General features: G+C 43.8%; 9 protein-coding genes and 2 pseudogenes across 17 annotated transcripts; 5 read left to right on the top strand and 6 right to left on the bottom strand.

The window, feature by feature from the left end:
* Positions 1–33,946: 33,946 nt before the first annotated feature.
* Positions 33,947–78,438, top strand: LOC139378616 (USP6 N-terminal-like protein). Its single transcript, XM_071120937.1, has 14 exons — positions 33,947–34,046; positions 55,701–55,774; positions 59,712–59,794; positions 61,438–61,477; positions 61,901–61,981; positions 67,549–67,656; positions 68,084–68,193; positions 69,037–69,085; positions 69,368–69,488; positions 70,045–70,139; positions 70,494–70,559; positions 72,473–72,572; positions 72,751–72,903; positions 75,488–78,438. Exons 1-14 carry the CDS (start codon positions 33,971–33,973, stop codon positions 77,089–77,091), a joined length of 2,760 nt encoding a protein of 919 aa, XP_070977038.1. The 5' UTR covers positions 33,947–33,970; the 3' UTR covers positions 77,092–78,438.
* A 2,668-nt stretch (positions 78,439–81,106) lies between these two features.
* Positions 81,107–85,579, bottom strand: LOC139378612 (enoyl-CoA hydratase domain-containing protein 3, mitochondrial-like). The gene is made up of 6 exons (XM_071120935.1): positions 85,388–85,579; positions 84,918–85,039; positions 84,725–84,822; positions 84,347–84,547; positions 84,107–84,285; positions 81,107–81,887 (listed from the first exon to the last, which is right to left on the bottom strand). Exons 1-6 carry the CDS (start codon positions 85,522–85,524, stop codon positions 81,731–81,733), a joined length of 894 nt encoding a protein of 297 aa, XP_070977036.1. The 5' UTR covers positions 85,525–85,579; the 3' UTR covers positions 81,107–81,730.
* Positions 85,580–85,954: 375 nt separating this feature from the next.
* Positions 85,955–111,937, top strand: LOC139378611 (solute carrier family 41 member 2-like). Of its 2 annotated transcripts, none has more exons than XM_071120933.1 (11): positions 85,955–86,128; positions 87,086–87,731; positions 88,276–88,383; positions 89,950–90,021; positions 91,893–92,037; positions 92,239–92,385; positions 94,142–94,289; positions 94,400–94,479; positions 98,120–98,251; positions 98,526–98,674; positions 110,344–111,937. In XM_071120933.1, the coding sequence occupies exons 2-11, from the start codon at positions 87,213–87,215 to the stop codon at positions 110,527–110,529; spliced, it is 1,686 nt and encodes a 561-aa protein (XP_070977034.1). In that variant the 5' UTR covers positions 85,955–86,128; positions 87,086–87,212; the 3' UTR covers positions 110,530–111,937. The 2 variants fall into 2 exon arrangements, with proteins under 2 accessions (XP_070977034.1, XP_070977035.1); XM_071120934.1 differs by having other exon boundaries at positions 85,957–86,128; positions 87,153–87,731; positions 110,344–111,922.
* A 13,022-nt stretch (positions 111,938–124,959) lies between these two features.
* LOC139378610 (carbohydrate sulfotransferase 11-like) lies at positions 124,960–206,628 on the bottom strand. Of its 2 annotated transcripts, none has more exons than XM_071120932.1 (4): positions 206,405–206,628; positions 156,649–156,734; positions 130,855–131,084; positions 124,960–130,144 (listed from the first exon to the last, which is right to left on the bottom strand). In XM_071120932.1, exons 1-4 carry the CDS (start codon positions 206,520–206,522, stop codon positions 129,520–129,522), a joined length of 1,059 nt encoding a protein of 352 aa, XP_070977033.1. In that variant the 5' UTR covers positions 206,523–206,628; the 3' UTR covers positions 124,960–129,519. The 2 variants fall into 2 exon arrangements, with proteins under 2 accessions (XP_070977033.1, XP_070977032.1); XM_071120931.1 differs by having other exon boundaries at positions 129,307–130,144; positions 206,420–206,605.
* Positions 140,949–143,510, bottom strand: LOC139378609 (E3 ubiquitin-protein ligase TRIM39-like). The gene is made up of 2 exons (XM_071120930.1): positions 143,340–143,510; positions 140,949–143,085 (listed from the first exon to the last, which is right to left on the bottom strand). The coding sequence occupies exon 2, from the start codon at positions 143,081–143,083 to the stop codon at positions 141,443–141,445; it is 1,641 nt and encodes a 546-aa protein (XP_070977031.1). The 5' UTR covers positions 143,084–143,085; positions 143,340–143,510; the 3' UTR covers positions 140,949–141,442.
* Positions 206,629–209,635: 3,007 nt separating the features above from the next.
* LOC139379150 (thioredoxin reductase 1, cytoplasmic-like) lies at positions 209,636–213,990 on the bottom strand (annotated as a pseudogene).
* Positions 213,991–216,233: 2,243 nt separating this feature from the next.
* On the top strand, positions 216,234–219,482 carry LOC139379327 (nuclear transcription factor Y subunit beta-like). 2 transcript variants are annotated; one of them, XM_071122130.1, is made up of 7 exons: positions 216,234–216,392; positions 216,996–217,092; positions 217,582–217,712; positions 218,201–218,398; positions 218,516–218,594; positions 218,782–218,861; positions 218,943–219,482. In XM_071122130.1, exons 2-7 carry the CDS (start codon positions 216,996–216,998, stop codon positions 218,973–218,975), a joined length of 618 nt encoding a protein of 205 aa, XP_070978231.1. In that variant the 5' UTR covers positions 216,234–216,392; the 3' UTR covers positions 218,976–219,482. The 2 variants fall into 2 exon arrangements, with proteins under 2 accessions (XP_070978231.1, XP_070978232.1); XM_071122131.1 differs by having other exon boundaries at positions 216,298–216,367.
* Positions 219,483–219,725: 243 nt separating this feature from the next.
* On the top strand, positions 219,726–223,543 carry LOC139378608 (E3 ubiquitin-protein ligase TRIM39-like). The gene is made up of 2 exons (XM_071120929.1): positions 219,726–219,884; positions 221,574–223,543. Exon 2 carries the CDS (start codon positions 221,576–221,578, stop codon positions 223,211–223,213), a length of 1,638 nt encoding a protein of 545 aa, XP_070977030.1. The 5' UTR covers positions 219,726–219,884; positions 221,574–221,575; the 3' UTR covers positions 223,214–223,543.
* Positions 223,544–225,658: 2,115 nt separating this feature from the next.
* On the bottom strand, positions 225,659–228,973 carry LOC139379326 (histidine ammonia-lyase-like; annotated as a pseudogene).
* A 10,040-nt stretch (positions 228,974–239,013) lies between these two features.
* On the top strand, positions 239,014–257,433 carry LOC139378607 (podocalyxin-like). 2 transcript variants are annotated; one of them, XM_071120928.1, is made up of 8 exons: positions 239,014–239,554; positions 251,224–251,901; positions 252,139–252,353; positions 252,456–252,482; positions 253,422–253,554; positions 253,765–253,808; positions 253,941–254,063; positions 254,224–257,433. In XM_071120928.1, the coding sequence occupies exons 1-8, from the start codon at positions 239,512–239,514 to the stop codon at positions 254,416–254,418; spliced, it is 1,458 nt and encodes a 485-aa protein (XP_070977029.1). In that variant the 5' UTR covers positions 239,014–239,511; the 3' UTR covers positions 254,419–257,433. The 2 variants fall into 2 exon arrangements, with proteins under 2 accessions (XP_070977029.1, XP_070977027.1); XM_071120926.1 differs by having other exon boundaries at positions 239,052–239,554; positions 251,224–251,931.
* Positions 257,434–257,547: 114 nt separating this feature from the next.
* LOC139378605 (muskelin) lies at positions 257,548–284,785 on the bottom strand. Of its 5 annotated transcripts, none has more exons than XM_071120921.1 (18): positions 284,675–284,785; positions 276,981–277,050; positions 275,192–275,334; positions 275,011–275,099; positions 274,732–274,841; positions 274,085–274,277; positions 273,558–273,692; positions 273,297–273,362; positions 269,922–270,034; positions 269,322–269,534; positions 268,733–268,954; positions 268,179–268,308; positions 263,963–264,110; positions 263,078–263,192; positions 261,383–261,522; positions 260,956–261,058; positions 260,644–260,698; positions 257,548–260,292 (listed from the first exon to the last, which is right to left on the bottom strand). In XM_071120921.1, the coding sequence occupies exons 1-18, from the start codon at positions 284,752–284,754 to the stop codon at positions 260,171–260,173; spliced, it is 2,247 nt and encodes a 748-aa protein (XP_070977022.1). In that variant the 5' UTR covers positions 284,755–284,785; the 3' UTR covers positions 257,548–260,170. The 5 variants fall into 5 exon arrangements, with proteins under 5 accessions (XP_070977022.1, XP_070977023.1, XP_070977024.1 ...); XM_071120922.1 differs by having other exon boundaries at positions 273,576–273,692; XM_071120923.1 differs by having other exon boundaries at positions 273,615–273,692.
* Between the last annotated feature and the right edge of the window lie 3,573 nt (positions 284,786–288,358).

Below are 288,358 nucleotides of genomic sequence, written 5' to 3'. Positions count from 1 at the left end.
TACTCTACAGGAGTGACGGGAGTCCCATCCAAATCATCTTGGCTCCTGGACTCTGTCCACGCATTTCAAGGCTGCGTTGAAACAATGACGTATCAATGACCCGAGACCAGCTCAGTTAATCCCTACCATTGTGACAATGAGTCATCATAATGCTGCATCAAATGTACATTATCCCAGGGGCGTTGGCAGACACAATGTAAGTCACTTCATTTATGTCCCCCTAACTGCCCTGAATGCCTCTGTTGATCCTACAGCTATTGTATGTAGTAATCATGAGCCTATGAACCATATTTACACTGTTAGCACTGAAGCGGTGTGCCCTAGTAGGAAGACCTCTTTGTGCAGCTCACCCTGCACTACCAGCTTCAATATTTATATTATTGTTTATAAATAACATGAGCAAGTCTACTTCTGATAAGCTTTGCAATAAAAACAATCAAGCAACCCAGCAAAGAACTCAAAAATAGCCCAAATTAACATATGCAGCCTGAGAAACAAGGTCCTTGAAGTTAATAACTTGCTTGTAACAGATGACATTCATACTCTGACTCTCTCTGAAAGGCACTTAGATAATACTTTTGATGATACAGTGGTAGCAATACATGGTTATAACATCTACCGAAAAGACAGAAATGCCAACGGAGGTGGTGTTGCGGTCTATATTCAGAACCACATTCCTGTAAAGCTTAGAGACGATCTAATGTTAAATACTGTTGAAGTAATATGGCTACAGGTTCATCTGCCTCACCTAAAGCCCATTCTTGTGGGAAGCTGCTATACACCACCAACTGCTAACAGACTGTATCTGGATAATATGTGTGAAATGCTTGATAATGTATGTGATATCAACAGAGAAGTCTATTTTCTGGGTGATTTAAATATTGACTGGTTTTCTTTAAGCTGCCCAAAAGCTTCAAACTGTAACCAGTGCCTGCAACCTGGATCAAGTTGTCAGTCAACCTACCAGGGTAGTTACAAACAGCACAGGAATGAAATCATCAACATGTATTGGTCACATCTTTACTAATGCTGCAGAACATTGTAGTGATCACAATATAATAGCCATATCTAGGAAAACCAAAGTTCCAAAGGCTGGGCCTAATATAGTGTATAAGAGGTCAAACAATAGGTTTTGTACTGATTCATGAGGATGTAAAGAATATTTGCTGGTCTGTGGTGTGTAATGAGGAGCAACCAGACGCTGCACTTGACACATTTATGAAATTGCTTATTCCAGTTACTAATAAACACGCACCCATTAAGAAAATGACTAAAAACTTCAATCCCTGTGGATTGATGAGGAATTGAAAAATTGGTTGAGATGAATGAGGCAAAAGGTAAAAATGTAGTACAAATTGAGAAATCATGTGACTAAACTAAATAAAAAGAAAAACAAACTATACTATGAAACAAAGATAAATGATATAAAGAATGATAGTAAAAAGCTTTGGAGCACCTTAAATTATATTTTGGGGAAAAAAGCCAACTCGGCTCCATCATTCATTAAATCAGATGGCTCATTCATCACAAAACCCACTGATATTGCCAACTACTTTAATGACTTTTTCATTGGCAAGATAAGCAAACTTAGGGATGACATGCCAGCAACAAACTCTGAAACTACACATCCAAGTATATCTGGCCAAATTATGAAAGACAAGAATTGTACTTTTGAATTCCGTTAAGTCTGTGTGGAAGAGGTGAAATGTTTTGTTGTTGTCTATCAACAATGACAAGCCACCGGGGTCTGACAATATGGATGGAAAATTACTGAGGATAATAGTGGACGATATTGCCACTCCTATTTGCCACATCTTCAATTTAAGCCTACTAGAGAGCGTGTGCCCTCAGTCCTGGAGGGAAGCAAAAGTCATTCTGCTATCTAAGAATAGTAAAGCCTCCTTTACTGGCTCAAATAGCCGACCAATCAGACTGTTACCAACCCTTAGTACATTTCTGGAAAAAATGGTGTTTGATACAATGCTATTTGACAGTAAACAAATTGACAACAGACTTTCAGCACGCTTATAGGGAAGGACACTTAACAAGCACAGCACTTACACAAATGACGGATTATTGGCTGAGAGAAATTGATGATAAAATTATTGTGGGTGTCACGCCCTGATCTGTTTCACCTGTTCCTGTGATTGTCTCCACCCCCTCCAGGTGTCGCTTATTTTCCCCAGTGTATTCATCCCTTTGTTTCCTGTCTCTCTGTGCCAGTTCGTCTTGTATGTTAGTCAAGTCAACCAGCATGTTTTTCCCGTACTCCTTTTGCTATTCTCTTTTTGACAGTCTTCCCGGTTTTGACTCATGCATGGCTCTGGACTACTTTCCTGCCTGCCCTGACCTTGATTCTGCCTGCCCTTCGGTACCTTTTGGACTCTGAACTGGTTTTGACCCTTTTTCCTGTCCACGACCATCCTCTTGCCTTCCCTTATTGGATTAATAAATATTGTAAGACTCCAACCATCTGCTTCCTGTCTCTGCATCTGGGTCTCACCTTGTGTCATGATAGTGGGGGCTGTCTTGTTAGACTTCAGCGCAGCTATACTGCGGATAAAGAGTTGTCTAACAGAACACAGAGGGTGTTCTTTAATGGAAGCATCTCAAACATAATCCAGGTAGAATCAGGAATTCCCCAGGGTAGCTTTTTAGGCCCCTTGCTTTTTTCAATCTTTACTAATGACATGGAACTGGCTTTGAGTAAGTCCAGTGTGCTTATGTATGCGGATGACTCAACACTATACAAGTCAGCTACTACAGCGACTGAAATGACCCCAACACTTAACAAAGCGCTGCTCTGCCTTAACAAGGCAGGTCCTATAGGCCCTAGTTTTATCGCACCACAAAGAGGGACTTGGGAAAATTACAATTGGCTCAGAACAGGGCAGCACAGCTGGCCTTTAAAAGTACATGGAGAGCTAACATTAATGACATGCATGTCATTAATCTCTCACGGCTCAAAGTGGAAGAGAGATTGACTTCATCGTTGCTTGTTTTTTCGAAGAGGAGTTGACAAACAAGCTGAATGCACCAAGCTGTCTGTTTAAAATACTAGCAGACAGCTCGGACACTCCTGCATACCCCACAAGACATGCCACCAGACAGACAGACAGTCCCCAAGTCCAGAACAGACTATGGGAGGCGCACAGTACTACATAGAGCCATGACTACATGGAATTCTATTAACTGATGCAGGTAACTGATGCAAGTAGTATAATCAGATTTAAAAAGCGTAAAAAATACACCTTATGGAACAACGGGGACTGTGAAGAAGCACACACAAAGGTACAGACATGCATACGCACACATTGTGATGTTGTTGTATGGTGGAATTGAACATTTTGTGTTGTGGATATGTGGTGATGTAGGGATGTTATATGATGTACTGTTTTATCTTTAGCTCATTCAGTACAAACATAGTTCACTGTTTCATCTGTTTTATGTGTAATGTGGGTGCTTTGGTGTGTTTGGACCCCAGGAAGAGAAGCTCCTGCTTTGGCAGCAGCTAATGTGGATCCCTAATAAATGCAAATACAAAATACAAAGGAAGGCCTACTTTTGTTTTCTCATAGTACTTTAAACAAACGTTGTAATAACCAAATAGACACTGGATGTTTTGGGGCAAAATATTTATTCAATATACAGTGCCTTGCGAAAGTATTCGGCCCCCTTGAACTTTGCGACCTTTTGCCACATTTCAGGCTTCAAACAAAAAGATATAAAACTGTATTTTTTTGTGAAGAATCAACAACAAGTGGGACACAATCATGAAGTGGAACGACATTTATTGGATATTTCAAACTTTTTTAACAAATCAAAAACTGAAAAATTGGGCGTGCAAAATTATTCAGCCCCCTTAAGTTAATACTTTGTAGCGCCACCTTTTGCTGCGATTACAGCTGTAAGTCGCTTGGGGTATCTCTATCAGTTTTGCACATCGAGAGACTGACATTTTTTCCCATTCCTCCTTGCAAAACAGCTCGAGCTCAGTGAGGTTGGATGGAGAGCATTTGTGAACAGCAGTTTTCAGTTCTTTCCACAAATTCTCGATTGGATTCAGGTCTGGACTTTGACTTGGCCATTCTAACACCTGGATATGTTTATTTTTGAACCATTCCATTGTAGATTTTGCTTTATGTTTTGGATCATTGTCTTGTTGGAAGACAAATCTCCGTCCCAGTCTCAGGTCTTTTGCAGACTCCATCAGGTTTTCTTCCAGAATGGTCCTGTATTTGGCTCCATCCATCTTCCCATCAATTTTAACCATCTTCCCTGTCCCTGCTGAAGAAAAGCAGGCCCAAACCATGATGCTGCCACCACCATGTTTGACAGTGGGGATGGTGTGTTCAGGGTGATGGGCTGTGTTGCTTTTACGGCAAACATAACGTTTTGCATTGTTGCCAAAAAGTTCAATTTTGGTTTCATCTGACCAGAGCACCTTCTTCCACATGTTTGGTGTGTCTCCCAGGTGGCTTGTGGCAAACTTTAAACGACACTTTTTATGGATATCTTTAAGAAATGGCTTTCTTCTTGCCACTCTTCCATAAAGGCCAGATTTGTGCAATATACGACTGATTGTTGTCCTATGGACAGAGTCTCCCACCTCAGCTGTAGATCTCTGCAGTTCATCCAGAGTGATCATGGGCCTCTTGGCTGCATCTCTGATCAGTCTTCTCCTTGTATGAGCTGAAAGTTTAGAGGGACGGCCAGGTCTTGGTAGATTTGCAGTGGTCTGATACTCCTTCCATTTCAATATTATCGCTTGCACAGTGCTCCTTGGGATGTTTAAAGCTTGGGAAATCTTTTTGTATCCAAATCCGGCTTTAAACTTCTTCACAACAGTATCTCGGACCTGCCTGGTGTGTTCCTTGTTCTTCATGATGCTCTCAGCGCTTTTAACGGACCTCTGAGACTATCACAGTGCAGGTGCATTTATACGGAGACTTGATTACACACAGGTGGATTGTATTTATCATCATTAGTCATTTAGGTCAACATTGGATCATTCAGAGATCCTCACTGTACTTCTGGAGAGAGTTTGCTGCACTCAAAGTAAAGGGGCTGAATAATTTTGCACGCCCAATTTTTCAGTTTTTGATTTGTTAAAAAAGTTTGAAATATCCAATAAATGTCGTTCCACTTCATGATTGTGTCCCACTTGTTGTTGATTCTTCACAAAAAAATACAGTTTATATCTTTATGTTTGAAGCCTGAAATGTGGCAAAAGGTCGCAAAGTTCAAGGGGGCCGAATACTTTCGCAAGGCACTGTATGTAGAGTTAATATCCAAAACTTACATTTTCAGAAATGCTCCCAAAATGACTTACTATTTGATTTATACAGTACTCTGCTGCCATCTGGTGACTATGAAGAAACATGCAGCTGGAACATGTTTTTATTTCCATTAGTCTGATCTGAAGTCTCATAAAAACATATGATGCTGTTAAACTTTATGCACCATTAAATAAGTATTTTCCTTCAAATAACAAAAGGCCACAGTAAGTGCTACCTATCGCTTGTGCATGAATTGTAAAAGGTAAACCATTAAGGTTACGAGGTGGTTAGAGCCCATAAATGTGATCCACTATTATATGATTTCTATTGAAGCTTGGGTGTGTTGTTTGTTTACCTCTCCTGCTTGTTCCTATGCAGGCTCTCCAGTATGGGAAGCATCCTCGGCTCCTCGTGGGTGTTTGATTCCTGGTCCACACCCAGAGAACCCCTGTGTATCTGTGGGTCCACAGTCACCAACATGAAGGAGGATCATTAGGATGGAGACTGCCTCCACTTCTCCCCTGCTGGGATAGACATATTTTTCTTGATTTCTGAGGGCTGTACTTAAATGTCCTCCAGGACTGTAATAAAATGCTGAAATAATTTCTGCAAACAAAAACTGTACACAAAGTGAAAACAATCTACTACTATCCCTCTGTGTATCAGTCAGGCAGCATACTGTGCTGTTTATTTGAGTAGTTACTCTTGTTGGGGCAGACTTGGTTTGCAGACACCGCTGCCACAATCACAGTCCTAATAGGCCATTAAATTAACACACACAGCGGGTGAACTGTGGGAGTGTGACAGTCTCCCCAATGCCTTAACCTCGTTAGGTGTGACATTAATATAAGTGATGGGACATAAAGTGTGACACTAACAAGGTGAGCGAGACAGAGTTTCTAACTGGGAGAGATAGATAACGAGAGATTGCCCAGATTACCACCTGTGACTCAGACTCCTAGACTAGCTAACTGTTCCCAAAAGAACATGGTGGTCTCTATCTCTTCTGTAAAGGGTTATTGACCCCTGACGCTGGTGAAATAGTTTAATGTGTTTGTTTGTGACTTCTCTACAGCACTCCTAGTTTGCTTTGTAATTGAATGAGGCTGCGGTTCATTGTCTGCCATAATGTGTGTTCAACAACAAGTGACAAACACATAAATGCATACATTGCTTGACTAAATTGTTGTGACTGTTTCGGAATAGAATCTAGATGTTTGAAACCCATTAAAAGGTAATAAACATCAAACCCTGCTACAGTATACCCTGTGTATTGTGTCTAGTCTCTTTATATAGTAACCTCAAAACAAACACGTCAATGTGTAGACATTGCTAGTGACTTGTAGTGAAATCTCAGAACGATTTATTCTCATTTGAAGTCAGCCAAGGAGGCACAGGCCCCAGTTAGCATAACCTTTAAGCAGTCTCTATGTTCTTCCAATAACACTCTCAAAGGTAAATACTCTACCGCACTGCGCTGCACACATTATACACCATCTTTGTTTCACAACGCCTCTGTTAGAAGAGGGCCACACATCACTGGGAAGCACAAGTAACAGAGTTAAGAACGTACCGTAAACTCCCTCCACAGCTAGCTAGAAATGTCGCCGATGGAGCTTTCGAATTAGATATTTTTGCATAGCAGAAACGATTGGTACGTTGTCAAAGAGGGCAGTCGTGTGTTTGCGAGCATAGAATCACTGGTTCAAGCCTGGTATGGGGATAGGGACAGTGGAGGAAAGCAAAAATGTTAGCAGCGCACTGATGTCCGTTTCACACACACACAACAGAGCCAAACAGATTGTTATACTAAGACTACGACCCACACCGGGGCTGGTATAATATTAGACATCCAGTCCAGTATCTAGATGTGTCATAGAAAGAGAGTATCTGATATCATGCCTGTTTTAAAAAGTGGGTACTGTAGATAATGTTCCTGGAAACTGGCAGGCATAAAATGACTTTCAGGATTAACGGGTTCTGTAGAATACAATATGTGCCCATCCCCACTATCTGTGTATAAAAGCTTATCACTGTTCTGCAAACACAACTGCTTTGTTTGTTCTCAAGGGCCTTAGTCATGGGCTATTGGTACTGTGCAGTTTGGCAAAACCTTCAGATCATATGGATAGGATGCATATGGATCATTCAGGCCATGTTATAACATTGTTTTAACATTCTATTTGTACCTTGTTATAAATTGTTAGAAATTGATAATGTATCGATCAGATAATAAGTGCCTATTCAGGCTGACTTGGTTGTGCATACAAGCAGTTTCCTCTCCCTCAGTGGGATCACTGGTATGTAAACACTATACAGTATAGATAGAGAATATCCTATCTCAGTGGACTGACTGAGTTTTGTGTGAAACAGTCCAGCCAAGCATAGTACAGTGGATACTTCACACTAAGAATAAATAGAGGTTGGTTTGTCTTGTTGATGGCCCGCTAAGATAAGAAGAGCAGTATCACTTTGCAGAATATACACTTTAGTAGTAATAACAGTGATCTTCAGCATTCAATAACAAATACAAGGGTTAAGGCTATGAGTTGCTGGTCACAAATAATAACAGAATAGCAGAATACATTTTGTAGAATATATATATATATATATTTTTTTTTTTTTTTTAAGTAGCCTATTCTAAATAACTAAAATACTTTCAGGCCACCTGATGCTTTCACTTGAAATGTATGATATGAGAACGCTGAGAAAGTTATTTTAATATTTAATATCAATATCAACAATTTATACTCTACCAGGTTTATTAACAGGCTATTAGCAAGACTCGTGCGCAGTACTTGTCATTATGCCTATGAAGACTATGAGACTACTTTTCCTTTGTTGGTAAGTGTTTGTCTTAACAATTAAAAAGGTGCAAGTGACAACTAGTGATATTTTACTATTCGCCACCTATGTGCCGCAACCTCGTTTCGGATCCAACATGGCGGGTGAGATAAGCCTGTCGTGCGGCGCATTGCTACCTGGAGTGGGATCGATTGCACAGCGCCCTGCAGGGGTTCCATAGTGAGTTTGAGAAGTGTTCTGTTCTGGGAGAGCGCTGACTTCCTGGTACGGGACAATGGACATGTTTTACTCTAGTTTGGCTGGGAAAACACACGCAGCGATGTGATCAAGACGGACACGTCGAGTTAGAACAAGGTAAACCTGTCCTTCCGATTTTCAAAATGTTCTGGGAAATATAATTTATCAACTTCCCCGATATGGATGTCAGTGTACTACTGTTGGCTAAACGCTAGCAAGCGGACTGCGGCTTTGAAAGTGGCATACGTGATGGGAACCAGGGGCACGCGTTTGTGCAGTGTTGACCGCATTGAACGACTCGGTATGCGGGATTATTCCAGTGTTTTGTTTACAATCGGGAATATGGTTTAATAGCTCCAAACTTTGTTCTTGTGTATATTCATCGAGGCCTACCTAGCCAAACCCCCGGACGGCCTCCTGCAGCAGAGTCGATGTTGGTAGACTGCAGAAACACTAATCAAGCTCTCCCATTGGTCACAGACCTGCATTTCGCGGATCTGGTTGGCTTGGCTTTCCTTTCACTCATTTGACGTTTGTGGAGATTTCAACGTTTCTCCTGTAGCCTAATTGATTTAAGGGGATCAATTGTAGAATTAAACGATTTGAATAAGAGTTATTGAATGGTATTTTGCACGTGTGGCTGTGTTGAGTAAATAAGGCGATCCATGTTTCTTTACCACGTCTGGGACTATTGGGTACTGTAGTAGCGATGAGCTGCATGGGAGAATGGGTATAGTAACGTAGTTACCTTTTGTAGCAGTGCCTCAATCCTATCCCGTTTCGGGATAATGCGGCTTAACACATTCTTGGCTTTACGGCTCGCCCGAAAAAACTGCGTTGGGGATAGTTTGTAGCTATGCCACAAAGAGCGAACATGGAACTCGCAAACCGATACATTGTATTACAAATGCCACCCACGAATGAAAGTTTCCTGCCTGGCTTCTACCCAGAAGCATGAGAGCAGATCACACAAACAAATCATGTTTACAGTATCATACAGCAAGGCAATCAGCTATAGCCTACTGGCCTGTTTATGACAGGTAGTGGACGTTATGATATCTGGGAGAGAATATATTCGCGTTATCAGCTATTGTGCTCCATTGTATCACTGTGCGGAACTGGCAGCGTTGTTGCTGAGTATCGCATTTCTCGTGCAGTGGCTCACGAGCCCTCCCCATCGTGTCTCTTGCCGCCGAATGGCCTGGACGATGAGGAATGGATGTGTTTACCTGTCACAGCCTCCCGCATCAAAGAAAGATACGCCATTTGCTGACAGATGCATCATTTAAAGCCTTTAAAAAAAAATAGCAATGAGTTATGTCGTGCTGCGGTTTCACATGCCACCCATACGTAGGCTATGCCAATCACCCTAGTGAGTATACAAATTCTACGCGTTGGAATTAGCCTGGAATTATCTGCATTAACAAACGCAACCTGGACTCAGGGGTAGACGTAACATAGTTCATGTGAATCTCCCTCCATTTAATATATGTTATGTTTCGTTTGGTATTAGATGTGACAAATGGGGAAACCATTCACGTTTAAACAGCTGGTTTCTTTCTCGGTTTTCCATTCAAATAATACGAAATTCATTAAAGTCCACGTGAATTCACATTGCAGATGGTCTACAATCGGGCTTACTGCGGTGAGAGAAAATTGTATAATTTATGCTGCTGGTGCCCTTACTTTTTTCATGAGTGCCGCATGTATCTTGTCGTCATCCAATCACAAGTCATCAAACTGGTACTAGGCTACAGTCACAGAGCTAGACCATCCCTATGGCAAGTTATTAGGAGATACACTGCATGGCCAAAAGTATGTGGACACCTGCTTGCTGAACATCTCATTCCAAAATCATGGGCATTAATATGGAGTTCCAATTCATTCCAAAGGTGTTCAATGGGGTTGAGGTCAGGGCTCTGTGCAGGCCAGTCAAGTTCTTCCACACCGATCTTGATTAACCACTTCTGTATGGACATTGCTTTGTGTACAGGGACATCGTTATGCTGAAACAGGAAAGGGCCTTCCCCAAACTGTTGCCACAAAGTTGGAAGCACAGAATTGTCTAGAATGTCATAGTATGCTTTAGCGTTAAGATTTCCCTTCACTGGAACTAAGGGGCCTAGCCCGAACCATTAAAAACATCCCCAGACCATTATTCCTCCTCCACCAAACTTGGCAGTTTGCACTATGCATTTGGGCAGGTAGCGTTCTCCTGGCACCCCCCAAAACCAGATTAGTCCGTCTGTCTGCTAGAATGTAAGTGTCATTCATCACTCTAGAGAATGCGTTTCCACTGCTCCGGAGCTTTACACCCCTCCAGCCAATGCTTGGCATTGCGCATGGTGATCTTATGCTTGTGTGCGGCTGCTCAGCCATGGAAACCCTTTTCATGAAGCTCCCGACGAACAGTTCTTGTGCTGACGTTGCTTCGAGAGGCAATTTGGAACTCTGTAGTGAGTGTTGCATCCAAGGACAGACCATTTATACGTGCTTCAGCACTCGGCTGTCCCGTTCTGAGCTTGTGTGGCCTACCACTTACAGGTGACTGGGGCAGCTCTAGTAGGGCAGAAATGTAATGAACTGACTTGTTGGAAAGGTGCCAATGCTTGTCTATGGAGAGTGCATGGATTTGTGCTCGATCTTATACACCTGCCTGCAACGGGTGTGACTGAAATAGCCGAATCCACTAAGTTGAATGGGTGTCCACATACTTTTGCCCATGTAGTTGAACTATAGGCTAATCAATGTAAGATGGAATTAAAATGACAGAACTAAAAGGTAAATGATAAGGACCAGCTACACCAAGAGCCAACAGGTAAGCTATAATGAATCATCTGAATGGAGCTGTTATTTACTGCCGGTTTCGGAAGGTGAGTTATGTAGTCTCAATTAGCCTAGCTAACGTTAGCTAGCGTAACCAACGTCTCTGTTTGATGCAGTCAAAACAGGTACTATGTAATCAAATAAGATGATAAATAACTAGCAATAAGTGAGTCTACCAGCGCGAGTCGATCTGGTTGCTATCTTTCTTCTCTCTTCCTGCTCCCCTAGTCACAAACATTTGAGCTGCTGCTCTGCTTCGAGCCTCTCGCTCTTCCTCATGTGCTACAGCTCCTGTTAATAAAGTAGCAAACATTTATTTTTCTCCCAACATTACAGCATTGTTGCATTATGTATTTGTTAAATTCAATTATTTTCCCTTCATGATGATGATCGGGACCTGTTAGTGGTAATTTTGTGATAACTGCACTGTGATTTTAATTTTGTGAAGAAAAAATGTTTTTCAGTAAGGGATTTTTTTCTAAAGGTTAGGATCCCAATTTGGTTGACATTTTTTAATGTTTAAATGTTCACACCCCTAAATGGTATGTATTCATTTGTGGATGTCCATCATCCATTTCGTATGCTATGTTACGAATTGCAATTTGTACGCTATGTTATGAATTGCAATTTCAGTATTCAGTATTTTCTAAAATGCTGAATTTGTCCATGATGAGATTCAAACACTCAACCTTTTGGTTGCTTGACGTTCACATTATACGCCTACCCAACCAACTACACTCCTTTCATTTTAGCCTTAAGTAATCTTCTGTCATATGTAACCATACAAAATGTAAAATATCATACTCATTTGAGTTTCCCGGATTTACTTTGATTTATTATGTTACGTCTTGTCTGAGACCAGGCCACTGCTTACCTTTTACTGCCCTTCATAAAATTAATACCCAAGTGTCCACACAGATAGCTGTGAATAGGCATGCTGATGAAGGGCATTAAATATTAAGCAGTGGGAGTTGGAGCTATGGAAAGTATTGTTTGTTGGTGCAGACAGTTCCAGACATTGATGATGAAGTTGTGGCTCATGGTGAGTTGTTTATTATCGATACAACTCTGTGCTGGAGTCCATTAATATTGATGGGCAAAGCATCCAGATGTAGCCATTTAGCGAGCTTAATTATCCTAGCTACCTGTAAAGCAAATGCAAATTGGACTCTAAAAGTGTATTTCCCCCTATTTATACCAACATTTCTCACCTCCCAAATGAATCTAGGTAGTAGCCACTTCACACACAGTTAGACCTATAGACAGAATATTGAGTAGTTACACAAGAAAGAAAGAGCTCATACCTGCCCTGCACCACCTGTAGAGCTCGGCTTATTTGTTGCAACAGGTGATTTGGACTGGATAGGAAAGTAGGCCTATACGGCTATAACTTTTCTATCTCGACCGCTTTAATTGGTCGAATTATCAAGAGTTATGTTGTCAAAACACAATTTTAAAGCTGTACATTCACGTTTGCACAATGACTGTGGTAAGTTTATGTTGAATCGAAAAAGAGAACTCCGTCACCCCCTTTCCAAAAAAAAAGTCAGTGAATGAATCATCACCAGTGTTGCATCCTATTTATGTCCATTCATTAATTTGGTACTACTGAGCCTATTATCTACTACTGCATAGAATACCATAGTTTACAGAATCAAAAACAAAAACGTTTTATTTTTTTATCAAGTTCAATTTAAAATACCCCTAGTGCCATTTCAAACATGTTTCCTTATTTCACAGTTCTTGGACAATGCTAAGGATCTCTGTCTTTCTGCCCTGATACCCTGACAGTGAGGAAACAGAGAAGCCTGCAGTAGTCAGGCAAGAGTTAGCAGCCACAAATAATCTCATCTGCCCCTCTCTGTTTTATGCACACACACACACACTTTTCCACATGGGCTCTGTACACAGTTGGCACAAAGAGCAGTCGTGCCTCTTGTAATGCCTCTCCACAGAGTGTAGAGAACTAGTGTGTAGATGTCTGTTTGTAATGAAAGAGCAGTCTGTTTGTCCGTCTGGGCAGTGTCTTGTGTGAGTTGGAGGGGTTTCTTTGACTGCCTCAAAAGCTGGTCCCGGCTGAGCTTCCGTAGCATAGCAACCAGGCCTTTGCTATGGGTTCTCTCTCTAATAAAAAACACAGTCTGAAAAATGGTGCTGTGGGCACTGAGTGGGTGGAGGATTCGGTTTCTCCACTTCCCCACACAGAAAACACTGCCAGAGACAAAATGCCCTTTATATGTGACCTTAACTGTGCGTGTGTGTGATCAAACGGGTCAGCCCACACTGATAATAGTTAAATAGATTACAATAATTTACACACACACACACACATCCTGCCTCTCAAACACACACACCACATGTTTGAGAGGGTATAGTGTTATTACATTCCCCTTCTCCTCTCCAGGCGCTGGCAGAGCTCCACGTGCCAGTCTCTGGTGGGTGCTTATGCCCGCTGGCACATTGGTCTGCTTTCTTTCTGCCTGGCCTTGGAGTGGCCGGCCCACACACAGCACACCAGATGTTGGTGCAACCTCAGCCAAGCTCTGTGTGTGTGTGTGTGTGTGTGTGTGTGTGTGTGTGTGTGCGTGTGCAAGTGTTTGGCAGCCTTCGTTGCGTGTACGCATGGATGCTGCTTTGGCAGTACCTGACGCTCTCATTTCTGCCAGGGTACCCCTCAGTCCTTGGAGAAGGAAGAGAGGTCCATCCACTGATCACTACACCCCACCCCTGCCCCTAGCCCATCTCTCTCACTCTGCCTTGGGCCAATGTTCCTTTATGCCTGACCTTCTCAGCTTTGGAGAGAGATACTACTAACTCCATAATAATACAGAGTTGTGTCTATTTTAATAGGGATTTGAGGTCCCTCTGCCTCCTCAATCTTCCTGTAACATTACTGGTGATTGGCTGTTCAGTAATGCTGCGGTTGATTGGCTGGCTGTAGACCTGGGTCAGGGCAGAGGTGAACATATTGTCTGGTTTCCCTTATCCCAGTTCACCGCCTTAAAGCTAAGACTCTCAGCCCACACACTCAGGCCTGAGTCCAACCTATTAACCCATTGTTTTCCTTAGCTAGGTCTTTGCTGACTGAATCACAGCAGGTGTACGCAACATGTCTGGCTGACTAGATTAGAGGTCGACCGATTATAATTTTTCAACACCGACATCGATACCGATCTATTGGAGGACCAAAATAAGCCGATACCGATCTATTGGAGGACCAAAATAAGCCGATACCGATCTATTGGAGGACCAAAATAAGCCGATACCGATATATAAAAAAACCCCGCAAATTTGGACTCGTCAAACCAAAAGACAGATTTCCACTGGTCTAATGTCCATTGCTCGTGTTTCTTGGCCAAAGCAAGTCTCTTCTTATTGGTGTCCTTTAGTGTGGTTTCTTTGCAGCAATTTGACCATGAAGGCCTGAAGAACTTTGAAGAAACTTCTTGAAACGTCTTGAAATTTTCCACATTGACTGACCTTCATGTTTTAAAGTAATGATGGACTGTCGTTTCTCTTTGTTTATTTGAGCTGTTCTTGCCATAACATGGACTTGGTCTTCTACCAAATAGGGTAGAAAATATCTTCTGTGTACCACCCCTACCTTGTCACAACACAACTGATTGGCTCAAACGCATTGAGAAGGAAAGAAGTTCCACAAATTAACTTTTTAACAAGGCACACCTTTTAATGGAAATGCATTCCATTTCATGAAACTGGTTTAGAGAATGCAAAGCTGTCATCAAGGAATTATCAGTACATTATCACTTATCACAATTATATGCACAAAGCAAAATGTCATTGTATAGTTAGATGCGCAAAGCCAATCTCATTCATATGCAGTGTGTACAAAACATTATGAACACCTGCTCTTTCCATGACATAGACCAGGGATGGGCAACTTGATGAGATCAGTTCTACTCATTATGAACACCTGCTCTTTCCATGACATAGACCAGGGATGGGCAACTTGATGAGACCAGTTCTACTCATTATGAACACCTGCTCTTTCCATGACATAGACCAGGGATGGGCAACTTGATGAGACCAGTTCTACTCATTATGAACACCTGCTCTTTCCATGACATAGACCAGGGATGGGCAACTTGATGAGACCAGTTCTACTCATTATGAACACCTGCTCTTTCCATGACATAGACCAGGGATGGGCAACTTGATGAGACCAGTTCTACTCATTATGAACACCTGCTCTTTCCATGACATAGACCAGGGATGGGCAACTTGATGAGACCAGTTCTACTCATTATGAACACCTGCTCTTTCCATGACATAGACCAGGGATGGGCAACTTGATGAGACCAGTTCTACTCATTATGAACACCTGCTCTTTCCATGACATAGACCAGGGATGGGCAACTTGATGAGACCAGTTCTACTCATTATGAACACCTGCTCTTTCCATGACATAGACCAGGGATGGGCAACTTGATGAGACCAGTTCTACTCATTATGAACACCTGCTCTTTCCATGACATAGACCAGGGATGGGCAACTTGATGAGACCAGTTCTACTCATTATGAACACCTGCTCTTTCCATGACATAGACCAGGGATGGGCAACTTGATGAGACCAGTTCTACTCATTATGAACACCTGCTCTTTCCATGACATAGACCAGGGATGGGCAACTTGATGAGACCAGTTCTACTCATTATGAACACCTGCCCTTTCCATGACATAGACCAGGGATGGGCAACTTGATGAGACCAGTTCTACTCATTATGAACACCTGCTCTTTCCATGACATAGACCAGGGATGGGCAACTTGATGAGACCAGTTCTACTCATTATGAACACCTGCTCTTTCCATGACATAGACCAGGGATGGGCAACTTGATGAGACCAGTTCTACTCATTATGAACACCTGCTCTTTCCATGACATAGACCAGGGATGGGCAACTTGATGAAACCAGTTCTACTCATTATGAACACCTGCTCTTTCCATGACATAGACCAGGGATGGGCAACTTGATGAGACCAGTTCTACTCATTATGAACACCTGCTCTTTCCATGACATAGACCAGGGATGGGCAACTTGATGAGACCAGTTCTACTCATTATGAACACCTGCTCTTTCCATGACATAGACCAGGGATGGGCAACTTGATGAGACCAGTTCTACTCATTATGAACACCTGCTCTTTCCATGACATAGACCAGGGATGGGCAACTTGATGAGACCAGTTCTACTCATTATGAACACCTGCTCTTTCCATGACATAGACCAGGGATGGGCAACTTGATGAGACCAGTTCTACTCATTTTGAACACCTGCTCTTTCCATGACATAGACCAGGGATGGGCAACTTGATGAGACCAGTTCTACTCATTATGAACACCTGCTCTTTCCATGACATAGACCAGGGATGGGCAACTTGATGAGACCAGTTCTACTCATTATGAACATCTGCTCTTTCCATGACATAGACCAGGGATGGGCAACTTGATGAGACCAGTTCTACTCATTATGAACACCTGCTCTTTCCATGACATAGACCAGGGATGGGCAACTTGATGAGACCAGTTCTACTCATTATGAACACCTGCTCTTTCCATGACATAGACCAGGGATGGGCAACTTGATGAGACCAGTTCTACTCATTATGAACACCTGCTCTTTCCATGACATAGACCAGGGATGGGCAACTTGATGAGACCAGTTCTACTCATTATGAACACCTGCTCTTTCCATGACATAGACCAGGGATGGGCAACTTGATGAGACCAGTTCTACTCATTTTGACAACTTTCGAGCCCATATTAGGAAGGTGTTCTTGTTTTTTTGTACACTCTGTATACCCCTAATATTTACAACTTGGATTCATGAACACAGTTGTAATTATTGGCATTTTTGGATTGACACATGAAACTATGTCAGCGCTTGTTTGTCTTCTGTTAATTAAAGCTGGAATCCTTAATTGGTGAAACTGCCACGTCTGTTTGGGGAAATTAAAACAATGGGGAAATTACTGCAAACAACAAACAGTTTTTTTTCCTTCCTCAGACAGCATTGCACACACATTAGGACAGCACAATATGCACTGCAATTTATTTTATCACGCTACTGAATTCCCCTCTACTCCATTTTCATCAACAAAGGGATAACAAAGGCGCTGGGGGCGAACAGTGGAGTTGTTTCCCCCGATGGCGATTCCATCTTAAGAGTTTTTCTGACCTGTGCTCGACCAATAGCAGAGGTCTCTAGGAAGAATCGGATCCTCTGTGGCTTCTGCCCTGTTGTGTCATGGCAACATGAGCCAGGTAATTGACCCCTCCCTCCCACTGCATGGCTTGCATCTGCAGCACTATCCAATCACCTGTTATTACCCCACCACAGAGGAACACCGCTGTCACCAGATTATGGTTATTTAGTTTGGTGGGCCGGTGGCTGGGCCTTATGGGTATACACACACACACACACACACAGGCCTGGTCACTCTCACCGCACCCTTTCTTACTAGCTCAACGATGACACTAATGACCATGCCAACTGTCATCTCTGATCCTCTTCATCGGGGTGTGTGTGTGCCCTGCACGTACTGTGTTTGTGTCATGGAGCACGTCACTCCAGGGGTGTATGGCAGTGAGGTGGACAGGACATAGGATAGATTGTACCCATCGCGGAGTCAATGACGCAGGCCTAATGTGATTCCTCATATGAAAGACCTAATGATATTTCTGAACGTTATAATGATTTGTCTTCTTGACAGTGTGTCGCCACTTAAAAAAATGTGACCCATTTTTGTCTCTGAAATATCAAATGTGTTTGAGCACCTATTTAGTTTCGCTCATTTGAATGACTCCTTCTCTGCAGGTCATGAGTGCCTCTAGGAGGGCACCTGTGGAGAACGACCGCACCTGTCCAAAACCCCGCCTGGGCCCTGCCCTGTTCCCCGCCCCCGGCCTCCACTATGAGTAAGTACCTATAACCCCTCACCATGCCCCTCAACAACACAGCCAGGGCTATCACAGGTCACTACCCTTCTCACACCATCTAGCCGGCCTGAACCGTACTGTGCCGGCCTGCACGGTTTAACACTGTTCTGTTCAGCTCACTAGTGGGAAAAGTCCTTGTTATCGTTGGTAGCTATTTGATGTACCCGTCTGGGTAGAAGCTGGAGAAAAGAGAAGTTAAGTAGCTTGCTATGCTACTGTGATCCACAGCGCTCCACTACATGTGGCCTATGGATGCTTCATGTGGAGAGGTGTTAAATGGGCTCAGTCTGTCTGCACCTCCTGCTCCCTGTGGCTGAACCATATGGTAGAGAGGAGAGAGTGCTGCGTCCTTGACTCGCCACGGCAATCACCCATCAATCAGCCCCGCAATGCATGATGGGAAGGGGCATGGGGTGTAGCAGGATGCACACTCCATCGTGTGTGTGTGTGTGTGTGTGTGTGAGTGAGTACAGCTGTGCCTGGGCCATCTTTGTCCATGGTGTTGAATCTGACAGTGTCTAATGGGACATGCTGCATTCTATGGAAAAGTGAGCTGTGAATCACACCATGTCTGAGCTTCTGCTCGGTTCTATGTTAAGATATTGCACTTGGAATGTGTCTTGGCTCAGAATACAATGGCAATAATTAAGAGCTTCGTGTGTGTGTGTGTGTGTGTGTGTGTGTGTGTGTGTGTGTGTGTGTGTGTGTGTGTGTGTGTGTGTGTGTGTGTGTGTGTGTGTTTTGCTGAGTGTGAATTAAGTTAGCGGTATCAAAGGAATGAAAAGGTGCGTCCACACTCATAACTAAAACTTTGGACAAACAAAGTTATCTGGCTGTTATCTGGATATCTTCTTTCAAAGGGGACTTTTCCCACGGCTCTTTATCAAGTCGAATTCCAGATTCAACAAAGCAAAAAAATATTTAAGAGCATTTCAGATAGAATGTATTGCATAGAGCTGGCCTGATTGTCCAGTATGTCCACATCTATTATAGTAGAACATGTCTGTTCCATACAGTGCATTTCTATCTGCAGTGCTCGGAGTAGGCTAGGTCTCTGTCTGGTGCTGAAGGGTTGCTAGTAGGTTACCGGGGCAACCCTGTGCATGTGAGGTGTCCACTGTAAGGTGATTGGATCAGCCAGATGCTGTGGAGGGGAGTGCTGAGAGAGGGAACTCGACTACTTTCCTCTGCACGCTCCAACGCTCATAAACATGCAGGGCAAGCATGGGACCGTGTGCACATGTTTAGTGATCTGTGCTTATGGTCCACGAGGTGTCTGATTTTGAGTGATGGATGAAAATGTAATTGATAGTAACAGACGAGAGACACCTGCCAGGAACTTGGTGCTAAGCAGGTATTTATAGCTTACGTCTGCTGCTCTGTGCTCTCACACTGCAAACTGGGTTATTAGGGTTAGGAGAGAATTGGGCCGGAAACAACTCATGGAACACTTGGTGATTTCTCACTAAAGTAGCCCCCCAAAAAAGACCATGATTTTTATGAAATTTCAACCATCTAAGCGTTTTTTGGGGGGGGAGGATTGCAGACATATATTTGACATTAGTATATTAAAGCATAATAGATGAATAATGAATAGAAGTTGGACATTTTGCCCTATACACGGCCTCCTTTTAAGACTCCATAGTGTTTAATCTGTAGGCGCTACAAAGTAAAAGCTGGTGTCATATGAAGCTTTACCACTTGCTCTGTTATATGAGTAGTATTTTGATTTCAATAACAAATGTCTTACATATGTTTATGAAATATTTAAAAATATAAACATGATTATAGAAAATCTAAATGTTTTAATTAGCCAAAATGTTTCTTTATATTGTTTTACAAAATTTACTCTACAGGCATTTCAAAGTTCCAGAGTGTGAATCAGGAAAGTGTAGTGTGTGTGTGTCTAGGTTTTGTGCTCAGGCCCTGCGTAGCCTATCACCAAGTCCCCACTTTTCCTGCTCTGATAAATGCTGAAAGGCCTTTCCAGCTTTGATCCCTTACTTCAGTGAGAACACAAATAGCACAGCTACAGAGAGTTCTGCACCAAAACAACAACCACTAACAACCCAAACCACTAACATAACACCCTGTTGTAACCCCATGGGAGACGCTGATAGTACGGTCACGTATTGTACCCCAATGTGCTTTCTCGGCACACAATGTGCTTTGGGATAAAATGGCTTTGGTAAATTCACTCACTGATTGTGCCCTCTCGATGTTGTTGATATCCCTAGTTAATTACCCTAATTAGCCTCCACCCGCCCGTTAGCCTGTAGGATGGGGAGATGAGGGGGGTTTGCTCTCCCTAACGAGTCTGTTAATGAGCGACGGTCGATGGATGATGACTCATTCTGGATGGAGTAATTTCCTGTGCATTTGGAAAGGAGGAGAGGACAGGAGTTGTCTGCATCACACAAAGTTTTGACAGATACAAGATTGTTGGCTTTTGTGAAGTGCTTGGAGCAATAGGTTAAAAAAAAACACTACATAAATGAATTGAATTATTACTATTTTAATATCAGAACCAGTGTACAATTGTTTTCTGAGGTAAATGAAAAAAGCACAGAGTTCCCATTGTGTTTTCACCAACAACAAAAAACCTGTTTTCTGTTTTAATGTGAAACATGCGTTCTCACAGTGAAGAGTAGTTCTGTCTTCGCCTTGAAATGGCTGGACTGTGAATGCTTATACACAGGCCCCTAGGTTAGTGTAGAGGTCTTTCAGTAGTGTAGATATCAGTCACCAGAGTGCTCTCTCCATCCCCCCTCTCCCTACTGACCAGCCGTGTTTGATAAACAATCCAGACTGCACATGTCTGTGTTATGGAGGTGGAGATGAAAGGGGGAGTGATGTATGTTACCAGATGTCTAGCTATCACCTGTCTCCCCCGCCCCTCTCTCTGTCTCTGCCCCCACTCTCTCTGTCTCTGCCCCCACTCTCTCTGTCTCTGCCCCCACTCTCTCTGTCTCTGCCCCCACTCTGTCTTTCATGCGGCCACTTCCTCTTTCTCTCCTTGTCAGAGGAGAACTGATCTAATGTCATTCGGTAGCTAGCGTGCTGTTGGGTCCACAGTGGCTAGGCGTGGCGCAGACTAGGGTCATTATCTCCTCTAAAGCCTCATCTGGTCTCCATCTGCTGGGCTCTGAGACAGCACCGCTAGCCTAGTTTGCTGGCTACCACTGCTCACTGACAGCCTGATAACACTAGCCCTGTTGTCATGGGGAACATGCTAACAGACTACTGGAACACACCAATATAGGATTTCACTTTGACAGAACAATAATGTTCCGAATGCAAATCCAGGCCCCCAAAACACTAACCGACTAATCCTTGGACCTGTTCATGCTGAGCAGGGCAGAGTGGCTATCTGCTAAAATGCTAACACTTGGCCCTGGTTAAAAGCAGTTGGCCTCCAATCCATTAACATGCTAACTTGGCACAGTCTAGGGCTATACAATCTCTAAACCGCTAACATGGGAAGTCTCAGCACTGATTAAGCAGAAGTCTCCAACCCCCCTGGTCCTCTGTCTCTTGGTGTAGGGCCAGGCCTGCTAACATCCCTCTGTCTCCGGACAGGACAGCTCTGCTTAGCACAGCAAGACTCCAGCATTCCCTCAGACTGACACTGTCACAGGGATAATTACTAGAGAGAGGTATTTGTTTGAGGGACAAAGCCCAATTTGTATTGTACAGGTTAGACTAGTTCATCTATCCCACTTGGGCTGTGTCCTGAACAAGTTGAGAAGTTTGAGTATGGGAGAGTGCACGTAGGTGTTAGGTAGGTAGATATTTTTTGTACAAAATGTAAATGATTTATCGTCCATTGAAGGTGTCACCTCTAACAGGCAGGACAGTTTGTTGTTGTAGCTATAGATGGGTTAGCTGACAGCGTCATGACAACGATGTGCACACTTCAATGGGGCAGAAGTCAGTGTGTTGTTGTGGTTCTGGATGGCCAGATGACTAGCAACAATAAGAAGCTGCCATGTGGCGAATCGTAGGTGGTGCGTTTCAGCGAGTTTTATCTTGTTCTCGATACATAGTTTTGTTTTTGAGGTGTTTTGACTGATGTCAGTGCTAAATATGGCAAAATTCTGCATGCTAGCTAACCAACAGCTGTAGCGATGTATTCGAGAGACAAGTAATCATCGTGCAAATGTATTTATTTTCAATAAACATTGGAGACAAAATATAATTTGCATGTTGTCAACATTCTAAGCCAATCCCGTCTGTTTTGAGTTGGTTTTGTTGCAAAACATTCAACCCGTCTATAACTGGAGCAACTGGCTGCAATGGGTTGTAGCTGCTACTGTATAGATGTAGTAGCATTGCTGCATTGCAGTGTTCAACTAGTGTTATGTTTTGGGCTTTAGTACGGTAGTGTTTATGTCCTCTCCCATATCCTCTGATCTCAGTTCCTCCTGTGGAGCCGTAGTCTCAGTTCTGTGTTCACAATGGAACCAAGTCTCCCACTCCACTGACCTGGCTTTCTGTTGCTCTCTCTCTCTTTCTCTGTCTCTCTGCTTTTCTCTGTGGACCACAGCATGTAGCTGATGACATGTTGTGATGGGGGGGGGTCTCGCAGGTATGTTACGGTTGCAAAGGGTTGGAAACTTTCCGGTAAATTTTCCAGGGGAAGTTAAGCCTGGGATTTTTTCTTAAATTCATCAAAATATAACAGTGAACCTTTTTTGGTGGGATACACATAAGGAAATTATAGGTCTTGTGGCATATTTTGGTTAAACTATTCCCAATTCAATGGAATTGCAACCCTCTGCATGCACAGTGCATTCTTCCATCACATGTACAGCTGATTCTCAAGATCTTGCACACTAATGAGATGCTATTGAGCCCACACTACTACACTGTCTGAGCCAAGGACTACATACTTTCTGGTAGGTTTTGATTACCATACTGGGTGGGGTGAATATATTTTATGACATGCATGATTTTTTGTTAACTAGTAAATAGTAGCCTACAGCAAAGTGTGTTTAAATCATAACTTCATAAACATAAATTCTAACTTGCTAACAATTTCTGCTAGTTAGTTTTTGCTACCATGTGTGTTTTAGCTTGATTGAGCCTGCTAACTGAGGAGTGTTAATTCACCTGTTTCCATGCATGTTACATTTTAAAACATTTATCTTACAAAGGAGTTGTTTAATCTTACTGCTTAACTATTTATCTGTACATGGAATTGCATTTGCATATTTTTTACAATCTTTTTTCCTAAGCTTTACAGGAAAATGCCACGGGCACTATCTGATGTGTGGATACATTTCACTGCAGCTAATATAGAAGGAAAAGCTGTACATTTGCAAATACTGTGCCAAATCATATGTGAAGAATGCAACAAAGATGCAGAATCATCTGGCCAAGTGCATGAAGTTCATTCACAACAATCAACCTCTGACAAAAGGTTCTATTCGAGGTGAAAATGATGAATCAGACACCTTATCGATATCAACAGCTCATGGTCCTCCTCGAATCAGAGTTTTTTTTTGACTCAATGGAGGAACGTAGTAGAGAAATGCTGATGAATGTCTTGCTCGAGCTGTGTATGCAACTGGTTCACCTCTGATGCACACAGGCAATGTGTATTGGAAGAGATTTCTTAATGTTCTTTGCCCAGCATACACCCCTCCAACCAGACATGCTTTTTCTACTCATTTGCTGGATGCAGAGTTTCAACAGATTTCAAGTGAAGGTCAAGCAAATCATAGAGAAAGCAGACTGTACTGCAATCAACTCTGATGAGTGGTCAAATGTTCGTGGGCAAGGAATAATTAATTACATCATCTCCACCCCTCAACCAGTATTCTACAAGAGCACAGACACAAGGGACAATAGACACACCGGTCGTTACATTGCAGATGAGCTTGAAGGCAGTCATCAAGTTATAGCAGCAGTCTACCTCACCAAATAAAGTGAGAAGAATAAGAGCACCACATTGAAGCTGCCCAGCAACACCCGTTGGGATGGTGATATCATCATGTTTGACAGTCTCCTGGAGGGGAAGGAGTCTCCAAGAAACGGCCGAATCAGTCTGCCCCATCATGGACAGCCCCATCAAGAGAAGCCTCCTGGATGATGTGTTTTGGGAGAGAGTGGTAAGCAGTCAAACCTATAGTAGTAGCCATTGCACAGATTGAGGGACACAATGCCATCATGTCTGATGTTCAGACTCTGCTTGCAGATGTAAGAGAAGAAATCCGTACTGCCCTGCCCACTTCACTGTTGCTCCAAGCAGAGGGAAAAAAGAAAATATCAAAGAGCGTGAAGACTTCTGCCTGAAGCCCATACACGCTGCAGCGTACATGTTGGACCCCAAGTATGCTGGCAAGAGCATCCTGTCTGGTGCAGAGATCAACGAGGTCTATAGTGTCATCACTACCGTGTCTCACCACCTTGGCCTGGATGAGGGCAAGGTTCTTGGCAGTCTGGCGAAGTACACTTCCAAGCAAGGGCCTTGGGATGGAGATGCAATATGGCAGCCGTGCCAACATATCTCATCAGCCACCTGGTGGAAGGGACTTTGTGGATCTGAGGCTCTTTCCCCTGTTGCCTCCATCATCTCCTAATCCCACCAACATCAGCTGCCTCAGAGCGCAACTGGTCCTTGTTTGGGAACACAGAGCCCAAAGCACTCAACATGCTGACCAATACAAGGGTTGATGAATTGGTGGCCATCCAGGCAAATTTGAGGCTTTTTGAGCCTGACAACGAGCCATCCTCAACAAGGTTGGAAAGTGACAGTGAAGATGAGGCCTCAGAGTCTGATGTTCAAGAGGTGGACATTGAGGAGGTCCAGGGAGAAGACATGGAAGCCTGAGAGGAAGACAACCAAAGTTTTAGAAAATGTTTTTGGGAGATGCGATGGATGATTGGGGTTCATTAATTTTTCCCTTTTCTTTTGTTGTTCAGTGAAATCATTCCAAAGGAAGAGTCAACTCATTTAATTAAAAGTTCAATTCGTAACTAAATAGTTTTTATTTCTATTGGAAGGATTTAATCATTTGCAATTATGTGTACTTATGATAAGGTAAAATGTTTTTGTTTCTGTCTCCAAATGATATAGTAAATATATCCAATACAAAAAAACATTTATATTTAAATGGTATTAATATTAATTTGCATATATTTCAGTTAATTGCCATATATTCCTGTTAATTCCCACGGAAAGTTTCCACCTCTGAATATTCCCCAAAATGTGCAACCCTAGTCGGGATGTGTGTCGTTCGGGGGAACAGGAAGGAAGCCTCACAGGAATATGATTACATCTAGCAGTAAACACAGCAGGAGGAGGAAATGGATCCACTGAGCTATCCTCAGGGCATCTCACCAGTGGAGGAGGAACTGGGAAAAATACTGGGCTACACACACACACACACACACACACACACACACACACACACACACACCCTCACTTGTTCACATGCATACAGTACACACTTACTGACCGACACACATACATATAGTACACACTTACTGACTGACACACGGAATCCCAATCTCTCACGCTAACGTACTTGCACGTGCAGACACTCAGCTATACGTGTGAGGACTTTTTGTGGACCAACAATTCATTCCCATTCAAAGTCCTACTTTCCCTAAACCTGACCCCTAAGCCTAAAATAGCCTTTTTACAAGTGAGAACCGGCTAAATGTCCTTCACTGAATTTTAGTTGGTTTACGTTTCTTGTGAGAACTTCTGGTACACACAAGTATAGTAAAACGTTTACACACACACACACACACACACACACACTTGCTGATACACACACAAAAAAAAATATATATATATATATATAGTAATTGTGGTGACTCTTCTACTGCCATAAGGCTTGTTGTTGGCCTGTCATGGGCTGTCTAGTCTGCATGTTGCCATGGTGATCTCTACTCCCAGCTCTACCCTGGCACCCCGCTGCTCCTCACAAAGTTGAACCTATCAATACTTAATGTGTGGCGTTGAGTTCAGACGGATTGGGTCATGCACTATGTATAGAACCCTGATTAAGGATTTAAGGAGCTGTGCTTGTCTTTGGGGACAGGCTGAGCCTTTATTTCACATCACGTTTACTCACTCCGTTACTCCACTCTCTCAGGACGCATCCCAAAAGGCACCATATTCCCTAAATAGTCCACTACAAATATATCTAGTTCAAACTGACGGTTTACTTGCCTCATGTTTGCTTTATGTTTTGCTGTGAAAGCCTCATATAAACAACATGGCTGTTCAACTGGAAGCGGTGTGGTTGGTATCTTGACTGAATTGCTTCTGTATACCCGTTGTTTATGAACAGGACTCGTAACTCTATACTGCAGGACATGCAGCCACACACTCTCACACATTTGTGGTGTACATTTGTGTAATTGTGATGAGGCGAATGCATGAGACAGGCAAGCTGTAAAACCCACATTGCCTACACTGCAGAATACACAGGCATGCTCAGAAATAGCTGGTGCTGAGACAATCGTTCCCGTTTCTAGTGGCGAGGACACGACACACCTTAACCAATGACAAACCATAAACCCTACTACACTCTATGACAAATGGCCAAACCATTCACACCTTATGAGCAATACCAGCCCCCACCTCCACTGACCAATAGCAACCTGATCTCACCCCTATGACCAATAACAAACAACACACCCGCCCTACTGAGCATTGAGTAACCGCACACACCCTCTGACAACTGAGAAATGGCGCGCAACCCGTCAAACCAATGACGAACGACACGCATCGTATCGACCAATGTCAAACGGGATAGACCCTGTCGACCAGAAGACGCATGAACGTCTGGCTGACCGCGAGCGTGCCTGAGCAGAGTATCTTGGGTATCGTTTAGAAACTCCCACGCTCGTGGTACTGCAGTTTCGGGGGGGGGGGGGGGGGGTTGTCATTCATCTTCTTGCCCCTACAGCACAACTACACATCATTGTCACCTCCACCTCTAGTGCTCCACTGTTTTAGCAGCTGCTGATTTTACTGTTGGCTTTTAAACAACTCCACCCCTCCTCCTAACACACACACACACACACACACAGATCTGTTTGCTCAGCTCTCCCCATAGAGAGCCTTTATGGCTCTCTGAATCTCTCACCATCCTGTAAAAGGCCACAGCAGAAGATCTGTGCATGCTGTGGGTAGGGTGAAGGACGTGAGGGAAAGTATGAGGATGGGGGAGGGACAGATATAGGCAGGAGGGTTGAGGCCAGGTTTTGGATGATGAGTAGACTTTGGTGAGGCAGAGGCCTGATTTGGGTGAGGGGAGGTCTGGCTTGGATGTGTGAGTGGCCTTTGAGAGTGTAAAAGTGAGGTGTGAGACGTTCAAAGTGTCCAGAACTGGTTTGGGTGAAGACTGAAAGTGTTGGACCGAGTTCATAGATAAGGAAGGGTCAGATGTCATTGTAGAGTTTGGAAACTCAACGTGAAGTGGGCATGCAGAAGGACAGTACAGTCAGTGCAGTACTAGCAGTCTTTTGATTGGTTTGAAAGTTAAACCCAGAGAGCAGGAAGTGACACGGGGCAAACAGGAAGTGTGAGGGAGCCCGGTGATGTTTTTCCAGTCTGCCCCCCCCCCCCACTGTGTTCCATTCCCTCGCTCCCTGTGGCACCGAGCCAGAACAGAGGAAGGAAAGGGAGAGAGGAGGAATGGGGAAGGGACAGACGACTGGGACAGACCCAAGAGGAGTCAGAAAAGTCCAACTGTTTTGAAAAACATTTAAACTCTGATTTTTCGCTGACTCAACAACTCCCTGCAAAACATCCATGAAAACAGTAGTGGAACAGCTGCATGCTGACACCCATAGTTTGTGTCTCTATACTCTAACTTTGGTTCCTTTCCTCGTGGCCTTTCCATCATAGCCACTGATATGTGAATGGGGTGGATATGATTTATCATGTTGCTTTGACCTGTCATACCCTGCCAGATCAGTGTTCATGGAAGAAAGGAGAAGAGTAATGGAAGTTGGTTCAGATCAGAATACAACAAACTGTTAGTGTAAAATCCCAGTACTTCTTATTGGCCTTCTACAGTGTGTTCCTACCAGTCCAAGCTAACAGCAAGTGGGTGTTTTCAGTGATTTGTTTGTGCATTAGCCCCTTTGTCAGCTAGCTTGACCTGGAGCGAGCCTGCTGGAGAGAGAGATGCATGTAGGGAGCGAGGGGCAGAGAGGGAGTGTTTGGGGAAATTTGAGTTACTGCTGTAGCAGCATAGACAGCAATCAAAGCGCTCTATTCATGTCAAATTAGACTGCTCTTGACTGACTTCAGTGAGTGGAAATGAGTGTAAACCTCTACCTTTTACTCTCTTTTTCTCTCTCTCTGTCTATTGCCATTTCCTCCTATCTTTCTCTCCATTTTCTCATCCTTAATTTTCTCCCTCTCATCCCTCCCTCGTCTCTGGAGACACTTTCTGGTATTTTGACCTCTGGAGTGTTCCACCTCGAGGGTCCTCAATCTAATACCCAACATTGACAGTTCCTTCTAGCCTTTGCAGATTCACAGATTGAAGACTGTTGACAGGCTTAGATTGGAGAGGTGATGTTCCCTGAGCTAAGAAGGACTTACCTGTCATTTTCCAATCAGGCAGGCTTTAATAGAGCAACGTGGAGGGGCCATTGATTTGATGTGTGTATGACTGGCCCTCTCATGACCAGGGTTGAGGGGCTGTCGGAGAGAGGGGAGACATCGATATACGTCTTTGTATGTCTCTCATATCGACAGGAGATCAATCCAGACTCCGCCGGGTCTTCCTCTCTTGCATTGCACGCCTTTGGTCAGTACAGATGTGTACACACACACACACACACACACACACACACACACACACACACACACACACACACACACACACACACACACACACTTTTATCTCCCTTGATTTTCTTCATGTCAGAAAGGTTCATGTTGATCATATTAAGACAGCAATATGGCACAGGAACTGTAGAAGATGGGGACCAGCAAGACTAGTTAATAAACGCTGAAGCCCACTACACTGTGCTGTGTGTGTATTTGTCCAGGGGACTTAGAGGTGGTGCACTATCTCTATGATGGGCCCTACACTCCTAGTATGTCAGGGTCATAGCCAGCTAGCAATGGCAGCATAGTGTTGGGGCGTAGCAACAGGGCAGCATAGTGTTGGGGCGTAGCAACAGGGCAGCATAGTGTTGGGGCGTAGCAACAGGGCAGCATAGTGTTGGGGCGTAGCAACAGGGCAGCATAGTGTTGGGGCGTAGCAACAGGGCAGCATAGTGTTGGGGCGTAGCAACAGGGCAGCATAGTGTTGGGGCGTAGCAACAGGGCAGCATTGTGTTGGGGCGTAGCAACAGGGCAGCATTGTGTTGGGGCGTAGCAACAGGGCAGCATTGTGTTGGGGCGTAGCAACAGGGCAGCATAGTGTTGGGGCGTAGCATCAGGGCAGCATAGTGTTGGGGCGTAGCATCAGGGCAGCATAGTGTTGGGGCGTAGCATCAGGGCAGCATAGTGTTGGGGCGTAGCATCAGGGCAGCATAGTGTTGGGGCGTAGCAACAGGGCAGCATAGTGTTGGGGCGTAGCAACAGGGCAGCATAGTGTTGGGGCGTAGCAACAGGGCAGCATAGTGTTGGGGCGTAGCATCAGGGCAGCATAGTGTTGGGGCGTAGCATCAGGGCAGCATAGTGTTGGGGCGTAGCATCAGGGTAGGATAGTGTTGGGGCGTAGCAACAGGGCAGCATTGTGTTGGGGCGTAGCAACAGTGTAGCTAGTGTATCATGGCATTCTGTAATTGGGCCCAATAACTCAATGCCTTAGGAGGCCTGCACACACTTTCATTGTCTCAAGCGGCGCAGACACACACACTCGTGTGTGTGTGTGTGTGTGTGTGTGTGTGTGCAGAGCAGGTGCAGAGTGTGTCTTTTCCTCTCTGGGGAAATGTCATTAGGATAAAGAATGAAACTGTGGCTGCCCCATTACAGCTTGCAATGCAGACTGCACCCTGTCCTTGGGTTGAAACACAGGGGGGGACTGCAGGGTGTGTGTGCCTGCGTGCCTCCCACCCTGTGTGTGTGTGTCTGTGTACATGTGTGTTTGCGTGCAGGTTCCCACCTTTGTGCGTGTATGAGTCATCACTTCGCAAAGTCAATGAAATGAAAAAGTGTATGATCTTCTGTAAATGAATGGCCTCACGTTATATTGCCATGGTTTTCTTATGCTGAGGGTGAAAAGCATTCATACTTCCGACAGTACCATATGGACAATACATAACAGGAAGTAAAAGAGGGAGGAAAGAGGTAAAGAGGTGAAAATCATTGATTAATGAAGTAAGCCTTATGCGACATCATTATATATTTGTTTGTCTGAATTGGCAGGTTTTACCCACCAGCCAAGCTTCTGGGAGAGCACCATGGTCAACAGATAGATGAAATTAGTGGAGGTAGAATGAGGGGAAGATATGGAGAGAGGGGGCCAAAGGAAAGGCAGAGGGAGAGAGAGAGACTGATTGAAAATGTAAAAGGGCATAAGATGCTAGTGGGCACAAAGTATCACTGTCTACGACAGGAACATACAGTTGAAGTCAGAGTCATTAAAACTCGTTTTTCAACCACTCCACACATTTCTTGTTAACAAACTATAGTTTTGGCAAGTCGGTTAGGACATCTACTTTGTGCATGACACAAGTCATTTTTACAACAATTGTTTACAGACAGATTATTTCACTTATAATTCACTGTATCACAATTCCAGTGGGTCAGAAGTTTACATACACTAAGTTGACTGTGCCCTTAAACAGATTGGAAAATTCCAGAAAATGTCAAAGCTTTAGAAGCTTCTGATAGGCTAATTGACATAATTTGAGTCAATTGGAGGTGTACTTGTGGATGTATTTCAAGGCCTACCATCAATCTCAGTGCCTCTTTGCTTGACATCATGGGAAAATCAAAAGAAATCAGCCAAGACCTCAGAAAAAATTGGAGACCTTCACAAGTCTGGTTCATCATTGGGAGCAATTTCCAAATGCCTGAAGGTACCACGTTCATCTGTACAAACAATAGTACGCAAGTATAAACACCATGGGACCATGGCAGCCGTCATACCACTCAGGAAGGAGACGCTTTCTGTCTCCTAGAGATGAACGTACTTTGGTACGAAAAGTGCAAATCAATCCCAGAACAGCAAAGGACCTTGTGAAGATGCAGGAGGAAACAGGTACAACAGTATCTATATCCACAGTATAATGAGTCCTATGTCGACATAACCTGAAAGGCCACTCAGCAAGGAAGAAGCCACTGCTCCAAAACCGCTATAAAAAAAGCCAGACTACGGTTTGCAACTCTACATGATGACAAAGATCGTACTTTTTTGGAGAAATGTCTTCTGGTCTGATTAAGCAAAAATAGAACTGTTTGGCCATAATGACCATCGTTATGTTTGGAGGAAAAAGGGGGAGGCTTGCAAGCCAAAGAACACCATCCCAACCGTGAAGCAGAACTGAAAATGTGTGTCTGAGCAAGGACGCCTACAATCCTGACTCAGTTAGACCAGCTCTGTCAGGAGGAATGGGCCAAAATTCACCCAAATTATTGTGGGAAGCTTGTGGAAGACTACCAGAAACGTTTGACCCAAGTTAAACAATTTAAAGGCAATGCTACCAAATACTAATTGAGTGTAAGTAAACTTCTGATCCACTGGGAATGTGATGAAAGAAATAAAAGGTGAAATAAATAATTCTCTACTATTATTCTGACATTTCACATTCTTAAAATAAAGTGGTGATCCTAACTGACCTAAGGCAGGGAATTTTCACTAGGATTAAATGTCAGGAATTGTGAAAAACTGAGTTTAAATGTATTTGGCTAAAGTGTATGTAAACTTCCGACTTCAACTGTATATACTGACACACACACACACACAGAGAGAGAGACAAATACTGATTATCACACACAGCTGTTTTTTTTTACTCCCCCTATATTTGATGTACATGTACCAGGCTTCAGAGTGATGGTGGAGCAGGGGGTCGTCACTAAGCGGGGGCGACAAAGAGAGGGGGAGAGAGAATCTGAAAGAGCGGGAGGGATGTGAATTTGGAATGGGGGAACGAGAGAGGAGCAGAGCACGGGGAGAGAGCAGAGCACGGGGAGAGAGGGAGAAGTGAGAGAGGATTCAACGGGGCGAGAGACCAATGAGTTGGGTGGACTGACTGCCTTACCCCAGTGAGCTAGCTAGCTGTGGATGTGAGCAGAGTGGCGTGTCTTTGGAGCAGGGATACTGCTGCTATTGATCCAAACCACCTTCATCTGTTCTGCCTGCCAGGTGTACTGCTACAGCACAGCTCTCTGAACAGAGAGGGAGAGAAACAGAGAGAGATCTACCAGTCTCCTTCCTGTGTTCCTCAAAGCTGGGTGCGTGTGTTCACCTCTACTGCCTCTGCCGAACAAGATAAGTGTGTGTGTGTGTGTATGTGTGTGGGAGCACCGACGGAAAACAACCACACACTCTCTCCGCTGAGCCTGAGAGTCTCAGAAGAGCAGCTAACAAACCAACGACCTCCAGCTCCCAGCCGTCGGGTTGAGATGACATTGTGTGTGATTTGAGCTTCACTTGAGCGTGATCTGCTTTACCTGGACCTGTGAGAGCGGTGGTCTGGTATTTCTGGACCTGTGAGAGCGGTGGTCTGGTATTAATGAATATGTGAGAGTGGTGGTCTGGTATTAATGGATATGTGAGAGCGGTGGTCTGGTATTAATGGATATGTGAGAGCGGTGGTCTGGTATTTCTGGACCTGTGAGAGCGGTGGTCTGGGTATTAATGGATATGTGAGAGCGGTGGTCTGGTATTTCTGGACCTGTGAGAGCAGTGGTCTGGGTATTAATGATATGTGAGAGCGGTGGTCTGGTATTTCTGGACCTGTGAGAGCGGTGGTCTGTGTATTAATGGATATGTGAGAGCGGTGGTCTGGTATTAATGGACATGTGAGAGCGGTGGTCTGGTATTAATGGACATGTGAGAGCGGTGGTCTGGTATTAATGGACATGTGAGAGCGGTGGTCTGGTATTAATGGACATGTGAGAGCGGTGGTCTGGTATTAATGGACATGTGAGAGCGGTGGTCTGGTATTAATGGACATGTGAGAGCGGTGGTCTGGTATTAATGGATATGTGAGAGCGGTGGTCTGGTATTTCTGGACCTGTGAGAGCGGTGGTCTGGTATTAATGGACATGTGAGAGCGGTGGTCTGGTATTAATGGACATGTGAGAGTGGTGGTCTGGTATTAATGGACCTGTGAGAGCCGTAGGAGGACGGGAGGAAATCATCTACCTGGACAGAACAACCGCTGACCCCTGGAGAGGAGGAGAGGAAGAGCAGTGATGCAGACTGCCTTCAATGTCTTAGAACAGACTGCCTCTCTAGGTCGACCTAAATGTGACTGCCTTAGATATTCACATGTAGCAGAGTAGGAGAGAAAGTGTGTGTGAGTGCTAGGGACGTGCATGTGTGATCGCGTAAGGGAGTGTTGAGGGCTTGCTGCTGGTGCTGAGAGTGACTGAGGAGAGAGGGAGGTTGGATCGGAGCAGAGAGAAAAAAGGCTTAGGGATGACTGGGTGGAACTGGAGGCTATAGCTAACCTTGGAATCATCCTTGGATGCTTGAGGGGCTTCCGCCAATACTCCACCCCAAAAAGAGGAACTAGGACTGCTGAAAGATCCGGGCTCTGTGGACCCTAAACCTGGTGCCTAGGGATAAGATGGGATCCAAGATTTGAGATCTGAACTTTTTAAGACATTGGGATGATTTCTGAGGACCCTGTGAGGGATGAGGTTGTCGGGGGTGCGAGAGCGGGCTCCCCACGCCCAGTGTGCACGGTTGGCCCCTCCCCACTATGAGCATGCAGGTGCTTCATATGGTCAGGGAGCTGGTGTCTCCCTCCCGACGCAGAGCAGCCGCCAGATACGGAGGTGTGTGTTTTTCAACTTTTATTGTCTCGTGGACAAGTATAGTGAAATGCCTTTTCTTTCTTTTGTGTGTGTGTCTGTCACTGTGCGTGTCTGTCACTGTGCGTGTCTGTCACTGTGCGTGTCTGTCACTGTGCGTGTCTGTCACTGTGCGTGTCTGTCACTGTGCGTGTCTGTCACTGTGCGTGTCTGTCACTGTGCTGTGCATTAGCTCTACTGTGTCCCTGAAAATGAATGCCATTGACTTCTTACAGATCCCTTGTGTGTCTGTGTTTGAGAGAGTTGGCTAGAGAGAAAGAGACTCCCTTGGTACTGCTGTAATGGCTCTGTTGCTATGGGGGGGGGGGGGGGGGGGTGTGTGTGTGTGTGTCTGTGTGTGTGTCCGGTGAGTGCTAAAGAATGAAGGAAGGTGCCCTGGGGTAATGGGACACTTGGTGAACCCTGACCTCTAGTCCTGTCTGCTGATTGGACCAGCTCTGTGGGGTCAGTGATGGGCTGTGGGCACTAATGATTGGCTAAAGCTTTTCACTGCCAAAGGCTCAGTCTACACTCTGAGGAGAATCACCTGGGCTCTGGGTGGAGCCGTAACACTCTGCATCCCCATTCAGGCTACTGGCTAGTGATTATATGGGTTGTGATGTGGTTTATTTTTAAACATCAACAGCCTATTTAAAGACATCGAGGCCTCAAGCATCTCCTTAACAAAGGCTGCCTCTATTCTCTTAGCCCTGTGTATCTAAACTCTATTATCTTAGCCCTGTGTATCTAAGCTCTACTCTCTTAGCCCTGTGTATCTAAGCTCTATTCTCTTAGCCCTGTGTATCTAAACTCTATTCTCTTAGCCCTGTGTATCTAAACTCTATTATCTTAGCCCTGTGTATCTAAGCTCTATTCTCTTAGCCCTGTGTATCTAAACTCTATTCTCTTAGCCCTGTGTATCTAAACTCTATTATCTTAGCCCTGTGTATCTAAACTCTATTCTCTTAGCCCTGTGAATCTAAACTCTATTATCTTAGCCCTGTGTATCTAAGCTCTATTCTCTTAGCCCTGTGTATCTAAACTCTATTCTCTTAGCCCTGTGTATCTAAGCTCTATTCTCTTAGCCCTGTGTATCTAAACTCGATTCTCTTAGCCCTGTGTATCTAAACTCTATTCTCTTAGCCCTGTGTATCTAAACTCTATTATCTTAGCCCTGTGTATCTAAGCTCTATTCTCTTAGCCCTGTGTATCTAAGCTCTATTCTCTTAGCCCTGTGTATCTAAACTCTATTCTCTTAGCCCTGTGTATCTAAACTCTATTATCTTAGCCCTGTGTATCTAAGCTCTATTCTCTTAGCCCTGTGTATCTAAACTCTATTCTCTTAGCCCTGTGTATCTAAGCTCTATTCTCTTAGCCCTGTGTATCTAAACTCTATTATCTTAGCCCTGTGTATCTAAGCTCTATTCTCTTAGCCCTGTGTATCTAAACTCTATTCTCTTAGCCCTGTGTATCTAAGCTCTATTCTCTTAGCCCTGTGTATCTAAACTCTATTCTCTTAGCCCTGTGTATCTAAACTCTATTATCTTAGCCCTGTGTATCTAAGCTCGATTCTCTTAGCCCTGTGTATCTAAACTCTATTCTCTTAGCCCTGTGTATCTAAGCTCTATTCTCTTAGCCCTGTGTATCTAAGCTCTATTCTCTTAGCCCTGTGTATCTAAGCTCTATTCTCTTAGCCCTGTGTATCGAAGCTCTACTCTCTTAGCCCTGTGTATCGAAGCTCTACTCTCTTAGCCCTGTGTATCGAAGCTCTATTCTCTTAGCCCTGTGTATCTAAGCTCTATTATCTTAGCCCTGTGTATCTAAGCTCTACTCTCTTAGCCCTGTGTATCTAAGCTCTATTCTCTTAGCCCTGTGTATCTAAGCTTTTTTACATGCCAGGGGGAGGGGAAACCGATTACACACTTCTCACCTCACTGCTTGTTAATGATGAAATCTGTGTGTGCGTGCACATGCATGTACGTTTGTGACGTGTATGAAAAAATAAATAAAATGTTAACCTTTATTTGAAGAACAAAGACTGCCTACCCCGGCCACACCGGGACGAAACTTCGCGGGCCTATGGGTCTCCCAATCACGGCCGGTTGTGATACAGCCTGGAATCGAACCAGGGTCTGTAGTGACTCTTCTAGCACTGAGATGCAGTGGCTAAGACTGCTGCGCCACTCAGGATTCCACAGAGATTTTCTTTGTGATATTTTCAGGCAAAAATGCTTGATTTTGCTGTGGCAATTCTGACATTTTGGATGGTGACGATTTTGTCCAATTTGTCATGAAATTGCCCTGACTAGCGATAAAGTTGAAGTGTGGCTTGATTTAACCATATTTGTGCGCTGATTTGTTGATATTGTGAGCCCTCTTTTTGTACTGCAGTGATGGGTCAGTGTTATGCGATTTAATATTGCGATGATTTGACTGTTTTATGCGAAAATAGCAACAACAAAAAAATGCGACCAGGTTCACGGAATCCTGAAAGAAACTGGTTTGTGTGTTTCTCAACATATTGAGCCTGATATTAACAAAAAAAATTCAATTCCCTGTGTAGAAGCATGTAATCACTGTGCTGGAGGCAGGAGCAGTGGAACAGAGCTGGTGTTGTGGAGAGTTGAGCTTCTCATCGATCTGTGATGCCCACTACAAAGGAAACATTGAGTTTAGGGCCCTCCGCCTTCCATCTCACTGCCATTTTAATCTCTGGCCATCGACCCTGCAGAGAAATTCTCAACACACACAAACCTACACAGGTGCACACAAACACTGCTATGTGCACACTTGGCTTTAGACACACACACAAACACACACCACAGAGCTGCTGAGACAGTCAGGTGCTGTCTGTCAGTGGGTTATCTCCTCCCCCAGACAGTAGCAGAAGCCTTGGTTGCTACTGTAGGTAGTGTTCTGTGGTACAGGTTCTGTCTGTCAGTGGGTTATCTCCTCCCCCAGACAGTAGCAGAAGCCTTGGTTGCTACTGTAGGTAGTGTTCTGTGGTACAGGTTCTGTCTGTCAGTGGGTTATCTCCTCCCCCAGACAGTAGCAGAAGCCTTGGTTGCTACTGTAGGTAGTGTTCTGTGGTATAGGTTCTGTCTGTCAGTGGGTTATCTCCTCCCCCAGACAGTAGCAGAAGCCTTGGTTGCTACTGTAGGTAGTGTTCTGTGGTACAGGTTCTGTCTGTCACTGAGTTATCTGCTGAGGTGTGGGGTTGGTGAGAGAGGGATGGAGAGCGAGGGGGCGCAGTGAGATGATGACATTTTCAGTCCGTCACTTCAGACTGCTGGAACACAGTATGTGTAATGTGTCCTTTGACGTATCAGCAGGGTCTTAATGAGTGGTGTAAAAATACTTTGAAGTACACTTAAGTAGGTTATCTTTACTATTTATATTTTTGACAACTTTTACTTCACTACATTCCTAAAGAAAATGCTTTTTTTCCATACATTTTCCCTGACACCCAAAAGTACTCGTTACATTTCGACAGGAAAATGGTCCAGTTCACACACTTATCAAGAGAACATCCCTGGTCGTCCCTACTGCCTCTGATCTGGCGGACTCACTAAACATGTGCTTCGTTTGTAAATTAATATCAGAGTAATTGTAGTGTACCCCTGGCTATCTGTAAATTAATTGTGCTGTCTGGTTTGCATAATATAAGGAATTTGAAATTATTAATACTTTTACTTTTGATACTGAAGTATATTTAAAACCAAATACTTTGACTTTTACTCTAGTAGTATTTTACTGGGTGACTTTCACTTTTGCTTCAGTCATTTTCTATTAACGTATCTAGTTTTACTCAAGTATGGCTTTTGAGTACCACCACTGATCTTTATCTCTCAGGATGTAGAATGTATATTATCTCTCAGGATGTAGAATGTATATTATCTCTCAGGATGTAGAATGTACAATATCTCTCAGGATGTAGAATGTACATGTCTGTATATGTAAAGTATCAGCAGGGTCTTTATCTCCCAGGATGTAGAATGTATATTATCTCTCTGGATGTAGAATGTCCTGTACTTATCAAACAAGCTAAGCGCCAGTACAGAGACAAAGTAGAATCTCAATTCAACGGCTCAGACACAAGAGGCATGTGGCAGGGTCTACAGTCAATCACGGACTACAGGAAGAAATCCAGCCCAGTCACGGACCAGGATGTCTTGCTCCCAGGCAGACTAAATAACTTTTTTGCCCGCTTTGAGGACAATACAGTGCCACTGACACGGCCTGCAACGAAAACATGCGGTCTCTCCTTCACTGCAGCCGAGGTGAGTAAGACATTTAAACGTGTTAACCCTCGCAAGGCTGCAGGCCCAGACGGCATCCCCAGCCGCGCCCTCAGAGCATGCGCAGACCAGCTGGCCGGTGTGTTTACGGACATATTCAATCAATCCCTATACCAGTCTGCTGTTCCCACATGCTTCAAGAGGGCCACCATTGTTCCTGTTCCCAAGAAAGCTAAGGTAACTGAGCTAAACGACTACCGCCCCGTAGCACTCACATCCGTCATCATGAAGTGCTTTGAGAGACTAGTCAAGGACCATATCACCTCCACCCTACCTGACACCCTAGACCCACTCCAATTTGCTTACCGCCCAAATAGGTCCACAGACGATGCAATCTCAACCACACTGCACACTGCCCTAACCCATCTGGACAAGAGGAATACCTATGTGAGAATGCTGTTCATCGACTACAGCTCGGCATTCAACACCATAGTACCCTCCAAGCTCGTCATCAAGCTCGAGACCCTGGGTCTCGACCCCGCCCTGTGCAACTGGGTACTGGACTTCCTGACGGGCCGCCCCCAGGTGGTGAGGGTAGGCAACAACATCTCCTCCCCGCTGATCCTCAACACTGGGGCCCCACAAGGTGCGTTCTGAGCCCTCTCCTGTACTCCCTGTTCACCCACGACTGCGTGGCCACGCACGCCTCCAACTCAATCATCAAGTTTGCGGACGACACAACAGTGGTAGGCTTGATTACCAACAACGACGAGACGGCCTACAGGGAGGAGGTGAGGGCCCTCGGAGTGTGGTGTCAGGAAAATAACCTCACACTCAACGTCAACAAAACTAAGGAGATGATTGTGGACTTCAGGAAACAGCAGAGGGAACACCCCCCTATCCACATCGATGGAACAGTAGTGGAGAGGGTAGCAAGTTTTAAGTTCCTCGGCATACACATCACAGACAAACTGAATTGGTCCACTCACACAGACAGCATCGTGAAGAAGGCGCAGCAGCGCCTCTTCAACCTCAGGAGGCTGAAGAAATTCGGCTTGTCACCAAAAGCACTCACAAACTTCTACAGATGCACAATCGAGAGCATCCTGGCGGGCTGTATCACCGCCTGGTATGGCAACTGCACCGCCCTCAACCGTAAGGCTCTCCAGAGGGTAGTGAGGTCTGCACAACGCATCACCGGGGGCAAACTACCTGCCCTCCAGGACATCTACACCACCCGATGTCACAGGAAGGCCATAAAGATCATCAAGGACATCAACCACCCGAGCCACTGCCTGTTCACCCCGCTATCATCCAGAAGGCGAGGTCAGTACAGGTGCATCAAAGCTGGGACCGAGAGACTGAAAAACAGCTTCTATCTCAAGGCCATCAGACTGTTAAACAGCCACCACTAACACTGAGTGGCTGCTGCCAACACACTGACACTGACTCAACTCCAGCCACTTTAATAATGGGAATTGATGGGAAATGATGTAAATATATCACTAGCCACTTTAAACAATGCTACCTTATATAATGTTACTTACCCTACATTATTCATCTCATATGCATACGTATATACTGTACTCTATATCATCGACTGTATCCTTATGTAATACATGTTTCACTAGCCACTTTAAACTATGCCACTTTGTTTACATACTCATCTCATTTGTACATACTGTACTCGATACCATCTACTGTATCTTGCCTATGCTGCTCTGTACCATCACTCATTCATATATCCTTATGTACATATTCTTTATCCCCTTACACTGTGTACAAGACAGTAGTTTTGGAATTGTTAGTTAGATTACTTGTTATTACTGCATTGTCGGAACTAGAAGCACAAGCATTTCGCTACACTCGCATTAACATCTGCTAACCATGTGTATGTGACAAATAAAATTTGATTTGATTTTGATTTGATGTCCATGTCTGTATATGTAAAGTATCAGCAGGGTCTTTCTCTCTCAGGATGTAGAATGTATATTATCTCTCAGGATGTAGAATGTACATGTCTGTATATGTAAAGTATCAGCAGGGTCTTTATCTCTCAGGATGTAGAATGTACATTATCTCTCAGGATGTAGAATGTACATGTCTGTATATGTAAAGTATCAGCAGGGTCTTTATCTCTCTGGATGTAGAATGTATATTATCTCTCAGGATGTAGAATGTATATTATCTCTCAGGATGTAGAATGTATATTATCTCTCAGGATGTAGAATGTATATTATCTCTCAGGATGTAGAATGTACATGTCTGTATATGTAAAGTATCAGCAGGGTCTTTATCTCTCTGGATGTAGAATGTATATTATCTCTCAGGATGTAGAATGTATATTATCTCTCAGGATGTAGAATGTACATGTAGAATGTATATTATCTGGATGTATATGTATATGTAGTATCAGCAGGGTCTTTATCTCTCAGGATGTAGAATGTATATTATCTCTCAGGATGTAGAATGTATATTATCTCTCAGGATGTAGAATGTACATGTCTGTATATGTAAAGTATCAGCAGGGTCTTTATCTCTCAGGATGTAGAATGTATATTATCTCTCAGGATGTAGAATGTATATTATCTCTCAGGATGTAGAATGTACATGTCTGTATATGTAAAGTATCAGCAGGGTCTTTATCTCTCAGGATGTAGAATGTACATGTCTGTATATGTAAAGTATCAGCAGGGTCTTTATCTCTGGATGTAGAATGTACATGTATGTATATGTAAAGTATCAGCAGGATCTTTATCTCTCAGGATGTAGAATGTACATGTCTGTATATGTAAAGTATCAGCAGGGTCTTTATCTCTCAGGATGTAGAATGTATATTATCTCTCAGGATGTAGAATGTATATTATCTCTCAGGATGTAGAATGTATATTATCTCTCAGGATGTAGAATGTATATTATCTCTCAGGATATAGAATGTATATTATCTCTCAGGATGTAGAATGTATATTATCTCTCAGGATGTAGAATGTATATTATCTCTCAGGATGTAGAATGTATATTATCTCTCAGGATGTAGAATGTATATTATCTCTCAGGATGTAGAATGTACATGTCTGTATATGTAAAGTATCAGCAGGGTCTTTATCTCTCAGGATGTAGAATGTATATTATCTCTCAGGATGTAGAATGTATATTATCTCTCTGGATGTAGAATGTACATGTCTGTATATGTAAAGTATCAGCAGGGTCTTTATCTCTCAGGATGTAGAATGTATATTATCTCTCAGGATGTAGAATGTATATTATCTCTCTGGATGTAGAATGTACATGTCTGTATATGTAAAGTATCAGCAGGATCTTTATCTCTCAGGATGTAGAATGTACATGTCTGTATATGTAAAGTATCAGCAGGGTCTTTCTCTCTCAGGATGTAGAATGTATATTATCTCTCTGGATGTAGAATGTACATGTCTGTATATGTAAAGTATCAGCAGGGTCTTTATCTCTCAGGATGTAGAATGTATATTATCTCTCAGGATGTAGAATGTATATTATCTCTCAGGATGTAGAATGTACATTATCTCTCAGGATGTAGAATGTATATTATCTCTCTGGATGTAGAATGTACATGTCTGTATATGTAAAGTATCAGCAGGGTCTTTATCTCCCAGGATGTAGAATGTATATTATCTCTCAGGATGTAGAATGTATATTATCTCTCAGGATGTAGAATGTATATTATCTCTCTGGATGTAGAATGTACATGTCTGTATATGTAAAGTATCAGCAGGGTCTTTATCTCCCAGGATGTAGAATGTATATTATCTTCCAGGATGTAGAATGTATATTATCTCTCAGGATGTAGAATGTATATTATCTCTCAGGATGTAGAATGTACATGTCTGTATATGTAAAGCATCAGCAGGGTCTTTATCTCCCAGGATGTAGAATGTATTTTATCTCTCTGGATGTAGAATGTCCATGTCTGTATATGTAAAGTATCAGCAGGCTTTATCTCTCAGGATGTAGAATGTACATGTCTGTATATGTAAAGTATCAGCAGGGTCTTTCTCTCTCAGGATGTAGAATGTATATTATCTCTCTGGATGTAGAATGTACATGTCTGTATATGTAAAGTATCAGCAGGGTCTTTATCTCTCAGGATGTAGAATGTATATTATCTCTCAGGATGTAGAATGTATATTATCTCTCTGGATGTAGAATGTACATGTCTGTATATGTAAAGTATCAGCAGGGTCTTTATCTCTCAGGATGTAGAATGTATATTATCTCTCAGGATGTAGAATGTATATTATCTCTCAGGATGTAGAATGTACATTATCTCTCAGGATGTAGAATGTACATGTCTGTATATGTAAAGTATCAGCAGGGTCTTTATCTCTCAGGATGTAGAATGTATATTATCTCTCAGGATGTAGAATGTATATTATCTCTCAGGATGTAGAATGTATATTATCTCTCAGGATGTAGAATGTACATTATCTCTCTGGATGTAGAATCTACATGTCTGTATATGTAAAGTATCAGCAGGGTCTTTATCTCTCAGGATGTAGAATGTATATTGTCTCTCAGGATGTAGAATGTATATTATCTCTCAGGATGTAGAATGTATATTATCTCTCTGGATGTAGAATGTACATGTCTGTATATGTAAAGTATCAGCAGGGTCTTTATCTCCCAGGATGTAGAATGTATATTATCTCCCAGGATGTAGAATGTATATTATCTCTCAGGATGTAGAATGTATATTATCTCTCAGGATGTAGAATGTACATTATCTCTCAGGATGTAGAATGTACATGTCTGTATATGTAAAGTATCAGCAGGGTCTTTATCTCCCAGGATGTAGAATGTATATTATCTCTCTGGATGTAGAATGTATATTATCTCTCAGGATGTAGAATGTATATTATCTCTCAGGATGTAGAATGTACATGTCTGTATATGTAAAGTATCAGCAGGGTCTTTATCTCCCAGGATGTAGAATGTATATTATCTCTCAGGATGTAGAATGTCCATGTCTGTATATGTAAAGTATCAGCAGGCTTTATCTCTCAGGATGTAGAATGTATATTATCTCTCAGGATGTAGAATGTATATTATCTCTCAGGATGTAGAATGTATATTATCTCTCAGGATGTAGAATGTACATGTCTGTATATGTAAAGTATCAGCAGGGTCTTTCTCTCTCAGGATGTAGAATGTATATTATCTCTCAGGATGTAGAATGTATATTATCTCTCAGGATGTAGAATGTACATGTCTGTATATGTAAAGTATCAGCAGGGTCTTTATCTCTCAGGATGTAGAATGTATATTATCTCTCAGGATGTAGAATGTACATGTCTGTATATGTAAAGTATCAGCAGGGTCTTTCTCTCTCAGGATGTAGAATGTATATTATCTCTCTGGATGTAGAATGTACATGTCTGTATATGTAAAGTATCAGCAGGGTCTTTATCTCTCAGGATGTAGAATGTATATTATCTCTCAGGATGTAGAATGTATATTATCTCTCAGGATGTAGAATGTACATTATCTCTCAGGATGTAGAATGTATATTATCTCTCAGGATGTAGAATGTATATTATCTCTCAGGATGTAGAATGTATATTATCTCTCAGGATGTAGAATGTATATTATCTCTCAGGATGTAGAATGTATATTATCTCTCAGGATGTAGAATGTATATTATCTCTCAGGATGTAGAATGTATATTATCTCTCAGGATGTAGAATGTCCATGTCTGTATATGTAAAGTATCAGCAGGGTCTTTATCTCTCAGGATGTAGAATGTACATGTCTGTATATGTAAAGTATCAGCAGGGTCTTTCTCTCTCAGGATGTAGAATGTATATTATCTCTCAGGATGTAGAATGTATATTATCTCTCAGGATGTAGAATGTATATTATCTCTCTGGATGTAGAATGTACATGTCTGTATATGTAAAGTATCAGCAGGCTTTATCTCTCAGGATGTAGAATGTACATGTCTGTATATGTAAAGTATCAGCAGGGTCTTTATCTCTGGATGTAGAATGTATATTATCTCTCTGGATGTAGAATGTACATGTCTGTATATGTAAAGTATCAGCAGGGTCTTTATCTCTCAGGATGTAGAATGTATATTATCTCTCAGGATGTAGAATGTATATTATCTCTCAGGATGTAGAATGTATATTATCTCTCAGGATGTAGAATGTACATGTCTGTATATGTAAAGTATCAGCAGGGTCTTTCTCTCTCAGGATGTAGAATGTATATTATCTCTCAGGATGTAGAATGTACATGTCTGTATATGTAAAGTATCAGCAGGGTCTTTATCTCTGGATGTAGAATGTATATTATCTCTCAGGATGTAGAATGTATATTATCTCTCAGGATGTAGAATGTACATGTCTGTATATGTAAAGTATCAGCAGGGTCTTTATCTCTCAGGATGTAGAATGTATATTATCTCTCAGGATGTAGAATGTATATTATCTCTCAGGATGTAGAATGTACATGTCTGTATATGTAAAGTATCAGCAGGGTCTTTATCTCTCAGGATGTAGAATGTACATGTCTGTATATGTAAAGTATCAGCAGGGTCTTTATCTCTCAGGATGTAGAATGTACATGTCTGTATATGTATGTGCAGAATCAGTAAGGACTTCTGAGCGTTTGTGAACAAAAATGTCCCTATATTTGAACTGACATCTTGGGATAGTACTAAACTCCCTCATTTTGTTGGGTCTGGCATTCTGCTGGCCAGGCAGGTGGCAGGAGGAGCTAGGAGCAGTACTACAGTCCAGCATGCCAGCCCATGCTCACTAGGGTCGTATTCAGTAGCGAGCAAGTTACGTTCTGATCTTGTCCAATAAGAACACCGATATTTGGTTGTCCTTTGCAAAACGTTTTGCTACACGGTGTCCCTCCGAACACCACCCAGCCTGCCTCGGCAGGGTAGCCTGGCAGGTAGCCTGGCAGGTAGCCTCGGCAGGTAGCCTCGGCAGGTATCCTGGCAGGTAGCCTCGGCAGGTAGCCTGGCAGGTAGCCTGGCAGGTAGCCTCGGCAGGGAGCCTGACAGGTAGCCTGGCAGGTAGCCTGGCAGGTAGGAGCATTGGGCCAGTAACCAAAAGGTTGCTGGATCGAATCCCTGAGCTGACAAGGTACAAACCTGTGATTCTGCCCCTGAGCAAGGCAGTTAACCCACTGTTCCCCTGAGCAAGGCAGTTAACCCACTGTTCCCCTGAGCAAGGCAGTTAACCCACTGTTCCCCTGAGCAAAGCAGTTAACCCACTGTTCCCCTGAGCAAGGCAGTTAACCCACTGTTTCCCGGGCACCGACGACGTGGATGTCGATTGAGGCAGCCCCCCGCACCTCTCTGATTCAGAGGGTTTGGGTTAAATGCAGAAGACACATTTCATTTGAATGCATTCAGTTGTACAACTGACTAGGTTTCCCCCTTTCCCTTACTGCTGTACTGTGCTGGAACTGAGATGGGTCCATAGGGATTTATAACCAGTCTAAAGCAGCTTGCTGCTCCAGTGCCAAGCTGCAGTCTTCTTCCCTCTCAGCCACTCTGCTCTGGTCAGCAGCGCTGGCATCTTACTATCTCTGTAATGAATTCTGCATGAAGGACGTTTCTCTCCTCACTCTCCTCCCTCTCGATCTACCTTTCTCCCTCCCATCTTAAAACGCTCATATTTCTAACTGCTAGGAGAGAGAGGCTCTCTCAATTATTCAAATGATGTGCCAGCAGCTTGAAGAAAAGTGTGATTTGTTTTTTCTGTAGTGGAACACATCAAGTTGGCAACTATTGGTGCAGTGTGTGTGTGTGTGTGTGTGAGAGCGCAGCTTCAAACATTGCATGCTGGGTTGTCAGAGGGATAGAGGTAGAGTTCAGACCCCCCTCTTGTTAAACAGTAGATAGCCGGTTAGCATCTACCCACCGATATCAAAGCCATTTTAGCATCTAGTCTAACTGTTTGCCGTATAAGCACCCAGAGGGGAAAAGCTAGGCTACATATTGTTCTTGGCCTCACAGGAGAATGTATCCATGTGGTGGAAGGAGCTGTATCTGTTAGAGCAACATATTAGATAAGATAGCAAATGGCACTCAACACTGCTTCTGTTTGTCTCTTCTGTCTCAGGGCTCCTTCAAAAAAAAAATGAACCAGTATTCAATTGTTTTCTGAGGTAAATGAAAAAAGCACAGAGTTCCCATTGTGTTTTCACCAACAACAAAAAAACAGTTTTCTGTTTTAATGTGAAACATGCGTTCTCACAGTGAAGAGTAGTTCTGTCTTCGCCTTGAAATGGCTGGACTGTGAATGCTTATACACAGGCCCCTAGGTTAGTGTAGAGGTCTTTCAGTAGTGTAGATATCAGTCACCAGAGTGCTCTCTCCATCCCCCCTCTCCCTACTGACCAGCCGTGTTTGATAAACAATCCAGACTTCACATGTCTGTGTTATGGAGGTGGAGATGAAAGGGGGAGTGATGTATGTTACCAGATGTCTATCCCTTCTCTCTCTCTCTCTCTCTCTCTCTCTCTCTCTCTCTCTCTCTCTCTCTCTCTCTCTCGACAGATGTGTTGTGACAGTCCTATCCTATATACAGTGGGGCAAAAAAGTATTTAGTCAGCCACCAATTGTGCAAGTTCTCCCTCTTAAAAAGATGAGAGAGGCCTGTAATTTTCATCATATGTACACTTCAACTATGACAGACAAAATGAGGGGGGAAAAATCCAGAAAATCACATTGTAGGATTTGTTATGAATTTATTTGCAAATTATGGTGGAAAATAAGTATTTGGTCACCTACAAACAAGCAAGATTTCTGGCTCTCACAGACCGGTAACTTCTTCTTTAAGAGGCTCCTCTGTCCTCCACTCGTTACCTGTATTAATGGCACCTGTTTGAACTTGTTATCAGTGTAAAAGACACTGAGTGATAATCAGAATAGGTGGGTGGATAAAGACTGTACGGGCTCTTTAATTGCTCATAAAGTTGTTCTGCTTGAATCATGAATTTATTTATATAGCCCTTCTTACGTCAGTCGATATCTCAAAGTGCTGCACAGAAACCCAGCCTAAAACCCCAAACAGCAAGCAATGCAGTACAGTAGCATATGGAACAACAGTAGTTCAGGGAAAGTGATTTTGTTTTCCTAAACATTTTTAATTAAACACTCCAGCAAAGATGTGTATGGTGTGCATAGATTTGCACTTCTGTTATTTGACACCTTCAACTGTGAACCTCACGCACTGTACGCAACACACACCTAACAGAACAAAAACAGCTTGGATCCCCTTGTCACTGGAGTGCAGAACAGATTTAAATCACTTGTTTTATATTCACATTACAGTTCAGTATGGGGGAGTTTGACACTCCTCTGTTTTCATCTTGCTATGTGGTGCCAGAGATCGCCCACACAAACAGTTTCCAAAGTGCTTGGCAGATTTTTATTTTGAGAGAGAGAGAGAGAGAGAGAACATTAATTTACTATGTGCCTTTAAAAAAGAAAAAGAGGATTCACTGGTATGTGCTCAATAGCTCTGGAGTCCATGTTACTGACAGTGTGGTGGCAGTGTATGTGTCCATTCTCAGAAAGTATCCAGTGTGTGACAACATTCCCAGAAAGGACACCAGAACCCTCCAAGCCTGCCAGGATGACCTCGACGCTTTAGCAGTGATAACGGCACTTCAGCAATCCCCTTACTGGCCCTGGGCGTAGGTCGTTTTGTATGCGCCAGGGTAGATATGTACTGTAGCGATGTAGGGAGATAGAAACCATTATCTTTCTTCCCCTCTTTTTCTCCCTCCCTTCCTCTTCTCTCCCGGCTGTCCTGCGATATGCCTGCTCTACATGATCGTTCTGGGTATACGACTCACCACAGGAGTTGAACATGAGTCTCCTTAATGAAAGCTGTTTCATCAAAACGCTGTCTAAACTCTTCTCTGCCTCTCTTGGCTCTCCCTTGATTTCTGATCTCCCTCTCCCTGGGCCTCACCCACTGTCTTCCTCATCTCTCTCTCTCCCTGTCCCTCTTTCCCTCCCTCCCTCTTATTTGCTCCTTCTCCCTCCCTCTCTTCTGATGTATTGAATAGGGGCTGTTGTGTGTTTGTGTTTGGGTGTGGAATGTCGTGAGTGGGGATAGCAGTGACTTGATGCTGAAGTCAGTGTCCCTCTTTCTCTCTCTCTTGCTCGCTTTCTCATTCTCTCTCTTATTCTCTCTCCTTCTCTCTCTTGTTCCCTAATCTCTTTGTAAAGTAAACAAACGGCTGCATTGTGACAGTGGACCTCAAACTCAACCACTCTGATCTCCCGTCTGCTGCTCCTCAGAGGAGTGTATCAACACAAGCCACCATTTGTCTGTCTCTCTGGTTCCTCTCATTGGTACGGGGACCGTTGCCGTGCGACGTAGTTGCCGTGGCAATGTCGGTGGTTCTGGGATGGGTTAGGGCTTTTTGTGAGTAGTGTTTGTCTAGCCCGGGCTGTCACTAATGCGGACTAAATCTCTCCGTAGACTGGAGGATCCAACAGAGAGCGTGAAGAGAGGTAAGACATGATGTCACTGAGGCGACTGACTTCAGGCAAAAAATACTGCTTTGGTTTTTTGCCACCTTACTAGGACAAACTGCTGGTGTTTAAGAACAGCTATTGCTTCTGTCGGATTGAATTGTGTTCAAATGTAACTTAAATGATAGAGTCCTAATGGTGTTGCACAGTTTACAATTGAGATTCAGTTACTTGGAGACATGAACGTTGACATGGTATTTATAACATGTCTGTGAGTGTAGTTTGAGGGTAAACTACTGTGGGTAGACATGTCTTCATTATGTTGAGTGATGTCATTTTGACTACTGTTGAGGTCTACTGTGTGTAATGTGGTTGGGTATAGGTCTAGTTTGTGTAAATGAGTATAGTTTTGAAGCAATGCTAATAGCATGCCCAGTGTTATGCCGCGTGTGGTTACCCTACAGTTTTAATGTTTTGGGGGTTTTTTTTGCTGACAATTGGGTGACATCAGTCTAGTGTGTTTGTATATTTGGATACAAAATGGCGTGTCTATGACAGCACACACACAGGCTCCATTTAGAACTTACCAATGTTTTATTTCACTTTCTGCCTTTATTCAGTAGGTATTTATTTTTGTTCACTTTTTACATTCTATTCATTTCAAGGCATGAATTGACATGGCCTCGGTGCCCTTTGCGATTGCCTTCTAGATCCCTTTTTCCCCCCAATCATAACTATGTATGTAATGCAGTAAGGTGATTAGAGGCCGCACTCTCAGCCTGGTCGTCACCAGGTTTGGCCTTGGGACGTGTTGATTGGCTGTACACAGGCAGGCTGAGAGGCGGATGAATTAAGTGAAGTGTGAGGCTCTGTGAGTTCAAGAACAAAGGACAGGAAATGACTTCTCCTCCAACCAGGCTTTCCATTAGAACTGTGCAGCTTCAGTACCTTTGCAGATACTGTGCCTTGCAAAAGTATTCGTTCCTCCTTGCCGTTTTTCCTATTGTGTTGCATTAAAACCTGTAATTTAAATGGATTTTTATATGGATTTCATGTCATGGACATGCACAAGATAATCCAAATTGGTGAAGTGAAATGAAAAAAATTATTTGTAAAAAAAAATGGTAAAGTGGTGCGTGCATATCTATTCACCCCCTTTGCTATGAAGCCCCTGAATAAGATCTGGTGCAACCAATTACCTTCAGAAGTCCCATAATTAGTTAGATTGCACACAGGTGGACTTTAGGTGTCACATGATCTGTCACATGATCTCAGTGTGTCTATATACACCTGTTCTGAAAGGCCCCAGAGTCTGCAACACCACTAAGCGATGGGCACCACCAAGCAAGCGGCACCATGAAGACCAAGGAGCTCTCCAAACAGGTCAGGGACAAAGTTGTGGAGAAGTACAGATCAGAGTTGGGTTATATAAAAAAAATATCCAAAACTTTGAACATCCCACAGAGCACCAAATTAAATCCATTATTTTTTAAAATTGAAAGAATATGGCACCACAAGAAACCTGCCAAGAGAGGGCCACCCACCAAAACTCTGACCAGGCAAGGAGGGCATTAATCAGAGAGGCAACAAAGAGACCAAAGATAACCCTGAAGGAGCTGCAAAGCTCCACAGTGGAGATTGGAGGATCTGTCCATAGGACCACTTTAAGCTGTACACTCCACAGAGCTGGGCTTTAAGCAAGAGTGGCCAGAAAAAAGACATTGCTTAAAGAAAAGAAAAAAAGCAAGCACATTTGGTGTTTGCCAAAAGGCATGTGGGAGACTCCCCAAACGTATGGAAGAAGGTACTCTGGTCAGGTGAGACTAAAATTTAGCTTTTTGGTAGAGGTCGACCGACTAATTAGGGCCGATTTATCAAGTGTTCATAACAATTGGTAATCAGCATTTTTGGATGCCGATTTACATAGCATTCCACGAGGAAATTGCGTGGCAGGCTGACCACCTGTTACGCGAGTGCAGCAAGGAACCAAGGTAAGTTTACCAAGGTAAAAAAAACAATCTTCACATAATCACTAGTTAACTACACACGGTTGATGATATTACTAGGTTAACTAGCTTGTCCTGCGTTGCATATAATCAACCTGTTAGTTTATCATCGAATCACAGCCTACTTCGCCAAACGGGTGATTTAACAAAGGTGCATTCGCTAAAAAGCACAATCGTTGCACAAATGTATCTAACCATAAACATCAATGCCTTTCTTAAAATCAATACACAGAAGTATATATTTTTAAACCTGCATATTTAGTTCAAATAAATGTATGTTAGCAGGAAATATTAACTATGGAAATTGTGTCACTTCTCTTGCATTCATTGCACGCAGAGTAAGTGTATATGCAACAGTTTGGGCCACCTGGCTCGTTGCGAACTAATTTGCCAGAACTTTACATAATTATGACAACATTGAAGGTTGTGCAATGTAACAGCAATATTTAGACTTGGGGATGCCACCCATTTGATAAAAAACGTAACGGTTCTGTATTTCACTGAAAGAATAAACGTTTTGTTTTCTAAATTATAGTTTACGGATTTTACCATATTAATGAACTAAGGCTCGTATTTATGTCTTTATTATATTATAATTAAGTCTATGATTTGATATTTGATAGAGCAGTCTGACTGAGCGTTGGTAGGCAGCAGCAGGCTCGTAAGCATCCATTCAAACTTTACTGAGTTTGCCAGCAGCTCTTAGCAATGCTTGATCACAGCGCTGTTTATGACTTCAAGCCTATCAGCTCCTGAGATTAGTCTGGCAATACTAAAGTGCCTATTAGAACATCCAATAGTCAAAGTTTTATGAAATACAAATGGTATAGAGAGAAATTGTCGGATGTGTCATAATTCCTATAATAACTGCAATCTAGTATTTCCTTACTGGGAATATTGAAGAACTGGGAATATTGAACCACCAGATTTCATATTGTCTGAGCAAGGAACTTAAACGTTAGCTTTTTTACATGGCACATATTGCACTTTTATTTTCTTCTCCAACACTTTGTTTTTTTTATGTATTATATTAAGTTAAAATAAGTGTTCATTGTTCATTCAGTATTGTTGAAATTGTCATTATTTCAAATATTTAAAAATAGTCTGATTAATCGGTATCGGCTTTTTTTGGTCCTCCAATAATCAGTATCGGCATTGAAAAATCATAATCAGTCAACCTCTACTTTTTGGCCATCAAGGAAAATGCTATGTCTTTGCGCAAACCCAACACCTCTCATCACCCCGAGAACACCATCCCCACAGTGAAGCATGGTGGGGCCAACATCATGCGGTGGGGATGTTTTTCATCAGCAGGGACTGGGAAACTGGTCAGAATTGAAGGAATGATGGATGGTGCTAAATACAGGGAAATTCTTGAGGGAAACCTGTTTCAAAGGTTCACCTTCCAGCAGGACAATGACCATAAGCATACTGCTAAAGCAACACACTAATGGTTTAAGGGGAAACATTTAAATGTCTTGGAATGGCCTAGTCAAAGCTCAGAACTCAATCCAATTGAGAATCTGTGGTATGACTTAAAGATTGCTGTACACCAGCGTAACCCATCCAACTTGAAGGAGCGGGATCAGTTTTGCCTTGAAGAAAGGGCAAAAATCCCAGTGGCTAGATATGCCAAGCTTATAGAGATATACCCCAAGAGGCTTGCAGCTGTAATTGCTGAAAAGGGTGGCTCTACAAAGTATTGACTTTGGGGGGGTGAATAGTTATGCACGCTCAAGTTTTCATTTTTTTTGTATTTCTTCTTGTTTGTTTCAACATAAAAAATATTTAGCATCTTCAAAGTGGTAGGCATCTTGTGTAAATCAAATGATACAAACCCCCCAAAAATATATTTTAATTCCAGGTTGTAAGGCAGCAAAATAGGTCAAATGCAAAGGGGGTGAAAAACTTTCGCAAGCCACTGTAGGAACCAGGAACGAGTGTTAACTTGGAGGGAGAGAGGAGCACTAGCAGAATAGCACTACTTGTTATAAAGACAAGTCCTGGACTAGAAACCACTAGACCCTAAAAGAGAGAATCATAATATTTATAGTCTATTGTCATGCGTTGTTTACAGTCATCCAGACTCATTCTTTGACAGGAGTTGTGATGAATACAGACAGATACTTTACAGATAGACGACACAAGAAGACACATAGTTGTGTTAACTGCCTGGGCGGCAGGTAGCCTCGTGGTTAGAGCGTTGGACTTGTAACCGAAAGGTTGCAAGATCGAATCCCCGAGCTGACAAGGTAAAAATGTGTCGTTCTGCCCCTGAACAAGGCTGTTATTGTAAATAAGAATTTGTTCTTAACTGACTTGCCTAGTTAAATAAAGATAAAATAAAAACAACTAGAGGGATGTGATCATAAAGTCTGTTGTTTTTGATGATGCTGTTGTCCAGAAGACAGGCTCTGAGTCTGATTGGATGAAAGCATGATCCTTGGTTCATTCTTTTATAGACTTGATCAACACTTGAATCATCGTGGACAGATGGGTTATATACAGATTGACAACATGTCAATGTGAGACCAGTTCTCTCCTTTGTTCTTTCAGTGACATTTTCCAGTGTTTTTCCGAAGCCTACTGTCTGATTAATACGTTTTCAGCAGGGAAAATTACACCTTTCTATTCTGACACTGTTTTGACCTCTGTGAGGGATGGATGGAGAGAAAGAGAGGGACACAGCAGTTTGACGGGTATTAGAGAGCAGGAGTGAAAGGGAAAGCGGAGAACTGGGTAATTTCCACTCAGGCAAAGCGCTAGACCGGTGGGGACATTTTAATCGCAGCGGGAGAGAGAAATGACCTGCCGTTCTACGCAGCTGTCGCCACAGGGCACTGTCATGTGAAGAGGAAGCGGTTGAGACTGGCAGAGGAGGATGAGGGAGGGGTGAAAGTTCAAGGAGGTAGGGCGTCTAACCAGGAAAAAAGAGGAGTAGGAGTGGACAGGGGGAGGAGGATGGGGGGACTCAGGGATGTATGTTTTCCTCAAGTAGCCCTGTAGCCTTAAGGAAGGGGCTTGTCCAGGAGTGTTCTGTAGGCACGAGGAGTCGCAGCAGTCCAAGCAACACAACAAACACAATAATTCTGAACGAGCCTCCAACCCCTTACAAACACGGAGTCACGGATGCCTGTGCCATTCCCCGAGCATGAAAGAGTCTAATTGTGTTTAGCTTAAGCGCTGCCCCTGTTGAATACTAATATGGCCGCTGGGGGGTTCAGTGTGTGTTACTGCTGCCAACACTGGGTTTTACTATGGGAAGACTCAATCCCATTTACCCAGAATTCCATTCCACTGAACCCTGGAAAAATGCAGTGTTTTTTTCCAGACAGTGTCCCCTGCTGTCCCTTCTCCCACTCTGTTTGCCATTGTCAGCCCATGCCTTTCACTGTGACAGACAGTTAAACACCACCCTGTCATAAGAATTCCGGCCGGCTCGATAAGAGCGGTGTTTGTTCGGGACATATTGGAATTCCGGACGAGCCCAGGGAGGAAGTGGGGAATAATCAAAGTGGAATACTTCCTGTCGGAATACTGACTGAAAAAGTGAAAAAAAAAGAGAAAGGAAAAATAAAATGATTCAAACTAAAACCACCCTTCTCTTGGGACCTTGTACTTGAGTGGAGGCAAAGTAGCACATCTCATTGGTGGAGAGGGTTGAAAAGCTGTATGGTGGTTGCTGCTCTGCCATTCTGGTGAATGGAGAGAATTATGTCATGTCTCACACCAGCTCAGTAAACATAGTAGCACACAGAGTATCTACAATAGCCTCTCACTAAGAACACAGTATTGTGTTCTTTCTTTGTGCTGTGTGTGGAGCAATGTATTTATTCTCACATTAACTTGGTCTGCAAGTTGCCTCAATCTGTGTACAAATAGGTTTACAGAACACTATCTCAGTGTTTTGTTTATTCTCAATCTCAGCGTGAGTCCAATGTGTCTGAGGCACACACACACACACACACACACACAACTTGTTTTTCTTATGTGTATTTGGCTGGTGGCTCAGTGCAGGTACATCAAAGCAGATGAAATGCCAATTTGTCCGTCGCCTGGAAAGATTCATTCTCTTTTTCCATCAGGACTTGACCAGATCCAAGTGTACCAGAATATTTTCACATCAGGAGGGATGCTTTAGTACCAGCCTTTTGCTATTAGAAAACCTCAGATACACAGTCTATTCTGGCTGACCACATTCATACCACATTCATACCAAGAACACACACACACACGTATATTCTGTGCCAGCTTTGTTAATGTGTTTTCCTGTATTTTGAGCTTCCCATTGGCTGCTGAATCAGGAAGTGGCAGTGTGTGTGTGTGTGTGGAGTGACTGTTTGTCAGACCTTTACATTCGACCGGTCAGATCATACAGTCATAATCTGATGAGGAAACCAATGGTTGTAAATGGAGGAGGTGTGTGTTCGGCGCGCTCAGCATCCTGGTCACGCGTGACAGTTTCTCGTTAATCGTCCGTCTGGGGCATAATAGCTGACGTGCACACGCACCGCTTCTGTCACAGTGACGTCCCTCTGACACTGGTCTCCATTTTGAGCTCAGTGGCTCAACACAACGGCACACACACACACACACACACACACACACAGCCTCTTAGTTGTGTATGATACACCCCACCCCTGGTGAGTCCTGCTGGTTCCACCAGTGTGGGCTACAGTAGGCCAGGCTTTAACCTTTGACCCCTGGCTCATTGTGGGGCCAGATAACTGAACCACTTAGTGTTTGATAGTAGTGAAAAGGTACAGCACGACCATTTCCAGTCTGTATTGGTCTTCACTGAGCCTACTGGGACCACAATACAAAGGTTGACATGTTGACATTTTGAACTCTTGTCCTTTTTCTTCCTTCGATCTTTTCTCTCTCCTCCCCCCTCTGTTTTCTCTGGCAGCGTCTGGTACAGAGCAGGATGCTGTGCTGAGGCTTGAGCAGGAGAGGGCTGAGATCGTCTCCAAATATGACAAGGTAAGAACCCCTCCGCTAATGAAGGACAGTATGTCCCCTGCAGTATTGAATGTTTGTCTGTCACTACCAGACAGACGCTGGGATAACAATATTTCTAGCAGGTTTCCAGAGATGTGTGCTTTGCTTTCTTGTCATTTGTCAGTCTGAGGGTGAAAAGTGTCCATCCATCCATCCATCCATCCACACCATTGTGTGTGTTTGTGGCACCTCTTTCCATTGCCTGTGGCATCATCACTATAGCCAGCCGCTGGGACTGGTTTATAAATTAGCCTTTTTAATTTAGTCCAGCGGGCAGGATAATCAAGCCCACTCGTTAAGAGAGGAGCAATGAGGGAGGGATGGAGTGGAGGAGAGAGGCGGGCACTCTGACACAGAGTTTAATTTTGTTTTGATGTTTGACCCTGATCACAAGAGGAGTCCATTTTCTCTCGTTGGCGAGGCGGAACGAGTCCAATCAAAACCAATTCAGTTTCATAATGACAGTGTCGGGGGGGGGGGGGACTCTGTTATCAAAACACCAAGACAAAGATGGAGTTCATGCTCTCACTACAGACCTCAACGTTTTCTATCAATGGAGTTTCATTCAAGGGTGATGGAGTATGGTATATCCCTCTGGTTTCCTTTGACAGGAGAATACTGGAAGAAACATTCTATACACACTCCAACTGTGACAGAGTCAATCATAGACACCAGCAACATGGAAAGCTTGACAAAGTCAAACACGGAGCAGAATCATGGTCCAATTCTGCCATGACATTGATTTTACACAGCTGTCTTGTGCGACCCTGTGTCTATACGCAGATACCACATGACACGGGCTTTAGACACAGTCTGTGTCTCCACTGACATCTCTTCCAGGCTCTGTGCGTGTTCGGCCTGATGTCGGATGTAAGAACAATCTATCCATCCCAGATGTCTTTTTGGTGTATTTATATTCATTTTCCCCTGTTTCTGCTGCGCGAGGGAGCTGGGTTAAGTTAGGACAGGATTTCCAGTAAAGAGAGGGAAGGAGAACTGGAGGGAGAGATGTATTTAGACATCCAGCTGGTCTTCAGACTAGCCTTGCAGACCTCAGCCAATGCTGGACATTGTTTAGCTCGCTCATTTTGTTTTCTTCTTCCCTCACTTCATCACCTCTTTTGCCCTCTTTTAAAAAAATTAAAAAACCTTTTTATTTAACTAGGCAAGTCAGTTAAGAACAAGTTCTTATTTACGTACCGGGGAACAGTGGGTTAACAGCCTTGTTCGGGGGCAGAATGACAGATTTTTACCTTGTCAGCTCAGGGGTTCGATCCAGCAGCCTTTGGGTTACTGGCCCAACTCTCTAACCACGAGGCTACCTGCCGCCCTCTATTTCACTTTTCCTCTCTTTCTTTCCCTTGTATTTGTTTCTCTATACAATCCTTCCGTATCCCCCTCCGTCTTCACAATTTATTTTCATTTTCTCATTATTTTCCCCTTTGCTGTCATGCATTCTCCACTCCCATTTTCTCATTATTTTCCCCTTTGCTGTCATGCATTCTCCACTCCCATTTTCTCATTATTTTCCCCTTTGCTGTCATGCATTCTCCACTCCCATTTTCTCATTATTTTCCCCTTTGCTGTCATGCATTCTCCACTCCCATTTTCTCATTATTTTCCCCTTTGCTGTCATGCATTCTCCACTCCCATTTTCTCATTATTTTCCCCTTTGCTGTCATGCATTCTCCACTCCCATTTTCTCATTATTTTCTCCTTTGCTGTCATGTATTCTCCACTCCAATTTTCTCATTATTTTCTCCTTTGCTGTCATGTATTCTCCACTCCAATTTTCTCATTATTTTCCCCTTTGCTGTCATGTATTCTCCACTCCCATTTTCTCATTATTTTCCCCTTTGCTGTCATGTATTCTCCACTCCAATTTTCTCATTATTTTCTCCTTTGCTGTCATGTATTCTCCACTCCAATTTTCTCATTATTTTCCCCTTTGCTGTCATGTATTCTCCACTCCCATTTTCTCATTATTTTCCCCTTTGCTGTCATGCATTCTCCACTCCCATTTTCTCATTATTTTCCCCTTTGCTGTCATGCATTCTCCACTCCCATTTTCTCATTATTTTCCCCTTTGCTGTCATGCATTCTCCACTCCCATTTTCTCATTATTTTCTCCTTTGCTGTCATGTATTCTCCACTCCCATTTTCTCATTATTTTCCCCTTTGCTGTCATGTATTCTCCACTCCCATTTTCTCATTATTTTCCCCTTTGCTGTCATGCATTCTCCACTCCCATTTTCTCATTATTTTCCCCTTTGCTGTCATGCATTCTCCACTCCAATTTTCTCATTATTTTCCCCTTTGCTGTCATGTATTCTCCACTCCAATTTTCTCATTATTTTCCCCTTTGCTGTCATGTATTCTCCACTCCAATTTTCTCATTATTTTCTCCTTTGCTGTCATGCATTCTCCACTCCCATTTTCTCATTTTCAATGTTAACTTTCTTTCTATTGTCTGAATTCAACAGCCTCTCCTCTGCCTTGAGTCAGGCTGTGACTCAGGGTGCGTCTGCCTAGCTCTTCATTTCACACCTGTTAGCTGCAGGGCTAGGCACTCTAGCACAGCCAAGCATAGCATGTACACACACACACTCACTCTGTAGGGGAGTGGGGAGGACTGGAGTTGCCCATCCCTGCTCCAGACTGTCTGAGGGTAAATATACTGAACAAAAATATAAACGCAACATGCAACAATTTCAAAGATTTTACTGAGTTACAGTTCATATGAGGAAATCAGTCTATTGAAGTAAATTAGGCCCTAATCTATGGATTTCACATGACTGGGAATACATATATGCATCTATTGGTCACAGATCCCATTAAAAATAAGAGTAGGGGCGAGGATCAGAAAACCAGTCAGTATCTGGTGTGACCAACATTTGCCTCATGCAGTGCGACACAGCTCCTTCGCACAGATCAGGCTGTTGATTGTGGCCTGTGGAATGTTGTCTCACTTCTCTTCAATTGCTGTGAGAAGTTTCTGGATATTGGGGAGAACTGGAACACGCTGTCGTACACGTGGATCCAGAGCATCCTAAACATGCTCAATGGGTGACATGTCAGAGTATGAATGCCATGGAAGAACTGGGACAATTTCAGCCTCCAGGAATTATGTACAAATCCTTGCGACATGGGGCCGACATTAGGTGATGGCATCAGCAAACCGCTCGTCCACACAATGCCATAAACATGGTCTGTGGTTGTGAGTCCGGATGGACGTCCTGCCAAATTCTCAAATTACTGTAGAGGCGGCTTATGGTAGAAAAATATACATTCAATTCTCTGGCAACTGCTCTGGTGGACATTCTTGCAGTCAGCATGCCCATTGCACAACTTGAGAAATCTGTGGCATTTTGTTGTGTGATAAAACTGTACATTTTTAGTGGCCTTTTATTGCCCCCAGCACAAGTTGAACCTGTGTAATGTTAATGCTGTTTAGTCAACTTCTTGATATGCCACACCTGTCAGGTGGATGGATTATCTTTTGCAAAGGAGAAATGCTCACTAACAGGGATGTAAACACATTTGTGCACACAATTTGAGAGAAATAAGCTTTCTGTGCGTATGGAAAATGTCTGGGGTCATTTATTTCAGCTCATGAAACATGGGACCAACACTTTACATGTTGCGTTTATATTTCTGTTTGGTATAGAATAACACGGATGTTTCTATCTCTATTGTAATAGTGTCGATGTTTACAATGTGTGTAGCCATCCAGTTCTATATAGGCATCTATATAGGCAAGTAATGAATCTCATTTGTATTCATTCTCATTTGTGCGGCAAGTTTTTAAAATATATATATATATTTTTAAATGTTCCCAAGGATGTTTTTTTTTATAGCACAAATACATTTCAAACGACTTGTTATTCATTGCTTTACCCATGAGGCTCTTTGGTTGCAGGGAAAAGAGGGCGCCACTGTGGAACCCTGGGAGGATGCAAGCTTCCACCTGTACAAAGTTATTGACCGCTTCGGCTTCGTACAGTAAGCGCGCACACACACACACACACACACACACACACACACACACACACACACACCCTTAAGTGATCAATTCATTACACAAGACATGTAAACTTTTTGAAATGTGAATCAGTCACATGCACACCACAATCTTCCCCCTTATTTGTGTTCTGATATTTCACTTCAGTAAGATTCAAAGAACACTAGTTTAAAACAGTACCATTGTCTTGAAGTTGGAGAAAGTGACTCTCTATAGCCTGGTGTGTTGTGGCGTTGGCATGTCCAGCAGTGGGGTTAGATGGCTCTTAAACAACACTGTTCTTAGGCAGTTATAACAGTTATATATAGGCTGGCACATGTGGGCTGGTCTAGGCAGGAAGCTGCAGGGTTAGCCACAATCACAGGGCATCAGTGTGGGAGCTCAGGCCGAGAGTATAGGGGAGAGAGGGATGACGTGCCGGGGCCCAGGGCCAGTCACGGTCTGGAGAGAGATGGGGAGAAGGTTCCAGTCTGGAGAGAGGGAAGGATGGAGAGGTTGAGGCCCTGAGTGAAGGCTATGGTCTGGGAAAGAGAGGGATGGAAAGAGAGCAGATGGGGACTTGGCTGAAGGTTATGGTCTTGGAGAGAAGAGCGGGATGAAGAGGTTGTGGCCTAATGCCAGGACTTTGGACTGGTTAGGACACAGAGCTGGGGCCCATGGTTAAGACAGTAGACATGAGGCTTCAGGCTCCATGAAATAGCCTAGGAAGGAGAGCCCTTTCTAGGTCATACTGACTAGGTGTGATGACAACAATGAGGGAGAAAAGAAGGGAATGCCCCATTTACAGGCAGACACTGACAAACTGACTGCAAACTCTCTGTGCTTCCTGTATGAGTTAAAGGTCAGGTTCAGGGGTCAGGGCAGTCCCGGGAAAGAGACACAGGAAGTGGGGGATGGGACACGGGCTCTGTTCCCTTCCTTCCATGAAGTCATCACAGATCTGACCTGATCATAGGTCTGACCAATGTTGGATTGTTTAAAGCAATGGAGAGGAAACCTTACTTTCACTTGCCCAGTCATGGACAGGTTAGTTAATATTACTAAAAGAAGGAAGGATGCATTTTGAGAGTATTGGAACAGGCCCCCCCTCTAAGCCAGTGGGCTGAGTGGCACAGAGAGAGCTGTGCTGCTCTGAACTGTTAGTTTCATAGTGTATCTGATGGATAGCCATAGAGGCATTGAAACTGGGACAGGACAGTAGCCAGAATGGAGGAATGTTTTAATGTGTTATTTCCTGTTTGCTGGGCTGCTGACGTGTAATGTTCCCTCCCTTTGATGAGTGTTAGGGAAGGTGAAACGAGCTCTGGCAGTAGCATCATTTATTTATTTAATGACTCCACTTCCTCTGGAAAGAATCTTTGAGTGGCCCGTATTCACGTTGAGACATATCATCTTGGGGCTCCGTCTTGTCCATCTTCACCGCGTATGAGTGAGTTGAGTCGGACAGAGAGACAGCCTACTAACATTCCACCCAACTACCAAATGTGTAATGTTCTTAAAGGCCCAGACCAGCTAAACCTTAGCTAAGCTCATGGTCAAACAATGATTGATACCTTGCATATTTTCAGAGCAAGAATGTGTCTGAAACAAATCAACTAACGCTTGTTTGTTTTCTCCTCTCCAGTGAGAATGAACTTCCGTCCTACGACTCGGTGGAAGAGAAGGTGAGACAACCATGTCTCAGACCCTCAGGGCTAACTACATCTCTCCCGTCCCACATGTCTATGCCGCTGTAAAATGACCTTCACCGATGAGAAAGAACACGGCGTCTTTCACACACATAACGATTACCGTTACTGCTATGAATAGAACTCTGGTTGCTGAGAATTGATTAGTTCTTTCCTTTATCAGAATCCTAACATTTTGTATTCTTCTACTGTCGCTTTCAATGAGTTACATAATGTTCTGAGCTGATGTTTAGATTGCATTCTAATGTCACTGTAACCTTTGCCTCATCCTGGCATCATAAAATGTTATTTCTTTTATGAAGCAAAATGTATGATACTGCATATTTGTCTGCATATACAGTTCCTCCAGCTTTTTGGTAATGAGGAAGTGTTAACATGCCACTTCCTGTGTCCCCTCAGCAAAAACACTTAGAGGTAGAAAGGACCTCAAAATGGTTGAAGATGATGAAGAGCTGGGACAAGTATAAAAACAGTGAGAAGGTACGATCTCTCTCTCTCTGTCTTCCTCCCTCACCATCTCTCCCCCTTCTTGCAGCCTCTTAAAATATCTCATTCCCACATTCCTGTTGTCAAATATTACATTCCACACCCTTCTCCTCGTGCCTCGCTCACATCTCTCCCTTCTCTTTGGTGAACAAATATTAGTGAGGCTCCCTGAAGAGCATTTATAGGGGTCTAGTCTCTGTAATAGCTGTCTTTGTTAGTGCCTGAGTTTGGGGTCTTCTTTATGATAGGTGTTGGGCCCTCGGGCATTCAGTCCTGACGTCCTTCAGTTGTACTCTGAGGTGATCTCAGCGGGAATTGGAGATTGTCTTTAACCTTGGCTAGGGGAATGTTTTAGCCTTGTTCTCTCTTTCTCCGGTTTCAAGGATTGCGTTACAAGCAACAACCAAGGACTTGTAGTTTCCCCCCTCTGTCAGTCAGTGCTCCGCTTGTTTCTCTCGGCTGGTTAAACGAGTTACGGTTGATGGCTCTTTTTGTTTCCTGTGCTGCTGAAAACAATAGCATACTAATGCAGTCATAAGGTTCTAGCATCTGTAAGGCAGGTTCTAGCATCTGTAAGGCAGGTTCCTAGCATCTTTAAGGCAGGTTCCTAGCATCTGTAAGGCAGGTTCCTAGCATCTGTAAGGCAGGTTCCTAGCATCTGTAAGGCAGGTTCCTAGCATCTGTAAGGCAGGTTCCTAGCATCTGTAAGGCAGGTTCCTAGCATCTGTAAGGCAGGTTCTAGCATCTGTAAGGCAGGTTCTAGCATCTGTAAGGCAGGTTCCTAGCATCTGTAAGGCAAGTGTAATCTTTAGATCTACTAAAAATCTACTGTAGGGCAGAGCCTGGGTCCTGGCACAGGTGTTGATGTGACAATGAATTTATGGTACAAATAGAGGACTGTGGAGTGCAGCGAGTAGGAGAGACCTCTACACTGAAGAGCCATTTAGATCTCGCGCACACACACACACACACACACACCAAAAGGAAACCACATGCACAATTGCGCACACACACCAATGGTGATTAGTGGAACAGGTGCACTCATTGACTTCATCAGAGCCCTAATTACTGGGCTGTCGCTGTCGACGTCAAGCCCCAAGTGGGTCTATCTGGCACACACATACACTGTACACACACACACACATACAAACACACACATCCACACTCACACATAACACACATACTCACTCACACACATACACTGTACACACACACATACAAACACACACATCCACACTCACACATAACACACATAACACACATAACTCACATACTCACTCACACACACACATAGACTAACATGCATTATGAGCATACAACCTACACTGATTCGTTAACCTTTAATTATCACCCATCACTGGCCATCCGATGATCTCCTTTCAAATCAATGTTTCTCTCTCTTCTCCCACCTCTCTGTGTTCTGCCTGCTGAATAATGAAGATTGTGTTTGTGTGTGTGTATATATATATATGTGTGTATATAATATATATGTGTGTATATAATATATATGTGTGTGTGTGTGTGTGTGTGTGTATATGACACGCTACAAAAGTATGTGGTAACCGTTGCTTGACAGCTGTATAAAATCGAGCGCACAGCCATGCAATCTCCATAGACAAACATTGGCAGTAGAATGGCCTGACTGAAGAGGTCAGTGACTTTCAACGTGGCACCACCATAGAATACCACCTTTCCAACAAGTCAGTCAGTTACATTTCTGCCCTGCTAGAGCTGCCCCGGTCCATTGTAAGTGCTGTTATTGTGAAGTGGAAACGTCTAGGAGCAACAACGGCTGAGCCGCGAAGTGGTAGGTCACACAAGCTTACAGAACAGGACCGCAGAGTAAAAATCGTCTGTCCTCGGTTGCAGCCAATGTTTCCTCTAAGATGTGCACAGCTCCCCGGGACTACCGTGCAGAATTATCAGTCCACCGAGAGAAGCATGAGATTGATCTCCGACTGGTTGATCTCCAAGGCATTCCTAGTCGATCGCCAAACATTTCTATAAAAAAAAACAACAACGATAAAGCCTTGTCATCCTATTTTGTTTTGTTGGTCTCGGTCTGTTTGGCGGTAGGTGCACCTGATTCAGCTGCCTTGCGCGCCGGGTAGGTGAACTGTTGCCATTTTGAACCAATTCATGTGTCTGGCGTGCCCAGAGAGCAAATCAAGTGCACTATCTGCCTACTGCTGGCCAATCGGATTGCTCAAATTACCGTGTCTGCAGTAACATAGCAGGCATAAAAAAAAGCTACAGCAAAGTTGATACTGTGATATTTCAAAACCATGACTACAGGGAGACTCAACGAATACAGCAAAGAGCTGCTGTTTTTATGAGTGAGTTCATGTTTAAGTTCTTTCTCAGCTCTGTCAACACTTTGTATTCAACACTTTTATAAGCCATAAAATGTGCGTTCTTCCTATTTCCACTCAGCGCTACAACAAGCACTGCAGCAGTAATGAATGAGTAGGAAAGTGTATCTATAGGTTTGCATTGTTATTATTGTTAGCGGCTTTTTTAATATCCAGGAATATTTAACTTTCTCTGTTCATAGGAGTAACAACATGAAGTTGTGCATGTGGCAGAAATAATGCGGTGCGACTCCAGTTTCCCCACCCTTTTTGGTCAGAGTCAGTGTCGGAAAGGGAGAGCAGAGGGTTGTTGAGGCGAGACCCTCAGTCTGCTGCTCTCCTTCCGCTGAGACTGACCATCAAATGCAGGCATCATCTGCCCAGTACAATAAAAAGAAAGCAAATGATTTAAATGCTCAGCTGTGCCTCACAAGAAATACAACAACAGATATATTACCAGTGTGATCATATAGCCCACCTCAAATTTCAAAATATAATTCAAAAAACTTACCTGAACAACAATTTATTGGCAGGGCAATTCAAGCAAAGCCAATATGCGTTGATAATGTATTGGGCCTATATTTCTACAGTACTTTTTTTTTTACCTCCATGTCTACAGTACTGTTTTTAATTGGTTAATGTTGCATAGGCTTGTGTTTTTTAAGTTATGTTAAAAAAACGATCTGAACTCAGAAAAGGTTGGTGGCCCATGTTCTAGTTTTCCCTGTTAACACTCAATGTTTCCCTTTACTGTGGTAATTGTGATCGAATCAACACAATATTAACCACCTTCAATGTAACATAACGAAACAAAACAAATTATGCAAGAGATTGTTGTCGGCAGAATGCATTGGAGTAGGATTCTATTGCATTGACACACACTACCCAACCCGCATAAACAATCAGAACTGCAGTAGACCTATATGCAAATAAACCGTTGCCATATATGTACAGTATCTGTGCCATTTACTTTGAACTGGACTGTGTTTACAGCATGAGCGGTCATGAGTAAATGCGCTTGTTTTGAGATCAAATCGAGAGCTGCATGTAGCCACGTGTGCACATTTTGTTCATATCCTCTGATAGTTAGTGAGTTAGTGAGCAATATGGGAGTGATTGCTTCATACAAGAGCACAAAATGTGTACATTTCTAGGCATCTTTGAAAGCTGCTACTGTAGGCTGAATGATAGAACAGCTATTTCCATGTTAAAATGTTTCTCCATTGTTTTTTATGGTAGGCCACTATTAGGCCTACATTATGATCAAGTAGGCCAATGTTTCTCCATAGTTTTTTATGGTAGGCCACTCTATTAGGCCTACATTATGATCAAGTAGGCCAATGTTTCTCCATAGTTTTTTATGGTAGGCCACTCTATTAGGCCTACATTATGATCAAGTAGGCCAATGTTTCTCCATAGTTTTTTATGGTAGGCCACTCTATTAGGTCTACATTATGATCAAGTAGGCCAATGTTTCTCCATAGTTTTTTATGGTAGGCCACTCTATTAGGCCTACATTATGATCAAGTAGGCCAATGTTTCTCCATAGGTTTTTATGGTAGGCCACTCTATTAGGCCTACATTATGATCAAGTAGGCCAATGTTTCTCCATAGTTTTTTATGGTAGGCCACTCTATTAGGTCTACATTATGATCAAGTAGGCCAATGTTTCTCCATGGTTTTTTATGGTAGACCACTCTATTAGGCCTACATTATGATCAAGTAGGCCAATGTTTCTCCATGTTTTTTTATGGTAGACCACTCTATTAGGCCTACATTATGATCAAGTAGGCCAATGTTTCTCCATAGTTTTTTATGGTAGGCCACTCTATTAGGCCTACATTATGATCAAGTAGGCCAATGTTTCTCCATAGTTTTTTATGGTAGGCCACTCTATTAGGCCTACATTATGATCAAGTAGGCCAATGTTTCTCCATAGTTTTTTATGGTAGGCCACTCTATTAGGCCTACATTATGATCAAGTAGGCCAATGTTTCTCCATAGTTTTTTATGGTAGGCCACTCTATTAGGCCTACATTATGATCAAGTAGGCCAATGTTTCTCCATAGTTTTTTATGGTAGGCCACTCTATTAGGCCTACATTATGATCAAGTTGGCCAATGTTTCTCCATAGTTTTTTATGGTAGACCACTTTATTAGGCCTACATTATGATCAAGTAGGCCAGTGTTTCTCCATAGTTTTTTATGGTAGACCACTCTATTAGGCCTACATTATGATCAAGTTGGCCACTGTTATAACTAACTTAAAGCGGGTACAGCCTCAGTGTTCACTGTAAACATGTGCTGGATGTTGCACAGAATTTTCACAATGTTAAAGTTTACACACACACACACACACACTGAGCATGACCAGATTCCTTGGCCAGATGGGTAGGTCTCCCCTTCTAAATCTCCTCTCCATCTACCCAGAGGTCCAGACACACATCACCTATAGCCTCTTTTCCAATCACCCAGAATCAGCTGATGTAAGAAGGGCTTTATAAATACATTTGATTTGATTTGAATAGTAGTTGTATATAGTTTGTCCTTCACACGCATACTAGTCCTTCACGCGCATACTTGTTCTTCACACGTATACTTGTCCTTAACACGCATACTTGTCCTTCACACGCATACTAGTCCTTCACACGTATACTTGTCCTTCACACGCATACTTGTCCTTCACACGCATACTAGTCCTTCATGTGCCTACTTGTTCTTCACACGCATACTAGTCCTTCACGCGCATACTTGTCCTTCACGCGCATACTTGTCCTTCACGCGCATACTTGTTCTTCACGCGCATACTTGTCCTTCACACGCATACTAGTCCTTCACGCGCATACTAGTCCTTCACACACATACTAGTCCTTCACGCGCATACTTGTCCTTCACACGCATACTTGACCTTCACGCGCATACTTGTCCTTCACACGGATACCTGTCCTCTCATACTATCCACTTGATTAACATTTGATTTATGTTTTCTTGATGATTGATTGTACCCCCTTAATGCTGAATGTGAGTCAGATTATTCATACTATCAATTCATCATGAAAAAGGTTCAGTTGTGTAGCTCGAATTTGATTGTGCAAAAAGGCATTTTGAACTTGAGCGTTAGGGCTAAGGGGTGTGGTTGGAAGGTGAAGCATGGTCTCTTTGATGTTACACTAAGAATGTCCTTTTCCCCGTATCCATGTCTCCCTCCAGCTGGTGAGGCGGATCTATAAGGGAATTCCCCTACAGCTCCGAGGAGAGGTGTGGTGTCTGCTCCTCGACGTTCCCAAAATAAAGGAGGAGAAGAAAGACTTCTACGAGGTAGGTTAAGGAAGCGCGAGCCAGAAGCTCACAGCAGAGAGTTCTAGTGCTCTCTAGGACTAACATCCTTCCTCCCTGGGCAAAGTCATGGAGAAACTATACACATTCACACTGTAGTTGACTCTCCTATTGTCTCTTTCCACTCAGCCAGCTTCATTATAGCCCAGGCCTCATTAACATTCATAACCAGGCCGGCAAACCCTGATTTATTAGATTTCAGAGCTTCGTCCATTATTACGGGCGGGGGGGGGGGGGTGTGTGTGTGTGTGTGTGTGTGTGTGTGTGTGTGTTTCAGCACTGGAATACTGAGTTTCTAGTCACAACTGAGCTTTATTATAACTCAATAAACATTTGCGGGATGGATGAGTAGTTTTATTCCTCACACACACTCCCTCAGTGACTCTGTGTTGTTGTGTTTCCTGTGTAGAAGTTGAAGCTCAGGGCTCGAGGTCTGTCTCCTGACGTCCGTCAGATTGACCTGGATGTGAACAGAACCTACAGGGACCACGTCATGTTCATGACCCGCTACGACGTCAAGTCAGTATCTCCCTCCGACTGTACAATCACACACACACACACACACACACACACACACACACACACACACACACACACACAGGGACCACGTCATGTTCATGCACTGCTACGACGTCAAGTCAGTTTCTCATACTCCAGGTGATGAGAAGTACATAATCTACACTTAGTCACTACAGAATAGTACCCTTAATTAGGGCCTGGAGTTTTTGACCGTGTGCCCTGACTAGGAAAAACCCATGATGCACATCTGTCTGGCCATACCTCTTTCTGTCATTATGGTGGCTGACATGGACATTTCCCTATAAGGAAGTGAGAGGACACACACGTCCCTTTTCTGTGTTTTTACTTCTGCTTGATGACGTCATGGAGAGAGCCAGAACCAGGGGCCCCTGGGAAATAAACACTGGCCTGCAGAGTCCGAGAGCACCACAGACCTGGCAGGCACAGCCTCACAGGAACTAAACACATTACCTCGATACTGACCATGACACAATACAACTACCTCAAACGCAGCTATACCATGAAAGCATAAAATGTACAACTACCTCAAACACAAAGGTTGCCATTACTGGCCAAATATAGGAAGTAAAAATCACTAATGCATTTGTTCATCTCATTTAGAAGACAATACGACTATTAGAGCATTTGAATGATGAGAGAAGACCAGATCTCTCTTGAAAAATGTATCTCAATGAGATTAACCTGGCTAAATAAAAAAAAGCAACCTGAATTCCCCTTTTGTGATAAATTGGGAATCTCCTGAGGTGTTCCTGTTAGTTAACCTGCACTTCCGTCAGATGATGTCTAGTCATTAGTAGGTTGACTGTTTGTTGTTGTTTTCAGGCAGCAGGCTCTGTTCCACGTACTAACAGCCTACTCCGTGTACAACACGGTGAGTCACACTACACACATTCCAGAATGAATCCCCCGTCACCTCAACGCCTCTCTTTACCCTACCTCTCCTTTCCCCAATCAACTGTTTTCTACAGCCTCGTCCTTCTCTCCCTCGTCCTTCTTTTATCCCCTCATCCAGCTCCTCCTGATCATCCTCCCCTGTTCTCTCCATCCACCGACCTCTTCTGTTCCTGTCTAGATATAGAGAAGTGAGTTGGTGTGCAGTTTTGCATGCGTGTTTGTCTATACATTATAAAACTGTGTGTGTGTGTGTGTATAGGAGGTGGGGTACTGCCAGGGCATGAGTCAGATCACTGCTCTGTTGCTCATCTATATGAACGAAGAGGATGCCTTCTGGGCTCTGGTCAAACTGCTGTCTGGACAGAAACACGCCATGCATGGTAAACACACCAGAACACACACACTACACACTGTGTAACATCCCATAGAAGTGTTAGGCCGTCATTCAATAGCCCACGCAAAACCCACGCCTAAGCCATGCCATACATATGCACCATATAGGACACAAGTCAATTCAGGGGTAGCATACTAGACCAGACACACTAAGTAGGCATGAACAGCCATGCCCTAGACCACATAGGATAGTAGGCTTTGGTCTTTTACTCCAAACATTCTTTAAGTCCAACATGACCCCACTGACACAGGAACGTGCCCTCCGGATAGAATATAAACACGCACTCACACACTGAATACACACCCACACACACACACACTCTCACATACCTTTCAAGGACTTAGGCTGTCTCTTCTGGGCCCCATAAAATGTGAGGAAACACATTTCTAGAGAACCCTCCCTGACAACTCCTTACCAGATATCTATAGAGCTCACCCAATCTCCCATCCCTTCCATTCAGACCCACACACAGCGAGAACCACCAGAGTCATTTCCTACATTTGATAAAATGCTCTGTGATCTCCGCCCCTCCTCCCCTCTAGGGTTTTTTATCCCCGGCTTCCCCAAGCTGATGCGCTTCCAGGAGCACCATGACCGCATCCTCAAGAAGATGATGCCCAAACTGAAGTCACACCTGGTGAGGCCCGCAGAGCACACACACACACACAGTCTGGGGGAGGGGGTAGTGGTATATAAATGGCAGCCCTAAGCCAGCTGGTATGGGGGACTGAGTTGAGTGCCACAGCAGCAGCCTTTGATGTGTTGAGATTAAAGGGTGGTGGAATGAGAGAGAAATGCCATGTCTACAAACGCAACCATACACACACAGATATGGCTTTTATTCTGCTTTTAATATGGGGCCTTGGGCACGTTGGCGGACTCACCACTGCTGTTAAACCAAGGCCACTGTTTAAATACACACACACACACACACACACACACACACACACACACACACGGAGTGGTAATGGCTCATTGACCTCTGTTTCAGGACACACAGGAGGTGTTCACCAGCCTGTACACTATGAAGTGGTTCTTCCAGTGTTTCCTGGACAGGGTGAGTGTCTGGATCACATCCCCTTCCCTCTGTATCAGAATGTTAGACAGGGTGAGTGTCTGGATCACATCCCCTTCCCTCTGTATCAGAATGTTAGACGGGGTGAGTGTCTGAATCACATCCCCTTCCCTCTGTATCAGTATGTTAGACAGGGTGAGTGTCTGAATCACATCCCCTTCCCTCTGTATCAGTATGTTAGACAGGGTGAGTGTCTGAATCACATCCCCTTCCCTCTGTATCAGAATGTTAGACAGGGTGAGTGTCTGAATCACATCCCCTTCCCTCTGTATCAGTATGTTAGACAGGGTGAGTGTCTGAATCACATCCCCTTCCCTCTGTATCAGAATGTTAGACAGGGTGAGTGTCTGAGTCACATCCCCTTCCCTCTGTATCAGAATGTTAGACAGGGGGAGTGTCTGAGTCACATCCCATTCCCTCTGTATCAGAATGTTAGACAGGGTGAGTGTCTGAATCACATCCCCTTCCCTCTGTATCAGAATGTTAGACAGGGTGAGTGTCTGAATCACATCCCCTTCCCTCTGTATCAGAATGTTAGACAGGTTGAGTGTCTGGATCACATCCCCTTCCCTCTGTATCAGTATGTTAGACAGGGTGAGTGTCTGAATCACATCCCCTTCCCTCTGTATCAGAATGTTAGACAGGGTGAGTGTCTGAGTCACATCCCCTTCCCTCTGTATCAGAATGTTAGACAGGGGGAGTGTCTGAGTCACATCCCATTCCCTCTGTATCAGAATGTTAGACAGGGTGAGTGTCTGAATCACATCCCCTTCCCTCTGTATCAGAATGTTAGACAGGGTGAGTGTCTGAATCACATCCCCTTCCCTCTGTATCAGAATGTTAGACAGGTTGAGTGTCTGGATCACATCCCCTTCCCTCTGTATCAGTATGTTAGACAGGGTGAGTGTCTGAATCACATCCCCTTCCCTCTGTATCAGAATGTTAGACAGGGTGAGTGTCTGAGTCACATCCCCTTCCCTCTGTATCAGAATGTTAGACAGGGGGAGTGTCTGAGTCACATCCCATTCCCTCTGTATCAGAATGTTAGACAGGGTGAGTGTCTGAATCACATCCCCTTCCCTCTGTATCAGAATGTTAGACAGGGTGAGTGTCTGAATCACATCCCCTTCCCTCTGTATCAGAATGTTAGACAGGTTGAGTGTCTGGATCACATCCCCTTCCCTCTGTATCAGTATGTTAGACAGGGTGAGTGTCTGAATCACATCCCCTTCCCTCTGTATCAGAATGTTAGACAGGGTGAGTGTCTGAGTCACATCCCCTTCCCTCTGTATCAGAATGTTAGACAGGGGGAGTGTCTGAGTCACATCCCATTCCCTCTGTATCAGAATGTTAGACAGGGTGAGTGTCTGAATCACATCCCCTTCCCTCTGTATCAGAATGTTAGACAGGGTGAGTGTCTGAATCACATCCCCTTCCCTCTGTATCAGAATGTTAGACAGGGTGAGTGTCTGAGTCACATCCCCTTCCCTATGTATCAGAATGTTAGACAGGGGGAGTGTCTGAGTCACATCCCATTCCCTCTGTATCAGAATGTTAGACAGGGTGAGTGTCTGAATCACATCCCCTTCCCTCTGTATCAGAATGTTAGACAGGGTGAGTGTCTGGATCACATCCCCTTCCCTCTGTATCAGAATGTTAGACAGGGTGAGTGTCGGAGTCACATCCCCTTCCCTCTGTAGCAGCTTTTCTAAATGTGTCTTTGTAAAGCATCAGTCATTATCACACCATGCCTACTGCGGGTGTCGTGCTAAAGAAAGTGTTCAATTATATTCTGAAAATATATTTATTTCTTCTCTTTTCTGGCTGTCTCATTCTCTCTCCCTATCTCTTTCTCTCTCCTTCATTATCTTTCTTCCTCTGTCTCTCTCCCTCAGACCCCCTTCACCCTGACCCTGCGGATCTGGGACATCTATATCCTGGAGGGAGAGAGAGTTCTGACCGCCATGTCCTACACGGTCCTCAAACTGCACAAGAGTAAGACCAGAACAGTAGGATTGTGCTATTGTGACCACCTGGTTGTCTGTGCGCCGCCAGGCAAAGTTGCACATCAAGTTCACTGAACCACCTCCGCTAACCTCTAAGATCTGTGACTGTCCTCAAACTGAACAGGAGAAAGTGTTCTCACACATAGCGTGTGTGTGTTTGTTTGCAGAGCACCTGTTGAAGCTGTCTATGGAGGATCTGGTTGAGTTTCTGCAGGTGACTCTGGCCAAGGACTTCTTCTTTGAGGATGACTTTGTGATTGAGCAGCTGCAGAACAACATGGTGGAGCTAAGGAGGTCCAAACTGGAGCTGGCCGCACCAGGTAGCCTTCTGCCCCCAACACATCTCATACACACTGATTACAGGAGGCTACACATTTGTCACACACACGCAGATTAGACAACTGCCACACACAAACTCAAAATATCAACACGCACACGGATGTATCACCCTGCATATGTTACTTCACTTACATTCACCCTCAACCACACAGTTACAGTTCACACACACACACACACACACACACACGGATGTATCACCCTGCATATGTTACTTCACTTACATTCACCCTCAACCACACAGTTACAGTTCACACACACACACACACACACACGGATGTATCACCCTGCATATGTTACTTCACTTACATTCACCCTCAACCACACAGTTACAGTTCAAACATACACACACACACACACACACACACACACACACACACACACACACACACACACACAGCTCTCCTGCTGGCTGCTGTGTAGTAGTAGTATTACCAGTGGTAGTAGTAATTAGTGATAGCAGTCTGTCTCATCTTGCTTTCTGTCTCTTGCTTAATCTGCCTCTTCTCCCTCTTCTCCCAATGGTTCGGCCCAGCCTACAAAAGTGTGGGTGGGAGTGGGGGCCACATCCCCTCCTACGACAGTAACCGGTGGGCTATCCTGACTGGTGTTCCCCTGTTTCATCATCTGTCCATCCCTCCCTCCCTCCCTCCGTCAGTCCCTCTGTTTTCCGTCTGTCTGTCTGTCGCCTGTCTGTCCAGCGGCCCTGGGCTTCTCTTACAGAACATTCTCCCAATGGTACCGCAACCTTGTGCAGTAGCTACTGCAACTCAGGCCAGGCTACTATTGGTAAAGCTACCTTGGAGTCTTGTAGTGGAGGGATTATCCTCCTCTATTACTACCACGCTCGTTGTCTCTGACTGCTTTTAGCGAGGCACTGCAGATGGTCAGTAGAGTAGTAACCATTTAAGCTCCCACTTTAGATAATACGATACTTTGAGTCAATACTTTCAGTTAGTAAGATGCATCTCGCCTAAAGCTTTGACTGGTCACCGCTCAACATTGTAGGCTACATAATGGCTTAACCTCCGAATGTCCTAATGTACTGTGGCATCCTACCACCCTGGGTGTGTGTGTACACACACACACACACACAGTGAGAGAGCCATTTTCTCTTCCTGGTGACAGGATAATAAGTATCATCCAACAGCAGAGGCTTTTTGCTCGACAGCAGCACTCGGAGCTCATCTTCAACCCATCTGCTACTAGTGAACCAGCCACATGTCATGTTGAGAAATGGAGATTCAGAAGCCAAAACTCTTCCAACTTTGACGGTTAAATTGTTGGATGTGGTTTTTAATGAGAGGCTAAACAAAGGTTTGAATAGGTTGTTGTCTGTGTTTTACGTTTGAATGTGGGGGTGGAGACTGGATCCTACACTTAACTTGGAAACCCTAAAGCACCTGTGTCAGTGAACACATTTCCTGGGTGAATCCTCAATACTCTCAAGTGGCTTCCTCTCCTGAGTCCAAACTGAGAAGACTGGGTGGGTGAAAGCAATAAAGCACTGATCTCGGCTGGGTCCCAATACATTTGAATGGCTTCCGCTTCTTGTCTCCTTTCCTTTATCCCTAACCAAAGCGCCATTGTTTCTCTTGTCCAGGCTCTTCAGATCAGTGGTTCTAAGGTATGGTAGAGAAGGACAGGAAGCTGCGTAGGAGTGATGGATGCTGTGACTTACAGGCAGAGTTTCTCCATATTGTTTTCACCCATTCAGTCTAAGGACAGGGAAATGGGACACTTTCTTACACAATGGAGAGCCACTTCAGTTTGTGGATTCAATACCGGTCAGTGATAGCACTTCCTGGTTCAAACTCACCACACTTCCCGGTCCTGTCTCATCACTTCCTCTTCTCTAGCTCGTGTCTCCTGGTTTCTATGGTGATTGTGGACACACTGTTCCTACCAGAGCCCAACACATCCAGTGTCCCACCTTCACTGTCTGTTTCTCTGTATATCTGTGTCACCTGTACTGCACTTTATTTTCATGACACTGGTAGATATGATTATGTAGTAGTAGTAGTAGTAGTAGTTGTAATAATATACTCCAGTAATAGTTTAAAACTGCATGGAGTTGATATATTTATGGTTTTTGTCCTTAAGTGCTAACTCAGCCATGTTTCCTACTTTACTTCTTACAAGTGCTTGTAAAGTCTTTAAGGACAGTCCGGTAGCTCATTTCAGTCTGACCTTTTGAGGTCGGCCTGCTGCTGCAGCTAAGTACATTTTAATGAAACTGAGTGAAAACGTATATTATTTCAGTCTACACTTTTGAATGGCACTTCCTAATTGGACGCCTCTGGCTCGCACTCTGGGTATTGAATATCAGATATATATTTCAGATGTTGTGTTTTGTTATGTCCTTGGTTGGTTTCTCGCCTGTGGAGACGTGATTATTCAGTGTTGTGGTGAATGTAATTCTCTCTTTATTTTCACCCCCCGTCGGCAGTGATGTTGCATGAATCCATATTGCCCTTTTTTTAATATTCATCGTTTGAAAACATGCCTTTTCCGTTTTGTGTTCTCCCTCCAGGTGCTCTAACCCGTCTGTCTGTTGTATCTGTGCAGGTAAAGAGGACGAGTATCCCAAGAAGCTTCTTGGGCAGCTTCCCCCAGAGCCGGCGGTGAACCAGAACCACGTGGCGAATGGTCAGAGCCACGCCCAGCCGGCCGAGCCCCCAAAAGCGCCTAGCCCCTCCCCCGAGCGCCAGCGGGACAGCCGACCCCCCAGCCGGGCGCGCAGGGACTCCTTGGAGAAGCTGGTCCGGCAGCACAAGGCTGAGAAGAGGGAGGCCAGATCACGGGGGTCTGGAGAGAACTCCGTCCACCTAGACCCCCACTGCAAACAGCCCTCCGCCCCCACCCTTTCTACCCCAGAGAGAGGATTCACACCTACACCGTCCCCGGCGCCCTCTCCCTCGCCACACCCCAACCCTCCTACAAAAGTGGTGGACAGAGGGAAGCCTCAGAACCACGCCACGGCCAACCACAACTCCAATGCCGCCTCCAGCAGCTCCCGTAAAGACATCGCCCCGCGCTGGGTCAAGCCCTCCGAGACCAAGCTGGAAGCGGCCAAGGCAGCGGCGGCCAGGGAGATCCAGCCCTCCTCCAGCCCTGATGACACCCTGCTGCTCAACCGCCGGCCCCGCTCCAGGGGCTTGATCCCAGGCTCCAACCGCGGCTCCAACGCCTCTCAGTACGACAATGTGCCCGGGGGGGCAGAGCAGGACTTTGTGGAGGTCCTGGAGCTGGACAGGCCACCGTCGCAGATGAGGCGCAGCGAGACACCGTCCCTACCCCCCACCCACACCCCCAGCCTGCAAGGGAGCATGGTCTCCATAGGACCAGTGGGTAGGCAGGCCAAACACCCCATCCCCACTGCCCTGTCCCTCAACAGCCCTGTGGGGGGTAAATCCTATGTCCACCCCAACGGCCAGAGCCAGTACCACACGCCCCCCCAGCAGTACTCCCCCGGCCGGCCTGCTATGGTGCCACTCCACTACCCTCCGTACAGTGTGAGCCTTGAGCAGAGGGGACTGGGAGAAGACAGGCACTATGGCCCCCCACCCTCCCGAGGCACCCCACCTATGGGTCTGATGTATGGGGAGAGGGCGTACGTCACCACCCAGCGGCCCAGCCACTCTCCTGAGAAGGCCCTCATGAACAACTCCTATGCCACCACCCACAGGCAGCCTCCCAGCTCAGCCCAGCCCCCCCGCACCATACAGCAGCTGGACAGCCCTGGTAGTAACGCCTCCACATACCTGTGTCAGCCCACACGGCTCACCTCCACTGCAGCCGCCTATCCGGTGTACCCTCCTGTTGACTATAACAGGTACGAGGGGCGCAGGAGAGGGGAGCAGACCCCGCCCTACCTGCCCGAGGGGCCAGGCCGGGGAGGGGCAGCGGAGGTGCAGCCGTGGAGGCAGCAGGAAGGTGGTGACATGTCACGTGTCCCTGGAGGTGTACCCCGCTCCCCCAGCTTCCAGAGGGCCCAGATGTCCCCCGTGCAGGAGTTCACCTTCCCTGACGGCCTGGCTCACTACAGGACACAGTTCCACGAGCAGCAGCAACAGCCCACCATGAGGCAGCAGCTCCCCCCGCTGTTCGGAGGACCACACTACAGGCATGCACCAGAGGCATTCACCATGCAGGAGTCTATGTTACTGTGAGAGGAGGAGAGCGGGATAGAAAGACACTGAGGTGTAGTCACTGACACTGTGGCAGCAGAGACAAGCGGTAGTCCTACTAGAGTTAAGGAGTTTTAGTTTGGTCTGTTTGTGCTTTATATGTGACGTTCTGACCTTTTTAAAAGTCATACTGCATCGTGAATGCTGCAGTATACCAGCTTCTGATGTTTTTATGGATCCCTTTTAAAAACCCACTGGAGACTGATTATTTTATTTTTCGGATGTTAAATCATTAATGACAGGAGTTTAAAGTATATATGTATATCTATCTTTTAGAGTTGAAAAATGTACAGTAAGTGATGTTTTGTTTATATACTGAGTTATTGAAAAGTTATGAGTAGCAGGGGACACTTCTCCTGGCGAGACAAACTCAGTGATTCAATTTTTCTTTTTTATGAGTTACTTCCAAAATGTCTACTTTAGAGGTCAATTTACTCTATATGCTTGTGAATATCTTATTTTTCAGAGAGAAGAAACAAAGCTACGTCAAATAATAGAATTACGGAAGAGTGACAATTAAAATCCTTGTCGAAAATATATCATTTCAATTTTGAAGCACCTCCACTGTATCACGGCGGTTTTTAAAACTTTATTTTTTAATTGAGATGATTCTGTCGTCGCTCAGTTTAGCGACCACTGTAATTTCTAGTCATTGCAAAGCATTTCTGTGACCCAAATAGTGTGTACAGTATGTTTGTATATCGAGGCCAGTGTCAGCTTTGTACCCCATTTTGAGACTGTAAAATCTATCAACAGTTAACAGTTTTGTCATCCGTATTAAAAAAAAAAAACACCCTTTCTCCCCTGAAATAATGTACGATTTTACTTCCCTCTGAAAAGTTTACATGAACATTAATTGCATATTAACAGTACAGTATTTTCATCACCACAGAGTAGGTGTCAGCTAGCTGCAAGAGGTTTCTATAGAGGGGGAATGTGTACTGCTATTGAAGTACTTACTAAGCCGCAATATGCTTTCATTGCCAACTCATGTCTTGTATTTTCAGCAGTCACATTCACTGCTGTTCAGTTACCAGCACTTACATATTAAATCATTCCATATACACACATCAACACTTACTGACTTATACATACTACTTTGTAGTGTGACATTACATATTCAACCACCTCCCCTTTTATTGCTGATTCTCAACTATGTACTTTTTGATACAATGCTTATCGTTCTCAAAACGGTTATAATTATACTGTTATTATTTGAACGTGCAAATAAGTCATTCCTTTTTTTTTGTTAAATAATTAATTGCAAAATAGTTTCAGGTCATTCTTCAGAGACTTTTCTTTACTTAATAAAACAAATTGGGGTGTGCATTTCTGATCATGTGTCTGTAGATTTATTTCTGTAAGAATGTTATTGCTATTCTCTTCATACATCAGTGAAGTGTATTCGTACATATTTTACATGCATGGCCCACAAAGCTCACGCCGGATACTGGCTAGTGATTTATATCCCTGGAAAAGGGGATTACATGTGCCAACATTATTCATCTGCTGATATTTAAGGAAATACTACCCTCTAGTGGAGAAACTAATTGCACCCTCTTCTAAACCTATGCAGCTGGCAACAACCTCGGCTTAATTTTACAGGCCATTTTTCCAGGACCCCCACCGTGCTTTAGTAAGAGTATTGCATGATATTTTTCACTTAGCACATTGTCTTGTACTTTGTATTTATTGAGACCAAAATATTTGTATGTGGGACAAACTAGGAATTTGGTCATAGCAATAGGATCATTAAAAAGTTCAATTTGCCTTTGCTGCTCAAGGGATACAATGGGGCCATCATGTGGCGGTACAGTGCTAATGCATAGAACATTGCTGTACTATAGTAGCGCTTTCTTTGGCGGTAGTACAGCCACAGCCTCAATCCCACAGCCACCAGGTAACCTCTCACATACCTGTTGTCTTTCATTATCCATTGCAGGCTCAACTAAACACAGGATCTATTAATAAATACCTTCTGTTTCCAATTAATGTATTTGGGCCTATTATTTTTAAATGAGTCTAAATATAAAATAATCGGCAGATTGGCTTCATCAGTTCTTCAGTAAATCTATTTTATTTTAGTTTAACACGGAGGTAATTTGAATGGTACATTTTGTAAAAATAAAATTCTGAAAAATACAGTACATTCAAAGTATTCAGATCTCTTGACTTTTTCCACTTTGTTACATTACAGCCTTATTCTAAAAATTATTCAAATCAATCCACACACAATACCCCATAATGTGGGAAAAAGTTTCAGAAATGTTTGCAAATGTATACAAATACATTTTAAAAATACCTTATTCACACAGGTATTCAGACCCTTTGCTATGAGACTTGAAATTGAGCTCCCGTACATCCTGTTTCCAGTGATCCTCCTTGATGTTTCTACTGTACAACTTGATTGGACCTGTGGTAAATTCAATTGATTTGACATGATTTGGAAAGGCACACACCTGTCTAAGATCCCACAGCTGACAGTGCATGTCAAAGCAAAAACCAAAAGCCATGAGGTCGAAGGAATTGTCTGTAGAGCTCTGAGACAGGATTGTGTCGAGGCACAGTTCTGGGGAAGGGTACCAAAAGATGTCTGCAGCGTTGAAGGTCCCCGAGAGCACAGTGGGCTCCCGAATGATGAACTACCAAGAAGCCTAGGAAGCTAAACTGAGCAATCGGGGGAGAAGGGCCTTGGTCAGGGAGGTGGCCAAGAACTCGATGGTCATTCTGACAGAGCTCCAGAGTTCTTCTGTGGAGATGGGAGAACCCTCCAGAAGGACAAACATCTCTGCAGCACTCCACCAATCAGGCCTTTATGGTAGAGTGGCCAGACGGAAGCCACTCCTCAGTAAAAGGCACATGACAGTCCGCTTAGAGTTTGCCAATAGGCACCTAAAGGACTCTGACCATGAGAAACAGGTTTCTCTGGTCTGATGAAACCAAGATTTAACTCTTTGGCCTGAAGTCCAAGCATCACGTCTGGAGGAATACTGGCACCATCCCTACGGTGAAGCATGGTGGCGGCAGCATCAATGTGTGGGGATGTTTTTCAGTGGCAGGGACTGGGAGACTAGTCAGGATCGAGGATAAGCTGAACAGAGCAAAGTAGTGAGATCCTTGATGAAAACCTGCTCCAGAGAAACTCCCCAAATACAAGTGTGCTAATGTATCAGGGTTGGTTATGTTTCCACTTGCCTCTAAAGAAATGTGTATTTAATGTTCAAGCATTCTTATTGGTTAGTTCAACTCTGATGACAATAAGGTGGGATGTGATTGGCCCTGCTTGCAGATAGGGGGAGATCGCGAATGTCAGGTCTTCCCAGTATGAAAATGTGATGCAAGGGGTAGATCACGATCTGAACACTGTTTTCTATTTTACAATGTGTACAAGTTTGCTGTACGTTACTGATTTATACATGTGTGGGTATATGGTACCTGTTAGGGATTGAGGGGCTTTCTGGGATGTGCTTTGGCATATGATTGCTGTAAATAAGTGTGTTAGCTAGCATACACCGATGTAATGGTCACATAAGCCCACTGCTAACACAGTTGTCCTCATGCTACAGATGTTGCCATCGACAGCCATCAATATCGTTAAGCCCTACACAACTAACGTGCTGTTTCCCATTTAACAACAGCAGAAATAAATGATGCTCAACTGGGACCACTGGCTGATGTGATTTACTTTGAGAAAACACAACGCAAGGAGAGTACGATATACATCTGTTACACTAAGCTTGTAGCGTCATGCCCAAGAAGACTTGAGACTGTAATCGCTGCTAATGGTGCTTCAATAAAGTTCTGAGTAAAAGGTCTAAATACTTATGTAAATGTCATAATTATTTTCTTTTTTTATTATACATTTGCAAAAAATTATAACCTGTTTTTCTTTGTCATTATGTGTTATTGTGTGTAGATTGTGGGGGAAGACTTTTTAAATCCATTTTAGAATAAGGCTGTAACGTAACAAAATTAGGAAAAAGTCAAGGAGTCTGAATACTTTCCGAATGCACTTTATATACCCATTGATTTTTGAAGAATAAAACTTAATACATTCCTCATGAGCTTAAGTTCATGACTTATTACCCCATCAGAAATACAAATAAGCTTGTTTTACACCTTTGTAAACAATGTATAGCCTCAAAACATATAATTTGTATCTCATGGATGGTCAGTCCTCCTTCTATGAATTTTAGAGTAGTTACATTTCTCCAGTCCTATCCCATCAGCTTTTTACCAAATCAGTAGCGTCTTTGTAATTGTTTCAACTGCAGAATGCCCCTTTAAACATTTACATTCTGTCACAAGAAGTGCCCAATCTATGTCCTCTGTGAGTCCCTTGACCATTGGTGCATCTCAAGTATCTACCTTTCCTAAAACCTTCACCTCACCCCCTCCTAAGGGCATACATGAAGACAGCCCTGCAGTATCCCTTCATCAGATCACGACAACAATCAACAGGGATTTAATTTCAAAATGTCCTCCTCGAGCACTTCTGTGTTCTGTGATGGGTTCAGGTCCAACTGGGGGCAAGTTTAACACCTCAACCATCCACAGGCTCCCTCTCCAGCCCAGAGGCTGCTGACCCTTCACAGGCCATGGTAGGCCAGCCCAGCAGATATCACTCATCATGGGCCTTCTCTGCTTTGTTTGTCCATACAGGCTTCCGTTTCTCTATGAAAGCCCGTATCCCCTCCTGTCCGTCTCTGAGAGCCAGGTTATCCACCATGACACGAGAGGCTATAGCGTAGGCCGCATCCCGACCCTGGGCCATCTGTCTGGGAGAGGAATTAAATTAAATTATTCAATTATGTATAAAACTACACATGTACATTACCGTTCAAAAGTTTGGGGTCACTTAGAAATGTCCTTGTTTTGAAAGAAAAGGAAAAAAATTGCCCATTAAAATAACATCAAATTGATCAGAAATACAGTGTTGACACTGTTAATGTTGTAAATGACTATTGTATCACGAAACGGCTGATTTTTAATGGAATATCTATACAGGCGTACAGAGGGCCATTATCATCAACCATCACTCCTGTGTTTCAATGGCACATTGTGTTAGCTAATTCAAGTTTAGCATTTTAAAAGGCTAATTGATCATTAGAAAACCATTTTGCAATTATGTTAGCACAGCTGAAAACTGTTGTTCTAATTATAGAAGCAATAAAACCGGCCTTTAGACTAGTTGAGTGTCTGGAGCATCAGCATTTCTGGGTTTGATTACAGGCTCAAAATGGCCAGAAACAAATAACTTTATTTTGAAACTCGTCAGTCTATTCTTGTTCTGAGAAATTAAGGCAATTCCATCTGAGAAATTGGTAAGAAACTGAAGATCTCGTACAACGCTGTGTACTACTCCCTTCACAGAACAGCACAAACTGGCCCTAACCAAAATAGAAAGAGGAGTGGAAGGCAACGGTGCACAACTGAGAACAGTCAACAGTGAAGAGGCAACTCCGGGATGCTGGCCTTCTAGGCAGAGTTGCAAAGAAAAAGCCATATTTCAGACTGGCCAATAAAATAAAAGTTTAAGATGGGCAAAAGAACACAGACACTGGACAGAGGAACTCTGCCTAGAAGGCCAGCATCCCGGAGTCACCTCTTCACTGTTGACGTTGAGACTGGTGTTTTTGCGGGTACTATTTAATGAAGCTGCCAATTGAGGACTTGTGAGACGTGTGTTTCTCAAACTAGACATTCTAATGTACTTGTCCTCTTGCGCAGTTGTGCACAAGGGCCTCCCACTCCTCTTTATATTCTGTTTAGAGCCAGTAGTACACAGTGTTGTATGAGATCTTCAGTTTCTTGGCAATTTCTCACATGGAATAGCCTTCATTTCTCAGAACATGAATAGACTGACAAGTTTCGGAAGAATGTTCTTTGTTTCTGGCCATTTTGAGCCTTTAAATCGAACCCACAAATGCTGACGCTCCAGATATTCAACTTGTCTAAAGAAGGACAGTTTATTGCTTCTTTAATTTTTCAGCTGTGCTAACATAATTGCAAATGATCAATTAGCCTTTTAAAATGCTAAACTTAGATTAGTTAACACAACGTGCCATTGGAACACAGGAGTGATGGTTGATGATAATGGGCCTCTGTATGCCTATGTAGATATTCCATTAAAAATTAGCTGTTTCCAGCTACAAAAGTAATTTACAACATTAACAATGTCTACACTGTATTTCTAATCAGTTGATGTTATTTTAAAAAGGACAAAAAAAAGTGATTTTCTTCCAAAAACAAGGACATTTCTAAGTGACCCCAAACTATTGAACGGTAGTGTTGTTAAGGGAATTTTTATCAATAATGACTAATTATGTATACATTTCAATCAGGACTGACTAATCAGAATACTATTATGTTACTGTATATGTACTAATCAGAATACTATTGTTACTGTATATGTATGAATTTTCTTTTAATCCTAGTACTGAATATAATGTGTGTAAATATAATCAAGAATTAGAACAATGACTGTCTGTTCCTTGGTAGAAATGAATGACTGTATTGCCAGACTGGCTAGAATGCTTATCTACACAGGCTGGCCTTGGCTCTAGACTGATGTGGGAAGGCTTGAGAACTATACGGCCTTTCTACCAGTGTCAAGAAGAGACGGAACATTTAGAAAACGCTGACGTCATTTTCAGTTTATAATCTGTGGTAAAATGTATCATAAGCAGTACTCACGAGAATAAACGCAGCTGGTCTCTGTCCATTTTATACCAATAAGGGTCTTACAAACTCTTATGAATTGACAGAGTGATTAATTTTAATTGGTTATTAAAACAGAGGAAATTAATTCCTGTAACAAGTGTATATAGTATTTACCTTTCTAGAGGAAAATGAGTGACTATTTTGCTGTGTATCAGTGGATATCCACTCAAACCAACAAAAACATTGAAACGTAGCAAACAGGGAATGAATACATGGTAGGCGGAAGGGTTGAGTGCTATAGTGTGGTAAAACATCTGTGGAGTGAGAGACACACCTGTGGAAGGTGGCCTTGCCAAGGGATACAACGGGCCGACTGGCCTGACAGACCCGCCGTGCGATGGCTAACGTCTCCTCCTCTAGACGCTCCTCAGGAACCACCTTACTGACCAGCCCGTGCAGCAAAGCATCTTGAGCTGAGATCGGGCTTCCTGTGAACAGCATCTCCATGGCAACCTGTAAAATATCAGAATATATCAGTGTTACACAGAGTGTGTTTGTGTATGTGTGTGTTTACCTTCTTGGGGACAGCTCTTCCTATTGCCACGGCTGGTGTTGAGCAGAACAGACCCACGTTGACCCCTGGCGTGGCGAAGGTGGACTTCTCCGTCACCACGGCAATGTCACAACTGGCAACAAGCTGGCATCCTGCTGCTGTGGCAACCCCATTCACCATGGCAATCACAGGCACAGGAATGTCTTGTATCAGGGTCATAACCTTCAATAACAACAAGAGGAATGAGTGTGTACGTGGATGAGAATGTGTGTGTGTACTGTATGTACACAGCCAGAGTCTACGGAGGACAATCACACTTGACTCATTGCCAGTAATGATGATGATGATGATGATGTGTGTGTACAGTATATTTGTATACAGTCCAATAGTGAACCACACCTCTGAGCAGGCCTGAAACACCTTGAAGTGGTAATCTCTGCCCTGTGCTGATGTCAGCTCCTTCAGGTCATGCCCAGAGGAGAACACTGGACCTTTAGCTGAAACACACATAACACAATACAACAGTGTTTATGAAGAGGGGACCAAAGGGGGGCACATCTGATCATGGATCAGCACTCTGGTGGTATCTTACCTGATATGACGATGACTCTGAGGTCGTCGCTGTCGATGTCAGCCAGGATGTTGCCTCTTAGTGATTCCAGCATGGACAGAGACAGGGCATTCCTCTTCTTCGGGTTGTTCAAGGTTATACTCCTGCACATGTAATTACACTGTTACAGTAGCAATAATAAGTTGAAGGGGAACAAAAATCTATGCACTGTACCGATCAATGCACTGTGTACCTGAAGCATAATAGTGAGATTTTTATAGGACTAACTGCTTACTAACGTTAGTTAGCTAGATACACCAATTAACGTTTTGCATTGAAGAGATGGAAGCGCGTGTCCAAAATGGATAGCTTCTATACAATTCGCACAACATGGGCACACATTTTGAGAAGAGGCGCTCGACAAATGCAGTTCTTTGACCACAGGAATCAAACACCGACAGAGTGGTCAAGCTAGCGAACTAGCTTTGTTAGTTTGCTGACAACTTGCATACCTTATTCCATTGTTTTGCTGTCTGATAGTCAGTGGCTCCGCTGGAATTTGCGTACAAAGTGACTTTGACCCAACTAGAAGTGTAAACCTGCTGAGTTGAACAATATTAGCAGCACGATAAAACAAATTTCGAGCCATGTTTTGACTGTGCTAGCGTCAACATTTGGGTCATAGGATGAACACCAACATTGGTGTATAGCGCCTTCTACTGTTTCGGGGTGACAAAACTCAAAACGGAAACATTATCATACTTCCCTAAGGGGTAATGGATAATTAACTGTATATTGACTGCAACTACTGCGTTTATTATGTCATAACACAATACAATTTCAGAATAGCTGTTTTATAAAAAGCGCATCAATGCAAAATCACAAACTATCAAAATGTGTGAATTCATATTTCACATTTCTTGGTCCTAACCATAGGATTCAGTGCCTATTTGATATCCTAGACGTAAATGTTCAACATTTATTATATAAGGACACTCACTATAACTAACCGCCCCTGCTCAAGAAATTCCTGGTTAACGCAACTGTAGCCTACCAGGTGTGCTCTGCGCCTGCGTACTAGTCTGTGTGGCACTTTTGCTGTGACGCGACGGGCTTGCTGTCAAGAAGGAAACGGGCATCCTTCTGAAAAATCCGAAACACGGACACGAACAAAAAAAGGAGGATAAAACAGACTAAATTAGTACCAACTTCCTGATACATGTAATTCATTTCAGCGCATTCCCCCTGTATAGGTAATGTTTTTTTTTTCTATTGCCCTGTTTGTTTAGCTAGCTTGGAGGTACTAGCCAGCTATGTTAGCTCGCGCTAGCATCCAATATGCTTATGTAGCTAGATTGCCTTGCCAGAATAACATTTTGACATAAATGTAATGACGGTTAAAAAATTATAATAATATATATAGAATATTTAAAAGCGGGATAACGCAGTTATTCTTCACTTCCTTATCAATTTCGCTTTCCAGTTTGCTACCCATTCAATTGTGGTTAAAAGTTGTTAGAAAATATCTATCCACCAAGACGCAAGACTTAGAGTAACTTAGTGAGAGCTTTTAGCCTGGTTCTGACTAGACTGACAGATATACGGCGATCCAACACCTCAGCCGTCTGTTGCCGTCGTTGATGCCATATGGGCCTAGCCAATGTAAAAACAATGCTAAATTATGGAACTATCCAAATGGCATAGCTTGCTACATTTTCCAAAATGTCCATTTATCTGAGGAGAACGGCTGTGCTGAATTACATTGGCCAGAGAAGCAACCAGCAGCCTACTATTCACTGATGCTTATGTATTTCACTATATTTCACTGTTTCAAGACTTGGTCATAAGCAGAGTTTATGCTATATCATTTAAAATAAAATAAATCATAGACAGGACATATGCACTTTGATATCATATCTGTGCATGGTTTTAGAGACTTTCAAACAGACATACAATAGGCCTACCTGAAAGCAACCAGATAGTGGGTTATTACTCAGCATGCATTGTGTAGACAGCTCCTCCCCTCCTTAACCTCAGGGTCGTTCTGAACATAACAGCACCAAAACAAGCAATGTAGGCTAATGTTTGAAATGAAATGTGGTTTGCCTTTGCCCCAGGGTGAATAGCAAGCCTATCATTTGTGTTTGTGTTGCTTGCATGAGCCGGAGAGAACAGTGTTTCAAGTCTTTCTCCTTGGCTGGTCTCCACAGGGCTGATCGTAGTGGACATGGATGCCCCTCTTCCTATTTAACCAGCCCAGCCTGCCCTCTTTCACAGTGCCCCAGCCTGGATGAATGGAGATGAGACATTGTTGACCCATCAGCAGCAGTGCTTAGCATGAACATCCACACACTGGGTGATTCTCTGGGCCCTAGCCTTGCGGTGCGTATGAGCGGAGCCGCCGGTGGCTGGAGCAGTCTCTCTCTGAAGCCAGTGCCTACCGGGTGGATCCCCTCTCTGTTCCAAACCATGGTCCCTACGGGATACACCAAGCTCCAGGAAGAGCGTGGTCTGGCCATGGCCGACCTGGGGCCCAAACCTGATGGGAACGGCTACCGGCCTGACCCCCCTCACCTGGAGGTGCGCCGGCACTCGGACCGGGTAGCACGGACATCCGTTAGCCTGTCAGACGGTGGGGATGTGCGGTACTCTGAGACTGAGCCCATGCTCCCTGAGGGGACGCTCTCAGGGGAGGAGGGCGATGCAGAGGAGAAGGAGGAAGAGGAGAGTCAGAGACCTACCACACGCAACATGCCCAAGGAGTCGCCCTTGGCCATGGCGCTGCAGATCGTGGTGCCTTTCCTGCTGGCTGGGTTCGGCACGGTGTCGGCAGGGATGGTGCTGGACATAGTACAGGTGAGACTGGAATGGTAGAGAATAGGTCCTTTTGAGACTCGGGTGTGGACTAGTGCATGTTAAGTTCAATTAGGTAGATGAGATGGATTTGGCACAGTTTAATTCCATTAGTTTGTATTGTTTATTTATGAGTCCATTTCTTGTGTAGTCCAGAGTAAATGGCTGTAAGAGCTTTCAAGGGAGGTGATAAAGCGATATCTGTCTATTGATATTAAATTGTTAAAGGTATTCTCATAGCCACTCAGCAAATACTATTAGGGATAGGGTACTAGGAAGAAACCTACGACTGGAAGCTATGGCAGTTTGCCTTATCTACTTCTTGATAGAACGTTTGAATTTTAATGTGAATATTTGAATGCGGACAACTTTCTAATTCAGACAAGCTGACAATGAACAAATGTAAGCTCCCATCTGCTCTATACTAGCCGGTAGCCAACAATTAACAACAATGACATGTCTAATATTGCTGTCTTCTCTCTTTTTCTCCCCCCCCCCCATCCTCTCTCTCTCTCTCGCCCCCCCCCCCCCCCCCCTCCTCCTCCAGCACTGGGATGCCTTTAAGTACATTACAGAGATCTTCATCCTGGTTCCGGCTCTGCTGGGCCTGAAGGGTAACCTGGAGATGACCCTCGCATCCAGACTATCCACCGCGGTAAGACACACACACGCCATCTTTTAAATACTTTCAAACACACTTCTGCACACAGACACCATCAATAAGTATTTGCACATTCTAGATACATACACTCACACATGCTCTTCTGCTTGCTCTACAAAACCTGTTTGAGATGTATATCAAGATGGCTTCCTGGTTTAGGAGTTATGACGTCATTAGTTTGAGGATTAAAGACCATCAGACATAGTAGTTATGTAGCATGTAGTTATGGTTATGTGGATGACGTTGGTTATACATAGTGGTAATGTCTAGTTTTACCTGAGGCCCTGCAGACTAAAGTGATGTATCATGCTTGTTGTTGTCATGCCTGGACTTGTCTTTATAGGCTTTTGTTGTGATCCTCCATAGGCCATGTCTGGTAGGCCATATATCAGGTGAAATGAGATGGTAGGGAACAGGGAGGAAAATGCTAATCTTTACTATCTTGTATAATCTATTTTGCCTGTTGCCCCTTTGAAACGTCCATGCTTCTTTACCATGTTAAGACATGGTTATAAGTTAAACTATTAGTCTGTGGAGTCGTGTCCACTGCTGTAGAATAGCCTCTCACCCCAGGATCTAAGTCTAAGGGATTTATGAGAGAAATCTGCTGAGGTAGCGGTCTGTCTAGTTCCCCATGTCATGATTTCCCAGACCCTTCCTCCTTTCCCTTCAGAGAGAAGGGAGGTGGTGTTTCCACTAAAGGGATGGGCTGCAGACAGAACAGTGAACAGGCAGTTTGATGGGAAAGTTGGCACTCCACCTCGATCTTAGAGCGCAAACAACCTCAGACTGAGAGGGGGGGGGGGGGGGGTGGGAAGAGGGTTTAGAGGGATTTATAGAAAATATCTATTGTCTTGAAGGCAATAGTAGATTGGTAGACTGTTCTGTCCAGCAATAGTTTTTTAGATTCTGGCCTTTGGTTCACTCTGCCTAGTGTAAGAACTTGTCATATAATTGCAAAGAAAACAACCTCACTTCACCATATTTAATCTCTTAACATATCTCACTTTCTCTCTTTTTCTATTTCTCTCTCTCTCCTGTCTCTACACTCTCTCGCACACCATTACACTCTGGTTCTCCCATCTTGCTTCCTCCCTTTTTTCCTCCCTCCCTTTCTCCCCCTATTGAAATGATCTGGGGTTTGAGAAGTTGATGAGGTGATGGGACAGAATTCTCTCTTTGTTCAGTTTGGCCCGTTCCTCCCCTTCCTCTTTCCTCACAGATACACATTCACATCATTCTGTTCGGTCTCACACAGAGAAACTCAGTGTTGTGTTTCACTTGTTCCCTCAGCTCACTCCCTGTTCACTAAACTCAAAACTGCTAAGCTCTGCATACTTTTGCTAAGAAAACAAGAACAGTCACAAACCTTCCCATCTGAAACAATGCACTCAATTGAACATTGTGTTTAGTTTAATCATATTAGTTTGTAATCTGATTAGCGGTTCCTGCAAACTGTTCAAAGTAGTTATTAATCTGTTTTTTGGGCAGGCTATTTGAGTGTGAGATTAAAGTGAATATTGAATGAGTTGACTAGCTGGTTGTGGTCTCACTGTGCAGGTGAATGTGGGGAAGATGGACTCTCCCATAGAGAAGTGGAATCTGATCATAGGAAACCTGGCGCTAAAACAGGTAAACACACACACACGGTCAGCTTCATAGCGAGCAGCAATATTCCCAGATTTTTTTTCTTTCTACCGAGCAAATTTCAGCTCAAACTTGAACGTTGTGAAAATGTAGTGCAACTTCCAGCGCGTGTTTACTGTAAACACCTGAGGCTGTACCCGCTTTAGAGTGGCTTACCATAAAAAAACTATGGAGAAAATGCATCCCATAAAATGTATCATGGAAATAGCTGTTCTATCATTCAGCCTGCAGTAGCAGGCAATGTGTGGTGTTCAGCATAGGCCTACATTTCATGAGACTTTTGAAAAAACATGCAGGGCTTGACATTAAGCTGTTTATCCACTTGTCCTTCAGACAAGGAGGTGACTGAAAATGTTGTGGTGTTTGACGCAAGAAACCACTTTACAAAATAAAAAAGTATTATTATTCCCATACCATTATTACAGCGATTCAGACAAATGATGCTACCCTCTGCCTGTTGGCTACTTAGCTAATTCAAGCCTGTCTCAAAATACAACACTGCCCCTTTAAGACAAAACAATTCCAAATGCAAACTGAGAGCTTCTTCTCAACATGACATAAAAAAATGGTAAGCCTATGCAACATGAACCAATTAAAAACAGTACTGTAGCAATGAGGTTTGTGCAGTAAGCTATAGGCCCAATACATTATCACCACATATTGGCTTTACTTGAATTGCCCTGCTAATGCATTGTTGTTCGGGCCAAACATCCCTCCGCTTTCCCTTTCCTCCACTGATATTGACCAAAAAGGAGAACGTCTTCCAGCTGACAGCAAAACTCGAGTTGTTACCGCATTATTTCTGCCACATGCACACATTGATGTTGTTACTCCTATGAACAGAGAAAGTGAAATATTCCTGGATATTAAAAAAGACCCAAGCCGCTAACAATAATAACAATGCAAACCTATAGATACACTTTCCTACTCATTCATTACTGCTGCAGTGCTTGTTGTAGCGCTGAGTGGAAATAGGAAGAACGCACATTTTATGGCTTATAAAAGTGTTGAATACAAAGTGTTGACAGAGCTGAGAAAGAACTTAAACATGAACTCACTCATAAAAACAGCAGCTCTTTGCTGTATTCGTTGAGTCTCCCTGTAGTCATGGTTTTGAAATATCACAGTATCAACTTTGCTGTAGCTTTTTTTTATGCCTGCTATGTTACTGCAGACACGGTAATTTGAGCAATCCGATTGGCCAGCAGTAGGCAGATAGTGCACTTGATTTGCTCTCTGGGCACGCCAGACACATGAATTGGTTCAAAATGGCAACAGTTCACCTACCCGGCGCGCAAGGCAGCTGAATCAGGTGCACCTACCGCCAAACAGCCCGAGACTAAACATTTATAAAATTAGGAACACAAGGCTTTATCATTGTTATTTTTTTACAGAAATCTTTGGCGATCGACTAGGAATGCCTTGATGAACACTGAACTTCACTCAACTTTCTAGAGCAATCTCATGCTTCCCTATAAGCTAATATTCGTGCCGGGGGAGCTGCGCGCCCGTGTTCATCTTAGAGGGAACATTGGCGAGCAGTGTTGGATTTGTGCCCTTATCTCCCTATCTGCGTAGCATGTGTACTTCTGGTTAGTACTTGTGGTAATTATTGACTGAGGGACTGATAGTGTTCAAGCACAGTGTTTAATGGCCCCTTGAGGACTTGTCTTCAATGTTGATAGTGTATCATATAACAGGAGAACATTGTTAGAAAAACAGGTTTATGTTATTCCTGTTAACACTGCCCTCACACCTCTCCCTTTCTCTCATTCCCTATATTCCTTCTCCCTTTTTCATCCTCTCTCTCTCTCTCTCTCTCTCGCTCTGCCCCCCGCCACACTTTCCCTATCTAGGTACAGGCTACAGTAGTTGGCTTCCTGGCAGCAGTGGCGGCAGTGGTTCTGGGTTGGATCCCAGAGGGGAAGTTCCAGATGAGTCATGCCGTGCTGCTCTGCTCTGCCAGCGTGGCCACTGCCTTCATAGCCTCTATGCTGCAGGGTACAGACACACACACACACACAAGGACACACACATGTACTCTGATATGGAATAGGCGCAGTCAGACAGTCAGTCAAAGCCCCACACATTATCACCTACTGCTGATGGGTCTCGTGCTATATATTAGTAGTAAACACACACGTGGAAGGTTGAGGTATGTGCAGGCATGTCGCCCTGACCTCTGTACCGTCTGAACCCCAGGCTTCATCATGGTGGGGGTGATCGTGGGCTCCAAGAAGACGGGCATCAACCCCGACAACGTGGCTACACCCATCGCCGCCAGCTTCGGTGACCTCATCACCCTGGCCATCCTGGCCTGGATCAGCCAGGGACTCTACAACTGCCTGGGTGAGAGGAGGAGGGTTTGGACTAGATACTTCCAGATGGAAATAAGATACAAAACCAGTCAACAAATTGTTTTACCCTCTATATTGAGTTCACAATCCTTCACTTCATCCTTCTGTTTGTGTTTTATTTCCCCTTGAAAAAAGGTGAAAATGCTCAGTAAATCTGTCCAACAGTGTAAAGAAATGGTCCGTTTGGAATCAGACTGCATCTTTCAACCACTAGATGGCACTCTTACGCTGTTATTTTGTCTTTACTGGTAATTCATCAGAACAGACTATCTTTCTCTCTCTCTTTTCTCCCTCTCTCCTTCTCACTCCATAGTCCATATTTAATATGTGCCATGCCCAGCCTCACACACGCTTCCTCGCGTTACATTACTCAACACAGAGTGGACCAGCAAGCGTTTCCTTTGGAAAGTGTATTTTACTAACCTTGACGTGTCTGAGCCCTATGAAACAAGCATTCATCACCAGACCAGAGACTCAAAATCTATGAAAGGCTACAGTAAAACCTCTGAGATAATTTAATAGCAGAGTTCATACCAGCTCAGTAAATCTGTCTGGCCTTGCCTGGTGGTGTAGGACAGGTTGTGTTCCAAACGGCACTCTATTCCCTATGGGCCCTGGTCAAAAGTAGTGCACTACGTAGAGAATAGGGTGCCATTTGGGATGTTGCCACAGAGGACAGTGTCTCTGTTGTAAGGGCCAGCCTTGTCCGTCCCGTCCGCAGTGTTCTGCCTAATTGGACTAATGTGCAGTTTACTCACAGTTAAAGTTAGTCATTTTAGCCTGATGGTGTACAGAGATATCCAGGAGACTGTATATTTTCCCAAGGCCACGTGCCACGGTTGACTACTGCAAACATTTATTTTAAGACCTAAAGCTGAAACGTGGCAAGGGAATAGTGAACCACAGTGACACCCAGAGTCAAGCCTAAACCCAGGGACTGGTCGGTATACCTGTGTCATCATGACTGGGACTATTACCCAATTCTACCCACTGTGACTACATATAGCTCCCTTCTCTGGGTTTTATATCTATGTCTTCAGGGGGTTGATGATGAAGGCCATTAAGTGTGTGGAATGGGATCATGGTGAGACAAACATCTGGTAAGGAGAAGCGGATGATGGAGTTACATATCTCACTACTAGGCACTAAGCAGGTGTTTTCCCCTTCTCTATTCTCCAACATCACTCTGATTTAGTGCTGTAATAATCATTAGAGTTTGGCCAAAGAGGAAGTGTGTGTGCGCATGCACATTTCTGTATAAAGTAGACCCCTCCAAGGAGTGTCTTGATAGTGAGTGATGTGTTAGATATGTCCTGTTCTGTAGCTACTGTACTGAGTCACAAATACAGCACTTCTTTGGTTTGTTATGAATCTCTGTTGTTTTCTTGCTCCCTGCTCTGTGTCACGCTGTCTCGCACATCTGTTTTGAATTCTCAATTTTCCTCTGTTTCTCTCTCTTTCTCTGTTTCTCTGTCTCCTTTAATGTACATATCTACCTTTGCACATTTATCTGGTACTGCTACTCCCTGTATATATGCTTGTGTGTTATTTATTTTTTAAATGTACACCCTTTTTCTCCCCAATTTTGATCTTACCCAGGTATTTTATTCCTTTTCTGTTTAACATTTTGCGTCATTGAGAAAGGTTCTTAAGCAAGCTTTTCACTGTAAAGTCTGAACCAGTTGTTTTCGGCACGTGATAAATACAATTTGATTTATCGTTCTCTCGCTCTGTTTGTCTCTGTGTAGATTCTCACCCGTACGTGTCGTCCCTGGTGTGTGCCTTCTTCCTGTCTCTGACTCCAGTGTGGATGGTGATCTCCTCCAAACACCCGGCCAGCCGCACCCTGCTCTACTCTGGCTGGGAGCCTGTCATCACTGCCATGGTCATCAGCAGGTGTGTGGATGCACTCACTCACTGTCATAGAGAAATAGCAACAGACAATTGTACATTCACATGATGAAAATAATACCACATTTTTAGTGTGAATGTTCTGTGCTCTGCAGTATCGGAGGACTCATCTTGGACAAAACCGTGTCTGACCCGAACCTGGCTGGCATTGTGGTGTACACCCCTGTCATTAACGGTGAGACGCAACATCACTGACTGATTAGACACTCTGTGTGGGTTTACAATGTGACTGACACACTGTGTGGGTTTACAATGTGACTGACACTCTGTGTGGGTTTACAATGTGACTGACACACTGTGTGGGTTTACAATGTGACTGACACTGTGTGGGTTTACAATGTGACTGACACTGTGTGGGTTTACAATGTGACTGACACACTGTGTGGGTTTACAATGTGACTGACACTGTGTGGGTTTACAATGTGACTGACACTGTGTGGGTTTACAATGTGACTGACACACTGTGTGGGTTTACAATGTGACTGACACACTGTGTGGGTTTACAATGTGACTGACACTGTGTGGGTTTACAATGTGACTGACACTGTGTGGGTTTACAATGTGACTGACACTGTGTGGGTTTACAATGTGACTGACACTGTGTGGGTTTACAATGTGACTGACACTGTGTGGGTTTACAATGTGACTGACACTGTGTGGGTTTACAATGTGACTGACACACTGTGTGGGTTTACAATGTGACTGACACTCTGTGTGGGTTTACAATGTGACTGACACTGTGTGGGTTTACAATGTGACTGACACTGTGTGGGTTTACAATGTGACTGACACTGTGGGTTTACAATGTGACTGACACTGTGTGGGTTTACAATGTGTCTGACACTGTGTGGGTTTACAATGTGACTGACACTGTGTGGGTTTACAATGTGACTGACACTGTGTGGGTTTACAATGTGACTGACACTGTGTGGGTTTACAATGTGACTGACACTGTGTGGGTTTACAATGTGACTGACACTGTGTGGGTTTACAATGTGACTGACACTGTGTGGGTTTACAATGTGACTGACACTGTGTGGGTTTACAATGTGACTGACACTGTGTGGGTTTACAATGTGACTGACACACTGTGTGGGTTTACAATGTGACTGACACACTGTGTGGGTTTACAATGTGACTGACACTGTGTGGGTTTACAATGTGACTGACACACTGTGTGGGTTTACAATGTGACTGACACACTGTGTGGGTTTACAATGTGACTGACACACTGTGTGGGTTTACAATGTGACTGACACACTGTGTGGGTTTACAATGTGACTGACACACTGTGTGGGTTTACAATGTGACTGACACACTGTGTGGGTTTACAATGTGACTGACACACTGTGTGGGTTTACAATGTGACTGACACACTGTGTGGGTTTACAATGTGACTGACACACTGTGTGGGTTTACAATGTGACTGACACACTGTGTGGGTTTACAATGTGACTGACACACTGTGTGGGTTTACAATGTGACTGACACACTGTGTGGGTTTACAATGTGACTGACACACTGTGTGGGTTTACAATGTGACTGACACACTGTGTGGGTTTACAATGTGACTGACACACTGTGTGGGTTTACAATGTGACTGACACACTGTGTGGGTTTACAATGTGACTGACACACTGTGTGGGTTTACAATGTGACTGACACACTGTGTGGGTTTACAATGTGACTGACACACTGTGTGGGTTTACAATGTGACTGACACACTGTGTGGGTTTACAATGTGACTGACACACTGTGGGTTTACAATGTGACTGACACACTGTGTGGGTTTACAATGTGACTGACACACTGTGTGGGTTTACAATGTGACTGACACACTGTGTGGGTTTACAATGTGACTGACACTGTGTGGGTTTACAATGTGTCTTACAATGTGCACCAATTTGAATGAATTTACATTCAAACTTCGTAGTTAGAAAAATAGTGCGTAATGGACTAAACACAAACGTCTGTCTCTGTATCACTGCTACTGTCAACCTCCTCCCATCCTTACCGGGGGACCGTTGCCAAGGCTGTTGCTGGCATTTTGACAACCGGAGATCAGCTTTTAATTAAACATTGTTAATGAGAGACATTTAACTCAATGGAAGGAGACTGTGTGCCTCTAATCTATGTTACTGCTGAGATGTCTACAAATCAGGAAATGGCTGGGTGATCTGGGGTGTGTGTGTGTGTGTGTGTGTGTGTGTGTGTGTGTGTGTGTGTGTGTGTGTGTGTGTGTGTGTGTGTGTGTGTGTGTGTGTGTGTGTGTGTGTGTGTGTGCCACACAGACAAATGACTGGGGCTGGAAAAGGGAGGTTTCCTCACCAACCCTGTAACTATCTGTGATTTACAACACATAGATGTGTTGGAGATGACTAGGCTGAGCTTTTCACTCTGAACATGAACAGTTCCTCTCTTCAAAACTAGACACAGAATATAAGAGGAGATGAGTGAAGCTGGTAAAGGAGAGGAATTGGGGGAATGGGAGAAATTAAAATAGGGAGATGAGACGAGGAGAGGCATGCAGACAGTCTGTTGTCCCAGAGCTACTCCGATGAGGCGGGATATAGTGGGAGACGGGACCCCCCTGTGGTCTACCCTCACCCCACCCCCCCTCTCCCTCTGTCAGACCCAGTGACCCAAATTACAGCAGCTAGCCCCCCTGCTGAGATGGAACCACCATACTCCCCAGACCTCTGGATGAGAGGGATTGAGTGGTGGACTGGAGATGGTAGAGAAGTGCAGTGAAAGTGAGGGATGTTGCGGAATGAGAAGCGGTAGGGGGGTGATTAGGCAGGGATGAGTGTGAGGGATGGAAGGGGGGGGGGGCATTCTATTTAGCCGCACCACGGAGTAGGTAAATGTCAGTGGAGAGGCAGCAAAGATTGGATTAAGTGGCCATAATCTCTGGGCAGCAGGGGTGTCTGTTCTCATTTAGGCCTGCCTGATAAGGATAACAAGCACAGGAAGGGAGATGAGCCCAGCTACCTACCCCTCTCCAAAACACAACCCTTTTGGTACTGTGCCTCTTTGGGTACACTTTGGAATGCCCAAGCTCCCTTTCTGTCTCACTGACCACAGCCTCTCATCTCCTCCTCTACTTTCTGTCAGTGTTGTCTCTCATGCACTATTTTGGGTTGGAGTGGTTGTCTGGTCTGCCCACCTGGAAGCTGTGAGTGTTTCTACATGAGCTGTGCTGAGTGGCTAGACTACTCTGAGTCACCTGTGTGTGTGTGTGGATATAAATTGCCTTGTCCTGCTGTTCTCATGAGCAATGTTCCTCTGCTTGATACAAATTACAATCTATATGACGAAGCTGAGCAGTATTAGATGGGGCACGCTGTCAGTCTTTTTTATTTTTTTCCTCTTTCTCCCCCCTTTCTCCTTATCTCTTACTCCTACTTTTCCTGTCTTTGTCTATCCCCACCTCTCGTTTTTTTTTTCTCTCGCTCTCTCTTTCTCTCTGTAATGCAGTTTTCCCACACAGTAATATGTATTAATTATGTCTCCGACCGTGGCGATGCATCACTGCTGTCTCATGCTCCTTCTGGTTGAGAAGGCTGCATTCCAAACCAAAACTCACACCCTTCCCACTGTCCTAATGGATCTAGAAGGATGTAATATGACAGAAACTACAGTACATCCCTGCTCTTTGGAGGGAGAGGTTGCGTTACCTCAGATCTGTGACTGGAAGGCATCAACTGTTTAGGGAAGGATACAAATCTGGGTCCTCGCATTTCTCTCACCCTCGCTTCTGCTCTATACTCCAGTCAGCTCCAGCCCTAAGCCTGCCTGTTCTGTCTGTTCTCCAGGTATTGGGGGGAACCTGGTAGCCATCCAGTCTAGCCGTATCTCCACTCACCTCCATTTCCACAGTGCTCCTGGGGAGGTACCAGAGGAAGCCAAAGGCTGCTACTACCCCTGCCGCACCTTCTATGGCACAGGTAAAGTGCCTAACCAATACTCAAACTGTGGAAATGTGATCTGTTTTAAACGGGGCATCCTACAGGACAGGTTGCTTAGCATAGAGAGATTTCTCATCCCTCTCGCTGTGATTTTAATGCATAAATTGTACAGTAGGTGCTGCAGAAGGTACTATGTTAAGTCACTACCCCATAATTTAGACTGACAGATACACAGGTTAGGAACCGTCTTAGCATCTGTTTATTGTTAGACTCAGTTGCACAGTTCCAACTCCTCTCATTTCCTCTCTCTCAGGAGCCAATCACCGTTCGGCCCAGGTGCTGCTCCTATTGGTGCTCCCGGGTCATCTGATCTTCTTGTACACCATCCACCTGATGAAAAGCGGCCACACCACCCTGACGCCTATCTTCATGACCGTCTACCTGGCTGCCGCCCTCTTACAGGTCAGTGGTGTGTGTGTGTGTGATGGGGATAGTTCCTTTGCAAACTATCCATAGTCTGCAAATTCCTTTTCCAAATGTGACCTTCATCTGAGCTTGAAATTTCCCTGGCTGACATTACTTTTTATTAAAAGCAGATATTTTGCGAGACACCGCTATTATTGTGACGCTATCACAAGCAAGCTGCGTTCAGAGACCGTCTTTCACTCGGCTTTCATAACACTTCAACATAAATGAACCACGCATAATGAACGTCAGCTTGAGATGAGTGCTCCTTCCTAAGTGACATTTGAAGAAAAATCAGGTGCGGCAGGAAGCCTAGCGGTTAAGAACGTTGGGCCAGTAACTAGAAAGGTGGCTGGTTTGAATCCCCAAGCCCGACTAGGTGAAAAATCTGTCGACATGCCCTTGCGCAGGGTACTTAACTGTAATTGCTCCTGTAGATCGCTCTGGGCAAGAGCGTTTGCTAAATGACTAAAATGTAAATGTAGAAATGTGTGTATCCTAAGCATTCCTAGAGTTCTGTGGTTTTATTCCTGAAGACGTCTGACTTGTGTGTTTTACCGCTTTGATGGCATTCGGATCGATTTATGGAAGCAAAGACTCATAATGTGAATTGGTGCTTTTACTATAGGTGTGCCATGGCATGCCACGACTGTCTGGAATGTGTGGTATTTTCTAGGTGTGCATTTGCTCTCCACCTCTATCTTCTTTTAAAGTGGTTTGTTGTACACAGCAAGGCCTAACTGCCATCCTGGAAGTCTTGATTCCGTGGAACTTAGCTTTGATAGTCTGGGGTCAATGTTTACTCGCTACAACTGGTCTTTATAGGAAGGAAGACATATGTTAGTTGCCATTTCTCTTCAACTTCACTAGTGAGCCTTTAAACTGAAGAGGGGGAGAAAAAACATATATCATAAGGTACTATGAGCAGGAGGGTATCTGATTATTATTATTTTTTTAACTAGGCATGTTAGTTAACCTGTTTGGGATAGGGGGCAGTATTTTCACGTCCGGATGAAAACCGTGCCCAAAGTAAACTGCCTGCTACTCAGGCCCAGAAGCTAGGATATGCATGTTATTAGTAGATTTGGATAGAAAACACTCTGAAGAAAAGGTCGACCGATTATGATTTTTCAATGCCAATACCGATTTATTGGAGGACCAAAAAATCCAATACCGATTAATTGGCCGATTTCTTTCTCTTTTTTTGTATTTTTTTGTTTGTAGTAATGACAATTACAATACTGAATGAACACTTAACTTAATATAATACATCAATAAAATCAATGTAGCCTCAAATAAATAATGCAACATGTTCAATTTGGTTTAAATAATGCAAAAACAAAGTGTTGGAGAAGAAAGTAAAAGTGCAATATGTGCTATGTAAGAAAGCTAACGTTTAAGTTCCTTGTTCAGAATATGAGAACATATGAAAGCTGGTGGTTCCTTTTAACATGAGTCTTCAATATTCTCAGGTAAGAAGTTTTAGGTTGTAGTTATTATAGGACTATTTCTCCCTATACCATTTGTATTTCATTAACCTTTGAATATTGGATGTTCTTATAGGCACTTTAGTATTGCCAGTGTAACAGTATAGCTTCCGTCCCTCTCCTCGCTCCTCCCTGGGCTCGAACCAGGAGCACAACGACAACAGCCACTCTCGAAGCAGCGTTATCCATGCAGAGCATGGGGAACAACCACTCCAAAGCTCAGAGCGAGTGACGTTTGAAACGTTATTAGCCCGCGCTAACTAGCTAGCCATTTCACATCGTTTACACCAGCCTCATCTCGGGAGTTGATAGGCTTGAAGTCATAAACAGCGCAATGCTTGAAGCATAACGAAGAGCTGCTGGCAAAACGCACGAAAGTGCTGTTTGAATGAATGTTTACGCGCCTGCTTCTGCCTACCACCGCTCATTCAGATACTTAGATGCTTGTATGCTCATTCAGATTATATGCAACGCAGGACACGCTAGATAATATCTAGTAATATCATCATCCATGTGTAGTGAATATGATTGATTGTTTTTTTATAAGATAAGTTTAATGCTAGCTAGCAACTTACCTTGGCTTACTACATTCGCGTAACAGGCAGTCTCCTTGTGGAGTGCAATGAGAGCGAGGCAGGTCGTTATTGCGTTGGACTAGTTAACTGTAAGGCTGCAAGACTGGATCCCCCGAGCCGACAAGGTGTAAATCTATCTTTCTGCCCCTGAACAAGGCAGTTAACCACTGTTCCTAGGCCGTCATTGAAAATAAGAATGTGTTCTTAACTGACTTGCCTAGTTAAATAAAGATTTAAATAAAGGTGTGAAAAAAAATCGGTGTCCAAAAATACCGATTTCCGATTGTTATGAACTTGAAATCGGCCCTAATTAATCAGCCATTCCGATTAATCGGTCGACCTCTACTCTGAATGATGTCTGAGTATAACAGAACTTATTTGGCAGGCGGAACCCCGAGGACAAACCATCCAGGAAAAAAATTGTTTTGGTCGCTCTCTTTTCAATGGGTTTTCATTGGGAATCTAGAATTCTAAGGCAGTTGCTTGCAGTTCCTATCGCTTCCACTGGATGACAAGTCTTTAGAAATTGGTTGATGGTTTTCCTTTGTGTAATGAAGAAGTAGCCCTGTTCAGAACAAGGGTCGAGTGAAGTGTACTGTTTGATAGAGGTTTGTGACCTGAAAAGCACGCTCCACTTTGTTTTCCTCCGATATTGAACGTAGTTTATCGCGTCTTAAATTTTATCGATTATTTACATTGAATACCTAAAGTTCTATTAGGAAAGTTGTTTGGACAAAGAATACAGGTAACTTATGAGATATTTTGTAGTCATGTTGCGCGAGTTGGAACCGGTGTTTTTCTGGATCAAACGTGCCAAATAAATTGACATTTTAGATATATAACAACGGAAATAATCGAACAAAAGGACCAGTTGTGATGTTTATGGGACACATTGGAGTGCCAACAAAAGAAGATCTTCAAAGGTAAGGCATGAATTATATCTTTATTTCTGAGTTTCGTGTCGCGCCTGGCGGGTTGTCTTTGTTTGATGGGGTGCTATCCTCAGATAATAGTATGGTTTGCTTTCACCGTGTCAATTCTGCACTGAGACAGACCACAAGACTCATGACACTGTCCCTCTAGAGGAAGAGCGTGGAGAGAGGAAGGCTCAGCTTAGGAAGACTGAGGCAGAAGTGCAGCAGATGATCCAGGAGAGACTGCAGAAGGTTCAAGAGATCAAACACTCAGTAGATCTCAGCAAGAGACAGGCAGAGAGAGAGATATCAGACAGTGTACAGGTCTTCACTGCTCTGGTGTGCTCCATTGAGAGAAGCCAGGCTGAGGTGATTGAGGAGAAGCTGAAAGCAGCAGAGAGGCAGGCTGAAGGGTTCATTAAAGAGCTGGAGCAGGAAATCACTGAGCTACAGAGGAGAAGCACTGAGGTGGAGCAGCTCTCACACACTGAGGACCACCTCCATGTCCTCCAGAGCTTCCCATCCCTGTGCACCCCTCCACCCATCAATAACTGGTCTGAGAACAGTGTTAATAGTCATCTGTGTGTGGGGACTGTGAAGAGAGCTGTATCTCAACTGGAGGAGACACTGAATAAACAGATGGAGAAGCTGCCTGAAGTCAAACTGAAGAGGATTCAGCAGTATGCAGTGGATGTGACTCTGGATCCTGATACAAGATTGACACATGGAGATACAAAACAGGATCTCCCCGACAACCCAGAGAGGTTCAATCTTGATGTCTATGTATTGGGAAAGGAGGGCTTCTCCTCAGGTAGATTTGAATATGAGGTGATGGTTAAAGGAAAGACTAAGTGGGATTTAGGAGTGGCCAGAGAGTCCATCAACAGGAAGGGGGATATCACACTGAGTGCTGAGAATGGATACTGGGCTCTGTGGCTGAAAAATGGAGAATACGAGGCTCTTGCTAAACCCAGTCTCCTGCTCTCCCTGAGAGAGAAGCCCCAGAAGGTGGGGGTGTTTGTTGATTATGTGGATCGTCAGGTCTCCTTTTATGATGTGGAGGCCAGGTCTCTACTCTCACTGGCTGCACCTTCACTGATAAACTCTATCCATTTTTCTGCCCGTCTTAATGATGATGGTGAAAACTCTACCCCTCTGATCATCTCTCCTGTCAATGACACCGACTGAGTTTAACCTTAAAGTATAGTTGATGGGCATTCTTTGGAGGAGACTGCAGTGTCATATGAATGTCACAAATGGTTGTCTATGTCCTTATACTCCTTAATGATATCTAGTCTCTCTCATTGTTATGAAAAATCAAAGCAGTAAATGTATCCCCACCTCCAAAACGTTGTAATAAGTAATTCCTTAATAAAATGCATATAGAAAAGGGTTTCTAGGGCATTTATTTTCCGTATTTACATGTAATGCCATATCCACTCTCTTTCACAGGGGACAATGAGGAATTCTCTCTTTCTCTCAATGCTATTTATAGGAATGATATACTTCTCCTTTAAAGTAGCTTGAATCAGGGGAACTTGATACTTAGTCTGGGGTTGTGGTCTCCCATTGGGCTAGTGGTAAGTCGTCGCATTGCTTTCCATGTCTTTACTACTTCATCCAGTAACTTGTGTCCGAGGTGGGATAGTGCCTTTGTTTCAAAAGGGAGAGGTTTGCCGTGGTTGTCCTGGGAGAGGACTTGAAACAAGGTGCATAGGCATGCTTCCCAAAGGAGGGGGTTGCAACTATCCACCTCATTTTCAAACATTGCTATGGGCACAGCTAAACAACGGAAGTGATAAATTTGACTTCTTCTGCTACTTCCCTATTGCAGCGCAGCAGTGGCAACCTCTGTGGGTGACTATTGGCAGATTAAATTATTTTAAGGAGTCAATTTAGAGCGTAAAAGTCAAGTAAGCCTAAACTAGTATAAGTGTAATGTCATATTTATTTAATTCACATTCGCTAACATTGGCTAGGCCTACTAGTTCTGTTGCGATAACGTTAGTTGTGTCAGAGTTAAGGGCCATCCGAGATACTGTTGTGAAGAAGTTTAAAGCCGGATTTGGATACAAAAAGATTTCCCAAGCTTTAAACATCCCAAGGAGCACTGTGCAAGCGATAATATTGAAATGGAAGGAGTATCAGACCACTGCCAATCTACCAAGACCTGGCCGTCCCTCTAAACTTTCAGCTCATTCAAGGAGAAGACTGATCAGAGATGCAGCCAAGAGGCCCATGATCACTCTGGATGAACTGCAGAGATCTACAGCTGAGATGGGAGACTCTGTCCATAGGACAACAATCAGTCGTATATTGCACAAATCTGGCCTTTATGGAAGAGTGGCAAGAAGAAAGCCATTTCTTAAAGATATCCATAAAAAGTGTCGGTTAAAGTTTGCCACAAGCCACACCAAACATGTGGAAGAAGGTGCTCTGGTCAGATGAAACCAAAATGTAACTTTTTGGCAACAATGCAAAACGTTATGTTTGGCGTAAAAGCAACACAGCTGAACACACCATCCCCACTGTCAAACATGGTGGTGGCAGCATCATGGTTTGGGCCTGCTTTTCTTCAGCAGGGACAGGGAAGATGGTTAAAATTGATGGGAAGATGGATGGAGCCAAATACAGGACCATTCTGGAAGAAAACCTGATGGAGTCTGCAAAAGACCTGAGACTGGGACGGAGATTTGTCTTCCAACAAGACAATGATCCAAAACATAAAGCAAAATCTACAATGGAATGGTTCAAAAATAAACATATTCAGGTGTTAGAATGGCCAAGTCAAAGTCCAGACCTGAATCCAATCGAGAATCTGTGGAAAGAACTGAAAACTGCTGTTCACAAATGCTCTCCATCCAACCTCACTGAGCTCGAGCTGTTTTGCAAGGAGGAATGGGAAAAAATGTCAGTCTCTCAATGTGCAAAACTGATAGAGACATACCCCAAGCGACTTACAGCTGTAATCGCAGCAAAAGGTGGCGCTACAAAGTATTAACTTAAGGGGGCTGAATAATTTTGCACGCCCAATTTTTCAGTTTTTGATTTGTTAAAAAAGTTTGAAATATCCAATAAATGTCGTTCCACTTCATGATTGTGTCCCACTTGTTGTTGATTCTTCACAAAAAAATACAGTTTTATATCTTTATGTTTGAAGCCTGAAATGTGGCAAAAGGTCGCAAAGTTCAAGGGGGCCGAATACTTTCGCAAGGCACTGTAAGTGTCAGTTGTGAAGAGAAGGCAGTGTGAAAAATTACTATTTTAAAGGCCCTTTAGTAAGGAGATCTGGTAATCTCTCTGTGACATTTAAAAGTTTGTTTCAATTCATCTTAAATAAAGTAGGATTTATTTTATTTATATGTGCCATGCCTGCTGTAAAGTGAAAAAGACCCTGTTTGTCTGAGAACATGTACAGAGGGGCAAAAAAGTATTTAGTCAGCCACCAATTGTGCAAGTTCTCCCACTTAAAAAGATGAGAGGCCTGTAATTTTCATCATAGGTACACTTCAACTATGACAGACAAAATGAGGGGAAAAAATCCAGAAAATCACATTGTAGGATTTTTAATGAATTTATTTTCAAATTATGGTAGAAAAGTATTTGGTCAATAACGAAAGTTTATCTCAATACTTTGTTATATACCCTTTGTTGGCAATGACAGAGGTCAAACGTTTTCTGTAAGTCTTCACAAGGTTTACACACACTGTTGCTGGTATTTTGGCCCATTCCTTCATGCAGATCTCCTCTAGAGCAGTGATGTTTTGGGGCTGTTGCTGGGCAACACAGACTTTTAAGTCCCTCCAAAGATTTTCTATGGGGTTGAGATCTGGAGACTGGCTAGGCCACCCCAGGACCTTGAAATGCTTCTTACGAAGTCACTCCTTACCCGGGCGGTGTGTTTGGGATCATTGTCATGCTGAAAGACCCAGCCACGTTTCATCTTCAATCAATGTCCTTGCTGATGGAAGGAGGTTTTGACTCAATCTCACGATACATGGCCCCATTCATTCTTTCCTTTACACGGATCAGTCGTCCTGGTCCCTTTGCAGAAAAACAGCCCCAAAGGATGATGTTTCCACCCCCATGCTTCACAGTAGGTATGGTGTTCTTTGGATGCAACTCAGCATTCTTTGTCCTCCATACACGACGAGTTGAGTTTTTACCAAAAAGTTATATTTTGGTTTCATCTGACCATATGACATTCTCCCAATCTTCTTCTGGATCATCCTAATGCTCTCTAGCAAACTTCAGACGGGCCTGGACATGTACTGGCTTAAGCAGGGGGACACGTCTGGCACTGCAGGATTTGAGTCCCTGGCGGCGTAGTGTGTTACTGATGGTAGGCTTTGTTACTTTGCTCCCAGCTCTCTGCAGGTCATTCACTAGGTCCCCCCGTGTGGTTCTGGGATTTTTGCTCACTGTTCTTGTGATCATTTTGACCCCACGGGGTGAGATCTTGCGTGGAGCCCCAGATCGAGGGAGATTATCAGTGTCTTGTATGTCTTCCATTTCCTAATAATTGCTCCCACAGTTGATTTCTTCAAACCAAGCTGCTTACCTATTGCAGATTCAGTCTTCCCAGCCTGGTGCAGGTCTACAATTTTGTTTCTGTGTCCTTTGACAGCTCTTTGGTCTTGGCCATAGTGGAGTTTAGAGTGTGACTGTTTGAGGTTGTGGACAGCTGTCTTTTATACTGATAACAAGTTCAAACAGGTGCCATTAATACAGGTAACGAGTGGAGGACAGAGGAGCCTCTTAAAGAAGTTGTTACAGGTCTGTGAGAGCCAGAAATCTTGCTTGTTTGTAGGTGACCAAATACTTATTTTCCACCATCATTTGCAAATAAATTCATAAAAAATCCTACAATGTTATTTTCAGGATTTTTTTTCTCATTTTGTCTGTCATAGTTGAAGTGTACCTATGATGAAAATTACAGGCCTCATCTTTTTAAGTGGGAGAACTTGCACAATTGGTGGCTGACTAAATACTTTTTTCCCCCACTGTATCTCTGCACTCCCGTTAACAGAGAGGACAGTGGAATCTTTCGAACTAAACTGCTGGTCCTAAATCGCTTATAAATGTTTCTGTGGCCATGTAACTAGACGTGTTGCCCTATGCTTGTGAGCAGCCCCAGTGTACAGTGCCTGTTCAGGCTTTTCTCTCTCGGAGGAGTGGAAAGTTCCCCCTGCTGTGTTTGCTCAAGGTGTTATCTCCCAGTCAGCAGCCTCCCTCTCTCTCTCTCGCGCTCTCTAACCCCAGTACACACTCACACCCTCAGCTGCTGCACTCGACCCTCTACTAAGAACTGTGTGTTCTCTCTGAGAATTCAACCTCTATCCCTGTCTCCCTCTACTTTCGAGAAATCCCCTTGCTTTCCCACACTTTCCTTGGTAGGATTCTTTAAATGGGGCTTCAGTGGTTTCAGAGATGGCTTCATGCAAATCCGTCTGTGCCTTTCCCACCTTTCAAGCGTGACACAAACAGTACAGAGAGGTCCATCCAGGATCATCAATGTCTTCCACAGTTCGTTAGATCAAAGTAGATCGCTAGAGTGAAGGAACATTTTGTTCTCTGAACACAGAGCCTTGAATTGTGCATCTTGTCTCATACAATCATTGGTTCCTGTAGGTGCTGGGTAGAGATATGAGGGGGAGATGGTCATGACCCTTCTGTAAGTTAAGATGGGAGACGTTGCCAGACGCATGCAGGAACCAAACGTTAATTATGAATAACTAATAAGCTAAATTGTGCAAATATACAGTGCATTCGGTAAGTATTCATAACCTTTGACTTTTTCCACATTTTGTTTCATCAAGCTACACACAATATCCCATAATGACAAAGCAAAATCAGATTTTTAGAAATGTTTGCAAATGTATTAAAAATAAAAACTCTATTACATTTGTATAAGTATTCAGACCCTTTACTCAGTACTTTGTTGAAGTACCTTTGGCAGAGGAATGCAGCATCGAGTCATCTTGGATATGACGCTACAAGCTTGGCACACCTGTATTTGGGGAGTTTCTCTCATTCTTCTCTGCAGATCCTCTCAAGCTCTGCCAGGTTGGATGGGGAGCGTCGCTGCATAGCTATTTTCAGGTTTCTTCAGAGATGTTCCATCTGGCTGGGCCACTCGAGGACATTCCGAGACTTGTCTCGAAGCCACTCCTGTGTTGTCTTGGCTTAGGGCCGTTGTCCTGTTGGAAGGTGAACCTTCACCCTAGTCTGAAGTCCTGAGCACTCTGGAGCAGGTTTTCATTGAGCATCTCTCTGTACTTTGCGCCGTTCATCTTTCCCTCGATCCTGACTAGTCTTCCAGTCCCTGCCGCTGAAAAACATCCCCACAGAATGATGCTGCCACCATCATGCTAGCTGTCATGTGCCTTTTACTGAGGAGTGGCTTCTGTCTGGCCACTACCACAAAGGCCTGATTGGTGGTCTGGCCACTCTCCACAGAGGAACTGTAGAGCCATGTCAGTGACCATCGTGTTCTGGGTCGCCTCCCTGACCATGCCCCTTCTCCCGCGATAGCTCAGTTTGAGTGGGTGGACAACTCTAGGAAGAGTCTTGATGGTTCCAAACTTCTTTGATTTAAGAATGATGGAGGACACTGTGTACTTGGGGGCCTTCAATGCTGCAGACATTTTGATACCCTTCCCCAGAACTGTGCCTCGACACAATTCTGTCTCGAAGCTCTACGGACAATTACTTCGACCCCCATGGCTTTGTTTTTGCCCTGACATGCACTGTCAACTGTAGGACCTTCTTATATAGACAGGTGTGTGCCTCCTTTTTGTTTTTAAATCTTAAAAAACCTCAACCTATTTTTGTAAATGAGCATCAACCAGTGGATCTTGCGTTGAATGTGAAGAAATGGACAGTTAACAGTGGAGTGTAGATCACAGTGATGTCTCCTGTAAGGAGCATTTGTGGCAAATCTGATGGCCGAATGGTAAAGAACATCTAGCCACTCGAGCACCGTTACTGGCTGATCTGTATATTACGTCTCCCTAATCTAGCATGGGTAGGATGCTCATCTGAATCAAGGTTAGTTTGTCAGATGGGGTGATGGAGGAGCAATTACGATACAGAACACCTAAATGTCACCTTAGCCTGCAACTTGGTTATGTGCTCCAGGAAGGACAAAGTACTGTCTAGCCAGAATTGGCTTGTGTGAAAAGGGATGGCAGGGGGAAAGAGGTATCAGATAGGTATGTTTCTGTTGCTCATTCATTCTTCTGGCATTTCACATCAGTTTTCAAAGCTAATGTATTCAAAGCACACACTTGAAAACAAACTCATTTAAAGACACTCACTTTAGACCAAACACATTCAAAGCGTTTCCTGTGTAAATCGTTTTAATTAGAAAGATGGAGACAAAGGACTGATGCAGGATACCATCCAGCCGCAGGACATCAAACAGTGTCTGGTTCCATTCTGGAGAGTCTTCTCCTCTGCTCTCTTCTCTGCATTGATTAGACGGCTCTAGTTAATACTGTGGAAGGGGAGGGGAGGTTTGACGTCGTTCTCTGGTTGTGTCTGTCTGTTGATTTTGTCTTCTAAAACGTATTTAGTCAAAGCGATTTGGGGAGAGTTGTAAACTATTCTGTTTTATTGTCTGTGTCGAGTGAGTGAGTGAGTGTGTTGAAGGGGTATTTGGTGGACAGCGACACTCAATAAAAGGACAGAGGGGAAAGAAGATTGAACTGGATAGACTGCGACAAGCAGAGAGGGCCTTAAGAGGAAGTGTTTGATTCACTGCTCTGTCACAAGGAGTAAAGTCAGTGTTATTTCAGGCTACCTACTTTGCATGCTACCCACTATGTGTGAAGAGACAAATAGACTGTCGCGTGACCCTTGGGGGTTTCCATACATAACACGTTCTGCATAGAGACACACATCTCAAAGCCCTCATCCTAGATGGACACACCTATGAAACACACACGTTATTATCCCTCTTTATCCCAAGACATGTTTGGTATATGCTTCTTATGATTTTGGTGTTTGAAATGATCCATTTCCCTATAATGTATTTGCTGCCGGTAACATTAGATTTCTCCTTGTTTTCCTTCACATATGGTTATCAGTCGAATGCTTAGTTTTATTTCTTATACTATAGCTGTCATACTGCCCCTCTGTCTCTGGTTGGGCTAATTGCAGTGGGCAGTGTTTCAAGCTCTTTGTTTTTTGGACAGTGAAACAGGAATAACACGAACCACTGGCAGACAGTTTCTTTTCTCTAAATCACAATGGCCCAGCGCTTCTCGCTCTCGCTCTCTCTCTCTCATATTCCTCTTCAGCTCAGTTTTCTTTGTTTCCATGGTGTTTCTTAGAAAATATCTGTGAAGAGGTGTGTAATGTGGATTTTTGCGCAATTTGTCTTCCTCGCTTCAACTTCTCGGTGGGACGCCACTGTGCTTTGTGAATCACGTGCGTATGTGTGCATCTGTTTTATATTGGGGGTGTGATGTCTTGCATAGCAAACAATTGGGTTTTTGCAATCAGGAATAGCTTACATTGATTTACATGTGTGATGGTAATTGTGTTGCTGTGTGGTCTTTAAGCGAACTAACTTTAAGCTAACAGCTCTCTCACACTTGTTAATGTGCAGATTTACATTATGTACAGTAAACTCATTCTGTATATTAAACTCTCTCTCTCTCTCTCTCTGTGTGTCTCTCTCTCAGGTGTTCCTGTTGCTGTGTATAGCAGACTGGATGGTGTACTCTATGTGGCGTAGTGGTAAAGACCCAGACAGTTTTTCCATCCCCTACCTGACCGCCCTGGGCGACCTCCTGGGCACCGCTCTCCTGGCCCTCAGCTTCCAATTCCTGTGGTACATCGGTGACCAGGACAGCGACGTGGGTGACTGAGATGACCCCTGATCCCTGGTGGAGGGGTCACGCCCGTGCCTCTACCCCAACCCAGAACCCATACCCCTTCTCCTCCTATTATGCCATGCGGGGTTGTTGCCGTTTAGGCGGTTTGCCTCGCTCAGCTATTGGTCGCTGGAACATTCCTCTGCCTCTCCTATTGGGCAGAGTAGCACTTAACACTATGCTGATTGAGCCAATGAGGAGCTACAGATGTTCATTTGGAAGAAAAAAACTATTATTTGGAAAGACATTTCTCTGCATCTGGTTCCTTTTTTCCATTCAACCAATTGCATTGCATTCTAAAAATCATATGCTTCTTACAGTGCAATTTATTAAGAGATTTGACCGTTGTTGTTTCGTTGCAACAAGTCACTTATATCCAGTGGACACTGCACATATAGCTGGAAGCCTTCAGTTAGTGAGATCTACAGGCTGCGGTGTTTATTCCTGGCAGAAGGGAGACACATGGACAGACAGGGTGGAGAAAGGCCAGGTTACAGGAGGTACACAACTGGCCCTGGACAGCTGGGGCCAGGGTTTGCACGGTTAGTTGCTGGATCAGCTGTTTTAGAGCTGGGATGGAACAAAAGCCTGCACACTATGCTGTTGTTACAGACTAGTATTGCCTTCCCCTGGTCTAAAGCTTTATATAGTCTATACCAGAGCACTGAGTCTACTCTCAGCCCAGACGATATGCATCTCACTCTCTTTGGATGCACTTCATATAGTCTCTCATTAAGGTCAGTCACAGATTGAACCTCAGTTGTTTATCTGTTTGGGCTTTCATGTGGCCATCTGTACCCTTAGTTTGGTTTTGCATGACAAGGACAAATAGAATTGGGGACAGCAGCCTGATCGTGACAGTTAGCGGTACTCAAAGAAATGTATTGGATACCTGCTATTTTTATACCTCTCGAGGGACTGATTCTTTGCTCTTTCTCTCGCTTCTCTCTCTCTCGCTTCTCTCTCTCTCGCTTCTCTCTCTATCTCTATCTCTAATATAAAAATAAATAATGGCGGTCCAGTCACACAGAGTAGGTACTATTCTGGCGTTATACAGTCAGGTCCCGTGCGATCATGTGGTTTTGACCGTGGACGTTTACAATCCACGCACTCTGTTTACACGTATGTACGTATGTTCACTACGGTGGCTCTCTGCCGTTAATATTCCAATGAAATGTGCCTGCGGAGATTCACAGGGTGATGAGATGTTATTCTTTCTGATGCCATATTCCTTTAGTTTTCTGTTGGCTCTGTTGTTTTCTAACCTTCTAATAATGTGCTGTTTAAAGGGTTGTTTGTTTTCATATTCCCAATCTGTTTTTGGAAACGAATGACCTTTTTGTGACTCATAGAAATGTTTAATAAATAAATAAACGTCCAGCATGAATAAGCTGCTTACAAATGTGTGATTATACTGAGTGAAGATTTGCTGGTCCCTCAGAGGTTAATTGGATGTTGTAGTATTAGTGGTTGTTCAGTCAAAGCTCTTGTCTAAAGAGGTTTAGGATGAAATGCCTGTAGACAGGGAAGGACAAGATCAGCTCCGATTGAGACAAATCCGTGTATACCGACACTTCTCTGCAGTAAAGCAATGTTATGATTGAAGTCTGCCACACTGTGGTAGAAATATATTGTGTGCTCTTTGGATGCCCTCAGGAGATCACTGGACAATCACTGTCTCTATCTCCCCCAGTCTCCATGGTAACACCAGTGTGGTATTTCACCTTTCATGACCTCCACTCGATGAACATGCCTACACACACGTCTTCCCTCTTACTGTCACTGCTTCCGTCTCATTATGTCTTCTCACTACTTCTCTCATTCCCTTCCGCTCACTCTCTAACCATTCTTTATTTCTCAGAGCTCTCTCTTTCAGATGTGAGAGACCAAGAGGTGGGAACAGCACCCCCAGAGACATGTTGAAATTACATGCTCCTTTGGGTGGACACTAATATTAAAAATGCCATATCATATCAACTGGTGTGTGAGGTTATGATAGCTTGGCTATGTCACCTACAGGCTGATCTGCCTCTGTAGAGGTGTTATACATATTAGGGGATTTAGTTTGAAAGGTGTCGCGTCAGATTACGATTATAAAATTCGTTGGACGTTTGAAGAAGGGTTTACTGTAATTGCTGAAGTATTACTTGGCACAGAGTTGGAAAGAGAAAAGCATTTGAATAACAGCGTATGGACTCAGTCTGACAGTGGTGAAACAGTTGTGTATATTATAGTATCTCTACATTCAGACGCCTTGCAAATGGAGTTGCATGGCAAAAGAAAGATATATTATCTGGTTCTGGACATCAAAGATGAGCTTGAGCAGTAGTCCTTAACCCTCTCCTGGGAAAGATCAGAACATGAACCTTTAGTGCTTGTTTCTGAATGCATCACAGTCCGTTGTCTGACCAATACTTAGATCTGATGGTGAGAAGCGTTCCAACCACCTCCACCTTTTAGTTCCAACTAGGCATAAATAGGGTTGCACATTTTGGGGAATATTCTGAGGTGGAAACTTTCTGTGGGAATTAACGGAAATGTATGCAAACAAATATTAATACAATTTAAATGTAGCTGGTTTTTTACATTGGATATATTTACCATATCACATGGAGACAGAAACATAAATATTTCACCTTACCATATGTACCACATGATTAAATCCTAGAAAGAAAGAAAAAAAAAATTGTTACGGATTTAACTTTAATTAAATGAGTTGACTCTTCACATGGGATGATTTCACTGAACAACAAAAGGGAATATTGAATGATCCCCAATGATCCATCGCATCTCCCAAAAACATTTTCAACATACATCTGTAAAATGATAGTCTACAAGCTAAAGCTTTGGTTGTCTTCCTCTCAGGTTTCCATGTCTTCTCTCTGGACCCCCTCGATGCCCAAATCTTGAACATCAGACTCTGAGGCCTCATCTTCGCTGTCACTTTCCAAGCTTGTTGAGGATGGCTTGTTGTCAGGCTCAAAAAGCCTAAATTGGTGGCCATCCGGGCAAATTTTATCAACACTTGTATTGGTCAGCCTGTTGCGTGCTTTGGGCTCTGTGTTCCCAAACAAGGACCAGTTGCGCTCTGAGGCTGATGTTGGTGGGATTTGGAGATGATGGAGGCAACAGGGGAAAGAGCCTCAGATCTACAAAGTCCCTTCCACCATGTGGCTGATGAGATATGTTGGCACGGTTGCCATATTGCATCTCCATCCCAAGGCCCTTGCTTGGAAGTGTACTTCGCCAGACTGCCAAGAACCTTGCCCTCATCCAGGCCAAGGTGGCGAGACACGGTAGTGATGACACCATATGCCTTGTTGATCTCTGCAGCAGACAGGATGCTCTTGCCAGCATACTTGGGGTCCAACGTACGCTTTTTGGTATATTTCAGAACTGCAGTTTCCTCTGCTTGGAGCAACAGTGAAGTGGGAAGTACGGATTTCTTCTCTTACATCTGCAAGCAGAGTCTGAACATCAGACAGGATGGCATTGTCTCCCTCAATCTGTGCAATGGCTACTACTATAGGTTTGACTGCTTACCACTCTCTCCCAAAACAAATCATCCAGGAGGCTTCTCTTGATGGGGCTGTCCATATTGGCAGACTGATACGGCCATTTCATGGAGACTCCTTCCCCTCCAGGAGACTGTCAAACATGATGACATCACCACCCCAACGAGTGTTGCTGGGCAGCTTCAATGTGGTGCTCTTATTCTTCTCACTTTATTTGGTGAGGTAGATTGCTGCTATAACTTGATGACCCTTCACATACCTAACCTTGGCTCTGTATCCATTGTTTTCAGTGCCTTGATGTACTTGAGGAGCAGATTCAATGCATGAGCAGCACAGCCAATGGGTGTGATGTGAGGGTAGGACTCCTCCACTTTAGACCAAGCAGCCTTCATGTTCGCAGCATTGTCTGTCACCAGTGCAAATACCTTCTGTGGTCCAAGGCCATTGATGACTGCCTTCAGCTCATCTGCAATGTAGAGACCGGTGTGTCCGTTGTCTCCTTGTGTCTGTGCTCGTGTAGAATACTGGTTGAGGGGTGGAGATGATGTAGTTAATTATTCCTTGCCCACAAACATTTGACAACCCATCAGAGAGGATTGCAATACAGTCAGCATTCTCTATGAATCGCTTGACCTTCACTTGAACTCTGTTGAACTATGCATCCAGCAAATTAGTAGATAAAGCATGTCTGGTTGGAGGGGTGTATGCTGGGCAAAGAACATTAAGAAATATCTTCCAATACACATTGCCTGTGAGCATCAGAGGTGGACCAGTTGCATACACAGCTCGAGCAAGACATTCATCAGTATTTCTCTGACTACGTTTCTCCATTGAGTCAAAAAAAACTTCTGATTCCAGGAGGACCATGAGCTGTTGCTATCGATAAGGTGTCCAATTTAATAATTTTCACCTGGAATAGAAGTAGAGGGACTTTTGTCAGAGGTTGCTTGTCGTAAGCGCTGAGGGAACTTTATGCACTTGGCCAGATGCGTCTTTGTTGCTTTCTTCACATATGATTTGGCACAGTATTTGCAAGTGTACACAGTTTTTAGCTGCAGTGAAATGTCCCCACACATCAGATGGCACCCGTGGCATTTTCCTGTAAAGATTAGAAAAATAATTGTAAAAAGAAACAGCAAATACAATTCCATGTACAGATAAATAGTTAAGCGGTTAGATTAAACGACTCCTTTTGTAAGATACGTTTTTTTAAATGAAACAACACACATGGTAGCAAAAACTAGTTCACAAGTTCTAAATTATTTAAACATGCTTTGCTGTAGGCTACTATTTACTAGTTTTTAAAAAAGAATGTATGTCCTATAAAATATATTCACCCCACCCAGTACTGTAATCAAAACTTAGCAGAAAGCATGTAGTCCTTGGCTCAGACAGTGTAGTAGTGTGGGTTCAATAGCATCTCATTAGTGTGCAAGATCTTGAGAATCAGCTGTACATGTGATGGAAGAATGCACTGTGCCTGCAGAGGGTTGCAATTCCATTGAATTGGGGATAGTTTAACCAAAATATGCCACAAAACCTTAAATTTCCTTGTGTATCCCACAAAAAAAAGGTTCACTGTTATAAGCTGTTATATTGATGAATTTAAGCAAAATTCCCCAAATTCCAGGGTGTAAACTTCCCATGGAAAATTTCCCCCAAAAATCCGGAGACTTACCAGAAAGTTTCCGACCCTTTGCCACCCTAGGACTAAGTCTATCCAATGGATTTCTATTATCTCTTCATATTTGACAGTTCTGATACCATGCTACGTTAACCCATGTACCGTAATACGCCTTCATTTTGCTGTATTTTTGTTCTTTCTCAGTGAAGTCGGAAGGGCTTGACTAAGTAGTTAAAGAGCAGATTTGCTGCTTGTGTATTTTCATGGTTGTGTTGCGTGCTTGTCTGCCCCTTAAAGAGCAGATTTTCTTGGTTGTCGAGGAGAGTCTCTGAAGTGTCAGAACCGTGTGGCTTAACGACCAGAGCAGGACCTCCTGAGACCCCAGAACACTGAATTACTCTTGGCTGTCTCTCCACCTCCTGTCTATACTGTATAGGAGAGAGTAGGGAATCAGGATGTGATCTATCTGAACTACTGTAGTTGTCGAGCATGGATAATGTTATTGTGACAGCATAGGGTTAAAACAAAATGTCTGCATTAGGAAAAAATGAGGAGTTGCAAAAAGTGAACATCAGATGGTTGAGAGAGTGAACTCCCACTGTGTTACTGTTGAGTTAAGATGTTAGACATTTATTACACTAGGTGGTTTTTATGAGGTCTCCAATGTTGGCCCATGTCTCTGCCTGGCTACAGAGAGGAATCATGTACTGTATGACTGCATCACACACACACACACACACACACTACTGTCTGAGAATGTAAGTGAGCAGCCTCTGTATGTTTTTTCTGTGTTTCTTTGTGTAGTATGTACAGTATTCTGTGGGCATGTAATAGTGTGCCTCTGTTGATGTCTAGACACTCTGGTGTTAACAAGGGGTGCTGAACCTTGTATTGGGCACGGGGACAGAGAGGGGTGCGGGGAGGGGTTTGAGTTGACAGGTTTGACTATGGCTTGGAAAAAGGGGTACGGTCTGCACCAGGGGGACCATGAAATTGAAACCTAATACAGGGGTCATCTGTGGCCCCTCCAGTAGTCCCAGCGGACCTATGTGGCCCCCGGGCTTACTGCCCTAACTGAACAGAAAACAATAGCTGATTCACACTGGAAGCTAATAGGAAACAGATCATTTCCCCGCCCCTCCTGATTATTTTCTCTAGTGATGGGGTGTTCAGAGTGTGCCTATATGGAAACTCGATTGGCCCAGTGTTGCAGTGGGAGATAATCAAGACTGTCAGGACTAAACCTAGTGAAGGTTATTAAAATGATAATCATCGTTGTTATCATATGTTTTACTACTATGACTGGAGAGAGAGAGAGGGGGATGGGTTGGAGAGGGGAAATAACTAGTAGGAAGGAGACATGGAGGAAGGGAAGTAAACTGAGATTCCTGCCACCCAAGGGTGAGATTCCTTGGTGACTGATGGAGTGGCGTCAGATGCCAGGGTTAGCCTTCTGAACTGTGCTGTTGACAAGAGTTCAAATAAGAAGAGCTCAAGTATTTCTTGTCTACTGCCGGCCTGGTTCTTAATCTAGCCGTGTCTTTATCGCCTAGGTTTTATATTGGCTATGTCACTGAGGGGGACTGGGAGGAGTCAATGACGCTGTGAGCAGGGCCCGATGACTCAGCGTAGTACTTTCGCTCTACTGAGGAAGTGAAACACCAGTCCATTCTTCTTTACTTAGACCCCAATCAGTCTCATTTGGCAAGAAACCCAGAAAGAGGGAGAAAGTGGTGAACATTAATTTGAGGTGGGAATCACACATCTGCGTGTGTGGCAACGTATGGAAGCCTGAGGGGGACACAGCCATGAGATACACAGAGTGACAGAGAACAGCATAAATAGATGGAGAGATTGTTTCGGAGACCTGCGGTGATGCAACACTTTGTCAGGTGGTGTATTTGCCTTTTAAGCATAAATAAAGCCCCAACTGATTACATGCACTCTCCCAAACCACAGATACCCACAGTGACACCGCTCACATGGACACAGCAGCTGTTAACTTCCCTTCCCTACACATGAACACACACACCCTCCCCTGATGTGCCACTGTCAGCAGCCTCCCTCTAATGACAGGGTTTATAGCCAATGAGAAGGCAGGGCCTTGGAAATAGGCTGGATGTATTTCTGACAGGAGTGGAGAAATGCCTCTTTGTGGGGAGATGCTGGATGTATTTCTGACAGGAGTGGAGAAATGCCTCTGTATGTGGGGAGATGCTGGATGTATTTCTGACAGGAGTGGAGAAATGCCTCTTTGTGGGGAGATGCTGGATGTATTTCTGACAGGAGTGGAGAAATGCCTCTTTGTGGGGAGATGCTGGATGTATTTCTGACAGGAGTGGAGAAATGCCTCTTTGTGGGGAGATGCTGGATGTATTTCTAACAGGAGTGGAGAAATGCCTCTTTGTGGGGAGATGCTGGATATATTTCTGACAGGAGTGGAGAAATGCCTCTATGTGGGGAGATGCTGGATGTATTTCTGACAGGAGTGGAGAAATGCCTCTTTGTGGGGAGATGCTGGATATATTTCTGACAGGAGTGGAGAAATGCCTCTGTGGGGAGATGCTGGATATATTTCTGACAGGAGTGGAGAAATGCCTCTTTGTGGGGAGATGCTGGATATATTTCTGACAGGAGTGGAGAAATGCCTCTATGTGGGGAGATGCTGGATGTATTTCTGACAGGAGTGGAGAAATGCCTCTTTGTGGGGAGATGCTGGATGTATTTCTGACAGGAGTGGAGAAATGCCTCTTTGTGGGGAGATGCTGGATGTATTTCTGACAGGAGTGGAGAAATGCCTCTTTGTGGGGAGATGCTGGATGTATTTCTAACAGGAGTGGAGAAATGCCTCTTTGTGGGGAGATGCTGGATGTATTTCTAACAGGAGTGGAGAAATGCCTCTTTGTGGGGAGATGCTGGATGTATTTCTGACAGGAGTGGAGAAATGCCTCTGTGTGGGGAGATGCTGGATGTATTTCTAACAGGAGTGGAGAAATGCCTCTTTGTGGGGAGATGCTGGATATATTTCTGACAGGAGTGGAGAAATGCCTCTATGTGGGGAGATGCTGGATATATTTCTGACAGGAGTGGAGAAATGCCTCTTTGTGGGGAGATGCTGGATATATTTCTGACAGGAGTGGAGAAATGCCTCTTTGTGGGGAGATGCTGGATGTATTTCTGACAGGAGTGGAGAAATGCCTCTTTGTGGGGAGATGCTGGATATATTTCTGACAGGAGTGGAGAAATGCCTCTATGTGGGGAGATGCTGGATGTATTTCTGACAGGAGTGGAGAAATGCCTCTTTGTGGGGAGATGCTGGATGTATTTCTGACAGGAGTGGAGAAATGCCTCTTTGTGGGGAGATGCTGGATGTATTTCTGACAGGAGTGGAGAAATGCCTCTTTGTGGGGAGATGCTGGATGTATTTCTAACAGGAGTGGAGAAATGCCTCTTTGTGGGGAGATGCTGGATGTATTTCTAACAGGAGTGGAGAAATGCCTCTTTGTGGGGAGATGCTGGATGTATTTCTGACAGGAGTGGAGAAATGCCTCTGTGTGGGGAGATGCTGGATGTATTTCTAACAGGAGTGGAGAAATGCCTCTTTGTGGGGAGATGCTGGATGTATTTCTGACAGGAGTGGAGAAATGCCTCTTTGTGGGGAGATGCTGGATGTATTTCTGACAGGAGTGGAGAAATGCCTCTGTGTGGGGAGATGCTGGATGTATTTCTAACAGGAGTGGAGAAATGCCTCTGTGGGGAGATGCTGGATATATTTCTGACAGGAGTGGAGAAATGCCTCTGTGGGGAGATGCTGGATATATTTCTGACAGGAGTGGAGAAATGCCTCTTTGTGGGGAGATGCTGGATGCATTTCTGACAGGAGTGGAGAAATGCCTCTTTGTGGGGAGATGCTGGATGTATTTCTGACAGGAGTGGAGAAATGCCTCTGTGTGGGGAGATGCTGGATGTATTTCTAACAGGAGTGGAGAAATGCCTCTTTGTGGGGAGATGCTGGATGTATTTCTGACAGAGTGGAGAAATGCCTCTGTGGGGAGATGCTGGATGTATTTCTGACAGGAGTGGAGAAATGCCTCTGTGGGGAGATGCTGGATGTATTTCTGACAGGAGTGGAGAAATGCCTCTTTGTGGGGAGATGCTGGATGTATTTCTGACAGGAGTGGAGAAATGCCTCTGTGTGGGGAGATGCTGGATGTATTTCTAACAGGAGTGGAGAAATGCCTCTTTGTGGGGAGATGCTGGATATATTTCTGACAGGAGTGGAGAAATGCCTCTATGTGGGGAGATGCTGGATATATTTCTGACAGGAGTGGAGAAATGCCTCTTTGTGGGGAGATGCTGGATATATTTCTGACAGGAGTGGAGAAATGCCTCTTTGTGGGGAGATGCTGGATATATTTCTGACAGGAGTGGAGAAATGCCTCTTTGTGGGGAGATGCTGGATATATTTCTGACAGGAGTGGAGAAATGCCTCTATGTGGGGAGATGCTGGATGTATTTCTGACAGGAGTGGAGAAATGCCTCTTTGTGGGGAGATGCTGGATGTATTTCTGACAGGAGTGGAGAAATGCCTCTTTGTGGGGAGATGCTGGATGTATTTCTGACAGGAGTGGAGAAATGCCTCTTTGTGGGGAGATGCTGGATGTATTTCTAACAGGAGTGGAGAAATGCCTCTTTGTGGGGAGATGCTGGATGTATTTCTAACAGGAGTGGAGAAATGCCTCTTTGTGGGGAGATGCTGGATGTATTTCTGACAGGAGTGGAGAAATGCCTCTGTGTGGGGAGATGCTGGATGTATTTCTAACAGGAGTGGAGAAATGCCTCTTTGTGGGGAGATGCTGGATGTATTTCTGACAGAGTGGAGAAATGCCTCTATGTGGGGAGATGCTGGATGTATTTCTGACAGGAGTGGAGAAATGCCTCTGTGGGGAGATGCTGGATGTATTTCTGACAGGAGTGGAGAAATGCCTCTTTGTGGGGAGATGCTGGATGTATTTCTGACAGGAGTGGAGAAATGCCTCTGTGTGGGGAGATGCTGGATGTATTTCTAACAGGAGTGGAGAAATGCCTCTGTGGGGAGATGCTGGATATATTTCTGACAGGAGTGGAGAAATGCCTCTGTGGGGAGATGCTGGATATATTTCTGACAGGAGTGGAGAAATGCCTCTTTGTGGGGAGATGCTGGATGCATTTCTGACAGGAGTGGAGAAATGCCTCTTTGTGGGGAGATGCTGGATGTATTTCTGACAGGAGTGGAGAAATGCCTCTGTGTGGGGAGATGCTGGATGTATTTCTAACAGGAGTGGAGAAATGCCTCTTTGTGGGGAGATGCTGGATGTATTTCTGACAGAGTGGAGAAATGCCTCTGTGGGGAGATGCTGGATGTATTTCTGACAGGAGTGGAGAAATGCCTCTGTGGGGAGATGCTGGATGTATTTCTGACAGGAGTGGAGAAATGCCTCTTTGTGGGGAGATGCTGGATGTATTTCTGACAGGAGTGGAGAAATGCCTCTGTGTGGGGAGATGCTGGATGTATTTCTAACAGGAGTGGAGAAATGCCTCTGTGGGGAGATGCTGGATATATTTCTGACAGGAGTGGAGAAATGCCTCTGTGGGGAGATGCTGGATATATTTCTGACAGGAGTGGAGAAATGCCTCTTTGTGGGGAGATGCTGGATGCATTTCTGACAGGAGTGGAGAAATGCCTCTTTGTGGGAAGATGCTGGATGCATTTCTGACAGGATTGGATAAAGGCCTCTGTATGTGGAGAGTTGCTGGATGTTTTAGAATGGGAATATTAACGTATTTCATGTCTTGGAAAAAGCAGGTGGTGGAATTTACAGTGGCAGTAAGTTTCATGCATAACGTATTGCGTTGTAGTTCTCTGGGTGAGTAGGTTGATATGTAGTTTAGAAAGGTGGTAGCAGGCAGTACTGTGTTTTTATTAACGAAAGACTGATCTGTGGCGAGAGAGGGATGAGAACTTTCCAACTCAAGTTTTTTTTTATAGATTCCGTGGCCCTGGCCATTTCTTCAAAGGTGCCCACTTGAAAGGAACCACTGTGCTGACCACAATGTCTGTATAATGAGAGAGATCAGGACCTTTCCACAGAGAGCAGGCTGTATACATGCACTGGAACAAGTGGCCATATTGGGGTGGATTCAAACCAAGCTGTTGACATTGAGAAAGTCCCCTTTGTGAACTACAGGGTGCGATAAATAGCAGATGCCTCAGTGACTCAGCATTTGGTTGATTCATCAGCATAGCAGCAACTATACACCAGTTATAATTCTGCTTTCACAGTTTGTCAAATGTATCTGTCATTAGATCCTTATCTAGTTTCTATTTCTTCATGACAAATTTACATAGATAAGTGTTCTGAGTGTGAAAGAGCCACTGGCTCTCCAGGTAACGATCTCGCCTCTAGTACACAGGGTTCAATCCCAGGCTCGGCTCTTGAGTGTGGTTGTGTTGACACACCGTAATGGTTGGAAGGCTAGTAGGTGTCATGGGATAAATAGCTGGGGTTCCCTCTCCTGCAAAAAGCAGCAGTCGTAGATGAAATCTCCTGGGAAAACTGTCTGCTTTTTCCAGGAGATTTTATCCATGACTGTTGCTCTTTGCTGTTCTGGAATTGCACCCCAGGAATGTACACTGCCTTCAAATCACCCACTTCCTCAAGTGGCCGTAACTCCTCAGAAGGCAACCACACAGCACCTGCGTTTAAACCGACTCCAACACCAAGTTTGCCGATGACACAACAACATTGATGAGACTGCCTATAGGGAGGTCGGAGACCTGGCCGTGTGGTGCCAGGACAACAACCTCTCCCTCAACGTGATCAAGACAAAGGAGATGATTGTCGACAACAGGAAAATGAGGACCGAGCACGCCCCTATTCTCATCGACCGGGCTGTAGTGGAACAGGTTGAGAGCTTCAAGTTCCTTGGTGTACACATCACCAACAAACTATCATGGTCAAACACACTAAGACACTCGTGACTCAAATCACATTTTATTGGTCACATACACAGGGTTAGCAGATGTTAATGCGAGTGTAGCGAAATGCTTGTGCTTCTAGTTCCGACAATGCAGTAATATCTAAAAACGAATTAACAAATTTACAACTACCTTATTCACACATGTGAAGGGATGAATAAGAATATGTACATATAAATATATGGATGAGCGATGGCTGTGCGGCATAGACAAGATGCAGTAGATGGTATAGAACACAGTATTAAACATATGAGATGAGTAATGTAGGATATGTAAACATTATTAAAGTGGCGTTATTTAGAGTGACTGGTGATACCTTATTAAATCAATTTATTTAAGTGGCCAGAGATTTGAGTCTGTATGTTGGCAGCAGCCTCTGTGCTAGTGGTGGCTGTTTAACATTCTGATGGCCTTGAGATAGAAGCTGTTTTTCAATCTCTCGGTCCCAGCTTTGATGCGCCTGTACTGACCTCGCCTTCTGGATAATAGCAGGGTGAACAGGCAGTGGCTCGGGTGGTTGTTTTCCTTGATGATGTTTTTGACCGGTGATGCGTTGTGCATTCTGCACTACCCTCTGGAGAGCCTTGCAGTTAAGGGCATTGCAGTTGCCATACCAGGCGGTGGGTGATACAGCCAGACAGGATGCTCTTGATTGTGCATCTGTAAATGTTTGTGAGTGTCTTAGGTGACGAGCCAAATTTCTTCAGCCTCCTGAGGTTGAAGAGGCGCTGTTGCGCCACCTTCACCACTCTGTCTGTGTGGGTGGACCACTTCAGTTTGTCCGTTTTCACCTTCTCCACAGCTTTCCTGTCGATGTGGATGGAGAGGGCACAACAAATCCTATTCCCCCTCAAGAGACTGAAAAGATTTGGCATTGGTCCTCAGATCCTACAGCTGCACCATCGAGAACTGGTTGCATCACTGCCTGGTACGGCAACTGCTCAGCCTCCGTCCGCAAGGCACTACAGAGGGTAGTGCGTGCGGCCCAGTACATCACTGGAGCCAAGCTTCCTGCAATCCAGGACCTCTATACCAGGCGGTGTCAGAGGAAGGCCCTAAAAATTGTCAAGGACTCCAGCCACCCTGTTCTCTCTGCTACCGCACAGCAAGCAGTACCGGAATGCAAAGTTTAGGTCCAAAAGGCTTAACAGCTTCTACCCCCAAGCCGTAAGACTCCTGAACAGCTAATCAAAGGGCTACCCAGACCCCTCTTTTACGCTGCTGCTGCTTTCTGTTTATTATCTATGCATAGTCACTTTAACTACACCTACATGTACATATTACCTCAGCTAACTCGGTACCCCCTGTATATAGCCTCCACATTGACTCTGTACCGGTACCCCCTGTATATAGCCTCCACATTGACTCTGTACCGGTACCCCCTGTATATAGCCTCCACATTGACTCTGTACCGGTACCCCCTGTATATAGCCTCCACATTGACTCTGTACCGGTACCCCCTGTATATACTGTAGCCTTTCTATTGTTATTTTACTGCTGCTGTTTATTTGTTACTTTTATTTTCTATTTTTTTACTTAACACTTTTTTTCTTAACTGCATTGTTGGTTAAGGGCTTGTAAGTAAGCATTTCACTGTAAGGTCTACTACACCTGTTGTATTCGGCGCATGTGACAAATAACATTTGATTAGATTTATGGCTCAAGATCCCCACGCCAGAGAGACACAGCTCCTTCACACTTCTTACCATTGTCTTTGCATATTTGACTTTGAGAGTTGCAGAAACATACACGAAGTTAGGTTTGAACCCACAACCTCTTGGTTTTGAGTCAGCGACTTACCATCGGACCACCATCTGATTCACATGTATGGTCATTCTCTTCGTACAGGAGATTGAGCTTTTGTTTTCGTCTCCACTTCAGTTCCTCCGCAGATAGCAGCAGCTACCAATGTGGACCACACGTGACAGCGTGTACGTTATACATACCACATGAATATTCTTCATGGAGCACAAGAATGTCTCAGTAACCATGGAAACGCGGGAAATTGTTTTGGCAGACCGGCATGTGCAGGCTTTTCACAAACAAAACAGATGGCATGTTTTGGAATCATCAGGTGGCATGGGGTGCCCATGGGTTGACGAGACAATATCCATGCCAACCAGAGAATACCCATGGAACCACTGGGCAGCGAGTGATAATGTGACAAATATGTATGCGTGATTAGCGTTTTGATATATAGAATGTTGTGTGTTTGTTGTGTCTGTGTTCACACAGTGGAAAAAACACATTTGTCCGGGGCATCTGGGTTTGTTTGAGGCATTTTATTGTGAAAACATCAGACAGAATGAACCATGGAACACTGCTGGGGAATCACAACTCCTCTCCCACTACCTGCAGTCGATATATTCAATTATTCATGTTTCTGGTGAGAGGGCCTTGATGATGAACCGACAGTCTGCCCCGTGAGAAAAGTCCAGGTGTGTTGCCATGGAGACCGCCAGGAGGAATGTTATGAGTAGTCGTTGGGGAATGAATAAATAAATGCAACGTAGCCTGTTTGAGTGAGTTCCTCGAGTTACTCTTAAGTTGCTCGCAGGTACAGTACAGAGCGACCTTTCCAATACACACATACAGCTCAGATACACACTCGTTGGTACAGCACATTGTGACCTCTCCGACACACACACTGGCTGATGACATGGCATCTGACAGCAGAGGAGCCGGCCTAGACTCTCAACATTGGTTTAAGTGAACACAGCTCAACACACTCACTATTTGGCAACGGATGAGAACACTGAAACCAGCACACAGAGATCTGAGGGTTGAGGTGTGGTTTTGAAGGGTGTACGTACAACCTCTGAGCAACACAGAGCCACAGAAAACCATCCAGTATCTGGCTTAGGAGAAGAGGGAAGATCTGAGCAGAGCAAGCGTTTCAAAAACCCTCTATTTGCATAGCCTCTTGATGTGGTCACATGAGTCTCGCTACAGGTGATATGACTGTGTTAGTGTGTGGGATGCTGTTTTTCAACTTGAATCTGACAATTGAAGAGGGGGTGTGTGTGTGTGTGGACTGACCAATCAGATGACAGTAATGTGCTCCAATGAGAGGAATGAAAAGGCACAGATCATTTCAGCACCCATTGACTCTGTCTGTGGTGACCCTTTAAGGTACTGTCTGTGGTGACCGTATAAAAGGTACTGTCTGTGGTGACCGAAGTGCCCTGTGGTCATGTACTGTAGGCTATGCAGGAGGCAAACATAGAATGGATTGGACATAATCATAAACTGTGTTCTATCTATATGTTATATTTCTATGAGGTCAATGAAAAGTGTGGAAGCTGCTGTGGAGTGTTGCTGACAGAGGAATACAACAGAACAACAGAAAGACATAATTAAGACAGGGAAAAGGAAAATAAAAGAGCTCTATTACCATGCCAGGCTTTGGTTTCTGTGCAGTTTAGTGGGAGATCTTCTCTAACCACCTTCCAGAGATTTCAACAGTTGGCAATATTTTGAACATTTCTGAAAAGCCTCATGGTCTGAGAGTTGGTACCAAAGGGCTAATTTGTGACAGCAGGAAACATCATGGGGACCCTTTTATGTGTAACACAAAGGAAGTTCCATGGGCATTATGGGGATGTTTTTACTGTTGCACAGATACTGATTGAATAAGAATATCTCAGACAGAAAGATAAACTATTCATGCTTATCTCTGGCTAGAAACCCCCGGCCCCAGAGTGGATATGTTTACGTATGTGCAGAGGAGTGTGCACTTCCTGTGCTTCTGCATTTAGCAACCCAGTAAATATGTAATTCAGTCCAACAATAGACGTCGTTCTCCAACAACATAAATATACCCGTACACTCGTCAATAAATACTTATACAGCACAAGAACACTAAATGGACATGTCAGAATTGGATTCAGGTGGATTTGTAGGTAGAGTGAGCGAGGATATGGAATAAGAGTGGAGAATAAAACATGTTTGAATCAGGTCAGTATTTCCACAGGGGTCGTTAGGCTGGGCCTCTGTGGGATTTTAACAGCTCTGTTTGTATAAGAAGCCAGTCCTTTTCCTGTTGCGAGGGTAGGGATCACTGACACTGTCCAAAAACCCACTTCTGTTTTTATATGGGGCTGTTTTGGGAGAGGTTGGAGTCAAGAGGAGAGCACAGGAGAGGACTCCATAACAGTTTCTCCATAAAGCCTTTGGGTAAAGTGTCTCATTTGAGGCTAAATAGGCAGTTAGAGATAAGCTGAGTGTGTGGTGTTTTAAATGTGTCCATACCCAACCAAACCCCCCTCTCCCTCCGTACCTCACTTACCAACCCTCACTAGAGTACAGCTGCTGAGTAAGGGGCTGCGTGGCATCAATATCTCTGTGTGTGTGTGTGTGTGTGTGTGTGTGTGTGTGTGTGTGTGTGTGTGTGTGTGAGAGAGAGAGAGGGAGAGCTCAGAATGCTCCCATTGTTTCTGTAAGTGGATGGAGTCGGAGATGTAGGCCAAACCAGTAGCCTTCCTCTTTATCAGAGCCAGATGTGGAGGGCCTTGTTCCTCCAAACCAGCAGCCTTCCTCTTTATCAGAGCCAGATGTGGAGGACCTTGTTCCTCCAAACCAGTTGCTAATTATAACGACACACACATGCAAGCATACACAACTGCCACCAATATTTTAGAAGCTATGACAGAATGAGGTGTGCTTGTCATTAGTCACCCCGCCTGTCTAAACTAACAGTCAGAGGGACAGATGAATATAGAAGTGAATCATTTCTGTGCAGCTGTTACTTCTGCTCAGACCTAGCAATATAAAAATACACAACTTTCCCCATAAACGTCCCTCTCTCTTTGAAGTCTGAGTGGAGGAAGAATGACAAAGGGGTGTAAAGAATAAAGAGGACTCCCTCCCTCCCAGCTTGGCTAATTAAGTTGTCTTCTCTCACCCTCCGTCGCCCACTCCTGCACTGTGTATACGACTCTCTGCGATCCCATAGACTACACAGAGTAATGATTAGACACTGCACTGTGTATACGACTCTCTGCGATCCCATAGACTACACAGAGTAATGATTAGACACCGCACTTTCACCTGAGGGCGAACACAGACCTGACTTTCACCGCCAGACTCAAAGGTAGACGGTTCCATTATCGATCATTATCAAGGCAACCACTGCTCTTGTTTCTGATTCTGAGCAGTAGCCTGCGATGTAGATATGTATGTGGAATACTTTTCTCATGCTGTAGTTTATGTTTTCATTTTTGTAAATTATTGGATGTAGTGAAAAGTACTGATAAGAGTTGATTTGACTCAGTCCCTTTCTGCCATTGGCAGTGTTCCAACCCTTTGGCACCAGACTCAGTTGACTAAGGGGGAGAGAGGGAATAACTCTAAATCCCATGGGAAGTCCCAGCTCTCACACAGAGAAACCAAAGCCACAGACTTCACTACATTGTACACCCTTGGTAAAAAAGGAAGACAATTAAAATGTTATCATTAACAGTGTACCGGAGGCAACTCAGGACAAAAAAACATGAGAAACAAAACTCATAAAAACAATGTTATCTTTAAAAATCTACTGAAACGTTCATCTGCCAAGAAAACAAATATTAAAATCTTCCTCTCCCCCCCCCACCCACCCCCCGGCAGTAAAAGCAGTTTAAATAATATTTTTTTATTGCTGCTCGCAGCAATGTTTTCATAAGACAATAAAACGAAGACATAAAAAAAAAAGACTTAATTTGCTAAAATACATGATTGGTCGTCGAAGCAGAGGGAGGGGGTTATTGCCCGTGTGCGGGGTTATGGCCCTCCCTGTTTTAAGGGCGTGGCGTGGGCGGGGTTATGAGATCCTGTCCCTTAAACCCTTTCACAGCCACACGAGCCATCTCTTCTTCAGTTCTTCTCTGGGTCAGTGGGAGGCCCCTAACACCTGTCAATCACATCCGGTAAACCCATTCACAACGGCACTTCTTTTCTCCTTCTGACCACTTCCTGTGGCTTAAAGCCTTGAGGGTGCTCAGCATCTTTCTAAAAAGGCCGCCGTTTCAGATCCTGCTGTGGGAGTCTGAGGCCTCACCTGGCAAACCTCAGGAGTTCTTTTCACCTATGACGATGGCGATCTTGACAGCATAGCTACTACTTTAGAGCAGTTGGCTGTAAATTGTACCTCCACTGTTTACACCTGATGGTTCTAGAGGTCTTTAGAGTCAATAGACAGCTATAATGAGGAGGGCTTGAGGTGGAGCCAAGAGCCAGTATACTTATCAAATGTATAATTGGTGGGTGCTATCAAACACACCCAGGATACAGCACACTGAAGGACATGGACGTGTTTTACAATTTGACGGAGTTTCGTTATTGTTCATTATAAAATAAGCTCAGCTCCCATGATGCTTTGGGGCGCGTGCATGCGAGGTCACCATTTGCTGTGCAAAATCCAAAGCAGCCTAATTGGTCAAGAGTCCCAACTCATTTACATACATAACACACATTGACCACTCTCCAAGAGCCCTGCTTCTCTCTTCTATTTCCCCTCTTAGAAATCCTCTGACATCAGCTCCACCCGAACCATGCATTCTCATGGTATAGGATCTCTCCTTCCTCCTTTATTACCTTCAGGACAATGCTGATTGGATAACAAAGACTCTTTCACATCAAATCGGATCCAGCACCTTTCCTCAATCTCTATCCCTCCCATTCACCTCAGCCCTTCCTATTCACCCCCAGAAACAGTGACAACAGTTTTTGAATAAAGCTTTCGCAAAAATATCCATTCTCCTCTCTCTCAGTTATTTTTTTCTTCTCTTATTAAAAGTGGATCGTGCCCAGAGTCCCAACTGGCTAGTCAAGTCCTGGTCCTCTAGTCGTTAGTCCAGTCGCAGATAGCTTGGCGTGGAGTAGTTGAACATGAGGAAGTCCAGTTTATACAGCTGGAAGAGCTGGCTGTGCTGCTGGGAGCTGATGTTGCTGAAGAACTGGGCCGTCATGCTGTCTGTGGTGCGGGTGGACTTGGCGTAGGTCGGGAAGCGCAGCGACTCGCCCACCCCCGCCAGCCGCAGAACGTACTTGGCGTCTTCCTCCAGGGTTTCGTACTTGCCCACCAGGTCATAGTGGATGTGACAGGGGTGGCACAGCTGGTACACCGTCTGCCAGTGCTCGTTGAGCGGGCCGTCGCGTTGCGTGGCCGGGTCGACAAGATACTCGGCGAACTCCCGGAACTTGACGTCGGCGCCGTTGAGCAGCGCCTCCTGCGTGGCGTCCTTGCGGTAGCGGCGGACGATCTTGGTGCCGAAGCGGCGGTGGAAGGAGGAGTTGTACTTGAGGGTGAACTTGTTGCGGTAAGCGGAGACGAGCCTCTCGAAGGGCTCCCGGACAAACAGGAACTTGAGGTAGCTCTTGAGGCGGTGGTTGATCTCAGCAATGCTGTACTGGTTCAGATATTTCAGGTTGGACGGGACGTGGGCCTCGTTGGAAGGGATCTCCATAGGGTCACTGGGATGGAGAGAAATAAAGACCATGAGGAACAGGATAAAAACAACACAAACAATGAAGAGTATCTCATGTGTAGTAAGAGAGGTAGTCATGGAAACAGCAGTTATAAACACTGAGTATGGAAAACATTAGGAACATCTGCTTTTTCTATGACAGACTGACCAGGTGAATCCAGGTGAAATCTATGATCCCTCTTTGATGTCCCTTGTTAAAGAAGGATTTTTAAGCCTTGAGACAATTGAGACATGGATTGTGTCTGTTTGTCATTCAGAGGGTGAATGGGCAAGACAACATATTTAAGTGCCTTTGAACGGGGTATGGTAGTAGGTGCCAGGTGCACCGGTTTGTGTCAAGAACTGCAACGCTGCTGGGTTTTTCACGCTCAACAGTTTCCCTTGTGTATCAAGAATGGTCCACCACCCAAAGGACATCCAGTCAACTTGACACAACTGTGGGAAGCATTGGAGTCAACATGGGGCAGCATCCCTGTGGAACGCTTTCAACACCTTGTAGAGTCTATGCCCCAATGAACTGTTCTGAGGGCAGAAGGGGGAGATGCAACTCAATATTAGGATGTTATGTGACAGCGTAGTCGTATCAGTACTAGTATTATAAAATAATACTTTAATCGTTTATTTATTGTGTTCCTTTCAGAAAATGTGTCTTGCATGTTATCTCAAATCTCAATAGTAGTTTCCTGTGCTACTGACCTGTACTTGCCGTGTCCCGTGAGGACCATCATGACGCGTTTCCAGTTGGTACAGGCCACCTTGGGGACATAGCAGTAGATGAGCTCATGCTCCTCATCCACCACCAGGTGTTTGAGGTCACCAGGGGTCAGGACCCGGCGCTTGCGGCTGGATGCACTCTGGGCCCGACATGACTCTGCTACCTGGTCTCTCCTCCCCTGGTGGAGGATGGCGGCACTGGAGAACTCCGACTGGGGGAGAGAGAGAGAAGAAGAAGAAAGAGAGAGATATATTCATCTTCTGGAATACAAATGATGATCTATGGGGAGCTGACCAGCACAATATGCATAGTTCCCATTTCATTCAACAGTAGCTCACTTGATCCACACATTTCAGTGTAAAGAAAGAAGGATGGGCGAAGAAGGGAGGGAATCGTGGAAAGTGGAGAGGAGGAAGTGTTTCCCCGGGGACTCTAAATCGATCAGATCGTGTCCTGTGTCGCTCCACATTCTCAGACACACGCACGTGCACACACAGCACGACAGCCAGTCAGTGCCACAGCTGTATGCCATACCAGAGAGTAGAGAATAGGGCTAGGCCTTTGAGGAGGGTTGCTAAAATAACTCATGTCTGGGACCACCTCCGTGCTCTCAGCACTTAACCAAACTAAAAGCCTTGTGTTAGTACTTGAACCCCTCCATTAACCATTTATCAAGTGACACGTATATACAGTATATGGCATCTGAGTAAACGTGAACAAATCATGCTTTGTACACCTAAATATAACTGTGAGACTGGTTCTGCCAGTTAAGATCAATTAGCCATTGGAGAGATAATGTGGATATGATCAAACATAAAGCTCAAAGAGCAGACTGTGGGGTTATGATTGTTATGCTTCACGTCACAGTCCATTAGCCTTTAAGTAAAACCCATTCCCTTTAAGAGGTAATCAGAGACTGATGGTCATGAGTCACTGAAACATCAAGGCTGAGATATTACTACTCCTGCTGTTATGGTCCCACGGGTGAAGTCTATTGTGCATCTAAAAATTGCATCATAATCCCTATATAGCGCACTACTTTTGACCAGGCCCTGGGCCCCAAAGTAGTGCACTATAGGAAATAGGGTGATATTTCAGACGCACTCTATGTCTTTATCTGAGTTCCTGTCCTAAACACAGGTATGAACAGGTACTGTACTGTGGTACTGTACTGGACTGAGCTACAGCCATACACATCAGAGAGACAGGGCTGAGCTACAGCCATACACATCAGAGAGACAGGACTGAGCTACAGCCATACACAGCAGAGAGACAGGACTGAACTACAGCCATACACATCAGAGAGACAGGGATGAGCTACAGCCATACACATCAGAGAGACAGGACTTAGCTTTACCCATACACATCAGAGAGACAGGACTGAGCTACAGCCATACACAGCAGAGAGACAGGACTGAGCTACAGCCATACACATCAGAGAGACAGGACTGAGTTTTACCCATACACATCAGAGAGACAGGACTGAGCTACAGCCATACACATCAGAGAGACAGGACTGAGCTTTACCCATACACATCAGAGAGACAGGGCTGAGCTACAGCCATACACATCAGAGAGACAGGACTGAACTTTACCCATACACATCAGAGAGACAGGGCTGAGCTACAGCCATACACATCAGAGAGACAGGGCTGAGCTACAGCCATACACATCAGAGAGACAGGACTGAACTACAGCCATACACATCAGAGAGACAGGACTGAACTACAGCCATACACATCAGAGAGACAGGACTGAACTTTACCCATACACATCAGAGAGACAGGGCTGAGCTACAGCCATACACATCAGAGAGACAGGACTGAACTTTACCCATACACATCAGAGAGACAGGGCTGAGCTATAGCCATACACATCAGAGAGACAGGACTGAGCTACAGCCATACACATCAGAGAGACAGGACTGAGCTACAGCCATACACATCAGAGAGACAGGGCTGAGCTACAGCCATACACATCAGAGAGACAAGACTGAGCTACAGCCATACACATCAGAGAGACAGGACAGAGCTACAGCCATACACATCAGAGAGACAGGGCTGAGCTACAGCCATACACATCAGAGAGACAGGACTGAGCTACAGCCATACACATCAGAGAGACAGGACAGAGCTACAGCCATACACATCAGATAGACAGGGCTGAGCTACAGCCATACACATCAGAGAGACAGGACTGAGCTACAGCCATACACATCAGAGAGACAGGGCTGAGCTACAGCCATACACATCAGAGAGACAGGACTGAGCTACAGCCATACACAGCAGAGAGACAGGGCTGAGCTACAGCCATACACATCAGAGAGACAGGACTGATCTTTACCCATACACATCAGAGAGACAGGACTGAGCTACAGCCATACACATCAGAGAGACAGGACTGAGCTACAGCCATACACAGCAGAGAGACAGGACTGAGCTACAGCCATACACATCAGAGAGACAGGACTGATCTTTACCCATACACATCAGAGAGACAGGACTGAGCTACAGCCATACACAGCAGTGAGACAGGACTGAGCTACAGCCATACACAGCAGTGAGACAGGACTGAGCTACAGCCATACACATCAGAGAGACAGGACTGATCTTTACCCATACACATCAGAGAGACAGGACTGAGCTACAGCCATACACATCAGAGAGACAGGACTGAGCTACAGCCATACACAGCAGAGAGACAGGACTGAGCTACAGCCATACACATCAGAGAGACAGGACTGATCTTTACCCATACACATCAGAGAGACAGGACTGAGCTACAGCCATACACAGCAGTGAGACAGGACTGAGCTACAGCCATACACAGCAGTGAGACAGGGCTGAGCTAGTTTAACAAAGCATACTAAGTTCCCTTTGTCTTTCTGCTGTATCTTTCTCTGTCATCTCTCTCCCATCTCCCTCCCATCTCCCTCCCATCTCTCTCCCATCTCTCTCCCATCTCTCTCCCTCCTCTCTCCCTCTCTATCTCTCGACATGTCAACTTCACTTCTCAGCAAATTAGTTTGAGAGGCCCGAGCGAGCGACTGAACAAACGAGTGATGCTTGATAATGAACGAGTCGGAGGGGAAAAAAAAGTGACACCCTCCTCCTCCTCTTCCCCATCATCTTTTTTCTCCCCCTCTTTTTCTTTGTCTTATCTCCATTACTCCATTGTCATGCCACATCACATCAAAGCTGACTGGGAGAGACACTGTGAATACCAGCTCCTTGTTACGTGGAATGTTCACTTTGGCTCCTCGCAGGGCTATAAAGGCCCTAGATCACACTGAGCAGAACTTCATGAATCTCTCCATCTCTCTCAGTGGGTAACAAGCACTATAATTAACAGAGTGACAGAGGAGAGAGAGAGAGAATCTTGCCATGTCTCCCTCTTCCCGTTGGATAGTTAACTTCCTGTCGTTTCATCTCCTCTCCTATCTGAGGAGCGAGGGAAGCTCTTATGTGGTGGTAATGATGGGAGGATGGAGAGATAGAAAAGGATATCAGAGATGTGTCTCTCCATAGCAGAGATGGAAGTCAGAACTCACAGGCCCTAAGTGATTCTGCCATGCTGTTCCTATGGGAGAACAGACACTATCCAAGTCTGTCTTTGAGTCTCAACCTACAGCAACACACTGTTGGAGTAACAACGCAGGCATTCGGTCTGCGTAATGGTAAGTACATGAGCACAGCGCTTCTCTCCTTGCCTGTGTTAGAAAAAGTCTTCCTAGGTATCTGGATGAGCACATCGCTCTTTGACGGTCTCTCCCTCTCTGTCGTCGAGTGGTTTCTCAAACCGTCGTATCAGATCAGCACTTCTTCTGTAACTACAACAAAGTCCTGGTCGATTGAGTGTCTGTGTGCGTGAGGTCTGCAGTCTCCGACGGCATCTCTTGTTCCATTCCCTCAGGGCGAGCTGTCAATCAAAAACACCAGCACGTCTGATAGTGTCTGTAGTTCTCAGAGTAGTACAACCGACACAAAACCCTCAAACCACACGAGTGTCCGTCTGTGCATGTGTCTGCAGCAGCATTTCCAGTTTGCTAAAAATCAGCATGTCCCTCCCTGACTCCATGAGTCCATTTATTCCCAGATGTATGAATAGGCTAATATCAAGTCAAGCCTGTCACATTTCCACACGTCAAGCTAGCTTTCGGTGATGAGCCAAGGGACTGTGTGTTTTTGTATTCTCAGAAAGAGTTCTCTCCTGGAACGGCACTTTTGTTAGTGAAATGTGTGAGTAATAAGGAGTTATTAATATATGCGTTTCCCATGTTTCATTTCATAATTGACTTTCTGTCACGGCTTAACAGTCTTACTGAGGTTTGTTATGATGTTGAAATATGCGATTGCTCCCCTTCTGCACAGCAAAGCTATAATAAATAGCCCACTGCAGTTCTGCTGATGGTTGCAAACACTAACGACACAAACTCTTTATAGGCACAGGTGGCGTACTAGAGGGGAGGGGAGGAGGGGAGGGAGAGACTAAAGGCTGGCGGCCTACATGGATACAGTACAACTTGATTCACTCTGTTTTAGAGCAAATATAGGATACAGTTGAAGTCGAAAGTTTACATACACCTTAGCCAAATACATTTAAACTCAGTTTTTCACCATTTCTGACATTTAATCCTAGTAAAAATTCCCTGCCTTAGCTCAGTTAGGATCACCACTTTATTGTAAGAATGTGAAATGTCAGAATAATAGTAGAGAGAATGATTTATTTCAGCTATTATTTCTTTCATCACATTCCCAGTGGGTCAGAAGTTTACATACATTCAATTAGTATTTGCCTTTAAATTGTTTAACTTGGGTCAAACGTTTTGGGTAGCCTTCTACAAGCTTCCCACAATAAGTTGGGTGAATTTTGGCCCGTTCCTCCTGACAGAGCTGGTGTAACCGAGTCAGCTCTGTCAGGAGGAACGGGCCAAAATTCACCCAACTTATTGTGGGAAGCTTGTAGAAGGCTACCCAAAACGTTTGACCCTCCTTGCTCGCACACGCTTTTTCAGTTCTGCCCACAGATTTTCTATAGGATTGAGGTCAGGGCTTTGTGATGGCCACTCCAATACCTTGACTTTGTTGTCCTGAAGCCATTTTGCCACAATTTTGGAAGTATGCTTGGAGCGCAGGATATATGCTTTCATTAAAACAAAATACAAGAAAGACTAATAGTTTGACACCACCTGTTCTGATTCTCTCACCAAACATTCATTCAAGAAGATCTAAAATCATATTCCCATGAAACTGATTGAGATCAATCAAATGACTGACTTGGAGATGCAGTTTTGACGTGAAAACGTGAAGAATAATCATTAACGATTGACAATGATGGTGGCCTATTTTGACTTTAGGTAGCCTCTTCTGAATTGGATGTTTGAGGGTATTAAAAAAGGAACATTTTCTTGAGTAAATATGAGTGTGCATAGGCAAACGTTGCAATTGGAGGATGCATTTTAAGCACATGCTGTAATGACAGGCTAATCAGTCTGTCGGTACAAACTTTGAGTAAATTATGACGTCATTTACAAAAACTGCTCCCGCACCGTCTACACCCATAGACATGCATCTCAAGTGTGTGTGTGTGTGTGTGTCAGTGACGGCAGTCTGCCTCCCCCCCAGTCTCAAGGCAGATGTAATGTACATCCTGTGAGTGAAGGCAGCCATTTTGTGCCCGAGCCCCAGAATAGAAGGAACGCAGTTGGCAGGGTAACTGCTTGGCTGGCTGACACACACACACTCTCTCTCTCACTGCATTTACTGTCAGTCTCTGTCGTCCATTTGGGCTTAAAACAATGTCATTGATCACCCTTGAGATGTTTCTACAACTTGATTGGAGTCCACCTGTGGTAAATTCAATGTATTGGACATGATTTGGAAAGGCACACACCTGTCTATATAAGGTCCCACAGTTAACAGTGCATGTCAGAGCAGAAACCAAGCAATGAGGTTGAAGGAATTGTCCGTAGAGCTCCGAGACAGGATTGTGTCGAGACACAGATCTGGGGAAGGGTACCAAAAAAAGGCCTGTAGCGTTGAAGGTCCCCAAGAACAGTTTGGTACATAACAGACTGGATCATGTTATCGACCAGGTCGGGCTCAGTCACATGTCTGGATGGATGGCCTACTGTATGGGTCAATACATAACTGAATAATCTGATTGACATCAAATCAATAACTAGCATCCTACTACAACTCACTCACTCAGTCAGTCAGTCAGTGTGTGTTTTCACCTATTCTCTCCTAATCCACAGCTAAGAAGCCCCTTGAGTCTATTACATTTAATCTCACACAATAATACAACAATCTGGTTTTGCGACATCCACCAAGGGTGAAAAGAGCAGAAAATAGAAAACTAGTTATTTTCCGACACAGCCGAGGAACTGCACAGCTGGCAAAGGCATTGTCTGAATTTCATTTTCAATTTTCTCATGCTCTGCTCCTAAATTGTATTTTGGAAGCAACTAAAGCATCTGCTTTGGTCAGGGATAAACACGTCAGCGTGCTGCAAGCTGTACATTTCCCAATGTCAGATTCTGCTGTGTGTGTGAGCTGCTCTCGGGCTCTCCACATTGCAGTGCAGCTGGAGTGCGGAGGAGCGACGCTCCCTCACTCTTTTACATTTGACAATACACAGAGCAGGTAAAACTTTCCCTGAAAAATGTATTCTGATCCATTCTAAATAAAGTATATTTAATTACAACTAAAATTCCATGACAAACTAAATAAATATGTATAGCAGCCTAGAGGTAAATGGTGGCTTCTTCCCCGTCTTTTCTCTGTCGATTGTAAGAAGGATGAAGAACTATAGACTAGCCTAGTGGTTAGAGCTTTCGGCCAGTAACCAAAAGGTTGCTGGATTGAATCCCTGAGCTGACAAGGTAAAAATCTGTCGTTCTGCCCCTGAGCAAGGCAGTTAACTCACTGGCGCCGAAGATATGGATGTCGATTAAGGCAGTCCCCTGCACCTCTCTGAATCAGAGGGTTAAATGCAGAAGACACATTTCAATTGAATGCATTCAGCTGTACAACTGACTCGGTATCCGTCGGAGGCTTGACAACTTTGGCCAATGGATGTGTCTGCCTTGATGTTCATTAAACAACATGGACCCCCCCCATGACACCGTTCTGCCAAGGACACCCAAACCTGAGTGGCACCACATAGCCCAAGGAGCCTGACCCTCTCTGGGGAATTTGCTATAGCCCTGCTTGGGATATTCAGCTACTATTGGTGGAGACACAGGGCCCATTCTATCTTGGTAGGCCTATGTCAGGGTGGGAAATTGGAAATGTGAATTGGGCCAAGTTGGAGGTAATGATGTCAGGTAACCTAGCAGATAAGAGCGTTGGGCAAGTAACCAAAAGGTTGCCGGTTTGAATCCCGAGCCGGCAAGGAAGAAAGATCTGCAGTTCTGCCCCGGGGATGATTTCATTTTCAAAGTTATATATCTTGAAAACTTGATTGCTAACAAGCAAAACATTTTGGGACTAGGTCAACAATGGACTAATGAAGCAAAAACTAAATGAGTGGAAGTGTCCTTTAAAATGCCAACTCATCAAGATCTGTTGCCCTAAAGCCTAATGGTCCTACTCATGACTTATTATTACAAATTAAAGTTAGATCAAAGCTGAAGCAATGTCTCGCAAGATCACAATGATTCATTCACATTTTATATATCGAAGGAATTGTCTGTAGAGCTCCGAGACAGGATTGTGCCGAGACACAGTTATGGGGGAACGGTACCAAAAAAATGTCTGCAGTGTTGAAGGTCCCCAAGAACACAGTGGCCTCCATCATTCTTACATGGAAGAAGTTTGGAACCCCCAAGCCACTTCCTAGAGCTGGCTGCCTGGCCAAACTGAGCAATCGGGGGAGGTGGCCAAGAACCTGATGGTCACTCTGACATAGCTCCAGAATTCCTCTGTGGAGATGGGAGAACCTTCCAGAAGGACAACCATCTCTGCAGGACTCCACCAATCAAGCCTTTACGGTAGAGTGGCCAGACGGTTGCCACTCCTCAGTAAAAGGCACATGACAGCCTGCTTGGAGTTTGCCAAAAAGCACCTAAAGACTCAGACCATGAGAAACAAGATTATCTTGTTTGATGAAACCAATATTAAAACTATTCGGCATTAATGTCAAGTGTCACATCTGGAGGAAACCTGTCACCATCCCTACGGTGAAGCACAGTGGTGGCCGCATCATGCTGTGGGGGTGTTTTTCAGCAGCAGCGACAGGGAGACTAGACAGGATCGAGGCAAAGAGTGGTCCTTGATGAAAACCTGCTCCAGACCACTCAGGACCTCTGACTGGGGTGAAGGTTCACCTTCCAACAAGACAATGACCCTAAGAACACAGCCAAGACAATGCAGGAGTGGCTTCGGGACAAGTCTCTGAATGTCCTTGAGTGGCCCAGCCAGAGCCCGAACTTTACCCGATCTAACATCTCTGGAGAGACCTCACTCCTCACTCCATCCACCATACGGGTCAGTCGGCGTGCACCAACCACTGGGCTTCCTCACTCCATCCACCATACGGGTCAGTCGGCGTGCACCAACCACTGGGCTTCCTCACTCCATCCACCATACGGGTCAGTCGGCATGCACCAACCACTGGGCTTCCTCACTCCATCCACCATACGGGTCAGTCGGCGTGCACCAACCACTGGGCTTCCTCACTCCATCCACCATACGGGTCAGTCGGCGTGCCCCAACCACTGGGCTTCCTCACTCCATCCACCATACGGGTCAGTCGGCGTGCACCAACCACTGGGCTTCCTCACTCCATCCACCATACGGGTCAGTCGGCGTGCACCAACCACTGCCTCTATTTCTTCAGTTACACACTTTGCTCTCACTTCTAGCCCCACTCCAGAGATAACCCCCATGATAGGTGCCTTGCTTCGCAGATCCACACACACAACACATTACAATTATATATCTTTTTCAGGGGCAAAGCATGCACCTTCTGCTCCTCGGACAAACAAAAAACCCAAATAAACAAATGCATTCTTATTTTCTCTTCAAAACAGATCTCCCAGATATCTTGATCGATCAAGAACCCTCACTAACTAAAGAACAGTCAGAACTAGGCTTGGATTTACTAGACTCCCCGGCAACTTTACTTCTCGTTTCCCTTTTTGTTTACCACTGTAATCCATTCCTTCTCACCCGATGGTCCATCAGTTTAAAAACGTCCTCCTCCATCATCTTTCCAGTGAATTTCCTCCCTGCAGCAGTCCTCCCCCCCTTATAATACTGCCATGTGCTTTTATCCTCCTGGAATTGAGTTAAATGGCAACTCCACCACTTTTCAACCTCCTTTTCATTGTCTTCCAGCACAATACCACTGTCAACGTACACTACACGACCAAAAGTATGTGGACACTGCTCAAAAGTATGTGGACACTGCTCATATGGAGTTGGTCCCCCCTTTGCTGCTATAACAGCCTCCACTCTTCTGGGAAGGCTTTCCACTAGATGTTGGAACACTGCTGCGGGGACTTGCTTCCATTCAGCCAGAAGAGCATTAGTGAGGCTGGGGCACTGATGTTGGGTTAAAAAGTTCTACACAGTCACATCAAAGTTTTTTTTAAATCTGTGATTTTCAAACACTATGAGATTCGCGGTGACGTGGGGAGCGAGAAAATACCCTCCCTCTGGCTAGAAACTCGTTGCAGGTTTTGAAAATCACTGTTTTTTAAAAACTTTTAATCCTACTGTACCCTGTGATGTCACAGAGGAAAATTTTTTGGGGACCTTTCTTCTTATCTTTTTATCCACTGATCATAAAAACGTACCATTTTCACATAATATTCTAGAGACACTGGTTTGGTGCTGAATATGATGAATATGAGGTTGAAAAGTGGAATAATTGCCCGTTAACCCTTTACGTGGCTGAACTTTTTCTCGGGCGCTTATTTACAATTGTTTCAAGTTTGGATTTATGGCCTGGGTTTAACGTCAACAATCAGATGTCCTGTCATATCTGTCTCTCTTCCATTCCTCTTCATTCGTTCACTCACTTATCATCTTACTATATTCACAATGAATGTGCAGACAGGCAGAACAGACAAGGTGCCATAACAGGTGACTTTATTTGTATAGCGGATATCATAGCCATCACTACTGTAAACATCGGGGACAGCAGGACTACGAGAAAGAATTCCAATTTGGTCAATATTCAACTGGATTTCATTTTCTAAAAATCCTGAATTTTACTCCAGGCACATCCCAGTTCATTATAGGTGGATCAACAGAGATATACAGTGCAAACAATACATGAGCTTAAAAAAACAAACATATTGCTTGAATTATCTCATGATCAAAAATTCCTCTGAAATGTAACTCCCAGATATGAATCATACCTCATTATGAGCCTGGAAAGATGTTTTCATATCTTACAATGCTGCTGCATACTGTAGGCTACTCATCATGTCTAACAGACTGACATGATGCTGATGATAACAAACAACAACCATGTCAGTAGGAATATTACATTGAAATGTTCTCTGATGTAGGACAACAGACGAAATTTACACATTTCAGTACATTTTCAGGTTAAACGTCATGTTGTGTGATTGACAGGAGAGATGATCATAGGGGCAGAGTTTTTACCACCATCATTGCTAGAGGGGCTGAAGAATGGATAGAGTTTCTCTGTGAAGGTGCAGCCAGTGAAAGAGTAGATAAGAGACCTGGCCTCCACATCATAAAAGGAGACCTGACCCTCCTCATAATCCACAAACACCCCCACCTTCTGGGGCTTCTCTCTCAGGGAGAGCAGGACACTGGTGCTAGATAGAGCCTCGTACTCATTTCCTTTTCTCAGCCATACAGTCCAGTATCCATTCTCAGGGCTCAGTGTGATATCCCCCTTCTTGACGATGGACTCTCTGGCCACTCCTAAATCCCAGTCAGTCTTCCCCTTAACCATCACCTCATAGTAGAATCTCCCTGAGGAGAAGCCCTCCTTTCCCAAGATACAGAGACATTTGGAAAACCTAACTGGCTTGTCTGGGAGATCCTGCTCTGTGTTTCCATCTCTCACCTGTGTCCCATCTTCAGACAGGATGAGGTAGGGATGTGCTGTATCAGGATCCAGAGTCACATCCACTGCATACTTCTGAATCCTCTTCAGTTTGACTTCAGGCAGCTTCTCCATCTCTTTATTCAGTGTCTCCTCCAGTTGAGACACAGCTCTCCTCACAGTCCCCACACACAGATCACTGTGAACACTGATCTCAGACCAGTCCTTGGTTTCTGGAGGGGTGCAGAGGGATGGAAAGCTCTGTAGGAGGTGGAGGTGGTCCTCAGTGTGTGAGAGCTGCTCCAGCTCAGTGCTTCTCCTCTGTAGCTCAGTGATTTCCTGCTCCAGCTCTTTAATGAGCCCTTCAGCCTGCCTCTCTGCTGCTTTCTGCTTCTCCTCAATCACCTCAATGAGCTCAGCCTGACTTCTCTCAATGGAGCGAACCAGAGCAGTGAAGACCTGTACACTGTCTGATCTCTCTCTCTCTGCCTCTCTCTTGCTGAGATCTACTGAGTGTTTGATCTCCTGAACCTTCTTCAGTCTCACCTGGATCATCTGCTGCACTTCTGCCTCAGTCTTCCCCAACTGAGCCTTCCTCTCTCCATACTCTTCCTCTAGAAGGACAGTGTCATGAGTCATGTGGTCTGCTTTCAAGCACAAGACACAAAGACATGTCTGGTCACTCCTACAGAACAGCTCTAGAGGTCTCTCATGCTTCCTACACATCCTGTCTTCCAGGTTCTCCACAGGGTTGATCAGCTTGTGTCTCTTTAAGGCTGCGACTCTCTGATGAGGCTCCAGATGAGTCTCACAGTAAGAGGTCTGACAAACCAGACAGGACTTCAGGGCATTGAGCTTCATCCCAGTGCAGATGTCACAGGACACTTCTACTATCATGGCAGAGCATTGGTCCGGGCTGCTGGTAGCTTTCACTTCAACTGTCTGTCTGAACTGAGCAGCCATCTCAGAAATGAAAGTATTGACGAACAGATCTGGTCTCTTATCAAATGTATTTTTACACATGGGACACTGGCACAGGTCATTACTATCCCAGTACTTTGTGATACAGGCCTTGCAGAAGTTGTGTCCACATGAAGTAGAGACTGGCTCAGTGAACACATCCAGACAGACAGAACACAGGAACTGCTCTTCAGACAGGAGACTGCCGGAGGTGGCCATATCTAGACAGAGACCAAAAGGTGAAACCATAAACCATTTGGAATCAGTCAGTTCTTGATATATTTAGCTTGAGAGTTGTTAACATTGTCTAATCTGATGATATTAATGAATGTTGATACATGACGATACAACAAAGACACACGTCTGATAAGCGTAGATTGAAAAGTGTAACATAGCGTAGAATCTGCATGAATAAAAAGGAAAGACACGGTAAACACAGTCAAGCTTAACTTTCCACGTCAGTCTCTCTACTCACCTGGATGTTTTTGTGGATCTCTGTCCTTTCTGTTTGTGGTGTCAAAGGTTAGGAGAGTCAGCGTGTAGTCTGAACGTGTAGCTATTTAGTAGATTTCTGAAGTGCTGGAGATTTTGGTCCCGTAAACAATATACTGTACGTCTCTCTACTTCAGTTTCAGTTCAACAAAGTGACGATAGTGATGCTCCTCCCCACCAGATACTGCTGTGTGATCCTCTTCCTGGAACAGTTAACCCTTTACATGGCTGAGCTGTAACTGATCGTCATATTGATTAAAACAGTGTTGAACAAAGCAGGACTAAAGTCACTACAGCTTTTACATTACTCTTCCTAGAATCACAATGTGTGAATCCCTGCGGTCAACACACACACACACACAGTGTAGAGCACTGGGGGCAGTCTGTCTCTGACCCCTGCTGCTTCTCTTCACTCCCACAGCCTGGAATTCACAGGCCACGCAGGCATGAAGCTGACAGTTTACCAATCACACACACACACACACACACACCTGTACCACTGCAGGGGCATCACTCACATGAGGATCCACCTGATTCTACAGCATCAGCTCACATCAGACAGCCAGGAGAAAACACAACACATTCTGTTGGAAGAGTTAACCTCTCTTTCTCATACTAATCTCACCTGTAACTCCCCCTCCTCTCGTCCCTCTCTCTGTACTATAGAACCAGGAAGCACCTGACATGAACACTGCTCTGTGGCCACACACTATAAAACCCTGACAAGGTTACTGTTTTATGGGGTAAAATCATATTTTCCCACAGAGGGCAGACCAGGCGGTATGAGTTTTCCATGACGCCATTTATGAGGAGCAAGACCAGACAGAGAAATAAATAGTTAAAGAAAAGTTAAAGAAAAACGAAAAACATTTAAAAGACTGCAACCTTCTTCCAGAGAAATGGTGTAACTAGGCTTCAGATTAGGGAAATCCCATGAGAGGACAGAGAGAAAAAGATGGGAGAGAGGAAAGAGGAGAGTGAGAGGAGAGAGGAAGAGGAGAGAGGGAGCTCTGTTGAAAGGGAGCAATGTCTATGGCAGCAGCACAACACAGGATGTTTCCACTGGCTCTGACCAGACAACACAGGTACATATACACACACCAGCATAGTGGCGCTGGCACACACATACACACAAAAGTACTAAGTGAGGTGACACTGGCACCACACCCTGAGATGGCCGATTTAGAAAAGGGGAGTGTGGGATATCTAAATGCATGTACATGTAACCAGATAATAGAGACAGGTTCTCAGGGGAAATAAAACCAGAGAGAGAGAGAGAGAGTTTGAGTTTTAAATCATCTTTATTGGGTCTGGGGGCCCACCACACAATAAATACTCATACAAAACCACAGTTACACATCAATTAAAAACACAACTCCGGGCCTCCCGGGTGGCGCAGTGGTTAAGGGTGCTGTACTGCAGCGCCAGCTGTGCCACCAGAGACTCTGGGTTCGCGCCCAGGCTCTGTCGTAACCGGCCGCGACCGGGAGGTCCGTGGGGCGACGCACAATTGGCCTAGCGTCGTCCGGGTTAGGGAAGGTTTGGCCGGTAGGGAAATCCTTGTCTCATCGTGCACCAGCGACTCCTGTGGCGGGCTGTGCACGCTAACCAAGGTTGCCAGGTGCACGGTGTTTCCTTCCACACATTGGTGCGGCTGGCTTCCGGGTTGGATGCGCGCTGTGTTAAGAAGCAGTGCGGCTTGGTTGGGTTGTGTATCGGAGAACGCGTGACTTTCAACCTTCGTCTCTCCCGAGCCCGTATGGGAGTTGTAGCGATGAGACAAGATAGTAGCTACTAAACAATTGGATACCACGAAATTGGGGAGAAAAAGGGGTAAAAAAAAATAAAAAACACAACTCCAATTCCTCCTCCACAGTAACTAAACACAACAGCCTCTGAATACCCCATATACTCAAAAACAGATCAATATTGTTGACAAGTTTATAATAGGCAAACTTCACCCTTAGTCTCGCTGCCAGCATTCCCACCACATCCACAGACCCCTGTCCCCGAATACTGTTCTTTCAGGTCTTCCATATCGCTAATTGTGCTGCCCCTAACACAAAATTAAGCAACACAACACAAACCCTTCAGTGATCAGTTCTACCAGGACCCTTCCCCTATAAGACGCTTCACTCTTTCCCCAATTGACTCTAGCTGAGGAGGCCCCCTCATACACCTTTAAAGTGTTTGAGAGCCTTAACATCCTCACCCCCTGTAATAAAAATGATCACGTCATCTGCATACGCAGACAGTGCTATCGTGGGACCCTTCATTACACCTGGCACAGAGAAACCAGTAAGCTTCGCTCTTAAAAAACAAAGCATTGGTTCAATCGCCAGACTATATAACTGCCCTGAAATTGGGCATCCCTGCCTGATGCCCCTTTGGACAGGGATGGGGCAACTCAAACCACCCCCCACCTTCACCATACACGAGGCCCCAGCATACAGTAAATTCATCCAAGACAAAAAAACATCCCCAAACCAAAAGGCTTTCATCGTTTTAAACAAGTACTGGTGGTCCACACAGTCAAAAGCCTTCTCCTGATCCAAAGAAAGTAAACCCACATTTACATCAGACAGTTTACAAATGTCTAAAACATCTCTTATCAGAAATAAGTTGTCAACAACAGAGCGATCAGGTACACAGTAGGACTGGTCCTTGTGGATCAACAATCCCAGATACTCTTTCAACCTGTTTGAGAGACATTTAGAAACAATTTTGTATTCTGCGCACAGCAAGGCAACAGGTCTCCAATTTTTTATGAGAGCCAAATCCCCCTTTTTTGGCAACAGTGGAAGCACCGCACGTTGACAGGATACAGGAAGAGAACCCTCATGAAAAGATTCACACACCACTTCATAAAAATCCTCCCCAAAAGTGCTTATAAAACTCAGATGGTAAACCATCGATTCCAGGGGCTCGGCCTGTTGAGAGCTGCATAACTGCTGTGGACAGCTCTTGCAGTGTAATGTCAGAGTCCAATGCGACTCTCTGCTCAGGTCCCAATTGAGGAAGACCGTGTAACAACTGTTCAGTACACAGAGAGTCACAATCCTCCGCCTTAGAGAGGGCAGAGTAGAACTCCACTGCATGTTGACGCATTTCAAAACTCCTCCACCGTGACAGTAGCTTCAGAACCAGAGACATGACAGGTGTAGAGTATCTACAGTCTACCAGAGAACCAGAGACATGACAGGTGTAGAGTATCTACAGTCTACCAGAGGACCAGAGACATGACAGGTGTAGAGTATCTACAGTCTACCAGAGAACCAGAGACATGACAGGTGTAGAGTATCTACAGTCTACCAGAGAACCTGAGACATGACAGGTGTAGAGTATCTACAGTCTACCAGAGACATGACAGGTGTAGAGTATCTACAGTCTACCAGAGGACCAGAGACAAGACAGGTGTATAGTATCTACAGTCTACCAGAGAACCTGAGACATGACAGGTGTAGAGTATCTACAGTCTACCAGAGTACCAGAGACATGACAGGTGTAGAGTATCTACAGTCTACCAGAGAACCAGAGACATGACAGGTGTAGAGTATCTACAGTCTACCAGAGGACCAGAGACATGACAGGTGTATAGTATCTACAGTCTACCAGAGGACCAGAGACATGACAGGTGTTTAGTATCTACAGTCTACCAGAGGACCAGAGATATGACAGGTGTTTAGTATCTACAGTCTACCAGAGGACCAGAGACATGACAGGTGTAGAGTATCTACAGTCTACCAGAGGACCAGAGCCATGACAGGTGTTTAGTATCTACAGTCTACCAGAGGACCAGAGACATGACAGGTGTTTAGTATCTACAGTCTACCAGAGGACCAGAGATATGACAGGTGTTTAGTATCTACAGTCTACCAGAGGACCAGAGACATGACAGGTGTTTAGTATCTACAGTCTACCAGAGGACCAGAGACATGACAGGTGTATAGTATCTACAGTCTACCAGAGAACCTGACAGGTGTATAGTATCTACAGTCTACCAGAGACATGACAGGTGTATAGTATCTACAGTCTACTAGAAACATGACAGGTGTATAGTATCTACAGTCTACCAGAGAACCTGACAGGTGTATAGTATCTACAGTCTACCAGAGACATGACAGGTGTTTAGTATCTACAGTCTACCAGAGACATGACAGATGTATAGTATCTACAGTCTACCAGAGACATGACAGGTGTATAGTATCTACAGTCTACCAGAGGATCAGAGACATGACAGGTGTTTAGTATCTACAGTCTACCAGAGGACCAGAGACATGACAGGTGTTTAGTATCTACAGTCTACCAGAGACATGACAGGTGTATAGTATCTACAGTCTACCAGAGGACCAGAAACATGACAGGTGTATAGTATCTACAGTCTACCAGAGACATGACAGATGTATAGTATCTACAGTCTACCAGAGACATGACAGATGTATAGTATCTACAGTCTACCAGAGAACCTGAGACATGACAGATGTATAGTATCTACAGTCTACCAGAAACATGACAGGTGTATAGTATCTACAGTCTACCAGAGAACCTGACAGGTGTATAGTATCGACAGTCTACCAGAGACATGACAGATGTATAGTATCTACAGTCTACCAGAAACATGACAGGTGTATAGTATCTACAGTCTACCAGAAACATGACAGGTGTATAGTATCTACAGTCTACCAGAGAACCTGACAGGTGTATAGTATCGACAGTCTACCAGAGACATGACAGATGTATAGTATCTACAGTCTACCAGAAACATGACAGGTGTATAGTATCTACAGTCTACCAGAGACATGACAGATGTATAGTATCTACAGTCTACCAGAAACATGACAGGTGTATAGTATCTACAGTCTACTAGAAACATGACAGATGTATAGTATCTACAGTCTACCAGAGACATGACAGATGTATAGTATCTACAGTCTACCAGAAACATGACAGGTGTATAGTATCTACAGTCTACCAGAAACATGACAGGTGTATAGTATCTACAGTCTACCAGAGAACCTGACAGGTGTATAGTATCGACAGTCTACCAGAGACATGACAGATGTATAGTATCTACAGTCTACCAGAAACATGACAGGTGTATAGTATCTACAGTCTACCAGAGACATGACAGATGTATAGTATCTACGGTCTACCAGAGAACCTGAGACATGACAGATGTATAGTATCTACAGTCTACCAGAAACATGACAGGTGTATAGTATCTACAGTCTACCAGAGAACCTGACAGGTGTATAGTATCGACAGTCTACCAGAGACATGACAGATGTATAGTATCTACAGTCTACCAGAAACATGACAGGTGTATAGTATCTACAGTCTACCAGAGACATGACAGATGTATAGTATCTACAGTCTACCAGAGACATGACAGATGTATAGTATCTACAGTCTACCAGAGACATGACAGATGTATAGTATCTACAGTCTACCAGAGAACCTGAGACATGACAGGTGTATAGTATCTACAGTCTACCAGAGAACCTGAGACATGACAGGTGTATAGTATCTACAGTCTACCAGAGAACCTGACAGGTGTATAGTATCTACAGTCTACCAGAGACATGACAGGTGTATAGTATCTACAGTCTACCAGAGACATGACAGATGTATAGTATCTACAGTCTACCAGAGACATGACAGGTATATAGTATCTACAGTCTACCAGAGACATGACAGATGTTTAGTATCTACAGTCTACCAGAGAACCAGAGACATGACAGATGTATAGTATCTACAGTCTACCAGAAACATGACAGGTGTATAGTATCTACAGTCTACCAGAAACATGACAGGTATATAGTATCTACAGTCTACCAGAGACATGACAGATGTATAGTATCTACAGTCTACCAGAAACATGACAGATGTATAGTATCTACAGTCTACCAGAGAACCAGATACATGACAGGTGTATAGTATCTACAGTCTACCAGAGACATGACAGATGTCTCTGGTAGACTGTAGATACTATACATCTGTCATGTCTCTGGTAGACTGTAGATACTATACACCTGTCATGTATCTGGTTCTCTGGTAGACTGTAGATACTATACATCTGTCATGTTTCTGGTAGACTGTAGATACTATACATCTGTCATGTCTCTGGTAGACTGTAGATACTATACATGACAGGTATATAGTATCTACAGTCTACCAGAGACATGACAGGTGTATAGTATCTACAGTCTACCAGAGACATGACAGGTGTATAGTATCTACAGTCTACCAGAGACATGACAGGTGTATAGTATCTACAGTCTACCAGAGACATGACAGGTGTATAGTATCTACAGTCTACCAGAGACATGACAGGTGTATAGTATCTACAGTCTACCAGAGACATGACAGGTGTATAGTATCTACAGTCTACCAGAGACATGACAGGTGTATAGTATCTACAGTCTACCAGAGACATGACAGATGTATAGTATCTACAGTCTACCAGAGAACCTGAGACATGACAGGTGTATAGTATCTACAGTCTACTAGAAACATGACAGGTGTATAGTATCTACAGTCTACCAGAAACATGACAGGTATATAGTATCTACAGTCTACCAGAAACATGACAGGTGTATAGTATCTACAGTCTACCAGAGAACCTGACAGGTGTATAGTATCTACAGTCTACCAGAGACATGACAGATGTATAGTATCTACAGTCTACCAGAAACATGACAGGTATATAGTATCTACAGTCTACCAGAGACATGACAGGTGTTTAGTATCTACAGTCTACCAGAGACATGACAGATGTATAGTATCTACAGTCTACCAGAGACATGACAGATGTATAGTATCTACAGTCTACCAGAGACATGACAGGTGTATAGTATCTACAGTCTACCAGAAACATGACAGGTATATAGTATCTACAGTCTACCAGAGACATGACAGGTGTTTAGTATCTACAGTCTACCAGAGACATGACAGATGTATAGTATCTACAGTCTACCAGAAACATGACAGGTGTATAGTATCTACAGTCTACCAGAGAACCTGAGACATGACAGGTGTATAGTATCTACAGTCTACTAGAAACATGACAGGTGTATAGTATCTACAGTCTACCAGAAACATGACAGGTGTATAGTATCTACAGTCTACCAGAAACATGACAGGTGTATAGTATTTACAGTCTACCAGATATATGACAGGTGTTTAGTATCTACAGTCTACCAGAGAACCAGAGACATGACAGGTATATAGTATCTACAGTCTACCAGAGAACCTGACAGGTGTATAGTATCTACAGTCTACCAGAGACATGACAGATGTATAGTATCTACAGTCTACCAGAGAACCTGACAGGTGTATAGTATCTACAGTCTACCAGAGACATGACAGATGTATAGTATCTACAGTCTACCAGAGAACCTGACAGGTGTATAGTATCTACAGTCTACCAGAGACATGACAGGTGTATAGTATCTACAGTCTACCAGAGAACCTGACAGGTGTATAGTATCTACAGTCTACCAGAGACATGACAGATGTTTAGTATCTACAGTCTAGCAGAGAACCTGACAAGTGTATAGTATCTACAGTCTACCAGAGACATGACAGATGTATAGTATCCACAGCTCTGGTGAAGCCTAACACTGCATACCTGCACTTAACACACCACCGGACAGAGTATGTGAGTATACACAACGCTATACTGATGGAGTGGACACATAGGCAGGGAAAGAGGGAGTCCTAATTATAGCAATGCAGAGAGGATAATGACAAACTGCTCCCACTTTCCCTGAGCTATCAACATCTACCGACACACACACACACACACACACACACACAGGTCTCTTTCTATTGGCTAAACTTTGCTTCAGTTGGAAAGCGTACCTACTGTATACGTAGAGAAACCATGATGAGTTACTCTCATTAAAGTGCATTACAGAACAGAATAGAGACCTAAGCCTGTTTTTACCATACTGAGGCTTACACTGTACAAAGGTACTGTACGAGTACACAAAACAGTGCTATGACGTTGAACCAGTCAGTATGTGTTTGTATGTGTGTAATCTGCTCCAGGCTAGGCTAGGTTGGGGTGTGGTGGTCGTTTGTTGTGTTCAGGTGAGAGACTTTCCCCAGTGTTCCTGTTGAGTCTTGCCCTCACAGACGATAGATCTACTTCCTGGGAGGAGGGCTGTAGACTGTCTGCTTTCACCAACCGCCGTGAGAACACACACACACACACACACCACTGGTATGAGAAAGACAGTTGGTTGGTTTTATATTTGACTGATGCAACGTTGTTGTGATTCAACGGCAGAGAGAGAGAGGGTGAGAGAGAGAGGAGGGATAAGTGGAGCTGGGGGACATCTATGCTGACAGGCCACTCTCATTGAGGAAAACAGGATAGAAGACTTCTGCCACGACATCATGTACACCGCAGGCTCCAAATCTGCCTCTCTCATCCTGTTCCATGCTGCACTGTACATGCCTCTTCAGTCATCAACATTTTTAGCTCAGCTTCCAATCATCCAACCAAAACCAGCCAGGGGAGGTTTGAGAATCCAACCAGAGCAGGGTTTAGAGGGGTAAACACAGCATCTGTTTAAAGATTAAGCTGTCTAAACCAGTGACATGAAGGCCCACACACACACTCACACACACACACAGAATCACACACACAGAATCACACACACTCACCACACAGAATCACACACACACACACACACACACACACACAGAATATTCAACGAAAAACAATATAAGCTCCAAGTACTGCCTAAAAGGTTTATACAGACAGCTCTCTCTGTTCCTCTGCTACTACCCAGACAGGTTTATCTGCTGTCTACACATACAGCACACGTGTTATCATTCTCCTCCGCTCCACTGACACCACAATACAGCTCACAATAGCGCAGTTCCATTCATCCAAGTTATGTCCCAGCCAGGGGGCTGTGCAACAGTTCCCTTCCCAACATCGCAGTCAGATCTCTGCATCAGCATTTAACAGGTATGCCCTGGGTTGGTAATGCCAGTATTGTGAGTGTATATATTCTGCAGTACTCATCAGCCTGGGAAGAAGGTATTACCATACAGGAGGTGAAACTATTAACCCATATGGGAATGAAGGCCTGTGTCTCCTGGCCTGAATCCAATGGAGCACATCTGATCAGTCAGATAACTGGTGACTTGCAGCCGCAGCAGAGATGAGAGGAGCATTGCAATGTGATGGTCGTGTGATTGTGTGATTGTGTGTGTGTGTGCGCGCACGTAGTCCTGGGTTACAGACGGTAGAGCTGGTATTGAGGTTACTAAGATGACCTGGTATAAACTGTAGAGACATCTGACAGCCCAAGGTGCTTGGGGAGAGGAACCACTTGACCGCCAATGGCAACAGCTAGTCTCGCTGCGGTCTGACAAATCACGGAAAAGACATTAGACATACACTAAATACTTTACAATTGAAATTCTCAGTCTTTCTTTCTGTTTTCCCTCTCCATTTTAATTTCATCCTCTCTCTCTCTCTCTCTCTCTCTGCTGTGTCTCTCTGTGTTGGATCTCCTCCAAGATACAGATGGAGCGAGGGCAGGAGATGGAGAGAGGGCAAGAGAGGGAGAGACAGCGAGAGAGCGGGAGAAAGAGAGCTTCCCAGTCAGACATTCCAACAATCAATGGCACCTTGTTACCCTCTCGTACCTCACCGGCAGTCACATGACCAATCAGGCACTCTAGGATTGGGTAGTGGGTGGCAGGGCACACATACAGTGCCTTGCGAAAGTATTCGGCCCCCTTGAACTTTGCGACCTTTTGCCACATTTCAGGCTTCAAACAAAGATATAAAACGGTATTTTTTTGTGAAGAATCAACAACAAGTGGGACACAATCATGAAATGGAACGACATTTATTGGATATTTCAAACTTTTTTAACAAATCAAAAACTGAAAAATTGGGCGTGCAAAATTATTCAGCCCCCTTAAGTTAATACTTTGTAGCGCCACCTTTTGCTGCGATTACAGCTGTAAGTCGCTTGGGGTATGTCTATCAGTTTTGCATATCGAGAGACTGACATTTTTTCCCATTCCTCCTTGCAAAACAGCTCGAGCTCAGTGAGGTTGGATGGAGAGCATTTGTGAACAGCAGTTTTCAGTTCTTTCCACAGATTCTCGATTAAGTTCAGGTCTGGACTTTGACTTGGCCATTCTAACACCTGGATATGTTTATTTTTGAACCATTCCATTGTAGATTTTGCTTTATGTTTTGGATCATTGTCTTGTTGGAAGACAAATCTCCGTCCCAGTCTCAGGTCTTTTGCAGACTCCATCAGGTTTTCTTCCAGAATGGTCCTGTATTTGGCTCCATCCATCTTCCCATCAATTTTAACCATCTTCCCTGTCCCTGCTGAAGAAAAGCAGGCCCAAACCATGATGCTGCCACCACCATGTTTGACAGTGGGGATGGTGTGTTCAGCTGTGTTGCTTTTACGCCAAACATAACGTTTTGCATTGACAAAAAGTTCAATTTTGGTTTCATCTGACCAGAGCACCTTCTTCCACATGTTTGGTGTGTCTCCCAGGTGGCTTGTGGCAAACTTTAAACAACACTTTTTAGGGATATCTTTAAGAAATGGCTTTCTTGCCACTCTTCCATAAAGGCCAGATTTGTGCAATATACGACTGATTGTTGTCCTATGGACAGAGTCTCCCACCTCAGCTGTAGATCTCTGCAGTTCATCCAGAGTGATCATGGGCCTCTTGGCTGCATCTCTGATCAGTCTTCTCCTTGTATGAGCTGAAAGTTTAGAGGGACGGCCAGGTCTTGGTAGATTTGCAGTGGTCTGATACTCCTTCCATTTCAATATTATTGCTTGCACAGTGCTCCTTGGGATGTTTAAAGCTTGGGAAATCTTTTTGTATCCAAATCCGGCTTTAAACTTCTTCACAACAGTATCTCGGACCTGCCTGGTGTGTTCCTTGTTCTTCATGATGCTCTCTGCGCTTTTAACGGACCTCTGAGACTATCACAGTGCAGGTGCATTTATACGGAGACTTGATTACACACAGGTGGATTGTATTTATCATCATTAGTCATTTAGGTCAACATTGGATCATTCAGAGATCCTCACTGAACTTCTGGAGAGAGTTTGCTGCACTGAAAGTAAAGGGGCTGAATAATTTTGCACGCCCAATTTTTCAGTTTTTGATTTGTTAAAAAAGTTTGAAATATCCAATAAATGTCGTTCCACTTCATGATTGTGTCCCACTTGTTGATTCTTCACAAAAAAATACAGTTTTATATCTTTATGTTTGAAGCCTGAAATGTGGCAAAAGGTCGCAAAGTTCAAGGGGGCCGAATACTTTGGCAAGGCACTGTACTAGCACAGTGCCTCTTACGTCATTCTGACCCCCCACTCCCTCTCTCAACCCCACAACTCCCCGCTCCTCTTCCAAAACACTACCCCAGACATCAGACACCACACTGGGGCTTACACTAGCTCCAGTACCCCTCTCTGCCCTTTGACCTCACACATATCATATCAATGGGACTTTACATGAGTGAGGAGGTGTGGAAAACTCCCTGGCGGAAAATGATATATGTCCACGTGCACCCAGTCTAATCTTAGCTGTTAAACACCAGTTTGATGGCTGCTTGTATACTTTTAAAATGTGTTCTGTGGTGAATAGTTTGCAAAGAGAGAGCGAGAGAGGAGTTTATGAGAGAGAGAGAGAGAGAGAGAGGAGTTTGAGAGAGAGAGAGAGAGAGCGAGAGAGAGCGAGAGAGAGCGAGAGAGCGAGAGAGCGAGAGAGCGAGAGAGCGAGAGAGCGAGAGAGAGAGGAGTTTGAGAGAGAGAGAGAGAGGAGTTTGAGAAAGAGAGAGAGAGAGAAGTTTATGAGAGAGAGAGAAAGAGAGAGAGAGAAAGAGAGAGAGGAGTTTATAAGAGAGTGTGCATGATAGATACACACTGAGTGTACAAAACATTAAGAACACCTGTTCTTTCCATGACAGACTGACCAGATGAATCCAGGTGAAAGTTATGATCCCTTATTGATGTCACCTGTTCAATCCACTTCAATCAGTGTTGATGAAGGAGAGGAGACAGTTTAAAGAAGGATCTTTAGCCTTGAGACAATTCAGACATGGATTGTGTATGTGTGCCATTCAGATTTCTGAGTTTGAACGGTTTATGGTAGTAGTTGCCAGGTGCACCGGTTTGTGTTAAGAACTGCAGCGCTGCTGGGTTTTTCACGCTCAACAGTTTCCCGTGTGTATCAAGAATGGTTCACCATCCAAAGGACATCCAGTCAACTTGACACAACTGTGGGAAGCACTGAGTCAACATGGACCAGCATCCCTGTGGAACACTTTTGACACCTTGTAGAGTCCATGCCCCGAAGAAACAAGGCAAACAGTATTATACAGGCTAGATGAAGCTAGGTTGTAACCTCCTCCAGAGAGTTCATACCCGGACGAATTGAGTCTGTTCTGAGGGCAACTCAATATTAGGAAGGTGTTCCTAATGTTTGGTACAATATACTCAGTGTATATAGACACAGAGAAATACAAAACCATTGTAAACAACAGATAGGGAGATAATTATTGCAGAGGAGTGAAGGAGGAATTAGCCTATCCATCATTGTGATAGTATCACCAACAGAAGTTTGCTGGCTGTTCTGAGAGACTGCAGTATGAGTGATACACTGAGGATGACAACCACCCGTGAGAATACAACTCTATTATCGCAGTGCTATTGGATACACAGCCATTTCTGCATCTGGAAAAATACAGAAAGAACCACAGTAGCCTGACAAGCAAACGCAGCAAGGTCTCTTCAACCAACTCGGCTCAAAACACCTCAGGCACACCATTCACTCCTCTCCCCCACATTATATATAATACTTCACCATTTGTTTTGTGGTTACAGTAATGTAAAGGGAGAATGCAGTGCTCTGAAAAAGACTTTAAAGAAGTGAAATGTGTAATACTAACTATGCAATCGACCGTTACGCTAAATAAAGCCATCCTCCGGAAGGGGACTATCGCCACGGTAACGGAATATAGGTTTCCATGGCGCTCGTCCATCATGCAGCGGGCGTTGTCATACACACGTAATAAATGAATAAAGACAGAGTAGCAGGGACCCAGGCTTAGTGACACACACATATACACACACATTTATACACACACACATTTGGAGGGAAAGGGAGGACAAGGCTAAAAACAGCCAGGGTCACGGCCTTTCAAATGTGTCTCTGAGTCAGGCCTAAAACAGCGGGGTCTATATTTACAGAGAGTGAGTGAGTGAGTGAGTGATGGTTTCTACCTGTGTCGGGTTGTAGAGTTCCTGCAGTGCGTTGCGGGAGCCTTTCCTACAGCACATGTCCGCCGCAAACTGGTTCCTCCGCATGACTGTTAGAAGGAACAGAGAGAGGACCGTTAACAATGCCCAATCACACTGGAACAACAGCAACAACAACCAATCACATTGTTACAACTTAAACAACCAATAAGAGAGTGGGCCTAATAATGTTAACTACAACAGCATTCACATATAATAAATGGCCATAAAGCTATATTCTCTAGGGCCAAAGGGAACTACCACAGCTAAACTACAAAGCCAGGTCCCTATACACACAACCAACAGCCCACACAACAAAGCAGCCAGACAATACCTCTCAAATTACTGGATGAAAGAGCCCACTACATAACTACATGAGATTGAACAGAAGAGTGGGTGTGGGTGAACAACAATACATTTGAGAGCCTTTACTAGTCTCTGTTCTATGTTTCATCATCCTCACTGATCTAAAAGGAGTGGATATGTAATGCCATATGACTGTAGGACAAAGACAGTACTGTAGGAAATCAGGACAAAGATGATCAACGTGTATCTAACCCAGTTAATCGTTTGCTGTTTGTGCTGCGTGTTGTGGACAAATCATAGCCTTTTCTGTCACCTGGGCAATGGGTGAGAGCTGAGTGCTTGTTAGTGTAACGAACTACCGCAGACAGTCCATTATACCTTACCTTCAGTACGAGAGGGGGAAGAGATGCCCCTATACACACACACACACACCTCAGTGTGATGGGTGACCTGTCACCTGGCTGTGAAAGCAGCTTCATTATAATGCAGTTCATTCCTGCTCCCTACAGTGTGCATCATATAAACAGGCAATTACTGCTCTTTCAGCAGAATACACACACATACACACACTGATTGCACTCACTCAATCATTCTCATTTATCCTCTACAGCATCTATGGGCTGTCGACCTAATAGGTACAGAGAGTAAGATGATGAGACAGACAGACAGAGATAGAGAAAGAGAGAGGGTGAGAGAGAGAGAATGAGAGCGAGAGAGGGAGAAAGAGAGCAAAGCTACTCTCCCTGAGCCCTTAAATCTCCAAACAGTCCATCCTATTTCCCACACACACACACAAGTAGCTTACAAACCACCACACATACCTGATCTACAGATGTTGCTTCAGTGCCTCCAGGTCCACACACTGCTCTATTTAATCTGCTAGTAATCCTGTCTAAGTCTGGTGTGTGTTAATACACTGATCACCTTCCCCTTCAACGCACAGAAACACACACACAATAGGTGGACCAATTATGATTTTTCAGCGCCGATACCGATGCCGATTATTGGAGGACCAAAAAAAGCCGATACCGATTAATCTGACGATTGATTTATTTGTAATAATGACAATTACAACAATACTGAATAAACACTTATTTTAACTTAATATAATACATCGATCAAATCAATTTAGCCTCAAATAAATAATGAAACATGTTCAATTTGGTTTAAATAATGCAAAAACAAAGTGTTGGAGAAGAAAGTAAAAGTGCAATATGTGCCATGTAAAAAAGCTAACGTTTAAGTTCCTTGCTCAGAACATGAGAAAATATGAAAGCTGGTGGTTCCTTTTAACAAGAGTCTTCAATATTCCCAGGTAAGAAGTTTTAGGTTGTAGTTATTATATGAATTATAGGACTATTTCTCTCTATACCATTTGTATTTCATATACCTTTGACCATTGGATGTTCTTAAAGGCACTTTAGTATTGCCAGTGTAACAGTATAGCTTCCGTCCCTCTCCTCACCCCTACCTGGGCTCGAACCAGGAACATATCGACAGCCACCCTCGAAGCATCGTTACCCATCGCTCCACTACTCCAAGTCTCAGAGCGAGTGACGTTTGAAACGCTATTAGCGCGCACCCCGCTAACTAGTTAGCCATTTCACATCGGTTACACCAGCCTAATCTCGGGAGTTGATAGGCTCGAAGTCATAAACAGCTCAATGCTTGAAGCATTGAGAAGAGCTGCTGTCAAACGCACGAAAGTGCTGTTTGAATGAATGCTTACGAGCCTGCTGCTGCCTACCACGCTCAGTCAAAAAGCTCTTTCAAATATCAAATCATAGACTTAATTATAACATAATAACACACAGAAATACGAGCCTTAGGTCATTAATATGGTCAAATCCAGAAACTATCATTTCGAAAATAAAATGTTTATTCTTTCAGTGAAATACGGAACCGTTCCGTATTTTATCTAACGGGGGTCATCCCTAAGTCTAAATACTCCTGTTACATTGTACAACCATCAATGTTATGTCATAATTACGTAAAATTCTGGCAAATTAGTTCGCAACGAGCCAGGCGGCCCAAACTGCTGCATATACCTGTCACGGTTTTCTGTATGTGAAAGAGAGTCAGACCAAAATGCGGCGTGGCTATTGAGATTCATGTTTAATGAAAACAAAGTAAACACGAATCAAATACAAAAACAATAAACGTAACACGAAAACCGAAACAGCCTAATACTGGTGCTAAGTAACACAGACAGAACAAGGACAATCACCCCCCCCCCAACACCAAACAGGCTACCTAAATATGGTTCCCAATCAGAGACAATGACTAACACCTGCCTCTGATTGAGAACCATATCAGGCCAAACACAGAAACAGACAAACTAGACACACAACATAGAATGCCCACTCAGATCACACCCTGACCAAACAAAACATAGAAACATACAAAGCAAACTATGGTCAGGGTGTGACAGAGACCAGATGCGTAGAGCCGGCTTCATGGCACTTGGCTCGATGCCCACTCTAGCCCGGCCGATACGCGGAGCTGGAATGTACCGCACCGGGCTATGCACCCGCACTGGGGACACCGTGCGCTTCACAGCATAACATGGTGCCTGCCCGGTCTCTCCAGCCCCCCGGTAAGCACAGGAAGTTGGCGCAGGTCTCCTACCTGGCTTCGCCACACTTCCTGTGTGCCTCCCCCCAATACATTTTCGGGGCTGACTCTCGGGCTTCCATCCACGGCGCCGTGCTGCCTCCTCATACCAGCGCCTCTCCGCCTTTGCCGCCTCCAGCTCTTCCTTGGGGCGGCGATATTCTCCAGGCTGTACCCAGGGTCCTTTACCTTCCAACTCATCCAAATAATGCAGCTTCTCCCACTGCTGCTGCTGCTGCTGCTTGTTGTTACCACGCCATTTGGTCCTGTTTTGGTGGGTGATTCTGTCACGCGGTTTCCTCCTCTTCTTCCGAAGAGGAGAGGCGAAAAGGATCAGAGGACCAATATGCGGCGTGGTAAGCATCCATGGTTCTTTTAATACGTAAAGGTAAACATGAACAACTGACTACAAAAACAAGAAATGTGAAAACCCAAAACAGTCCTATCTGGTGCAAACACAAAGACAGGAACAAACACACAGTGAAACCCAGGCTACCTAAGTATGATTCCCAATCAGAGACAATGACTAACACCTGCCTCTGATTGAGAACCATATCAGGCCAAACACAGAAACAGACAAACTAGACACACAACATAGAATGCCCACTCAGATCACACCCTGACCAAACAAAACATAGAAACATTCAAAGCAAACTATGGTCAGGGTGTGACAATACCCTGACTCTGCGTGCAATGAACGCAAGAGAAGTGACACAATTTACCTAGTTTAATATTGCCTGCTAACCTGGATTTCTTTTAACTAAATATGCAAGTTTAAAAATATATACTTGTGTATTGATTTTAAGAAAGGCATTGATGTTTATGGTTAGGTACACATTTGTGCAAAGACAGTGCTTTTTTTGCAAATGCGCTTGTTAAATCACCCGTTTGGCGAAGTAGGCTGTGATTCAATGATAAATTAACAGGCACCGCATTGATTATATGCAATGCAGGACAAGCTAGATAAACTAGTAATATCATCAACCATGTGTAGTTAACTAGTGATTATGATAAGATTGATTGTTTTTTATAAGATAAGTTTAATGCTAGCTAGCACCTTACCTTGGCTCCTTGCTGCACTCGCATAACAGGTAGTCAGCCTGCCACGCAGTCTCCTCGTGGAGTGCAATGTAATCGGCCATGATCGGTGTCCAAATATGGCGATTACCGATTGTTATGAAAACTTGAAATCGGCCCTAATTCATCGGCCATTCCGATGAATTGGCCGACCTCTAACACACACACACACACACACACACACACACACACACACACACACACACACACACACACACACACACACACACACACACACACACTAGCCTCTTGATATACAGCAAAGCCATCAGGATTACAGTTGAGTGTACCCACTACGTGGACCAGCAGGCCCACCTGCCAGCACACCTGTGTCACAGCCTGGGGGAGATGTATCCATGGCAACCACCTCATCTCACCTGCACCCTTCTGATTGGTTACAATAATCAAATGCCCTCTCAGCTGAGGACACGCTGAACGCTTAGACACATTCACACACACACGTGACCCTGATCTGACCTTCCTCATCTACTGTATCTGTTTTATTATTATGGACTTTACCAAGCAGAAATAAACAGGTATGGGCTATGGTCAGCTGGATTGACCTCCCTCCCTCTTCCTCTTAGGGTGTGAGTTTTCGGGGACGTTATTCTCAACTTCCTATTGTGGACTTTTACAGGCCTATTAAAATCAGCCACTCTTTGTGAATCAGTGAAAAGGTTATACCAAGTCGAACACATGCACTCCACCCCCCTCAAAGGGTTACTAAGGGCGTTTGGTGTTTCCACCTTCCTCTATGAACTACTGTTGGGCAGTAGGGATTCTCTAGTGATTCTCCCTTTGCGTTCAGCTCAAAGACACAGCAGAGCCAGCCTCCCTCCCAAATCCCACCAATAACAGCTTCTGACATGCAAAGGATTCTATGAAGTCAAGCATCACAAACCACGCAGAAACTACAGCAACACACAACAGTGAGCCCAGAATAACAAGATACTAAATCAGATCCAAAGTTGGCACACATATGTCATGTAAGACCGTCGTTGAAGGAGTGGCTGGAGTGTATATTGGGAAGCAATATATTCACTGTGAGTTTGATTACATACTGTCGCCTCACTATAAATAGTAGTCCGTTCTGCACAAGCTCAGCAGGCCTGTAATCACACAACATCTGCAGCCATCTATCAGCAAGGGATTATGGGATACTGGAGGATTAATCTGCTGCTAATCTTACCTACACACAGAGAGCATCAATTCACTTGCCACTGTCACGTGCACACACACACACACACACACGCACAGTAACATACAAAAACACACACAGTCACTAACGTGCATGCACACACGCTGATGTGTACATGTACATGCACACGCACACACACACACACACACACACTGATCCCTCTGTCGGTTTGATAATGTCTAGCGGGAGATAGACCTCCCGCAGACTTTTCATATCTCCCGTGAGTGTCTTGTCTGTCTGTGTACATTTAGATGTGTGTGTTATATCTCTGGTGCACAGAGCTGAAGTGCTGAAGATGAGTTAGGATTCAGATGAACAGCAGAATTAGAGCAGGAGCACAGGAGACAGATGTTTAGGCACGCGAGTGCAACTTCATTAAACAAAAGCCTGATAAGCGCCTGTCAAATGTGTGTCGGGTGGTAATGCGTGTGTGTTGGTGCAATATGTGGGGGACGCGAGTCTGTTAATAATTGGATTTATATAGCGTGTGTGTCTGTGTGTGTGCGTGTGTGTGTGCGTCCACAGGGAAAGGCTAGCTAAACCCAATCAGAACAGTTGATATGATAGGCTGTTCGTTTCTCCTCTTCATTCATTTAGCTGTGGGCCTTTAATCCTTTAATGATAATTACTAACATGAACATAAAACACACCCTCATTGTGGCATGGGAACAACCATCAGTTTAGTAGAGACTGAAAGTGTGTGTATGTGTGTGTCGACACACACTTTATGTTATAATTACGGGTGGAAAGAAATGTCTTGATGTCATGTATTAACATCCCCAATAGAAATATAATTCTGTAATTAATAAATGAATTGATAATGACAGAAAATAAGGAATGTGTCTCATAAGAGACGAGATGATGAAAGAGGAGGCTTTGAAAAGGAGAGGTACGAGTTCTGGAGCAGAGAGACCGATTGCACCTCACAGTACATATAAGACCACGCCGCAGCTATTATGACTCTTTAAACTACACTAAACAAAAATATAAACGCAACATGTAAAATGTCGGTTTGATGTTTCATGGGCTGAAATAAAATATCCTGGAAATACGCACAAAAAGCTTATTTCTCTCAAACGTTACATCCCTGTTAGTGAGCATTTCTCCTTTGCCAAGATAATCCATCCACCTGACAGGTGTGGCATATCAAGACGCTGATTAAACAGCATGATCATTACACAGGTGCACCTTGTACTGGGGACAATAAAAGGACACTCTAAAATGTGCCGTTTTGTCACACAACAATGCCACAGATGTCTCAAGTTTTGAGGGAGAGTGCAATTGGCATGCTGACTGCAGGAATATCCACCAGAACTGTTGCCAGAGAATGTAATGTTCATTTCTCTAACATAAGCCGCCTCCAACCTCATCTTAGAGAATTTGGCAGTACATCCAACCGGCCTGTAACCACACCAGCCCAGGACCTCCGCATTCGGCTTCTTCACCTGCGGGATCATCTGAGAGCAGCCACCCGGACAGCTGATGAAACTGTGGGTTTGCACAATTTCTGCACAAACTGTCAGAAACCCAGCTCTGGGAAGCTCATCTGCGTGGTCGACGTCCTCACCAGGGACTTGACCTGTCTGCAGTTCGGCGTCGGAACTGACTTCAGTGGGAAAAGCTCACCTTCGATGGCCACTGGCACATGGGAAAAGTGTGCTCTTCATGGATGAATCCTGGTTTCAACTGTACCAGGCAGATACAGACAGCGTGTATGGCGTTGTGTGGGCTAGTGGTTTGCTGATGTCAACATTGTGAACAGAGTGCCCCATGGTGGTGGTGGAGTTATGGTATGGGCAGGCATAAGCTATGGACAACGAACTCAATTGCATTTTATCGATGCACAGAGATATGCACAGAGATATCGTGACGAGATCCTGAGGCCCATTGTTGTGCCATTCATCCGCCTCCATCACCTTATTTTTCAGCATGATAATGCATGGCCCCATGTCGCAAGGATCTGTACACAATTCCTGGAAGATAAAAATGTCCCAGTTCTTCCATGCATACTCAATAGACATGTCACCCATTGAGCATGTTTGGGATGCTCTGGGTCAACGTGTACGACAGCGTGTTCCATTTCCCGCCAATATCCAGCAACTTCGCACAGCCATTGAAGATTAGCGGGACAACTTTCCACAGGCCACAATCAACAGCCTGATCAACTCTATGGTAAGAGGATGTGTCGCGCTGCATGAGGCAAATCGCAGTCACACCAGTAACTGACTGTTTTTCTGATCCACGCCCCTACCTTTTTAAAAAAGGTATCTGTGACCAAAAGATGCATATCTGTATTCCCAGTCATGTGAAATCCATAGATTAGGGCCAAATTAATGTATTTCAATTGACAGATTTCCTTATATGAACTGTAACTCAGTCAAATGTTTGAAAATGTTGCATGTTGCATTTATACATTTTTTCAGTGTATATAAGTATCCCAACATACACAACAACCTATTGTGGACAGGTAATAAAACAATGGGGCTATAGCTTCATGATATAATGCTATAATCAGAACACTAACTGGACAGATGAGTGGTTTAGTTTGTCTCTAGTTGATTATAGTTGTATCTCTGTGTGTGGTCTATTGCTGTGTGATCATACAGGTCTCTCGGACCGAAGCAACATGGTCGGGCGAAGAGGCAAGTGCTTGCCAACGTGAGTTGCTTCCCACTGGGCAGCAGTTGCTTCCCAGCAGATAGATGTATCACACGTCCCCAGTGGTAGCTAAAGTAATCAATTTGTTCCAAGTTGTTTCTAGCCACGTCTATAAACTAGCTAGCTGGGAGGGGATTATCAGGACGACTGACTGAACGGAATCCATACGCCTCCCCTCGACTCTCGCTGCACAACATGCGTCACATTTGGGCACCAGGCATGTTGGGTATACCCTCTCCCATCCCCAATCTAAGACCCCTAAGTAATGGCTGCCCTCTCACTGCCTGACTCAATATTCCCAACATTGAATAGCAATGGAATTTGGAGTGGGGAAATGGGGAACATAACCACAGTGCAGAAACTCTTAGCTATGGAGAAGTCTGTTTGGGTCTTTTAAGTGGAGAAACAAATAACATAGACACACCACACACACACACACACAGAAACAGGATGGATGAATAAACAAAGGAGCATGTTGTAAACCCATATTTGGCCACAGACTAAGAGACAGTGGTCAGTCACACAGTCGGAGGTAGTCAAGCATGGTCAGATATGGTCAGAGGCGGTCAAGCATGGTTAGACAGTCACACAGAGAGATGGACAAACTACCGCAGACAGACATGAATCACAAACCACAAGCCCAGAGGAGGTGAACATACGGGACCAGTGGGAGATCCATAGTAACAGAAAAAGTGAGAAAGGGAAAAGTGAGGGAGGGAAGGAGGGGGAAGATATGGACAGACAGCAGGAGGGAGGAACCCACTGAACCTCTCCAGTGTGACAACCCTGGGACAGTCACCCCTCCTGTACTGCCCTGTCTTTAGCCCCTCCAGTCATGAAAGTGAATATGAGTGAACAGAGGGTAGACTAATCAGAGAAAGAGATAGAGAGAGAGAGAGGTACAGATGAAGAGACAGACAGTTAGACAAGGATATCAACCATAGATCATTGGTAAGGTGATGCATAGCAGCCACTGCAGTAGGCACCAAAGCGCTCACCGCACATTAGCCTTCTTAGCCTACCTCCCTTCCTCCCTCCCTCCTCTTCTGGACACCCCAACATCACCCTGCCGAGCCCGGCAGTGGTCAACAGGATGGGAGTCTCAAAAAACAATTCTGCAATCAGTGTGGAAGGGCTGTGATCAAAACACCACAGGGAAGAACCACACGCTCCATCACGCATGCAGTCACTGTATGTGTGTGTGTTAGTCCTGAACGTTACCTCCTGTAAGACTGTGGTGGAAGCGTAGAGGATGGGGTAAGAGGTAACTCTAGGGCTGACCCCATTCAGTCGACTGGTCGATTGTTTGGGCCACAGACATTTTTTTTGTCAGACAGTTGCAAAAAATTTTTTTTATTTTTATGGCACATCTTGATTGACGCCTGTCTCAGTGGACTAATCCATTGCTGAGGCCACAGGGTTGGCTCACCAGTAGTACACTTCCCGTTAATTCTCCTCGTTTCTAATCTACAATGTTTGTTTGGTTACCGTCATTTCTGTTCATGCGTTCAATATACAGTATCGTTATCATTACAGTATTTTACCGTTCTCATTGGCAAGAGTGGACACGTTGTTTGCAAAGCCCACAACTTAGTCTACACTTGAGAGAAACAAGTTTTGGTTCATTTCATTCCATTTATGAGTTTTGTCAATTTAGTCATTGTGTTTTGTAAGGATGCGCAACTGATTACTCATAGAAGTCGGCCCAGGCTACCTGGCCTGCGCGCAAATGTCGGCTTATACAATGTCCCCATAGTATTACAGATTGTCTTAACTCACCACCACTAGTGAGCTGTGGAGCTTCTCAAAGCAATTTTTTCTTCACCTCCAAACAGCAAGTAAACAAAGTCTGTTTTTACATCCATTGAGACTGATAATAGTTCCTCAAGGTAGCCTATTTTAAAAATCTTTCCAGCTCTCTCCCTTTCCGTAACCACACCACCTGAAAAGGGGGGGGGGCATGCTCTGATCCAGTGGAAACATAAAACCTGATTGCTTCTTATCCCTTACGCAAATAGCCTACTGCTGTGTCTGTTCTGAGCTCACTGGCATGGGAAATTCTGAGGGTCCAGAATATTTTATACAACGTTTGTTAGCACAAGCTTTGGGCTGGACCAAATCAACTTGGGCTGGACCAAATCAACTTGGTCCAGCCCAAAGCTTGTGCTAACAAACTTGCCACGTTGTATAAAATATTCTGGACCCTCACAATATTGCCATTGGCAACTATGTAAAAAATAGCCAACAAATGAAAACAGTACAGCCTTTAGTTAGAAAATATCCTGATAAAAATAAATCACATTGGCTATGCATGGCCTGTCTGCAAGGAACTTGAAACATTGGCAAGTTTGTTAGCACAAGCTTCGGACCTTTTAAGATAAGGATAAGCAGCATAACACACACAAAGTGCACTCTTTCCCTATCCATCCAACACCAACAAAAGGCACAAACATGGTTGTACAATCTAGCCAAAATACTTTTTGAGAGAGAGAGAGAGAGAGAGAGAGAGAGAGAGAGAGAGAGAGAGAGAGAGAGAGAGAGAGAGAAATGTGATGACATGCATATTATATATACCTTCAAATTTGTTGCTTAAATTTAACTCAATAATTCAGACACATGGAACATCTTAAATAGTATTACCACAATGGGGAAAAACTAAATGAACTAATTAGCTAAAAACTAAGATCCCAAACAAATATTACAACCTATAATACAGAACTTCTCCTCCTGCTTCTCTCTTTTGATGGTTATTTTGTGGGTGGACACATCAAAGTGCACCTCCTATTGTTAAAGATGGCAAAGCGGTCAATAACACTATTATGGCTTCGTAGCCCAATCACTTCAGCCTCAATGGACATGGCTGCAAGACGTGCAAGTCTTTTCTGACCCATTGTCTTACGCAACCAGGAGTGCAGCCGGCGCAGTGCACTGAAGGACCTTTCACAGGAGTAGCTGCTTACAGGGTTTGTGAGGGAAACCTGAATGGTTTCCTTCAGATAAGGTAACGTATCATCATCCAGGAGGTTATGCACAGCTACCATATCTTTGGGAGGACGTCCAGCCTCTCTTTTCCGGGCAAGAAAGTTTCTGGCCCCCAACATCTCTTCTGCTTTAACATCAATACCGTAGTGCTTGGCAAACTCAGTGGATCTGGATCTGTTTGTTGTCCCTCTCTCTCTGGATCTGTTTGTTGTCCCTCCCTGTCTGGATCTGTTTGTTGTCCCTCCCTGTCTGGATCTGTTTGTTGTCCCTCCCTGTCTGGATCGGTTTGTTGTCCCTCCCTCTCTGGATCTGTTTGTTGTCCCTCCCTGTCTGGATCTGTTTGTTGTCCCTCCCTGTCTGGATCTGTTTGTTGTCCCTCCCTCTCTGGATCTGTTTGTTGTCCCTCCCTGTCTGGATCTGTTTGTTGTCCCTCCCTGTCTGGATCTGTTTGTTGTCCCTCCCTGTCTGGATCTGTTTGTTGTCCCTCCCTCTCTGGATCTATTTGTTGTCCCTCCCTGTCTGGATCTGTTTGTTGTCCCTCCCTGTCTGGATCTGTTTGTTGTCCCTCCCTGTCTGGATATGTTTGTTGTCCCTCCCTCTCTGGATCTGTTTGTTGTCCCTCCCTGTCTGGATCTGTTTGCTGTCCCTCCCTCTCTGGATCTGTTTGTTGTCCCTGTCTGGATCTGTTTGTTGTCCCTCTCTCTCTGGATCTGTTTGTTGTACCTCCCTGTCTGGATCTGTTTGTTGTCCCTCCCTGTCTGGATCTGTTTGTTGTCCCTACCTGTCTGAATCTGTTTGTTGTCCCTCCCTGTCTGGATCTGTTTGTTGTCCCTCCCTGTCTGGATCTGTTTGTTGTCCCTCCCTGTCTGGATATGTTTGTTGTCCCTCCCTCTCTGGATCTGTTTGTTGTCCCTCCCTGTCTGGATCTGTTTGTTGTCCCTGTCTGGATCTGTTTGTTGTCCCTCTCTCTCTGGATCTGTTTGTTGTACCTCCCTGTCTGGATCTGTTTGTTGTCCCTCCCTGTCTGGATCTGTTTGTTGTCCCTACCTGTCTGAATCTGTTTGTTGTCCCTCCCTGTCTGGATCTGTTTGTTGTCCCTCCCTGTCTGGATCTGTTTGTTGTCCCTACCTGTCTGAATCTGTTTGTTGTCACTCCCTGTCTGGATCTGTTTGTTGTCCCTCCCTGTCTGGATCTGTTTGTTGTCCCTCGATGTCTGGATCTGTTTGTTGTCCCTCCCTGTCTGGATCTGTTTGTTGTCCCTCTCTCTCTGGATCTGTTTGTTGTCCCTCCCTGTCTGGATCTGTTTGTTGTCCCTGTCTGGATCTGTTTGTTGTCCCTGTCTGGATCTGTTTGTTGTCCCTGTCTGGATCTGTTTGTTGTCCCTCCCTCTCTGGATCTGTTTGTTGTCCCTCCCTCTCTGGATCTGTTTGTTGTCCCTCCCTGTCTGGATCTGTTTGTTGTCCCTCTCTCTCTGGATCTGTTTGTTGTCCCTCCCTTTCTGGATCTGTTTGTTGTCCCTCCCTCTCTGGATCTGTTTGTTGTCCCTCCCTGTCTGGATCTGTTTGTTGTCCCTCCCTCTCTGGATCTGTTTGTTGTCCCTCCCTGTCTGGATCTGTTTGTTGTCCCTCCCTGTCTGGATCTGTTTGTTGTCCCTCCCTCTCTGGATCTGTTTGTTGTCCCTCCCTGTCTGGATCTGTTTGTTGTCCCTCCCTCTCTGGATCTGTTTGTTGTCCCTCCCTGTCTGGATCTGTTTGTTGTCCCTCTCTCTCTGGATCTGTTTGTTGTCCCTCCCTTTCTGGATCTGTTTGTTGTCCCTCCCTCTCTGGATCTGTTTGTTGTCCCTCCCTGTCTGGATCTGTTTGTTGTCCCTCCCTGTCTGGATCTGTTTGTTGTCCCTCCCTCTCTGGATCTGTTTGTTGTCCCTCCCTCTCTGGATCTGTTTGTTGTCCCTCCCTGTCTGGATCTGTTTGTTGTCCCTCCCTCTCTGGATCTGTTTGTTGTCCCTCTCTCTCTGGATCTGTTTGTTGTCCCTCTCTCTCTGGATCTGTTTGTTGTCCCTCCCTGTCTGGATCTGTTTGTTGTCCCTCCCTCTCTGGATCTGTTTGTTGTCCCTCCCTCTCTGGATCTGTTTGTTGTCCCTCCCTGTCTGGATCTGTTTGCTGTCCCTCCCTCTCTGGATCTGTTTGTTGTCCCTCCCTGTCTGGATCTGTTTGCTGTCCCTCCCTCTCTGGATCTGGTTGTTGTCCCTCCCTGTCTGGATCTGTTTGCTGTCCCTCCCTCTCTGGATATGTTTGTTGTCCCTCCCTCTCTGGATCTGTTTGTTGTCCCTCCCTCTCTGGATCTGTTTGTTGTCCCTCCCTCTCTGGATCTGTTTGTTGTCCCTGTCTGGATCTGTTTGTTGTCCCTCCCTCTCTAGATCTGTTTGTTGTCCCTCTCTCTCTGGATCTGTTTGTTGTCCCTCCCTCTCTGGATCTGTTTGTTGTCCCTCCCTCTCTGGATCTGTTTGTTGTCCCTCTCTCTCTGGATCTGTTTGTTGTCCCTCCCTGTCTGGATCTGTTTGTTGTCCCTCTCTCTCTGGATCTGTTTGTTGTCCCTCCCTCTCTGGATCTGTTTGTTGTCCCTCTCTCTCTGGATCTGTTTGTTGTCCCTCTCTCTCTGGATCTGTTTGTTGTCCCTCTCTCTCTGGATCTGTTTGTTGTCCCTCCCTGTCTGGATCTGTTTGTTGTCCCTGTCTGGATCTGTTTGTTGTCCCTCCCTGTCTGGATCTGTTTGTTTGAACCGGATTGGCCTTCGGCAGAGCTGCTGGCTCTGCCTCTCTTAAAGAATGTCCGTATATCCATCTAACATTAGTCGTTAGCTAGCCTACAGTTGAGAAATTGAGGATAATACAATGGCCTACTGAATGAAAGCAATTTAGTATGAAAGGGTTTGTACATGATGTTATGTCATCTGTCTCATTTATAGCCTGGCACAGATAGCAAGACTACATTAAATATAATGTTAATTAGATATCATCTGTCTCATTTATAGCCTGGCACAGATAGCAAGACTACATTAAATACAATGTTAATTAGATATCATCTGTCTCATTTATAGCCTGGCACAGATAGCAAGACTACATTAAATACAATGTTAATTAGATATCATCTGTCTCATTTATAGCCTGGCACAGATAGCAAGACTACATTAAATACAATGTTAATTAGATATCATCTGTCTCATTTATAGCCTGGCACAGATAGCAAGACTACATTAAATACAATGTTAATTAGATATCATCTGTCTCATTTATAGCCTGGCACAGATAGCAAGACTACATTAAATACAATGTTAATTAGATGTCATCTGTCTCATTTATAGCCTGGCACAGATAGCAAGACTACATTAAATACAATGTTAATTAGATATCATCTGTCTCATTTATAGCCTGGCACAGATAGCAAGACTACATTAAATACAATGTTAATTAGATATCATCTGTCTCATTTATAGCCTGGCACAGATAGCAAGACTACATTAAATACAATGTTAATTAGATATCATCTGTCTCATTTATAGCCTGGCACAGATAGCAAGACTACATTAAATACAATGTTAATTAGATATCATCTGTCTCATTTATAGCCTGGCACAGATAGCAAGACTACATTAAATACAATGTTAATTAGATATCATCTGTCTCATTTATAGCCTGGCACAGATAGCAAGACTACATTAAATACAATGTTAATTAGATATCATCTGTCTCATTTATAGCCTGGCACAGATAGCAAGACTACATTAAATACAATGTTAATTAGATATCATCTGTCTCATTTATAGCCTGGCACAGATAGCAAGACTACATTAAATACAATGTTAATTAGATATCATCTGTCTCATTTATAGCCTGGCACAGATAGCAAGACTACATTAAATACAATGTTAATTAGATGTCATCTGTCTCATTTATAGCCTGGCACAGATAGCAAGACTACATTTAATACAATGTTAATTAGATGTCATCTGTCTCATTTATAGCCTGGCACAGATAGCAAGACTACATTTAATACAATGTTAATTAGATGTCATCTGTCTCATTTATAGCCTGGCACAGATAGCAAGACTACATTTAATACAATGTTAATTAGATATCATCTGTCTCATTTATAGCCTGGCACAGATAGCAAGACTACATTAAATACAATGTTAATTAGATATCATCTGTCTCATTTATAGCCTGGCACAGATAGCAAGACTACATTAAATACAATGTTAATTAGATATCATCTGTCTCATTTATAGCCTGGCATAAATAGCAAGACTACATTAAATACAATGTTAATTAGATATCATCTGTCTCATTTATAGCCTGGCACAGATAGCAAGACTACATTAAATACGATGTTAATTAGATATCATCTGTCTCATTTATAGCCTGGCACAGATAGCAAGACTACATTAAATACAATGTTAATTAGATATCATCTGTCTCATTTATAGCCTGGCACAGATAGCAAGACTACATTAAATACAATGTTAATTAGATATCATCTGTCTCATTTATAGCCTGGCACAGATAGCAAGACTACATTAAATACAATGTTAATTAGATATCATCTGTCTCATTTATAGCCTGGCACAGATAGCAAGACTACATTAAATACAATGTTAATTAGATATCATCTGTCTCATTTATAGCCTGGCACAGATAGCAAGACTACATTAAATACAATGTTAATTAGATATCATCTGTCTCATTTATAGCCTGGCACAGATAGCAAGACTACATTAAATACAATGTTAATTAGATATCATCTGTCTCATTTATAGCCTGGCACAGATAGCAAGACTACATTAAATACAATGTTAATTAGATATCATCTGTCTCATTTATAGCCTGGCACAGATAGCAAGACTACATTAAATACAATGTTAATTAGATATCATCTGTCTCATTTATAGACTGGCATAAATAGCAAGACTACATTAAATATAATGTTAATTAGATATCATCTGTCTCATTTATAGCCTGGCTTTGATAGCAAGACTACATTAAATACAATGTTAATTAGATATCATCTGTCTCATTTATAGCCTGGCATAAATAGCAAGACTACATTAAATATAATGTTAATTAGATATCATCTGTCTCATTTATAGCCTGGCACAGATAGCAAGACTACATTAAATATAATGTTAATTAGATATCATCTGTCTCATTTATAGCCTGGCACAGATAGCAAGACTACATTAAATACAACGTTAGCTAGATATCATCGCCACATAACTTATGTCGAGTTTAAAAGACACCGTTACCGTTAGCTAGCTCCCAACGTCTGTTACACGATAACTTACAGGCAGCCTCACATAAACACGTATTTGTTAACAAAGCTTTGATTATGACCAAAGTTAATAGTAGTGAATATTCTCTCTCTCTCTGTATGTGTTCTAACTTACCACAAATTCACATCGTAGCCAATCTGCATGAATCTGTCCTGTCAGAGCCTTTTCATGTCAGTTTACGTTAACCAAAATGTTAGATACAAGTAGACCTAACTATTACTAGCGCATGCAGCAGCCTCCTCTCCAGCAGCCTCCTCTGTAGCTGTCTCCTCTCCAGCAGCCTCCTCTGTAGCTGTCTCCTCTACAGCAGCCCCCCCCCTGGTCCAAGTGCCCGCCTGGTAAGAAGTTTAAGATGGGATGGAACGGTTGACGGAAAAAAAGAAATCACAGAGAAAATATATTGACTGATATATTCATTTATTTAGGGGGGAGCTAATGAATAGGCCTTGTGACGTCCTGGGCCTATGAAAATACCAATCATGAGGATCCACTTTTATATTCTGACGCACAGATAGCGCATTGTGCTAACAAAACAACTCTCTCAAATATACACTGGAATTACATGGGTCTATTACTGATCTTTCACTGGCAAACATGGTTACAGACCCAACAACACTATACAACCCATCCTCATGGTTACAGCCCGAACAACATTATACAACCCATCCTAATGGTTACAGACCGAACAACATTATTCAACCCATCCTAATGGTTACAGACCCAACAACATTATACTACAACCCATCCTCATGGTTACAGACCGAACAACATTATACAACCCATCCTAATGGTTACAGACCCAACAACATTATACTACAACCCATCCTCATGGTTACAGACCGAACAACATTATACAACCCATCCTAATGGTTACAGACCGAACAACATTATACAACCCATCCTAATTGTTACAGACTGAACAACATTATACAACCCATCATAATGGTTACAGACCGAACAACATTATACTACAACCCATCCTCATGGTTACAGACCCAACAACATTATACAACCCGTCCTCATGGTTACAGACCGAACAACATTATACAACCCATCCTAATGGTTACAAACCCAACAACATTATACTACAACCCATCCTCATGGTTACAGACCCAACAACATAATACAACCCGTCCTCATGGTTACAGACCCAACAACATTATACAACCCATCCTAATGGTTACAGACCGAACAACATTATACTACAACCCATCCTCATGGTTACAGATCCAACAACATTATACTACAACCCATCCTCATGGTTACAGACCGAACAACATTACACAACCCATCCTCATGGTTACAGACACAACAACATTATACTACAACCCATCCTCATGGTTACAGACCGAACAACATTATATAGTATACCCTCCTCATGGTTACAGACCCAACAACATTATACAACCCATCCTAATGGTTACAGACCCAACAACATTACACAACCCATCCTCATGGTTACAGACACAACAACATTATACTACAACCCATCCTCATGGTTACAGACACAACAACATTATACTACAACCCATCCTAATGGTTACAGACCGAACAACATTATACAACCCATCCTAATGGTTACAGACCCAACAACATTATACAACCCATCCTCATGGTTACAGACCCAACAACATTATACTACAACCCATCCTAATGGTTACAGACCGAACAACATTATACAACCCATCCTAATGGTTACAGACCCAACAACATTATACAACCCATCCTAATGGTTACAGACCGAACAACATTATACAACCCATCCTAATTGTTACAGACTGAACAACATTATACTACAACCCATCCTCATGGTTACAGACACAACAACATTATACAACCCATCCTAATGGTTACAGACCGAACAACATTACACAACCCATCCTCATGGTTACAGACACAACAACATTATACTACAACCCATCCTCATGGTTACAGACCGAACAACATTATACAACCCATCCTAATGGTTACAGACCGAACAACATTATACAACCCATCCTAATGGTTACAAACCCAACAACATTATACTACAACCCATCCTCATGGTTACAGACCCAACAACATTATACAACCCGTCCTCATGGTTACAGACCCAACAACATTATACAACTCGTCCTCATGGTTACAGACCGAACAACATTATACTACAACCCATCCTCATGGTTACAAACCCAACAACATTATACAACCCATCCTAATGTTTACAGACCCAACAACATTATACTACAACCCATCCTCATGGTTACAGACCCAACAACATTATACTACAACCCATCCTCATGGTTACAGACCCAACAACATTATACAACCCATCCTCATGGTTACAGATCCAACAACATTATACAACCCATCCTAATGGTTACAGACCCAACAGCATTATACAACCCATCCTCATGGTTACAGACCCAACAACATTATACAACCCATCCTAATGGTTACAGACCCAACAACATTATATAGTATCCCTCCTCATGGTGACAGACCCAACAACATTATACAACCCATCCTCATGGTTAGAGACCCAACAACATTATACAACCCATCCTAATGGTTACAGACCGAACAACATTATACTACAACCCATCCTCATGGTTACAGACCGAACAACATTATACAACCCATCCTAATGTTTACAGACCCAACAACATTATACTACAACCCATCCTCATGGTTACAGACCCAACAACATTATACAACCCATCCTAATGGTTACAGACCGAACAACATTATACTACAACCCATCCTCATGGTTACAGACCCAACAACATTATACAACCCATCCTAATGGTTACAGACCGAACAACATTATACTACAACCCATCCTCATGGTTACAGACCGAACAACATTATACAACCCATCCTCATGGTTACAGACCGGACAACATTATACAACCCATCCTAATGGTTACAGACCGAACAACATTATATAGTATCCCTTCCTCATGGTTACAGACCCAACCACATTATATAGTATCCCCTCCTCATGGTTACAGACCCAACAACATTATATAGTATCCCTCCTCATGGTTACAGACCCAACAACAATATATAGTATCCCTTCCTCATGGTTACAGACCCAACAACATTATATAGTATACCCTCCTCATGGTTACAGACCCAACAACATTATATAGTATCCCCTCCTCATGGTTACAGACCCAACCACATTATATAGTGTCCCCTCCTCATGGTTACAGACCCAACAACATTATATAGTATCCCCTCCTCATGGTTACAGACCCAACAACATTATATAGTATCCCCTCCTCATGGTTACAGACCCAACCACATTATATAGTGTCCCCTCCTCATGGTTACAGACCCAACAACATTATATAGTATCCCCTCCTCATGGTTACAGACCCAGCAACGTTATATAGTATCCCCTCCTCATGTTTACAGACCGAACAACATTATACAACCCATCCTCATGGTTACAAACCCAACAACATTATACAACCCATCCTCATGGTTACAAACCCAACAACATTATACAACCCATCCTCATGGTTACAGACCCAAAAACATTATATAGTATCCCTTCCTCATGGTTACAGACCCAACAACATTATATAGTATCCCTCCTCATGGTTACAGACCCAACAACAATATATAGTATCCCCTCCTCATGGTTACAGACCCAACAACATTATATAGTATCCCTTCCTCATGGTTACAGACCCAACAACATTATATAGTATCCCCTCCTCATGTTTACAGACCCAACAACATTATACAACCCATCCTCATGGTTACAGACCCAACAACGTTATATAGTATCCCTTCCTCATGGTTACAGACCCAACAACATTATATAGTATCCATCCTCATGGTTACAGACCCAACAACATTATATAGTATCCCTCCTCATGGTTACAGACCCAACAACAATATATAGTATCCCCTCCTCATGGTTACAGACCCAACAACATTATATAGTATCCCTTCCTCATGGTTACAGACCCAACAACATTATATAGTATCCCCTCCTCATGTTTACAGACCCAACAACATTATACAACCCATCCTCATGGTTACACACCCAACAACGTTATATAGTATCCCTCCTCATGGTTACAGACCCAACAACATTATATAGTATCCATCCTCATGGTTACAGACCCAACAACATTATATAGTATCCCTTCCTCATGGTTACAGACCCAACAACATTATATAGTATCCCCTCCTCATGTTTACAGACCCAACAACATTATACAACCCATCCTCATGGTTACAGACCCAACAACGTTATATAGTATCCCCTCCTCATGGTTACAGACCCAACAACATTATATAGTATCCCTTCCTCATGGTTACAGACCCAACAACGTTATATAGTATCCCTTCCTCATGGTTACAGACCCAACAACATTATATAGTATCCCTCCTCATGGTTACAGACCCAACAACAATATATAGTATCCCCTCCTCATGGTTACAGACCCAACAACATTATATAGTATCCCTTCCTCATGGTTACAGACCCAACAACATTATATAGTATCCCCTCCTCATGTTTACAGACCCAACAACATTATATAGTATCCCTTCCTCATGGTTACAGACCCAACAACATTATACAACCCATCCTCATGGTTACAGACCCAACAACGTTATATAGTATCCCTTCCTCATGGTTACAGACCCAACAACATTATATAGTATCCATCCTCATGGTTACAGACCCAACAACATTATATAGTATCCCTCCTCATGGTGACAGACCCAACAACATTATACAACCCATCCTCATGGTTACAGACCCAACAACATTATACAACCCATCCTCATGGTTACAAATCCAACAACATTATACAACCCATCCTCATGGTTACAAACCCAACAACATTATACAACCCATCCTCATGGTTAAAGACCCAACAACATTATATAGTATCCCCTCCTCATGGTTACAGACCCAACAACATTATATAGTATCCCCTCCTCATGGTTACAGACCCAACAACATTATATAGTATCCCTTCCTAATGGTTACAGACCCAACAACATTATATAGTATCCCTTCCTAATGGTTACAGACCCAACAACATTATATAGTATCCCCTCCTCATGTTTACAGACCGAACAACATTATACAACCCATCCTCATGGTTACAGACCCAACAACATTATATAGTTTCCCCTCCTCATGGTTACAGACCCAACAACATTATATAGTATCCCTTCCTCATGGTTACAGACCCAACAACATTATATAGTATCCCTTCCTCATGGTTACAGACCCAACAACATTATATAGTATCCCTTCCTCATGGTTACAGACCCAACAACATTATATAGTATCCCTTCCTCATGGTTACAGAGCCAACAACATTATACAACCCATCCTCATGGTTACAGACCCAACAACGTTATATAGTATCCCTTCCTCATGGTTACAGACCCAACAACGTTATATAGTATCCCTTCCTCATGGTTACAGACCCAACAACATTATATAGTATCCCTTCCTCATGGTTACAGACCCAACAACATTATATAGTATCCCTTCCTCATGGTTACAGACCCAACAACATTATATAGTATCCCTTCCTCATGGTTACAGACCCAACAACATTATACAACCCATCCTCATGGTTACAGACCCAACAACGTTATATAGTATCCCTTCCTCATGGTTACAGACCCAACAACGTTATATAGTATCCCTTCCTCATGGTTACAGACCCAACAACATTATATAGTATCCCTTCCTCATGGTTACAGACCCAACAACATTATATAGTATCCCTTCCTCATGGTTACAGACCCAACAACATTATACAACCCATCCTCATGGTTACAGACCCAACAACGTTATATAGTATCCCTTCCTCATGGTTACAGACCCAACAACGTTATATAGTATCCCTTCCTCATGGTTACAGACCCAACAACATTATATAGTATCCCTTCCTCATGGTTACAGACCCAACAACATTATATAGTATCCCTTCCTCATGGTTACAGACCCAACAACATTATACTACAACCCATCCTAATGGTTACAGACCCAACAACATTATACTACAACCCATCCTCATGGTTACAGACCGAACAACATTATACAACCCATCCTCATGGTTACAGAACGAACAACATTATACTACAACCCATCCTCATGGTTACAGACCCAACAACATTATATAGTATCCCCTCCTCATGGTTACAGACCCAACCACATTAAATAGTGTCCCCTCCTCATGGTTACAGACCCAACAACATTATATAGTATCCCCTCCTCATGGTTACAGACCCAACCACATTATATAGTGTCCCCTCCTCATGGTTACAGACCCAACCACATTATATAGTGTCCCCTCCTCATGGTTACAGACCCAACCACATTATATAGTGTCCCCTCCTCATGGTTACAGACCCAACAACATTATATAGTATCCCCTCCTCATGGTTACAGACCCAACAACAATATATAGTATCCCTCCTCATGGTGACAGACCCAACAACATTATACAACCCATCCTCATGGTTACAGACCCAACAACATTATACAACCCATCCTCATGGTTACAGACCCAAAAACATTATATAGTATCCCCTCCTCATGGTTACAGACCCAACAACATTATATAGTATCCCCTCCTCATGGTTACAGACCCAACAACATTATATAGTATCCCTTCCTAATGGTTACAGACCCAACAACATTATATAGTATCCCTTCCTAATGGTTACAGACCCAGCAACATTATATAGTATCCCCTCCTCATGTTTACAGACCGAACAACATTATACAACCCATCCTCATGGTTACAGACCCAACAACATTATATAGTATCCCTTCCTCATGGTTACAGACCCAACAACATTATATAGTATCCCTTCCTAATGGTTACAGACCCAACAACATTATATAGTATCCCCTCCTCATGTTTACAGACCGAACAACATTATACAACCCATCCTCATGGTTACAGACCCAACAACGTTATATAGTATCCCTTCCTCATGGTTACAGACTCAACAACATTATATAGTATCCCTTCCTCATGGTTACAGACCCAACAACATTATATAGTATCCCCTCCTCATGGTAACAGACCGAACAACATTATACAACCCATCCTCATGGTTACAGACCCAAAAACGTTATATAGTATCCCTTTCTCATGGTTACAGACCCAACAACATTATATAGTATCCCTTCCTCATGGTTACAGACCCAACAACATTATATAGTATCCCTTCCTCATGGTTACAGACCCAACAACATTATACAACCCATCCTCATGGTTACAGACCCAACAACGTTATATAGTATCCCTTCCTCATGGTTACAGACCCAACAACGTTATATAGTATCCCTTCCTCATGGTTACAGACCCAACAACATTATATAGTATCCCTTCCTCATGGTTACAGACCCAACAACATTATATAGTATCCCTTCCTCATGGTTACAGACCCAACAACATTATATAGTATCCCTTCCTCATGGTTACAGACCCAACAACATTATACTACAACCCATCCTAATGGTTACAGACCCAACAACATTATACTACAACCCATCCTCATGGTTACAGACCGAACAACATTATACAACCCATCCTCATGGTTACAGACCCAACAACATTATACAACCCATCCTCATGGTTACAGACCCAACAACATTATATAGTATCCCTTCCTAATGGTTACAGACCCAACAACGTTATATAGTATCCCTTCCTCATGGTTACAGACCCAACAACATTATATAGTATCCCTTCCTCATGGTTACAGACCCAACAACATTATATAGTATCCCCTCCTCATGGTAACAGACCGAACAACATTATACAACCCATCCTCATGGTTACAGACCCAACAACGTTATATAGTATCCCTTCCTCATGGTTACAGACCCAACAACATTATACAACCCATCCTCATGGTTACAGACCCAACAACGTTATATAGTATCCCTTCCTCATGGTTACAGACCCAACAACGTTATATAGTATCCCTTCCTCATGGTTACAGACCCAACAACATTATATAGTATCCCTTCCTCATGGTTACAGACCCAACAACATTATATAGTATCCCTTCCTCATGGTTACAGACCCAACAACATTATACAACCCATCCTCATGGTTACAGACCCAACAACGTTATATAGTATCCCTTCCTCATGGTTACAGACCCAACAACGTTATATAGTATCCCTTTCTCATGGTTACAGACCCAACAACATTATATAGTATCCCTTCCTCATGGTTACAGACCCAACAACATTATATAGTATCCCTTCCTCATGGTTACAGACCCAACAACATTATACAACCCATCCTCATGGTTACAGACCCAACAACGTTATATAGTATCCCTTCCTCATGGTTACAGACCCAACAACGTTATATAGTATCCCTTCCTCATGGTTACAGACCCAACAACATTATATAGTATCCCTTCCTCATGGTTACAGACCCAACAACATTATATAGTATCCCTTCCTCATGGTTACAGACCCAACAACATTATATAGTATCCCTTCCTCATGGTTACAGACCCAACAACATTATACTACAACCCATCCTAATGGTTACAGACCCAACAACATTATACTACAACCCATCCTCATGGTTACAGACCGAACAACATTATACAACCCATCCTCATGGTTACAGACCCAACAACATTATACAACCCATCCTCATGGTTACAGACCCAACAACATTATATAGTATCCCTTCCTAATGGTTACAGACCCAACAACGTTATATAGTATCCCTTCCTCATGGTTACAGACCCAACAACATTATATAGTATCCCTTCCTCATGGTTACAGACCCAACAACATTATATAGTATCCCCTCCTCATGGTAACAGACCGAACAACATTATACAACCCATCCTCATGGTTACAGACCCAACAACGTTATATAGTATCCCTTCCTCATGGTTACAGACCCAACAACATTATACAACCCATCCTCATGGTTACAGACCCAACAACGTTATATAGTATCCCTTCCTCATGGTTACAGACCCAACAACGTTATATAGTATCCCTTCCTCATGGTTACAGACCCAACAACATTATATAGTATCCCTTCCTCATGGTTACAGACCCAACAACATTATATAGTATCCCTTCCTCATGGTTACAGACCCAACAACATTATATAGTATCCCTTCCTCATGGTTACAGACCCAACAACATTATACAACCCATCCTCATGGTTACAGACCCAACAACGTTATATAGTATCCCTTCCTCATGGTTACAGACCCAACAACGTTATATAGTATCCCTTTCTCATGGTTACAGACCCAACAACATTATATAGTATCCCTTCCTCATGGTTACAGACCCAACAACATTATATAGTATCCCTTCCTCATGGTTACAGACCCAACAACATTATACAACCCATCCTCATGGTTACAGACCCAACAACGTTATATAGTATCCCTTCCTCATGGTTACAGACCCAACAACGTTATATAGTATCCCTTCCTCATGGTTACAGACCCAACAACATTATATAGTATCCCTTCCTCATGGTTACAGACCCAACAACATTATATAGTATCCCTTCCTCATGGTTACAGACCCAACAACATTATATAGTATCCCTTCCTCATGGTTACAGACCCAACAACATTATACTACAACCCATCCTAATGGTTACAGACCCAACAACATTATACTACAACCCATCCTCATGGTTACAGACCGAACAACATTATACAACCCATCCTCATGGTTACAGACCCAACAACATTATATAGTATCCCCTCCTCATGGTTACAGACCCAACCACATTATACAACCCATCCTCATGTTTACAGACCGAACAACATTATACAACCCCTCCTCATGGTTACAGACCCAACAACAATATATAGTATCCCTCCTCATGGTGACAGACCCAACAACATTATACAACCCATCCTCATGGTTACAGACCCAACAACATTATACAACCCATACTCATGGTTACAGACCCAAAAACATTATATAGTATCCCCTCCTCATGGTTACAGACCCAACAACATTATATAGTATCCCCTCCTCATGGTTACAGACCCAACAACATTATATAGTATCCCTTCCTAATGGTTACAGACCCAACAACATTATATAGTATCCCTTCCTAATGGTTACAGACCCAACAACATTATATAGTATCCCCTCCTCATGTTTACAGACCGAACAACATTATACAACCCATCCTCATGGTTACAGACCCAACAACATTATATAGTATCCCTTCCTCATGGTTACAGACCCAACAACATTATATAGTATCCCCTCCTCATGGTAACAGACCGAACAACATTATATAGTATCCCCTCTTCATGGTTACAGACCCAACAACATTATACAACCCATCCTCATGGTTACAGACCCAACAACATTATATAGTATCCCTTCCTAATGGTTACAGACCCAACAACGTTATATAGTATCCCTTCCTCATGGTTACAGACCCAACAACATTATATAGTATCCCTTCCTCATGGTTACAGACCCAACAACATTATATAGTATCCCCTCCTCATGGTAACAGACCGAACAACATTATACAACCCATCCTCATGGTTACAGACCCAACAACGTTATATAGTATCCCTTTCTCATGGTTACAGACCCAACAACATTATATAGTATCCCTTCCTCATGGTTACAGACCCAACAACATTATATAGTATCCCTTCCTCATGGTTACAGACCCAACAACATTATACAACCCATCCTCATGGTTACAGACCCAACAACGTTATATAGTATCCCTTCCTCATGGTTACAGACCCAACAACATTATATAGTATCCCTTCCTCATGGTTACAGACCCAACAACATTATATAGTATCCCTTCCTCATGGTTACAGACCCAACAACATTATATAGTATCCCTTCCTCGTAGAGAAAAGCACATGAGATAATTATAATACCCAAGCAAAACAATGAAATCATTCCAGCATTGCTTAAAATGATGAATAAGATACTAATGAGATAGACATATATAAACCATTAAAATATTGAGATGTACAAACTATGGCATAAGGGAACGATGAGAGGTTAAGAGATACCCGTAATTTCGATTAAGACATTTATGAGCGAATAGTCGATATAACTATTTATTCGGCACTTTTGAAATGGACAGCGACAGAATTCAGAACATTGGCCATTCTTACAGTATTCTCCCTGCACACCAAATCAGAACCGTAGGCTAAATAACAGGGGCATATAAGCAGATAATGAAAGATTATACAAGATATGATGATGACATTTCTCCAAAACAGGCTATAGGCTACATGTGCACCACCAAGTCAGAACAGTATGCTAAGTTATGAGGGGGAAAGGGACAAAATGATTAGAATGAGGCACATGGGCGACTAACAGCTTACAACACAACATACACTTAGTATTACTTTTTTAGCTAGAGTATACATATCTCCCTGGCATATTACATCATTATGCAGCAGCATACAATACATATTTTTGGACTCACCGTTGTTGTGCTGTGTTCACTTGAACATGGCGCGGCGGTCCTTCTTGTGGGCAAACTTTGTCATCAAAGTCTGTCATTCTCTGGATTTATGGTGCTTTCAAGACAACTAGGAACTCGGAAAAAAACAAGGTCGAATCATGACGTCAGTGATCTTCAGGTCGTAACTCTCGAAAGAGGCCGAGTTCCCGATTTGGAATTCCGAGTTGAATGACCTTTCAAAACGTACAGTATTTTCCCAGTCTGAGCTAATGGTTGTCTTGAACGCACTGACGTCAGATTTCCCAGTTCCGAGTTTCTATTTGTTTTGAACGCGGCAGAAGTCATGCTGGATTGACAGCATGGCCAATGTATTCAACCTTTTTATGGCCCATGGTGTTGCGTGTCAATGTTTAACATAGATAACATAACATTAGATAAGAGACACTTTCAGACAGATGCGTTAAACCCTTAAACCCAGACCTGGACCACACACCCTCTCCCCTGAATAGCAGGCAGGGGAGGCAAAATAGTGATTGCTTTGCATTGCCATTAATTCTTTCCAAACCACTCATTGTTGAATTTGCAATTTCCAACTTGTTGTGTGATGTTTATGTCCAAAGCCCGATGACCACGATATGTTTTATCTATAATTTCTCTTCATTATTTATCTTCCTATGACAAGGATTGAAAAGGATTTGCCAGTAGATTGTCAAAGTGATTCATGGTGATGACTGCTTATCTAGCTTGCTAGCTAAGATTTTGAAAGTATGACATTTACATGATCAGTCCAATCAAAGCTACAGTAGATATTCATTTTATCTGTGGCCAATGACTTTGAGCCTCCTTGGACAGGCACTTCTAATATAAATCTATGGCAGCACCAAAGGGGGCTTGAACTGCCTAGCTCTCCCTGTGGATTTGGCAGTGACGTAGTGCCCCCATGAGTGACAGATCACTGAGCCAATCACGGCGCAACTAGATAAGATTATCAACTCCTATGCGCTGTATTTTTGCTGACTGCCCCACCACCACCACAGAAAGCCCTGAGCTAGGCTGAAACACCTGCAATTTGAAGCTGTCTTACTCAAGAAAGAGACCATGTTTGTATATGTGTGTTGTGTGTGTGGGCGGGGGGGTGGAATCTATTCGTCTGTCATCTGGGGGGAGGGGTGTAAAACTATAGGAGGGGGCTGTGTCAACAGCCTGCAATTCCTCTGACACACAGCAGATCTAGTCCCTGTTCTCACTGGCTACTTCAGAGTGATTGATTGTTTATAGAACAAACAGACTACTCTCCCTGAGTCTCTGGCTTTCCCACCGAAATCCTCACAGGCTCCTCACAGACTCAAAACTCCCTGTTTTACACACTCACCACCAGACGATGTAACCTCTGACACATAGGAAATGAGGACGTGACACTCACTCCTCTAATTCTCTGACTAAAGGTCAGGGGTCAAGCTGTGACGGGTCACGTGAGGTCAAAGTGTCACTCACCGTTCATAGTTGGAGCTGGGGTTGTCACAGTAGGAGTCAACTGTAAACACACACACACGCATGCAAAATCAAACAACTATTTTTCTAATGAATAGACATGCTCTCTAGCTCTTATATTTTTCTATTTCACTTTGGCTTTCCTCTCTGTCTAATTGCCTCTATGAAATATTAATATTGTGTGTCTCTTGGGTCCCTGTCGTTCCTGATCTCAGCATGCTTCCCTGCATCCCTCAAACTTCGGTTCGCCTTGCCCTGCCACCTGTCTCACACTCCCACTGGGACACAGGGATTTAATTGATAACATACACACACACACACAACTATTTCTCTCACAGCCATGTTTGTCAAAGAATGCTTCCAGGAAGGATTTCTGTCCTGTTTTCTAGCTCTTCATTTAGTCTGCTTTGTATTTAATCTAGTCTGTTTTAGCTCTGGATCTGGTGCTTCTGGTTTGGTCTGTGTTACAGGAAGTCTAGCGATTAACTCAAATCTCTGCAGTTTCTGTGAACCAGCCAAGGGAGATTGGGGCCTCTTAAATTGACGCTCGCAAACACACACACACACGCGCGCACGCACACACACACACACACACACGTGCTCCCTCTGTGACTGTCTGATTAAAGTTGCATTTAAAGACAGCATCCCAGTAGTCAGGGGGTCTGGTCAAAGCCCCAGTCTCAGCAGGAGCAGAAACACAGCCTGCGGGACGCGTCTTTAAACCAAGCAGCTGGACACACACACACACACACACACACACACACACCACACACAGGCATTTCGCTACACTCGCATTAACATCTGCTAACCATGTGTATGTGACCAATCAAATTTGATTTCATTTGACATCTTTAAACCACAAAGCGAGGTCAATGCAGGAAAACAAGGAAAGTATTTTAATGGTCGACTAGCTTTGTCGCCACCCGCTGTCTTCAGCTAATGAGGGGACAAATAAAGAGAGAGAAATAAAGAGAGAGAAAGAGAGAGAGAGAAAGAGAGAGAATGAGAAGGAGTATAGAAGCCTCAGCAGGTTATTGCCATATCAGGTTCTAGGTTTGGTATTGTGCTCCAGCGGTGTAATTAATTGGCTGTTTTTGTTCTTCTGCCAAAAAACTGAACCAGACACTATGACAGAGCTGCCCTTAGCATGCCCGTGGGGTCCTACAGGCAAAGAGTGGACACCTGTGAAATATCACTGAGGAATGTGAGCTCACTAGATCCCTGCACTCTACCTAGCCCATCAACGTCATGTCCATAATCAATGCATTGAAGCGGTAATAACTCACAACACACTGTTATATACTGACTCATGAGTACTGGCAGGACTAAATGGCCATTATTAGGCTGTGTCCTGGCTCTATCAGAGATAATCAACACATATTAACCTGATCATCTTCTGAAGTTGTGGAGCGAGGCTTCAATTGACCGTGACAAATGCAATGACTACCTCCCCCCTTCTACTGGGACTGTGAGACTGACTATGATTAGCAGACTCTCTGACAATCCTCTGATCTGTTGGTCCTGATTGGACAGAAGATGAGTCCCTCCTCCCACCTCTGGCTCCTTAATGTGGCTCATTAGAAACATTAAGTAGTGTGTTAATGGAATAAACAGCAGAGTTAATAGATTGCTATTACTATGGCAACAGCTTGGTGGTCTCCCTCTTTTCATAGATACACACACACACGCGCGCGCGCACACACGCACGCACACACACGCACACACACACACACAGTGTTGTTTATGGACAGTAGTAGTCCTGCCGTGTCTACGAGCCCCCAGTGGAGATGCCATTGTCTCAGCTGGCCACACATGATGCTTTGGGGCATGCAGCATGTAGGCAATTTCCAATGGATATACTGACTATCAAGTAGCATATGACATAAACCCAGTCTGACACACAATGTGATGGGACCAGAATGATACTCTAGGTTTAGATGATCACGTTAGACTGTATTTTTGTGGGAGCCCTAGGGTGACGCTGGTGTCAACGAGTTGATGACATAACGCCTTCGAACTATGTCACTGTGTGTGCTACGTTGAGTCTGTAGATTACATTTTGACAGTGTGGAAGTGTGTGTGATTGAGAGAGAGAGAGAGAGAGAGAGAGAGAGACAGGTTGAGAAGCTCCAGACATTCTCTGATGTCAGAAGCTACACAGCTGAGCTACACAGCTCTGGAGCAAAGGCGTTTCACACTGACAGCACTCAATGTTGCTCAAATGTCATATAACACTGACTTGAGGGCTGGGGATTTTTCTTTCTGTATGTTCTGCATCATTCCTTTTCCCTATTGCCTTCTCTATTCCTCTCTCTCATCTTTCTTTGTACCCACATACTGTATAAGTCTCTCTCCACTCCCTATCATTTTTGTCTCTCTGCATAAACAAATGATGCCCCTCTCTCTCTCTCTCTCTCTCTCTCTCTCTCTCTCTCTCTCTCTCTCTCTCTCTCTCTCTCTCTCTCTCTCTCTCTCTCTCTCTCTCTCTCTCTCTCTCTCTCTCTCTCTCTCTCTCTCTCTCTCTCTCTCTCTCTCTCTCTCTCTCTCTCTCTCTATCTATCTATCTATCTATCTATATATATATATATATATATATAGCTCCAGAGGCCAGCTGTAGTTCCATGGGGGATGAGCTGGCACCTTCCCCAGAACAGAGCTGCCCTCGCTGGGACACTGCAAGGTCACAAACCTCTAATTGTCTGAGCCGCACCCTGGAGAGGGAGAAGGATGGAAGGATGGAGGGAGAGAGAGGGTGATGAAAGAGAAATATAGATAAGGGAAAGGAGGAAAGGAACAGCCATACAAAGAGGCAAAGTCTAGATGAGTTTGAGAGAACAAAACTGGAGGGACAAATACTAAGCAAATAAATTGTGGGAGAAGGAGAAAATTACACTATCAAATGTCCCAATTAAGTCATGGCAGAAATGTAATTTACAGACACTTATTGAGAGAGAGAGAGAGAGAGAGAGAGAGAGAGAGAGCACGAGAGAGAGAGAGCGAAAGAGAGAGAGAGAGAGCGAGAGAGAGAGCATGAGAGAGAGAGAGAAAAAGAGAGAGAATGAGAGAGAAAGAGCACGAGAGAGAGAGATAGAGTGAGAGTGAGAGAGTGAGAGTGAGAGAGAAAAAGAGAGAAAGAGACAAAAATAGTGAGAGAGAGAGAGAGAGAGAGAGAGAGAGAGAGAGAGAGAGAGAGAGAGAGAGAGAGAGAAAGAGAGACAGAGCGAGAGAGGGAGAAAGAGCACGAGAGAGAGAGATAGAGTGAGAGTGAGAGAGTGAGAGTGAGAGAGAAAAAGAGAGAAAGAGACAAAAATAGTGAGAGAGAGAGAGAGAGAGAGAGAGAGAGAGAGAGAGAGAGAGAGAGAGAGAGAGAGAAAGAGAGACAGAGCGAGAGAGGGAGAAAGAGACAAAAAGAGTGAGAGAGACAGAGGGGGGGAGAGAGAGAGAGAGAGAGAGAGAGAGAGAAACAGCCCAAAAGATAGTGGAAAAACAGGTTTAAGGAACTCATCCCAAACAGTAGTCTATTGTATATCTTCTATACCCTGAGGCTGATCTTCCTATAAACCCAGGAGACCAGCACAAACCCACAGACCCACATTGGAACAAGAACCGTCTTAGCTCCAGTCTGTTTCTGCCTTAGTCAACCCCATTGTTATGCAGAAACCACACTGAAACACAGTTGGGTTAATTCCATTTAAAGCCATGAATTGAACTGGAGTCCTATGAAGAGAGATCCATGTCAAATCCGCAATTGACAGGAATTGAAAGAGGATTCACTTCTAGCTTTTCTAACAGAGATCAGACATTAATTGGCTGCTTCTTTTCTACGGAGGCCATTGATGCTAATCTAGCTAAAAGGCTACGCTAACTCTGTTAGCTTACATGGGGTTAGCATGATCCACTCCTCTATTGTATAGAGCAAAGGGATATCTAACTCAGTCAGAACAGATTTTCCCACAGACAGAGGTAGACCTGTCTGTGTCTGTGTACGCGCGCGTGTGTGTGTGTGTGTGTGTGTGTGTGTGTGTGTGTGGATATGCTTGAGTGGACGTACCTCTTGATTACTGTGTGCGCTTGCAAGCCGTCTAGCTCAAATCAGGGAGGTTTACGTGGTAAATGCAGGTTATGCATGGAAAGAAAAAAAAGAAAAAAAAGACAGATTGATTTGGGGAAAAAATGATAGGATTACGTTTGGATGAGGCTAGGACGCTCCTGGCTAGGACGCTCCTTCAATTAAGAGTGCGCTGTGTTTGAAGTGTGAACATGACGGTGGCTATTCTGTGGGGTGTAACTATACAACCCCTCATCCCAGACACAGGGGGTACCCCTCCATAGACTTGAACTGGCCGACAGTCAGCATAGCATAGCTTTCTTCTTCTCTCTTTTAAGGATACACGGCGATGGGATGGACGTGTGTATGTGTGACTGTCCATGCATGTTCAATTCAATGAACGTTGACTCTTTCAATAAACTTTATTTAAACTTTGTGTACAGTGTGTGTGTGTGGGGGGGGGCACACGTGTTTGTGTGTGTCTTTCTCTGTATGTCTGAGAAGGGAGGCAAGAAGTCTGACTTAGCAATAACGTTCATTTAGTGGGAGGAGAAATCACAGAAGCATTGCAGCCTTGACTATGTAATGGGTGTAACATACACACTGTGCTCCCTATCAGAAACTGTTCCCCTTAGCATGCAACAGTGTGCTGTCATTTCCTGAGCCATTAACTCCCTGAGTGACTTGTACCCTCAAAAGACCTTTGGCAAACACCGGTCTTAATTTTCATTTGTAGAAAATACAGAACATCATAACACACGTTAGGAACAAATGTTTGAATTTCCCCTCTTTCTTTGGCTTTTATTTCTCCTTCCCACATCCTCCTCTAATACTTATTTTTACGTTTCCCTCCCTCGTTTTTTATCGCTTTCTTGCAAACTGGAAAACATGTGCAGTAAAGTAAACGTAAACGTGCACTAAAGAATGAAAGGCTATTCGTTCCGAAGAGGCCTTTCCTCTCAGCAGATGTCTAAATGTCTTGGAAGAAGGAGTGACACACCGCGAGGAGCAATCTGACCCCAGTGGGAAATAAGCACTTAACACCTAGCCCTGCTACCATGGAAAGATGAGCTCACTATTTTAAGACAACACCTGTCTCTCACACCGTCTATCAAATATGACCATCAGGCCTATAGACACTTTCAAACACACAGGCATACACACACGAACGCACGCCCGCACAACACACGCACACACTCACATACACAGAAGATACACTGAGTGTACAAAACAGTATTATGCCATGACATAGCTTTCACCTGGATTCACCTGGTCAGTCTATGATTCCTTATTGATGTCACGTCTTAAATTCACTTCAAACAGTGTAGATGAAGGGGAGGAGACCATTTTTAAGAAGGATTTTTAAAACCTTGAGACAATTGAGATGTGGATTGTGGATGTGTACCATTCAGAGGGTGCCACTCAACATTAGGAAGGTGTCTGTGTATTTAATGTTACACTCAGTGTTTAAAGATCGAAGGTAGAGATGGAAAGCACATGTGTTCCTGACTAGGCCAGTTTGCATGCTTCTAAATGTCTGGTATTATTCAGTCTGGTCATTGTTTCATCTGTAGTTTCCTGTCCACACCCAGCCAGTCACAACGCTCCAGGAATAAAAAGAGATGAGAGGACACAGACGCTGGATGGAGTCAGTCAACATTCCCAACCCGAGTTCCTGTCCCTAAACAAATGCTCCAAAAACAGGCCACAATTCCTGAGCTTTCCTAGAAATGACCAATTCAGCAAACTAAGTTAGGCCTACTTGAGTTACTTGCAAACTGAGTTACTTGAGTGTAACTACAGTCCATATTTTAGTCTTATAGTAGACACTCTTATCCAACTTACAGTAACTTGCTTCCATACCAGAGGCGGCCCGCCCATCAGGGCATTAAGGGCGGAGCCCCACTTGTGATTGGTCCCCAACAAATTATAAATGTTAACATGTATTTTTTTATGTAGATATATATTATAGAATTAATGGATTATGTTTTAAATGATCATAAAAGTGTGGTAAATGTGTATATTTTTGAATATATTGTTCAAAACAAGCTGTTCAGTTACCTACAACTCTGCCCCTCAGTGACTGGACCGTCCTGGGGTGCTCAACTGTGCGCCCGTTCAGTCAGAACCTCTGGGTGTACTCTAATCTCCTCATCCCAAGGAGTCTCTCACACCAGACATACTTCCGCACGTGAGACTAGATCTGCTCTATCAGGTACAGATAGCGCTAAAGCAAAAAGATAATTGTAATTAACTTGTAAATAAATCGGACCTGATAAATCGGACAACCACATCCAACAAGAGTCGAAGGACAGAGGGATAAACTAGCTCCAACCTTCTCATTGCGAATCTGGTAGGACAAAAAAGCATGGCCAATTTTGTTTCCTCCATTAGCTTCTACTGTAGGTGACAGGGCAACATATTGTGTGAACTAAAACAGCATAAAACAGGTGTATCACAAAGCACGATCAAATTAATTAGCCCCGTTACAGTCATTTTCTGAAACATTGAGAAATAGTTTGGTCAATTTTTCTTGTCAAATAAACCAGGTACCTACTTTTGATAAGCAAATTGTTATAGCTAGATGGTAGTTTGCTAGCTAATTAGCTCCCATGCTGATTTCAAGTATTTTTAAACTAATATATGACTAACTCGGAAATATGACATTTTTTCAGTATGAAAAAAGCGCATCATGATTTGTGAGATTATGTTAGCTAGCTATCTCCAGTAAGGTTATGTGTTTGTTGCGTTCTCCCTGGTTTCCACTAGTTATCACCAAAATTGGCTATATTGTAAAAAGTATTTAAGGTGAGGGGTTAGGCATAAGGTTAGCATTGTGGTTCATGTTAGGGTTAAGGTTCGTTTTAGGTTTAAAATCACATTTTTAGTTGTAGAAATAGGAGGGCTTTATGACTTTGTAGCTGGGGTAACTAGTAAGGACCGTGCTCCCTGGTGCACTCGCTCGTTCGTGAGCTGGCTGCTCGTTCTAAATAGTATAATCTAATCTGTTCAAAACAGTGGAAGCATGTGCAGCAGTAGCCATTCGGGTTTTGACATGCACAAGTGAAATAGGTGTATCTATGCAGTTGTTCAAATGCACATATCGCTTTATATACAGTATCTTCTCAAAGAAACTATAAGTAGTTAATAAACGTCACATATATTTCTGTCATGCTGCTTTGTTGACAACTCCAACCACCTTGCACCACAGGTATTCAGCCAATCAGCAGCTGCCGCTGTTCCATACACCCAAACTCTCTGACCTGCTCTAGGACATACCATTCTCCTGAGGAAGATAAAACGGGGGAGTACTGTGTGACTGAGTCATTTAGACCCGTAGTCTGGACATGGTCTGTCCCTCCTCTCAGAGTGATCTCAGTTACATATAATGCCTCCAGTAATGCAGTCTTGCACCACCAAATTATAGTGTGTGTCCAATCGAAGACTGCGTACTCTTAAAATAGACAGAAGGAGAAATTATAGTCCTGTAGAGTGTGTGTGTGTGTGTGTGTGTGTGTGTGTGTGTGTGTGTGTGTGTGTGTGTGTGTGTGTGTGTGTGTGTGTGTGTGTGTGTGTCAGTCGACCCTGAGCAAAACAGAAAGAGGGAGACTGTGGAGAAATACGAAGACGCTTTTAAAATGGGTTTTGTGGGGCAAGAGAGAGAAGCCGAGCTAATATTGAAGAATTCTTGAATGTTGATTATGCTGATGAGCTCTCTGCCCTAAGTCAAATTTGCAGACTAGCTGCAATCTTGGATGGTGCCTCTGCCAAAGGGGGCGTAACCCAGCCACCTGCAAACACGCATGCATGCAAGCATGCGCACACACACACATTCTCGCAGATGGATGGTGACAGATGTTCTCAGAACAGCCTTTAAACACTCAGACTAAAGGAGAGACAGGCAGAATGAGAGTAATAACTCACCTGACTGTTACTATCTTAGGCTACCACTTTAAAGGACATATCAAATCTCCCTCAAACCAGTGCACCTGGCACCTACTACCATGCCGTGCTCACCCTCTGAATGGCACACACACACAATCCATGTCTCATTTGTCTCTTTAACCTGTCTCCTCCCCTTCATCTACACTGATTGAAGTGGATTTAACAGGTGACATAGATTGTTTTCACCTGAATTCACCTGGTCAGTCTATGTCATGGAAAGAGCATGTTTTGTACACTCAGTGTATGTCCTCCTCAGACTCTCTCCATCTTTCTCTTTCTGGCTGTGTCACTGTGTAGGCTGGGCTCTGGCTCTCTGAGTTTTGACAGAGCAGGCTGGGTTAGGGATAAGGTACAACTCAGCAGTCTGCAGTCTCTCAACAGCTCTACTCTCTTCCCCACATCTCATCTACCTCTCTCTCTTCTCTTCTCCAGTCAGCACCACTTCATCCCCTCTCCTCAAACATTCTCCTCCATCTTCTTCATACTCATTTCTCAACATCTAAATCCTCATACCCTGTCCCCTTCCCAATCTAGCCTTTTACTCATCTCTCACTCCAGCCCTCCATCTCTCACCTATACTCCTCTCCCCTCTCCTCTATCATCCTCCCTCTTTCCATTCACCCCTCTTCCCTTCTCTCCTCCCTCTTCCCTTCTCTCCTCTCTCTTTCCTTCTCTCCTCCCTCTTCCCTCTCTCCTGCTCTCTCTCTGGACTAGACAGAGTGACTGTGTCCTGGTATAACCGGACCAGACTTCACACCACAGACGCCATGTTCTCAGCCTGGACTGGACTGGCAGAACTTTGATTTGGATGGGGTTAAGTGTGTGTGTGTGTGTGTGTGTGTGTCAGGGGAGCTCTATTTGCTCCTCTATGATGGCAACGTGTCCAGCCCTCCTCCCCTTTCCTGGACGGGCATGAGAGGGGTCTTTGAGTCGCGCCACGCTGCCCAGCCCAGCAGCCATCTGGTAACCCGCCATGTTGTGGGCTCACAGACTGGTGTTGGTGCCCACCGTTCCCCGTGGCATTGCCAAACCAGCCGCGCTGGCAGTGGCAGAACAACCAGGCTGGAACGTACCACACCCACTAACACACTCACTCAAGGAAGGCCTGATAGAGAGGGTAGAGAGAGAGAGAGAGAGAGAGAGAGAGAGAGAGAGAGAGAGAGAGAGAGAGAGAGAGAGAGAGAGAGAGAGAGAGAGAGAGAGAGAGAGAGAGAGAGAGAGAGAGAGAGAGAGAGGAATGAAAGAATTAGAGGATACAGACAGACAAGGTGTGATCAGAATTCGAATCAACTTTATTCTCTATGTACATTTACACATACTCAGAATGTTACTTGATGATATGGTGCTGCTAGTGATATGGTGCTGCTAGTGATAGACGACATACTCAGAATGTTACTTGATGATATGGTGCTGCTAGTGATAGACGACATACTCTGAATGTTACTTGATGATATGGTGCTGCTAGTGACATGGTGCTGCTAGTGATAGACGACATACTCGGAATGCTACTTGATGATATGGTGCTGCTAGTGATAGATGACATACTCAGAATGTTACTTGATGATATGGTGCTGCTAGTGATATGGTGCTGCTAGTGATAGATGACATACTCAGAATGTTACCTGATGATGTGGTGCTGCTAGTGATAGACGACATACTCAGAATGTTACTTGATGATATGGTGCTGCTAGTGATATGGTGCTGCTAGTGATAGACAACATACTCGGAATGCTACTTGATGATATGGTGCTGCTAGTGATAGACGACATACTCAGAATGTTACTTGATGATATGGTGCTGCTAGTGATATGGTGCTGCTAGTGATAGACGACATACTCAGAATGTTACTTGATTATATGGTGCTGCTAGTGATATGGTGCTGCTAGTGATAGATGACATACTCAGAATGTTACTTGATGATATGGTGCTGCTAGTGAGATGGTGCTGCTAGCGATAGACGACATACTCAGAATGTTACTTGATGATATGGTGCTGCTAGTGATAGACGACATACTCAGAATGTTACTTGATGATATGGTGCTGCTAGTGATATGGTGCTGCTAGTGATAGACGACATACTCAGAATGTTACTTGATGATATGGTGCTGCTAGTGATAGACGACAAACTCAGAATGTTACTTGATGATATGGTGCTGCTAGTGATATGGTGCTGCTAGTGATAGACGCCATACTCGGAATATTACTTGATGATATGGTGCTGCTAGTGATAGACGACATAGTCTGAATGTTACTTGATGATATGGTGCTGCTAGTGATATGGTGCTGCTAGTGATAGACGACAAACTCAGAATGTTACTTGATGATATGGTGCTGCTAGTGATAGATGACATACTCAGAATGTTACTTGATGACTTGGTGTTTCTAGTGATATGGTGGTGCTAGGTATATGGTGCTGCTAGTGATATGGTGCTGCTAGTGACAATATTTAGAGACAGAATACAGACAAAGGAGTTTAAACAAAGGTGACATACACTGTATATACAACAGTATGTGGACACCATTTCAAATAAGTGGATTCCCGTTGCTGACACCCGTTGCTGACAGATGTATAAAATCGAGCACACAGCCATGCAATCTTCATAGACAAACATTGGCACTTTTAATGTGGCACCGTCATAGGATGCAACAAGTCAGTTCATTAAATTTCTGCCCTACTAGAGCTGCCCCGGCCCACTGTAAGTGCTGTTATTGTGATGTGGGAAACGTCTAGGAGCAACAATGGCTCAGCCACGAAGGCCAGACAGGCTAACAGAATGGGACCGCCGAGTGCTGAAGAGAGTAGAGTAACACTCACTGCTCGGGCGCAACACTCACTAACGAGTTCCAAATCTCCTCTGGAAGCAACGTCAGCACAAGAACTGTTCGTCAGGAGCTTCATGAAATGTGTTTCCATGGCCGAGCAGCTGCACACAAGCCTAAGATCACCATGCCTATTGCCAAGCGTCGGCTGGAGTGGTGTAAAGCTCGCCGCCATTGGACTTTGTAGCAGTGGGAATGCATTCTCTGGAGTGATGAATCACGCTTCACCATCTGGCAGTCCGATGGACCAATCTGGGTTTGGCGGATGCCAGGAGAACGCTACCTGCCCCAATGCATGGTGCCACCTGTGCAGTGAAGGGAAATCTTAACGCAACAGCATACAATGACATTCTAGATTATTCTGTTCCTCCAACTTTGTGGCAACAGTTTGGGGAAGGCCCTTTCCTATTTCAGCATGACAATGCCACCGTGCACAAAGCGAGGTCCATACATAAATTGTTTGTCGAGATCGGTGTGGAAGAACTTGACTGGCCTGCACAGAGCCTTGACCTCAACTCCATCAAACACCTTTGGGATGAATTGGAACGCTGACTGCGAGCCAGACCTAATCGCCCAACATCAGTGCCCCAGCCTCACTAATGCTCTTGTGGCTGAATGGAAGCAAGTCCCCGCAGCAGTGTTCCAACATCTAGTGGAAAGCCTTCCCAGAAGAGTGGAGGCTGTTATAGCAGAAAAGGGGGGACCGACTCCATATTAATGCCCATGACTTTGGAATGAGTGTGTATGTTACAGACGTTTCCCATTAGCCATAGTGCAACACTTTGAATGTTCCTCTCAGAGCCACTTAATGAGACATGGTGACTGAGACATCCTCCATTTAATTAAAACCATGATTCACTCACTCCTTCATGGCCACCATGCAGTCTACTGCCCTGAGTCTACAATCTATAGCCTGGTCCCAGACCTGTTCGTGCTCTCTCGATAACCTCTCGTAGACAGGCTGCGTAAACATAAATGGCACCGTAGATCTGTCATAATACAATGGGATGCGTGAGATAACGGGGACAAATCAGGATTTTGCAGGTGTTAGCAGCTATTGAATTTTGGACGGTGCGGGGACATGTGACCCATAGACTTGCCCGTAACGTGCAGAGAGAGAGGGGGTGGAGCTCTTCGTTCCAGTTCCAATCCTCATTATACGTATGGACCTAGAACTTAATCGAGCATCTGACCAATTACGCAAGACTTTAGTTCTGGGTTAGCCGAGAAAAATCTCCTGTGGTCATTATAGCGCCTGTGGTCATTATAGTCTGGTCCCAGACCTGTTTGTGATGTCTTGCCAACACCTATGTTCATCTTCACAGACAATAGGAGTTGACAAAACAACACAAGCAAATCTGGAACCAGGCTAAGTCTCCACTTCTGTACCCTAACAGTCCTGCTTTGGTGTTGTTAGTCTCAAGGCAGCAGACTGCAGATGGCTTTGCCCCGGGCTGTTACTCACTCTAATGACTAAATCATTGTGTTGGTAGAGCAGGGGCTCGGGACTAAACTGAGCACTCACCCAAAAAAGAAAGGGCAACTGGGCAACAAACTCTCTCTTTGTCTAAAACACACACACACACACACACACACACACACACACACACACACACGTATTTCTTCTCTGAAACAAATTGACTCACACAAGTTGACAACAACAAAAGAAGGACCAATATGTTCAGACACGTACGCAGCTGACACACACACACACCTCGCTGGCTCTTCTGGCCCTCTGAAGGTAAATATTAGCCGTGAGTCTGTCTGAGAGGCTGAGCAGCACTTCACATCATCGACGGACCATGCACTCACCACCCAAAAATGCTCCAGCACCCTCCTCTATCCCTCTCTCCAACGCACAGCCGCTAATAATGCCCAAATGTGGTTAACTTCCGGTGTTAACCACCTGTTAACCTGCTAACCGCCAAGGGACTAAAACATAACAACCAAATCAATATTTATTGGCAGGAGGCAGCGTGATAACATTCACATCTGTCTTAGTCTGACGTTCCAGCAACACTCAGGTAACGTTGCAACCGCCCAATAACAGAGAACGGAAGAGGTTTGCTGAGATCAACAGAACCCAGTCAGACTGGTTCATGTGCCCTTCCATCAGAGTCAAGCCCTCTAAAGGTTTACGATACGTGGCAACCAGATGTTGACGTGTAGAAAACGCCACTTAAGCAGACATTTTCCATCATTAACATCCCCCTTTCCGTATCCACCTCCTATCAGGGAGGAAATGATTGTTTGGGGTTGAGAGAAACCCCTGAACATCTGTGAGCCCCTCGTCTGTTAAATAGAGAGGTCTGCACCATTAGACACAGTACCTTTCACTCAACTATGTGTGTGTGTGTGTGTGTGTGTGTGTGTGGCCCATGATCAGATTATCAGAGGCACAGGAAGTAAGGGGGGAAGTGGGGGCTCTCTCACTCTCTCTGTTTCTAGACGACTATCTGTCTATTGTTGCCCATATAAATGAATTTGTGTTTGTTGTTCTGTGCTAAAGAATGTCTATAGCTGTTAATGACTTAATGACTGTATTATCAGAGCGCATGTATGTGTCCTTATATATCTGCACGTGTGTGTGTGTGTGTGTGTGTGTGTGTGTGTGTGTGTGTGTGTGTGTGTGTGTGTGGCAGTCCCTTGTATTGAAGTCCAGACTCTCCAACAGATGGCTATCAACCTCACGGCTGCCTGGCCAAAAGTGCAGACGCAACACAGTCATGGGCCCTGAACTGGAGCACCACAGGCCAATGAAATGTGGGGACAGAGCCACAATGTCATGGTCATTCAGGACTTCTGGGATACCCTCCCACAATACACACTCACAGGCAGAAGAGAGAGCGAGGATACAGGACAATGGGGTTGGGAGGGAGAGAGAGAGAGAGAGAGAGAGCCCACTGGATAGCTCTCCTGACAACACCCCCACACCCACTGAGGACACACAAAAGCCAGAGATTGTGCTCCTCATTGACTCAAATGGAAAATACAATGATGAGAGGAAACTTTTTCCAAAAGTGGCTAAACTCTGGTGTCCGAACACCCGGCGTACCCTGAAGCTGTTTTTAGAGGACCGACTAGGGTCGCCCAGCCACATCATAATACACACAGGCACAAACGACCTGAGAGCCCAGCAGGAAAGGGTGGCCACAGCACTCAAGGGAGTGATTGAAAAGCCTCTTCCCCAACGCACAAGTGGTTATCTCCACCTTGCTACCAAAAAAGACGTTCACCCTGACACCACACTGCGGGTGAATGCAAGCATTTCCTGGGACTGTGCCTCAAAACCAAATGTTTACCTGGCTCATCACTCCACCTTGGACTTGAACAGCCTTTATGGCCAGGTCTGCCTCTACAAGACAGCAGCCCCCACCTTTGCCAGGACCCTGAAGGACATCACCCTCAACTGCAGCCCCAGCACCTCATACAGGAGCAACAGAGAAACGGACACCCCGCCCAGACCAGCCAGACACCCTCCCAGAACTATCTAAAGAGAGAAAATGTCCTTGTGTGTGCTACCTATATCCCCCAAATACAATCTCCATACTTTAACGAGGACAGCTTCTCCCTCCTAGAGGGGGAGATCAACCATTTCTAGGCCCATGGACATGTACTAGTCTGTGGCGACCTAAATGCCAGAACTGGATAAGAACCTGACACTCTTAGCACACAGAGTGACAAACATCTACATGGAGGTGACAGCATTCCCTCCCACAACTATGACACAACTATGACAAAACAACCAACAAAAACGGGTCACAACTCCTGCAGCTCTGTCGCACGCTGGGTCTGTACATAGTCAATGGTAGGCTTTGAGGGGACTCTTACGGTAGATACACCTACAGCTCATCCCTTGGCAGTATTACTGTAGATTACTTATCACTGACCTCAACCCAGAGACTCTCAGAGCGTTCACAGTCAGCCCAATGACACCCCTATCAGACCACAGCAAAATCACAGTCGACTTGAACAGAGCAATACTCAATCATAAGGCAGCAACGCCAAAGGAACTGCACAATATTAATAAATTATATAGGTGGGAGGAAAGTAGTGTAGAAACCTACCAAAAAACAATTAGGCAACAACAAATTCAATCCCTTTTAGACAACATCCTGGACAAAACGTTTCACTGTAATAGTGTGTGGCAGTAGAAAACCTGAACAGTATATTTGACATCTCAGCTTCCCTATCAAATCTAAAAATGTAAAGCAGACAGCCTAAGAAAATGAACAACAATGACAAATGGTTTGATGAAGAATGCAAAAACCTAACAAATATACTGAGAAACCTATCCAACCAAAACTAGAGACCCAGAAAACCTGAGCCTTCACTATGGTGAATCCCTAAAACAAGAGAAAAAGAAGGAACAGCACGTCAGAAATCGGCTCAATGTAATTGAAGAATCCATTGAATCTAACCACTTCTGAGAAAATTGTGACACACTAAATAAACAACAACAACACAAAGAATTATCTATCCAAAATGGAGATGTATGAGTAAACCATTTCTCCAATCTTTTTGGCTCTATTACAAAGAACAAACAGCAAAAAAGTACTGTACATGATCAAATACAAATCTTAGAATCAACTATTAAAGACTAACAGAACCCACTGGATTCTCCAATTACATTGAACTACAGGACAAAACACAAACCCTCCAACCCAAACAGGCCTATGGTGTTGTTGGTATCCACAATGAAATGATCAAATATACAGACCACAAATTTCAATTGGCTATACTTAAACTCTTCAACATCATCCTCAGCTCTGGCATGTTCCCCAGTATTTGGAACAGAGGACTGATCACCCCAATCCACAAAAGTGGAGACAAATTTCACCCCAATAACTACCATGGGACATGCGTCAACAGCAACTTTAGGAAAATTATCTGCATTATCATTTAACAGCAGACTGGTACATTTCCTCAGTGAAAACTATGTACTGAGCAAATGTCAAATTGGCTTTTTACCAAATTACCGTACGACAGACCACATATTCACCCTGCACACCCTAATTGGCAAACAAACCAAAACAAAGGCAAAGTCTTCTCATGCTTTGTTGAATTCAAAAAAGCGTTTCACTTAATTTGGCATGAGGGTCTGCTATATAAATTGATAGAAAGCGGTGTTGGGAAAAACATACAACATTATAAAATCCATGTACACAAACAACAAGCGGCGGTTAAAATTGGCAAAAAACACACATTTCTTTCCAGAGGGACGTAGGGTGAAAAAGGGATGCAACTTGAGCCTCACCATCTTCAACATATATATATATATATCAACGAATTGGCGAGGGTACTAGAACAGTCTACAGCACCCGTCCTCACCCTACTAGAATCTGAAGTCAAATGTCTACTATTTGCTGATGATCTGGAGCTTCTGTCCCCAACCAAGGAGGGCCCACAGCAGCACCTAGATCTTCTGCATAGATTCTGTCAGACCTGGGCCCCGACAGACCTGGGCCCTGACAGTAAATCTATGTAAAACAAAAATAATGGTGTTCCAAAAAAGTCTGCTTGCCAGGACCACAAATACAAATTCCCTCTAGACACCGTTGCCCTAGATCGAACAAAAACCTATACATACCTCTGCCTAAATATCAACACCATAACTTCCACAAGGCTGTGAACAATCTAAGAGACAAGGCAAGAAGCGTTCTGTGCCATCAAAAGGAACATAAAACTCAACATCCCAATTAGGATCTGGCAAAAAATACTTAAATCTGTTATCGAACCCATTGCCTTCTATGGTTGAGAGGTTTGGTGTCCACTCACCAACCAAGAACTCACAGAATGGGACAAACACCCAATTGAGCAAAATTCTGCAAAAATATACTTTGTGTACAATGCAAAACCCCAAACAATGCATGCAGAGCAGAATTAAGACTATATCCGCTAGTTATCAAAATCCAGAAAAGAGCTGTTCAATTCTACAACCACCTAAATGGAAGCAATTCCCACACATTCCACCACAAAACTCTCACCAACAGAGAGATGAACCTAGAGAAAAGTCCCCTAAACCAGCTGGTTCTGGGGCTCTGTTCACAAACACAAACTGACCCCACAGAGCCCCAGGATACAAACACATTTATACCCGACCAAATTAAGAGAAAGCGAAAACATAACCATTTGACACGGAAAGAGTCAACCAAAAAACAAAGTAAATTGGAACACTATCTGGCCCTAAACAGAGAGTACACAGTGGCAGAATACCTGACCACTGTGACTGACCCTAAATTAAGAAAATCCTCGACTATGTACAGACTCAGTGAGCATAGCCTTGCTATTGAGAGAGGCCCCATTGGAGACACATATTTCCCACAGATTATAGACCCACAACGAATTTGAAAACAAATCAAACATTGACAAACTCCCATATCTGTTAGGCGAAATACCGCAGTGTGCAGTCACAGCAGCAAGATTTGTGGCCAATTGCCATGAGAAAAGAGGAAACAGTGGAGCACAAACAACATTTTAACTACAACCTATAATCATCTCTTTATGTATTTCCCCTTTCATACTTCAACCACTTGCACAATGTTACAACACTGTACAAAGCCAATAATATAACATTTGAAATGTCTATATAATTTGAAAACTTTTGTGAGTGTAATGTTTACTAGTGTTTCCCTTGTTCATTTCCCTTTTGTTTATTGTCTATTCCATTTGCTTTGGCAATGTAAACGTGTTTCCCATGCCAATAAAGCCAATTGAATTGAATTTTGAGAGAGAGAGAGACAGAGGCAGAGAGAGAGAGAGAGAAAGAATCTTGTTTTATTACTATAGGTCATCTGTTCTCTGTACAGGATAACATCAGAAGCTTTTGTGCTGGAGAATTCCACCGCACAGAAAGAGACAGTTCTAGAACACATTCACAGAAACTGGGACAAGAACTCTAGAATTCACACAAAAGGGATAAAAGCCATTGAATTCCTATGCACAAAGGGAGACACTGTAGAGCTCTAGAATGTAAGTCAATGATTCTATCATCAAACTCCAGTGATTATGGATGAGGTAACCACAGTCTGCAAATCAGCCGTCTTCCCCAAAGTATCAGTTCCACCTTACATTACTGTCCCGGGGTAGCAAGCAGTAAGGAGTTTTGAGTTTCCCAGAGAAATTCCACCAGAGGCTTTGTCCATCTCATTCTTGATCAAGTCTTTTCCGCTAAACTCCATCTGACTGCCTCATACCCCCCTTTTCCCCCTCCCCTAGCTCTCTTTGAGGTCCGTCGCTATGGAAATCTTACCCAAAAATTCAGCTGGGTTCCAAATTAGGTCAGTGAGCCATGTCACTGTCCATGCTCGGCTGCTCTAGTCTGGACACACTGGTGCATTATGGGGGATGTGAAACGTGAGTGTGTGACTGAGGCCAGAGTGCACAACCAGGTCACCACTCACACACAGCCGAGAAAATACACCGAACAGAGTCCCAGTATAAACACACACACAGACAGTCATGCCCAGTCTCTCCAAAATACCCCCTGGCACCTCTCACCCAAAGAATACTGACGAAACAAAACAGCCATATTAGCTGCTGCTGCTACTTTGGTCCCAGTCCTAATGCCTTTAAACATATGCCTGCAGTGGAAGGCAACCTCACACAGACACTGAATGATCTATCAGAGGCACAAAGCTTCAACTGAGCTCAACGGACTATGACTCAAGCTGGATCTGTCTCTTTGAAGAACACTTTCACTGGAGTGTTTCCAGCGTGTGTGCATGTTTGCAGCCGTGCGCGCATGTGAGCAAGTGTGTGTGTGTGCATGTGATTGTGTTGAGTCCCAGATGAGGAGTCTCTCTCCACTGTCTGGTTTAAAGGTCGTGACCCCAAAGGGCCTGTAAACGAGGTGAGAGTTTGCACAGGGGGGCGAGACGGGATTCCCAGGCAGTCTAACATTCCGGAACCAGAGGAACGCTCCTCGGACTTCCGTGTGCCGTGAAGTGCTACAGGAAGACCAGAGGGGTTCAGTCTGTCATGTTCTTAGGCTGTATTGTGTAAGTGAGTGGGGGAGGGGTGGTCAAGAGAGAGAGAAATAAGCACAGTTACACACCGAAATGTCAGACATTGTCCATTATTCACTTAAGCAATGGGCAGGAACCAGACAGAACAGTTTTAGGCTGCTGGAATAGTGTGCAGTTTGGTTCACCTGCCGGCAACCTCAGATCAGGCTTAATATGCCAGACCACTCAGTTCACTTGCCTCTGGCAATAGGGCAACCCTTAATGTCAATCCCTGGTCTCACCGACAGAATCACTTCATAATCCCAAACACACAACCTCACTACCTTGAAACACACCACACATCTGCTCCACCACCACTGACACACACACACCATTTTACACAGGGCTTTTTCTCACGTCTGACATGTATTCTTCAAAAACAATTACATGCAACACTTTCAGATGTCCCCTCTTCTAAAACGAGATAGGTCCATGCATGCCTATACCCCTATGCCTGGGAGAGGCTCCCTATAGCAACCCCCTCAGCCTTTTATCTTTGTGGATCTACAGAATGTCGCGGGGGAGTCATGCATCGCCGCTGGAAAGCATTTCTCCACATGCCCAAGTATCTGTGTGCGCACTAACGCACATATATTGGGGCAGTTTCCACGGTGATGTTTGATTAACGGAATAGGGATGACACGCATTACGGTGCAGTAGGCTAGTGATGAGAGCCCTGTCGCTGGTGTAAGCTACATCGATGACTCACAACCGGGGACTCAGAAATTCCACCAAATGATGTGGAAGTACGGCGTGGCAATTAGAGTTTTACGCATTCGTACTTGGTTCCTCTGTAGTACAATGCATTCGCTGATATTCCCCTTCATTTAAAAAAAAAATCCATTACCACTTGTTCACTTTTCGGACACAACTTTGAATCAAAGGAGGGGAACGAATAAAGTATTACTGCAAAATCCCCTTTAACAATAATACGGTCACTTTGGCTGGGAAAAGTCTACATGGCACAATACCCTGTTATTATTATTTACATCACTATATTCCCTACTACCGCAAATAGAGACGTGGCCACATTGAAATAAAGCATAGCCAATGTATTCAAAATTTGTGAGGTAATTAAATCACACTTTTTTTCTCTCATACGTCACTTACATATCATTATTTTATATCCCTTTCTAAAAAGTGTATTTTTGCCACCTCTCTGATCCTGGACCATGGCATGGAACAGGAGCTCAAATTAAACAGTTTCAGTCATGGGAGGAATTTAACAGCGTCACACAGTTGCTCAGAAATAATTTCGCGTTACTGTAAACCTGTTGTAGGTCAATATTGAGGCATTTTGCTGTTTGTACAGTGCGATCCTTGCGCGTCTGAAAGCAGGGCTCTTTGATTCATGGTACAGAGCCTATACTGTACGGCTGCGGCCGAACGGTGCCGTGGCAGTGGCACTAGGTCGACTTCAGCCAAACTGACTGGAGAGAGACAAAAAGAATCCATCCATACCAGCGAGAACGCCCGCGACTACAGGCGATGCGTACCGCAATCTCAAAACACACATGTCGTGCTTGTTTCCCACGAGATTACTGACTCTGGCACAATAGCCTATACGATCAATTGCATAAACGCACAATCTATGCGATAGTGTTTGACCTAAAACAGGCAACACATTATTTCCCAACCTCGGCGACACAGGATGGATAGATGGGTGTTACAACCTTGTCATTGTTTATAAAATGCATGATTCAACATAGTCAACAAATACATCGATATCAACATGCCACAACAGAGTGGGCCATGGGCAGGACGTCACAGATCAATGAACACAACACACAACAAATTCGAGAGAGACAGAGACCCTACCTACCTGGTTGGAACATACTTTGGAAATAAAAGATGACCAGAATAAAAGATCCCAAACAAGTGGCGAGTACCATCCGGCATATTCTGCTCATCCTCATCAGCTCGAGCAGAGTCTGTTTCATGGCTGTCAGGGAATGACTGTGGCGGATTTTCAGTGTGTAGGTCGGTAGGTCGGTCTGAACACCGGGCTTGTCGTGCGGTTGTGGTACTGATGGTGATACTCACTGCAATTGTCCGCTACTCAATGAGCTCAATGCTTTCGCTCTGGACTGTACTATTCGTCCCTACCTCCTAAACTACAGGGGGAGCAAGACAACTATTCTGCCCCCTCTTGCAACAGAAAATGAGCGCGCCCAAACGCGATGAACATCAGAGACGTGTAAAACAAAACCGCTATCTCACGTCGCACACTGAGAAATGAATGGTGTTATACCACATTGCTATATATTTATTTTTGTATGTGTCTAAATATGTCTAAGCGTTTCCCCCTTGTAATAAGATTATATATGGAAAGATGAATTATCACCATCTGAGTGAGTGACTGTGTAAGAGAAGTACTGTGTGGATTCATTTACATTCCTCTCACAGCAAGAACAGGCGAACACTAACAGAGAAGTAGATCGATGCTGCTGACATAACACAGACATGGTGAAACTGTTCATTATAACAGAGATTACATAACGTAGGCTACTTTACAAACCGGCGTTCTTGTATGGAAACGGTTTGTGGATCAGTTTGTGAGTACATGTGCGTAGCTCATTGAATTGCGCGCATCTATAGATTAGATATATGGTTCTTGTTCAAGTCCAGTGGTGGGAATACCATATTTAGATATTTTAAATCCACACCAATCAATTGAGTTAATTGAATTTCAATCAAATAATGTTGTCAAATCAGGCTAGTGAGAGTTATGAATTGAATATATTTGTATTACCTGAATATGACATGACTAAAATTGACACATTTTACCCGTTGGACGTTGCCTTGCCAGTCTTGCAGAGGCCATAGAAGGATTCGTTATGTCAATGTGCTAATTCCTCAATACTATGGGTATGGGTATTATAGCACCACCTAGTGTCAATGGTAGACAGATATATTTCTCACAGTGGCCACAGAAAATAGTTTGGTTTTTGCCCTAGCACTACACAGCTGATTCAAATGATCAACTCATCATCAAGCTTTGATTATTTGAATCAGCTGTGTATTGCTAGGGCAAAAACCAAGACCTGCACCTGGGAGGGGGGCTGAGTTTGGGAAACCCTGCCATTGAGTACCACAGTGTGAGTCATCATCAGTGGCGATTTTAGCATGTAAATCTTGGTGGGGAAAACTAATAAAAAAAGTAAACTAATTATGCATGCCAGCAAAGCCACTACACAGCACAGCACAACACTAAACAATACATTAATTGCACTAAAATGGTGACAAACCATAATTTGCAAATAAATTCATTAACAATCCTACAATGTGATTTGTTTTTTTTTCTCATTTTGTCTGTCATAGAAATGTACAGGCCTCTCATCTTTTTAAGTGGGAGAACTTGCACAATTGGTGGCTGACTAAATACTTTTTTGCCCCACTGTATATATATTTACATTGTTTGCAAACTGATGTGACACATATGAATGCCAAAATAACATGCAAAACAGGCAAGTCCCCCCCCCCAAAACAAAAATGTGTATTATTTTTTTGCTAAAAATGTGAGGCTTGTTCGAGAGAGATTTATATGGTTATCATCACACCACGGTAAGCCTACATGAAACACAGCCCTTATTTGAAGTGTTTCTAAAATCCCCTATGGAAAAAATGAATGGTGGGAAAACATTTGGAGCCGTTTTCCTGTTTGACCGCTAGGTTTTATGGGTATTAGGACACCTTCATCATGGGGCTTTATTGAGCATGTCCACAGTGATCTATTCTAAAACCCAAAGGAAATACCTTCTGAAAAGATCCCAAAGCAAAGTGACAAAAATTTGAATCAATGTATCGTTATATGATTATAACTGGGACAATTGGAGACATAGCTGAATGGTATTCCTAATAACTTGTTCTGGGTGATATCAAATACATCTCCAGACAGACACTGTTCCGCTTTCCTTCTATTGATCTAATTATATTCTAATAGCGTTTGTAGACTGGTGTACTTTCCCTTTATTGGTACATCAGTCTCAGTCTCTGAATGCTCAATGTGTCTGCATAAGGAATAAACAGCACGGTTGTCTAGAGGACAAGCTGAACTGTAAGCAGTAATAAAACATGTCTTCCTCAAGCAGAACTAATAGTTAGTGAAGCATGCCTCTACAATGTTCCATGGGGACATACCGGTGATTATGTGCTGACAGATAAAAAAGTGTCTGCATAAAAGAGAGAGGTCTGTATTAAAGAGAGAGATGCAGCACAAACACATACATGCACACATGTGGACACTTATTGGGGGGGGGGGGGGGTTCTCTATCATTCTAGGTGTTGTAGCCTTTTGCCCCTGTCTCTCCTCCCATTAGTATGGGATACCTTATTAATGATCCCTGTGAATATTCATCACAGTGTTTAAGTCAGTCACTATGTCCTGCAGAACTGAGACAGAGAGAATGACAAAATGGAGGTAGCGAGGGAGAGAGAAAAAGACAGAGAGATAGTAGTCTTAGGTTACCCGGGGGGACCTAGTGAGAACCACTTACCTTCATTAAAAGTAAGAGCATTTTATTAATTCATATTTCTTAACTCTGATAATACTTTAATCTCGATCTGTTCATTACATTACATTACGGCACTTAAATCCCTTCAGCCCGTAGCTACAGAACCCTGCATAAAAGCATGAACTGTGTTTCTACAGTATTTAAATGCTCAAACAGGGCTTTATCGCTACTCAGCAGCCATTAAACTGTCAGTACAATCACTGACAGCTTAAAAGTCAGTACAATCACAGACTAATGAGTATTCATATGGGCTGCAGAGTTCACAGCTGAAAGGTGTCAGAGGTGCCTCTGCAAGTTAATATCAAAGTTTGGTTCATTAATATGGCAAAAGAAAGAGTTTAAAAGAGAAGAAAAAAAACATGTAAACAGGAAGTGACCCCAGTGTCTAGGGCCAGCAGCAGCAGTGTCAGTCCCCGCCCACCTGTCAACCAGGCTCCGGACTCAGATGTCATTGGACGGTTGATAGCTGCCCTGCTGCCCGTCACTCAACAATGAGGATGTTCTGACAGGCAACCGTGATTGACAGCAGGGGGCTAACGTCAGGAGTTCCCTCTGACCATCATGGCATCAGTGGCACGCTGAGTTACTGTTAGGTTGGTCAACACCTGAGGGAGAGACACACAATTAATAACTATTTAACAACACAGACTCAACATCCTTTCAAGAGAAAGAAAACGTGTGTGTGCGAAGTTCAGACAGTTTCCAAACAAAAACCCACCCCACCCAGCACTACTCTTATAAAAACCTCTGTGAGCCATTAATGTGCCACATCACACTTCTCAAACCCCATCTTCCCTGCTCAGTTGGAAACTAAAGTTTTCTACAAACTCCACTAAACTGTTTATTGAAGTCTCAAGAAAGTTTTCAAAGTGTCAGGAGAGTGAATAGCAGCCCAGCAGAACATTGAGCTGAGGGCTCCATCCTGTATTAGCTTATAGGAAATGGACTGTGTGTGATGTGGTTTGTAATGTAAGTCTATGAATAATTCACACAGGGAGCATTAGCAGCAAGCAAACCATCAGAGACAGTTGATCTGGGACCGCTGGACTTTTGATAATGTACGGCGGCCATTTTGTGCCAGATTGTTCACCATACATTAGTTATTGCAATGGAGAGGTAAAGAAACTGGCGTACTGACCTGGGCACAAACAGGGTGGAGTCTCACGGGGGTGTCCAGCTGCTGTTTGATCAGACCACACCTCAGAGCCACAGCAAAGCCCTGGAACACCTCCCCTGCGCTGGGCCCCATCACATGGAGACCTACCACATTCTCCTGTGGAGGTGACAGAACACACACATACACACACACTATAATATAGTCAGGTATGTGGCAGATGACTTTAGCATAGCATCTTGTCCCTTCTAGGTACCGTCCACTCCAATGGCCAGTAGTAGCTACGGTACACCTACAGAGAGGAGATCAAGTTTCAAGTTGTATTAGTCGTATGTACGGGTTGGTTACGCATGCTATACATCGTCCAATGAAATGCTTTCTTGCAGGTTCTTTCTCGACAGTGAAAACAACAATAAGAAATAATTAAGGACATCAGACATAGAATGCATAACTACTGAGTGTGTTGTATGTTGTGTGTGTGCGCATGTGTACCTCCACATTGTCCTCTCCAAACGTGAGAATGGCGTTCTCCTCTGACAGCCCACAGGTACAATACTCCATGGGAGGGAACATCACCGTGGGGACGTTATTGTAGTCACACTGGGAATGAGAACACACATACTAACTGTCACACCAGTCCCTTAATTAACCCATAGGTAAGAAAAACCTTAATCTAAATGTAATCCTAGTCTTAACCCCAGTCCCTGTCTCTGTACCGTTGTACTGTGCCCTCCGTAGAGCTTGCGGGACAGGAGTCGTCCTGCCTGCACGGAGAGGGCTGTGGTCAATGGACGACCCTCCTGTACCGCCCCCCTTGCATACACATATCCCACACTGCTCTGCTCCTTCTCATTCACAGAGATCTTGCCAGTCCTGCTGGATGGAGCCATAAATGCACACACACATTAATTTGTCATCCAAACAAACAGAAAGAAGTGTAAAAAGCAGGATGGTCACATTATAGTCACTCCTGATAGTATTTAACCCCAATATGGTCAAGACCAATGTCACTGGTACAGGTGTCTCTTCCTACAGCCAGCAGTACCTGCTAACACACATATAATGTTATTAAAACTGGCTTGTTATAATGCAAAACTAATAGTGTGTTAAGTTAGCGACTGTGTGGCTCAGTTGGTAGCGCATGGCGCTTGCAACGCAAGGGTTGTGGGTTCGATTCCCACAGGTGCCCAGTATGAAAAATATATGCACTCACTACTGTAAGTCTATTACTGTCTGCTAAATGTTTAAAATGTAGATGTAAAAGCCCAGCATATTAAAGTCTCCCTCCCATCAGTGGAGACAGCAGTCACTTTGAGACTATCTGCTCAACCTAACAGATATATATATACAAACACTAAATTATTTGCAATTCCTCAATATTTGACACCATAACACTTAAACTCCAGCCACTGTACCTTAGTAAGTGTGATGGAGGAACTTGACCCCGTGGACCAGCATGTGGTTCTCGATTTTCTGCACCCTTTTGTGGTCGAACCCAGGTACCAGGTGTGACCGCACCAGGACGGTGGCCTCTAACCCCAGACTAGACAGGAAGCCAGCACACTCCAGTCCCTCACTGGATTCCCCCACAACCAGGGTCCGCCCAGGGGAGTGGGGACAGAGAGAACAAGTCATCACTGGGGAAGAGAGTGGGAGAGAAATGAGAGTGAGAGGACCGTTGGTAGAGATGTTCCTTCTATGTTTGTGGTGTGTGTGTGTGTGTGTATGTGTGTGTGTGTGTGTGTGTGTGTTGTGTGTGTGTTTGTGTGCATGCTAACCTGGTGATGCAGTGCTCTCTGTCTCCAGGTATGATCAGGTATTGTTTCCTGTCCCCCACGGCAATGACGAGTGTCTCTGCTGGCTGTGTGATAGGTCCTCCTCACGTTGACATCTGTTGCATGATTGGATAACAGCCAGAGTGACATGACACCACTGACCAGAGCCGTTACTATCGAAATCACACGAAGAAACACAGAGAATCCTTGCTTGAAGTCCCGTATTCAAACTGCTTACTCATGCTTGCTGTACACTACACCCACCACCACCCTGTCCAACTGTCCAGACCTCCCTCTACTCCCATTATTCTCACCTGTCCAGAAGCCCCTCCCCCATGCTGACCTGTACACAACACCCACCACCACCCTGTCCAACTGTCCAGACCTCCCTCTACTCCCATTATTCTCACCTGTCCAGAAGCCCCTCCCCCATGCTGACCTGTACACAACACCCACCACCACCCTGTCCAACTGTCCAGACCTCCCTCTACTCCCATTATTCTCACCTGTACAGAAGCCCCTCCCCCATGCTGACCTGTACAATGTGTGGCACCAGTATCTCTCCATGGGCGTTCAGGTAGGTGACGTCACTGTCCCTCAGCTCCCTCCTCAGCTCGAAGCTCACAGACTTTACATGTTGTTGTACCGCCTCCACCATTTCACCCCAGCCATGGGACACTACAGACCATAATAACACATAGCAACAGACCATATGAACACGTAGCAACACAAACATCTAATCAACGACTAGCATTTAAACTCTGGATAGGACGCAAATAACTAAAGATAACATTTGACGGAATGATAACTAACACACACATTCAATATTGATTCAATGGAACAAAATACATACAGTATCTAGACTATAATGGAACTGATGCCCCAAATACATATCATGCACTGTAACTGATGCCCCAAATACATATCATGCACTGTAACTGATGCCCCAAATACATATCATGCACTGTAACTGATGCCCCAGACCCTCTCCAACGACCCTGTTCCTCAAACTTCCAGCCGTACTACCGGGCATCCTGGATGGCTTTTCCCAGCGGGGAGGCTTGGTGCAGGAGCTTCCTGGAAATACTGTCCACGTTCACACTGGAACCAGCTAGACCTGGCGGACAGCGAAAGTCAATAACCACTCACAAAATGACATTATGTCATAAAGGAATAAGCAACGTGGTGAAAACACTGTCTGCATCACACACCCCATTCAGTGACTTTAGGGGTGGGAGCCACCAAGTCAAGGACCAGCACCCTCCTCCTAAAGCCAGCAGCTTCCTGAAAGAGAAAAGGGGGGAAAGAAAGGGGGAATACAGACAGAGAAGTGGGTGAGGGTAAAAAGAGGTGTCAGTCGGATAAAGTAAAATCTCAAATCCCAAGTTCCTTCCTCTCATTTTCAGTTACCTCTGGATTTCAGAATATAACAGCTCATGCCATTAGCATAAAATCAATTTATATGATAATTATCACAGTATGCTTGGGCACACTGTGAGCATTGGCCAGATCAGATGACTGCTGATGAAACAGGTTAGTGTATGTAGGCTGGCTCACAGCCAATTGGGGTTAACACAGCTTTATGCAGGTTGACTACAGGTAGAGAGATGGAATATCTGACCTTTGAAGAGGGCTGCAAATCCCAGAAAGGACAAAAAGAGATTGAAACGGACATAGAGGGATCGAGATAGAAAGATCATTAAGAAAAACTGCAGGGGAGAATGGATTAAACTCAAATAATTGTTATTAATGAGTTTCTCTGAATTTGAAACTGAATTAAAAGAACAATTCCTAACAAAAAAAGAGCAAGACTAGAAGGGAAGGTGATACAGATCCATAGAGGGTGGTAGATCAGTGACAGACATGAAGAGACACAGACAGACAGCACTGTAGGTGTTGAGTAGCAGTAGTGACCCACCTTGGCCACAGCCAGGCCTCCAGACCCCCCTCCAATGACCAGCAGGTCATAGTCATACTGTCCACAGGGCAGCCTGGTTTGATCCATGTCTCTCTGCCGCAAGACAGACCAGTCTCTTGTGTGCTCCTCAGACCTAGGAGGAGAGACTGCTGGGGTTGGAAAGAAAACCTACAGGATGGTAGAGTAGCTCTCCAGAAACTACGTTGAAGAGCCCTGATATACACATGCTATATAACCACAGACTCAAAACAGTCCTAATGGTAAACAGACACAGGGTTGGATCTTGGCCACTCTCTGAGCTATAACCAGTCCAGGCTGGAATGGGTCTGGACTGGAGAGATATAACCCTGTCCTCAGTGGGACAAGCTTAGTCACCCTACATTGATGTTCCAATATGGGATTTGTTGCTGATGAGCTTGCCATACGTCTTTGATCTGGACGCACAGAGCAGTCAGGGGATGTCTGTGGCAGTCAGGTCCTCCACCTCATATGCATATAGGAGAGAGGGTAGAGACAGAGAGAGAGTATTAGGGTCCATACTAGGTACAGAGACAGAGAGAGAGAGAGTATTAGGGTCCATACTAGGTACAAACGGTACAATGGTCTTTGCTTCTGCTGATGCAAATGTTTGTTGAAAAATGCCCTAACTTGTATTTTTACACCCCTTCACTATGTTTCACTCTGAGACCACATGCCGATCTAATTCCAATCCACTATGGATCTAATTCCAACCCACTATGGATCTAATTCCAACCCACTATGGATCTAATTCCAACCCACTATGGATCTAATTCCAACCCACTATGGATCTAATTCCAACCCACTATGGATCTAATTCCAACCCACTATGGATCAGACATGGATATTGAAATGGCTGTGGACATAAAAGGATGTTTTTCTGTTGCAATAGAAGAGCTCCTATAACAATATCTGAAAGGTTGCAAAAACCTATGTGGACACAACATAATTCTCGTTTCCACACTGCCTGCACCAACTTTGATGGAAACACCCATAGACTGAAATGTTAAATCCTTTTAAAGATTCTTTTTTTTAAGAGAGCATAATGTCTTTCAAATTCAGAGTGAAATGAGGTGACACATTTTCTCAGGGGTTATTGGAGGAATTATACATGTGGTGTGCTAATATTCACCCAGAGAGACAAAGAAGCACACTTCAAAGAAGTCTCATTGTGCTCAAGGTCGAGATTTAGCCTAATTTCCTTCTCTAATGGAAATATCAAACAGCTAATGCTTACTGTATGACTAGTATGGACCCTAATACTCTCACTCTGTCTCTGTACCTAGTATGGACCCTAATACTCTCACTCTGTCTCTGTACCTAGTATGGACCCTAATACTCTCACTCTATCTCTGTCGTTTATGATATTATGTCAATCAATTCGACTGGGACTCGTGAAGTATACAGTTCAGCACTGTATAATGTATGTTGGTGCGATGTAGCCACCTGGTGGATAAAATCAGAGCTGCACATTTTCTTTATGAGTCAGAGTGAACGTCATACCACAGAATTTCTTTACCATCTTTGATTACACTTTTGATTATCAATAAATAAATAATATTGGATGGGTCAATTTCATGTTTTTAATAATCTGATTTCGTAGAGAAACAGGATTCAAAGAGAAGCATACAATATGAATTTACCAACACACGTAAATAAATAAATACATTCAATAAAATATGAGTCCCACCAACGGAAAGTGTTGTTGGAAAGTTCTATCAAGCATAATCTATCCTTCTAGATGACTCTGGAAGGAGTAAGTTATAGCGGTCAACTTTTCCAAATAGTTTCGCTGAAATTTCTGACTCGACGGTCAGCGAGAGTGCCGATTTTGGATTACTGTCAGAGGGACAGTACACAAACGCATGCGCAAAAGGTAGTGCGCTGATGTTCACTCGTGGTGATAACAGGCAAACGCATGGATATGAATATCACTGTAATAATGTGAATACACAATAATATATTCAATCAATCAGTAAGTGTGTTAAATGCAATACAATTTTGCACTAGGTCTGCTATGTAATGAAATTACCCTGTTCTTATATATATATATAGATATATATAAAAAAAAATTAAAACAACTTTTTTCTCCCTAATTTCGTGGTATCCAATTGTTAGTAGTTACTTGTCTCATCGCTTCAACTCCCTTACGGACTCGGGACCATAACAGACATACTGCATGATAACCTCACCATTACATTGTATTAGTCAAGGCTTTCTTTAATAAAACAATAAAATGGTAACAAATGCACACACAGAAAGGGAGGGTCGCTCTTGAGTAGAACAGCTTACTCGGTGTAATTTAGTGGAGGGTGACACTTTGACAGAACGGCCGCCTGGCGGTCGGGGGAGGTGGTGCACTGTATTTTTGGAGGACGCGTAGCTCCGCGCTGGGACTGGTTCTTTTGCAGCCATTTTCTGTCCAACCAACGGCCGTTTTGAGAAGGTAACCAACCAGGGCTTCATTGCAGGTTTGTGCCTGGCTCCGGCCAATGATTGTTAACCAATTCCTCGTTAGCTCGAATGGAAATGTCCGTCTCTGACTAATTTGTATTTGTTGCGTTTAGGAGTTTGAGAGCAGGAAGTGTAGTCAAAATGATGAATTAGCTTCATATCATGCCATGTCCCCCCTGCCTCAGTTTTCGACACAAAGAACAGGCAGAGCGGTCTTGCAACGAGACAACCAATGTGGCTACAGGATAACGTGAAATTGTACCCAGGAATCCAGAGTGGTTTCGTTGCAACAATAGTCGTTGATAAGTCAATCAACATGTGTGAGGGTCAAATGGCTACCTAACTAAAGCTATTGCTTCATTTGTCGAAATTATATTTCGAATGAAACATTTGCTAGCTACGGTTAGCTTGCTAGCGTCCCATTTAGCAAACAACCATTCACTTGGTCAGCGAAATTAAACTAATTCGGTAGACATGCTAGTTAACAGTTTTTTAGCAACCTAACCTGGCGAACACTTGGCTAGCTAGCTAAACTAGACACGGTTTAGATAGCTAGCCAGTCAACAGTAAGTGCCTTCCAACAATTCAGCTATTTGAGCAAACCATGTCCTTTGTTCCAGATGGAAGAAGACCGTTCCACCACCGACGCCTCCCAGCTAACGTTAGGCATCTCTGGAGAATACATGTCAGGAGGATATGTGCTCCAGTCTCAAGATGGTAAGGGACATCAGCTGATAAATTCAATCCTCATTGGGGAACCAGGTGTGGGTGTATTATGAATTGAATATGCCCCAAATCAAAATGTACTGTAGTGTCATTATGTTTTATTTAACTGGACAAGTGAGTTAAACATTCTTATTTACAATGACGGCCTACCAAAACGCAAAAGGGCTTCAGCGGGGACTGGGCTGGGATTTAAATAAAAGATAGGACAAAACACACATCACGACAAGAGACACAACAACAGTACACAAAGCGAGACCTAAGACAACAATATAGCAAGGTAGCAACACAACATGGTAGCAGCACAAAACATGGTACAAACATTATTGGGCACAGACAACCGCACAAAGGGCAAGAAGGCAGAGACAACAATACATCACTGCCAAGCAGCCACAGCTACATTATCACTTTCTCTACATCTCAATGCAACAGTGTCAGTACCTAATGATCCATGTTTTCCACGTAATAATGCGTGTGATGAAGATGATGGAGAGGAGAGTCTGAACGACCATGATGACGGGGGCATGAAAGAGAACTTCCGGGAGCAGGACATCTACCTCCCCATCGCTAACGTGGCACGCATCATGAAGAACGGCATCCCACAGACCGGGAAGGTAACCATGGTGTGTGTGTGTAGGCTGTGTGAGAGCAAGACTGGTGTCGTATTCATAAATGCACACCATTGTAAAACGTTTAGTAACAGAATTTTTTTTTTCTTATTGGACAAGTTCAGCTAGTCCATCTTAATCACCTGTGCATATTCTTGGCTATCCTCTTTAAATACCGGCTCTCTTTCCGATTCGTTCTCATATTTACCTCGTCGCCGTTTCTTTACTCCCTTACCTTTATTCTTCGGCATATTCCCAAACGAACAGGCTTTGTTAAATCAGTCCTGTTTTGTCCGTATCGAATTGAGTGTTATAAAAATGGAATGAGAACCAATCCGTGACGATGTCACACACTAACAAAGTTAGCAAGCTTGTTAGCTTAGCTTTCAGTCTGTTTTTTTCCCCCACGTTTGGTGCCAAGTGAATACGACCCACAAACATTCTTCTCATTCTATTCCTCTGTCCTAAATTGTGTGTGTGTGTGTGTCTCACAGATAGCGAAAGACGCCAAGGAGTGTGTGCAGGAGTGTGTGAGCGAGTTCATTAGCTTTATCACGTCGGAGGCCAGTGAGCGCTGCCACCAGGAGAAAAGAAAGACCATCAACGGAGAGGACATCCTGTTTGCCATGTCAACCCTGGGATTCGACATGTACTTGGAGCCCCTCAAACTCTACCTGCAGAAGTTCAGAGAGGTACGACTAAACGCACTTCTGCTCTGACAGTCTCTCACACAATCCCAAGTGTCCATGAACAAACGCACAATCGCACATCACATGTTATTTAATCTCTCACAATGTGTTGTTTCCTAGGCAATGAAGGGGGAGAAGGGAATCCCAGGTGTGTCGGTGGGAGAGGGCCTGGGGGAGGAGCTTACAGACGATAGCTTCAGTAAGTGGTTCAGAACTGTTCCCAATTTTGTCATCTCATACTAAAGTAAAGGCTTTACAGTCATGCATACATATGTAAAATGTATGCAGGCAATACTATGTCGCTTTGGATAAAAGCGTCTGCTAAATGGCATATTATAGTCTTGTGCTGTGGACGGTTTTGTAACGTCCTCTTCCCTCCATTCCAGCGAATCAACTGCCAGCCGGAATAATAACAGCCGACGGCCAACAGCAGAACGTCATGGTGTACACCACCTCATATCAACAGGTAAGTGACATTTGAACCAGAACTAGACCATTACGACACATCCATGACTGTTCTCTCCATTGCCCCTGTCTGCTCCTGTAGATTCCTGGCGTGCAGCAGATCCAGTTCTCATGACGAGGCCTTGCTCCTGCTCTGACGGCGGCGGCCATCGACCGCACAGACACGGGCCTGGCGACCGTAGGCTAACCATAGGCTGAGTGTATGATCCCATTGTCAAAAGGTCAAAGGCAATCGTCAGATGGACAGGAGGTCTTGGAAGGGGGGCTGTTATGGGTGGGAAGGGATGTGGTGGTTGACACAACCCTGTCATGTAAATGTACAAGTCTGTTCTCTAAATGTAGTACGTAGTCATGAGGTGCCACAAGGTTTGGAGTGCAGCTTTCAACCAGGTTGGGATACTTGATTTTTAATGCTATTCGGACCACTTAGTTTGTTTTTGTACATTGATTGTTTTATGCAGGTTTGGGAGGTGGAATGGGATGTTCTTTATTTGTTGCCCACTCTTTTTTGAACCATGAGGAGAGGTGCCCTTAATGTCAGCTCTTTTCTAAGTGGATAAACTAGTACCATGTGCTTTAATGTGACTTAAATCCTTTGAATAAAAATCCAAATGATCCAATATCTTCTGGTCGTCATCAACCTCTTTACACACATCTGAATGATTACACCAATTTTATCATAGCGACTAATAACCAGGGGTGAAAGTAGATTTAATTTCTTCCCGGTACGGGATGTCAATTAATACTGTTTTAATCAATATGACAATTCAAAAGAATCAGTTACAGTTTAGCCGTGTAAAGGGTTAACTGTTCCAGGAAGAGAATCACACAGCAGTATCTGGTGGGGAGGAGCATCACTATCGTCACTTTGTTGAACTGAAACTAAAGTAGAGAGACGTACAGTATATTGTTTACGGGACCAAAATCTCCAGCACTTCAGAAATCTACATGTTCAGGCTATACGCTTACTCTCCTACCCTTTGACACCAAGGACAGAGAAATTATCCACAAACATACTGTACAGGTGAGAAGAGATTAAGAAATATTAAGTTGAAGATAAGCATTACATTATTTACACTGAACAAAAATATAAATGCAACAAAGTGTTGGTGCCATTTTTCATGAGCTGAAATATTTTAGAGATGTTCCATATGCACAAAAAGCTTATTTGACTAAACAGCATGATCATTACACAGGTGCAACTTGTGTTTGGGATAATAAAAAGCCACTCTAAAATGTGCAGTTTTGTCACACAACCCAATGCCACAGATGTCTCAAGTTGAGGGAGCAGGCAATTGGCATGCTTTTTTTTTTACCCCTTTTTCTCCCCAATTTCGTGGTATCCAATTGTTGTAGTAGCTACTATCTTGTCTCATCGGGAGAGACGAAGATTGAATGTCATGCGTCCTCCGATACACAACCCAACCAGCCGCACTGCTTCTTAACACAGCGCGCATCCAACCCGGAAGCCAGCCGCACCAATGTGTCGGAGGCTACACCGTGCACCTGGCAACCTTGGTTAGCGCGCACTGCGCCCGGCCCGCCACAGTGCGCTGGTGCGCGATGAGACAAGGACATCCCTACCGACCAAGCCCTCCCTAACCCGGACGACGCTAGGCCAATTGTGCGTCGCCCCACAGACCTCCCGGTCGCGGCCGGTTACGACAGAGCCTGGGCGCGAACCCAGGGACTCTGATGGCACAGCTGGCGCTGCAGTACAGCGCCCTTAACCACTGCGCCACCCGGGAGGCTGGCAATTGGCATGCTAACTGCAGGAATGCCGCCAGAGCTGTTGCCAGATAATTTTGTTAATTTCTCTACCATAAGCCGCCTCTGTCGTTTTAAAGAATTTGGCAGTACGTCCAACCATCCTCACTACCGCAGACCACGTGTATGGTGTCGTGTGGGTGAGTGGTTTGCTGATGTCAATGTTGTGAAGAGTGCCCCATGGTGGAGGTGGGGTTATGCTATGGGCAGGCATAAGCTACGGACAACTAACACAATGGCAATTTGAATGCACAGGGATACCGTGACGAGATCCTGGGGCCCATTGTTGTGTCATTCATCAACTGCCATTAACTCATGTTTCAGCGTGATAATGCACAGCCCCATGTCATAAGGATCTATACACAATTCCTGGAAGCTGAAAATGTCCCAGTTCTTCCATGGCCTGTATATTCACCAGACATCAATTGAGCATGTTTGGGATGCTCTGGACCAACGTATATGACAATATCCAGCAACTTCGCACAGCCATTGAAGAGTGGCACAACATTCCACAGGCCATAATCAACCGCCTGACCAACTCTATGCGAAGGAGATGTGTCGCGCTGCATGAGACAAATGGTGGCCACACCAGATACTGACTCTCATCCACACCCCTACCTGTGACCAACAGATGCATACCTGTATTCCCAGTCGTGAAATCCATAGATTAGGGGCTAATGCATTTATTTAAGTTGACTTATTTCCTTATATGAACTGTAACTCAGTAAAATCTTTGAAATTGTTGCATGTTGCATTTATATTTTTCTTCAGTGCATATGTTAAACATTGTATACGTTGGTTATGACTTATCTATGTTTTAACATGATGTATCAATATCAGTTACTATCATTCCATAAGGCAATGTTGACAACTTTAAAGCTTAAACTATCAAGAGCTGGCTGATTCTAGGAAACGGTTTATGGTTTCACCTTTGGTCTCTGTCTAGATATGGCCACCTCCTGCAGTCTCCTGTCTGAAGAGCAGTTCCTGTGTTCTATCTGTCTGGATGTGTTCACTGAGCCAGTCTCTATTCCATGTGGACACAACTTCTGCAAGGCCTGTATCACAACGTACTGGGATAGGGATGACCTGTGCCAGTGTCCCATGTGTAAAAATACATTTGATAAGAGACCAGATCTGTTCGTCAATAGTTTCATTTCTGAGATGGCTGCTCAGTTCAGACAGACAGTTGAAGTGAAAACTACCAGCAGCCCGGACCAATGCTCTGCCATGATAGTAGAAGTGTCCTGTGACATCTGCACTGGGATGAAGCTCAAGGCCCTGAAGTCCTGTCTGGTGTGTCAGACCTCTTACTGTGAGACTCATCTGGAGCCTCATCAGAGAGTCGCAGCCTTAAAGAGACACAAGCTGATCAACCCTGTGGAGAACCTGGAAGACAGGATGTGTAGGAAGCATGAGAGACCTCTAGAGCTGTTCTGTAGGAGTGACCAGACATGTCTTTGTGTCTTGTGCTTGAAAGCAGACCACATGACTCATGACACTGTCCTTCTAGAGGAAGAGTATGGAGAGAGGAAGGCTCAGTTGGGGAAGACTGGGGCAGAAGTGCAGCAAATGATCCAGGAGAGACTGAAGAAGGTTCAGGAGATCAAACACTCAGTAGATCTCAGCAAGAGACAGGCAGAGAGAGAGATATCAGACAGTGTACAGGTCTTCACTGCTCTGGTTCGCTCCATTGAGAGAAGCCAGGCTGAGCTCATTGAGGTGATTGAGGAGAAGCTGAAAGCAGCAGAGAGGCAGGCTGAAGGGCTCATTAAAGAGCTGGAGCAGGAAATCACTGAGCTACAGAGGAGAAGCACTGAGGTGGAGCAGCTCTCACACACTGAGGACCACCTCCACCTCCTACAAAGCTTCCCATTCCTCTGCACCCCTCCACCCACCAAGGACTGGTCTGAGATCAGTGTTCAGAGTGATCTGTGTGTGGGGACTGTGAGGAGAGCTGTGTCTCAACTGGAGGAGACACTGAATAAACAGATGGAGAAGCTGCCTGAAGTCAAACTGAAGAGGATTCAGCAGTATGCAGTGGATGTGACTCTGGACCCTGATACAGCTCATCCCAAACTCATCCTTTCTGAAGATGGGAAACAGGTGAGACATGGAGGCATACAATTTAATAAACCTTATAATCCAAAGAGGTTTGACAGAGCTTTAAATGTCCTAGGAAAGGAGGGTTTCTCCTCTGGGAGATTTTACTATGAGGTGAATGTTCAGGTGAAAACTACATGGACTTTAGGAGTGGCCAGAGAGTCCATCAACAGGAAGGGGAAGATCACAAAGAGACCATTTAATGGATTCTGGGCTGTGGTCCTAAGGGATGAGTGTAAATACTCCGCCTGTACCTCCCCCCGTGTCCCCTTATACCTGAGAAAAAAGCCCCAGAAGGTGGGGGTGTTTGTGGATTATGAGAAGGGTCAGGTCTCCTTTTATGATGTGGAGGCCAGGTCTCTTATCTACTCTTTCACTGGCTGCACCTTCACTGAGAAACTATATCCATTCCTTGGCCCTGGCAATGATAAAGGTGAATACTCTGTCCCTCTGATCATCTCTTCTGTCAATCACACAGACTGAGTTCTAAACTGAACTAAATGACCAGTACATTTAGTAAATGTAGAATAATCATAGTCTGTTGTCATACACCACGGAGAATATTTCACTGTAATGTAATTACTGGTTGTGGTTGTTTGGGTCCACCAGCCTTGTTAGATATAAGAACATCTCTCCAGGCTCATAAGGTATGATTCATATCTGGGAGTTACAGTACATTTCGGAGGATTATCCTGAGATAATATAAGCAATATGTTTGTTTTTTAAGCTCATTCATTGTTTGCACTGTATATCTCTAATAACCTTTAATAAACTTGAATCCTGCATTTGGAATCATACAGTAGTAGTAAGAAATACTTGAGTCATTTTTATAAAAATATCCTAGTCATCCAGTGGGAAAGCGGCAGCTCTACCCGCACTGAGCTAAAGGGTAGAGCTGCCGCTTTCAAGGTGCGGGACTCTAACCCGGAAGCTTACCTGGAAGCTTACAAGAAATCCCACTATGCCCTGCGACGAACCATCAAACAGGCAAAGCATCAATACAGGACTAAGATTGAATCATACTACAGTTTGCAGGGGTTGCAAACTTACAGACTACAAAGGGAAGCACAGCCGCCAGCTGCCCAGTGACACGAGCCTACCAGACGAGCTAAATCACTTCTATGCTCGCTTTGAGGCAAGCAACACTGAGGCATGCATGAGAGCATCAGCTGTTCCGGACGACTGTGTGATCATGCTCTCCGTAGCCGACATGAGTAAGACCTTTAAACAGGTCAACATACACAAGGCTGCGGGGCCAGACAGATTACCAGGACATGGGCTCCAGGCATGTGCTGACCAACTGGCAGGTGTCTTCACTGACATTTTCAACATGTCCCTGATTGAGTCTGTAATACCAACATGCTTCAAGCAGACCACCATAGTCCCTGTGCCCAAGAACACAAAGGCAACCTGCCTAAATGACTACAGACCCGTAGCACTCACGTTCGTATCCATGAAGTGCTTTGAAAGGCTGGTCATGGCTCACATCAACACCATTATCCCAGAAACCCTAGACCCACTCCAATTTGCATACCGCCCAAACAGATCCACAGATGATGCAATCTCTATTGCACTCCACACTGCCCCCACCTGAACAAAAGGAACACCTATGTGAGAATGCTGTTCATGGACTACAGCTCAGCGTTCAATACCATAGTACCCTCAAAGCTCATCACCAAGCTGAGGAACCTGGGACTAAACACCTCCCTCTGCAACTGGATCCTGGACTTCCTGACAGGCCGCCCCCAGGTGGTGAGGGTAGGCAGCAACACATCTGCCACGCTGATCCTCAACACTGGAGCTCCCCAGGGGTGCGTGCTCAGTCCCCTCCTGTACTCCCTGTTCAGGCACGACTCCAACACCATCATTAAGTTTGCTGACGACGCAACAGTGGTAGGCCTGATCACCGACAACGACGAGACAGCCTATAGGGAGGTGGTCAGAGACCTCAACGTAACCAAGACTAAGGAGATGATTGTGGACTACAGAAAAAGGAGCACCGAGCACGTCCCCATTCTCATCGACGGGGCTGTAGTGGAGCAGGTTGAGAGCTTCAAATTCCTTGGTGTTCACATCAACAACAAACTAGATTGGTCCAAGCACACCAAGACAGTCGTGAAGAGGGCACGACAAAGCCTATTCCCCCTCAGGAAACTAAAAAGATTTGGCATGGGCCCTGAGATCCTCAAAAGGTTCTACAGCCTCAACATCGAGAGCATCCTGACCGGTTGCATCACTGCCTGTTACGACAACTGCTCAGCCTCCGACCGCAAGGCACTTCAGAGGGTAGTGCGTACGGCCCAGTACATCACTGGGGCAAAGATGCCTGCCATCCAGGACCTCTACACCAGGCGGTGTCAGAGGAAGGCCCTAAAGTCATAGACTGTTCTCTCTACTATCGCATGGCAAGCGGTACCGGAGTGCCATGTCTAGGACAAAAAGGCTTCTCAACAGTTTTTACCCCCAAGCCATAAGACTCCTGAACAGGTAACCAAATGGTTCCACAGACTATTTGCATTGTGTGCCTCCCCCCAAACCCTATTTTACGCTGCTGCTACTCTCTGTTTATCTTATATGCAGTCACTTTAACTATACATTCATGTACATAATACCTCAATTGGCCTGACCAACCAGTGCTCCTGCACATTGGCTAACCGGGCTATCAACATTGTGTCCCACCACCCGCCAACCCCTCTTTTTACGCTTCTGCTACTCTCTGTTCATCATATATGCATAGTCACATTTACGATACCGACATGTACATACTACCTCAATAAGCCTGACTAACAGGTGTCTGTATATAGCCTCGCTACTCTTTTTACAAATGTCTTTTACTGTTATTTTATTTCTTTACTTACCTACACACACACACACACACACACACACACACACACACACACACATACCTTTTTTCCCGCACCATTGGTTAGAGCCTGCAAGTAAGCATTTCACTGTAAGGTCTACCTACACCTGTTGTATTCGGCGCATGTGACAAATAAACTTTGATTTGATTTGAGTGGTTTCAGTCCGAGCCTGTCTCGGTATTGGTCCATGTATGGCCGAACCGCCTCCCACACCTAGAGAAGGCCACGGATGAGAAACATAAACAGAGAAGTTCATTTTTATCTGCCTCGTTATCAATTAGCTGGAATGCTGAATATAATACTGAGATGGGGTGAGTCTCTTGCCTTTTCCTCCCTGACTCATTTGACGGTCATGATCCCAAGGCCTGAGGCGAAATAAGAATAAACGGATGTGCTGTAGAACTCCCCCCACACCTTTCCAGAACAACAACATTGGGCAGTACTCGAATCAGAGCTCCACATTCTCACCTGACAACTGAACGCACTAGCTCATGGACTTTCTCCAGGGGGGTAGTGGACTTGAGCAGGCGGAGAAACTCCAGGGCTTGACAGGCAGCGAGCAGCTCTATGGCCAGAACTGAAAAGCGGCGATGTCTTGTTATTCCCACGGTTAACTCTGTATGTATGATATTTGATGGGACGAGCATATCACACACTAATGCCATGTGACTGTACTGTACGAGTTACCTTGCTCTACGTGTTCCACCACCCTCAGGGCCTTCCTAGCGGCCCAGCCCCCCATGGAGACGTGGTCTTGAGTGGCTGCGCTGGTGGACAGGGAGTCCACGGAGGACGGGTGGCACAACGCCTTGCTCTCAGATACTGCAGAGGAGCAGAGACACAAACACACACTAACGTTTTCTGTGTGAACAAACAAACACACACACACACACACACACACACACACACACACCAAGGGCGGCAGCAGTGCTGTGCGCAATCATGAAGCCAGAGTTGAGTCCTCCGTCTTGGACCAGGAAGGCAGGCAACTCACTGAGGGAGGGGTTGACCACCCGCTCTGTCCTCCTCTCACTCATACTGGTCAGCTCATGGACCCCGATGGCCAGGTAGTCTAGAGCCTAGGGAGAGAGAGGGTTAGCCTTGTCCCAGATCAGTTTGTGCTGCCTTGCCAACTCATGTGATCATTGGTAAGGCAGTACAAGCATATCTATAACCAGTCTTGGAAAGAGGGGGAACAGTACTGAAGGAACCGAGAAGTTTATTGTATGGAGTGAATCTGTGTATGGAGTCTGTGACTCTGCCATGGCTGGGTATTCTCCATGGAAATTACCCCCAGAGATAGTCTCACCTCGCTCTGCAAAAACCAGCTGGAGGAGAGTTAAGGTTTTATATTTGGGACAACATTATGAGTCTCTAATATAAGATGTTTACAGGAAACCAAAGCCCATGTGGGCTAGTCCAAGGGCTCCCCCTTGTGGTGAACTTCTATAATCACAGGAGGGGTCTAAAAGGAGATCAAAGAAAGACATGACGTCTTCAAGTAAATATAACAATGTAACTTAGTGGGAGGATACAGGGTTGTCAGTGGCACTGTTGAGCTCAGTGGCGAGGAGGCTCTTAACAAAGGCTATGGTGTCATTAGATACCCCATGAACCTACAAGAGAGGAGAGAGACACACATAAACACTGGTACTAGGGTTAGTTCACGCCAGCCCCTCACTGCAGGGGTACAAAGAGTTGTAACACACACACACACACACACGCACGCGAGCGCACACATTCTACCTATGGGATACAGCAGAGGGTGTATGCATCTTGGACACGGTCACATGTCCTATGACTCTCTACAGGAAAACACAACAAAGGAAGTCAGAGACAGGAAACGACAAAACAGCACTGTTAAGGTTTCCACCAAAGTAAACATCTTCGTTTGGACACAAAATGTTAAGAAGGACAAGAATTGCGTGTGTGTGTTTCTGTGTGTGTGTTTCGCCTGCCTGACTTTAGAAGACGTGAGAGTGGAGTAGAGAGCGGAGTCTCAGAGCCACCTCTATCTGACCAGGGTGTGGCCTCACTGCATGGATGTCTGAAAGGGCAGAACAAACCAGTTCACAATGGAATGGAACGGGTAACTTCTTATAGCATCAAAGCTTCAACAGTGAATTCAATGTGTGTGTGTGTGTGTGTGTGTGTGTCTGACCGCTGTGGAAGGCCTTGGTGGTGCCCCTCAGGGCCTCCAGGCTGAGGGCAGCGATGATGTCAGCCTGCCTGGCCACGCCCACAGCTCGCTCCACTGCCTCCGCCGCCAGAGATGACATCATCTGAGTCCCGTTGATCAGACCAATGCCCTGCACGATAAAACACTTGTCCTTACTTGATCCTCAAAGACATCACTATCTACTGCGATTATATCCCAGATATGATATCATCTAACCCCAGTTATCAATAATCAGTATACAAGACTACTCAATCAATGCCTGATAGTAAAAACAAGAGAGTTCCTATTGCTACAGCTCTAACACTGTGCCTCTTTAGGCTTCAGAACCAAAGGTGTGGGTCCATGACACCAGTACCTGGAAAAGGAGGAAAGAAAGAATAAAGGAGAGGAGAAAGAAAAACGAAGGAAACGAGTTAGGGGCCTTAATGTATACATTTTATCTCTGTCATTCATCTAGCAAAAACATGTTGGTAATCTGAGGTGTGTCTTTGGGTTGAGAGAGAGAGGTATTGTGGGTAACCCAACTGTTTTGGCATGGTCCCAGCCGCGTTGAGGCGACCACATCCTGCCTTCTCCCATAAGGCCCAGGGTGAGGTGGGCCAGGGGGGCCAGGTCTCCAGTAGCCCCTACCGTCCCCTTCTCTGCCACCCACGACAGGCAGGAGGCTGGGGGAGTAGAGGGAGAGATCCGTCACACACACACATATATACATATATATATTTGTTTAAATGTTTGAATTAACACGTACGCGCACACACAAACACACACAAATGCATGCATGCATGAATGAATAAATAGATTAATTAATGACATTTTATTTTCGTGTTAAATCGCCAGTTGGCGGCCCATCCCTTAGGGATGAATTGACACAAACAAACAATACATGATACAACATTACAATGATTCACAGTGATAATTCTTCCGTGCACTCTCTCGTACACACGTACACAAACACACACAAGCACAATGTACCTGGACAGGACATGCATACACACACTCACACACATGCACAAACAGATTTCACGCTTGGCATTAGTAAGTCAAACTGATGAATCAGAATTTCCATTCATGTTGTTATTGTGAACTGGGTTTACCATTGAAGGCTTTGACCATAGCCTGGACCGTTTCCATGGAAATGCCACTGTACCCTTTGGCCAGAACATTGATCCTCAGAGCCAGTAGCATACGGGTCCTCTCTACACTCAATGGGGGGCCCACTCCTACACACACAAAAGCGCACACACATGCACACACACGCGCACACACGCGCACACACGCGCACACACACACCTGAAAAGTATTTCAATATGAACACCAGGGGTGCAATTTAGTCAAGGACAGGCCTGATCTGTCCATTGGAAATAAAGGTATTATAATGACATACAGTGGAGCAAAAAAGTATTACAGGCCTCTCTCATCTTTTTAAGTGGGAGAACTTGCACAATTGGTGGCTGACTAAATACTTTTTTGCACCACTGTATACTCGGTTTCTATAAGCATGGTAACCCACCATCACTTTGAGATCAAATCAGATTTGCCTGTAGTTCCCTGAAGACAAAAAACCCACACATACACACACTGTCAATAAATGATTCTGACAGTTAGCGGTTGACAAACAGATCTAGCGCATAATGTTTATTCAGATGGAAAAAGACTAGTTCTTTCCAGCTAGATAATAAACAACTTACATTATCCTTCGGAATGAGCGTATGGGTAAGTTTTCCAAACCTTGTGTTGACACCATTGACAACCACAGGGAAAAACACACAGATATACAGAAGAGACATATAAACACATGTAGAATCACACATTCATTAATCTATAGCTACATATTCTATTAATCTATAGCTATGTATTCTATTAATCTAGAGAGAGAGGGGAGAGGAGAGAGAGAGAGGAGAGAGGAGCGAGAGAGAGAGAGAGAGAGAGAGAGAGAGAGAGAGAGAGAGAGAGAGAGAGAGAGAGAGAGAGAGATACAATCAAGGAGTGGTAAAGACAAGTAGCTAGTGTGTGACAATTCTTTATAAAGCCAGGGGAAACAATCATTTTCATTCATTAACTGGTCTACCCACCACAAGACATTGACATTGTGGAGAGGTTGGAGTCTGTTTGATTGAGTGTGTGGACAGGTGTCTTTTATACAGGTAACGAGTTTAAACAGGTGCAGTTAATACAGGTAATGAGTGGAGAACAGGAGGGCTTCTTAAAGAAAAACTAATAGGTCTGTGAGAGCCGGAATTCTTACTGGTTGGTAGGTGATCAAATACTTATGTCATGCAATAACATGCAAATTAATTACTTAAAAATCATACAATGTGATTTTCTGGATTTTTGTTTTAGATTCTGTCTCTGACAGTTGAAGTGTACCTATGATAAAAAATACAGACCTCTACATGCTTTGTAAGTAGGGAAACCTGCAAAATCAGCAGTGTATCAAATACTTGTTCTCCCCACTGTGTGTGTGTGTGTGTGTGTGTGTGTGTGTGTGTGTGTGTGTATATATATATATATATATGCACATACACACATATATATATTTAAACTACACCTACATATATTTAATTTTTAAAAACCTGCACCCAATATTCAATAAAATGACAAAACACAATATCAAATTAGTGTAAAGGTTTACTCAACTTTTTTAACATGAGTCCTTTACCACTCCTTGGTTAGCCAGCATCTGCCTCCTCAGGTGATGCTGCAGACAAATCAGTTCCCTCTTTATACTGCATCTTATTGATGAAATGGTATTAATGGAAAAAGGTCAGCTTCACAGTCAAGTTCCAGCCAAAGCTTACCCAACCCTCATTCTAGGATTGTGCAATTATATGTCTACTATATCCAGCCACCAAGCAGATTGTGTCCAGTAAAGGGAGGGAATTGTCCTGTGTGACCCACCAAATTAGTCACAACAGTCATGATCCATAACGGTCTGATATGATAAAGATGGAACGGATCCAAAATAAATTGGATTATTTAATGCGTTGGATAATCATTTGTGCAAATACTCTGAATGTAGACCATTCAAAAGTACGCAAAACCCACACTTGGGTCAAAGCCTAATAAAAGGAGATGTATCAGAGAAATCTCTCATCTTGTTGTTACTCATAACAGCCATTAATCAGGGTCAGAAGAAACAGCAGATATGGCTGGCCTGCCGAGTGTGGTAACAGGGACTCCAGACATGCCTATGTGTATCTATGGGAGGGTATCTATGGGAGGGTATCTATGGGAGGGTATCTATGGGAGGGTATCTATGGGAGGGTATCTATGGGAGGGTATCTATAGGAGGGTATCTATAGGAGGGTATCTATGGGATGGTATCTATGGGATGGTATCTATGGGATGGTATCTATGGGATGGTATCTATAGGATGGTATCTATGGGATGGCATCTTTGGGATGGTATCTTTGGGATGGTATCTTTGGGATGGTATCTTTGGGATGGTATCTTTGGGATGGTATCTTTGGGATGTATCTTTGGGATGGTATCTTTGGGATGGTATCTTTGGGATGGTATCTTTGGGATGGTATCTATGGGATGGTATCTATAGGATGGTATCTATAGGATGGTATCTATAGGATGGTATCTATGGGATGGTATCTATAGGATGGTATCTATGGGATGGTATCTATAGGATGGTATTATTAGCGTGAAGCGTGGTGGCGCTCTGAGCCAGATAATAGACGACGGCAGAATTCCAGAGACAACATTCCAGCAGCGGTGAACGGTCAATTAGAGTGAGAATTGGAGCTGGAGCAAGACACAGAGATACCACACACACACACACACACACACACACACACAGGTCGTAGGAACATCTTGTGTGGGGGGTATAAGACAAAGTCTATTATCCCTGTAATGGCTCAGACACACCAATAACATTTGCTGGCTGAGAGTACTTAGCACTTCTGAATGTAATTTGAGAACAGGGTGCGCACCAATTGTACATATGGAATCACGTGAAAAAGGAGGGTGGTCCCTAAAACACAACGCGCTGAACGATAGGCAGACAAACGCTAGATCCACATTCTGTGCGATGTGTGTGAGCCTTAACTTACAATTAAGAGTACATAATCTCCAATCCCATACAGGACAGCTGGTTCACTATCAGCTCAGGGCCATTGCTCTGGGTGTTACTAAACAGTGGGGCCACCACAGCTCCATCCATAGTAGACCCCCTAACTGAGGTGCTGCCCTACACTAACCATTCCTCTGACCTCCCATCCCCCGCGGACTCTACTGTCCCTGTCTGAGCTTCATACTTCCACATGATTTGCAGGCAGATGGGTTCAAACCACAGACACCCGTACGGCCATCTCTGATAAGGCGTGAGGGAGGTGATGGGTTAAAACCGCAGACACCCGTACGGCCATCTCTGATAAGGCGTGAGGGAGGTGATGGGTTAAAACCGCAGACACCCGTACGGCCATCTCTGATAAGGCGTGAGGGAGGTGATGGGTGAGGAATGCATGGGGTAGGGCAAGGGGCAGGGGGAGATGGGAGATTAAACCTGAGAAGATCAATGCCAGGGAGAAGAGGGGGAGGAGAGGGAGAGTATGTAAGAGAGAGACGGGGGGGAGCAGAGTGAGCAATGGTTGAAAGTGGTGTATGTGTGAGAGGGAGAGAGTGAAAGAAAAAGAGAGAAAGTGTGTGAGAATGTATTTGGGCTGGTCTGTCCTCATGTGTGGTTGGGTAGTGTACACAGTTGACGGCAGCTGTGCACCTGTCAACTGGAGAGACGGGGAGAGGAGAGAAGGGGATAGGAGAGAAGGGGAGAGGAGAGAAGAGGAGAGGAGAGACGGGGAGAGAAGGGGAGAGGAGAGAAAGAGGAGATGACAGACATTCCTTCACCACCGCTGCCATTCCTTAGCCATGCACCCAGCCCTGAGGCACTAACACACAGATAGCTAGCCTGGCAAGCTCCATAGCTACTGATAGGGAACCAGAGAAGGCTAACGCTGAAACAGTCTGGTGATATGACATCATGACTATAAGTATGACTATAGTCTTCTATAGTGACCGTGACTTCCTATGAATGACGCTAACATGACCGTGTTCCAAGTATTTTTGCGGTCATCTCCCCCCAGGGCCGCAGTGGCTCAGCCAGTCTTACCTTGGGCCCCCAGACTGGAAATGGTCTCTGTCAAGTACACTCCCACATGCTCCATTTCCTTCTATAGAAACGTAGGATCGCTCCTCGCTTTTCCCCGGGAAGCTCCCGTTGGCCACTTCCTGTGCCGCTCCCAGTCTGTGAATAAACAGAACATTTCGGTGTCTGTGTGTCTCACAACACTGCTTACACACACACAAAATCACACACATCCTGACCCCCTTGCCATGTCTCCTCTCTGTGTCTGAGGAATTCTATTCTGCATATCCACCTTTCAAACACACACGCACCAACCTCCACCCTTTCCCTTTCCCTGTTTTCTCCAGCTTCATCCCATCCAAGACATACTAAAAATAACAAGACTATATCCATCCCATCCATCACACAGTGGGAAGCCTAGTCCAGGCCTCTCCCCTAGACACGTCCAGAGACTGCTCGCGAGTAGCCTCTCCTCAAGAATCTCAACCCAGAAAGGGAGCTTCATTGACAGTCAAATGGAGAGCTGGTGTAGATCTGGCTGTCCTGTTTACTATCTGTAGTGTCAGTAGTGATGTTTGCATACAGTAGCACCTCCAGATAAGCCCTGGGGCTGTAGGGGTCATCTGATACCTCCTCAGCTTTGATAGCTTCCTCTCAGACCCCAGGTCTTGGAAATGTTCCATGGGACCCACAAAGATGTCACCCACCCCCAAACTACTAACCCAACTCCTCACCCTCAGATACCAACCCTTCACCCCACTACTCGCCACACGGGTCATCCTAAGTCACATCCTTACCTCCAGAAAGAGAGGAGGGTGAGCAATGTAGCGTTCAATAGTTAGAAACCAGCTAAAAACCTCCCTCACACATTCTTATGTATACCAACAGGCAGAGATATCAGGAGCGGCTCCGGTTGGAACCAGGCTTCTGATAAAGAGGTGTGGAGTGTTCTGTGTCCTGTCACTGAGCCTGTAGTGTACCTCCTCCACACAACTACACTACGAGCTCACACACACACACACACACACACACACACACACACACAGTTGTCTATCAACAATGACAAGCCACCGGGGTCTGACAATCTGGATGGAAAATGACTGAGGATAATAGCGGACGATATTGCCACTCCTATTTGCCCATCTTCAATTTAAGCCTACTAGGTGTGTGACCTCAGGCCTGGAGGAAAGCAAAAGTCATTCGACCCAAGAATAGTAAAGCCCTCTTTACTGGCTCAAATAGCTGACCAATCAGCCTGTTACCAACCCTTAGTAAACTTCTGGAAAAACTGTGTTTGACCAGATACAATGCTATTTCACAGTAAGCAAACTGACAACAGAATTTCAGCACGCTTATAGGGAAGGACACTCAACAAGCACAGCACTTACACAAATGACTGATGATTGGCTGTCTTGTTAGACTTTATCGATCATAGTCTGCTGCTGGAAAAACGTATGTGTTATGGCTTTACACCCCCTGCTATAATGTGGATAAAGAGTTACTTACAAACTACCTGCCCTCCAGGACACCTACACCACCCAATGTCACGGGAAGACCAAAAAGATCATCAAGGACAACAACCACCCGAGCCACTGCCTGTTCACCCCGCTATCATCCAGAAGGCGAGGTCAGTACAGGTGCATCAAAGCTGGGACCAAGAGACTGAAAAACAGCTAAGGCCATCAGAATGTTAAACAGCCATCACTAATATAGAGTGGCTGCTGCCAACATACTGACTCATCTCTAGCCACTTCAATAATGAAAAATTGATGTGATAAATGTATCACTAGCCACTTTAAACAATGCCACTTTATATAATGTTTACATACCCTACATTACTCATCTCATATGTATATACTGTACTCGATACCATCTACTGCATCTTGCCTATGCCGTTCGGCCAACGTTCATTCATATATTTTTATGTACATATTCTTATTCATTCCTTTACACTTGTGTGCATAAGGTAGTTGTTGTGAAATTGTTAGCTTTGATTACTTGTTAGATATTACTGCACTGTCGGAACTAGAAGCACAAGCATTTCGCTACACTCGCATTAACATCTGCTAACCATGTGTATGTGACAAATAAAGTTTGATTTGATTTGTCTAACAGAACACAGAGGGTGTTCTTAAATGGAAGCCTCTCAAATATAATCCAGGTAGAATCATGAATTCCCCAGTGTAGCTGTTTAGGCCCCTTGCTTTTTTCAATCTTCACTAACAACATGCCACTGACTTTGAGTAAAGCCAGAGTGTCTATGTATGCGGATGACTCAACACTATACACATCAGCTACTACAGCAACTGAAATGACTGCAACACTCAACAAAGAGCTACAGTTGGTTTCAGAGTGGGTGGCAAGGAATAAGTTATCCCTAAATATTTCTAAAACTAAAAGCATTGTATTTGGAACAAAACACTCACTGAACCCTAAACCTCAACTAAATCTTGTAATAAATAATGTGGAAATTGATCAAGTTGAGATGACTAAACTGCTTGGAGTAACCCTAGATTGTAAACTGTCATGGTCAAAACATATTGATGAAGTAGTAGCTAAGATGGGGAGAGGTCTGTCTATAATAAAGTGATGCTCTGCCTTCTTAACAGTACAATCAACAAGGCAGGTCCTACAGGCCCTAGTTTTGTCGCACCTTGACTACTGCCACAAGAGGTCTCTTCACAGTCCCCAAGTCCAGAACAGATGGGAGGCACACAGTACTACATAGAGCCATGACTACATGGAACTCTATTCCACATCAAGTAACTGACGCAAGCAGTAAAATTAGATTTAAAAATCAGGTAAAAAAACACCTTATGGAACAGCGGGGACTGTGAAGTAACACAAACATTGGAAAAGACACATACACACACACACTTACACGATAACATACGCACTTTACATACACGTGGATTTAGTACTGTAGATACAGTATGTGGTTGTGGTGGAGTAGGGGCCTGAGGGCACACAGTGTGTAGTGAAATCTGTGAATGTATTGTAATGTTTTTAAAATTGTATAAACTGCCATAATGTTGCTGAACCTGAGGAAGAGTAGCTGCTGCTTTGGCAGCAGTTAATGGGGATCCGTAATAAATACAAAAACACAAACACACACACTTTAACTGAAACTATCAAGATGTCGCCTACAGACACGGCTGCCCTGTTTCTATTTCAGAAACGTTGATTTGGAGAATACCGTGTGTAAGTAAAGAAGGTGACTTCCCTTCAATTATATTTGTGAAACGCCCCTTTCTTCATTTACATTTAGTTTAAATTGCGTGCAATCCTTCAGCTACAGTGGGGCAAAAAAGTATTTAGTCAGCCACCAATTGTGCAAGTTCTCCTACTTAAAAAGATGAGAGAGGCCTGTAATTTTCATCATAGGTACACTTCCACTATGACAGACAAAAAGAGAAAAAAAATCCAGAATATCACATTGTAGGATTTTTAATGAATTTATTTGCAAATTATGGTGGAAAATAAGTATCTTGTTTTTAAGTGGGAGAACTTGCACAATTGGTGGCTGACTAAATACTTTTTTGCCCCACTGTATATGTAAAGTAAATATGTAAAACCTCTTGGATGCTGCACCAGCAGCTTTTTATACTTAGAAAGGCAAATACACACAGAGTTACTCAATGTGTTTTTGCCAAAAAGGACGTGTTTTCTGGTTCCAAGGGTGTGTGTTGTGTAAAAGGTTGTGTTTGATGTGTTGCGGATATCTTAACAAATCGTTACATTCTTGTGTGTCAGGGTGTCTCCCCCACCATACCAGCCCAGCTCTCCCCCTGACCTGCTCAGGCAGGGTGCAGTGGAGGTGGAATATTTTTTGGAGTACGTAGGCCTCAGATGCTGTCTCCCAACAGGGCTTTGGGATTCATCTACCCATGGAAAGGGGGGGGGGGCAAAAATCCAAGAGTGAATTATGTACTAAAGCAAAACTTCTTCCTACACATACCTCAGTCTCCCTGATGTTACCGCAGCAGAGGACACAGTGCCCAATTACAGACAAAAATTCCTGTTCTTAAAGTCTTCATCAAGTCTGATTGTTTGATCACCTTCTTTGTTTTCTGGATGTAAATCCGGGGGGAGTTCCATCACTTTAGGATTGGAGACGTCCTGATGGAGATTGAATAGGGAAACATGTTGATGGAGAAGCTACCAAATGAATCCATTGTTGTTAAGCACCTGTTGCGCAATCTAATCTCGGTCAGTGTTTTAAAAGGATCTCATTTTATGGGCTGATTCATTTCATTTCTATCACCAGTGGATACTCCGTGTTAGTCGGTAACTGAATCAATGTTTTGTTTACTTAGTAAACCTGGGCAACAGTGTCCACCACAGCAGCCAATATTCACATGGTCTAGGAAGATTAGGGGGGGTGAGGAGGAACGTAGTGGGATGTAGGTGTAAATCGGACTTAAGGAGTTGTAGGGGCGTTTGGGGCGTAAGGAAGGAAGGATCAAAAGGAGGTGTAGGGGTACAGGTGGAGGAAGGGACTGAGGGGGGTGGATGGGATGTAAGGGGGGAGGAGTACCGAATTGAGAAGGGTTGTTGGAAAGGTGTGAGGGAGAATTCGAGGAGAGAACCCGTGCACACATTCCAGGCATGCCCGCTCCATTGTAGGAGGCTAATGAGGCGAGTGAGTGCTGCTCCGGGGCGAGAGAGACAAAACCCTCGGAACGCCTTCCAGCACGGTAAAGTGAGCTAACGGGAGAGGAATTCCAAACACTGGACATGGGAAAGCATGGCTCAGAGCCAGCAGATCGCTCTCTCACACAGACATACAACTCATTGTGGTGAAGTAATCATGTCTTTAGAATGTGTATGAGTTCACATCAACTGGGTGGACACTATCCCTGGGTCGACTTCCCCTTTGTGACATAGAGACAGATGTTGGTACCAACAATCACATACATCACTTGGGACAGACACACAGTCACATGGCTAATCTGCCAAACTGACAATGATCTTTGAGGAGTTTTACAACGTAGCTTTTTTCATTTAAATCTAGTTTTAGAATGAGTTATAGTATTTCTATAATGCACCATCAAGAGGAGTGGCCAAATGAAAAAGATGAATAGATAATGACAGCTTTAATAAACAAAGACAAATTAAATGTACTAATGTCCATGGGTGCTCACAGTCCTGGGCAACTTGGCACTGAAGGGAGCTGAGAGACAAAAATGACAGTTCATGGTTACATGACAGCTCAGTCAGCTCCATAGATTCGTACAGGTGTAAAAACACTTGTCGACTCTCTCTGCCACACGCACACACAGTCAGTCACCAACGAACAAGGGCACACACCGTGTGTATGTACACCACTCCACACTCAAAAACTACACTAAACTCTTAAGTGTTCTTTCAATCAAATAAGTTGTATATTGTTGAAGGTAAATGAATAACCCAGGCTGACATGGACCATGGGAGGGAGTACCATTATCATAGCTTTGAAAGCTCCACATCTAAACAGCTTAATAATGACCGACTATTTCAGTCCATAGAAACGCCCAGGAAAACCTCCACACCCCTGATCTTATCTCCACTATTTTCCCCCTAATTTCCCATCACCAGAGCAGCCACTGGATCTTATATCAGACATCATGTATTAAGTAGGGTTTGATGTCGAAGTTATTCAAGATATGAATTAAACATTGTCTAACACATGAAGCTGCCAGTTGAGGCAAATCAAGTATTTTTGCAAAAAAATGAAAAATAAAATCACATTAACTTGTGGATCCAAATCTCTTTGACTGACTGATCTTTGAAGAGGGCATATCAAAAGCGCTTTCGAAGCAATTCCAAGGAAAGCCTGTGAATACCGTTGTCATGGCTTCTGAGTGGAATTAACTCAGCTCTCTCCTTAGGGTCAAACAGCCTGGCTTGGATCCCCAAATCCAAAAAACAAACATCACACCTGCTGGTTATATGCCACTTTCCCAAGCAAATGAATCTATCCTTGTTGGCTAATATGGTGACTGAATGGGGGACTATAGATATTAATGATTTGGGAAACATGTATTACCATGGCGTGTGTCTGAAAGACGCAGCAAGCTAAGAATCGTCAGTTATTTATTTTCATTGACCATTATTGGAATAAGGCAAACTGAAGGAACATAAGTCTTTGGGAGTCGTTTCCTTTGTTATTCAAAGTGTTGGTCAGTTTGAGAGTCCACCCAAAACGCTTTCTATTGGATCTCCCCTGGCCTCGCATGACAAGCTGGAATGGGCAGTGCCATGGGCCTGTGAGTAACAGCTGAAGACTGGGGTCTGGACTGGCCACGGGGCTTGCACTTTGAAAGCACAATACGTTTTCAAGCCACTCCGGGAGAGGGAGCCAGCAACGACAACACAATCAGTGCAGCCAAGGAGACCAGTTAAAAACGTTCCCCCAAATTCCCGACTCAGAGAGGGGGAGAAAAGAAGGGGAGAAGCGCCAAACAAAAGCATTCTTAGCTTTCAGCAAAACAATAACTTTGGGAAAATAATTTACTTCAAATACAAATTCAATGAGATAGGCGTAACGGAACGCGTCTCCAGCAAGAATCCGCTACTTTTATTCAACATTCTGAATACTTAAAACCACGGATTGAGTGCTGCAGCAACACTGAATGAAACAAAGTTTCGTAAAAAAAAAAACAGAATGGAAACGAAAATGCGAATCACGTGGGCACTTCTTCCACTTGGTAAGTGTCTATTCTTTGTATTTTATTTATTTTATTTCATTTGATCAAAGTTGGTTTTATTTTTGGGGACCCACAAGACCCCATCACCACCTTTCCTTTATTTGAGCAATTGAAGACATTCAATGAGAGAAGTTAACATAGGAGGAGATCACATTTGGTATCATCATTTATCAATTCATAATAAAAGAAAAACAACTAAATAAAACAATGTTGATTATGAGAGTTGTCTGTGTTTCTCCCCAGCAACAGGTGCGCACATCAATAGCCTACAGTTAATGGTGCACGGAAGTTTGTAGCCTAATCAGTAAATCTGGAAAACAAAATGGAATAGAATTTCCATTAAAAATTAAATCGTTTTCGTTATATTCCGTCTATATGATTGACATATTGTTGCTTGGAAGTAATAAAACAATAAAAACATATAATTCCTATTAAACCATTATCTTATTAGCCCTCTATTCCACCAATACTAGTGAGAGTCTATACCAGCTGCGCGCTTTCACAACATGCTGCTCTAATTTCGGTATCGAGGAGTGAGTGAGGGGGAGTTGCACTGTAAGTGCGAGGCAGAGACTGGCACCTGAGGGAGTGGCACCGGGGAGTCAGTGCCAGGGCCGCGCAGCTGAAACATCTGCCCACTCTTCACGCCCGGGTCCTCTCCTCTCATACTGTGCTCAAGAGCCGGGAGGCCGTGAGGGAGACGACGGGACCGCATAATGAAGTGCCCCCGTGACCCGCTCGAGACGACCCTCATGCCTAATGGTGAGGCAGATTGTTATTCTTTAATTACGCGCAGGTCGCACCTGCCTCTTTCCACTGCAAATTAATGAAAAGCAGAGGCTTTTGTTTTTTTGTCGCCGAGCAAAAACAGACTGGATGTTCACGGTCAGCCCTTTTTCCAAAACTTTAGACCACATAATGAGTTAGGCCTAAAAATAACTTGACAAGCATTATTACCAAGCATTTAGGCACTAATAAAAATAATGTCCTCCTTGGATACAAACCAACCTCCATTACCATTTGATAGAACACAAACCATTAATTTATGATATAATAAAACATTTTCAATCTGCAAACTAACCATAGTGCTATTAAAAGAAAAGGTTGAAAAAAAGGTTAAAAGAAAAGGTTGAATATACCAGACCATATCCTTCCAGAGCCTACCCCACACACACCACTTCCAAGTCCTTTACATCCTCCATTTGGGCTCATGAAGGTCATGTCATGTGTTTTCCTAAAAGGTAAACCCAGCCAGGATCTTTGTTATGATCGGGACGCGGCTTGGCAGCCACGGCTATCCTCCCTATGCCTAGCTTATGGGAGAGCGCTAGCGGAGAACAATAGATAGGAAAAACCCTTTAACAACATCCCTGTTCCAAAGGAAGGTGTGGCACCAGATTCCCATCCTGAGAGGAGTCGGCTGTGAGCTCCCACCATCTCCTCACACGCACACACAGCCTGGTTCACTCAAATGCAAGGACAGGGAGACGGAGTCCTCACTCCTTCACTCCCCTGGAAATTCACCTAATAAAAGTGTGGGGAAACAAGACAATAAACAGGCTTTGCGTCTGAAATGACACTCCATTACCTCTATAGGCCACTACTTTTTGACCTGAGCCCTATGGGCCGTCCATAAGTAGTACATTGTAATGTGGTCAGGGCCCATTACAGCGCTGGTCAAAAGTAATGCATTGTAATGTGGTCAGGGCCCATTACAGCGCTGGTCAAAAGTAATGCATTGTAATGGCCGGTGCCATTTCAGAGGCAGCCAGGGGATTTAGATCCACTATCGACATTCAGGGGATTGGGGTTTTAAACAGCAGCGTTGGGGAACAGTACAGGAGAGGGAGGCTTCCCGTTCCTCTAGGGAGTAAGTGTAGTAAAGCCTTGTGATTCATCACTGTCTGATGTGGATGATAAAGCTCCACCTCTATCTTCACCCCAGAGCAGCCTACACTCCTACATGTCCAGTGGCTGGCACCATGCATCACAGACCTTCACTCAGCTCCCCTCCTCCCTTCTACCGCCTCCCTGCTTCATGTCTCTCATATCACACATACAGGAACACACATGTACAAGGTCTCTCCCTCCCACCTTCACTCTCTCCTCACACTCCTTTCTCTGCCATGGCTGGCAACTCCCTTCTACTTTGCCTCTAAGAAAACAGAGAGCGGATGTTTCTTAATAAGAGCCAAGCAAACAAAACATGTGTGTATGTGTGTGTGTGTGTGTGTGTGTGTGTGTGTGTGTGTGTGTGTGTGTGTCAAAGAGTTGGCCTTAAGTGAAGTGTCGGTGACCACTATATCACTCCAACCTCCATGATGTCAACTATTCCACACTGTTGTCTACCAACATTCCTTGCCTAATGTATTTACTGACAATAGATTAATAGCATACTACATAGCTTAGTTTAGCTCAAAGCCAGCCAACACACAGGACTAAAGACAATAGATTAATAGCATACTGCATAGTTTAGTTTAGCTCAAAGCCAGCCAACACACAGGACTAAAGACAATAGATTAATAGCATACTACATAGCTTAGTTTAGGTCAAAGCCAGCCAACACACAGGACTAAAGACAATAGATGAATAGCATACTACATAGCTTAGTTTAGCTCAAAGCCAGCCAACACACAGGACTAAAGACAATAGACGGGTCGAAATGAGTTCCTTTGATATTTTAAGTAGCAAAAACCGGTTATATTAAAATAGAACTTCTGGAAGATTTGCATACTTTTTACCCAGTAGTTCTGAAAGTAGCGCACAAGAGCAAAAATGGGTCCCCGAAAATGGTATACTACATCATATTATGTGCCTCATTGGATAACGCTGGGCAGGACTGGGCCAGCCTTATTTCACTGTGCAACTTGTGGGCTGGCCTATCTTGAAGCACTCAAAATGGTGCCACACAGCTTCCAGAAGCTTTCAAACTAGGGATTTCATGGCTAATTGAGATATAACAGTAATTCTGCTAATAGATTATGCATGCGTGAACTACACATTGGCACATCCAGCCCAAGGCGGGAGGTTAAAAAAAATACTTAGGTAGTCGACAAAGTTCCGGATGTCTCTTTAAAATGTAGTGCCTATTAATATAGACCACATGGAACATTCAATGAATTCGATTTTTATTATGAATAAAGTACCAACATTTTGCATTTTGACATGTCCCTCAAGATTTTGACCCACTTAACCCCCAACATTTTTCCAAGCTTGGTAACACTTTATTTGAATAGTCCATCTGTAACATTTCAACTATCTACTAACCTTTAACCCTTAGTAACCCCTATCCTAACCCTTATTCTAAAGCTAACCCTCACCTTAACAAGCAGTTGCAAACCAACAGATGGTTTGCTGATAGTATGATAGTATTTATTCATGTGATTAGTGAATCATTTTAAGGGGGGGGGGGGGGGGGGAAACTGTCCCTCATTTCAAGGTCATCCCTGTTACGTGAACTGAACTCTCGTTTTAATACGGTGAAACTATTCCTTTGTAAATATTTTCTAAATTAACATTTGTAAAATCATAGTGTATTTTCTAGTGGAAAAGCATGCTGAGCATAACATGTCTACCCTGTTACCCGTAGATAGACAGGATAGAACTGTTTTAACAACTCTGTCATGGGGATTTATGACTAAATCGTCAACCCTGTTCATTTATTTGTCACTTAGTAGGCGCTTATTATATATATATATATATATATATATTTAAATGATTTAATCTCGATTAAAACATTTATTAAATTGCTGTTCATGACGGAATGTTAGATTAGGTGAAATCAAACTCTTTTTCATTCACTAAGTTACACTACCAAAAAGGGACTAATTTTGTGGAACGACCCAGACCTCTATAGACTAAAGTCCTGTACACGTGCTGGACCATATGTGCACACCACAGCTCAACACAGACACAAACTAACCCATCACCCTGGCATCACAGCACTAGAAATGTGTCTGTGTTTGGGTGTGTGAACCCACGCCGTGTGGCAACTAATAATCTTCAGAATGTCAGTTATGCTGTGGAGTCACAGACAGTTAAATAAAAGGTTAAACAAAATAAAAAATACAATTTACACCATCAGACAGAGACCAACACCCCTTTTCCACCCTCACTCTCCTCTACCCACCTCCCCTATTCCCCATTCCCGCTTTCTCCCTTTTATTCATACAGTGATTTTACATTCACAGCCCCTCTCCTTAACGGAGGAGCCTATTGGATAAGTACTGTGTAAAGACGGCCTCCCTCCTCCTTTTCTCTTCCCTTCATCTCCCTTCCCTCCCCCAGTTCCAAATCTGAATTACCCCTCTCAATGGGACACCCCAGGAAGGCGGGGGACTACTGGGCTCCTAAAAAGCCTGGGCCGCAGCAGGGGGCCGGGGTTGAGGGAGTAACCCCCTCCTGGCAGAGCCGAACGCGGGGCGAGCCAGGCTTTTGTGTGGGCCGTCACCCACTTAACAGGGTGGCTTTGTGCGTCCGGGGCTGGGGAGGGATAGCTACATGTATTTATTTACTCTCCTGCCACTGGCAGCGCATGGTGGATGTTCACGCTCAGACGCACATAAATCTGGCCTTATTATGGGATGGCCTGGCTGGCACACATACAGGGACAGAGATGAATACACACACAGCTAGACAGGATCACATACCCATGCCAGAACACAAAGTAGACCGGCAGACACACACCCTTAGGACTCAGCATAAAGAAAGGCTCTTTTTATTTTTAAGATGTTAACTGATGGTGCCCAGGCTGGTCGCCATAAGCCTCTGCTCCCCTCCCTCTACCAGTAGTAGTCTGTGTGGGGCCTGGGGCCCAGAGGTTATTTTTACAATATGGCTGTCAGGAAGGCAGGACAATTCAACAAGTCTCCACCCTCCAGGCCGATTGTCATTCTGCTTTAACTGTGTACGGATGGAGGCTCTCACACTAAACATGATTGTGCTTGACGCCCGCCGGGACCCAACAACAGGACCCCCTGTGGGGAGGGCAGGGGAGAGGGAGACACCCCTCTGACCCCATTACTGACTCGTTAGTCACAGTGGGACAGGCCAAGCCGTAACACTGTCACAGGCATGAGTTAGGAACGCAAACACTGGGGAAGTTGGAGAACTCAACCCTATGGTAAATGGCATTTAGAGGCCTTATCATCATCTTGTTGCATTTCCATCTTGAAGATCTGGGAGTAACTGACTGTATTTTACTAGGTTTCTGTCTGTGTCTCTGTTAGTCTTGAGTCAGAGCAGGGTGTGTGTAGAGTGTTTCATGCTCTCTGTGTTTAAGTCATGCACACACGTGAAGGATGTCACGCTGCTTGCTTAGCGTGTACCACTTCTTCCTGATTCGGCTCACACGAGGCTCGAATCCACGACCTCTGCCTTGCTAGCACACGTGACCAACCTCCTGAAGCGTCTTACCAGTCGGCTCCATGCAAAAAGCTAGGTATTTGTGGCGTAAGTAGGGAAACTTCAGGCGGAGGAGGAAGTTTCACACATTTACATTTTAGTCATTTAGCAGACGCTCTTAACCAGAGTGAGTGTTTGCTTTTATTCGTACTGGTCCCCCATGGGATTCAAACCCACAACCCTGGTGTTGCAAGCGTCACGCTCTACCAACTGAGCCACACATCCCCATGTGCTACACACACACACAGTGAGAGAGCAAAGAAGCCCATAACTTATTGCATAACAGAGTCAACAGGAAGGACCCTGGGGTCGGTTCTCACACCCTCTGACTACCGTCTGGCCCTGAGAGGGTCCGGGACACCGGGTCCCACCCCGTGGGAGAGAGACAGGCCACTGTAGTAGCAGACCCAACAGGACGTAACCGGACCCAATGACCTAGCGATCCATCTTAATAATAGCCTGGTAGAGGAAGAGGCTAATAAGACCTGGCTGCAGGTCAGTCTGTGTTGGCCCAGTTATGCTGTGTAGTCACAGACAGACATCCAATACTCATGGGGAAAGTAATGTAATCCTACTGTGGTATACATGAACCTGCTCTGGTGTGCTCTATGAGTTACAACAAGGGAGCCTATGGCTGAGGAAAGGGAAGCTATGGAGATGGAACTTTCCATTCCATCTCCTGCCCCCCCCCCCTTTCTCTGGGAGGGGGGGTCATTTTAAGGAATTCATGTTTTTGAGAGACTATAGGTGCCATCCTGGTGGTGTGTGTGTGTGTGTGTGTGTGTGTGTGTGTGCGCGTGTGCGTGTGTGCGTGTGTGCGTGTGTGCGTGTGTGCGTGTGTGCGTGTGTGTGTGTGTGTGTGCGCGTGTGTGCGTGTCAGACTCAGGGGTGCTGCTGTCACCTGTTAAGAAACAGACACCTGGGTGACAGATGGGGTCAAAGAGGGTCACTCCAAAATATGACACCACAGCTAGAGGAGGTAGAGGAGGGGAGATAGTGGTGCAGACAGATAGAGACACACGTCTCACAACAACACAGCGTCTCAGAGGCAGAACACTGTGTGGAAATCACAGGAGCAGTTCACCAGTCCCAGGTCAAATACATACTGTACATGGAATATCTGCATGATCAGTACAGATGTTTAGAACAGTCCACTCCCAAGACATTGTATAGTGTATGCCAGAAATGAACTGTATCACTCCTGACTTACACATTTTCAAAAGCTGTCAAAAAATGTAGCAAATAAATACTGTCTGTAAAACACATTTTTTTCATTGTCATTCAGTCCTGCTGGGATACTTCCACCTGTTAGACTACAATGTTGAAGCAGCCTCCTTTCTCGAGCTACCCAGCCTGGTCTCATAGACTAGACGTAACATAGTAAATATAAATCTGGGACACTGAAATTAGTCTGATATGTTACATTTGGTATGGTTACATAAGAGAGAAGGTTACTTATTAAAGCAAAAACGAGCGGAGGGTGGTTGGTCGTTTTAGCATTTTAGCTAATTAGCAAATGTAGCAAACTACTTACTACTTTTTAGCTACTTTGCAACCACTTAGCATGTTCGTTAACCCTGCCCTAACCATTTTATCTAACTTTTATCCTAACATATTGTACGTTCCGCAAATTCGTAACATTTATGATTCATAATTCGTAACATATCAAAATGAATGTAGTGTCTTGTATTTACGTAAAGAATAATACGAAATGCTCTGAGACCAGGTTGAGCCACAAGGGGGCATTACCAATGCTGAAGCAACCTCCTTTCACTAGCTACCAGGGGACATTACCAATGCTGAAGCAGCCCCCTTTCACTAGCTGCCAGGGGACATTACCAGGAGTGTAAAAAACAGGCTGGGCCCAGGGGGAGGATTCAGAGTTTCCCCCTCCTATAGAGCTGTCCGTGTCTCTGGGTTCTCTCCTCATAGTGACTACTAAGCTGCTTAATGGAGCCTGATAACAATTGGCGTGTCTGCAGTTTAGGATGGCAGCCACAGTTTAGGCTGCCTGTCAAAAGGAAGAGATGGAGACAACAAGGTTTTACCTCTCCCCTCATCCACCACCCCTCTAAAACAGCCTCTTATCAGACACCGATAAGAGGCTGTTTTAGACAATGTCTCCGTTGCCCCTGACAACCACGATTAATCACCATGACAACCCACCATGTCGGGATTTACATCTTTACATCCTATTTTCAGGTCTCTCATTTACATAAGTATTCATACCCTTTAATCAGTACTTTGTTGAAGCATCTTTGGCAGCGATTACAGCCTCGAGTCTTCTTGGATATGACGCTACAAGCTTGGCACACCTGTATTTGGGGAGTTTCACCCATTCTTCTCTGCAAATCCTCTCAAGCCATGTCAGGTTAGATGAGGAGTGTCACTGCACAGCTATTTTCAGGTCTCTCCGGAGATGTTTGATTGGGTTCAAGTCAGGGCTCTGGCTGGGCCACTCAAGGTCATTCAGGGACTTGTCCCGAAGCCACTCCTGCATTGTCTTGGGTGTGTACTTAGGGTCGTTGTCCTGTTGGAAGGTGAACCTTTGCCCCAGTCTGAGGTCCTGAGCGCTCTGGAGCAGGTTTTCATCAAATATCTATTTTTATGCTTTGTTCATCTTTCCCTTGATCCTGACTAGTCTCCTAGTCCCTGCCACCGCTAAACATCCACACAGCATGATGCTGCCACCACCATGCTTCACCGTAGGGATGGTGCCAGGTTTCCTCCAGAAGCGACACATGGTTTCATCAGACCAGAGAATCTTGTTTCTCATGACCTGAGAGTCTTTTTGGTGCCTTTTGGCAAACTCCAAGAAGGCTGTCATGGCTTCCGTCTGGCCACTCTACCATAAAGGCCTGATTGGTGGAGTGCTGCAGAGATGGTTGTCCTTCTGGAAGGCTTTCCCATCTCCACAGAGGAACTCTAGAGCTCTGTCAGAGTGACCCTTGGGTTCTTGGTCACATCCCTGACCAAGGCCCCTCTCCCCTGATTGCTTAATTAGGCCGGGAGGCCAGCTCTAGTAAGAGTCTTGGTGGTTCCTAACTTCTTCCATTTAAGAATGATGGAGCCCACCGTGTTCTTGGGGAACTTTAATGCTGCAGAAATGTTTTGGTACCCCTCCCCAGATCTGTGCCATGACACAATCCTGTCTCCTTCGACCTCATGGCTTGGTTTTTGCTCCAACATTCACTGTAAAATGTGGGACCTTACATAGAAAGGTGTGTTCCTTTCCAAATCATGTCCAATCAATTGAATTCACCACAGGTGGACTCCAATCAAGTTGTAGAAACATCTCAAGGATGATCAATGGAAAAAGGATGCACCTGAGCTCAGTTTTGATTCTTATAGCAAAGGGTCTGAATACTTAAGTATCTGTTTTTTATTTGTAATAAATTTGCAACAATTTCTATAAACCTGTTTTTGCTTTGTCATTATGGGGTATATTGTGTGTAGATTGATGGAGAAAAAAATATTTAATCAATTTTAGAATAAGGCTATAACATAACAAAATGTGGAAAAAGGGAAGGAATCTGAATACTTTCCGAATGCACTGTATTTCTATGACAACAGGCGCAACTCAAATATAATAGTTTTTGGGTAAGTTGCCGAAATGCCACATATATCAGTGCAGTAGACATAGCACAAAAAATGTAAGGAAAATTCTTGAAAATCTGTTGAAGTTACATAAAAACACTTTTCTGACAATTAGAGGAGTTTAGAAAAAAGTAACAATGCATATCAACAAATGATTTTCTTTGAGAGCCGATAAAAACTAGTCTCTAGAGCGAAATGGAGAAAATTAACCGGCAGTTAAGCAAATCGGTCTCATCAGTTGCTCGTTCTATCTATTGTCTATCTAGACATTGACTGTCTCACTCTGTCAACCTAACCATTCTGAAACTTCTATTCGGTCAAATAAGCCTCACGTATCACATTACCAATTGCATTTTTGTTGACCAAATTCGACACACTCTCATTGACCTCCATAAAATAATTACTCACGTCGTGGGCTAATTTTCGTGGACAGATTTAGGGTGGAGTAAAACTGCTTCGACCTCTTACTCTCTGATGACACTAAGCATGATGGGTTGTTAATCGCTTAATTAACTCAGGAACCACACCTGTGTGGAAGCACCTGCTTTACATATACTTTCTATCTGTCATTTACTCAAGTGTTTCCTTTATTTTGGCAGTTACCTGTAGATGAAAACACTTGGGTGAACTGTTGGAATCCTAGAAACAGAATGATTTATATTAAAAAGCAAAAAAGTGTCATTGTTGTTGTTTGGAACAATCTGTTGACTGCATTTGACCTAACAGAACAGCATGCAAACTTATAGTGAATCTAAATAGGAGGAGTAGCTGCGCTGCTTGATGGGGCGGGGCTTGTGTGAGTGGGAAGCAGCCACAAGTAAACTATAAAAACAGACACTACACATGGCTGAGCGGTGTTTCAAAAATATTGCATGCGATATGAATCTTCTTGCGACCTGAATATTGCACAACAGTATTGCAATTTCGATGTGAATTCGATTAATTATGGAGCCCTATATGAAGTGACAGGGTATGCTGCCTTTGAAATGTATGCTATTTAGTGTGCAGTGTGTTGGTAATGTAGGTACATGTCCTTATATACACTGCTCAAAAAAATAAAGGGAACACTTAAACAACACAATCTAACTCCAAGTCAATCACACTTCTGTGAAATCAAACTGTCCACTTAGGAAGCAACACTGATTGACAATAAATTTCACATGCTGTTGTGCAAATGGAATAGACAACCGGTGAAAATTATAGGCAATTAGCAAGACACCCCCAATAAAGAAGTGGTTCTGCAGGTGGTGACCAAAGACCACTTCTCAGTTCCTATGCTTCCTGGCTGATGTTTTGGTCACTTTTGAATGCTGGCGGTGCTTTCACTCTAGTGGTAGCATGAGACGGAGTCTACAACCCACACAAGTGGCTCAGGTAGTGCAGCTCATCCAGGATGGCACATCAATGCGAGCTGTGGCAAGAAGGTTTGCTGTGTCTGTCAGCGTAGTGTCCAGAGCATGGAGGCGCTACCAGGAGACAGGCCAGTACATCAGGAGACGTGGAGGAGGCCGTAGGAGGGCAACAACCCAGCAGCAGGACCGCTACCTCCGCCTTTGTGCAAGGAGGAGCAGGAGGAGCACTGCCAGAGCCCTGCAAAATGACCTCCAGCAGGCCACAAAAGTTCCCCAGACCTGAATCCAATTGAGCACATCTGGGACATCATGTCTCGCTCCATCCACCAACGCCACGTTGCACCACAGACTGTCCAGGAGTTGGCGGATGCTTTAGTCCAGGTCTGGGAGGAGATCCCTCAGGAGACCATCCGCCACCTCATCAGGAGCATGCCCAGGCGTTGTAGGGAGGTCATACAGGCACGTGAAGGCCACACACACTACTGAGCCTCATTTTGACTTGTTTTAAGGACATTACATCAAAGTTGGATCAGCCTGTAGTGTGGTTTTCCACTTTAATTTTGAGTGTGACTCCAAATCCAGACCTCCATGGGTTGATACATTTGATTTCCATTGATAATTTTTGTGTGATTCTGTTGTCAGCACATTCAACTATGTAATGAAAAACATATTTAATAAGAATATTTCATTCATTCAGATCTAGGATGTGTTATTTTAGTGTTCCCTTTATTTTTTTGAGCAGTGTATGAACATGTGAGATAAGAGAGGTATGAGTGTTTTTAGTGTGTGACTGTCCACCCAGGTATGTGTATGACTGAGTATGAGGAAGCAAGTAGTCGTCCTAATGCTATGGTGTTACGTGTGTGTGGGTTGAGGATCCTTTAGAAGCCATTGTTCTAAATCCCTAGGGTCCCAGCCTAAGAACGTGGTCCAGGATTGTTTACGGTGCGCTAGGGCAAGCCCATAGGTTGGGTGTGGTACTTCCTAGGTTATTGTGTGGAGCATCCTGTCCTGTTTACTATAAATAGAGAAACAAAGAGAACGACTACTGTACAGCTGTCTGGAGAGAAGGAAATAAACCACAACAGGTTTACACAGAGTTCACCACAGAGGCTCCTCAATATCTCATCGCTGATATTCTCTTGGAAATACAAAGTATGTATAAAACTGTATGCAGCCCACATGGACGATGGACCATGTTCTAGAGATGGCTCAATTTAAATGGAAAAAATGCCAAGTAGATTACATTTAGTTAGGCATATGTAATATTTGTTTTAGATGAAACCGTTAATTCTGTTTTATATCTGTTCACTCCAGGTTTTCTACTTCACTGTACTCATGCTGATCCAATACAAACAACCTTTATCTCTTCGGCCCCCAACTCCACACAAAATGACATTTCCACCCATACAGTTACCTCCTCCAGTCTAATCGATGGGACCGGGACTACACTAGCCGACCTTACCGTACCAAGTGGGGCCGCGCTGAGCACCTTTACCGCTGGGAGGTCCAGTGGTAATGTGGAGTCCACCACCATGACTACTGCTGGACTGGACTCCACTAGCTCCACCGGAACCCACACCCAGACCCCCACTAGCTCCACCGGAACCGACGCCCAGACCACCACTAGCTCCACCGGAACCGACGCCCAGACCACCACTAGCTCCACCGGAACCGACGCCCAGACCATCACTAGCTCCACCGGAACCGACGCCCAGACCACCACTAGCTCCACCGGAACCCACACTACCGTGCAATTCATTAGCTTATCAGGAACCCTCACCCAGACCACCACTAGCTCCACCGGAACCGACGCCCAGAACACCACTAGCTCCACCGGAACCGACGCCCAGAACACCACTAGCTCCACCGGAACCGACGCCCAGAACACCACTAGCTCCACCGGAACCAACGCCCAGACCACCACTAGCTCCTCAGGAACCCACACCCAGACCACCACTAGCTCCTCAGGAACCCACACCCAGACCACCACTAGCTCCGCCGGAACACCTCACTCCACTGCAGGCGAGTCTCTACCTCCACCACCATTTCACCTCAAAACACCTATCACTCACCCAGCATAGAGTTTGGCTGTAGTCTAAAAGCTGAACAGTTCTTATAACATGCACCTCATACATGTTCATATGCGGTCATGTGTGATTGCATGATGGAAGTGAAAGAACATTCCACTGACAAAATTGTCCATTCTCTTATTTATGCTTCTTGAAACAGTCACACAGGTGGGTAGGCGACATACTCCAATCCTTACAACCCCATGGTCAAGGTCGTCCTCTCCATCCCAGCAACCTTCCACATCCAGCCCTGTGGGTTCAGGAAGCAGTTTTGCTATCACCACAACCCGTGCACAGGGAGGAATGGTGTTAACAAGCATGGCTGAGACTACAACCACGACGGCCACTACCACAAGTCCTCCCAAGAGCTTTATGGTAGGACAGAAAGACTTTTACTTAAAGAGACTTGTCAGGCTGGTTCAAAAAACCACAACACAAATATGACCTTAACTTTGTGATTGTTTCTGCTTTTTACAGTTTGTCATGTCCAAAAGAAATGAAGAGGTAAGGTTTTCTCCTTTCTAGATTTGCTTACGAGTTTAGGCCTGCGTTTACATTCGATGTCAAGAGACAAATGTAATGACAAATCTTCAGCTGCAGTTAGATCCATCTTAGAGCGCACCGTTAGCTGACAATGATGTGCATGCATCAACGGGACAGAAGTCAGTGTGTTGTTGTGGTTCTGGATGGCCAGATGGCTAGCAACAATAAGAAGCTGCCATGTGGAGAATCGTAGGTGGTGCGTTTCAGCTCGTTGTATCTTATTGATACCATGTCTTGAAGTATTTTGGCTGATATCATTTCTATTCTAATATGGCAAATATTCACTTGCTAGCAAACCAACAACTGTTCATTGTGCAAATATATTTATGTTTTCAATAAACATTTGGAGACAGAGTTGACATGTTGTCAACAATCTAAGCAAACCGTCTGTTTTGACCCATAACCCGTCTATTCTCAACACAGAACACAGAGCGACACTTCTCTGTTTCCAAAGTCAGGACAGGAAGTAGTGCATCATCTCATAAAAAAGGATTCTGCAGGCATTGGGTGGAAAAAGTCTTAGTGGGAAACCTTCCTGACATTTCGCTAGATTCCATCTTTCCCACACCTCTCTCGCGTTCTCCCTCGCTTTCTGACTATGAACAGCTGCTCTACTTCAGAAAGGCCAAGAATAACTGACACCTCACTGCACGGGAAACGCTGACGTCCCACCTTTGACCTTTCCCTCGACTCACCACAACCAGCATTGTAGTGATGGCTGTAATGATGTCATGGTGAAATTACATCAGCTAGATAGATTGAGATTCACTAAACAAGGCATGTTGATTGTTTTTTGTCCCGTTCATAAACTATGAAAACATTTGCCGCAATCTACTAGAAAAAGTTGAAAACTAATGAAAAGCTTGATGGAGTCTTACAAACGTGTTTGTTTTCTCTCAGAATCATGAGAAGAAGGACCTGGAGGCGCTGTGTCGACACCTGATGTCTCAAATGCACGACGCTAACTGTACTCTGGCTGCGAGAGAGAACAACGGACAAACCACCGTTGACAGCGTGGTAATTACCGGCAAAGGTATGTAAACTACCCAGTCACCACTATTCATATGCTTCCAAGGCAATTAAATAGATCACACCTAATGTACCCCATTTCCTAATGCTAGTCTTGGTTGTATGAGTTGTGTTTTTGAATACATACTATTTGAGAGGGTTTGAGCCAATTGCTGTCAAGGTCAAGTACCAGAAGTGAACAGTTGTAAATTAAAGTTTCCTCTGATTCTTTTAGTGGACAATGCTGTCGTCCAGCAATACTATGAGGAAATCACCAGAGTAAGTCTAACATTGTGTACATATCTCCCTAAATGTCATCATAAACGGGCTACTGGAGAACATGTAAAGGTTGTATTTGGAGGGAGGCGTGTCAGAGTGGGTCTTTATTTACTTTTTCATCTATTCTGTCAGAAACAAAGTGACAACATGACCCTGATTGCCATTTTGGCGTCCTGCGGAGCTCTGCTGGCCATGATTGTAGGCTTCGCCCTTTACGCCGCATACCACCGCAAGTCCTATCGGAAGAACAACCAAGTAATCCATTAGAAAATCAAACCTGAAAATCAAACTACTCTACAATCAATAATGTCTGTCCGTGATATGTCCACATTCTTCCTAAAATACTTACTAATAATAGTTGAGCTATGCTTTCGAAGGGTCCTCACCAAAATCTCCCCTTATCTTCTTTCAACAGCAACACCTGACAGAGGAGATGCAGACGGTGGAGAACGGTTACCACGACAACCCCACGTTGGAGGTGATGGAGGTGCAGCAGGAGATGCAGGAGAAGAAGGTGGCCCTGAATGGAGAGTTCAACGACAGCTGGATTGTCCCCATCGACAACCTGCTCAAAGAAGACATGCCAGATGAGGAGGACACTCACCTGTAGAGGGGGACCGGAACAGACAGGGGTGCTACTATATTCCCTCGACCAACTGACTCTCCCTTCCCTGCACCGTTACAAGGGCCCTGTTTAGTAGAGGGTTCTAGCTCCAAACGTTGCAGGTAGAAATGTATTCTATATAGAATGTATACAACCTTAAATAATGGGATTTGAGAAATCGCACAATTGTGACAGTTCTATGCAATGCATTTCTATCCGCAACACTTTTAATGTTCCTCCCCATTGAACCAGACCCAAGGCAACAACACACAGACACCACCTGACAAATCTGGAGAAAATAACACCCAGAGGATGACAGGTTCTGGAAACCTATCCGGCCTAAACGGGTGTCTGAGTCCCATCGCTGTGGCTATGGAAAAGTAACAGGCCATTTGGAGAATACTACACCAATCAACATTGTGCCTAGTTTTAGGAGATATTCAATAAATATTTGGGAAATGTAACTCTCAAACATACACAATCCCATTTTAAGCGCCATTGAGTGTTTAAGGTACTTGATGTACCGCTACATAGTTATTGATTTAATTGGGAAAACCAAACACTCAAGCCACCAATATTTCAGGGTGGAGTGTATGAACTAAAATCTGCATGTTCTTTATGCTGTAATCAATGTAATCCACAAAAGTGCATTGAATTGTACACTTGAGCACCTGTACATAGTATTTTCTTATATTTTCAGAGAAAATGGAAGCTGAAACTTTGTAATACTGTAACACTACTTGCCTTTATGGTTAAATCTCAATAGTATTGATTTAAAGAAAATGACCTCAGGATAAAGTGAAATAATCATCCTGGTGAATGAATTAAACTACTAGTGAATCTCAGCTCTGACGACCTGGCAGTGGCTGCTGTATAGAAGCCATATACTGGTGAAACAACGGGGTCCCTGGAGACACTGCTGGGACAGGAGCTTCTACAGATATCAAGGGGAAAAACACTGTAAATAGTCATTTGAAAGTTCTAAAGAACTTTACCTAGGGCCGGTTTCCTGGACATAGATAAAGCCTAGCCTTGGACTTTAGAGCCCTTTCAACTAGGCTTTTTAGTCTAGGACTGGGGTTACTCTATCAGGGAGGCTGGACCCTAAAGATACAGTTGAAGTCGGAAGTTTACATACACTTAGGTTGGAGTCATTAAAACTCATTTTTCAACCACTTCACAAATGTCTTGTTAATAAACTAGAGTTTTGGCAAGTCGGTTAGGACATCTACTTTGTGCATGACACAAGTAATTTATCCAACAATTGTTTTGACAGATTATTTCACTGTATCACAAATCCAGTGGGTCAGTAGTTAACAAAATTCCAAAATTTTGTCATGGCTTTAGAAGCTTCTATTAGGCTAATTGACATAATTGGAGTCAATTGAAGGTGTACCTGTGGATGTATTTCATAGCCTACCTAGAAAGTCAGTGCCTCTTTGCTTGACATCATGGGGGAAATCAAAAGAAATCAGCCACAAGTCTGGTTCGTCCTTGGGAGCAATTTCCAAATGCCTGAAGGTACCACATTCATCTGTACAAACAATAGTACACAAGTATAAATACCATGGGACCACGCAGCCGTCATAACACTCAGGAAGGAGATGCGTTGTCTCCTAGAGATGAACGTACTTTGGTGCAAAAATTATCTGTATCTACAGTAAAAACGAGTCCAATATCGACATAACCTGAAAGGCCACTCAGCAAGGAAGAAGCCACTGCTCCAAAACCACCATAAAAAAAGCCAGACTACAGTTTGCAACTGCACATGGGGACAAAGATCGTACTTTTTGGAGAAATGTCCTCTGGTCTGATGAAACAAAAATAGAACTGTTTGGCCATAATGACCATTGTTATGTTTGGAGGAAAAAGAGGCTTGCAAGCCAAAGAACACCATCCCAACCGTGAAGCACGGGGGTGGCAGCATCATGTTGTGGGGGTGCTTTGCTGCAGGAGGGTCTGGTGCACTTCACAAAATAGATGGCATCAGGAGGGAAAATGTTGTGGATATATTGATGCAACATCTCAAGACATCAGTCAGGAAGTTAAAGCTTGGTCGTCAATGGATCTTCCAAATGGACAATGACCCCAAGCATAATTCCAAAGTTGTGACAAGATGGCTTAAGGAGAACAAAGTCAAGGTATTGGTCATCACAAAGCCCCGATCTCAATCCCATAGAAAACTTGTGGGCAGAACTGAAAAAGCATGTGCGAGCAAGGTCTACATCCTGACTCAGTTACACCAGCTCTGTCAGGAGGAATGGGCCAACATTCACCCAACTTATTGTGGGAAGCTTGTGGAAGGCTACCCGAAATGTTTGAACCAAGTTAAACAATTTAAAGGCAATGCTACCAAATACTAATTGAGTGTATGTAAACTTCTGACCCACTGGGAATGTGATGAAAGAAATAAAAGCTGAAATAAATCATTCTCTACTATTATTGACATTTCACATTCTTAAAATAAAGTGGTGATCCTAACTGAGCTAAGACAGGGAATTTGTACTAGGATTAAATGTCAGGAATTGTGGAAAACGGAGTTTAAATGTATTTGGCTAAGGTGTATGTAAACTTCTGACTTCAACTGTACATATGTTATTGTTTGCTGATGTTAACGTTGCGTGGTAATTTGTTAAACACCAGGGATGACTTGTTACATAGGCCTCTGCACATTTTCATTTTTGTTTGTTACCATTTTTTGTCAAATCAACTGAATAGAAATGTATGTAAATCAAAAAATGGCTGTAAAATCAACCAACACCAAAACAAACCACCACTTATTCTACACATTCCTATGTACTGTTTGTCATTAGTTATTGTGTACAGTCACTCACTTGTATTAGATTTATTTTTCACCAAAGTATTTAGCAGTTATTGTATATATTTATGGTTTGTTTGCTGATGAAGCCAAACAACAGGGGGTCTGACACACTGGAAGCTGTGCCTCATCTATCATGACCAGGGCAGCCATGTTTTCTTATACCAATAAAGATTTGCCAATAAAAACACACTTATTTCAAACATGTGTTGTATTTTTTGTAACTTTTCACCGATGGTAAATTGATGAAACAATCAAAATACAAAATGTATAGTTGCATCCCAACTGGTTACAAACAAATCAAAAGACCGGAGTCATTTATTTATGAAAACCTGAACAAAATACAATCTTTATTCGTTATGTACATTACATACAATGCAATTCTACAATAGGCTCTCTACACATTCACGTTATCCACAGTGTAGTGCTCATTCACGCACTCTAGAGTACTCCACATACTCCTGAGTCCCAGTTGGGGAGAAGAGGGGGCAGATGAAGAAAATAACATTCCATCATTTTCTGAAAATTATAATTTCCTTCCCCTCCCAAAAATAAGAAAAATAATTACTTGGCATTGTGTTATATATATATATATATTTTATTTTCTTCCAGGGGTGCCTCTTTATTTCATGTTTTCTTAAGCTTATTTTTTTCTGACAGAAACTAATGCAAACATCGCAAAAGTTTTCTGTGATAATGACCATAAACGAGTCCTTCCTAAATAACGGGTTTTACTACAAAGCTATGATGGTAAGTATGACACTCCTTTCTCTCTGGATCTCAGGTCAGAGAGCTAATATTTATTTAGGTTAATATGATGGCAGCAGAAGACATACAATAGCAAACAGACACAAACAAGCACACAAACTAGTTAAGCTCACACACTGTAAGCAGACAGGTGTGTGCACCGTGCACACAAGCAGCAAATGCACACAGTACTGATGGATTCAAATTAAGCTAATACTGATTACTGAGGACATGAGTGCAAACAAACAGAGAAATCGGATCTGATCACTCATCTTCTAACAATAAGAGCAGATGTCTTCATGTGTATGCCTGTATGAAGAAACCAGATGTAATGAATCTATTGGGACGTAGTGTACAATCTGCCAATTTGATTAGGATTTTGATCAAAGGAATTATAAGGATCTAACAAGAAAAAAATATCTCTAAAGTTTGACTACCACCCTTGACAGGAGTCAAGCACTAAGTGTTTGTCTCCCTGAATGTGAATAGTCCCTCCATCTCTGGTTATCTGATAGTGGAGTTGATTGATCTCAAAACAAAGGGGATGGATATTTCACAGACTCCATAGGCCTTTGCCTAGAGTGTACTCTGCATACTGTACAGCTGTCTCAGGAAAATGCTAAATATATAGACAATACACACAATGCAATGGAAGACTAGGCTGCTACTATTCTTGAGGAGGGGAAAGGGGATCACTTCAATCATCTCTCCTACTGAGATTAATGGAAGAACAATATGAGGCAAATGTTTGTATTATGTTCCACAGGTGGACTAGACAAAATACCCTGGCGATCCGAGACAAACACACATGTTGACGGACACACACACGCCAGCTATATCAAAGGGCATCCTCAGTTCCAGCATAATGATTATGAACCAATCAAAAACATTTATTGTAGATCAAAACTTTGGCTGGAGCCACAAGACAGATACCATTTGCTAACTTGGTGTTTAGAGATCACTTGTGAATGCTCCTATCGCCTTATTCTGAGTAAGAATGAAATCTAGTGTTCTGTATTTCTTTAGGTTAGAATTGAAGAATGTCTAGTCATCACTGTTTGCATAAGAAACAGAGAGAACACAGTAATCAGGCCATAGCTGCAGGGGGAGACTGGGCGCTCTCTCAATGAAAGCAATCATTCATTCTTCCTTTACCCATAAAATAAACTCCCATCGTCAAAGGAAGATACATCCCAGTCAATGAGATCATGCGAGTATAGATGTGTGTTTGTACATACAAAATACATACAAGATGGGGAGTTTTGAGTTTAAAAATAATAACATTCATACTTGGAAACTACATTTCCCAACATGCCTCAGTGACAGATCCATGATTACATCACATTAAAGCTACAGTAGCCATTACCAGAATCACAAGCTTTTGACAACTTGACAATGTTTTCCCCCAAACTCATGATTGATTTTTTTTTACATCGATAGGATTTAAATTGACATATATAGTCTCTTAGGATCATTATTCTATTGTTTCTATATAACAAAATTAACATTTTGATACGTAGTGTGTAACAGCATGGCCGTCATAATTATAAATATGGGGTATATAATATGGCACCGATAATACAGGCAGAGCAAGCAAAAATATTGAACTTGGTTGTAGGTATATTCAGCGTACAATGTGCTGACAGGGTGTCATTAAGTAACACAACTACTTTCACAAGCAGGTTTGTGTGAGTGAGTGTCAGAGAGAGACAGATGCAAGGCAGAGTGGAAAATAAGAGGAAGAGAGACTCCTCCTTGATCTAACAGGCTACTAATGCCAAACAAACTCAAACGCAGCACGTAAAAGCATCATGTAAACCTCACAAATCAAATGAGTTGACACAGAAGATATGTTTGGCAGAGTTCTGGGTTATTTTAAACTGATAAATCAGTTTATTCAACAAAGACCATCAGGCCCGGGGGAGTTTGTGTTTTTATTTGTATTTTTCCACACAGTGACATTCAGTATCAACCCCTTTAAATCGCAAGTGGTCTGACCCTCATTTTTCCTTTTAATTCAGTTCCGCTGTTGAAGAACCAACGTCCTAAAGAGGTGGTCAACAAGTGCAGTCCGCGAGCAGAGCACCCCTGAATTTGGAAGGGTCAAGTGTAGAAAAATATGAAGTTTGGCTATGGGCCAGCCAATCAGTCTTATTGGCATATGGTGGTGGTGCGTAGGGTTCTGGGGCGGGGCTAGAGTGTGATGAGGTCAACGAGGTTACCCTTGGGCGGGGTCATGCTGTCCGGGAAGAAGTTGACGAGCGTGTCAAAGAGCTGCGTGCGCTGGGCATATGTCTGGTCCACGTCTGAGAAACCTGAGAGGAGGGGGAGATGAGCGTGGGAGGGAGTGTGACAGAAGGGAAGAACAGAGAGGGGAAGAGGGATGGAAAGGAATAAAGAGAGCGGGAAAGAAGGACAAGAGAGAAGGTGAAGGGGGAGAGAGTGGGAGGAAGAAAAGACTCACTTCAATTGCTCCACAGGAAGTCATATGAGCTCATAAAAGGTCACATACGTGCTCAAAAAGTTCATGTGGGAGGATCAAAATGAAAGTACGTCAGAAAGAATGGCTGAAGGGGGAAAAAGGAGGAGAGAATAATCCTTCCGTTCATTGGTTTTCATCTACTGTGTGTCCAGTGAAGTATGCAGATAACGCAGCAGGCTCTTACCCAGAGGGATGAAGTCAGAGCTGGACTTGAAGAGTGCCGAGGGCAGGAGCTGGAACTGAACAGTCACATCGGAACACAACCTCTCAGTCACTGAACACTAACGCAACACCGCCAACAAATACACTGCCATTTCACTCCTGAGTAACTATGGTAATAATATCAAAACAATGAACATCAACAGACAGGCTTTGAATGTTACATTCTCAAATCATTTAATCCGTTTACTTGATCTAAAAGCAGTTGAATAAATAACACTGCACAACGTGCAGGTACCCCTCTCCCCATCAGTCAACCCTCCCTCCCGTCCCTCACCTCTTTGGTCTCGTCAGGGTTGGTGTGGTCCACGGTCAGAGAGAGGTCGTTCTGCAGGTACTTCAGAGCATTCAGAGGCTCCGACTGGGCCTTCTCCTCAAACCTAAAAAAAACAACACACACACAAACAAACAAACAGATCTTCAGGAATAGCTACAGAGAGCTAGAGGAAATAGTTTAGCCTAACCTACAGAAGCTCTGTACCACACGAGGTGAAAAGATCACTGCAAAAACTGCAAAATGAGCGAGGAGAAAACCCTTCCCTACAATGGCAAGACATGGCCACTAGGTGGAATCAGTGTCAAAGCAGAAGCCAAAACTAGAATTGTGTCATTACTCCTATACATTTGTATCCACCGTTTTGCTATATGGTACAGAGAGGTTACGGTTCCGTTCCAGGTGTATAGTCCATTCTCTGGTTCTGTACCTGTACTTCCTGATTAGGTATCTGCAGTGTCGGAGCAGGTACTCCTTGGAGGGGCGACACAGCTTGAGGGACCAGAAGTCATCCAGACGCATCTTAGGAGAGCACGACTTCCCTGGGTTCCCTCCAAACAGGTAGTGTACCTGGACACAAACAGGATATATTCGATATTATCCATCAATACCCTCAAAACTGCAGCTGGTCTCAGATCATAATGATATCCTGAAACAGTATTTAATTAAGACTTTTGTGCCCTTATGCTTATAGCATTTTGTAGAAGTGTGCGTGTGTGTGTGTGTGTGTCCATGTTCTTCACTGACATGCTGCTTGTTATATTGATGTACAGTGGGGCAATTGTGCAAGTTCTCACACTTAAAAAGATGAGAGGCCTGTAATTTTCATCATAGGTACACTTCAACTATGACAGACAAAATGAGGGGAAAAAAAATCAAGAAAATCACATTGTAGCATTTTTAATGAATTTATTTGCAAATTATGGTGGAAAATAAGTATTTGGTCACCTACAAACAAGCAAGATTTCTGGCTCTCAGACCTGTAACTTATTATTTAAGAGGTTCCTCTGTCCTCCACACGTTACCTGCATTAATGGCACCTGTTTGAACTTGTTATCAGTACACCTGTCCACAACCTCAAACAGTCACACTCCAAACTCCACTATGGCCAAGACCAAAGAGCTGTCAAAGGACACCAGAAACAAAGTTGTAGACCTGCACCAGGCTGGGAAGACTGAATCTGCAATAGGTAAGCAGCTTGGTTTGAAGAAATCAACTGTGGGAGCAATTATTAGGAAATGGAAGACATACAAGACCACTGATAATCTCCCTCGAACTGGGGCTCCACGCAAGATCTCACCCCGTGGGGTCAAAATGATCACAAGAACGGTGAGCAAAAATCCCAGAACCACACGGGGGGACCTAGTGAATGACCTGCAGAGAGCTGGGACCAAAGTAACAAAGCCTACCATCAGCAAGGGCATTGAAGATGAAACGTGGCTGGGTCTTTCAGCATGACAATGATCACAAACACACCGCCCGGGCAACGAAGGAGTGGCTTCGTAAGAAGCATTTCAAGGTCCTGGAGTGGCCTAGCCAGTCTCCAGATCTCAACCCCATAGAAAATCTTTGGAGGGAGTTGAAAGTCCGTGTTGCCCAGCAACAGCCCAAAAACATCACTGCTCTAGAGGAGATCTGCATGGAGGAATGGGCCAAAATACCAGCAACAGTGTGTGAAAACCTTGTGAAGACTTACAGAAAACATTTGACCTCTGTCATTGCCAATAAAGCGTATGTAACAAAGTATTGAGATAAACTTTTGTTATTGACCAAATACTTATTTTCCACCATAATTTGCAAATAAATGTATTAAAAATCCTACAATGTGATTTTCTGGATTTTTTTTCTCTCATTTTGTCTGTCATAGTTGAAGTGTACCTATGATGAAAATGATAGGCCTCTCATCTTTTTAAGTGGGAGACCTTGCACAATTGGTGGCTAACTAAATACTTTTTTGCCCCACTGTATCTTGGTCTGGTTGATGTCATGTGTCTGAAACTGATGTGTTGATGCTGCTGTCTTCGTTCAGGTCTCTCTTGAAAAATAAATGTTCTCAACCAGACTAATCTGGTTAAATAAATGTCAAAACAAAATTTAAGCATGTGTGTGCGCGCGTGTGTGTGACCTTGTGCATTTCATCGTAGACCAGCTGGTGTGCGAAGCGTGGACAGGGCTCCTCCTCCTGCAGAGCCTTACTGGGGTTCTCCTTCACCGCCTGGTCATTCTTATACACACACGACCTGCAGCACGCAGGGGCGCGCGCACACACACAGTACAACAAGTTAGTACGCACATAGCCTTAACCCTGAAGAGGAACACCCATTGTGTTTCTGTACCTTAAAAAGGAAACACGCCCACACACCCCGAAGCAAATATTGGAACACACTACTAGACAGCCTCCTACGGAGAAACACACACACAGCTTGAGCCGTTACACTGACTTAATTTACTGGACACTCAGTAAAAAGAAGGACTGGAGAAAGCAGTGTACCGGAACCAGCGGCAGGCAGCACTGACAGCCTGTTCTCTCACAAGCACTGTTTCAACTGACCAAATTAGCTAGGCCAGAACAAAGACTTTCTCCATGAAGGTGCAGAGGTACAACACAAACACCCTCTGAAACACACCCTCTGAAAGAACATTTAGTTCTCTTTTGAAGGGCAGAGAGATTATGAAACTCACTTTCAGGTCAGGAAAGCCTTTGAAATAGGATGTTACTGGTTGACGATTGTATCAAAGTGTCTTACTGTGTGCGTTTGCTGGTGTGTGGGCGTGTTCAACTACACTTGTGGGGACCAGAAGTCTCCACAAGAACAGTAAACAAACATTTTGTTTGTCCCCACAAGATCAAATGCTATTTCTAGGGGGGTTTGGGTTAAGGTTAGAATTAGGTTTAGGAGCTAGGGTTAGTTTTAGGGTTAGGAGTTAGGGTTAGGGAAAATATGTGAATGGGACTGCAATGTGTGTGTCCAAATGGTTAGTTATACAAGACTGTGTGTGTGATTCGTACCAGTTGTTGCGTGCGATGTCGTAGATCCAGAATGAGTTACGGACGTTCTCTTCTCGTTTGTCCTTGTCCTTGCTGAGGCCAGACAGGACGTGGATCTCATTCAGCTCTGGGTCTATGGTGGCCCTTTGGGTAAAGCCCGTCATCGGCACTGTGGGACGAACACACATCAGAGAGAGGTTTAAAACATAGATTGATGCTTCTGAGAACACCGAGAGATAATAGCAGGCTACATTGAGATAACACACACACACACACACACACAGACAGAGAGAATAGCAGGCTACATTGAGATAACAGAGAGAGAATGGCAGGGATTCAGCATTTTTCCTGGTCACAGAATTCTGGGCTCTATGGTTATTTAACGCTATCGCACATTTTTTCCATCAGAGGCCAAGTTTAAAAAACTTGAGAGAAATGGGATAGACCACAAAAGCAAAAGGCTGCTCACATAGCAACGAAATTATCTGGAAACAAACAGGACACAATGCAAATGTATGTTTGTTTTTCTACGGATTTGCATTACTGACAGAACAGGATGTGTTTGCGGTCACAGTGTAAACAGTATGCAACTATCCATATGCATGTTGTTTTACCCCGATTTACATACATTGCTTGTCTGAAGCAATCCCCTGATTGCACATGATGCGTTCGTGGTCATGACACGTCACAGTGTATACAGTATGCTCCTATTCATACGTATAGCGCACATATATGCCAAGTACTTCCGCTTTGTGGTCATTGGCTGCTTATTTGTCACGTGTTTCAGTACTTGTAAGTAAGAAGCAGGTATAAGCTCTCGCAATGACTTCATAGTGTATCAAACCTAAGTGGGTCGTTACCATGGCAATGATAGTAAGAACAGTGTCAAAACAAAGAAGAGGTGTTGTGCTGGGAGGACATTTTTTAAATCACTTAGTACTACCAACTTGAACGAATACATTGTTATGGAACCCACCATATGCTTTCAAGGAAAATTAGGACCATTTCTCAAACAAGGTCCATAGACAGTTTGCCAAACAGCACACAACATGAATTATGCGACAACGTCCTGTTCCAAGACATTAAGCTAGGCATTAACTTCTGGATAAATAAAACAGGCCCCTAGGTCAACCAGCCTGTGTAACTTGAGTAGAGAGTACAGACTGTTTTAGAGAATCAACAAAACAAAGAAGTTTATTTGAAGAACAAGAAAAAACCCACCAGAAGGACAGAGCCACTAGAGACTGTGCTCTGCCCTTCAGACATAGCTTTCATCCCAAATAGCACCCTAACACATATAGTGCACTACTTTTGACCAGGGCCCATGTAAGTCCCAAATGGCACCCTAACACATATGCAGTGCACTACTTTTGACCAAAAGCTATGGGCCCTGTTCAATAGTACACAATATAGGGAATAGGGTGTCATTTGGGATAGATATAGAGCTTATTAGAGCACAGTTCTAAAATGGAAATGAACAGGAAGATGTTTCTGTGGTACCGGAGCAGAACACAGAGCAGTTGTGGCAGCGATAAACATTCGAGAATTATTACAAGAGCACTGTTTGGGCTTGCTACTTCCTTCCTGCCAAAATACATTCTGTTCTTTCTCGCTCCATCTCTCCTGTTCTTTTGCTCTCGCTTGCTCATTCTGCATCTTTCGGCTTCTCCCTTGTCTCTTACTCGCTCTCCCTTTCGGCCTCTTCGCTCCCTCTCTTTCTACTTCTGCCTCCCTCCACCTTCCCTCCCCATCTCTCGTTCTTGCAGGATGACACAGATGCGAGAGGCACACAGACAGAGGTCCTATTAATACTCTGCCATCATCACGCCAGTCCAGTCCAGCTCTGCCCATCGAGAGATCTTAGACAATCTGTTTCAGGACAACAAGCATCTCTTTCTCTCTCTGCTGCCCTGTGCCTTTTAATGAGCTGCACTGAAAAGTCTGTCACATGTCACTTTAATAGAGGAACCATGAGATGGTATCTCCTACAGCCATCTACTGCATCTGAAACCACAGATTCTATTAGATTCTTTAGTGTAAGGGTAGATGAAGATATATGTGATGGGGAGTTCCGTAAAGGTAGTATCACTGAGTCACAAGCTTGAGGGGAAAAAGACAGATTAGGCTACACACAAAGCATCAACTGATAGCGACTAAACAGAGTGCAACGTTGCGATTTGCTCAGGTTAGCATACAGACTGCGTGTGTGTGTGTGTGTGTGTGTGTAGGGTTGCAAAGGGAGGGTACATTACTGGAAACGTTCTAAGTTTACCAGCAAACTACCAGAATTGTGTTATCTTTCAAGGATGTAATTTATCACAAGACATGTACAGGCCCTTTTGGGTACTTCAGATTATCACAGGTGTCTAATCATCTCTGTGCAGCCTTTTATCACATGTAAAATATATGAAATAATGAACAAGATGATGATTTTTTTTTTTTACCCCTTTTTCTCCCCAATTTCGTGGTATCCAATTGTTGTAGTAGCTACTATCTTGTCTCATCGCTACAACTCCCGTACGGGCTCGGGAGAGACGCAGGTTGGAAGTCAAGCGTCCTCCGATACACAACCCAACCAGCCGCACTGCTTCTTAACACAGCGCGCATCCAACCCGGAAGCCAGCCGCACCAATGTGTCGGAGGCTACACCGTGCACCTGGCAACCTTGGTTAGCGCGCACTGCGCCCGGCACAGGAGTCGCTGGTGCGCGATGAGACAAGGACATCCCTATCGACCAAGCCCTCCCTAACCCGGACGACGCTAGGCCAATTGTGCGTTGCCACCACGGACCTCCCGGTCGCGGCCGGTTACGACAGAGCCTGGGCGCGAACCCAGAGTCTCTGATGGCACAGCTGGCGCTGCAGTACAGCGCCCTTAACCACTGCGCCACCCGCCACAACGTCTTGACTAAACTCAGCAAAAAAAGAAACGTCCCTTTTTCAGGACCCTGTCTTTCAAAGATTCTTTGTAAAAATCCAAATAACTTCACAGATCTTCATTGTAAAGGGTTTAAACACTGTTTCCCATGCTTGTTCAATGAACCATAAACAATTAATAAACATGCACCTGTGGAATGGTCGTTAAGACACTAACAGTTTACAGATGGTAGGCAATTAAGGTCAATTGGTGGAAGAGTAAGACTCACAGCAAGAACTGGCAAATCTGGTGCAGTCCATGAGGAGGAGATGCACTGCAGTACTTAATGCAGCTGGTGGCCACACCAGATACTGACTGTTACTTTTGATTTTGACCCCCCCTTTGTTCAGGGACACATTATTCCATTTCTGTTAGTCACATGTCTGTGGAACTTGTTCAGTTTATGTCTCAGTTGTTGAATCTTGTTATGTTCATACAAATATTTACACAAGTTTGCTGAAAATAAACGATACGATATATAGCTGATATGATAACTTTGGTAATTTATGTTTGAATATATATTTATTAGACAGACAGACAGTATCAGTCAAAAGTTTGGACAAACCTACTCAAAGGTTTTTCTTTATTTAAAAACAAAAATACTATTTTCTACATTGTAGAATAATAGTGAAGACATCAAAACTATGAAATATCACATATGGGAATCATGTAGTAACCAAAAAAGTAAAAGATCCATCCTGAAAAAGGGACATTTTTGCTGAGTTTATGTTATCTTTTCTGTTAATTATCAAAATTACTGAAGGTTCCAGTAACTTTGGTGAAAATACCAGTAGCTTTGCAACCCTGTGTGTGTGTAATAGAAAAAGTAGAGGATGAAATAGTGTGGTTCTGTGAGAGAGTGAGAATAAAACCTAAAGATAAAGTGAATTGTAAGAGATTGAAACAGTGTGTGTGTGTGGTGTGAGAGCGCAATCTAATTAAATGTTCCTGTGGTTTTGCTAAATACCACAATAATACGGGGGTGGGAATTTCTAAGAACCCCACTTGCACATGACAAAAATGCTATTCTCAGAAGCTGATGACATCAACTGCTCACTTTCTAATCACAGCAAGCAATTATGAATTCCAACTTTGTAAAGAAACGCACTACGGCCACGCTACTGGAAGCTCTGTTGCCCTGCAGAATGGTCGGAACCCAGGGAAAGCAGTAAAGGGGGCTTCCACATGAAAACCTAAATAAGTTTAGCCTTGCAACACCCTTGGCATTAGACCTGCCAATCTGACCAGATCCATTTGGAACAAAATGTTGGCACTAAACAATTAAGGTGCCGGTTGTACTATACTAAGCGAACAGTCTTACCCATGCCGGAGTCCTTCTTGGTTCCGTCTGAGATGATCTCCACATGGTCCCCGTCCACGTCGTAGCTGAAGAAGTCATTCAGGTACGTCTTTGACCTCTGACCTCCGAACACATACAGACAACGATTCCTCTGGAGAAAGGAAGGGGGAGATGAGAGAGAGAGAAGAGCAAAATCTAGTTCATAGTTCATGCCAACACTGAATGGTTTACATTCTTCTGTGAAACAAGATAATAGTCTGAACAATTTTCCTTGGCTTCATAAATGTCCTGAGAGTAAAATTGGTGCATATTTGTTCTGTTATGTCTTTTGCTTTCTCTAAAAACACAAAACAGAAAGCGGTGAATTCTGAATGCTTCAGTCATGATTGTGTGGGTATTGATTTGTTTCGGTCAATAAATCATTCTGGTGTTTGTGCTGAATTCTATAAAGAATGTCACTGCAATGTTGCCACATTGTGTGTTGATATGTGTGAGTGTATGAGCACAGTTCAGTAACATCCAGGCAACATTAACCTAACATCAACACCAGTTATGGTACTACTCCCATAACTCACAGTGTGGAAGAGCATGCAGTGTCCGATGCGTGACTGGACATCCTCAGGCCCAGCGTTGCAGGAGTCTTCTCTGAGCAGGCTCCATGTTCCGGCCTGGCAGTGGAAGGCATACAGCCCACTGAACTGGGGCTCGGACGTCCTGCTGTCCTCCACACTGCCGTTACACATCAGAATCCTTCCGCCAAACGTATAGATCATGTGCTTCTCCGAGTCCATACACATCTATAAGGAGATGGAGGAAGGATGAGAGAAAGGGAGAGAAAGATTGGGTACGAAGAGAGAGTCATGAGATTCAACATTTGGATTTCAGTGTTGGGCTTAGAGCAGTGGAAACAATATGCAAAAATCCTTGGCATTTACAGAACAATTTTTAGCTTAAAAAGTGGGACAGGAGGAAAATATGTCAAGACTATAGCACTTCATCATCAGTGCTCTGGTCTCACCTCCAGATGGCTGAGTGGACCAATTATTTAACCAACAAAAACTCTGTAACCTATTTTTAATGAGGCCCAAAGTGTTTAAATTCACTCCTAGCCAGTTTGGACGTGTGTGTGATACAGCTGTGTGAGGGGCGAGATAATGGGGTAACCTGGTGGTCAAAGACGAGCTTGGGCCCGCCGTCGACTGACGTGTCCTCGCTGAGCAGTGTCCAGGTGTTGGCATCGACGTCGTAGCGGTAGAAGTCACTCTTCAGAGACTTGCTGTTCCTGACGCTGGAGTCTAGGTAGCGGCCGAGTGTGTAGATCTGCCGCCGCTGGCTGTCGATGCACATCTTGTGACAGGACCGCGCACTGGGACCACTCTGGGAGAGGACAGGGGGGGGGGGGTAAGCCATCACACCAACTATCTATAAAATAGGAGAATGAGATGACTCGGCTCCCTGCTCCCATGTGGTGACAGCGTTGCTACCATTTACTGAACTTGGTTGATATCCAGGTCCTAATCAGAAACATTACGCCTGTTATATTTTCCTATAGTGAAACTTTCAACTATTATCTTCATTATAATCATCCGTTAGATAGACATTACCTTCACCTTGACCATGATGATCATTTCTATAAACAATTTAGTGTTCTGCACATTAAGCAGCTGTAACAATCAGTCTGGACCATTTAACAGTGTTGTTCTGTGTCACCATAACTCCTCTTTTCCACCATCCTTCTGTCTTTCATACATCTTGCTCTCTCACCTCCTTCTCTGTGTCTCTGGAGATGCAGACCCACTGGTTCTCCTGAACACTGTAGGCCCAGAAGTCAGCCAGGTCCTGTGTGCCGTCCCAGCCCCCAAAAAGATACACCGTCTCTGTAGGAAACAGGGAGCCAACGCTGGTCAACACCTGGGATGCATTCAACATGACTGAACTACTCTGGTGCCTATACTGAAACACCAAGAAGACTACCGCAAAGCAAAATGGTCCTGAAACTATCCCCTCACACTCAAACCTGTATACTGGTTGAAAATGGCAGATTTGGTCACTGATAAGCACTATTGGAATGCAGTGGCTATACAGTAACATGCTGTACAAGACGTCAGAACTCAGGGTCTCCACTACAGAGCTGCATGGGATTCAACTGACAGGCGTTGTAAACAGCAGTTATAAGCGCAACAAGAAGATACACCCGCCCCTCCCGCTAATTGGGCTAGTTTTGCACATGTTTAAACAGAGAGGGGAATATTGTAGATCAAGAGGATTTGATTTGTTTTGAAAGATGAGACATTGATTATAAATACTGCTTTGATGTCATACAAGCAAACCACACACCCACAAGTCCAAATGTGCGCTTTGCTTTTCCATATGACGAAACTCAAGTCCTTTACATTATCAACGTTTATGATCGCTATATTTGATGTACAGTTACAAGGATGACATGGCATCATACCCTGGGTCATTTTTATCAGCCCGTTTGTCACATTGTGAAGAAAATTCACCAGCAGAACACGCACCTGAATGTACTCAATCCATTCTATGCACACCAAAATGACTATCCTTATCTCTGAAAAGTGCCGTATGAAAGCCTAACACGAAGATAGTGTTTTATAACTTAGCTAGTCATGTTGGCAAGAGAATAAGCTTTCAAAATTGTGCCAATCTGACACAGAATGCAATTTATAAAATGGACCAATTCTGGATTGCGAAAAGAATAATTGTGTGATGGGGATGGAGGGCCGTGCTTGCTTCAATTCTTCAACGGTACAGCTAGGAGAGCTAAAAAACACACCTAATAGTTGAAAACCCTTTCCTTGAGCCATAAAAGTGAATTGAAATGATTTAGTAACTGTGCACACTTCGGAGAGCTGTGTGGCCACTTCCATACACCAGTTAGACGTCTTCATCTAACGCTTGACTGCTGTGTCCTCACCTTTGGTCCGATAATTTCCCCATATTTTGAAAAGTGGTCCCTTTCAATTGCTACCATGAGTGTAAAGGGTTAAGGAGTAGAAAAAGGCTATTCAAGAAACACTTCGACTACATACTGCCATACTGAGTGCAATCATGAGAATTTTGGGAGGAAATCATCACTTCAACTGTAGTAAACAGAGAGTTCCATTCCATTCCAGAAGAACCCCTGAATTGAGTAGCTTGAGTGCATAATTAACACAGCGGTGCACAGGTTCAATGGGCCGTAACCATGGCAAATCAGCAGAGCAGCACACAGGGGTAATGTTTGCATGGCGTGCAGACTGTGGAGGTTTTTCTAGGTTGGGGGGTGGTTACTCTAGGTCATCTGGATTGGCCAAAAACACAGTACTCAGTGTCTGGGGGCCTGAGAGACAGACCAGTGAGGTGCAAGGCTTCTCACAGCCTGTATACACACGTGCACAATACAAGCCTTTGTCTTTACAAACCCCTACAGGCAAGTAAGCCACCAAAACATTACAGAGCACTAAAATAACCACTGTGTCTTCTACAAAACAGCTTTAAAAAGGCAATAATATGTCTTATACGCCCACAGCAGTAGAAATCCACTTTTTTTGAGTTGAAAGACGATTGCAAGAGCTTACCTACGACGTTGGACAACACAAAGTCAATAAGTCATTGTTTTAATCAAAGTAGAATATTTGGGCTTGAAGTGACAACCCCAAACTGCCCACTTCGTGCCAATGCTGTGTCCTTTCCTATGAAATGACGTGCACACGTTTCATTTCAGGGCTGGGTTTTACATCAAATGGTATCACCCACTAGTATGGCATTGTTTATTAATCAGAAACACCTGCAAAGTTTGCAAGTCGTAACTAAGTTGAGCAATATAGAGAATATTTGGCTACAGCAAAGATGGCGGATAGGCTGTTTACATTTTAAAACACTGTCAGTTCCGGTCTAGTTAATGGGTTGGGTCTCCCACAGACACCAATGCAACAGCAGCTGGGTCTGGTCTACTTACTTCATTGACTTTTATTGAACCAGAAAGAAAGAAAAACAGTGAGTGGGGTGTCTCGCGTCCTCTTCCTTCTCTGGCTACAGCTTTTAACCATAGGCAGTCAAGTGTAGGCTGAGCCATGGCGCAAATTAAAATAGGGGGTACAAATGTATGTTTTTGCACCTCCACTTTTTTACCAAAATTCATTGGATAAATTGCGTGTGATATGATTGCATTTTGGAATCACGCTCCCTACAAGATGAATGGTTTTGAACACACTCCACTGCTTTGATTGGTGCTGCTAGAAATCAAGTGTCCACAAACTTGTTTATCTAGCTTGTGCTGTTGTTACATCAAGTATCACCAGTGTCACCTCCACTAGCTGTGAGAACTATAGCAAGAGCCTACCAAAGGTTTCCCCGTGTCCATTACAATGTAGAACAATGTGTCTCTAGTCCACACCGTTCAATAGTTGGCAGGAACGCAACTTTGGTCTTAACCAGTTGGATAAACACTCCAAACAGCCTACACGACCGCTCGGAGGCATCCGCATGGTCCTAAAGCACACCGTTGCCTCGTTTTGTATCACATTCTAATGATAAAACTGGAGGGGACAAAAATGGGGGGGGGTTGTTGCACCCCTGATAGTTAGGCTATCCATATTACCAGAGCGTCATCTTATTCTTTCCAGATTCCCAGCCACAATTTATGAACAATGACAAACCTTTGGAGATACAATAGATTGCAAAGACACTGCTTTACCCTATCCACCTGTGGCAAAGTTTTCCCTACATTCTTATGACAAATCCAACTCCAGAACCAACCATAGCCTAGCTGCCTAATCTTTTGAATGCAGTGTAGCAACAGATAACATTAGTTAGCCGGATAAGGTTAGGTTAGCATGCTAGCTAGCTACACTGACAGCTGTTGGTGCCCTACTTGTTGTTATTTGTCCACTCCATGTGGAAACACCCACGGCATTCCCACCCCCAATTCTTGAATATGTATTATCAGCCTGCGTCATTCTGCAGAGGTGGAACCTAAACGTCAATTTCTGCTAAAGGACAAGAATGACATCGCCCTCTGGTGGGGGCCTTTAAGGCCAGTTGGTAAAACACATTTGGAAGAGGAAGAATTCCAGTTGAAGTAATCAGCGACATTATAGGGGGTGTTGTCTAGGTGTGGTTTTAGCCAGCATGCCTCACCTGTCTGAACATCAATGACCATCTGATGACCTCCCCTCATCCCTGGTCTGTTGTCATCCTCATTACCTGGAGAGAGCCATGGGAGCGGTAGAAAGGGGTTGAGGGAAAGGAGGGAATAAAATGTAGGAGAGGGATGGAGTGTTGAAGGAAAATGGAGGAGCAGAAGAGAAAGGGGGGGCGGGGGGAAAAATGGATTCATCGCTATAGACCGGTAGTGTACAGCATACCATAGCATTTTGTTAATGAGAACACATTTCCTACTTGAGTAGTTTGTCTCACTGTTCATGTCATCTGGGCTTGGCTCTTGGGCGGTTGTACCTTTGTTACTCTTGGGGATGATCTGACTCCATCTTGGCTTGTACTCTTGCTGGCTGATGTACTGGTTAAATAAACCGTCTACAGAGGAAAAGGTCAAACACGGGAAGATTGTCCATATTATTTTAGCCAGGAGATAGAAGTGAATAGTTTTGTTACCTTTTCAACCTCAAAAAGAAAGTATGATGTCAGGATGACATTGCCATGCCCTGTGGTTTCAAATCAATCTGATAAAATGAAAAGGTAATGTATAGATACATGGGTCTATAGTGTAAATAATGAATCACTATGGTATCCACTGAATTTATGAGCTAAATATAAGCCGAGCTAGGTTTCAAGATCGCAGTCATGGGATGGTAGAGGTCTGTAGTTAGTATGATGATTGAGGTCATGTAGTTGTATTGAAGTTGATATGTACAGGGCAGTAGGTCCAGCGCCCATCGGTCTTTCTGAGGAGGTGTGGGTGTCAGGACCTTTGACAGCTTTGTCGATGAGCTCCTCACAGGCGTCAAAGTCTCCACGGAGTACCAGACGGTCGTGGAGGTGTGTCAGCATTTGGTGTTCCAACGCGATGCGTGTCTTCTTCTGCAGCGACTCAAAGGCCTCTGTGTAGTTATGCTGCCGGAAGTGCTTCAGGCACAGGCGGATCGCTTCCTGTTCCCGGTACTAGAGGAATACAGGGGAGGGGCCAAGGGGGTAGTAATATTGGCTCCATCTTTGGCTCCACACTCACTGTAATGTATTGGCTCCACACTCACTGTAATATTGGCTCCATCTTTGTTCAATGTTTTTCATCACAAATGTTATACTTCATATTATAAACTGGGTGGTTCGAGCCCTGAATGCTGATTGGCTGAAAGCTGTGGTATATCAGACCGTATACCACGGGTATGACAAAAAAACATGTTTTACTGTTCTAAATACATTGGTAACCAGTTTATAATATCAATAAGGCATCTCTGGAGTTTGTAGTATATGACCAATATACCATGGCTAAGGGCTGTATCCAGACACTCTGCAAATACCACACCCTCTCTGGCCTTATTGCTTAAGTAACACACTCAGACTGATTCTCTCCCTTAACCGACTGTGTATGTGAGCGTCTCAGAGGCAGGCTCACCTTGCTGTACCAGTTAAGGCAGGGCTGCACTACATCAGGTTCCTCTATGCCATGCAGCTCAATGTACCAGATACTGAAGTTGAAACTGGGCCCCCAAGACATCAGCGGCACTGAGAAAGACAAAGAGAACGGTCTATAATTTAAGTTATCAACTATTTCGCCAGTTTGACTTATTTCCATCTCCAGCCATGTAGCATCCCTTCACTACAACCATTTTCAAGCTGGACTGAGTACAACACATAGGCCCAAGCCTTGGGCCCATTCCATTTCCAAACTCACCTATTTTAACAAATCTGCAGGGAAACATCTGTTCGTCGATCTTGTGTTTCAAGGTGAAGGTCTCCTTGTTGTAGTCATTCTTCAGGCCACTGCAGAGGAATAAATATGGTACAGACAGGAAGGTAGATTATTTATACAGTAAAGAATAACACTTCACTGTCCCTCTGCCCTCGCCCATTACCTGGACAGGAGTTCTGTCATGTTCTCTTCACTCATCCCACCAAACACTTTGAACTTCTTCAGGTTGCACACGTGAGTCTTCTCATACTTCCCAAAGGTGATGCTTTGAACGATCGCTGGCCTTTCCATTTTCAACATTAAGTACTGATGGGAAAATAGAGGGGAGAATCTGATCAGCGGTCTCTCACAATAACTCATAACGCAGTGTCCGATCTATATTATCAACACATGACACTGCAGTTTTCATTCTACTGCTCTCCGAACATGTTTCACAACACTGCAGATGGCACAGACCGCAGAGGAGAGCTGCTGTTCACAGGTCATTGGAGTGGTAACTAGCCTGGGCATATCTGCTACCGACAGGACAGGGCACTGACCTGAGCCCTCTGGGAGAGACAGAAGGGATAGAGCAGCACAGATGGAACATCGATTAAATCTGCTTTCCCGGAAACCAGGCAACCCACAATCCCTGGAGACCCATGTTTCTACAAATCCTGTAGGTTTAAATGGCTGTGTGAGTGAGCAATAACCATTCACTACCAGAGTGCATCTGCTAGGCTTACTAATGGGTCCTCTGATACGGTTCCATCTTCAACAGTTTTCATCAATAATAAGGCAGACATATTGCATCTCATTAGGTTATCGCCTAGGGTACATTTAACACAGCGGGATTACTCCTAGGCTTGGGTATATCGATCTTTCTTTTCCAAAACAGTCCTGTCCCGTCACCTAAGAACATGGCACACTTGATAATGAAAAGACCCGTATCTCAATGATTTGTCGTTTCTTGTTGCCACAGAAACCATTATAAAATATTTAAATGAAAAGACTCCGTCTTCATTTACTGAATAAAGAAAATAAGCTTTGCGATGGGGTATAGCTTTATCATTTGTTCAGTAGAATTATTTTCATGGCTTTACCTCTCCACAACCTCCCTCTCTTTGAAAGGATAAAAGGGGTTGATGAGAGTTCAACATCTTTATTGTTTGAGAAGTATTTGACTTAAACAGATGCAGTGGAGTTTTGCCTCTGCCACACTTGAATGTCTAGCTTAGGTGGTTAAGACGGACATGCTTAGTTTCCTCTTGCTGCAAAAGCAAACTTTCAATTTCCTCTGCCCGTAACCACAACACAGTCAAACACGCTACGCTGGGCAACATCCTATTCCCAAAAGTGCAAATGCAAAATGCATACTGAAGATGCGTGCGTTGTCAGCTAACACTTCAATGGGGCAGAAGTCCGTGGATTTTATGACTGGATGGCCAGATAGCAGTTTCTTGTCATTGTTGGTAGCTATGTGGGGAATCGTAAGTGACTCGTTTCAACTAGTTTAATCTTTTTTCTTGAACTATACCATGTCTTGTTTTGAGGTGTTTTGCCTGATTTCATGTCAATGCTAAAAAGGCTCAAATTCACTAGCTAGCGATCCAACAAGTGTAACAATGTATTTGAGAGGCAACATGTGCACATTGTGCAAATGTATTTATGTTTCCAATAAATGCTGGAGACTAAATATAGTTTACATGTCGTCAATCTAAGCCAACGCAGTCTGTTTTGCCCCATAGTTGAATGCTTTTGTTGCTAGACAACCAACCCGTCTATTAGGCGCTACTATTTTGCAGCCACCAGTGAATTGAGAATACGGATGTTGTATGCAACTGGGCACAGACCCTCTACTGAAGAGCCCCATCCCAAGACAGGTAATGCACAAGGCATGGAAGGTGCGTGAGTGACAGGTAGGCCTGAGTATGAGACAGGTGTCTATGTGGGCGGGGCACAGCAGACATTACCTGTGGAGGGTAGTTGCTCTCAGATGACCACCTGGAGGACTGGTCATTGGGTTTGTCCACCAAGATGTTTCTACACACAGAAAGGGAAAGATGGGAGAAAGGACATGTTTCAGCCAACATGCAACCATTTGTTGTGAGCAAAGGGATAGGGTAATATCCATGTAAAAAGGACCCATGAGCACCACATGTGCAGGGAGTTCATAGCAGCATATCAAATTGGGAGTCAAAAAAAGCTAAGCGTGTATATTTTGGGGAAATGAAGGCATAGATACATTTTCAACCATTTTCCATCTTAAAAATACGTCACATGTATGTGCAACATGTCACTGCTCTCTCACTCGCTCTGCCGTGCGGGTATCTTGTGTATCTTGCTAGCGGTCTCATATGGCGAGGGGCTGAAGCTCATTGGTTGAACACGAATTGCTAGGGGGCAGATCCACTTGGGGGAAAATAGCACAGCACAGCTTCCAGAAAAACAGTTCCTTTCGAACTAGGAATTTCGTGGCTAATTGAAGTGAGACAGTGATTCTGCATGTATGAACTAAACATTGACACATCTAGCCCAAAGCAGGAGGTTTAAGTAGTTGCCAAAGTACCGGAGCATGTCTTTAAAAAGGTATTAGAAATACATCAAAACACAATAATATTAATGAAGTTAAGAACTTATATCAACACACATTTAGTTTAGGAGAAATTAAGCTTAAGAAACATTGCCTTGTGCCTTGTAATTCTGTTACCAAAAACCCACTTATATTTAAGATAGCTTCTAATTTCTCTTCTGGGCTTGACATTAAAAAAAATATATTTTTATTTTTTTAAACTTGTCTGAAAGCTCAAGACCCCAAAAATGGTGTTGTATGATGCAAGGAACCACTTTGCAAAATAACATTCATTATCACTGGTATTGACAATGGAAGGATGCTGCTCTCTGATCCCATGTATTATACAGTAAACTGGCAACCTGTCATTTGGGGCACGTGGGGCAGAGCCTGCTTTGAGCCCCACATTTTTTGCATGTTATTGTGTCACATATCAGTTTGCAAACAATGTAGAAAAAAAAGTTTATAAAACCGCATACTTAAGGCAGCTCCAAAATGCAGGTGTTCATCCTAGTTCAGTGCTTTCTGTGGTGGTGGGGCAAGCCAGCAGAAAATATGGAGTGTTGCACCGTGATTGGCTCAGTGTTCTGTCACTCATGGGGACACTACGTCACCGCCAAGTCTAAGAGTAGAGCTAGAAAATTCAAGCCCCCTGGGTGCTGCCATGGAGTTACATTTGAAGTGCCCATCCAAGAAGGCTCAAGGTCATTGGCCACAGATAAAATAACATCAAACCACATCTTATCTACAGTAGCTTTGACTGGACTGATTATGTCAACATCATACTTTCAAAATCTTAGCTGGCAATCATCATCAAGAATCAAGTTGTCAATCTACTGGCAAATCTTTTTTAATCCTTGTCATATGAAGAGAAATAATGAAGAGAAATTAAAGGTAAAACGTATCGGTGCTCCTCGGCTATTGGACATAAACATTACACAACAAGTTGGAAATCGCAAATTCAACAATGAATGGTTTAGAAGGAATCAGTGGCTAACTGCTAGAGGTCGACCGATTATGATTTTTCAACGACGATACCGATTATTGGAGGACCAAAAAAGTCGATATCGATTAATTGGGCCTTTTTTAAAATGCTATTTGTAATAATGACAATTACAACAATAATGAATGAACACTTATTTTAACTTAATATAATACATCACTAAAATCAATTTAGCCTCAAATAAATAATGAAACATGTTCAATTTGGTTTAAATAATGCAAAAACAAAGTGTTGGAGAAGAAAGTAAAAGTGCAATATATGCCATTGTAAGAAAGCTAACGTTTCAGTTCCTTGCTCAGAACATGAGAACATATGGTGGTTCCTTTTAACATGAGTCTTCAATATTCCCAGGTAAGAAGTTTTAGGTTGTAGTTATTATAGGAATTATAGGACTATTTCCCTCTATACCATTTGTATTTCATTAACCTTTGACTATTGGATGTTCTTATAGGCACTTTAGTATTGCCAGTGTAACAGTATAGCTTCCGTCCCTCTCCTCGCTTCTCCCTGGGCTCGAACCAAGAACACAACGACAACAGCCACCCTCGAAGCAGCGTTACCCATGCAGAGCAAGGGGAACAACCACTCCAAGGCTCAGAACGAGTGACGTTTGAAATACTATTAGAGCGCACCCCGCTAACCATTTCACTTCAGTTACTTATCTTGGGAGTTGATAGGCTTGAAGTCATAAACAGTGCAATGCTTGACGCACAACGAAGAGCTGCTGGCAAAACACACGAAAGTGCTGTTTGAATGAATGCTTACGAGCCTGCTGCTGCCTACCACCGCTCAGTCAGATACTTGTATGCTCAGTCAGATTATATGCAACGCAGGACACGCTAGATAAACTAGTAATAAAAAACACAAAAAAAAACATTTTTATCGGCCAAATCGGTGTCCAAAAATACCGATTTCCGATTGTTATGAAAACCGGCCATTCCGATTAATCGGTCGACCTCTACTAACTGCAAGCCTTGCAAAGCAATCATTATCCTGCTATTCAGTGGAGTGGCAGTGGGTCCCAAGTCCAAGATTAAGGGTCTCTTTACCTAGTTTAAAATGATAAACATTCAACATTGGCCATGCTGTTAATGAAACATGATTTATGCTGCGCCCAAAACAACTGCTAACCCAGAACTGCAAAATCTGACTTCAGTGAGTTCAAGACAACTGGAAACTCTGGAAAAACGAGCGACGACTGGGAAGAAACGTTTTGAACTTTCATCCAACCCGGAATTGTGAAATTCGGAACTCAGGCTTCTTTCTAGAGCGACGACTTGAAGATCACTGACGTCATCATGATTCACAACCCCCCCGCCAGAGTTCCCAGTTGTCTTGAAAGCACCAAAAATGCAGAGAATGCCAGACTCTATGACAAAATTTGCCCAAAAGGACCGCCAAGCCACCTTCCTGTTCAAGTGAGCAAGGCACAACAAGATGAGTCCAAAAATGTATTGTATGCTGCTACATAAATGATGTAATATGCCAGGAAGATATGTATACTGTGGATAAGAAAGTAATACTAAGTATATGTTGTGTAGTAACCTGTTAGCAGCCCATGAGCCTCACCCTAATAATTTGGTCCATTTCCACCCCATTACTTAGCCTACCGTTCTGACTTGGTGGTGCACATGTAGCCTATAGCATGTTTCACAGAAATGTCATCATCATATCTTGTAAGAGCTTTCATTGTCTGCCCCCTTTATTTATCCTACGGTTGACTTGGTATACAGAGAGAATACTGAATTCTGTCTGAGCAAATGCTGAGCAAAGTGCTGAGCAAATAGTTATATTGACTACATCTGTCCTAGCTTGCTCATTAATGTCTTAACAGAAATTACGGATTGCCTCTTATCCGCTTGTCGTGCAAACTATGGTATAAAGGGACATGTCAGTTGTCAGTAGAAAACACATTTGTTTAAGCAAGTCAGCCATATGAGCTGTTTTTTTTAAAGGGCAGTAAATGAGGCTGAATGAACTGTTTCGCTGCCAGACAAGCCTCCACTGATAGCCAGATGTAGCAGTGGTAAGGTGTTGGGACTGCTGTTGGGACTGCTTTATGTAGGTCCTAACAGTTTGTGGACACTGTTTGTCACCGTTAAAATGAATGTATTGTTTAGTGTTGCGTCTTTGCTGGCATGTATCCCTCGTGATTTACATGCTAAAACCGCCACTGATATAGCATCTCTTGCCATTGTGGCCTTAACCAAGGCACTTGCATCTTGAGCTGGCCTGAATGGCCACGTACTCTTATAATCTCCAACTGGCACAGACAGGTGAGGACTGACTGCCCCTCAGAGCCCGGATCCTCCCTAGGTTTCTTCCTAGGTTCCTGCCTTCTAGGGAGTTTTCCAAGCCATCTTCATAGCTGGCTGTTTGGGGTTTTAGGCTGGGTTTCTATAAAAACACTTTGTGACATCTGCTGATGTAGAAAGGCCTTTTTAAATAAATTGTATTTCATTTGATTGACTTACCCCCCAAAGTAAAATACTGCACCGATAGGCTCATGTATAAAACATGTGGTCTGTGGTTCACAGAAGTAACAAGTAAAGGTAGACCTATCAATTAGGTTAGTTGGTGTTTTTCCTGATATACATTTCAGTTTATGAATTATTAACGGATTAAAACTCGTAATACTGTTACTAAGTCAGAGTAGTCACAAACTACAGTTGGGTCACCTATTGTCCTCCCTTACGTTCAGCTCATTTGTTTTATTTTTCTGTCATCTGGTTGTCAAAGCAAGAGGGTGAAAACAGTCTGGACAACAAAAGGTTGAGTAACGTAGAGCACACTAGAGTAAGGTATAATGTACTGTACTATATGACACTACTGTACTAAACTCTACTGTACTGTAATTTGATGCCTAAACTTCTGAAACATAGACGTCCATGATTAGATCAGATTTGGTTCAGTCCGGACCAACCAAATTTGGTCGTGTTTGGGAGCGGAGCTCATTAGAATAATAGCCAGTGTGTCAAATAATGCCTATATATGCAAAGGATGATATTGCATATTTCTACCTTTGTGTAGAACTATGCATTTCTATGTAGTACAGATCAGAGACCAATGATCAGGGTTCAGCGGTATCCAGATTTCCATACCATGCCTGTGCCATTCCGGGATAGACTGTATTACGGTAGTGCACACAAGTTATGATTACATTTTTTCAAACGTAAAACAAAGCCCCAAAGAAAGTACTTGTTAGCAATCTGGTAAGTACAAAGAAATTCTCATAGCGGATGCTAGGTAAATGCTAACAAATACTACAGAATTCTCATAGCGGATGCTAGGTAAATGCTAACAAATACTACAGAATTCTCATAGCGGATGCTAGGTAAATGCTAACAAATACTACAGAATTCTCATAGCGGATGCTAGGTAAATGCTAACGAGCGCATGCAAATATTTACTACTTGGACAGACAACTCAGCTCAAAGTTATGCAAGTATCTTAAAACGCCGTTTGCAGCATGCACAAAACAAATATTAGGCAGCAGGGGATTCTCTGCTGCTGCTACCAAGAAGCTTGATCTTGCAAGCTTAGTTAACATGAGCAATTTAGCAACATTCACAAGTTATGTAGCAAAACCCAGCCGAAGAGAATTTATTTGGTATATCTTAAATAGTTCACTTAAAACTTATTTGGGATAAGGGGCAGCATTTTCACTTTTGGATGAATAGCATGCCCAGAGTGAAATGCCTCCTACTCAGTCCCAGATACTAATAATAATATGCATATATTAGCATTGGATAGAAAACACTCTGAAGTTTCTAAAACTGTTTGAATGATGTCTGAGTATAACAGAACTCATATGGCAGGCAAAAAAACTGAGAAAAAATCCAAACAGGAAGTGGGAAATCTGAGGTTTGTAGTTTTTGAACTCACCCCGATTGAATACACAGTGGGATATTGGTTATGTTGCACTTCCTAAGGCTTCCACTAGATGTCAACTGTCTTTAGAACTTTGTTTCAGGCTTCTCATGTGATGAGGGACCGGATGGGAGCTCTTTGAGTCAGTGGTCTGCCTACAGCCTCGTTCTCAGTCACGCGCTTTCACTTGAGAGGTAGCTGTCGTTCCATTGCTTTTCAACAGACAATGGAATTCTCCGGTTGGAACATTATTGAACTTTTATGGTAAAAACATCCTAAAGATTGATTCTACACTTAGTTTGACAAGTTTCTTCGACCTGTAACTTTTTGAACGTTTCGTCCGAATGGACCAGATCGCGCATTTGGATTTGTTTACCAAACGCCCTAACAAAAGAAGCTATTGGACATAAATAATTGACATTATCGAACAAAACAAGCATTAATTGTGGAACTGCGATTCCTGGGAGCGCATTCTGATGAAGATCATCAAAGGTAAGTGAATGTTTTTAATGCTATTTATGAATAATGTTGACTACCCAACATCGCGGATATTTCTCTGGCTGGTTTGGCCCTGAGTGCCGTTCTCAGATTATGCTTTTTCTGTAAAGTTTTTTTTAAATCTGACACAGCAGTTGCATTAAGGAGAAGTGTATCTATATTTCCATGTCTAAAATTTTTATTTTCATCAACATTTATAATGAGTATTTCTGTGAATTCATGTGGCTCTCTGCAATATCACGGCATGTTTTGGAACAACTGAACGTAACACGCCAATGTAAAATACGATTTTTGGATATAAATATGAACTTTACAGAACAAAACATACATGCATTGTGTAACATGAAGTCCTATGAGTGTCATCTGATGAAGATCATCAAAAGGTTAGTGATTAATTATATCTCTATTTGTGCTTTTTGTGACTCCTCTCTTTGGCTGGAAAAATGGCTGGGTTTTTCTGTGAGTTGGTGGTGACCTAACATAATCATTTGTGGAGCTTTCGCTGTAAAAGCATTTTTGAAATCGGACACTGTGGCTGGATTAATGATAATTTTAGCTTTAAAATGGGACCTAATACTTGTATGTTTGAGAAATTTGATTTCTGTTGATTTGTATTTGGTGCCCTGCAATTTCATTGGCTGTTGGCGAGGGGTTCCGCTAGCGGAACCGGTTAATAGTTATAAGATATATAGCTGGAAAACATTAGTAGTGAATTTCATACAAGTTTAACTTGATCAACACACTTAAGTTGCGCTGCAGGAGTGACTCACCATGCAAAGCTCCTACATGACTGCCTCAAACCACTGTTTTGCGAAACTAGTACTGGTAAGCTTTATAATAAAAAATGATCTAACATGCGAAATGATGAATGCGATCTGCATTATCCATTGCTAGAGCTGGGCGGTATACCGGTATTGATGCACCAAATCTGGTATTTTTTTTCACTAATGGGTCTTTTGACCAATCAGATTAGCTTTGAAAAATATTTATGGGTAAGGACAAAATACCCATTAGTGGAAAAAAATATTAGAATTGGGCTGCCTGTGTAAACGCAGCCCAAGACACATTTTCAGCCAGTTCCAAGCGAATTAGTGCTGAAAATTGCAATTGCACGCGTTAAAAGAGCGGGATAATAAGTTCCATAAATAGCTGACTGTACAGACATTTCCTATGGTGTAAGGTTACCCAAGCAATGCCATAGAGACATACTAACGTTAGCTAGTTCTCCCTTTGGCTTTGCACGAACGGGTACAGAACAGTCGGACTAAACATGCCTACAAAAAGTGTAGGTGAAAAAAGTAGCTATCTAGTATGATTAGTTAACTATTTAGCTAACGAGCTAATATAAAAAGTCATGAGTGGTTTTGGCTACTAACTTAGTGGTGGTGGCACTAAGTTAGTAGCTCGCTAACTTAACTAGCTAGTTTTTTTTTTGCCAACTCGTTAGTATAGCTGTTAGATAGTTAACAATATCGGCTTTACAGTGCACGACAAAACGTCACACAGTACACAAAAATAATCAATTTAGCTGGCTATGCGTGCATTTTGTTTACTCAAGTAAATCTAACTAGCTAACGTTATCCCCGTTGCCTAACGGTGGAGTAGTTAGCTCGCAGTCAAGCTAGGCCGTGGAGAGACGATTCGATGCACTGTGGCAGTTAACGAGACCTGCAGCCACGAAAACAAATACATACATGTGGTCAACGTATGTGTGCATTACTCACTCTGGTAAATATGTGGAGGAATAAGAGCTCCATTTAAAAACACTGAAGGAGAGGACTCTGTTCTCTGGAACGACCGCCATCTTGTTGCAGAAAATGACAAGCAGCAAAGGCTCGAGTGACAGTTCTTAAAGAGACAATACACTTTAATTCGATTAATGCTTTTGGTTACATCGGTCAAGTTCAATAATATACAAAACTGTTCCAAATATTTATGAGGACAGGATAATGATTAGTGACCCTGGAAATGTGCAGGGAACACTTGGACCAAGTTATTTCAACCAGACTGCTTCCATTTGGCTTAGTGTTTGTGTGTTTGTGTGTGTGTGTGTGTGTGTGTGTTATCATCGCAATAGGTTTTTCCTGACACCTATTTTACCTGCAGATATAATATAGTTTAGAAACTTTTAGAAACTATTCAGTATAGGCTTGTCTCATATTTGTTGCACGTTGAGAGACTGAACAGCATCAATAGAATTTAGAATATGTTTGAAATACTGTATCTCTCAAAGATATGCAACCGGTATTACCTTACACAAGCAGGACTGATGTTTCCTCCTGTGTTTGGTTTTCCTTATTCATTTTTAACATAAGCCCATATCTTTTAGTTCCCAATGTGTTTCCCACCAAACTCCCGATGATGAGGATATCTATCACAGGATAATAGAGTCACTGCTTCATTTTTATGTCATCTTCCCTGATGATCTCAGTTCCAGCCTGAAAGTCACAGGCCACATGAATCCTCATCACCCTTTCCAGTCAGCATGAGATAATAACTGCACCCCCCCCTCCCCCTCCCCTTCACACACACACACACACACACACACACACACACACACACACACACACACACACACACACACACCTCTCTCTTTGTGACTGTCCAACCTATGGGGCAATTACTGCACTGATTCGATCTTGATTTCTTGTTTCTAGTTTCTGATTATTTGTGTGGTTGTTTGACATTTTTCTGCACTGTTAGGAGCTAGTAAGACAAGCATTTTGCTGCACACGCTATAACATCTGGATAACTGTGTATGCAGAACAGTAAACAATTTAGTGGTTTACTATTAGGCTATTATATTATTGCAACAACAATAATCGTATTATAAATAAAGCCTCATATAATTGTACATCAATTACTGAAAACAATAATAGCCATGACTTTCCGAGCGTCAACCAGGCTTTGATCATCCCATTTTTCGAAATGACCATCTGCGTGTCAAATGCAATTTGACACCGGTAAATCATTTCCAAGTGGATTACCAGGAAGCTTCTTGATGTAAGAAATGCAAAACAATGTCATTTCTTCTAAGTGCACGAGCAGCACTTGGCACAGGAACCTCTTAATTTACCATAAATGGGGTGGAGGGGCACTTTTTATTAGTGACTTTTTTTTGTCCAAAGCACAGCGGACAAGGGATTATTGAGTGACATTGAGAAGTGTATGCTACATTAAATTATGACTCCTTTTGTAAACTATTCTATTTAATTTTCACTTACTCAGTTAAGTATTCGAAATTTGGTAAAATTATAGGCTACATGTTTATCATGATAAAACATATATTAACCTATAGGCCTATCGACCACGAGGTCACTAGACACTGCATTGGTCCTATAATAGCAATAAATGCACCTGCTCATCTCATTCCTGAGTCATGGTCATGTTGATGTTATAGCCTACACATGAGCTCATATGTGCGGGAAATAACTCACTATGTGAATATTTTGGAGACTTATATAATTATGTAGGCTAGCTTATATTATATGGGCCAGAACTTGGACGCTGTAGTCTTTATTATGCGATTAATGGCTCATTGCTGTTTACCGAGCGCAGTGGACTTCCCCCTGCCAAACAGTGACTGCGCATGGACTGGATCACGTGGGAGGTCCCTTTAAGTTTCCATTGAAAGGCTTGGCCATGTCACATGATGGACATGATATAATGAAATAGCAGGAAAACAGAGACCGAGTGTACCCTGAGCTGATAAAAAAAAAAAATCTACGCACTCATCTGCAATAGCACCATCGCAATTGCCTCGGAGCAACTGGGGACCATGTCGGGGACAGGGGCGGTCCAGAATACGTCCCCATCTGACGGGACATGTCTGTCGATTCGCGATTGTACCTGCAGCTATTAAGCACTTTTTGAAGGGAAAGTGCGTGTTTATTCCATCCATCTACCTGGGAGCGGAATCGGTGCTCATCTCACGTGAGTGAACTTATTTATATAATGTCCCAGATGGTTGATACGCAGCTGGGTAGAGGCACTGTTTCTCTATGCTCTCTCAGCTGTCATTTATGCGCGTTACCGCAGGTGCTTTCCGCGTGTTATTTTGGCTTTCTCGTGTTGATACAGCGGAGGAATCGCATTGTGTTCTGTGTTTTCTGTAAGTGCGTGATACGAAAATTCGCCCCTGCTTTTGTGGCTGAGCAAATTTAAAAAATAAATAAAAAAATCCAGATTTTTGCTCTCTATAGCTTTGCCAATGTCCGCATTCCAGTTTGTGTTGCGCATATTGAACTTTAAGTAAGCTCGACAACTGGGTCTTTGCTTTCTACACATTTGATAGCCTATTGAATGTATGTTGTTTAAAAAATAATGCCTATAGGTCGTCCATCTCACCCATATCTTGAAGGATGGCACCGCAACAACACAGCTGTCTGGTCCAAGGCTAGAAAATACGAGCAAGAAAATGTTTTGTTTAAACTAAAATTGAAGTCGCCACTATAGTCTGATTTTGCGTTGTCGAGACAGGTTATTTGGAGCTTCGAGAGGGCGGCATTTTTATGAGGACGCACTTTCATAACTTGTGATGTTCAGATCTCCAATCGTCATCATTACGCAACATAAACAGAACATAACTACTCATCTTTATGAATTATAGCCTGTTGTGATGTAAAATATTGAGTAGCAAAATCATTCATAACCTGGTTAAAGTTTCTCTGTGAAATAATTGTAAAGTTCTAGAATTAACCAAACACTGGGCTATAGCATTGTGATTGGGGTAGCCTTTATATGTCCGATGCATGGAGAACTTTCCACTGTCAAATCGGAAACTGCGTAGCTGTAGGACCGTACGCCAGTGATACAGCCTATACCCCCCCCCCCCCCCCCCCCCCCCCTGTTAGCCTACAGGTGGGGCCACTGTTCTACAGTCCCTCTGTCGGACAGGGACGGGATGTTAAGGAAATGTGGCAATAACATTTGACGTCACTGCCTTGTACAGTATGTCGGAGTAGTGTAAGGCGTTCAAAACAGGTAGGACCTCGAAAATCTCCGACTTCAGTGTGTTCATGATAACTGGGAACTCGGAAAAGAAAAAAAAACTATCTCTGGAAGGGAAAAATCGTTTTGAAAGTTCATCCAATTTAGAATTCCAAGTCAGAATCTCGGGCATATTTCTTGACCTCGGATTTACAAACCTGCATATTTTTTATTTTATTTTATTGAACCTTTATTTAACTAGGCATGTCAGTTAAGAACAACTTCTTATTTGCAATGATGGCCTACCAAAAGGCAAAAGGCACTCCCGCATATATATATATTTATACATATATATATATATATATATATATATGTGTGTATGTATATGTGTGTCTATATATATATATATACATATGTATATATATGTATGTGTATGTATATGTGTGTCTATATATATATATATATATATATATATATAT

Source organism: Oncorhynchus clarkii, chromosome 21 (genome assembly GCF_045791955.1).
Source record: "Oncorhynchus clarkii lewisi isolate Uvic-CL-2024 chromosome 21, UVic_Ocla_1.0, whole genome shotgun sequence".
NCBI classification, from domain to species: Eukaryota; Metazoa; Chordata; class Actinopteri; order Salmoniformes; family Salmonidae; genus Oncorhynchus; species Oncorhynchus clarkii.
Note: the sequence above shows the minus strand (reverse complement) of the source record. Positions and strands in the feature narration are given on the sequence as shown.

Bases quoted from the DNA above. Each gene is read 5' to 3' on its own strand.
- LOC139378616 (XM_071120937.1), top strand. From the start codon at position 33,971: ATGAGCATGCAGGTGCTTCATATGGTCAGGGAGCTGGTGTCTCCCTCC. The intron at 55,775-59,711 runs GTAAGAACCCCT...CTTTGGTTGCAG, and splicing joins TCGTCTCCAAATATGACAAG to GGAAAAGAGGGCGCCACTGT. The intron at 61,478-61,900 runs GTGAGACAACCA...GTGTCCCCTCAG, and splicing joins ACGACTCGGTGGAAGAGAAG to CAAAAACACTTAGAGGTAGA.
- LOC139378612 (XM_071120935.1), bottom strand. From the start codon at position 85,524: ATGGCTCGAAATTTGTTTTATCGTGCTGCTAATATTGTTCAACTCAGC. The intron at 84,823-84,917 runs GTAAGATACCAC...TGTGTGTTTCAG, and splicing joins CAGAGTCATCGTCATATCAG to CTAAAGGTCCAGTGTTCTCC. The intron at 81,888-84,106 runs GTGTGTCTCTCA...TTCCTCTCCCAG, and splicing joins GGCAAGGCCACCTTCCACAG to ACAGATGGCCCAGGGTCGGG.
- LOC139378611 (XM_071120933.1), top strand. From the start codon at position 87,213: ATGAACATCCACACACTGGGTGATTCTCTGGGCCCTAGCCTTGCGGTG. The intron at 92,386-94,141 runs GTGAGAGGAGGA...GTCTCTGTGTAG, and splicing joins GGGACTCTACAACTGCCTGG to ATTCTCACCCGTACGTGTCG. The intron at 94,290-94,399 runs GTGTGTGGATGC...TGTGCTCTGCAG, and splicing joins ACTGCCATGGTCATCAGCAG to TATCGGAGGACTCATCTTGG.
- LOC139378609 (XM_071120930.1), bottom strand. From the start codon at position 143,083: ATGGCCACCTCCGGCAGTCTCCTGTCTGAAGAGCAGTTCCTGTGTTCT.
- LOC139378610 (XM_071120932.1), bottom strand. From the start codon at position 206,522: ATGAAACAGACTCTGCTCGAGCTGATGAGGATGAGCAGAATATGCCGG. The intron at 156,735-206,404 runs GTAGGTAGGGTC...TCCTTCTAACAG, and splicing joins CCAAAGTATGTTCCAACCAG to TCATGCGGAGGAACCAGTTT. The intron at 131,085-156,648 runs GTAGAAACCATC...TCTCTCCCCCAG, and splicing joins AACTCTACAACCCGACACAG to TCGGAGTTCTCCAGTGCCGC.
- LOC139379327 (XM_071122130.1), top strand. From the start codon at position 216,996: ATGGAAGAAGACCGTTCCACCACCGACGCCTCCCAGCTAACGTTAGGC. The intron at 217,713-218,200 runs GTAACCATGGTG...TGTGTCTCACAG, and splicing joins GCATCCCACAGACCGGGAAG to ATAGCGAAAGACGCCAAGGA. The intron at 218,595-218,781 runs GTAAGTGGTTCA...CCTCCATTCCAG, and splicing joins GCTTACAGACGATAGCTTCA to CGAATCAACTGCCAGCCGGA.
- LOC139378608 (XM_071120929.1), top strand. From the start codon at position 221,576: ATGGCCACCTCCTGCAGTCTCCTGTCTGAAGAGCAGTTCCTGTGTTCT.
- LOC139378607 (XM_071120926.1), top strand. From the start codon at position 239,512: ATGGAAACGAAAATGCGAATCACGTGGGCACTTCTTCCACTTG. The intron at 239,555-251,223 runs GTAAGTGTCTAT...TGTTCACTCCAG, and splicing joins GTGGGCACTTCTTCCACTTG to GTTTTCTACTTCACTGTACT. The intron at 251,932-252,138 runs GCGAGTCTCTAC...TTCTTGAAACAG, and splicing joins AACACCTCACTCCACTGCAG to TCACACAGGTGGGTAGGCGA.
- LOC139378605 (XM_071120921.1), bottom strand. From the start codon at position 284,754: ATGGCGGTCGTTCCAGAGAACAGAGTCCTCTCCTTCAGTGTTTTTAAA. The intron at 275,100-275,191 runs GTAATGGGCGAG...ATTCCTCTGCAG, and splicing joins ATGACAGAACTCCTGTCCAG to TGGCCTGAAGAATGACTACA. The intron at 261,059-261,382 runs GTACAGAACCAG...TGTTTTTTTTAG, and splicing joins TACCTAATCAGGAAGTACAG to GTTTGAGGAGAAGGCCCAGT.